The sequence below is a fragment of the Tursiops truncatus genome, chromosome 13, assembly GCF_011762595.2.
Source record: "Tursiops truncatus isolate mTurTru1 chromosome 13, mTurTru1.mat.Y, whole genome shotgun sequence".
Classification (NCBI taxonomy): Eukaryota; Metazoa; Chordata; class Mammalia; order Artiodactyla; family Delphinidae; genus Tursiops; species Tursiops truncatus.
In genome coordinates this window covers 85,719,698-86,008,055 of record NC_047046.1, presented here as the reverse complement: position 1 = coordinate 86,008,055, position 288,358 = coordinate 85,719,698, and the positions used below count along the sequence as shown (strand labels likewise).

General features: G+C 47.6%; 1 protein-coding gene and 2 long non-coding RNA genes across 11 annotated transcripts in view; all 3 read left to right on the top strand.

The window, feature by feature from the left end:
- The first annotated feature begins 65,584 nt into the window (after positions 1-65,584).
- LOC141276230 (uncharacterized) lies at positions 65,585-69,601 on the top strand. Of its 2 annotated transcripts, none has more exons than XR_012325482.1 (3): positions 65,585-65,693; positions 66,163-68,466; positions 68,649-69,601. It is a non-coding gene; the product is annotated as an uncharacterized lncRNA (long non-coding RNA). The 2 variants fall into 2 exon arrangements; XR_012325481.1 differs by having other exon boundaries at positions 68,631-69,601.
- A 70,860-nt stretch (positions 69,602-140,461) lies between these two features.
- ZNF516 (zinc finger protein 516) lies at positions 140,462-254,057 on the top strand. 8 transcript variants are annotated; one of them, XM_019937227.3, is made up of 6 exons: positions 140,462-140,665; positions 186,771-188,703; positions 232,987-234,399; positions 240,222-240,326; positions 241,174-241,241; positions 249,856-254,057. In XM_019937227.3, the coding sequence occupies exons 2-6, from the start codon at positions 186,945-186,947 to the stop codon at positions 249,913-249,915; spliced, it is 3,405 nt and encodes a 1,134-aa protein (XP_019792786.2). In that variant the 5' UTR covers positions 140,462-140,665; positions 186,771-186,944; the 3' UTR covers positions 249,916-254,057. The 8 variants fall into 8 exon arrangements, with proteins under 8 accessions (XP_019792786.2, XP_073646928.1, XP_033693737.1 ...); XM_073790827.1 differs by lacking the exon at positions 140,462-140,665 and adding an exon at positions 140,912-141,061; XM_033837846.2 differs by lacking the exon at positions 140,462-140,665 and adding an exon at positions 144,133-144,244.
- A 19,288-nt stretch (positions 254,058-273,345) lies between these two features.
- The window catches only part of LOC141276229 (uncharacterized), a 23,254-nt gene continuing 8,241 nt past the window's right edge, over positions 273,346-288,358 (top strand). Inside the window, exons 1-2 of the long non-coding RNA XR_012325480.1 lie at positions 273,346-273,616; positions 273,811-276,259. This is a non-coding gene — a long non-coding RNA (uncharacterized lncRNA). The remainder of the gene's footprint in view (positions 273,617-273,810; positions 276,260-288,358) is intronic.

The window sequence follows — 288,358 nt, the reverse complement described above, 5'->3', positions numbered from 1 at the left end:
ATTACAAGTATGTCTTGGGGGATTATGAAATTTCAGGTTTTCCAAGAGAAGTACTTTTTTTTCCTTGCACCACAAACAGTTCTTTTCTGGATCATATGATCAATAAGGATGAAATGTGTTATAGCTGACAATGCGGATTCAGCCTAATTCTCAGGCCAGTGTCTCAAAGCATTGCTCTAATGCACTGTTGGTTTATCCAGATTGTGTTCTTTTTTCTAATTGGAAACTCAATGTATTTAAACACACAACCCGTATAAAAGTCATCTTCTCTGAAAATATTACCTTGAAGTTTAGCACTTTGTTTTGAAGGCTGGGATTTTCGACACATCATGAAGTCAGCCACCTTGCAGAGGCCCTGCTTGCTGCTCCCAGGAGGTGATTTAACACAAAAAGAACATTCCATTTGGTGATCTTCATTGGCTGGTTCTTCTTCATCCATTGTTCAATGTTTATCAGGTCTTCACCTTACTCCGGGCACTAGCCCAGGTGCCTCAAGGTTTTTTTTTTCAATGATAAATATTAGTTGAGAACTTACTGTCTACAGTGAGAAATTTATACAGGTGAACTAGATAGGATCCTGTGCTTCCATGAGCTGAGTGCGAGGGACGTGAGGACCTAGGAGAAAGCCACTGCAGTCTTGCTAGCCCACCTGTTCCCAGCACTCCTTGGGTATTAATTCTCTAGGTACCAAGTATCCAAGGATAACTACGACACTGTTCGGGCCCTCAGTGGTATCCCGGTTTAGTTCAGGGTCAAGAGGAAATAGGTACCAGGTGCAAGTGCTACAGAGACAGAGAAACGGGGAAGGACTTTGCAGGCAGAGAGGAAAGCACAGGAAAGAAGTGGAGGTGTGAGGGCTGTGCCTCTCTCAGGAAACCACTGGAGGCTTGGTGTGATGGGGAAGCAGGTGAGAGTGAGAACTGACACGGAGACGTGAGAACCCAGAGAGGCCGGTGAGTGCTGAGCGAAAGGGTCAGGCAGCAGCAAACAAGTCATCAGACACCTCAGTCATCAGAGCTGAGGTGTGCAAGGAAGGTCCAGGCAATGGCCAGTGGTCATAAGGAGATACTGGGCTTGAGCACCTAGAATTCTCTTTTCAAATATGACTTATTAAACCAGTGATCTGCTTCTTTTGTCCTATTCACTCTACTTCTCTAACACACATGCACAGTCACACACACGTATGCTGCACAGTCTTACAGATTTACCTGCTGGGTCAAACATGGCCCTTGTCCATTCCTTTAAATAGTTTTATGGAAACCCAAGGTAAGTAAAATAATACAATTCTCTCTAAACATATTATCTGTACAATGCTAAACAGCAGTGAGACTACATTCTCCAGCCACACAAAACTGATACATTATTTTATTACCACCTCCCTCTACCTCAGAAGAGAGTAATTAGGACCCCGACAAGGGAACTAACCTAAGGGGTCTGTGATCCAAAACCGGCACGACAACTCCTCCCATGCCAGCAAAGATGCTTGCAAGGGTTTTTGTTTGTTTCTTAATAATATTATTATTAAGATAATTATATAAAATATAATTATATATTATTTATATTATGAATATATTTGTATTATTTATATAATTATATATATTATATTAAATATAATTATATAATATATAAAATATTATCGTTATTGGTTTTTACTTGCAAGTTTTAATTACAGCTCTGCATGGAGGTCTGACTACAGCTGTTACGTATTTTCAGCAGCATGAGCAAACAACCTCATTATTTTATTTACAAATAAACTCCCAATGCACTGAGCATCTAATCCTTGGTCAGCAGCTGTTTTTCTAGCAAAACGTGTCCAGTGCATCTAATGCTTGGTCCACAGGTATCTCAACTGCAGCAGGGCTCAAGGCTAGACCCAATCCTGCCCTGCAAATAAACCCTTTGAAATGCTCCATTTTGAATGTTATAAAACCTCACAATAATGCAAACACTTCTTTGTTGGGTCACCTTCTGGAAGGCTCCAGCCATTTACTTTAAAGAGCTTTTTTCCATTTAAATAAAATACTCTCGACTGATGGTTTTCCTCCTTGGATCCCTGGATCCAGGAAACAGGACGCTGGTTCGGCCTTGTCCTGTCTCTTGTGGTGCCTGAAGGCTTCCTCCCCCTTGTGCTCTTTTAGCTCCTGTCACAACAAAGAACACCGCCTTCCGGCTGCAGGCACTGCCCTCAACACAGCACCTCATTTAACGCTCGCTAGGTCTCAATGGGGTTAGCGCTGTTTTTACCTCTGACCCCCGACCCTTTCATGAAGAAAGCGAGGTTTAGAAGGGTTCAATAATTTTCTCAGAAGCATACAGCTATTAAGTGGATTCAAATCTCAGGAGATCAGATTTAAATCCTGTTGGGCATCTCGGTGATTAACGGCCAGTTTCGGCCAATTAGCCCCTTCTGAAGGCCCCAGTGGTGCTGAGCTAGCCCTTTCCTCCCATCCCCCCTCCCCTCCCCCTCCCAACTCCCCACCGGTGGGATTAAATGTCACAGGTCTTCACTCCATAGAAATGGAAGGGCTTTCAGAAACACACAGGAAACAGAAGAACAGGACCCAGGTACTGCTTTCATTGTCCTTGACTCTACAGCCAAGGGCTCAGTTCTTCGCGTGCCATGTTGCACTGGTGGCGAAGACCGAGAGCTATTTTTACAGCTGCCTCGCCAGCTCTCCCCACGTCAGTCTTCCCCGTAAACAGCCTGAAGACTCCCCTCTCAAGCCTGGTCTTTGTCTTTGCCCCTCACAGAAGTAAAGAGGCAGGAGAGCTGCACGAAAGGCACCGGCTCGGGAGACAGACGGGTCTGGCGTCACCATGTGCCCTCACTTCTCTTTGCGGAGGCTTGGGTTTTTTTTTTCTTTGTTCATAAAATGGGATAATGACAACTGCCCCACAGTGCTGTTATTTTGGCAAACCAGGTGTCAACCACTGCCCCCTGCCCCTGCCGGTCTCCTCTCTCTGGACTGTGTTAAGGAACTTTCTCTCAAGCCCCTCTGGGCGGTGCCTTGGAGCCTGCTTCCCCGGAGGGGTCTCCTGCGCCCACGCCCCAGCTGGCTGGACCCCACTCACTTTGCAGTGGCTTCTGGCCTGGGAGCCCTGGACCCTTGTCAGGCTGTGGCCCTCTCTCTTCAGGCATCAGGACAGAGGCTGCAGAAGTGGTCCTCAAGCATCACCATCATCACCTGGTCTTTTCCGTGCCCTGTCATCCCCGCCTTCTCTCTGTCTTAAGGCCTGGCTTTCTAACTCATCGTGCCGCACAGAATCAGTCTAAATTAACGTGAAAAGTGAGCAGTGATGGGGTTCTGTGGGCACGCATCTCCTCCTGAAGCTCTAAAACCAGCACAGCAAGGTTTAGAAGGCATGGAAATACTACTGACAATTGTTTCGGAGTTCTGAGGGCTCCTCTTCTTACAGCAAACCCCTCCCGACCCTCTCCTCCAACTCCAGCTTCACAACTGTGCCTTTTAGCCCATCAAGGACAAGAAGGCAATCTCAGCCACTTCCTCTCAATGGCTTCTTCCTTTGGCTCTCCAGTGCTCGGAAGTAAGTGCTCGGAAGGACTCAGTTAATTCTTGGCCAAGACCTTGGGCCTGGTTACTGTTTGTGAGGAGGGAAGTAGGTGAACTCCATTCTCTGGTTTCTGCGAAGAAACCACTGGCACATGGTACCCGCTCAGCAAGTGAAGAGTTACCACCACCCTCCCCAGTGAAACTCTGCCCGCCACCTTCTCGTGCAGAGTCACCATCTAACTACTGCCCGTCTGGACTGCCGACACTCTTCACCGGTTTCCTTAGGTGTAAAATTGAGATTATAATTCTATGACCTCATAGAATTACTGCAATAACTACACAGGTAATATATGTAAATCACATTATGCAGCTCCTATTACGGATTGTTTTAAAAAGTACTTATTGCTATCAGCCAATAGTTTGAAAAACTGTTTGAAGCAAAATTCGCAACAACATAAAATCACCCATTTTAAAGTAAACAATTCAGGGGCATTTAGGACATTCGCACTGTTGTGCGACCCCCAGCTCTATCTAGTGCCACAACATGCCCATCACTTCAATATAAAGCCCATGCCCACTATGCAGTCAATCCCCCTTCCCCCCCCAGCCCCTGGCAACCAACAGTCTGCCATCTGTCTCTAGGGATTTACCTATTCTAGATATTTCACATACATGGAATCATATCAATACAATATGCAGCCTTCTGTGAGCGGCTCTTTTCACTTACCACAACGTTTTTGAGGTTGATCTGCATTGTAGAATGAATCCATACTTATTTCTGTTTTGGCTGAATGCTATTCTATAGTATGTATGCAATCCGACTTCTTTACCCATAATTCTCAGCCGATGGATAATTGGGCCGTTCCCGCCTTCCTGACTCTTGCGGCCAGTGTTGCTACGAGCGTGCACGTACATATATTTGTTTGAGTTCCCGTTTTCAACTCCTTTGGTTATATACCCAGGAGAGTAATTGCTGTTCATATGGTAATTCTATGTTTAACTTCTGTGTGCGTATTTTTTTTCCGAGGTAAAATATACATAAATAAAACGCACCACGTTAGCCATGTTTCAGGCCGCAGCTCAGTGGCATTTAGTACATTCACACTGCTGGGTAACCATCACCACCGTCCCTCTCTAGAAGCCATTCATCTTCCCAACTGAAGCTGTGTGCCTATCAAACAACGACTCCCCCGGCCACAGCCTTGGTAGTCGCCTTGCTATTCCCTGTCTCTGTGAATCCTGACTGCTGTAGGTGCCTCATACAACTGGGAGCATAAAAGATCTGTCCTTCGGTGACTGGCTTATCTCACGCAGCATGTCCTCAAGGTTCACCCGTGTTGTAGCAAGTGTCAGAATTTCATTCCTTTTTAAGGCTGAATATTCCATCGTACGGATGGACCATATTTTGTATATCCATTCATCAACTGATGAACATTTGGGTTGTTTCCACCTTGTAGCTATTGCGAATACTACTGTTATGAACATGGGTGTACAAAGACCTGTGTGAGCCCCTGCTTTCAATCACTTTGCACATATACTGAGAAGTGGAATTGCTGGATCATACGGTAATTCTATTGTTAACTTTTTGAGGATCTTCTATACTGTTTCTCCCACAGTGGCTGTACTAATTTACATTCCAACCAGCAATATATGTGGATTCCAACCTACATCCTCACCAACACTTGTTATTTTTATTATTATTAGGGTCATCCTAATGGGCATGAAGTGGTATCTCTTTGTGCTTTTGAGTTTCATTTCCTGGATGATTAATGATTTTGAGCTTTTCATGTGCTTGTTGGCCATTTGTATATTTTCTTTGGAAAAATGTCTATTCAAGTCCTTTGCCCATTTTTAAAACCAGGTTGTTTGACTTGCTGTTGGGTTGAAGGAGCTTTTTTAAAAATTTATTCTGGATGTTAATCCTTTATCAGGTATATGATTTTCAAATATTTTCTCCCATTCTGTAGGTTTTCTTTTCACTTTCATAGTAATGGCCTTTGTTGTACAAATTTTTAATTTTGATCAAGCCTAATTTATCTGTTTTCTTTTATTGCTCATGCTTTTGTGTCACATCTAAGAATCAACTGCCAAATCCAAGGTAATGAATTTTTTTTTTTAATTTTTTGGCTGTGTTGGGTCTTCGTTGCTGCGCACAGGCTTTCTCTAGTTGCGGCGAGTGGGGGCCACTCTTCATTGCTGTGCGTGGGCTTCTCATTGAGGTGGCTTCTCTTGTTGCGAAGCACGAGCTCTAGGCATGTGGGCTTCAGTAGTTGCAGCACACGAGCTCAGTAGTTGCAGCACATGGGCTCTAGGGCACGCGGGCTTCAGTAGTTGTGGCTCACGGGCTCTAGAGTGCAGGCTCAATAGTTGTGGCACACAGGCTTAGCTGCTCCGTGGCATGTGGGATCTTCCGGGGCCAGGGATCGAACTCGTGTCCCCTGCATAGGCAGGTGGATTCTTAACCACTGGGCCACCATAGAAGTCCAAGGTTATGAATATTAATCCCTGCATTTTCTTCTAAGAGTTTTATGGTTTAGCCCTTATATTTAGATCACTGATTCACTTTGGGTAAATTCTTGTATATAGTGGGAGGTAGGGGTCCAAATTCACTATTTTGCATGTGGATGTCCAGTTGTCCCAGCACCATTTGTTGAAGAGACCATTTTTTCTCCACTGAATGATCTTGGTGCCCTTGTTGAAAATCACTTGGTCATTTCTGGATTCTTAAGCCCATTCTGTTGACCCATACGTCTAACCTTATGCCAATACCACACTGGTTTTGATTACGGTAGCTTTGTAGTAGGTTTTGAAATCATAAAATGTGAGTCCTCCAACTCTGTTCTTCTTTTGAATTTGTAGATAGCTTTCTCATCTTAACAATATTGAGCCTTTCAATCCATGATATGCAATCTATTTCAACTTATTTAGGTCTTCCTAAATTTCTTTCAGCAATGTTTTGTAGTTTTCAGTGTACAAGTCTGTCCCCTCCTTGATTAAATTTATTCCTAAGTTTTGTATTCTTTTTGATGCTATTGTAAATGGAATTTTTTCCTCAAATTCCTTTTTGAATTGCTCATTGGTGGTGTACAGAAATACAACTGGTTTCTGTGTGTTGTCTTGTACCCTGCAACTTTGTTGAATTTGTTTATTATCTGTAGTAGGATTTGTGTGTGTGTGTGTGTGTGTGTGCATGTGTGTGTGTGTATTCTTTAGGATTTTATGTATAGGATCATGTAATCTTCAGTAGAAATAGTTTTACTTCTTCCTTTCCAATTTGGATGTCTTTTATTTCGTTTTTTCTTGTCTAATTGCTCTGGCTAGAACTTCTAATACCATGTTGAATAGCAGAGGTGAAAGCAGGCATCCTTGACTTGTTCCTTATCTTAGGGGCAAAGCTTTCAATCTTTTTAGCTATTTTTAAAAAAAAACTTTATTCTTCCTTTTCTAATTACATACAAGATTCATGTGAGCTTTGAAACCAGTTCCACACAGCTTTAATCATCCCTGTACTAGCTTTTTACTTATCAAGGACAAAGGTTTTGATTTTAAAATAGCCTTGTCTTCCTCTTATTCTGGTTTATAAGTATTTATCAACAATGTTCATAATGGTCCCATCTCTATTTCCTGAGCCTTGCAGTACATAACATGGCATGCCTCACACAGCTCCTGCTCGTCGCATGTTATGAACTTGCCCTGACAGAGACCAAAGCAGCAAGTTGGCCCCAGTTCATATTCTAAATAACTAAGTACTGATCAGTGTCACAGTTAAGAGTTCTACCCATGTGAATACTATCTAATTATTTTCCACCCAAATTCTCATTTCTCAGATCCATGACATCTTCCAAACACAGATATTTCAGTGAAAAGTTGAGCCATAAATTTAGTCAGTTGTTTCAGTTAGCCATGCCTTCCAAATTTTCTTTGACACAAATTGCTGAAATTGCAGTGTTTAGAACACGCCGGGATCTTTTACTGCCTGGCTCTTATCACAAATGTCTGCCCCAAAACGTGCATATGAAGGGCATTCGCAAGCAACAAGTTAATGTTACTCTAGCCCTCCCCAGATTTGGTACATCTGTTTTGGATTCCATTATAATTTTTAAATGTTAGGGTAGGCAAGATTCTGGTGCAGTGAAATTGCCAGGGGACTCCACACAGCCCTGAATACTGCTAGCCAGTTTGAAATAACATCAGTGAGTTTGGAAAGACCTACTTTTAGAATACAAACGGAGTGAAAGACACTTCATTCACTGAGTCAGGTCCAACAAATGAGGCAAAAGATAACCACCAAAGACTGTGAGGGCAACACAGCCTTAGAGCGTTTAGAGCGAATCTACCCCAAGAACTGTCGGTATTACAATGGGAAGCCTTATGTTTACTGCACACCCACTCTGCGCCATGTGGTGTGCTAGGAGCTTTGCATACATTATCACAACTCTGAGAGGTGGATACTGTTAACCCCTTTTTACTAATGAGGAAACGGGCTCAAGATATGATTTGTGTGAGGTCATGGATCTGCGTGTGGCAGAACAGGGAGTAGGTCTGGTGTCTTATGGCGACATTTCTCCTCCTTCCCCTACCCCAGGGGTCAGCAAACAAGGCCTGAAGGCCAAACCTGGCCCACCATCGCTTTCTGCAATTAGAATTTACTGGAACACAGCCAGGCCTACTCATTCAGTCATGGTGTGTGAGACTTCTATGCCATGGGGAAGCTGAGTCGTTGAAACAAGCTAAGTCCACAAAGTCTAAACTGTTTACTACCTGGCCCTTTAAAGAAAAAAAAAAAAAGAAATTGCAGGCCCTGCCCTGCACAGTGAAACCTACTCTTACTTCTGAGGGTCTCCTCTGTTTACCTCACCCCCATCCAATAGGAAGCCTAGAAACGTCTGCCACCTGTGCTAAGATAGAGGCTCTCCCAGCCCCAGGGCTGACAGAAACAGGCTCTGTTTCTGCTTTGCACACAACCAGTTCCCCAGCGCGCTGCCCAGCGACTGCAACCTCATCACAGCCACCCTCCGAGGACCTGTTGTCAGGGACGCCTGCACTGTGGAAGCATCCAGACCAAGGGCAGGCCACAGCACTAGGCAGTTCTGTCCCATCAGACCTCCCTTTTCACCAAGGTCTCCATGACCAGCAAGTGTGGCCCTCTGCCTCGATGCCCAGGGCCACTGCTGCATCTGGGTGGACAGTGGACTGGAACAGCTGAGGCCGAAACGTGTGCCTTATGTAAGGGTCACCGCTCCCTGGCTCTGTCCCGGCAGCCAGCCCGCCGCTGCGGGCAGGACCGTTTCTGTGTGAGTCTGGAGATCTACGGCACTCAGTAGTTAGAAGAGGAAGCTGTAAAGTGCCCGGCAGGGCAGCTCTAAAATCCACAGGCTGAGAATCCTTAAGTCCTACCGCCTGGCTTAGCTTTCCTCCTCCTGAACCAAGCTTAGTCACGCATAATACAGGGAAAAAGAACAGAATGAGTTTAGTGCGATCCTGTCTGACAACGTTCCTCACTCTTAGTTCCTGATGAAGTAGACTATTCCAGTTTCCCAGGAAGTTTATCAAGAACCCATTTGAGAGGGAGGAGGCTTGCAGGGAAGACGTCTGGACAGCAGCCCAGCATCTCAACAGGCTGGGGCCATGCTTTGTAAGAGCCTGTTCTCTACATTCAGAGAGAGCTAAGGTCACATTTTGTCCTGGCCATGTACTTGCTGTTAACTTGGGCCACATATACATTCTCTCCATCTTGGTTTTTCACTTCAGAGAATTCAATGGAGGAACTTTTATAAATCAAAGAGCATTAGGCCAAACCTGCAACAGACACAGTTCCTTTTCTTTCTTCACCTTTGTCCTTCTCTTCCCTTAAACTGGCTTAGCAAAGGGTAAGGCCAAAGGCCTTGAGAAGTCTGAGGTAATAAAGTATAAACGGGGGAGTGCAAAACTCTGAAGAGCAAAAGGACATTTATTCAGAGACATCACTGGCTCTACAGCTTCATTAATCATTGTCTAACCTGGTTTTCTGAAGCACAGATGATACTGGTCTGGAGGACTGTTATTTTCCAGAGTCAGAGGAAATATTACGTTCTTTGCTGGGTTATTTCTGAGCTGGGCTCTCTCCAGATTTTTTCTGAGTTCAAGGGTGGACGTGTGGAATCAGGTCATCGTCATCTGCACTTTATTTTATCTACTTATTATTTTTGGCTGCGCCATGCAGGATCTTAGTTCCCTGACCAGGGATGGAACCCGTGCCCCCTGCAGTGGAAGCTCCGAGTCTTAACCACTGGACCGCCAGGCAAGTCCCTCATCTGCACTTTCGACCGAATAAACGGGCTCATTGAAAGCAACCTGACATCTGAATGGACAGAACGAGCAAAACAGACAACCCCGAATGTATATAATACAAATCGAAATCTTGACTTTGGTGTACCTTGCGGTGCTTTCATTTTGAGTGCACCTGGTACTGTGGGAATTCCAAACATTTCAACGAAGTGACGGCCACTCCTCTGAAGCCCCCAGTCAGGAAGCCTTGGACACGGTCCAACTTCCCCATCGTGACCCGACACTCACCACTCACGGCTTCGTCTCTCCGCCCATGGGTCCTGATGCTTCAGAACTGAAGGTTCCCATCTTCAACTTCAGCGGAGATTTCCTCCATCCTTCCAAAATACAGAACCAGAAGAAGAAACCCTGGAGTTAGAACGCGGGCGTGTCTCCACCAGGTGGCAGTGGTGCCTAATTCACAGGCTCCTGGCTCCTTGGCTAAAGCCGACGGTGGGCAGGCCCCCCCCCCCCCCCCCCCGGAGTTTACGCATCGTGGTACAGATGTCACAATGCCTTTATGAGGGAGCTGAGACTCCGGACTGTAAGCCATGTGTTCAGAGCCACGTGGATCGGGATGCAGACCCGGCCCGTCGCCGCGGAGGCTCGGGCTACCGAGGTCCAGCCCGTCCCCTCCGCGCACGACTCCGGCCCGAACACCGAGTTCTCACCCGGATCGGATCGCTACACGTGTGGTGCATCCCGAAACTGCCGACTTGCTCTTCCCTCTGCCCGTGGGACCGGGTCTCCCGCCCGCCCTTTCTGTTCAGTAACAGGATGGTCAGCGGACGCCCGGTGACCGCGGGTTTCGGACCCAAGAAAGGCCCAAGTCGGAGGGAAAAGCTCATGTTATCTGAACGAAGTGTTAGTATTACTATTAGCCCTAGAGACACTAATTTTCCTGGAGCTCGTCGCATACACAAATTCTAGCAGAAGGCTCCATCCACCAGCTCCTGTCCCACTCGGCACCTCTGTCCACCCTGGGCTGATCCTACGAAATAGCCCTGTTACTTACTTCCCCGCCCCGGTGCTCCCTACACGTCGGCGGCGAGTGGGGAAGACACAGTTTCTCTGCCGGCTCGCGAGTCCCCCCACACCGGGCCGGGTCTGCATACGCCACAACCACTCGTGCCGGTCGGGCCAGGCGGGCTGGTCCCCGCACGGCTTCCCGAGCTCGTCAGCGAAGGAGCCCCGAGTACCTCAGGCTAGCCGGCCTCGCGCCTCTTCCGGGCCCTCCCCATGCAGCTCTCTGATTGGAGGACATGAACTCTCACGTGATCAATGCCAACCAGTCACTTGGCAGCGTCGGTCAGTCACATGGCTGCACGTCCACCAGTCACGTGGCCGCCCAGAGCACAGTGGTGGGCAAACGTGGCTCCTGCCTCCAGCCCTTTTGGAGAGGCGAGTCACCTGTTAGCTTTTGTTCCAAAGAATTTTCCCACCAGTTTCTCCCCAGGCAGCCTCGAATGGAGTCGGGGTGAACAGGGTGATGCTGCCCAGCAGGTTCGAATGAACAAAGGAGCGTATCAGTGCAGTATGTTATAAATAAAGCGTGTTTGTGCAGTAAAGAGAAATGGCAGACGAACACAGGAGAGAAGAATGATGTGGAGGCCAGCACTCCTGCCTGATGCACAGGTGGAGGAAGGGGATGGGCGAAGGAATGGACCTGTAACTTTTTAAAAATAAAATCCCTTTTGGGCATTCTCCTTTGCACCACGTTCAAGTCGACACTTCAACTTTTTATTAACTCTTTCTTCGAGTACATCCCCCTACCTCCTTCCTGCATTTCAGTGTTCTCTGAGCCATAAATGTCCTCTATTATCCGAAGCCTTTTCTTGGGTTTTCCGTTGCCATCTTACGTTGAAAACAATGCCTGAAAAGGGAGCCAGCCGAGATTTCTGTTAAGACCAGTTTCATCTCAAATTTCTTGCCCGCAAGGAATAAGGGGATATGGGCCCCCCTTAATAGGCAGAAGCTGACAGTGTGACTTACTTTAGTTTGTCCAGACTGTTCTTTACCGAAAAGCCCTGAACACAACCGTACTGAGACCCCAGCGCTTAGTTTTAGGAGGGAAGAGAAAAGAAGACAGCCAGGGTGAATGGCTGTGATGTTATCTAAACATTTCATCTCCGGTCCTTATCAGCTCCAGACCTCCGAGGTCAGTTTGCTGCAGAGACTGCTCTTTAAACACTTTAGCACAGAAAGCAGGATTTTCTAAAGTGAAGGCCCATCGAAGAGGACCCAAGCAGGGAAGGAAATTTAAATTCCAGTCCACTGAGCAACCTTTTGCATCCGAAGCCCTCTTTCCCAAGCCTGCTCGTTTCCGGGAGCAGCCCAAGCCTACGGAAGTGCATCTCCCAACTCTTTGCTGGAGGTGCTGGGTCCCTGGCGCCGTTCTCATCCCCTGCCCTGGGAGGGCCCTAGCCGTGTGTTCGTAAGGTCACAGAGTTTGTAAAAGTTGCAAAACTAAGGTTTGTGTTTTGTTTTGTTGTTGGTATTCTTTTACTTAGAGTTTCTTCTCCGTATAAATTGGAATAGTCCCAAGTTCCACAAAATCTGGATCTGAGCTTGCATGAGTTTTACATGATGCATACAGGTCAGTGAATGCACCCCCAAGATAATAAACTGGGGTACAGGAAGAAACCATTATAACTTCTTTACCTTTTTCTTTTTGTAATCAAATAAAAAGATCAAACTTTACTAACATTGGTCACACTGATCCCTTCTCCTCCGTCTCGCTCTCTGTGCTCTGACAGGCATGGACACCCCTGGAGAGAGAGAGCACCTAGAGTGAAGGGTGAGGGCAGGAGGTGCCCACTGGCGTTTTCATCTCAGCATTTGGTGTATGAATGTAGTTTACGTATGAGAAGCATATTCATTCTCACTACTTGCACTCAAAAGACAAGCTGGAGTGAGAACAAAAAGATATGTTTTTAAAGTTATGATAAAGTAGTTTAAAATATTTTCACACCGTGTATGCTTATAGTAAATAAAGTATATCAGTGCAGTAATTGTACACATCTATGTGGAATTAATAAATTATTTGAGCAGGTGCTCATTTTTTAAAAAAAAATCTGGCAGAGGTGCACTATCAAAAGTTTGGAAATTATAGCTTTAAAGTATTGTATTAACAATACCATCTCCACGCAGAAGAAAGAGAACTAGGGCAGAAAAGGTATGCTATCAACTTGTCCGTAGATGTGCCTAAATAAGGAATGTAACTCTGGTCCTTAAGTACTTTTGGATTCACCAGCCACTCTTAGAATGCAGAGTTGCCTGGGAGATGGATCACAAGCTGAGTCAGCAGTGGACCATTCACACCTTAGTATGAAGGATTCCGGTTACTTCCTTGTCTGCTAGCACCATTGGAAATGGAAGATGGGAAGAATGAAAGAAAAGGAATCAGAAGTTATTGCTTGTAGAGAAAGCCAGCTGTACCAGGGACCTGGAGAGCCCAGCGGCAGGCAGTGGAATCTCACCTCCGTATCTGGCTCGGGCTCACAGGGCCCCCTGCCTTCCAAGTGAGGCTGCTGGAGTCCAGCCTCCAGAGCTGACTCAACTTCTTCTGAAATAGACAGTCACAGCTTTAAAATATGGCTCAAGTCCTAGTCTTTTGTTACAACAGTATTGTATTTATTTAGGTGTGACTTTTTTCGGGAATTTTGTAATCTAACTTAAAATAACTTTAGCAGTACAGATAAGTGTCATTCATGTTACATTTGGTTGTGTATTCTGCCAGATATTATTTTTAAACATACTTCTTTCTTTCCTTCTTTTTTTCCTTCTTATTTGAGACCACCTAGAGTTTTTTTCACTAAAATGTGTCATGTCTTCAGGGAGCCTTGGCTACTTTCGTTGGAGACTGGCATTGGAAACCAAGAGCTGGGCACTGGGTGTGCTCATTCATTGCTACCAGAATCTCATTATTATTTTAATATGCCTTTACTTGAGCAGAGAATTCAAAATTGCTCATATATTTGTTGACTCTTTTCTTCTTCCTCTGTATATTGTTTCTTATGTTTTTTGCATGCTTTTCTATGAGGATGTTTAATCATTCTTGATTCAAAAGGAATCCTTAAAATTTAATAGACAATTTTAGTACATATTTATCCTATTTGATCATTGGCTTTTAAATTTTACTTATGTATTTTTCTGACATATAGAAGTTTTTTTTAATAATTAATTTACTTTTATTGTTTATTTATTTATTTTTGGCTGCATTGGATCTTCGTTGCTGCGTGTTGGTTTTCTCTAGTTGTGGCGAGCAGGAGCTACTCTTTGTTGCAGTGTGCGGGCTTCTCATTGCGGTGGCTTCTCTCGTTGCGGAGCACGGGCTCTAGGCACGCAGGCTTCAGTAGTTGTGGTGTGCGGGCTCAGTAGTTGTGGCTCGTGGGCTCTAGAGCGCAGGCTCAGTCGTTGTGGTGCAGGGGTTTAGTTGTTCCACGGCATGTGGGTTCTTCCCGGACCAGGGCTCGAACCCGTGTCCCCTGCATTGGCAGGCAGGTTCTTAACCACTGTGCCACCAGGGAAGTCCCTGGCATATAGAAGTTTAAAGTTTTTAGAAGTCAAATACCTTTACTTTTACTGTATATTTTTCTTTTACTATTATGCCAAACACAGAGGTTTATTCATCTATATATTGACTTCCTTGTCTTATAGCTCTTCCTTTTTTCATTCCTTTTCATCTCTAAGTATTCTTGGATTTGCTTTGTGAAGTAGTGCTCTAAATTTGTTTGACTTTATTTGCAAAGTATTAACAATTGTGCCACTGATTTAAAATGTTCTTTTTATCTTTAATTCTTATAAAAACTCTGGGCTTCTATTTTGTCCATTAATATGTCTGCCTATTGCTGTGCAGCTCAATGCAGCAGACATTCTTTTTTATATCTTAAAGTACATCTTTTTATATTTTTAATCATAGTAGTGCAGACAGAGGGTTAGGTAAAAGTTTGGGGCTTATATGAAAACCAGCAGCCTCTGTTTCACCCTTCCCCACCCCATTCTTAACCATCAGAAGAAATATTTTAAATGATTTTAGTGGATTTTTTTCCTGCCAATTTTCTTGGCTGTTCTTATTATTTCTCCAAATAAACTTTAGAATTATTTTGATTAAAAAATTCCTTTCTAAATTTTATTGAAATTTGTTAAATTAAACTTGAGATCATTTATTTATAACACTGATGCTTTCTTTCCTGAAGTGCGTCCCATTTATTTAAATCTTCCATGCCCCTTGTTGCATCTATGAAATCCTCCCACCTCATCTGGGTCGTCTTTGATAATTCTTCTTCCATGTATCCCTGAGTATTGTGTGTGTGTATATTATTCAAATAGCAAAGATACACACGCCAACATACCTTTGCTATTTTAATAATATGTTTTCCGATGTGTTTTTGATAATTAAGAACAAATTTGTTTCTTCTATTCATTTATTTCACAGCCACTCACCTTAGCTGATATACAGTAAAAACTGAAAATAATGCAGTGTTGAGGTTGACTTTGTTTCCAGGCCACCACCTCGTCAGAGCAATACTCAAGTGTCATTGGCGCCAATTGCAAAGAAATAAGGCATTGGTATTGGCATGCAAAATATAGAACTTTGGGCAATACTTTATTTTTAATGTATCAAAATCTTAACAGACATGTGATTCCTTCAAAGCACTGTGGTCCAGTCATTCAGTATTTAGGATGCTGTATTTATGAGACAACCAGAAATGTGGGCAGAGTTAGGCACCTAGGTTTTCATAAGGGGGTGATGATCTGTATTCACTCCAGCCTGGCTCAGGTCTTGTTCTCGATGCCAGCGGACATGCCCGACGCCAACACAGATGTGTCCACCCACGGGTCTCTCTCTCTCTGTCTCCCTCTGCCTCTCTCTCTCTCTCTCTCTCACACACACACACACACCCCCCTTCAATTAGCCATCTCTGTTCATCCTTGACTCCAGCCTGAATCTCTCTCCTCCTGGTGGAAGTCTTCCCTAATGCATGTGACTGTTTTTCTACCTCCCTGTGATAATTGTTTTGTCTTTGGCTTATTCTTTACAGTACAAATCACAATGGTGATCATGTAATCGTTTGTACAGTTGTTGTTTTTGGTTAATGTTCTGTGAAGGATACAGTCTCGTCTCTGTTACTGTGGCACTTTTTTTGTTGTTCTGTCTTTTTCCTTTTGGCACTTTCTACACCTAACGTGAGCACAGAACAGGTGCTCCTGAACATTCGTTAAATGGAAAACAGTGAAATACTGGAAGTACCTAAATGCCTAACAATTGGAGCCCAGGAAGGAATGTGTTTTAATCATTAAAAGTTTGTTTTCGGGGCTTCCCTGGTGGCGCAGTGGTTGGGAGTCCGCCTGCCGATGCAGGGGACGCGGGTTTGTACCCCGGTCCGGGAAGATCCCACATGGGCTGGGCCCATGAGCCATGGCCGCTGAGCCTGCGCGTCCGGAGCCTGTGCTCCGCAACGGGAGAGGCCACAAGAGCGAGAGGCCCGCGTACCACAGAAAAAAAAAAAAAGTTTGTTTTCAAAGAATTTTAAGGGCGAGGGAGATTGCTTCATTTGATAGCATTAGGTTTGTGTAAATCAAAAGTAATAGAAAAGCACAGGAAAATTGCTGGAAAGAAATACACCAAAATGTTCACAGTGGTTGTTGCTGGAGGGGAGAGCCATACTTTTGTGTGTTTACTCTAAGATGGGCATGAATCAGTTTTACAGTCAGAAAAAAATAGTTTTTTTTTAAGTTGATTTAGAATATTTATGGCTAAGTTACTGGAACAGTGCTTCTGAGGAATAGGGAAACAAAGCTAGGTTTAAAAACAGAGATTTCAATAAAATAACATTTTAAATATTTGTTTAGAGAGAATCTTGATCAGGAGAATGGATAGTAAATGAAATGTGATATTTCTACCCAGTGGACCACATCCAACAGAGAAATGAATGAAAGAAACACATATTCACATGGATAAAACCTGCAGGGAAATGTTGAGGTAACAATATGTACCATTTATAAAATAAAGTCAATGTATAATATTAATTCTATAAATATTTAAAACACATAAAATATATATACAGATGAACTGCACTGGCTTACGACTTTCCAAGAACCTGAAGTGTGTCTGCTAGATCCCTCCTGTGTAAAAGCGGCAGAATGCCACCCTCAGAGAGTGGCCCTGCCGTGGGGACACTCCAGAGACAACACAGTGCAGGCCCTTCCCTCCCCTCTGGAGCGTCACACAGAGGAGGGGGCAGGGCTACTCGCCGGGGACCAAGCATCTCCATTCTCTCTGCAAAGCGCTTTCCCATAACAGCCTGTCATTTCCACTAGCACTGAGTCTAATGTTGTCTCTTATGTTAGAAGAAAATAGTCATTGCTTAAATATAGAGAAAATGCACTTATTTGACAAACATTGGTGCTGGAGAAACAGGAAAGGCAGGCGTCTTGGCCTAGCGCAGGAGTGAAGCCGGTCCCTTAAGCTCCTTACTTGTATGTGGATCCACTGATAATCTTCTCACCTAATTTTAGCCAAAAGGTTCAGCTTCTGCCCCCCGTCCCCCCCACCCCATCTTAACTCAAGAAATCACTTCTCCCGTCAACATACCTGTGAAGAGACCAAACAGAAGCAAAATTGCTGAAAGGCAGAGGGAGCCAGGGGCGAAAGACCCTGGTCATCTGCTACCTGCGGGGTCCAGACCCAGAGAACTGAGGGGCGGGTGCAGAGCCAGCCCCAGAGCGAACTCTGTGCCACGGAGCCCTTCCTGCTGAAGGCCCACTTCCCCACCGCATCTCCCTCCTGGAGAGCATTCGGGCACACTCACACCCTGCACACTCCCACGTTCACACACATCTACACACAGTTTCACACTCACCCATGCACACGTGTGAGCACGCTCTCACACTTGCACACGCGGCCCTCCCGTGCTCTGCCCCGTGAGTCTGGAGCAGATGATAAGACTTGATTTCCATGTCCCATGGCTGAGAACTGACCCACTTAAGCTGTGTTTACAAAGGTTAGTCACTGAGGCAAAGAAATGGTCCAGACGTAGAAAGCCTACCGTAGGGAAGAAGCTCCTATTGCCCCAGATTCCTGACGGCCTCCACGGAGGCGAGGGGCCCGGCAGTAGATTCCTTCTCCGTTCCGCCCTAGTGGGGCTGACCGGGATATCCTGGCTTGTCTTGAAAACCGATATTGATCACTTTAGAAGGCACCATCAGGCAGAGATTCAACCTGGTGGTTAAAATGGCCAGAATGATTGGATTGGGCTCCCCCGCGTACTGGATTGGGCTCCCCCGCGTACAGCTGCATTCCACACTCTGGGTCTGCTCTAGCTCTTGGATTTAAAGGTCAAATTAAAACTGGTCATCCAGGGCTTCCCTCGTGGCGCAGTGGTTGGGAGTCAGCCTGCCGATGCAGGGGACACGGGTTCGTGCCCCGGTCCGGGAAGATCCCACATGCCGTGGAGCGGCTGGGCCCGTGAGCCATGGCCACTGAGCCTGCGCGTCCGGAGCCTGTGCTCTGCAACGGGAGAGGCGACAACAGTTAGAGGCCCGCGTACTGCAAAACAAAAAACAAAAAAAACCTGGTCATCCAGGAGTCAGCTTAAGTGCCCACATTTATAACCCAAACTCTTGTCACGTCGGTGCCGAGCTTACCAACAGCAAATAAGCATCCTGTAGTTCGGGGGTGAAGCAAGAACTAATACTACTTTAAGAACTAGAATTAAATGGCAAATGCCCGGGACATGATTCCTATTATATGTAAAACCCATGTTATATTTAAACCCATAAACTGGTGTGGCATGAATTTAGATTATTTTAATTTTATTGTTTTTACAAAAGTCTCATTTGCAGGTGGCAAAACATAATCATTGTGAAAGATAACTTGGTCTTCTTGTTTATATTCAAGAACCAACTTCGATTAAAGTGTGCTTTTAAAAGGGCTTGAATAGGAGAATAAATCAGTATTGGTGTCAGTTTGTCTTATTTCAATAATAGTCACTATGGAAACAAATCACTGACCTATTTCTTTTCATACCACCAAGCAAACAATAGGGTCTCCACTTTTCTGTGTATCCTGTTCCCTTTGGACAGGAGTTTCTGGTACAGAATGTCTCTAAAGCACTTTTTAGTGAAACCTATAGTTCTTCCCTCCATGCTTAATTTAGTCGTTAACAAACATTCTCGGCCTCATTGTGGATTTCTGCCACGGAGGCACCCGGGACACTCAGCTCCATCCTTTAGATCCTGGGCACTCTTGGCAGATGTTCCCTCACCCTCGCTCAGAGGTAGAGATCCGCTGATGCAGGGATGCAGATGCTGGGCCAGCGTGCACGCACACACGCCACGAGACGCCCGGTGTAATAAGTCAGCCGAGTTCCACTTTAGCGTCTTTTCTTGCCACGCCGATCTGTAATTAAAGACAAATAAGAAGGTCACAGAAGGTCACTTTCCACACTAAGCTGCTGATTCAGGGAAGAACAAACGAAATATTAACATGTGTGTGTTCCCTTCCTTGTCCTCAACCCACATCCTAAATCCATTTTATATTTGGCTGAAGCCAGAAGTTTCTAAATATAGAACTGGCTCTCTCCCCAGCACTCACGAGTCCCCCGCGGGGCTGTCTGTGCAGCCACATGCCATGTTCGCCTGAGCCCCGTTAAACCAGCAAAGGGTGGCGTGTCGGCCCCGGTACCACATCCCACCCCTCATCTCCAAGGACACACTCTTGTTGAAATATCAGAAGGAAGTATACTGTGTTTAACTTTATTGATGGCCTGCTATTTTTATGACCTGTAAATCCCTCCTCTTCACTTGTTTATTGTGTGAGATGGAAAATTACAGAGACATAATAAAAGGGGAAAAAAGGCACACATACAGAAATAAGTTTAAAAAAAAGACAGAAAAGACACACACCCGAAACAGTGCTCTATACAGCTTCAGCACTCTCCAAGAGAGCAATAAAGAAATAAAGAAGAGAGAAATCTCCAACCTTCTGTATAACGTATTATGAATAATGAGAGTAAAGTGGTCATAGTGATGAACTTTTCTTATCTGACAAATTTATTTTTTTTAATGAGAAAAGTTCTGACCTAATGTGGTAGTGCTCCAAATGTGCCCCGGGTATCTTGGGAGAACTTTTTGTGGTTTCACTATAAACATTACTTTCTTTATGCTCTGACAGAGCCATGATATTACAACGAATATGTCAAGATGATACCAAAGAAATTGTTTGGAAAGGGGGAAAATCTTCACCTGAAAACGTGGTGGATTGCTTGCAAACATGGCTCCCATTCTCCACATTTTCCTTGTCCTTGCCCTTTGCAATGTGACTCTGCAGCTTCTCCCGTTAAGAGGTAGAGTCCGTTTCATTGCCCTTCAAATTGGGGCTGGCCCTGCGACTCTCTTTGACCTTCAAGTGAGGTAGAAGTGATGATCTGCTAGCTCTGAGCCTAAGCCTCACGAGGGCTTACACACTTTCACTCTCTTAGGGCCACTGCCATGAAAACAAGCCTGGGATATTGTACAGCATGGTGAGAGCACAGGAGGAGAACTGAGGCACCCCAGCTGACCCATAGCTGACTGCAGAGACGTGAAGATCATCCTAGCAGAGCCCAGACTAAATTGCTGACCCATAGAATCATAACTATATACATGGCTCTTGTTTTAAACTACTAAGTTTGGGGCTACTTTGTTACACGGCAATAGCTATCTGGTACACCTTTTCTCTTTCACTTTACCAAATCCTCCACCCCCAGCAAAGGCTTACTCTTATGCAAAAAGTCCTGGTCAAAGAATCAGGAGACCTAGATGCCAGTCCTGACTCTCAGACATTTAGCTGTGTGACTTTGAACAAGTCCTATTACTCTTCTGAGCATCAGTTTCCTTGTCTGTATGACGGCATACAAGATACTTCTAGCTGGAACATCTATATGAAGGAAACTGATAAAGCAGCTTAAATTCTTATACACATTGTTGCGAATGCCTTTAAGAGGCATGTCTAACAAATCTAGTCACGTTACAAATATGCCACTTGACTCAGCAATCCCACTTCTTTGCCCTTATGCTATGGAAGTAAACACACGAATATACTAGCATTTATGTTCGAGGGTGTCTAGTGCAGGATTATTTGTATGGCAAAAATCAAGAAATAACCTGAACACCTATCAGGGAAAATGGTTGGACAAATAATGGTATATCCATACATAACATATTATGCAGCTATTTAAAGAATTCTCTGGAAGAACTTTCATGATGTATTTTCTTAAGTGAGCAAAGTGAGTTTCATGGTGTATTTTTTTAAGTGAGCAAAGAAACAAAGCAAAAAACCTTTGTATGAATATGCAGTTTCTATATAATTGTTTGGCCACCAAGAATGGTTCAGAAGGATACGGACCAGGCTGATGGCCTGGGTTGCAGGCAGCAAAAATGTTGAAACAACCTCAGTGTTTACGTTTAAGAGTTTAGTTAATTTGGTTACGGCACATTCATATAGAGGCAGACTTTGGAGATACTGTGGGTTCAGTTCTAGGCACCCCAGTAAACCGAGTATCACAACGAAGCAAGTCACATGAATTTTTTGATTTCCCAGTGCATATAAAACTTATGTTTACATTATACGGTAGGGGCTTCCCTGGTGGCGCAGTGGTTGAGAGTCCGCCTGCCGATGCAGGGGACACGGGTTCGTGCCCCGGTCCGGGAAGATCCCACGTGCTGCGGAGCGGCTGGGCCCGTGAGCCATGGCCGCTGAGCCTGCGCGTCCGGAGCCTGTGCTCCGCAACGGTAGGGGCCACAGCAGTGAGAGGCCCGCGTACCGCAAAAAAAAAAAAACAAAACATTATACTGTAGTCCATGAAGTGTGCAATAGCATTAGTCTAAAAAACAATGTACATACTTAATTTAAAAAATACTTTATTGCTAAAAAATTCTAACCATCATCTCAGCCTTTAGTGAGTTGTAATCCTTTTGCAATAGTAACATCAAAGGTCAGTCACTAATCCCAGATCACCATAACAAATATAATAATAATGAAAAAGTTTGAAATATTGTGAGAATTACCAAAATGTGACACAGAGACAGGAAGTGAGCCAATGCAGTTGGACAATGGCGCCAATATACTTGCTGAAGGCAGGGTTGCCCCAAACCTTCAATTTGTTAAAAACATAATATCTGCAAAGTGCCATCATGCAAAGCACAATAAAACAAGGTCTGCCTGCAGTGAAATAATATTCAGCTGTTAAAAATAATGGTATATGATACATGAAAATAAGTATATATTAAAAATAATGATATTAATAAACGTGCAACAGTATTAAAGGAAATAAAGATGCAACTCACGCATTTCGAAACTCTTCAGGATAGACACACGCCAAATATCCACAGGTAATCTTCTAATGATCATGAGCTTATGAGCAGATTACCCTTATTTTTATGTATCTACGTTTTCCAATTTTGCTAAATTAACACGTGTGAAGGGGGAAAGAGATGGCGCAAAGGCAGAGATGTTTAGCAGTTCAAAAGGGTTGAGAAAGACAGAAAGAACCAGAGGGGACCGAATCCTTCATAAACTCAATAACATCTCTGAATAACAGGGAGGCAATAGTATTTTGAATTGGAAATGGAGGCTTGAGATATTTAGTTTAGTGAGTTGGGTGACTGGACATCTATAATGTCTCTGGCTCCTATAAAGTGATGAGAATGCATGAGATAATTAATATTTATAAAGTGCTTTAACATCCCGCAGGAAATGCTGCTCTATGAGGTAATACTGTCTTTCTCAACTCATATGGGCCCACGCAACCTCTTTCTGATCCCCACCTTCAATGATCACTGCTTTTTTCTGAGTTAGTAACTGTGGTCTTTGGTTTTTTTCCAAATAAGAAAACCTTGATGGGAGAAAGGTGTTATATTTCTTTTTACTGTAAACTTTGTAAATCAAAACAAGAAACTCTTTTTACCTTCTGAGAGTACATTTGTACTTGGATAGGTGCTTTTCATGAAAATATCAGCCTTGAATAACTCTTTCACAGCCAAGTGTAAAGGACTCTGGACCTAATAGGGGCTTCTAATTAAGATGAAAGATTAGCACGGATTGAGAGGGAAGGTAGCTTAGATCAGGTGTGCAGGGTGAGGACTGAAAGGAGGCCAAGCTCTTTCGGCCAGGCAGCTTCTGCTCTCCTGTGTCTATGAGCCAGACAGCAAGCAGCTCTCCCCAGAGCCTGGCACTTACACAAAGATGAAGTACCTAGACACGAAACTCCTTGATATTCTGGCTACATCAACTGTGGGACAAGTTATAATGAAAAGGAACATTTCTGAGAGGACCTGGCCCTCTGGTGAAATGCGCCATTGCCTCTTCCCGTCTGGGCTTGGAATTAATTAAGGGGACGTCCGCTGAAGCTGGAGTCAGAACAGGCCTGTAGGGGGAGCTCTCACTCCCACCATCACCATCAGTTACTCCAAATAGGGAGAGACTTAGGCTGGCATCTCGGACAGGAAGGCGCCTCCACTTCTCATCCAGCAGGAGGAAGACGCCATCGCTGCACTGGACGATGGCCCAGCCAATCAGAGGCCGCAGCGGCCCAACCAACGGGAAGCTTCATGCTTTGGACTCCCAGGTTCTCCAATGAACTCTTTGGTCGTCCCAGCTCTTCCTAATTCTCTCCTTTTCCCTATAAAAGCAAGATTCCCTTCTTTGTTCCTTGGATTTGCCTGTGGTCTGCTGTAGTTCACATATCCCGAATTGCCATTCCTTTGGCTGTCCCCAAAGAAACTCACTTTAGCTGAGAAAAATGACTATTATATTATTGAAGTTGACAGGCCTGTTCCTTAGTCTTTGGCAGATTTATAAAGGCTTATGCGTGAATCACATGCATCCTACAGTCCAGCTGAGTGCATTACTATCATGTTTTTTTACTCTCGGAAAAGAAAATCATTGTTTCTTCTACTTAGACCCATCGCAAGTCTTAGCACATTGAAAACATTCCAACTACAAAACTTGTCGTTTCCGGGCAAGAAGCCGTTGGGTCAAGTTCGGCGGACACTTGTTTCCTCCCTTAGCCTCTGGACGACTGAGTAGTGACCAGGTCTGTACGTGTCTCTGTGGGTCCCCATTGTTGTATGTATTCATTCCTCAAGAGTCATCGGTGTTTGTCTCTCTCTTTCTGACTTACTTCACTCTGTATGACAGACTCTAGGTCTATCCACCTCATTACAAATAGCTCAATTTCATCTCTTTTTATGGCTGAGTAATATTCCATTGTATATATGTGCCACATCTTCTTTACGTAAGGTAGATAGCTAGTGGGAAGCAGCCGCATAGCACAGGGAGATCAGCTCGGTGCTTTGTGACCGCCTGGAGGGGTGGGATAGGGAGGGTGGGAGGGAGGGAGACGCAAGCGGGAAGAGATATGGGAACATATGTGTATATATAACTGATTCATTTTGTTGTGAAGCTGAAACTAACATACCATTGTAAAGCAATTATACTCCAATAAAGATGTTTAAAAAAAAAAAAAAAAAAAAAAAAAGAGTCATCGGTGTGTGTGTAATTTTCTCGAAATAAAAGGCAGACGTCTAAAAGGGCCTTTCTTCCCCCTAATGTTGACACTTGCCCCTCTGTCACGTCACTCTTGCTTATTCAAGCCTCAATCCCAGCTCCCTTGTTTTAGTGTGTTTTTTTGTTTGTTTGTTTGTTTTTTGCGGTATGCGGGCCTCTCACTGTTGTGGCCTCTCCCGTTGCGGAGCACAGGCTCCGGACGCGCAGGCTCAGCGGCCATGGCTCACGGGCCCAGCCGCTCCGCGGCATGTGGGATCTTCCCAGACCGGGGCACGAACCCGTGTCCCCTGCATCGGCAGGCAGACTCCCAACTCCTGGTGACTGCGCCACCAGGGAAGCCCGCCCTTAATGTTTTATACGTAGATTTTCTCAATGTGAGTGGTAGGGCACCATACAATTGCCATAGGAATGAATCGCTGCTGTGAGAACAAAGCCTCAGAAATCGCCCTTTAAAACTGTACTTAAAAACAGTTATTGTTTGGGGGATGGTTTGTGGCCAGAATTAGCATTTTTTTCCCCAGAAATTACATTCCAAAAACAATGAAAACAATCCCGGAGTTGAGAAGTGTTGCCTTTATAAAACATAAAGTCTGTACTCACAGTCCTCCAACCGGGAATGTTCCCTGTTTCTGCGTGTGAAATATCTGGGTCAGTGGAAAAGTCGGTTCTGGATTTCATCCGGAGAGGACGTTTGTTATTAGAAGGTACAGCTTCCCTGCCAGGAGGCGAGTCTGAGAACCGGCAGGTCTGGAAGCTGCCAGCATTGTAACCTGTAAAAAGCAGGTATCAGCTTTAAAAAATCCCCCTCATGAAATAGGCTGTGTGTATTTTGATATTAGCAGTGTGAGTAAAAGTACACTTTTTAAGAAGTCAAACTCTTAGCGCAAATGAGAAAATTACTCTCGGCATCATTCACTGGAAACTCTGTGCCCAGCGGCCGTGAGAGCTGATCGAATACAGCTGCCCACGGGGCTGTGGTTGACCCACCCTCTGAGTCAGATCCACGATGCCTAGGGTCAGGTTAGTCACAAATGACAGAGTCTATTTTGAGGGTCAACTGCTGAAAGGAACTTGCTGACCGAATGCTTCCATTTGAGAAACAGAATCCCGTCATTCAGGGCTCAGGAGCCAGACTGGCAAGACACAGTGTTTCCTGACTGTGTGGTGTGTGCAAGGCGTCTCTGGGCCCTTGACCCAGGGACCGTCTCTGCAGGCCCCCCACGTGTTTGTGTGTTGCGTAGACGGTAGTGAGGAAAGAACAGAAACCCCTCAGCTCCTGGAGTCTGGCGACCAGAGGAAGAGGACTGTCTACCAGTGCAGAGTCCTGCAAATCACACTCGTTGGGATTTGTGCTGGGTGCCGTGAAAGAAAAGTAAAGGATTCTGTGAAAGAGTGTGACGGGTGGGCCTGAGTCCCCCAGTGGGAGGGGCGCCACAAAGGCCCTCTGTCAGTGACATGTGAGCTGGGAACTCCTTGGCCCACATGGCTGTGCTCAGTCGGCCCACCCTTTCTGGTTGGAGGTGACATGTGGCTCGTTTGACGGTTGTCATCAAGTGGTTTCCCGTGGAGTAATACCTGCGTGCCCGAGCACCTGCCCAGGTGTAATTCGAGAGTAGGCAGCTAATGATTAAGGACGGAAATGAGAGCTAAGATATCCCATGTGCAGTTTTCACGTGTCACCAGGCCTTGTGGATGCACTGCTGCCACGGAGAGGAAACTCATCCAGGCTGCGTTTGACTTGCCCTGCACAGGAATTCATTTATAAACAGAAGCACACACTGCAGGCCACCTGACGTTGAGGACTCACGTGGGGTCGAGCCCTGCATAACCGCGGGTGTCCGAGGCACTTCTGAGGGAGCTCACGCTGGTCTTTAACAGAAACGGAGATCGGAGCATCCTCTCTCCATCCTTAATTTACTCCAACATGTGTTTCCTTCGAGCTTCTGATTAGCAGCTGTATTCTAGGTCGTGGCAGCAGGTGGCGATTCAGGTGAGTGAGCAACTTATCCAGCGTCTGTATCTGGTGCCAGGACACCCAGTGTCTGAGGATCTGGAGCCTGGACTGACCTGTCCCTGCACAAACCTCACACTGGCGTGCTGGTGGCGTAACGCCAGCCTCTACCCTGGAAACTCCTGCCTGTCAGCCAGTGTTTGAAGAAGATTTGAGAGTAATTTTAACACACCCTTTCCAAACAGTCCACTTTCAACGTGGATTATTTTTTTCACTATAAATGAATCAGCACTTTTGCAGCATCATCGGATCAAGTATGACCTACATGAGAAATACAGGAGTTAGACCCCGAGGTTTAGTTTTATAGCTAAACATGTTCTCCTCACCTTATGTGTGAGCTCCACTGTCTTTTTTTGTTTTGAAGCATAGTTGATTTACAATGTTGTGTTAATTTCTGCTGTACAGCAAAGTGACTCAGTTATACATATATATATATATACATTCTTTTTTATATTCTTTTCCATTATTGAATATTGAATATAGTTCCCTGTGCTATACAGTAGGACCTTGTTGTTTATCCATCCTATATATAATAGTTTGCATCTACCAACCCCAAACTCCCAATCCTTCCTGCCTTACACCCCCTTCCCCTTGGCAACCACAGGTCAGTTCTCTATATCTGTGAGTCTGTTTCTGTTTTGTAGATAAGTTCATTTGTGTCATATTTTAGATGCCACATATCAGTGATATCACATGGTATTTATCTTTCTCTGTCTGACTTACTTTACTTAGTATGATAATCTCTAGCTGCATCCATGTAGCTGCAAATGGCATTATTTCATTCTTTATTATGGCTGTGTAATATTCCATTGTATATAAATACCACATCTTCTTTATCCATTCATCTGTCAATGGACATTTCGGATGTTTCCATGTCTTGGCTATTGTAATCATGAATGTAGGAGTGCATGTATCTTTTTGAATTGTAGTTTTGTCTGGATATATACCCAGAAGTGGGATTGCTTGAGCCCCACTGTCTTTTGCCACTTCTTCATGGGTGCCCATACTTAATCAAGATTTCTTTTCAGTTGGTATCAATACGTTGCTAGAAGCCCCTCCGGTGACAACACACATATCAATGAAGTAACAAAGTAATTCCTAGATTACCCATTTCATTTTCACATTTGCTACTGTGAAGTGTGCTCTTGGTGAGAGGTATTTGGAATCCAATTCATCTCCTTAGTATAATATGCAGCCGTGTTCATTTCGTTGATTAGGTCTTCGTGAGCAAGGATGCAGGTGACGTGCATCTGAGAATCTCCAAGTAGGAGCGGGAAGCCCTCACCGGAGGGAGGGGCTGGGGAGTGGCGCTCGCTGGAGAGGGAGGGGGGAAAGCCTTTTCCAGTCGTTTCCATGGTGAGGCCTGATCTCCATGTTGGGAGAACTTTGAGGTGGGAGGTTGGGGGTCAGGGAGCTAGGGGCTACTTGTTACGTGTGCACGCACACATGCACGGACACACACACCCAGGGAAGGGAACTCGGGGCTCAAGGCTGCCCCCCAGCCTATCAGCGCCCGGGTGAACACACCAGCTTGGGGTCCTGACTGTGTCTGCTCACACAGGCTTGAATTTGGAGCAGGAAGAAAGGAAGCGGATGGGGATGGGAAACTCAGAGTTAGACAGACGCTCCTCGAGATTTACCTGACGTCTAGAGATTTCCACCACCCTCCAGCACCCACTATGCCACAGCCTGCAACCCCGCAAACTCCCAGACACTGACGCCAGGCCACCACCCTCTCTCCGAACGTGCTCCCCGCCGCCCCGCAGGCCTGGCAGAAGGTGTCTATCTGTGTGAGATGGGGGTTTCCGGCCTGCCGCTCCCGCTCCAGACTGTCCCGTCCATGTCCAGCCCCGACTCCCTAGTGGAGGTGCACCCGGAGGGGACACGGGGGTCTGTGCAGCGCGGGTCCGGGCTGGATACGCCGAAGCCCCCGCTTCTCCAGTGCTGGCCCCGTGCCGCCTGCTGCCGGCCGCAGAGGAGAAGTAGACAGCTGGAGGTTCACGCCCAGCTCTGGGGTGGGGGGACACAGGGAGCAGACAGACACTTCCTCTAATGAGTTGTCTGTGAAGACCCCAAACTCTTCCCACACATCCGGCTCAGACCGCTGGGAATTCAGAAAGGAGAAACTGGCCTCAGTGACAGCCTATAAAAGAAAGGGCTTCCCTCGGTCTTCCTGCGGGCCCCGACGGCCCTCCGGGTGCCCGGCACCTTCAGCCTGAGGAAAGCGCTTTAGAATCGGGGTCCAGCTGAGTCACTCCTGTTTCCCACCAGCGCCTCCCTCGCTCGCCTGCCAACCCCAGGTCAGGGCAGTGCCCCTCAGAACGCTCTTCCTGGGCATACTGTTTCCCCGAGAGCCCTTTGCGGGAAGCATGCACCTGGCATCTCTCTAGCAATCAGAAAGTCAGGAGCCACGTAGTCCCTGGAGCTGGTCCCCAGACAAGGATACATTCTGCCCTTGGAGGAGACCTGCTCTGGGTGAATTGCAAAGGCTGTGGTCCAACGCGGGGACCCCCGCGTCACCTGCTGAGCTGCTCTTGTGGTGCCACTGGTGCTGCTTACTGTGTGTGTGTGTGTGTGACACACCCACCATATTTTCTGGTAATAGCTCTGAGCAGACATGGTATCAGTGGCCATAAAACAGGGCCTCTTGGGGGAAGCCCAGGAAAGTGGCACAAATAACCACAAGTGACGCACCGTAACAGATGAGAGCTAATTAAAAATGACTTATTAAACACCGTGTTTCATTCTCTGGAACTCTTGAATGGGACCATGGACCCCTCCCCGCTTTGCCCTTTCTGGTCACCTGTACAAATCCACACGCCGAGGTCCTCCTTTTGCCTTTAAGCCTGAGGTGTTTAGAAAGACGACAGATTGTACAATTTCATCTCAAAGACTTATTCTCAGAAAAATGACTCGTATTTTAAAAGGATCTATTCACGTGAGAAAGGAATCACTCCTACCTGCTTGGTCTCCCTTTCCAGCGCACACTCACTGGTATTTGGGGGAGGAAGGGGTCAGAGGTTAGTGAGAGAACAGAGTGTCTGCTGTCTGCAGCTGCCACGCACCCTGGTACCCGCACAAAAAACTGGGTGTTAATGGATTTGACCGACATTCAGTTTCCAAAAGTATCTTTTCCTGGACTTCTTGGCCATGTCATGTTTTTAGGTCAATGCAATCACAGTTGCAGCCCCGAAGTTTGAGTTTATAAGCAACTTTGACACAATCTGTAGCTCATGAAACTTGCATCCCGGCAACACAAAAACCTATCACGGCAAAGATCTGTTGACGTCAATGCCTTTTATAACTTATTTGTTGGCAAAAGGAGAGACATACTCTGCGTTATTGTTTTGCAAGTGTGGGATCTGGGTCAGCATGACCTACAAATTGATAGGTGGCCCTGGAATTACCCATGTGCTCTGAAGAGGAAGAAACAAAACACGTGGTTACTAAGGCCTTGCTTGGCTCCGAGGTCGGGCAGTTTCGCAGGCTCCCAGGAGATGACGTCTGCTTTTTGGACAATAATTTTCAAGATATTCCTGTTTCCCTCTCCCGAGGCACACGGAGGGGTTGTTTGCAAACCCTGGGGGCAGCTTGGGAAAGTAGGGTTAACCCCCGTCTTGTCCTAAAAGCAGGCTGACCCACCCACCCCAGGAGCAGGAATAACAGGCATATCTCATAACAGGCAGCCACACAGTACAAGGTCTGACCAGAAAACAGTGTGTGATTTTATTTTATTTTTCAGATTTGGTTTATTAATTCTTTTTAATTTTTATTTTATATTGGAGTATAAGTTGTGTTAGTAGTGTGTGATTTTTTTTTTTTTTTTTTTTTGCGGTACACGGGCCTCTCACTGCTGTGGCCTCTCCCGTTGTGGAGCACAGGCTCTGGATGCGCAGGCTCAGCGGCCATGGCTCACGGGCCCAGCCGCTCCGCGTCATGTGGGATCTTCCTGGACCGGGGCACGAACCCGTGTCCCCTGCATCGGCAGGCGGACTCTCAACCACCGTGCCACCAGGGAAGCCCCAAAACACAATTTTTAATGGTTGCGTAAAACTGAAAATGTTTTCCCTCTTAAATTAAGATTTTAATCCTATTAATCTTGGCTCTGGCTCACTGAGCCCTTACTGTTTGTAGACACAGTGTTTAGTGCCATCTATAGATTATCGGGTTTTAATTCTCAGATCAATCCTATGGAGTGAATACGATTATATTCCCAATATTACGGATGAAGAAACCAGAATCCGATAGGGGCTAATGGTCCTAATCAAGGTGCCAGGGCAGGTGACCCAGCTGAGCATATTCACACCTCCATCTGAGCGGCCCCGTAGCCTGTGTTCCACGCACGCACTCCTGGGGCCCCTCCCACGTGCCAGCTGAGGGCGCCCAGAACTCGGACTGGGGGCAGCACAGAGAGCTGGGCCTGCTGTCCAGGGTCTCACTGGCCTGCAGGGCACACAGGCAGACGCTGACCCCCTGTTTCACTTCGGGGAACTTTCCAATGTGCCTCCTCTTTTATCCAGTAGGGACACCAGGACCTGTTGTGAGCATCACGAGGAATAGAGAGGATTAAAACGAGTGGGCTGTGCTGGGCGCCGGCAGCTCCTTGCAGGTGGGGAGGAGGGTTTGGAGGAACGGGAGGTGTGGCTGAGGGCCGGCAGCTCCTTGCAGGTGGGGAGGAGGGTTTGGAGGAACGGGAGGTGTGGCTGAGGGCGCGCCCTGCCCTGCCTCTCAGAGCTGGTGTGGGCAGCAGCCCCCTTGCACCAGTGGTTTGCAAACTTTGGTGTCTAAGAACCAGCTGGAGCACAGGATATTATTCTACCTTAGAAAGGAAGGAGATTCTGACACAGGCTACACCCTGGATTGATCTTGAGATCGTTATGCTGCATGAAATAAGCCAGGCAAATACTGTATAACCCACTCATAGGAGGCCCCTAGAGTCGTCAGAGACATAGAGACAGAAAGCAGATGGTGGGGCCCAGGGTCTGGGGCAGCGGGTGAGGAGTTAGTGTCTAATGGGTACAGTTTCAGTTTTACAAGATGAAAAAACGCAGGAGATGATTACTTGAATGCGAATGTTGTGTTGTGTTTTGTCACACACACACACACACACACACACACACACAAAGCACCAGAGCTCTTCTCTATTGAACTGGGCTGTGGAATCACCTTTGAAGAACTGGAAGCACAGCCTTGGTGCTGATTTATCACAGGTGTGCCAAGACCCAGGGTCAAAAAAAAAGAAAAGAAAGAAAAGACTCACCTGGGCAGTGACATGAACCATCTCAGAGGACAAGCTTTGCCACCTCTCGTGTGTCTTGCAAAGTCTGGGCTGAGCCCCAGGGTCCCCCTGGAACTGCTGGAGCTGTTCTGGGGCTGTATTGCCCCCTCCTGAACCAGAGCCCCTGGGACCTGCATCCTGGGCTCTCCCCTCACCAATCATGCTCCGCCCTCGAGTTTCATTCCAACAGTGGATTCCAGAAATTTACGACCACTGAAAACCACCAACCCAAAGGAATGAAGAGAATTCCAGGCAGGCCCCCCCCACCCCCGTGAGAGATTTGGAGGTGGAGTCCGCAGACCTCTCTCTCTCTAGGGGGAAGGATGGACTAGAGAAAAGGACCCATGGCGCTCAGCACGGAGGTGAACAGTGTGGGGTGGCGGAATGCCAGGAGGGTCTGTTCTGAGGCTGGCGTTGCTGTAACGGCCCAGGAAGGCGGTGACAGCCTCTTAACCAGGGCTAACTCACTGGCAACCGCATTCAGCAGGGCCAGGATCCAGGATCAGGAAGCAATTGCCTAGAGACCGCTGAGCAGACAGATTAAATGTTACAAAGTCCCTGCGGTAAATCTTGTGCCTTTTGCCGATAATAGAGCCCTTGGGCTGTCTCAACCGTCTCATTCTTACAGATAATTCACCCAAGTCTGGTTACTTGATTTTCCAGCTCACGGTATATTAGAAATGAAAAATTCGGAGGAGGAACTGAGGGGGCTGCCTGAGACAGGTGAAGACAGCGCCGTGACCCTGACAGCAAAGGAGGGACGAAGCATTGCACGGGAGTAAAATAATTAACAGCTTTGTCGTCCAGGTCATTTACTGCAGCAAACAATCTCATGCAACATTATTGGGGATCCAAGAGAAAATCAGAAATGGTGGCCCCAAAATGGAATGAATTTTTCCTTCTCGTTGGAACTATTGTGACAGAGATTAAGGACATTGGCTCTCTGGAGCGTGTGCCCACTTAGCCTTTTTCTGGAAGACAGGCTGAAGGCTACTGACAGAAGATCCACAGCTTTCAGCCCCTGTTCTGTCACCCATGTGTGTTGCAGGGTGGAAATTGCTGCTTCCTCACAGCTGGAGCTTCCTAGGGGCTCCTATAATGAGTACCTCCACCGGATGGCTGAAAACAACAGGAATCTATTCTCTCACAGTTCTGGAGGCCGGAAGTCCAAAATCAAGGTGTCGGCAGGGCCACGCTCCCTCTGAAGGCTCCAGGGGACGGTCCTTCTTGGTGGTTCCCAGCATCCCTTGGCTTGTGGACGCATCACTCCAATCCCTGCCTCTCTCTGTCCAGAATTCCCACCTCTTACAAGGATACCAGACACTGGCCCACCCTACTCCAAATGACCTCCTCTTAACTAATTACATCTGCCGAGATCCTATTTCCAAATAAGGTCACATTCGGAAGTTCTGGGCAGGCGTGAATTTGGGGGACCCTGTAGGGTCCAGTACACCCATCCTTTACCCGTTCCTCTTCTTGTCCTTCCTACCAGCTCCCAGGTTTTCCTTTGGAGGAACGCCCGCCTCCACTGTTCTCCTGCTTCTGAGATGTGTTCGGCCAAATAGCACGGCCAGTGAGGGAGGAAACATCCCCCTTGACCTTGGGTCGGACGAGGAATCGCCGGGTGCTGGAGCCACCATTTCACAGATAACGTGGAGTCGGCCCGGGGTGGGGGGGTCCCTGGGCTCCCAGACACCCCGTCAGAGCTGTCTCCCAAAGGCACCCCGTGCCTGGAGTGCTGCCGTGCTTGACGTGGCCAGTCCACCCTCTCCTGGTGTAGGGCTCCACTTGGGTGCCCTTTATCGCCCAGAGTGTCGTAGGCCTGCCTTCATGGGCCCACAGAGGAGAAGTGGGCCCCTCTGTCTTCAAACATGAGGCAAAAGGAACTTTTCTGCTTTGGGAAAAAGTGAGTAAAAAGGCACTTGGTTGCATGACCAAGCCCTCTGTCATTTGCCCATCACCCAAGGGTGCAGGGCAGTTAACCACGGCACCCAGGGCCTTTGGGGCCATTGAAGACTCCTACCTCTGGACAGAGGATGAAAGCAGTGTCTGTAAAGAATGAGTTGGGGGCTTCCCTGGTGGCGCAGCAGTTGGGAGTCCGCCTGCCGATGCAGGGGACACGGGTTCGTGCCCCGGTCCGGGAAGATCCCACATGCCATGGAGTGGCTAGGCCCGTGAGCCATGGCCACTGAGCCTGCGCGTCTGGAGCCTGTGCTCCACAACGAGAGAGGCCACAACAGTGAGAGGCCAGCGTACCGAAAAAAAAAAAGAATCTTTTCCTTTAAGATATTTCCATGTTTTTTTTTTTCTGATAATTATCCAAATAATTGGGTCCGGGACTTTGACAATTTAGGATTTTTTTTCTTTTTTTGCAAAGTCAGACAGCTTCTGCTAGAGTTAAAATGAAAAAGTATTTCATGTTTCAGTAACAGTCTTCCTGAGATAAGAACCTTAACTGACAGCTGCTTTCACGACCTTCACTTTTCTCTCCTACGTCTCATCCGTACCCGCAGTTATAAAAATGCTACTGTACTGACAACTCTTTTTAGAATTCTCCTAAATTAGGAAACACTATTTGTGACACAGTGGGAGTAAGATATTGACATTGGTAAATGGATATTGATAGGTAGGTGGATTCAGTAATTGCGAACATTTTAGATGTCAGGTTAGCAGGATCCCTTGCTTTTAAGCTTCCTGAAAGCAAAATTTGCCTTCACTGAGCAATTTGGACACTACACGTAAAAAAGCAGGGGAGGAAAATGTCTATATTATGTTGAAAGTAACATTACCACATCATGACAATTGGGTCTTTGAACTATTTATGGTAAAAAGAACATCTTGTGGCATACACTCCGAGACGAGCTGCCCAAAAAGACAAATTAGAGGAGCCCCAGTTGCAACCACAAAACTGTAGGGCATGGAAACATAATGCCTGTTTCAAAGCAGTCCTCTCAGATCCATCAGCATCCCTGCTACCACCCGCAGGAGAACAGTGGCTTACCTCGTGCGAGCTGGTTCAGAATTAAATGAGCTAGTTTACGCAAGTTGCTTGGGACAGTGTCTGGGATAAAAAAGCACTTAATACGTGTCAACTGTCATTATTATTGTTATTATTACTATTATTATTTTTACCTGCTCACCAAATAGCTCTTATAAGCGTCCTGGAACTGAGCCTCCTGACTGTCCCTGGCTTGTCTGGGTTTTGTGTCTGCCCTCGAGGTGGTCCCGTCCCCGGGTGGGAAGTGAGTTGCCAGCCTTTAGTGCCACCCAAAGCACAAGGAGTGAGAAGGGGGGAGGATGAACCCCCCGAGTGGACTGGGGCCATTATCAGTGGTAGGCAATGAAGCTGGGTGGCCTGAAATAGCAAATGTCCACCCTGGGGGACTGGACCGGGGCGGGTAGGCTGGTGAACGCTGGGACGCGTTTCATCCCGGGAGACCAGTGCGTGCTGACTTGTGTTTGACGTGAGAACTGTAACAGTGGAACTGCCGAGAGGCGGGCGTGCACGAGACCGACTGCCAGCTCCTCCCTGAGGTCGTGTATCTGAGCCCGTCCTAGTCTCCGGAGAGACAGTGCTGGGCTGGGAGGGAGTCCTGCTACTCTTAGGGGACGTTCTGGTGGAAGCAGACGGACAATAAACAAGGAAGCACTGGAGTCTTCTACGGAGAGGGAGGGGAGGGGGCGGGAGGCCTCAGGAGGGGGCCCGTTTGGGCTCAGTCCTGAAGGATGACGTGGATGACATCCACTGGGAAAGAACTGCAGGGGTGGGATTCTGAGGCAGGAACAGGCGTGCCCGGCTGGAGCCCTAGGACACTGACAGTGTGTCTCCAGTTCATCACGGTGAGGATGTAACATGGGCATCGGCACAAGGATTGAAAGATAAAACACAGAAAGTCTCCTATCCTCGTAGGATTATGATGCTTTTAAACTTTTAAAAGTGAATGTTTATACACCACCATATATCATAGTTAAAAGGAAAAGCAGTTACTAACCAGCAAGCACCCACCCAGGACCGCACGGCAGGGCTGGACCACGACGCGGGGCAGGGGAGGCGCTGTGCTGGGGCTTCTGGACGAGGGGGCTGCATCTCTAGATAAAGTGGGACCGAATCTGACATGATAAGTTGCTTAATAAGAAAAGAGCCACCTTATGAGGATGGGAACCAAGAGGGAACAGCCTGGAGGGCTCGGCCTGGGGAGACCTGGGCTCTGGGTCCCTCAGTGTTGCCCTGGGCAGTGGGGTCTTCATCTCAGCAGCAGGATGACTGACCACTGCTCTCCATCCTCCCGGGACCATCAGGTTGAGGAAATGAAACAGAACGTGGAGGTTCTTGGGAGACTGGAGAAGACAACTCAAAACTCACACGTCATTGACAGCATGGACCGAAACTTACTCACCTTCAAGGAGTGAAAACAAAGAGTGTTTTTTTTTTTTTTTTAGATGTTGGGGGTAGGAGTTTACTAATTTATTTATTTATCTTTGCTGTGTTGGGTCTTCATTTCTGTGCGAGGGCTTTCTCTAGTTGTGGCAAGCGGGGGCCACTCTTCATCGCGGTGCGCGGGCCTCTCACTATCGCGGCCTCTCTTGTTGCGGAGCGCAGGCTCCAGACGCGCAGGCTCAGTAGTTGTGGCTCACGGGCCTAGTCGCTCCGCGGCATGTGGGATCCTCCCACACCAGGGCTCGAACCCGTGTCCCCTGCATTAGCAGGCAGATTCTCAACCACTGCGCCACCAGGGAAGCCCAAAGAAGAGTGCTTTTAAGAATTCATTTTCCCCGAGCAAGCAAAGAAACACATCCTCACCCTGTTAATCGATCTTAAATCAGCTCTGTTTAAAACCCACAGGCTCTCCAAGTATGGGTATATCCTACTCATGGTTGCATTTTCCCTGATGATGGCATTAAATTGTAAATTTAAATAGATGTCGACAACTTGAAAATGGGGGTTCATTTTTGGACGAATCACCCCGATAGTGGATATGGTTTGAAAGTAGCCACCTGCAGGATGATGGCTTTTCTCTCAGCTTGGATTCCCTGCATATTTTTTAAACACTTCAGTAGCATATGTTTTCAAAGTTAATAAAAAGATTTTTACATCGCAGTTGAGAGCCTAGCAATAAGAAATCCAGTTCCAGCTCACTGGAAGCTCAGCGAGATGCCCCGGACCCTTCCTCGGGAGATGGGGTAGGTAGGAAACTGTGGAAACCCCATTTTGGTTCCAGAACCACTCCGAGTAATGGGGAGAGGCCACCGCATCCAAGGGAATTTTGGCAAAACCAGTGGGAAATGATCCTTTGAAGACACAGTGTTTCTGAAGAGGGTGGTCCCTTCCCTGTTCCCACCCAACTCTGTTTTTAGCTTTAACATTTTCGTAATCGGAAATTCTGATGGTGAACAAAATTTATAATGATGTTCAAAGGCTAAAGAAGCTGAAAACTTGAAGTCTTGAGGAGATAAATATTAATGCCTATCTATGCTTCATTAAAGTTTGGAGAAGAGGGCGGCTGAGAAAACATCAAAGAAGATTGTTTTGTCTGGAGAGGAGAGGGGCAGGGGAGATGACAGCTCCTTTCTAGAACATGAGGAGGTGTTCTTAGGGCAGAAGCTGCCTGTCATTTCCTCCTGGGTCCCGAGGAGAGCAGTGAATTGAGGGGGGAATTCTGGGCCACTGGTCCTCAGGCCCCCCTCACCCTGTCTACAGATTCTTTGGTGCCCGGGGGGGCCCACTGGGGGTAAGGAGACCCTGGGCTCCCCTCAGGGCAGCTCCCTGCTGGAGACAGGAGGTCACAGGTGTGCTCCACGGCAGCCTGGAACCAAGACGGTGCCCCAGTGGCCACCTTCCTCCTGTGTACCCCCAGTTTGCGGGCTGCTTCTCCCTCCAGACCCTTCTGTTTCCTCTGTGACACTCTCAGCTCACCCTGCTAATTCAGTCAGCAGAATAGGAATGGGAAACAGTAAAAAGTAGGGAAACGAGATCAAAGATTAGACTCTAGGGAGACCTAAATCTACACAAAGCCCTTTGGACGACCTCACTGGGCTGAACTCAGATTCCCGACACCCGCGCGTTTCCAGCCTTTCCGGACACGACTGCATCTGTGTCAGATATTTTTAGTTTATATAGTAGACTCTCTGTGGTGCTTATCATGTGACAGGCATTGTTCTCAGGGCTTTGCAGATATTCACTTGTTTTCTGCTCTTAGGATAAAGGGAAGCACGCTTACCAACCCTACTTTGCAGATGAAGAAATAGGCACAGCCTGGAAAAGTAGCTCACCCAGACCACGTAGCTGGGAAGTGGGAGACATGGATGGCAAACCTACCCGCTCTGCGGCTGTTGATGTAAAGCGTCATTAAGTCTATCTGCATTGACGCAAGAAAAAACCAAAATGACCCCCGTGCCCAGGTGTGAGTACATGTGCATCCACGCAGTAAGCAAGGACGTACTGCGGCGTCACCTCAACCGAGCCTAAATCAAACCCCAGCTCTGTTTGTGGGGACGCTGTATTACCTGCCTTGATAAACTCATGTTCCTCTAAACCGCACCAACTTCAACTGCTTCAGACAAAGCTGGTTCGGTTAGAGGCCCCACTTCCTCACTTGCTCTTTCCTAATCTTGCAGCTCACCGTCACCAGGGCTGAGTGGACAGCACCCTTTTCTCGGGTTGGTAAGAAGGCTGGGCTGTTGACTATGAAGTTGGCTTGAATCCTCAGGTGAGCATCTTACTTTAATCAGGGCCCCTGCTCAGTCAAGCAACATCTGCCCACCTTCCAGCAAGGAGATGAAGAAGTGAAATCACAGTTGTGGTTGGGGAAAAATGAAGGAGCCCACGATTAAACAGACAGGCACAATTTCCCAACCTCTTCTGGTCCTGCCGACTTCTTCTACAATAATATCTAATCTCGAGAGCCCTGGGAGAATTTTTTTAATCATATGATTATTTTTGCATGGTACATAATGAAGAAGCAGTAAGTTAAAAACGCATTTTTTGATTGGTATGTCGCTAAAGATTTCATTATAACGTTCATTTTAACACAAACGTCGATCACCTTGATTATACATAAAGATGCATTTCAACTGTCCCTATGGCAACAGTGATATTCTCCATTTAATTTATTTTAAAATGATTACGTGGTAAAAGCATGATTTGACAAATGCATTTTCAAATAAGATATTATATCCTGTTTGGTTTTAGCTCATTACATATCCTAAAATGTAGGTGGACATATATCTTCACGTCATAATATCAAAAACAGGAGAAAGCACAGTCACAGTCTATTTGGAATTCTTGCATTGTGTTATTTCAAAGCCAATTGGTATGTTTCCATAATATTTATATTTTTATATGTCCCCTATCACATGCACTTAGTTAATATGCTTTTAGATACATGATAGAAAATGATTCTATCTTAAATGAAACTTTTTTATATCATTATTTAATTCTTTGATATAAAAAAATGTTTTTACCATTTAGCAATAGGAGGCCCTGCAAGGGGGTTGGAGTTGGAGTCTGATGTTCCTGGCATGCAGTTTTGGGGTTTATACTGTTGGCGGTTCACTCTGCTTCTTGGATTTGTAGGTGTTTGTCTTTTGCTACATGTGGGAACTTTTCATCCACGTTTCTTGGAACGCCTTTTTGGGGCCCACTTCTTTCTCCTCCTCCTGGGACTCTGAGGACAGGATGTTCGCTCTTTTGTTCTAGGTGCACAGCTCCCTGAGGCTCTGCCCACGTTTTTCTTTCCAGTCTGTTTTCTCTCTGTTCCTCAGGTGGGGAAATTTCTGCTGTTCATCCTGAAGTTCACGGTTCTTTCCTCTGTCCTCTCCAGTCTGCTTTTGAGCCCATCCACGGAGGTTTTCATTTCACTGATTGTATTTTTCAGTTACAAAATTTCCATTTGGTTCTTCTTTGTGTCTTTTCTTTCTTTGCTGAGAGTGTCTATTTTTGCTGTTGTTGTTTGTTTCAAGTGTGTTTGTCGTGGTTTGTTGAAGCAGTTTATTTTGAGGGTGCCTTAAAATCCTCGTCAAATAACCAACATCTGGGTCGTCTTGGTGTTGGTATCTGCTGAGCATCTCTTCGCGCTCCGGCTGAGGTGCTCCTGGTGCGTGGTCTGATGCGTAACCTTTTTACTGTAACCTGGGTATTTGCATTATTCTGTTATGACAACTTCTGCTTCGGAAGGCTTCCACTGATACCACACTAACAGGGCGAGGGCCGGTGTGCTTGCTGCCAGCTCAGGGGACGACCAGTTTCCCCGAGGAAGGGGTGCAAGCGTGGTACCCAGCCTTGCTCTGGGCCTCTCCGACGACCTGGCTGTGCTGGTGTCAGCCTTCTTCCCACTAGATGGTAGGAAACGTTCTGGCCCTAGGGCCCCCCTCAGCCTTTGCTGGGGTCGGGGGTGGGAGTGATGGTCGTGGATTTCTCCATGGAGTTCAGAAGGTGTAGGGAAGTAACTGAGTCAAAATTCTCTGTCCTGCTAGGCCGCCCCTCTGGCCAGAGAGAGCAGACTCTTCTTGGGACCTCTGGTCTGTGCCCACTGGGGTTCCTGGGCTGCTGGTTCACTGTATCCAGTTCAGCGTCTAGGAACGCACTCCCACACCTGGCAGGTCTGCCTGTTCTCTTCACTTTTCAGAGTCTTTGCATGTTCATTTCATATCACGTGCAGGGATTCTGCCTGTGCTTAGAGGGGGGACAGGGCGATGTGTGTCCATTCCATCCGAGTCCTGAATTGCAAGCCCCCTGCACTGTCCTATCATATCATTCTCTTTGGCTCTGTCAAAAACTGTTCTTTGCCAGTTTATTCCCATTTTCCAGAGCTCAGCGTGTCCTGTTTGAGGCCTTCTGCAGCAGCGTGGACCGGGACGAACGTGCGCTTCGGAAGCAGATTCACGTTTCACTCCAGCTCTGTGACTTCGTGCTGTGTGATCTGGGTAAACCGCCGGCCTCCTGCATGCCAGCCGCTTCCTCTGTGAATGAGTACGATGCTCCCTGTCTTGTAAGCTTGGAGCACCCACAGCAACGCACAGTGCAAGGAACCGAAGGCTCTCGGAGCGTGGGAGCCGGTATTAGCAACTCTCCCTTACGCTGGCATCAGATTTCACAGTTTAATGTCGGGTCTGTAAAAAGAATAACACACACACACACAAATATTATCTTCAAAGAACAATTATTTGTGATTTGACATCTGCAGTAAAAGTTTCACACACAGGCCCCCTGCACCTATGGGCCCACTCACCTAGCCACCTACCGGTCTCAGCACAGAAGGCCGGCCGCGGGCCATGCGGACACGGTGGGATTTTCACAGCGGACGATGGCAGGCATCGTCTCCATCTAGCACTCACTGCTCTGTGTGTTCCAGAAGCTTCCCTCTGTGACAAGAGCCCCGTGGAAGTGTGACATTGACCGAGGTGAGTGAGTGCCTTCTACATTTCACATCAAGTTTTCTTGTAAAGTGTGACAAACGCAAAGGAGCCAAATCTTACCCCGACGTGGTCTCTGCCACGGGCCTCAGAACATCGCCTGTGGGTGTCCCCTCGTGGCTGCCCTTCCCAGGCTGGAGCACACGCACAGGGGCTCTTACCTGGCGACCGTGGACAGTGCTGGCCGTGAGCTCGGAGCCGCTGCTGGGTGGCCAGGTTAGTGACTTGGGCACGAGTGGATGCACAGGGTGGCACGCAGGGCACGCGGGGGACCTTGTGCTGGACTGGGGGGAGGGCCTGGCCTCTCTCCCTCTGCTTCTATCATCTGCCTCTGCGCTCTGCTGACCAGCAGCCCGCACGGACCCACGACTCCTTCACCACGAGAGGCTGTGAGGTGCAGAACCGTGCTGTCTCCGTCCTCAGGCTCCTCACTGCTTCAGCGGCACAAAGCGTGGCTCTGGGGCCGCCTGTCCTCCCGCTGAAACTGGAGCTGGCGGATGTCGCCTGTGTAGGAAAACACAAAGGTAATGGTCTGAATGTCTTTCATTTCTGTGTCGTTCTCCTACAAAAACGCCTTTTACTTTTCTCTGATACCTGTCGCTTTCTTACGCAGAGGTGAGTAAAAGCAAATGTACTATTTGATCTCGCCCAGAAAGTCATATTTAATGATATTTCGTTGGATAGGTTAACAGTCCGCGTGAACGAGTTCGAGAAACATGAAGGAACAGAAACTTCCTCTGTGTTCTTGAGCTTCCGGTAAGGGTCTCCCTGTTGGCAACTTTTTAGCCGTGTGATCTCAGACACGTTGCTTTACTTCTCAAAGCCTCAGAGTCCCTGTTTGTAAAATGGAGATATTAAGAGTCCCACCTTCAGAGGGTGACTGTCTGGATCACATGAGTTAGACGCTGAAAGCCCTTAGAACACTGTTTGGCAGAGAACGTGAACCATTTTCCTGCTGTGATTAAGGAGGAGAGGAAAGTGTTTACAGGCAATTCTTCTCCACCGTTCACGCCGCAACTTGCCTTCCCCCTCTCGGTTGCCATGGCTGGATTCTGATTTGTGGGGCCCTCTGGATTTGGGTAGAAAACAAATAGCTTCACGTCTGGAATCTGGTGCCCCCTGTGAGGCCCTAAAGCTTCTTGTCCCAAAGCTGTCCAGGGTCACCCTTGCCCAGATTTTGCTCTTTAAATTTCATACCCTATTATATACATATGGCATTTCTCTTTCACATTTGGAAAGATTTGCTGAAACTGGTATCGTGTCTAAATACAGTATCTGTACTCACTCGAGTGTATCTCACAATACTCTGTGACAGTAGTTTTATATGAGCAGATTCCCTAGTCACCACAGTGCTCGACCCCCGGGCCCATCTCCTGGGGTCCCTTTGCACCCTGAAGACTTGGAAGGGGGCCTTGGATTTTGCCAGTTACATTTGCTCTTCCAGAAACATTTGCTGTTCCTTCCCAGGGTCTTCTGCCCTCCTGGTGGGTGGCCAGCTGATTACTCAATGATTTGTTCCAGTAACTTCCCAGATACTGATTGCAAGATGAAAAGCCTATAACCAGGTCCTAGGCCATCTCTTTTAAAAGGTGGCAATACTGTGCCTTTCGAGGAACCTCAGGAGACTTTCTCTGTCCTCTGGGACCCGTCACATGACGGCTCATGTCCCACTGTGACGCCTGCCAATGCCTGAAGTGGTCCAGAGACCCCCTAAGGGAACCGATCCTTTGCTGGGTAATGGTCCATTATTCCTCCGCCTCTGCAGCCTTTCCTTTCCGTCCATCCATGTCTCACGGGAATTGCGCAAGACGGTTCATGGAAGCACTCTTCAGCAAAAATAATGAACTCAAACATGAAAAATACATATTCTGCTTTTTTGCATTCCATTTTAGGGGAAGGCGTTTTCCTTTATTTTTCCCTTCATTTAATATATTTGAAAAATGTTGAGATTCCTTATTTCTCCTGTGCTGTGGAATCGTCTTAAGCTCGTCACTCTATAACTACTGTTCACTAAGACCTGTCTTTCTGATCTGGGGTGATGGTGACTTTACGAGGAAGCCATTTTAATACCCAGGTTTGCAGAGCTGTTCTTCCAGATAACGCGGGGGTATAGTCATCTCTACAGGTGTCTAAACGCTGCTCCCTCCTGGGCACAGTATGAATTCTTCAGTGTGGATGCGCTGAGGGGAGGCGGCAGGCCCACTGCTCAGTTCCCTGAGAGGCAAGTCCACGCCGTCCCAGCCCCCTTCTGGTCCTGCACCCCCTGCCTGGGTCTGCACACCCCACGGCTCTTGCTGCCAGGACCTCGTCACCCAGCAGGTAGCCTTTCTGGATGGGGCGCCACAAGGCGGCCCCTTTCGGCTACCTTCCGTGGAGTCTGTCAGTCGTAGGGAAAGGAACCATCTTCACCACTGGGCCAGCGGGAGGGCAGGGGCTCTGGACGGCCTCTACCTGCTGGGTAGAGGTTCAGGTGTCTCCCTCAAATACACCTGGGCTGGTTGATGGGCGTCTTCCTGAGGAGCAAGCCTTCTACTCCCTGGTTGAAAACTGCCTCAATTCCCCGTTGGCTTAGCAATCCCATTACCTTGGTTTTGGGAAGGAGACACCATTGGGAGTCATGTGACATCTGCCAGGCCAGTGACTCACACCCCATGCTTCCTCTACCCTCCCCGGCACGTTGGTGACGTCATCGGGTGGGAGGAAGGTGGGGAGGCGACAAGAGGCCGGGTGAAGGGGCAGAGCGGTCTGGGTCTGACGACAGGTGAAGCCCTCCTGGGAGTTCCCTCCACTTCTGTCCCGGCTAGGACCCCTGTGTCCTCAGTCTCACGTCTTCCTCTCTCCTGGCTGCATCTTCTCCAGGAGGAAGCACGTCCTTCATGAGTGCCCTAAAGAGGCTGCAGAGAAGCACAGATTTCAGGTGCTGGCGTGCCTACAAACGTCTTTACCCTCATATTTTATGGTTTGGTCGGGGATAAAATTATAGGTTGAACATAATTTTCCTCTTGCAATTTCCCTAGTTTTTATTTTATTTTATTTTTTAAATTTATTTTTTTTTTTTGCGGTACGCGGGCCTCTCGCTGTTGCGGCCTCTCCCATTGCGGAGCACAGGCTCCGGACGCGCAGGCTCAGCGGCCACGGCTCACGGGCCCAGCCGCTCCGCGGCATGTGGGATCTTCCCGGACCGGGGCACGAACCCGCGTCCCCTGCATCGGCAGGCGGACTCTCAACCACTGCGCCACCAGGGAAGCCCCCTAGCTTTTATTTGTGTCTTTTTGTTTTTATACAGGGAAATATCAAATGGCCTGATAACATAAACGGCCAGGGCCCTGACCCAACCATGTGTCCCAGCCCCACGTGTAGCTGTTTCTTTGGCATTGATCATGGACGACACACTTTTAAATGATACATGCGTACGGGTAACTCTTGGTTCCTCAGCTTTCTCTTACTGTTGTCTTGCTGTTGGTTGGTTGATTTTCATGGCAGCTTGTAAAATCTCTGTTTTTTGAAAATTCTATAAACATACATAAAAAAGAGCAGTATGTGAGCCCCACAGGTGTACCCATCACCCAGCTCGGACAGTGACCAGTTCATGGACCATCTTGTGTTTCCCTCGGGGTTTTGAAGCCTTTGTCTTCTCCCTTCCCTGTGCCGAGGAGTCCTACTCCTTCTACCGTTTCTGTGTGTGAACCGTGTTTGCTTGCTCTTCCCGTTTCAAAGCCCTTCAGATCTCCTATTTGGTGATGGTATCCCCACATTTCATGATGATGGACCCAAATGTGGACCCAGTATTTTTTTTTTACATTTGTACGTCTTTCAGTGCTGAGAAATTTCCCTTCCCTTTATCCTTTAAACTGTTTATAGAAATTGTGTTTTATGTTAACCCTCACACCTACAAATCCCAAGGCCTTTTATTTATTCCTTGCCCATACATATGTGTGTGCGTGCATGGGTGCTTGTATTCATCTGTTTTTGTTTCACGAATGCAGCATCTGCTTATCTACCTAATATTAATATTGATTTTTTAAAGTTTATTTCTGCTTCTTTCATTTTCATTGACTATTTCCTCTAGGTTAATTTGTTCTATTTTATGTTTACCCCATCAAATTTCTAGTAATGCTTGACTATCCTCTCATATTGATAACTGAGGTACTAAAACCCAGATTGGTTGAGCTCATGGTGGGGCTTGTGGATGGGTAAGGGTCGCCCACACCTGGTTTCTGAAGGTCTGGGAGTACGTGGGGAAGGGGTTCAAAGAGCAAAGTTCCTTTCCCAAAATCTCCTGCCTGGATACACTCCCTGTGCTGACCTTTGGTGGTGTCTGGGCTCCCACACTCAGAGCACCTACTGTTCACTTTCTCCACTGAATAAACCTTCAGTTTCCTGCAAGACAGAGAAGCGAGGGTTAGTGGTCCTCACCTGCTACTCAGAATGCTGGAGGGGACCCTTCTCAGTGGCTTCCTTGAGATAAACTACCTCTCTTTCGTCAACGTCTCCATCTATAGACACTTCCTCAGCTCCTCAAAGCCTTTACCAGTTTTCACTCTGTCCTCTAAGTTCCATAGACTTGTTGAAATACCTCACCTGCTGCTGTCTTTTCTTCCATTCTCTTTGTTACCGTGAATAAAACTTTTAAAATTCTTTTGCAGCGGGTTGGGCAGAGAGAAGATAAATGCATCTGTTCAATCCACCATGTTAAACAGAACATTCTCTGGTTTCCTAGAGGGCTTTTTATTTTTCTGATTTCACTTTTTTCCTTCCCTTGAAATACTGCATCTGGTTATGTGTGTGACTGATTCCTCTAAACCATCCACCTGCTTTATCTTTAAATCTCCCACTGTTTCTTCCCTATTAAGGAGCAGTTACAGCCTCTGTGCTGTTCGAGTCCTCCAACATTCTGAAAGAGGAAATTCTCTCCCGTGTAGTCCAAACAGCCATTTGGTGGTCTGTGGTCAGCTGAATTGTTTCTCCAGAATGTAATGGAATTAAACGCCCCATCGTACGTAGATGTAACTGGATGCTTTGGCAAGTTGACCAAAAAAGGTTTCCTCAACCTCTTCTCGGTGTGGATGACTATAAATAGATTCCGTCAAGCTGTGGCCCTCAATCTTAATCTCTTTGGCCTGAGCACTGTCTGGTTCATGGCCTCAGATTTCCTGAGAGATTTTACTCCGTGGATCATAACGTTTATCCCACTGACGCGGAGCTTTCCTGCCATGATGGTAGAACGTGCAGGATTTTCTCCCCAGCAAGGAAAGAACTGAATTTCTCATTAACTTGAAGAAATGTTTATGATCATCAAATTGTTCAGGTCTGGTCTTTTCAGAAAGCTACCAGAGGGGGCTTCCCTGGTGGTGCAGTGGTTGGGAATCCGCCTGCCAATGCAGGGGACACGGGTTCGAGCCCTGGTCCGGGAAGATCCCACATGCCGCGGAGCAACTAAGCCCCTGCGCCACAACTACTGAGCCTGCGCTCTACAGCCCGCGAGCCACAACTGCTGTGCCTGTGCACCACAACTACTGAGCCCGCGCGCCTAGAGCCCGTACTCTGCAACAAGAGAAGCCACCACAATGAGAAGCCCGCACACCGCAACGAAGACCCAACGCAGCCAAAAACAAATAAATAAATAAAATTTAAAAAAAGCTACCAGAGGGAGGAGAATGGGGTGGGGTGGGGAGAAAAGAAATGATGACTATTAAAAAAGGGTGTCTTTTGTTCAAGTTTCTAAACAACAAAAAAATTTTTTTTCAGGAAACAGGGAGGACGCTGATAAAACCAAAAACACTTTGAATGTCAGTAGTCGCTCTGCACGTGCTTCTCCTGGACATTGGCACCCCTTCCATCCTCACAGCCTTTTTCTTTCCATCCTGGCACTAAAAGGGTTAAATACATACTGAGCCATGATTCAAACTTCCTTCCAGCACTTTAAACTCTCAGAAGCTCATGCAGGGATTATTATCACTTCCTGTTTTAGCCAGGCTCCTCTTAATCTTTGGCAACTGTATTTCACTCGCTCTGTTTTCTCTGAGCCAGAAGGGCCCAGCCTCACCCTTTGAGCACCAATAAAGGCCGCGGTAACGCAAACGACCCAGACCCAGATAACTACACAAAGCGTTCCTGCCTGACACTGATGACAATAAACGGCAGCGACATTTAGGCCAAAAAACATCCTAGAGGTGCTGAAAGAAAGGTGCAGTAAGATGGGGTAAGACTTCTAATGTTTTGGAATAAAAAAATTAAATATTACTTCTGCTACATACATTTGGAACATGTTTGAAAAAGCAATTGACCTACGTTTTTAGGCACATTCGTTGATCCGTGTCATCCTATTATATTTATTTTGTGCTCTATTTGGTCACAACATTGTTTGAAGGTCATTTGCTTAATCTGAAAAGTGAGAACGGAGTGTTTTTCAAACACGCAAGGGGAGAAGTGAAAAGAAGATGTGAAAGGAGCAGGCTGGTCCATGTGCTGGTCTCACCCGTTGACGGGGGACTGGAGGGGTCTCTGTTCTTCCTTGAGCAGTGAGAGGCTGGAACTAACCCGTGAAGCCAGCAGACTTCTGTTTCTGAGCATTTCCTGACTACAGGAAATACAGCTGAAGTCTGACGTGCTTATCAAACTGCAGTCTCCAAGTAATTCAATCACCAACAAATTTCCCCTGTATAGATGTTTCAGTAGCAGTACACAGTCACAGTTTTAGTATATATTTCACCTTTATGCCCAATGTATAATCAGTTGCTTCTAAAAATATATTGTAATTGCTCAGGTAAGGGAGAAAGTTTATTTTCCTAAATGGAACATAAAAGGATCAATTGCATTTAGAAGGAGAAAAATAGCATAGTAAGTGATGTCTTTCCTGGAGCTGTAGGTCTTGCTATCATCTGGGATTTTTTTCTGTATATATGGGTATAGATCATTATTGAAATAAAAGCAATGGCCTTTTAATATTCAACATTTTCTAGAAACATAGGTATTTAAGTCCTGTTGATGAGGGAATATTTTTTTAAACTGGGTCACTGGAGTTATTTTTAATTTTTTTATTGAAGTAAAGTTGATATACAACATTGTGTTAGTTTCACGTGTATAGCAAAGTGATGCGGTTATACATATACGTATATGTATATATCTATATTCTTTTTTAAATTCTTTTCCACTATATTTTATTACCATTTACTGAGTATAGCTCCCTGTGCTACCCAGTAAATCCTTGTTGTTTATCAATTTTATACATGGTAGCGTGCGTCTGTTAATCCCATACTCCCAATTTATCCCTCCCCCTTCTTTGGTAACCATAAGTTTGTTTTCTATGTCTGTGAATCTGTTTCTGTTTCGTAAATAAGTTCATTTGTCCTATTTTTTAGATTCCACGTACAAGTGATATCATGTATAAGTGTCTTTCTCTTTCTGACTGACTTCACTTAGCACAATTATCTCTAGGTCCGTCCATGTTGCTGCAAATGGCATTATTTCATTCTTTTTCACGGCTGAGTAATATTCCCTTGTATATATGTGCCACATCTTCTTTATCCATTCCTCTGTTGATGGACACTTAGGTTGCTTCCATGTCTTGGCTATTGTCAATAGTGCTGCTATAAACATTGGGGTGCAGGTACCTTTTTGAATGAGAGCTTTCGTCTTTTCCGGATGTAGCTAAGGCAATATTGAAAACTTTTTCTTCCAGCTTCGTTGAGATATAATAGACACACAGTACAAGTTTAAGGTGTATGAATATTAAACTTATTCCAAATTTCACTCACATCATCCCACTCATTTTGTATTGACACTTTTCCAAGCCAGTATGGGAAGGACCCCAGAGCCTTGATTTGAGCAAGAGGCAGAATGGCACAGACTCTCCAGTGAGACGCCAACGTTCAAACCATGGCCCAACCATCTGCTGGCTGTGTAGACACTCGATCTCAAAGTTTAGGGTGAAATGGAGATAAACCTGTCCCACCCCGCGGGGCTGTTGTGTGGATTAAGTGAGTGAACGTGTGCAAGATCACTTAACACAGCAACTGGTTGTTATTCCTACTTAAGGGAAAACCTGGGCTCACCCAGGTAATTGTGATGGTTGAGGCTTTCCTGGTGGATATGGCCAGACATCTGAGGCCCCTTTCTGCTTCCAAAAGTAAAGACATTTATGCCGTAATCTGGGACATGAGCAAGTATAGTGGTGTCTGAGCTTCTGCTTCATCATCAGACGTGAATCATACCACGTGTCCTCAAATGATTTTGCATGGGTAGTATGGGCGGGGGTCTTGGAAAAGCTAATTTACAGATAGGAAGTGGCTTTCTCTCCTCAAGGAAAAGTCCTTGATAGTTACTGGTGCCATTTTCAGGGCTGAAATTCTTTTCCTTTTAAAGAAGTTTGAGACACCAGATGAAAGACATTGGAAAGTTGTAAAGTAGGGCTCGCGTTGAGTAGATTCCAACATTCTTCACTAACTGGGTAGTTTCAAATAGCTAAGATTCACACCTCCTTGCAGACAACAGCTTGAGAGAGGATGGAGGGAGGGGATGGATTTTGGAAGGAACAGGGTTAGGAAGACACAGTCATCTATGGGAAGAGCCCATGGAAAGGGTATCCAGCCAGACTGCAAATCTTTCATTTTCCCTTTAGTCAGCACATATTATACGTGGAGGATAACAGAGAGTTACAAAATGTAATTGATGAACTGCTGGCAGATTTTGGGAAGGCACAGCCTAATTCAGAGGAGATCAAGGGGGCCAAGGGCTGTGAAGTGGCTGGAAGGGAGCAGAGGCCAACTGGCGGGCTCTTTGGGGAGACTGTCTCCACCAGGGGATTTTTATAAACCCTCCCCAGCCTCTTGCCAAGGACACTTTTACCTGGTATTCTGTGATTTGCAACTGAAATGCCCTAACTGACATAGGCTTGCAAATCCAAACTATCTCAGATACAAGAATTATTGGAACATGATTGCCAGACAAAATACAGGATAACCAATTATATTTAAATTTCAGGTAAAGAATGAATAATGTTTCAGTATAAGTATGCCCCAAATATTGCATGGGACATACTTACACTAAAAATTATTTGCTGCCTATTTGAAATTCAAATGTACCTGGGGGTCCCGTATTTTTATTTGCTAAATCTGGCAACCCTGCATTGGAATGGGAGTGGATGTATTTGGTAACTGAAAATTAGCATCACATATGCCTCAACTCCCAAGGAAGGGGTGAAATTAAGGACTTATTTAAGAAAAATATATTCTAACAGTCATAATGTCATATTTGTTGCACATATAACAGTGTTAAAAATGGGAGCCTTTTATTCCAGTTTCCGCCAAGGCCTCAAGATAATAGGTGTCAGCTAGTCCCATATCCATGCAGGTGCAAGACCTCTGGGGTGCTTTCAAAGGAGGCGGTGAAAGTCAATTTCATGATTCTTGCACCTCATCAACCTTCTTAGCAGAAGCTACAAATTCACTTTTAAGCCAGTATAGACTGGGGGAAGAGAGACACTGTCATTCTAAATAAAGTTTGGTACTTTACCATATAGGACTGGGCACTGTAATTTCTGATTTAAGACTATTATTACTTTGAGAAGTGACCAGAAGACTGTGTAATTCAAGAGTGGTTGGAAAAGTTATGAGGACCAGCCTGAGATTGAACACAGGAAAGAGACAGCCGGCAAAGCAGATTAAGAGGCACGTGAGGGACGAGAAGAATATGGTTGTTTCCTGCTTGTGTCCTGAGTGTCCTGGTCTTCCACGCCATGCTGCATGTTCCTGAGATCCCAGCCCTGGTCTGAGGCCCCAACAAATATTAGTGCATTCAGTGCTCTCAACAGCCAGGTGAGGTACATGGGTATATTATCATCATCTCCAGTGTACTGGGAAGGAAACCTAGACACATAGAGGTCGAGTAAGTCACCCAAGATTACACATCTACGGTGAGGCAAGGCCAGGATTTGAACTCATGCATTCTGACTCCAGGACCACCTCTTGTAACCATTTTTAAGTGATTATTATTAATTAATCACTTAACCACTATTAAGTGATTAAATATTATTGTAACTTCTCATTAAGTGAAGCAAATGCAACCAAATTTACATTAAAGGCTCCATATTTTCTATACCTCAATAATTTTATTATTGTCACCATCCCAACCACCACTGTCATCATTTCATCATCATCATCTCATCATCATCATCACCTCATCATCACCTCATCATCATCATGATGTCATCATCATCACCTAATCATCATCATGATGTCATCAACATCATCATGGTGTCATCATCATCATCATGGTGTCATCATCATCATCACCTCATCATCACCATCATCTCAGCATCATCATCTCATCATCATCATCATGGTGTCATCATCATCACCTCATCATCACCATCATCTCAGCATCATCATCTCAGCATTATCATCATCTCATCATCATCATCATTTCATCATCATTATCATCATCTCATCATCATATCATCTCAACATCATCATCTCATCATCATCATCACATCATCATCACCTCATCATCATCATCATCTCATCATCATCATCTCAACATCATCATCATCTCATCATCATTATCACATCATCATCATCATATCATATCATCCTCATTACCATCATCAATTCATTAATTCCAAATCCCCACCAAACACTCTCTATATACTGTGCACCAACATACTTGCACTGTTTTGTATTACAGGAATTGATGATTTTTGAAATAATAGTGCCCTGACTAGCGATTATCATTTACTGAGTGCATAATATATACTGTACTGAATCCTTTACTTATTTAATCCTCTCAACAAGCCCTCTAGAGTTAGAGAATAAACTGTCCACAACCAGTAAGAAAAAGATTTACAACCAGACCTTTCAGATCTGCTGCCTGGCCCTTGACCATCACAGCATCTGGCCTCCCTGACAGGGTTTCCTCTCTCCAAGTACAGAACTAGACAAATGGACTTAGCCTGGGCAAGAGAAAATTCCTCTGGGACGCCGTGGCAATTGCTGACACTCTCTTGCATTCCAACCTTTGTCCTTGATATGTCCACTTATTGGGAGACGATGCTTCAATATTTGTAATTTATAGTGCAAATATCCTTTACCTTGCTCCCTGAAAGATACTTAAATAAAAATGATGATTGCCAGCTAGCACAAACAACAGGAAGGCACCACCTTTCTAATATTTGGATAGTTAAGAAGGTCTGCAAATTTGGAAAACAATATAGCCATTACCAGGCAGCCGGCGTGCCCCTCCTGATGCATTATGGGTCAGAGAGAGCACAGTGTTTTGTAACCATGGAAACAAACTGAGTTTGAGAAGCCTGAGAGCAAGCCTCCAGCATCCAGATTACCCTTCAAAGTTGGCAAAGGGGGAGAAAAGCTCAAAAATCACTTAATGCATGGGAAACTAGTTCTAAGATATCTAGACCTTAATGAAACCAATGATTCTGGCTGACTCAGGAGACAGGGAGAGCTGTGACCTACAGAAGTGTCTGATAAGTCAGTCTCCAGCCTCTAACGGAAGCAAGAGCAGCAAGGAGGCCTTCTCCCCTCTCCTGAACTCACATCACAGGTCTTGCGCTCACTCTGTCTCTCTTTCCAGAAGGATGTGCCTTTCCGGAACTCCACGGGAAAGAATCCACCCTCCCCGGCAGCTTTGCTCCCACAGCCCTCTCACCATAAGAGAGGACGTCCCCATCAACCTGTCTCTCCCAGCAGACACCTCGGCAAGACAGGTCACACCGAGGGACGTCCCTGGAAAATGCAATCCTTCCTTCTCATGTTGGCACCTTCCTGGGTGTTCCTGGGATTATGACTGAGAGTCATGGTCAAATCCAGTGGCTCCTGGGAATCCTTTCTAGCCTCTGTGCCTTAGGGAAGCAGGGCTGGGGTCACATCTACTTGTGTCCATTTGCAAAAACAGCTGTTTTAGCTTCTACAGACTCCCCGAGGCCCAAGGAGCCACAGCCCTTACCCTGCGTTCTTGACTTTGGTCCTGGAGAGAGATGGATGGTGTCCTTACTGCCCTCGCACAGCCCCATCTCTGCTCTGGTCTTAGCTGCATGTCCACCAAGATAAGAACTTTGGGCCAACACGTAGTTTTGTTTCTTGAGAGCAAAATCTTATTGTGTGACTTGGATTAACTGACTTGGGGTGTGGGGCGCCCAGAATCTCCACATCTCCGTTGGTGCTGAGGACACGTTGGGCGTAAGTGGGCAGTAAGCAGAGAGAATGGCAAGGGGGTGCACACCCCCATTCCTCCTGGCCCAGAAGCTGAGCCCCTGCCTCCTCATGGACAGAGGCAGCTGGACCTGACCTCGGCTTCTCCTGAGGACGCAGCCTGAACATCGATTCCACGAGAGTGTAGCTGGGGAAATAGCCCGTAATGCCGCAATTATGGTTCATCTGTTGCTACGGCATTTCTGTGGCCTGTTTGGATTCATGAATGTCTTGATTGTTTTCAATACCCATTTATAGAACACTCTGTTCACCACAATGGGTTCTGAAACCATCTTCGTAGGGTACTCTGATAACAGACCCCATTAGTAATAGCAGTACCACCTCACAATGTGCACAGGAAGCGGGTGTTGTTTTAATAACTAAAATCAGGGAAAGTGAAAGAAAAGACGTTATGAGAAATGACATTATCATTCTAATAAGGGAAACTCAGCTTTAGTTTAAATTACAGTTGACATAAATTGATGTTTTGATGTCAAAAGATACCATTTGATATCATTGAGGCTTTGACATCTAGTTGGTGGCACAGTTGAGAGGAAATATTATTTGAAGAACAGGTGACTGATTGTAAAGGGAGGAATAATGAGGCTGAAGGAGGAGATCATCAATAGCCCTGGCTCGCAAATCTCTGGTTTCCAAAGAAACTATGTCGAAAACTAACTAATTCACGGTTCAGTCTTTTATGTATTGGAGCCTATATTCGGAGAATGTTTACAACTTAGGAATAATAATGTACAATAATTATTTATTATAAATAATATTAATACTATAATAGAGTGAGAAATTAAAAAAGAGAAAAAATAATATCCTCCTATGGGTAAATGAATTACTGTGTTTTCAGGCAACGGAATTGTGTATCACAGTGGAAATGAATGACTTAGAGCTACATACATCAACACCCACGGACAACATACCAAACAAACAGGCAGGAAAAAGCAGAATGCCTACAATATTATACCACTTATGGAGACTTCAAAACTATGCAAGACTAAGCAATATATGGTTTAAGGGTACAGTGCTATGTGCAAAAATTACAAAGGAAATTAAGTGAATAAGGAACACAAAAGTAAGCGAATAAGGAACATAAAATACACACACACACACACACACACACACACATATATGCATGAATATATCAACTATGACCTTTAACAATATCGGTCCAGTTCTAATGCTTAAGCTGAGTGGTTGGTCTGGGGTGTTTGTAATATTATTCCTTGTATCTTGTGTATACTTTTTAATATCTTCTTTTGTATTTACGAACCATAGTAATGGCCATCAACTTGCATTTCTTTTTCTACCTACAAACGTTTATTTTCCCCTTGTCCAGGCAGGGCTGTCCCAGCACTTGCTCCTGCCAAGCAGGATGTCCAGGCCTCCCATCTTCACAGAAAAAACTCGCCTGGGTCAGAGGACATGCTCTCTACCGCTCTGTACAATGGGATTAGAAATGATTCCCAACCCCCATGATTACAATCCAGTAATAATGAGTATAACTAAGTGGCTGAATTCACAAATATGTGAGTTTCTGTCTAAAAAAAGCAATTGTGAACCAGGATGATGATGATGATTTCGATATTTTTCAACAGAACGTGTTGGCAAAATCATACAAAATAGAGCAGATGATCGTTATTGGCTCTCTTCCTTTATATGATTTTTCTGGAATACAACAAGATCAAATTAGAGAGTATCCTACAACTTCCCTTCCCCTCTGATTTGGAACTGAGGCAGAGGGAGGTAAAGAAACTTATTTAAGGTCCTAAAACACTGAGTGTCCCCAGGGGCTCAGTCTCCCAGATAAGGGGCCGGCCCACCCCAGCCCCCCGTCTGCGTTCTCCCCTCTGATACGTTACTATGAGAGGGAGGGGCCACTTGGAGTCTGGCAAGTGTCCTAACACAAAGAGCACTGATTTGGGAGGCAAGAGATGGAGGTTTAAGTGCTAAATCTATAATCCACAATCTCAGCCGCCTGCCATAGGAGAACCGTCTCCATTTGTGCGATGGTGTGTTTTAATACCCCGGCGAGTGGGCAAAATTCCCAGCTAGATTCGACAACAAATACAAAGGTTTATGTGCAAAATCGAACGTGACCTAAGTGTGGCCCAGTAAGCGACGGCAGATGCCTGCCTGGCTTTCGTCTCCATTAGCACCTTTTAATACCATGATCTTTCCATCTTCCAATATTATTGGCAGCACCCTATTGGGTGCTAATCCTCCTACGAACACCTTGCAGCTTTTGACTGTCCAGGTGAGAAGGCCTTCAGTAGGTGTCTGGGGCGGCAGTACCAGAGGGCACGCTCTTTACACAAGGAAGAAACCAAGATGGTCGGGGTTAAGGGTGACCCCGAATCTTTAAAAAGAAGAAGGCTAGGAACACATCTCAGGCCCTATCTTTGCCCACAGTACACTTCTTCTGGCTGTGTCCTAGGAAGTAGGATAGCCAGGTCACTTCCAGGAAGCAAGCCTGCCTTCTCTCACGATCAGACCCCCTTCCTCTGGTTCTTCCCTCCTGGGGGGTCCCACAGCCTCTAGTGTGAACCCATCTGCTGGTCAGCACTCTGGCCACAACCAGAACAACTACGTCTGCCTATTTTAAGTACAAGAAATTCATTGGTGGGGTGTGAATGCAGAGAGGGTCACAGAACTGACCCAGGACTCAGAAGGCTGCCAGGAACTCCGGATTTCTGGAAGGTCAAGGGGCAGGAAGCAGCACGGCTCTCTCTTCGCGTGAAAAGTCCGGCCAACAATACAGTGACTGTGAATGGATTCTAAGTACCGCTTCCCATCAGTGAGTCAACGAGTTCCCGCGTGGGAGCATCCAGCAGTTCCCGCAGTGGGTCAAGGCCGAGTTCAGCTGCCACGGGGCTAAGAACGGGAGTTACTCGTGGTCCAGCTTCGGTGGGGACGGCCACGCACTGCATCCCGCTAACACAGCACATCTTGGGGATTCTGCCAGGACACGGGGAGTGACAAATGCCCATTGAACTGACTCCTTCGACTCTGCTGGATTTATACATACACACACGCACAGACGCACACATGCACACTCTTCTCCCTGGATGTTCACTTCCAACAACAAACTAGTGCCCATTAACACACTGCTGCTCTCTTTATCTCAAACAGAAGATACGCTCACTCCTTCACCAACGGGCAACTGCCCAAAGCCTCGATGGTCACCCTCCATGGCCATCCTCAGCACGTGTTCCTTCCTCCTCGCGTCCCACTGTGTGCCGTCCTGCTGTCCTGAAATCTGCGCACTAAGTTATGGCCAGCTACCAACAAACTGTGTATACGACAGTGAGGAGAGGAATGAAAAATGGAAATTAATTAACTCATAAATATATACATGACACGGCGAGGAAGGAAATACCCATAGAGGCTCCAGCATGATTTCTGCAGCGGCCAGAGCTGAGGTTTATGACCCTCTTTCTACCATCGTGTTTGTTTTGCCTTCAGCCAGCATCTCGAATGGCCTGAGGTCCTTATACACGAGGGTTTCCCAAATATGTGTTCCTGAGGAATCTGAGAGTTTGCTGGTCCTGTCTGTAGAGGATTGTATTAGTCAGAGTTTTCCAGAGCAAAAGAACAAATAGGATGTGTGTATATACAGAAAGAGATTTATTTTGGGGAACTGGCTCACACAATCGTGGAGGCTAGCAGGTCCACAGTCTGCACAATGGACCATCAGCCAGAGACAGGTGATGCCACAGTTCAGGTCTCTTAAAGGCCTTCAGCTGATACTTCCCTTTTCGGAGGTTTTTTTAAATCCCAGCCGTCCTCGTGGATGTGAAGGGGTATCTCATTGTGCTTTTGGTATCAATTTCCCTAACCACTAATGATGCGAGCATCTGTCCAGGTGCTTACTGGCTCTCTGTATACCTCCTGTGAAAAAATGTCTCTCAGATCCTTTGGTCATATTTTAATTCGGTTCTTTGTCTTTTCGTTATTGAGTTGTAACACTTCTTTATATGGTCTGTATCCTATAACCTTATCAGATGTATGATTTGCAAATACTTTCCCGCATTCTGTGGGTTTATTTTTTCAATTTCTGAGAGTGTCCTTTGAGGCACAGTTTGTTTTTCATTTTGAAGAAGAGGCTAGTTTATGTATTTTGGAGGTTGCCTGTGCTTGGTGTGTCATATCTCAGAAAGTGTTGCCTAATCTAAGGCCATGAGTGTCGACACCTATGTCTCCTTTTAAGTCTTTTATAGTTTTAGCTCTTTGATCCATTTTGAGTTAATTTTTGCATATGGTGTGAGATAGGAATCCAAATTCATTCTTTTTCCGGTTGTCCCAGCACCATTCGTTAAATTGACTATTCTTTCCTTATTGAATTGTCTTAGTTTCCTTGTTGAAAAATCAATCGGCCACAGATGTATGGCGTTATTTCTGAACTCCCGGGGGCATTCTTTTGATCACTGTCTTGATTAGTGTAGCTTTCTATTAAGTTTTAACATCAAGATTCGTGAGTCCTCCACCTTTATTTTAAGTTGGCAGAATGATTTTGGCCAGTTTTGTCCCTTGCACTTCCACATGAACTTGAAGATACGTTTGAGCTTCTTGGACACACTTGAATGTGTTAAAATGATAGCAGGGGCTCACAGGAGGTTGAAGAACAAGACTTGTAAAACTCACAGGAAGCCAGAGAAAAGGAGCTCGGGCTGCCCGGGACATGATGTGACGGCTTCACCTCAGCACCTGTGAACAAACTCCAATTGTTCCTTTGCTGTTGCTTTGCAACCTCCAGTTCCAAAGTCCTGGTGTGGGTGTCCAGCTGGCCAAGTCCAGTTCCCATGTCTGAGCTCTCGCTATCTGGGAAAAGGAGAGCAGGCTCACTTTTCCTTTCGACTTTGGTATCAGGAGCTGGGATTCTGCATCAGGTGACAGGTTTTCACTATATTTTTAATAATATTCACTACATCTAAATGGGGATAATTGTCTACTTGTCTGTAAGTTCCATAAAAGCAAGTATTACGCCTTGTCCAGCATTTTTATCTGCAGTTCTCTGTAAGAAGCATTTTTCCCTAAGGGACTGTGTCTTTTATTTCACAAAAAAACCCCACATAAAATAAATATGCGTTGAAGCAAAAAGAGAATAACAATCCTATAGCCTAGGAGGCAGGTATAATTATTATCTTTCCCGTGGTACAAACAAGAAAAGTGAACCTTTTTAAGAGTAAGTCATTTACTAAAGTTCTCATAAAAAGTGAACGGTTGGGCGTGAACTCAGGTTTCCAGACTCCAGCACCCACAGTCCTGGGCACTATTGTACCAGACGGTCGTGGGCCTGGACACTGGCCTTTAGCATGCGGATCAGTTTCCTAGAGCTGGCTCACAAACTGGGTGACACCACAAACTGGGTGGTGGCTTAAAAACACCAAAATTTATGTGCTCACAGTCCTGGAGGCCAGAAGTCCAAAATCAAGGTGTGGGCAGAGTTGGCTCCGTCTTGCCCTGAGGGAGAACCTGCTCCAGGCTTCTCTGAGCCTGTGGTCGTTCTGGCGATCCTTGGGGTCCCTCAGCTTGTGGACCCACTGCCCCACGTGGGCCTCCATCATCCCTGCGTCTCTTCCTCTCTTCTTATGAGGATACTGGTCATTGGTATAGGGCCCACCCTAATCTAGGATGACCTCATCTTACCCAGTGACATCTTTTTTGTTTGTTTTTGCGGTACGCGGGCCTCTCACTGTTGTGGCCTCTCCCATTGCAGAGCACAGGCTCCGGACGCGCAGGCTCAGCGGCCATGGCTCACGGGCCCAGCTGCTCCGCGGCATGTGGGATCTTCCCGGATCGGGGCACGAACCCACGTCCCCTGCATCGGCAGGCGGTCCCCCAACCACTGCGCCACCAGGGAAGCCCACCCAATGACATCCTTAAAGACTCTATTTCCAAATTAGATCACATTTTGAAGTTCCGGACGGACGTGAATTTGGGGAGAGACTATCCAATCCAGTTCAGAGTCACACAGACCTGAACTGTGTGAGCGCAGTGAGGTAAATAGCACAGCTTCTAAAGTTTGTTGATTTCCTGAACGAGTTATACAGACCTCCCCAAGTCGAGGTTCATCACACTCAAGTGGGGTAATTCCAGCTTTCCAAGATGGATAAGCAGAGTCTAAATCGCTTTTGTTTCTTCTTTGTGGAGCGACCTCATTAGACTCTTCTACTAGTTCTTAAGGCAGGGTCTTGAACTTTGTGTGGGCCCCATGTCTGCCCCCAACCCAGACCCACTGAATACAAACATCCAGGGTAGAGCCCAGGACTCTTGATGTTTCAAGACCATCCCTGGCGAGTCTCTGCTCATTAACTCAGAGGCGAAGCTGCTACCAGGGGTACCTGTGATCCAGCTCCAGCAGGAAGAAAGGAGAAACGAACGGCAAGGGCCCAGCACACTCTCTTTACCTATTTGTCACCAAATGTAGATTCAGAAACAATCCTGATACTCCCGAATACCTTTTTTCTCATCTCCTTAAACATTTCCCTCAGTGACGTCCTCGCATCTTCAAATCAACTCAAAGGAAGGTGCAACCTTTCTCTGCAGCTTTAGGACTGTGCTGTCCAGTATGGCAGCCACCTGTAGCTACTTAGATTTAAATTAAATACAATTTGAATTCAGCTCCTTGGTTTCACTTCAGGTGCCCAGTGGCAGCTCCCACATTGGACAGTGCTGACACTGGGAGCTTTTCATTGCTGCAGAAGCTTCTATTGGACGGCACACCTCTGGCTCTAGAGGGGTGTCTGCTGACCTTGGATGCAGGAGAGTCACGGGGAGCTTTCAAAACCCCAACGCCCAGGCTGCACCCTTGGCCGCTTCATCACAGCTTCTGGGGACGTGGCCCAGGCCTCTCTACAGGTGCCTGGGTCATGTGGAGGGCTGTTAAAGCAGAGATGGCTGGGCCCCGCCCACAGAACTTCAGATTCAGTAAGTCGGTGGAGGGGGTGGGGGTGGGGGAGGGGTGGGGGAGGGGTGGAGGTGGGGTGGGGGGAGGGGTGAGGAGGTGAGAACGTGCATTTCTAACATGTCTCCAGGGAGCTTGGAGCTTCCTTCACAGCCACTGCCCTAGAAGGCAGGCAACCCAGGAGACTGCATCCACCCCCGAGCACCACACCGTCCCTTCTGGCAGGGTAGCCACCACCCTGCACTGCAAGTAGCAGCGGAAAGCAGGCCACGCCCTGCTCCCACGCTGCTGCCCTGTGGCCCCAGGAGAGGGGCCCTGAGGCCGCTGGAGCCACCCGGGGCGGGCAACGTCCAGCTCAAGAGGAAACTTCCTTCTTGCCCCCAACCCCGCTCCGCCATGTTTTCTCTGCGTCATCCCGAGTTCCTGAGGCCACGGGGACATGGCACCCTCTCCAGCGCAGCCTGGCTCCCGGGTTCGTGAGGAGGGGCTCGCCCTTTCCAGATGTCCCCGCCATGCCCGGAGGGGGATCTCTGCAGGTCCCCCGGTTCTGCAATCCATCCAGTGTTCTTTGTCTGCCCACTGGCCCCCCAGAAAATCATACTAACGGGTCCTACCGGGAAGACAGTGGCCCTGGCCTTATGCAGCCTGAAACTTCTGGAAACCAGAGCCACATGGGTAATATTTTAGGATCACACACTGAGACCCACAGTGAGACCGGCCCCAAAGGGATGCAGCCCACAAACAACCTGCGGCAGTCTGTGTAAAGGGCCCCAGGGTTTCACTTCCAATCTCCGCCTTGGTTCTATTCAAAGGGTTTTCCTCCAGGATCACACGGATTTCCTTCTTTTCTTCTTCTTCTCATCCCATCTCATTTTATTTTATTTTATTTTTTAACATCTTTATTGGGGTATAATTGCTTTACAAAATAATGTGGGCTTCTCTTCACTCTAGATGAAGAAAAGCATTTACGAGGTATGAGAGTCCATCCCTTATGTAGCCCATATTTTCTATTAAAAAACAATGAAGTTGCATGGATGGACCTAGAGATTGTCCTGAGTGAGACAGCCAGACAGAGAAAGACAAATACATGATATCGCTTATATGTGGCATCTAAAGAAACGGTACAGGTGAAGTTATTTACAAAACAGAAATAGAGTCACAGATGTAGGAAACAAACATTGTTACCAGGGGATGGGGGGAGGAATAAATTAGGAGATTGGCATTAAAAGATACACACTACTATATATAAAATAGATAACTAATAAGAGCTTACTGTATAGCACAGGGAACTCTCTGCAATACTTTGTAATGACCTATATGGAAACAGAATCTAAGAGTGGATATATGTATACATTTAGCTGATTCACTTTGCTGTACAGCAGAAACACAACACTGTAAAGCAACTATATGCCAATAAAAATTAATTTTAAAAATAAATAATAAAAATAAATTCTAACAACAAGAACGACAAAAATGAAGTTGCTCTAACCTAGTCCCAATTTCTGTGCCTTAAAGAAATAAAGGATAATTGCTTATCCATCAGAGTGGCTTAACTTCACCAAACACCAGATCTTAAATGCCATTTTGAGGCCTTCACTCTTTCTTAATACTATGTTTATATGGGCATATTAGAATACAAAATGAGGAAACTGAATTCTACCACAAACCTGAAGAAAAGTTACATCAAATCGTTGGAGAGAATGTGTGACAATAAAGTGTAAAGGTTTTTCAGACCCTGAAAACACTGATAAGCAAAGGATCAGCTCCTTGGTCTTGTTCCAAAGACTTCCAGAATAATAATTGTTAAAAACACAAAGAGCAAAATGTAAAAAAGTGCAACAACACAGTGTTTCAGGTTGACCCACCGGCATGCACGTCCGTGGATTACTCCGGAAATCTAGCCCCCAGTTGAATCTATTTCACAGAATAACATAAAATGTTTACAAAGTCCGTCCTACATCTCCCAGAGATGTAAGTTTCAAATCACATGGTGTTTTTTTTAAGCGTTTGAGCTCAAGCAGGAAGAGATTCCTTTTACGCTGGAAAGGAATCAGGGATTCGGGTCGCATTTTAGCTCATCTCTCATTTTCAAGCACTCCTCAGACGTTAATAAGCGTAATCCCCTAATTTGGCGAAGAAACCCAGCCCCCCAATACCGGGCTTTTTTCCTGGGCTCTAACAAAGAGAGCAGGTCCGCCCCAAAGCGGGGAGGGGCTGCGGACTCCCCAGACCTTTGACCACCCTTTTGCCCCAAGCTCCAGCTTTTCAGTTAGGAAGTTAAAGAGAAGGAAAGAAAAAAAATATTTAAAATTCAATCACAAGAGTGTCTATGCATCATTAAAGACAGACCTTTGTTCTGTCACTTTCCGAACTTTAAATGTGAATTCATCTTCTCAAGATTACTGCTGGATTTTGTTCTTCTGGGGAAAAAAGAGAACACTTTAAGCACCCTGCAATGAGGCTTTCACCTGATACTAATTTTCTTCTTAGTTATAAAGGCTATTGTTTGTTTGAACAAAGAGAAATAGCAGCTATTAGCAGCTGTTTACATTATAGGAATGAGGGCACAGAGGGGGGAGGGGAGGAAACCTCCTTCATTAACGAGCAGGGGACGTTGATAACTGGGGAACTGCAGGCCCGAAAAAGGAAAGACAATGCTCATATTTTCTAGTCCCTCCACCCATGCAAGACGCTGTATTTACCATCTGTTACATCCCACTAACACATTTTAGATAGATCTAGGTTTAGTGTGGAATTTTAGATTAAACAAGCAGGTAGAGTCTGATTTTTAAAACAAAAACAACACACCACCCTAGAAGTCTGGGATCAGGCTTGTGTGGAAACGCTGCAGGGCCAGGCTGAGCACACGGGGCGGCCGGGCGTCTGTGCCATGTCGGGGTCGCCCCCCGCCCAAGGAATCCTGGCCTTTCAGGAGGGGCCGCAAACCAGGCTCTCGATAAATATTTATAGAACAAATGAGTGAATGAATTTCACTTGAATTAAACATGACTCCTCTGTGCCCAGCATAATTCACTTTCAGTTCAGTGATTGGAAGCTTGGCTGAAAAGTATCCTTCTGAAACCTTAGAGCAGAAGTTTCCTGTACTGCCCAGCTCCCTGGAGAGCCTCCAACCTGGCCAGAGGCAGAATGAAGCCCTAACTCACAGCCCTTCATCAGAATATTTTTATTAAGGAAAAAAAAATCACAAGCGATGATATCCGGTGACGGGCTTCTGCCACCCACCCGTCTCGCGTTCCACCTGGCCATGTGCTGGTTTCAAACTCAGGGCACAAGCAACACAAGTCCAAATTGATTTTTTTAAATCTTTGGGGAAGAAACAGAAATGGAGGAGAGGGAAGAGTAACAAGGGCGGATTAAACACGAGGCAGGTCCAGGCTTTTAATATGACTGTTGCCAACTCACCAGATAATCAAAGCATTAAATGCAGGCGTAATTTGTCCGCGGAGGTCCCTCCATTGTTCCCTGAAGCATCATGGGGGGTGGGAGTGGGATTCAGTGTTTACATCCACGAATCCTAAAGGCAAGGCTAATGCCCTTTGCCATTAAAGCTGCGGACCTTGCTGTATCTCTCTTGAATGGAACAAGCTACGTTTTGAAGGACCATTGTCTTCCATGTGGAAATATTTATTTGCTGGCCACCGCAGAGCTGCCAGGAAGGGATAAAGCATCTCCTGCTGGAGTTTCAGAAGCCGGTCTCCAACCGCTGGATTATGCTATGTTCTCTGCCCCTCCCTCACGACTTTTTTTTTTTCTTTTTACTATAAGAGACTTCCATTTATTGCTTCTAGAAAGCCAGGTGCATTGCAGTGGATATCTTCGGCGGAATCCTTGTTTCATTATGGAGCACCTAAGGTGTGCTGGCTAGTGGCAGTGAGATGCAGAGAGGAGGGGCCCCTGGCCCACCTCTTCGGGGCCACCTTGAGCTGGGAGGGACTCGGCTTTTCCATGACACACACTGACTTAAGTCCTTCAGAGATTTAAAAATCCCCTCTGTGAGCCCAAACTTTCCCGTTGCTGGCCAGAAAAAGAGTTCCCAGGAGTTTTGGTTCCTGATGCTCCGGGCAAACAACATTTGCACAAAATGGGCCTGGGGGGGGCTCTCAGAAGTGCCTGCTTTGCACGGTTTACAAACACGCTCAGGTTGCACTTAGCCCTTGTGCTTGCTTTTAAAAGTGAAATTTTGGCGTTTTGCATTTAATCCAGCCTCAAGCTCTTTGGTATCGGGACTTAAAAGGTCTTCCAATGGCCAAGACTTTGCAGCTTGGATAACATCTTTGGAAAGGTTAGATGAGGCCATTTTCTAAAGCCGTTGTGGGCACAAACACAGGACTTTCTGCCCTGCTGAAAAAGCGGGAGGAAACGGGGTTCTCCCGGCCCAGCCTCTCCTCCCGTCTGTCCGCCTCTGGGTCCGCGGGGAGCTGCGGGCGCTGCAAGGCTGCGGGCACTTGCACGAAGCATCCCGGCTGCACCGACGAAGGCGGGACCACCTCGGTGCGCGTGGCCGCGGCCTCCCAAGAAACCGGAGCCGAATCCGGAGCTGGCCGAGGAGGCGCGGCCCAGACCTGCCAGCAGGGGGCGCCTCGGGCCCCTCCGAGACAAAGGCCCACAGCCCAGAGCCGGGAAATGGGGGCGGCGCCCGGGGCCGAGGTGGGCTGCCGGGGGGCGGGGCCTGGTGGCCCCTCCCAGGGCCGCCCCTCCCCCCCTCGAAGCCGCAACCCAAGCCCGCCCGCGGCCCGGGGGCCTGACCCGGTGCAGCCCGGCGCCCCCAGGGAGGGGACGAGGGATGACCTGGTGTCTTTCCTAAGATGGTTCCCGTTGGCTGCGCGGTCGCGGGCATCTGTCCCCGTGTCACCGACGGGCTTCCCCCCCGGCGCAGCGCGGCTGCACTGGTGGCCGCGAGGAGGGGACCCCGGGTCCGCATGGGCACGGCCGCCGAGGCCTGCGTGCTCCCTTAGGTGTCCGGGGGCACAAACCCCAGCGTCCCGACCCGGCGAGCAGGCCGGGCAGGTCCTCCCTCCCCGGCCCTGCCCGCCCCGCCGGCCCCTCCCAGCGTGACCTCATTCCCAGGCTGGGGAGCGGGGTGAGTCCGCCGCCCGGGCCCAGGCATTTGCAGGCACGCGCAGCGCGGACGGCCTCGGGTTGTCTTTAGAGACACCGTAGTTCTGTGTGGCCCAGGCCACCTTGCCGACACTGGAGCCCAGAGCACTGACAGACTCACTTCAGTGCTGTGTCGCGGGACGCCCAGGGCCTTCTCGCACTTTGCACCAGGCGAGAGCAAACCCTGGCCGCCGCGCAGAGACCCTCCCCGCCGTCTGCACACACGTCCCCAGCCCGCGGCCCGCGAGGGCTGAGGCTGCTGCCCGGCTCCAGTGCGAGTCGGGTCCAAACGGCTTGACCGGGTCTGCTGAGGGAGACCAGGGCCTCGGGGGCAGCTGTGCAGAGTCCTCAGCTCCCGCCGGGTGCTCGGAGGAGAAAGAAGGGCCTGTGAGTCAGACTTCCCTCCAGCCAGTGGGAGACACACCCGGAAGCATCTTCTCCCATCCAGGCCACACCTGTGCCAGCCGCGATGCTCCCTGCGCTGCGGCCGCTAGGAGTGCCCGGCCCCTTTGTCACGCTGCCCCAAACACTGGGGAATCTAATCCAAACGTTACTTTCCCTGGCCGCATAGCCAGGTCTTTCCCAACTTTGAAAGGGTTAGCTGGAAAAAAAAAAAAAAAAAAATCAAAGCCAAGTTTGGGGATTAAATTTCCTGTGTAGCTCAATCCGTTACAACGGAAATCCAGAGGGGAAAAAAGAATTAGGAACAAACTTCTTCGGTACTTTTCGCCTGTGCCCCAGTGAACCCGAGGCGCCCCTCGCCCTCCCCTCCAGAGCCAGGAAAGATCTGAATACTGTGATTATGACAGACTGCATTGGATACATTTTCTTTTTTAAGATAAAAGTTTTATTTCAGAGAGAAGCACAAAGCCGCCACTGTCGTGAACAAGCCAGGGCCTCGAAGGGACTCAAGGACTTTCCAGAGGGGAACAAAAGGCATTGGCTCTTGACTAAGGAAAGTCATTGGTGGCCCAGCCCCTGGGCCTCTCTTTCCCTCCTGCACTCCGGCCCCTGGGCTCTCACTGCAGAGCTCTCCTGGGGGCGACAGCCCTGCGCTTTCCCTCTCAGACCACTTACTCTTGCTACATCACCCCCAGGCCTCAGCCTGCCCCTGCCCCCGGCTGTCATCCCCGTTACCCACCAGGGTCCTTGGCCTCCTTAATCGATAGAAATTGATCAGAGGCCAGACAAATTCAGGCAAGGCTTTATTGGGGCCCCTGCTGCCGCACGAGGGAGCAGATTCCTTTGCTGGCTCACTCAAGTGGGGCGGAGCTGGTTCCTTGAACGGGGTGAGGGGAGGGGTGTGTCCAGGGGTCGGGCTGGAGGGGTGACTTAGGTGGTCTGCCCACCCCTTTGGCGGTGTTGAGTGCAGGGGGCATGCGCAGCACCCTGCTTTTGCTCCCAGCTCTTCAGAAGTGGCAGTTGGGCTTTTCTGGTCTTTTTGTATCTTGTTGTCCGTAATTTGCCCCAGCTGCACATGCACGCAGTTATTTTTAGTCCCTTATAGTTTCTTTGTATTTTGTTGCTGGAGGAGAAGTTTGTCCAGGTGCAAACATTGCAGCACTGCAGCAAAGGGTCCCAGGTCCCAGGTCCCAGCCTGGCTAACCCCTGCAGGACTGGGTTCACCTTCTGGGTTCCCACGAGATTCTCCCTATCACCCAGTAGAGCCCCATCCTTGACCTTCCTCCATGCTTACTCTGGCCATTGCCAACTTGGGGGGACCCCACTCAAACATTCGCTCCCACGACATGTATGGATTGAGCCCCAACTACAGTCTGAGCACAACTCACTGCCCTGTCTTGGGGGCTTCCATCTGCCCTTTCTCTAGTTCACCCTCAGCTCAAGTCCCAGAGCCATGTAGCCTGCAGGGGAGGGCGTCCTGGACCCTGACGCTTCCAACTGCCCTGAGTCTCTGTCCATCCTCACAGGTGGGCTCTACCATCTGACCATCTAACTGACACCAGTCCTCCCCGATTTCCTCCAGGTTTCTGGAATCTCCAGTCCTGGGCAAAGGAGGCAGAGTTCTCGGACTGCTGGTTCAGGGAAGTGATTAAAACCTGGCTCAAAATTCCTTCTCTTTTTTACCCCTCTTTCCACCAGTTATCCTCCAGAGATGTCATTTTTAATTTAATCCCAGGCCCTCCTTCCTCTTCCTGCTACAAAGTGAGCACAGTCTCCAAGCCTTAAACAAACAAACAAAGAAGGACCTTCCCTTTCCCTTCACCACCAACATCTTGAAGGGAACAGTTTCCAAGCTGCTTCGGCTCTGTTGACTTAGACCCCTAGAATCTGGCTTCTAACTGAATCCTTCCGTCCTTGTACAAAATTGCTGTCTCAGGGAATTCCCTGGCGGTCCAGTGCCTAGGACTCGGTGCTTGCACTGCTGAGGGTTCAATCCCTGGTCAGGGAACTAAGATCTCACAAGCCACGCAGCGCAGACAAAAAAAAAAAAAAAAAAAAAATGCTGAGATCAGAGTGACCGAATAGCCTATGTTTAGTTTTAATTTGGGTTTCGTGTTCAATGGGCAAGTCACTGTGTCCATCCTTAAGTACCCCTGTCCCCTCCAGTACACTCATCTGAAAGCAGCCTCTTTGTGGAAGGGGTGGTGTGTCCTGGAAATACCAAGGGCCTCCAAGGGGACAGGACCAGAAGTGGGGTTTAAATCCAGGTATAAAACCAGAAGTGTAGACTCTGAGACACCAGACCTCACAATCCCAGGTCCATTAGTTAGCTATTGCTGCATAACAAAATATCCCCAAACTTAGAGGCTTCAAACAATGAAAAACATTTATTGTATCACACAGCTTCTATGGGTCAGGAATTCAGGACTGGCTGAGATGGTGTTCTGGCTCAGAGCTGCTGCAGAGATTGCATCAAGGTGTTGGTTGGGGCCATGGTCATCTGAAGGCCACGTCCAGGACCGTCGACTCACATGGAGCAAGCTGGTCCCCCGTGGTGTGAAGTCGGCACGGGGCTGTTCGTTCATCCCCACAACTGGCGGCTGTCTCCCTCCAGAATTAGTGATCACAGAGGTCAAGGCAGAAGCTGCAGTGTCTTCAAATACCACACCAGGCACATCACAGGACGTCGTTTCTGCATTGCGCTATCAGTTACACAGCATGGGCAGGATTACCAAGGGCGTGGATACCTAGGGGCAAGGTAGGTCAAGGGCCATTTGGGGGCCCCAGCGGGTGAAATGAGCCTCTGGAAGGCGGAGGGAACATGGCTTTATAGGACTACTAATTCATAGTTTTCAAACCTTTCTTTACCTCTCGCTCTTTTTTTTTTTTTTTTTTTTGTGGTACGCGGGCCTCTCACTTTAGTGGCCTCTCCCGTTGCAGAGCGCAGGCTCCGGACGCGCAGGCTCAGCGGCCATGGCTCACGGGCCCAGCCGCTCCGCGGCACGTGGGATCCTCCCGGACCGGGGCACGAACCCGTGTCCCCTGCATCGGTAGGCGGACTCCCAACCACTGCGCCACCAGGGAAGCCCTCTTTATCTCCTTTTTTAAAGCTGAACGCTTTTATCGAAATCCCTTATATCAGAATCACAGTTTATACACAAATAAAAATAGAGCCTCCCTAGCTCAAGCCACGCAAACTGCTGGTTTCCCTCCCCAGCTGTCCCTTCTCTTCTCCCCTGCACTCCCCTCCCCACCACCATCAAGTGGTCCTTGAAGCTTCTCCAAAGGACAAAGATTTCGACCCAGAGAGCGTGAGGAAATGGGTCCTGCCTGCACCGCTGGGGCCACTGGATGTTAGGAACAGTTTTTGGAAAGCAATTTGGTGACAGCTATTAAAATTTAAGTACACATGTCCTTTGTCTGTCAGTTTTACTTCTAGGAATCCATCCCACACATAAACGTTCATAGGTGCACAGAGATGTAGGTACAAGGCAAAATTTTAGAAGCACTTAAATGCCTGTTTATAGAGGACTGCTTACATAAATGATAGTACATCAGGCTATTACCTGCCTATTAAAAAATTAGGGATTTTTACATGTATTAATGTGGAGACACCTATTGTTACATTAGAAAAGCGAGCTGCAGAATACTACTTACAGTGTGATCCTCTGTATGTGCACATGTAGACTTCATGGTCAGAAGGAATTTCTGGAAGGTGGTAACGTGGTTTCCCCTTGGGAAGTGAGAACAAGGAATATGTAGGTCAGTGAAGGGATCAAGAGATTTCTTTTTCCGCCTCACCGTGTGGCATGAGGGATCTTAGCTCCCTGACGCAGGGATCGAACCTGGGCCCCCTGCAGTGGAAGCGCGGTCCTAATCGCTGCACTGCCAGGGAGTTCCAAGAGATTTCAATTTTAACTTTACACCATTGACTATTTTTTAAATTGCTTCCGACCACCTTATGATGATTCACTTTCTTCTGGTGAAATACAGTTCATATACCATAAAATTCACCATTTTGAAGTGTACAATTCAGCAGTTTTTAGTTCACTCATAAAGGTGTACAGCTATCACCGCTACGGATTCCAGAATAAGATGGACTAATTTTACAATAAACATTGTTAAAGTAGAATGGGAAAATCTTCGATTATTATCTCCTGGTGTCCACACTTGCTTTGGTGGGCAGGTCACTTAGAAGGACTGCCCGTGGAGGGGCAGTGGCCATCACATCCCCACTGGGACCTCTCCCCACACTTCAGACTTTTGAAACTCCTTCTGGAGGCTGTCCCACCACCTCATCACACACTTCCATCCACAGGTGCTCACACCGGGCACCTCACCGATTCTGGATTTCCCTCCACCAACTGCCGTCGTGCCGTTCATTACCGAGGGTCACAGCCAGTGATTTTAACCGATCCCACCACTGATCATCCTTATGTATGTTCCTGGACATTGCCGATCCTCCTAGGGACTGCGCCAGGGGTTTTCTAAGCCCTGAGTGCAGGGAAGCAGGAAAGAGTGCATAGATCCACACCAGGATGAGGAATGACTCGCCAACACAGCCCGGAGCCTTCGCTTTCTCCATCACGGCTGCGACAGCGAGTAAGGATGCATTTCAGTCCTCAGGCCCCTCAGATCTTCACGGCTGTGTCACCTTCCTTCACAAGTTCGGTCCTGAAACCACTAGTGACAGTCCAGTCTTTGGGAACGCGGGCTATCAGAAGGCCAGGTTATCCTTGGTCAGACCCCGGCCTTTTCCGTCTTGACTGAATCTACCTTTGGTGTCTGGGTTCTCCCTGGTGACAGCCGCAAACCCCCCATGCCCGAGCTCTCCACATCGGGGCTCCATCCCTCCCACCAGCCAATATCTTGGGTTTCCCCGAGGGCCCACTGCATTCACGTCTGTGGGTTCCTTCCCCGAGCCCAGCTCCGACACAAGCCTTGGACCAAGACTCTGGACCTGTGGCTAAAGGCATTTTCCCCTCCTTACCCTTTCACATCGTACATTGAGCCCCTAGTTTGGGAACCTTGGAGCATTAAGCCCCTCCCTGGAATCACCAGATCCCAATCTTGTTTCCGCATCCCTACACCAAGTGGATTCGTAATCCTGGTGCGTGCAGAGGCTGGCCTGACGTGTCACTAAACAAACCCAGAGAGACAGCGACCACTGCCTAGTGGCGTCTGACGCACAGAGAGACTATGTGCCATTTATAAACGGCACGCAGCATGGGATGAAATCGCAGAACCTACGAGGCTCAAGACACTTAGATGGTAAATGGGTTCTGACTCATCTTGGTGCCTGTTTGCAGAATCTTAGCAGAAAATGCACTTGAGGAAACAGAGAAAAAGGAACTCGGAACAAAATAAAATGTCAGTGAAACGAAATGTTTTCGCTGGTTCGTCTTCCAGCCGGCAAGACCCCAGCAGGACTAACTGATTTCTTGTACGTTTCTGAGAGCATTTGTATAAATTCAAGGGTAGGGATCACTTTAGACAGAAAACAGAATATATAACTACTAACGTTTCAGTCCTATCAAATTAAGTTCAGATTGTTTTGGTTAGCTCACTTCCTTATCTTCACACAAGGGAAATCAAGGGGAAACTTTCAAGGGAAAATTTGGGCCCCTAGACCTCATCATAGGGGGCTGCTGGTTTTCTAGACTCTCCTCTTTGAGATTGCTTTTGCCCATCACTGCAAATTGAGACGATACCTTTTCTTTTAACCTAAAAGAAGGCTGTCTCTGCTCCTACACAGAAGAATGTGAGCTGCCTCAGCCACGCTGAATTGTTTGTTGTATCTTTTCCTAAATTAAAAACAAAGAAATAGAGTTCACGTGACTGTAGGAACGGAAGCCCTCAAAATTGCTTTTGCGGGGACTCCCCTTGGTGGTCCAGCGGTTAAGACTCTGCACTCCCAATGCAGGGAGCCCAGGTTCGACCCCTGGTCAGGGAACTAGATCCTGCATGCCGCAACTAAAAGATCCCGCACGCCGCAACAAATATCCCGCGTGCCGCAACTAAGACCCAGCTCGGCCAAATCAATCAATCAATCAATATTTTTAAAAATAATGAAATAAAAGTTCCAAAGACCTTAAAGATACTGCTTTGGCATCCATTGGGAAGAGGCATTGGATCCCCCCGTGGGCTCTGTAGACAGAAACAGGCACGTGCCGGTCAGTTGTGGTTTTCTTTGGGGAGCGGCGCAGACTCTCCTTTGCAAAACAGAGACTCCTCACATCTGACTCGGGAAGGAGAGCTCTCCAGAGACGCACACGCACCCGGTCATAATCCCTGCTTCTGTGCTCCTGAACTCCCTCCCTTTTATTTACAGGGAATGATATCTTTTAAAAGCCTGTGGGTGAAACTCGCGCTCAGCATTGAACCCAAAATGCGGTCCAGCACTGTGACCCGAGGCAGAATCCCGAGCTCCTCGCTCGTGGTCCCTCCTCTTCCCGCTTCCCTGCTTCGTCCCCTTCTGCATCCTCCGCGCTTCTTTCCTGTCCTGGGTCTCCCCACCACCTCCTGTTCTGGAACTCACGTCACTGTCCACAGCAGCTCCTGCTTCCACAGGCCTCGTGACAGCCCTCCCGGGATGGGGCGGGGCAGCACGTCGTCTTCACCAAGAACTGCCCAGTGCCCCCCACGGCCAGGCACGTGTGTCCTCTTTCACAAATGGGAAACCGAGGCTTCGCAAGGTACTTGCCCCAATCTCAGCTCAACAGGGGCCAAGTCAAGACTTGAACTCAAGTCTGTCTTCCGATTCCGTGCCCCCCACCTTCGCCCTGTCACCTCCGGCTGGCTGTGCGTTTTCTGGAATGACTGCCTCTACAGCGTAGTGAGCAGACCCTCAGTACCAGGCACGGCCTTTCTGGGGCACCGTGGTCGCCTTCCCCTCTCCTTTACAGACAAGAAGGTGGGCTCAGATGGATACGCTTGCCTGTGACGGCCCCGCTGTGAGAGGGAAGGTGGGCTCGTCCTGGATGGCCGGGCACCAGGCTCCAGGCTCTGGACTCCGCTCTGCCTCTCTTTGCCATGAGCGAAATCTCATCGCGTGGAGACCTGGGTACCAGGCCATAGTGGAAAGACCAAGCATGCAGCCGGGGCTCCGTCACTACCTGCCCTCCTTGAGTCTTGGTTCGTTGGGCAGCAGAAGAGGAGGGTCTCACCTGCCTTGCACAGTCATCGCCCGGTTGCCCCCAGCAGGCTTCTGGGCACTTAGAAGGCGCTCGTGAGCGTTAGGGCTTTTCATCGCTCTCTCTGACGACCACCCTGCTCACGGACGCTAATCCTTCGGTCCCTACCGCAGTCGCTTTTTGCAGAAGGACTTGAAATGTCTCGCAAGTTCCCGAGCGGGGAGCTAGCAGGGTCGAGGGAGAGCATTGGTTGTAGCAACATGGAGAACGCCCCTCTCCGGTGCCTTGGCGGCTAAATGCCACCGTCAAGTTTCCTTTCTGCACCACGTGGTCCCCCCAGCCTGCGCCCACCCTGGCTGCCCGTCCTTCTGCGTCCCCACTGCAATGACCCTGGGCTCGGAGGAGGCCCTCCTGGGATCAGGTGACGGGCGCATCACAGGCGTCGGTGTTAATATTGGGGCGGGACTGGACGGTACCCTCTTCCTCTCCATGTCCCCACCTCTCTGTCGGATACGTATCTAAGTGTGAAAGAATCTGTTTGTGTTTAGAGCTGCCTCCTTTGAAAAGGCTTTGGTCAAGCTGTCTGGGCAGTCAGGCTGGGAGAGGAGCTGGGGCGGGGTGCAGCACCTGGGGGGGCAGGGGGCCTTCCCCGTGCTCCTGGGGGTGCACGGCCTGGGTCTCCCGTTATCTTCACGTTTCTCTTCCTCTTCTTTCCTTTTCTCTTTGCTTCACCCAAATTGAATGCCCACGATCATCTACTCTAGTCCACATATATCAATATGGAAATCTCATCCTAGATGGAGGAAAGGATTCTGTTTCGGGTGCCCTTGTCTGAGATAGTCAGCACAGCCCGAGACTGGCCAGGACGCGAGAACACTGGCCGCGGGGGCACCGGCCACCAGCCGGAGGGCGCAGCTTCAGGCACGTTGGCACTGAGCTCCAGGTGCCTGCATTAGACGCGTCCCCGCGCTGAAAAACACAAATCCCGACAACAGTAACTCCGTGAGAGTCCCCTCCACCGACACACACACGGGCATGTGCGCGCACACACACACATTGCTTTCTTGCATAATATACTCTTTCCTCTGACTCACAGCATTTTTCCCTAGTGCGTAACTGAAACCCAACACCTCCCATTACACACCCTGGGAGCACACAACTCCTGAAGAGAGATGCCCGAGTGCTTACATGGTAAAAGTATGTAGTCATTAAAAATAATGTTTTGAAGCCAGAAATTACTTATGCACTGACAGTTTACAAAGGGAGATTGAACACCTTTTTTTCCCCAGTTATTCACAATAATGTCCTACTGTTACCATAGATACAGATCCTCCGAGGATGGCAGACTCTTTCTCAGGGATCTGTCCACTCCGTCAGCCCCAGGTCAACAGGAGGGCATGTGGAAGGGGGAAAATTCAAGGGCCACAGTCAACCCACCCCTCCAGCTTCCCTGTTTTCAGTGGGTGGCAGCTGGGCTTCAGGGGACTTGCAAATGTGGACTTGTACGAGGTTGGCAAAAGTGACACACTCAGAGGAATTGACCCCGACTCGAACCAGGGCATGCCCCCCACCCCCAGGCTCTGCTCCCTTCCAAAGGCAAAAGCAGTCGTGGTTTTTAAGACTTGAAATGATGCACCACCGTGGCTGTAACACTGTACTGACTCCTGTCGTTCTGTATTCAACGTATCGTATTCTCTGGGGAAAAAGTCATTTCAGAACAAAACAAAACAACAAACACTGGGCAAGTTAAGAACCTCTGGAATTAAATACAAGGGGAATAGCCAAGGCTTCCAGATGATGTGACCAAACGAATAGAAAAGCATTCAGAAGCATAGGGCAATCCAGAAGTCGGTGGGTCCAGGCGAACATGGACCCCAAACTCTAATTCTGGGTTTTGCTTTGAGCTGTGAGCTTCGTCACTTAGTTCAAAAACCCAAGGGTTTCGTGTTCATCATAAATGTATCATGTTGATACCCGTTACAGCTTGCTTATTCTTTTATCTGCTTAATTAAGTCTAGGACCACGTATTTATGGCGTTCAGATGTGTCCTTTGAAGTGATGAAAAAGTTTTGGAAAAGGGTAGTGTGGATGGTTGCACAACGTTGTGAATGTAATTCATGTCACTGTACACTTTAAAAAGGTAAAACGACACCTTTTATGTTTATATGTCTTCCACCCTAGAAAAAATATTTTAAGTAGCCACCCAGAGATCTAAGAAATGTATTTTGTTTTGCTTAACTAAAATTAGAAACAGGAAAGGAAACCAGAATGGCATGGTTGGTTAGCATGTATTTTGTTAGACGCACGTAACAGAGATCACTTTATTTCGCCCAGAACAATTCAAGAATAAAATGAATGGATTTACCTAAACAAACAACCTAAGTTGCCCTTTGAGTGCTGCGGAGGGAAACAAACAAGAGAAGGCAGTATCTGCCCAGTGGGGCGTGCTTCTCTCTCTGCTGTGTTTTAAGGTCTGTGAGGCTGTGTTGCCCAGGGGCCCTGGGGCAGGGATGCTCAAGGTTTCAGGGGTTTGGTCCCGGTCCCTGGGGGATGACTCCACCTGCCGCATCACCTGGGCAGCTAGTGCTACCGTCTCTGCAGGATGCCATCCAGGTGACCCACAGCTGCCCTTAATGAAGGCCAGTTGTGTCTGAACCTGGTCAGTATTGCTTCGAGGGATCCTAAAATGGCAGGGTTGGGAAGTGGGGTTGTGCGGACACTTCGCTTCCCCCAGAGGGGCTGGGGATGCGATACATGGTCTGTATACCTAGACCGGCGTCTCTCTGAGATCTGCGTCGAATATCAGAGATCTATTTTCACTCCTTCCACCATCTCTCTTCCAATAAGAAGCAGAAAAAGAGTTTGCCAAGAGTGCTTAGATGTTTAAACTTACATAATTGAAATATTCTACTAGATACCATGACATCCTCCATAGATCCTGGCAAACCCTCCATTACTAGTGAAGAAAGTGAAGATGAACATCGGAATAGAGGAGAGACTGTACTGATTATAATTCTCCGCTTCCCATTCCCCGGCGTTTACGGAGGCCTTTTCTACCAGTTTATATTAAAGATGCTCCTTGTGACTGTGACTGCTATTTGCGTATGTGGACATCACTGAAAAGGCTAAAATGGGACCAATCCTTCCTTCCATTGAGTGTATGCATGAGGATTTTAAAAAACACAGAATTTGCTTGGAGAACAAAACCCGCCCGCGTGTCGCCTTGCTGCGGCTGTACACCACCCACTGTGTGCAGCGATCTAACCTGATGGGTGAAAAAGAAATTGACCTTCGGTTTTCAAATGGCAGTTCAACGCCGACACTAACCAAGACCAGGAGAGGGTGTTTCATGGTTAATGGCCATTTGTCTTGCTATTATGAATTGTAAAAGATGTTTAAAATATGGACAGATGGAAGTAGAAGGATGGATGGGTGGACGGATGGATGGGTGGACGGATAAATGGATGGGTGCACAAGGACAGCTTGGTAGACGGTGAGCTTTTTAAGGAACGTAACGAATTTTATCTGTAGTTTTTTCAAAACAGGCCATTTCTTCATCTTTTAAACAGTTGACAAGAATTCAACCAGTACTACATAACAATGGTAACAATGGAAAAAATATACATATATACCACGTGGGGTCTAGTGGGGAGGCATTCCAACGGCAGTTTCCTGATGTATTTTGTGATTTGGGAGAACTTGCTAAAAAGCAACATTTTAAGAAAGTAGAAATCTTTTCCAAAATCACATCTAAAATCTGCTTTTGTGGTCAACTTTATTTAACTTCCTGATTTAGGGGGGAAATGTAGATTTTAGACCTCCTTAGAAATTATATGTAATAACTGAATATATTTTAACTCTTCAGATGCACTTATAGCAATTTAATATATAAGAAGTTACTTTGAAGACAAAAGTTGTTATGCAAATGATAGAATTAAAACTCTATTAGACACAAAAGAATTCCCATGTAGTTAAGCTTTTCAAAGTATTAATGGATCCAGGCTTATTATTTTTGTTAAAATATTTTTTTAGGCTTTATCTTCCCTGATTAAAAGATATATTCTTGTTTATCCACATGCAAAAAAAAGATGCATATACTTGCTTTTAACATTAAAATTGATACTCTATGTAAGCTATTTTGCACAAATGCCTTACCAAGCTAGATTTATCTATCCCAAGATGATAAAACAAAGAAGGTGATTGGGGTGAGATGTTGTGTTTTATTAGTGCAAGCACTGGGCTGCGAGCGGGCCTTTCAGAGCACGCGTTAGAGTTTCAGTAATAGATCAGAGGAGAAAACAAGGTGGGTAATTATGAATTATTTTTAAGTCTGTGAGCCCCTTCAAGACAAGGCTTGTGTGTTTCCTTTATCCCAAATCCCAAGATACAGGATGTCCCTTCAAAAACGTTTAAAATATGGATGGATGGATGGATGGATGAACAGAAGGATGTATGGATGGATAGATGGATGGATGGGTGGAGGGATGGATGGGTAAATGGATGGAGGTGGGAATGGCTGCACCGGGACAGGTTGGAAGAGGAATGAAACCTATCAGACTTGACTGATCAGTGGCAGCTTACAAATGGAAAGGAAATTTACATCGAATATAGAGTTATTCAATGTACTTAGCAACAGTTCTCAAAGCATGACCTATACACTATGTATGTAAAAAAAGATTGGGGCATTTGTCAAAGTGCAGACTCCTGGGTTACTCTTCTAAGTTAGAATTGTACAGCAGGGTCCAGGAATGTGCATTTTCAGAAGCTTTCTATGCATAGCAAAGTTGAAAATCACTCCTAAGTAGTGTTACAATATAAAGGAAATAAGACATCTTCTATATTTTTATTATGTTTTCGATTTCTACGTCATAGGGTAACTAAGAGAAACAGAAAAAGGAAAAAGAAGTCTCTCATAGGGATGACACCCCATAAGCATGGACTGGAAACAAACAAAAAGACTGGTTACCCAAGAACAGACTGAACAAGGCATTCTGTACCACAGCGTAGGAAATACGTCTCTTCGCCTAAAGACACTCTCTGCAATAATTTGAGGATTATATTAGCAATGTCTGACATTTCCATATGGAGGCAGAGTGAATAATTTTATGAAATGATACTTTCTTTGACAGAAAAAGCATCTTGAACATTTTAATACAATATGAATGGAAATTACTCAGAAATCCCATAGTCTGTTTCCATCGGTAATAGCGAGGGCGTGCACGTCAGGAGAGCAGAAATGTATTTCAATACAAATGCCTAGGGGCTCAGCACGTTTTGTACGTTTAAGTTTAAAAAACGCATAGGTGTACGTTCAATATGAATCACTAGAATTGCAGGGTAGCTTATGAATTCTGTGCATTTCAGAAACATATTCCCTGAGGCTGATGAGTTTAACACCAGTGTGTATGATTCAAACTATAGCTTCAACATTCATCCTCAAAACATTCATGGATGCACGGTATATTTTCAGCATCTTCTCTGGGTCATCCTCCATGAGACAAGCGCAGTGTCAGGCATGCGTTTATTACACTTCCGTCTGTCCTCATGGTCTTTATTTCCTGTCTTGCTCACCCTAAACGGCGGCCACGTCTGACCCTGCTGAAATAGTGTGTCAGTGGTGACAATACGGAGGGTCAGATATTTTTTGTTATGTAATGTTGCAGATCACAAGGCACGTGCACATTTAGAAAATGTGATGCTGCCCCTTAAAGCCTGTTAAGAGATAGACTTCACGCTGAACCTTTTCAAAGATTAAAAGACGGGTGCGTTGCAAGTGGAAAATTTTCAGCACGGTACGCCAGCACAGATACCCAACGCACAGACAGTGAACGAAATTCCATCTCTCCCAAACGCTCAGACTGTCCTCATACTTCAGATATATGGAAACTTATTTGGCACAATTAACTCTCTGAGTCTGTTTCCCTGTTTGTAAAATGGCAATAATCCCTACTTCCAAGGCTGACGGATATTCACCTGGCCATGTCCATGGCCACATCCACCGTCCATATCCATATTATTCTGGTTCGTTGTTACCTGTACAGGTTGTTAAATATTTTGAATATCAACATGCCTATCTCAGACACTTGTTTAAATCAAACGAAATCATTGTAACCATTATTTATTGAATAAGACATTGTTCAATAAATTGGAGGACTTATAAATAAATTAAGCCCTTAAATGATATTATCACGTCAGAATAATTCAGCTTTAAGGGTGGAGAAGTGGGACCCAGGTGCCCTCACCTCACAAGGGGCAGCGTGGGTTAGAGCCTGAGTTGCTCTCGCTCAAGCTCTCCACCGTACCCTTTGCTCCCAACCTTGGAGCCCCCACCCATTTCACGGGAGGGCTCAAGTGCCGTCTCCCTCTTTGAACGTCAGTCAGTCTCCTCCACACCAAGACTCCCTCTGGCCTCAAAGCTGAGAAAAAGAAGCCTTTCCAAGCCAGCGCTCATGCCCGGGCTACTGTGAAAACGGTTATTTTCACATTGAGAACGAGTGAAGAGTGAAATCACAGACAAATTACAGACAAAAGTAAACAGGGGCGTCGCCTGTGACTGCGTTTACAGAAGGGGGCACATCTGAGAGCTCTCACCTTGGCTTGGGACCTGGGCGTCAGCAAGCTGGACCGTTTCCAGACGTCAGAGACGAAGATGGAGGAAGATCTGGAAAAGGTGAGGAGCAGAGCCCACGACCTGAAGGACTGAAGGTGGTCAGCCTAGAAGGGGAAAGGTCTGAGGGGCATCGCGATGGCAAATTCGAGGTCATCCCTCCACATGGGAAGGAAATTTGACTTATTATACAAGCTCTGGCCTGAGGGCTGGGGAAGAAGGATGAGGATACGATTGGAAGTCACGGTGAGGTTGGTTTCAGATTAACGTATGTTCAAATTTTTAAAAAGAAAGACTTTTAAGTTGAAGCTTGTTTCCAGTGGCCTGGAGAGTTCTGTCACTGGACTTGATTAAGTCCAGGCCAGGGCGTACTTGGTGGGGCTGCAGAGCACAGGAAAGGCTTTGATCTATGTTTGGGTTACATGGGCTCCCAATCTTGAGATCCCAGGAATCTGAACTGTGAGCAAAGAAAGATGCTAATCTTTTCAACTCGATATCTTATGCTCCAGACCTGCTATCCATTAAAAGTTTCACGTTGACTCTTGAGTTAAGGGTGGCCATTTGGAAAGACTGTTGGCCATCAGTCATTTTACCGTGGGGAGAAAAGTAACTGTGCGTTCATCCATTAGATAGTTACCAAGGACCTACTACGTGCCACACGTTGTTCTGGCCGCTTGGATTACATCTGTGAACAAAACAGACAAACATCCTCGATCTTGTGGGTCCTACATCCTAATAGGAGGACATAGACGATGCTCAGTGGTTGTAGAGATCAAGTAAACTACATTGTGCTGGAAGAGCCGTGAGAAAGGAATGAAGGAGGAACCAGTGCACGGGGGTGCAGGTGCGGAGAAGGCATGACAGGTAGGGTGGGTGGAGGGAGAGGATGAGGACTCCATGGGTCCTCTTGCAGGGAATTCTGTGGATTCGGAACCCCTAGAACGTGCACGCTTCCCTGGATTGACGCTAGTGACTGGTCTCCACACCGTCACTAAACTTACTAAGTGTGGCCCAGATGAAGAGCAAAGCTCGTCCGGTGGAATTGTTGCTATGGGGGTTGGTGGTGTTGGGTTTTCTTCCCATGCACTTGCTGTAGGTCAACACGAGTTTCAGCAGGCAAAGAGGAGAAAGAATTCAGGGTAAATCACGGATTGAGAGGCTCACTCTGCACACCAAGCTATTACCCTGCCGTGTCCCGAGAGCTCCAGCCCTGGAGGTGAGCCTCACAAGAGGATGAGGGGCTGTGACTGGTGTGGAACGCTGCTTCAGCCAACTGGTCCCACACGTTTGGAAGCAATTTGGCCCCATGTGCCCATGTCATAAAAAAGGTTCATTTCCTTGGGACTTTTCATCTTAACTTTTAAATATTTGCACAGTTTGCACATTATATATATTTGCACATTATAAGAGGTACATCTATTGAATACCTGTAAATATTTCAAACAATGCAAAAGTAAAAAAAGTAGAAAATGAAAATGAAGCTTTTTCCAATTCCCATAGGTTCACAGTTACAAGTTTTTTGTATGTCCTCCCGTTTGGAAACAGCTCTTTGCGTGTTTAAGTGTGTATATACATTTGTATGGCTAATAGTGCATCACGTGCATGTGTATAATAGTATATCGAGGTATGCGTGCTACTTACACACGTAGTGTCTTATTGGAATGGAAAAGGGTTCATCCACATTCCTCTCTGTGACTTAAAAATCCGTTATGGACACTCGTGTGTGTCAGTACAGTATACAGCCACCTCACTTTTATTTGCAACATCGCATAAAATTTCACTCTATGACAGTAGTATAGTTTATTTATCTAACTTCCCTCTGATGGAAATTTAGATTTTTTTTCAAAAATTGTACTGTTAAAAAAATTCTGCGAGGGATGTTATTAGACATACATGTAATGAAAATAAGACTCTTGCCATGTGTTGAGTGTTTTTAAAAATGAGTTCCTGCAAGCGGAATTGCCAAATCAAAGGTGTGTGTATTTAACATTCTGATAGATATTGTTAGTTTTCCTCCCAAAAGTATAGTGTCACATAACAGGATGTGCCTACTTATTCACATACACGTTCATCAAAAAGTCATATTATTATTTTAGTCTTTACCAGTCTGATACGTGAAAATTAATACCCAGTTTTCTTATTTTGTATTTCTTTCATTGTCCCTTAAACCTCATTGGTGATTTGAGTGTTTATTTCTAGGGACTGGTTGTTGGTGTGTTTTGCATCTCTCTCAAGTTGCCTTTTTCTTCTTAATCTTTTGACCTTTACGTATTAGAGAGATTAATACTTTATCTGGATAAATTACACATTTTTCCCATTTGTTTTTTATGATATCTTCGGCCAAATTAATTATTTTTTCCTTTATATTTTCTTGGTCTTGCTTCAACCAACAGCAATAAAACCTTCTCCACCCGTCAAATTAAGGTATTCTCCTCTACTTTACATTTTTATTTTCTAATATATATTAACCTATCAATATAAATTCTTGGGACTTCCCTGGTGGTGCAGTGGTTAAGAATCCGCCTGCCAATACAGGGGACACGGACTCGATCCCTGGTCCAGGAAGATCTCACATGCTGCGGAGCAATTAAGCCTGTGCACCACAAGAGCCCACAAGCCACAACCACTGAGCCCGCGTGCCACAACTACTGAAGCCCGCACACCAAGAGCCCTTGCTCGGCAACGAGAGAAGCCACCACAACGAGAAGCCCGTGCACCACAACGAATAGTAGCCCCCACCCACCGCAACTAGAGAAAGCCTGCGTACAGCAACAAAGACCCAACACACCCAAAAATAAAAAAATAATAATAAAAATTAAATATATATATATAATTTCTTTTGAGTGTTGTAAGGTAGAAAGCCAACTTTTTCCTCTTCCCCTAAAGATTATCCAATATCTTTTACTGTTTATTAATCAAGCTTCACTCCTTTGATTTGAAATCTAGTCTTTATCATGTAGTTATAAAACCTAAAAATGTGCGTGGGCTTATTTCTGTACCATTTATTTTGTTCCCTGAATCATCTGTCTCTCTGTCCGTTGGAGCGGCTCTGTCACAACTGGCCCCCTGGAGCTGGGCTTCCCAAGGCCTGCATACCTTTTGCTCTCACACTTGTCTTAGCTGCAGGACATTCTCACTTTCAAATTGACTGAGGACTTTTCAACACAAAAATGAGATTTGAATTGAACTTGCAGTTAAAGGTTAATTTGGGGAGAATGGACTTTTCTAAATATTGAATTTTCTCATGTAAGCACAAGCTATAGCTCTTCATTTTTTTCAGGCTTTTATTTTCCAGTAAAATCATTTAGTTTATGGCATATACATTTCTTATTCAATGTCAGCTGTGATATAGTCCTTACTGCTCTTGTGAATCACTATATATAAAAAAATATATATAGAATATATATAGAATATATATAGAATATATATAGAATTTTATGTGTTTATATGTATGTAAAAAAGATAATTTTTATATACTTTAGCCACTTTTCTAAACACTTAACATTATACTTTGACTAAATTTTTGGCCTTTCCTAAGTCTACGGCCATATAATCTACTCCAAAAGATAATATTAACTTTTAATTTTCACACTAATTTTTCTTGTCATAATAACTGAACCTCCAAAACAGATCAAAATAATACTATTAAGCTCTGTTGTCTGTTTCTCTCTTGAATCTTCAATCACTTTCTAGAAATTTCTTTCTAATTTTAATGAATAAAGGTCTTCATCAGGAATGGCTGTGAAATTTTGAGCTGTTATTTTAACATCTATCTAAAGGGTCATAACATTTATTTCCTTTAATCTATATGTGTACTGAATTACTATTGCTTTCCAAGAATGAAACCGCCTTGGTTATGGGACATTGTTTTTAAAAATACATTGTAGATTTGTTTGGCTAATATTTTAAATTAAAATTTTTACATTAATTTTCATAAGAGATATTGGTCTGAAGTGTTCTCTCTGTTTTTTGTTTGTTCATTTTAATCTCTGTTGGAAATGTCTCTATCCAGTATGTACTTGTAATGAATTGTCCTGCTCTGAGATTATGTAGATAATTGAGGAAATCCCTGTTCCTTGGGTTTATATAATAGAATTTTCCTTTAAAACTACCAGGTAGATCTTTGATAATTTTTTCATTTTGTATGGCTTTCAGTAATTTTCCCGTTTATCCTATAGAAATAATAGGAAAATACACACCGCAAAGCTGTTCATTGAAGCGTTATTTCTATTAGTGAAAAATTGAAAGCAACCTCAATAACCAATCGCTCTGTAAATAGGGAATCGCTCTATAAATGACCTGGCTTGCTTGCGAGACGACCATGCAGCTCTTGTCAAGCATGTAAACTACATGCTAAAACAGAGGATTCAGGACACAAAGGTGAATGTGTGTTATAATTTTAATCCTGTAAACAAGGCAAGTGTGAAAAAGAAGGGCGTCCGTGACATGATCTCTTGGGATTATAGACTGTCTGCTTCCTGTTCATTTTCCAAGCTTCCCATAAAACAGCGTAGGGATGTGAGAGTGGGCGGCCCAGTTCTTATTCCGGCCGTAGGCTTGTGACCATGGCCAAATCCCACAAACTCTCTGTGCCTCAGTGTTCCCACTTATCAGCTGCAAGTATCAAACATGCTAATATAATCATATAAACACAAAAGAGTTTCTGGCACGTAGCAAATACTATGTTAGGTATTTCCCAGTTTTATTAAAAATATTAAAGGACAAAACAATGTTAATTATTTTCTTCCTCAAATGCATCCCATAAAAACACCTGCTCCAATAATTGCATATTGAGATTCCTTAACTAAAAGAAGAAAATTGCTAAAAGATAAGATCGAGGTGGGAGATCTGAGCTGATAAGATTTCATTTAAGAAGCAGGACGACCTCTTTTCAAAGAAAGTATCTTCTTTAAACCAGAAAACATTTGCACAAGAGCCCGGACTCTGGAAAAGTATGGAAGGGAGAAGATGACAGGAGAATGATTTGTGGTGGCCGAGAAGAGGAAATGGGTCTCCATTTCCTTTAAAAGGCAAGTCTCGGTAGAAATGAGCAAGTAGGCTTCCACCATCAGTCAGTCCCCCGTGTCCCCAGAGCTGAAGCCGCACCGTTTCTCCATTCTGCTCCCAAACAGGCTGCATCTTTCCTTTCTGTGTATTTCACCATCTCAATGGGGGAAAAAAAATGCTCCCTTCCTGGAGCAGAGAGCAAATAGTCTGACAATAAGGGCAAACAGTTTTACGGCAATTTGGACCATTAAATCAGGGGGCAGAGCTCCCAAGCATTTTCATTTGGCAACAGTCCGGAATGATCCAGGGGCCACAGAGTCATACGGGAGGTAAACACAGTCTTTGGTTGTGTTGGTGATATCCGTGGGGGACAAAGCACAGTATTCCTGGCCCACGGGTCTCCAGCTGCCAGGACTTCTTGCATCCCTTGGCCCTCACCTGGCGGCAGAAAGCTCTCTCTCTCTGGATGCGCGGGTCTCCTGCACTGGGGACTTGAGGGTGGTTTGTTCTTATCTTGTCTGGGGATTAACACCAACCAGGGCCCAGACGCCACCCTCTGAGCCCCCAGGGCTGCCTCTGTGTGATGCGGGCAGCGCTTTGTCTTGCAGCTCATTTCCTGTTTACCTAATGGTTTTGCAGGGAAAAAGGCAAACCTCTGTGAGAAAATCCTAAGGATGCCCGTCTCCCTACAGTCTGTCCACCCTCCTTGCAGGTTTCATTAAGTTAATCCTGCAGATAGCTCGGAGAACAAGCGGGCTGTTCCTACTTACAGACAAAGAAATGAGCACACGTGGAGGAGCTGGATAAAGACGGTGGCCGTCCTCCTGACACAGGACGCGGTAGCAAGGCTGAAAGCAGGCTCTTTAAAGTCTACCAGCTCTCAGTCCAAGGCACTTTGCAGAACACGGTAGGCGAATCAAACTAAAATTACGAATAAATTCCAGACCACCCGTGGAATTTGGGGGACAGAAAGGATTCACCATGGTGGCTCTGGTCATCAGAGAGGACATGGGCCCTTAGGAGGGCGTGGTCTAAAGGGGCTTGGAAAAGGCTGTAGGTACCGGAAGGTGTGTTCCTTGCATTTGGTAGTCTGGCGGAGAGTGGGGGCAGGTTTCTCCTCTCAGAATAATTGCTCTGGTGGCTGGTCTCTCTGTACGGAGCTTTGATTGATTTAGAGATGAGGCTGGTGGATGAACAGTCGTAGCTCTGGTAGGAAACAGCCCTCGCAGCTGGGACCCCAGCCCTCATCCGGGTGGAGTCCTGAAGTTGATGGCAAACAAGCCCAGAGTGGGGAGCTTCAGGAAACCAGCCCAGTCAGCACCAAATGCGCCGGCCGCAGGGCCTTGGGGAGCTCACGCCAACCCACGGGGCTGCCCCCTACCTGGGCCTCTGGGACCTGGTAACATTTCTGTGGGACACAATTCCCACCTTTGGGAAACGAGGCATCAGAAACCAGTTCTCTATAAAATTCCTCATAGTTTTGAGTTCTGAGTCAAGGGTGAAAAGCAAACCCCAAGAACGCCAGCCAGGTTCTCAGGGAGGTGGGTCTTGCATGGAGGCCTCAGGGCTTTCTGTAGAGCAGTGGAGATCCCCGAGATCCAGGCACTGAAAACGGGGTCACCATGTCCAGAAGGCTATAGTCCCATGGCCGGGCTTGGGCGGGGGGGACCGAGGCGGGCATAGTGGCCCCCCAAATAGCTGGTAGGGAGCGGCGAAGAGACGACAGGGGCCCGGGAGGAAGAAAGGGGGCGATGCACAAAACAGCACCAACTGGGCTTGTCTCAAAGGGGCAGGAATCCCAGCGCCTCGCAGCTCCATGCTGCAGCAGAGAGGTTAATAGAGAAGCGGTTTTAAAATAGGCCTGACAGTCGTGTTCCCCTGTGATTCTGTTCTTGAGAACTTCACGGGGGAAGGTGGAGAGAAGCGACACTGGTTATAAGGAGACGCCCAAGGAGCTGCAGAAGTCAAGAGTATCTTCAGCTCGCATTTCCTGAGCTCTTAACCTACAGCACACGGCCTGCCAAATGTGCTTGTTTTTTCAATTTTTTAAATTGAGATAAAACTGGCATAACACAAAATTAACCATTTTAAAGCAAACAATTCAGTGGCCTTTGGTCCATTCATGACGCTGTGCAGCCGTCACGCTCTTTCTGGAACTTCTTTGTCACCCCATTAAAAGCACCCTGGGCCGCTGAGCAGTCTCCCCGCACCTCCCCCCACTCCCTGGAGCCGCGCATCTGCTTTCCGTCTCTATTCCGGATATCAGAGAAATGATCTCATTTAGTTGCGTTTCGTGACCGGCTCCTTTTACTTAGATTGCTTTCCACAAAGCTCACTCGTGGTGTAGCGCGCCTCAAAACTTGAGTCCTTTCTACGGCCCAATAATATTCCACCGGGTGGCCGCCACATATTTTGTTCACCCGTCGTCTGCGGACGGACATTTGGGTTGTCGCCCCCTTTCGGCCGTTGAGAAGAATGTCACCATGAGTATTTAGGTCATGTGTCGAGTATTTCACGTGTATCACTGTTTTCAGAAAGTCTCCAGGCAGCCCTGTCTTCCCCGTGAACAGGCCACAGGAATCTGACCCCGGACCCTGTGCTCTGAGCTTCCATCCTGCCATCTGATGGGCTTGCCCTCAACGAGCCCGCCGCAGGAGAGGAAGATCATCGGCCTCGGGGTGTGGAAGCCTCGCTGTGCGGGGCTCCCTGGGGGGTTCTGGACTTGCTGCACCCTGACCACGAGAATGCAAATGCCCCGTCGCCCAGCCATCCTGCCCTGGGAAAGGCCCTGCCGTCTGGAGGGAAGTGGGGACCGCTGGGCCTTGGGAAAGACCTTCCTGTGGAGACAGGTGGGTCAGCAGGTCTCCAAGAAGATTCCACCAGGAGGCCATGACTGCGACCTGCTCTAAATTAAATTTAAAGACAAGCTTAAAAAGAACAAGGGGGAAGAAATCAAGGATGTGCTACTGGAGCAATTAGAGTTTGGGGGTCAGCCCATAGAAGCCTGTGCCCTGGAGGGGAGGGGGGTGTTCTGGAAGCCCCTCCCAGCGCCCAGCTGCACCACAGCCTCGGGCGGCTGGGCAGGTCTACCCTGGGGGCCGGAACCAGGGCGTTAGGGCCTGAGGGTTTCTCACTGCATTTTACTGCTCACGATTTCAGCACTTTTCCTGGACCGAATTATTTGAGTCTATTCCTCCTCTAGCAAATGTAAGTTCCGGGGAGACTGCTTGCGGGACCCTGGCTTTGCTGCGCGGCGCTGGAAAAAGAAGGACCGGGTGAGCGCGATGAAGCTTGCCAGAAGCTCAGCTGTTTATAAGACTGGTGGTTGTGAGTCTTCCTAAGAAGCTCAACAGACCCCTTTTAATAGCTTTAGAAAGGAATTAATATGCCTCAAGGAGCAAAGGAAAGAGACTCGGAATGGGGCTTGCACGCTGGTAAACACCTTGCAGGCTCCAATCCTGGGGGCACTGTGTCCTTGCTGCAATTTGCAAACTAAGCCCCACCTAAAGGAAGTTTCTTATTTTACCAGAGTTTGACCTTTCCTTGGCTCCCGTTGGGGGTGACCGTCCGCGTAACTGTTAGGATTCCTTTTCCTCCCCAACACAGCTCCTTCTGAGGCCGAGCTGTCAAGAGAGCACTTCTTACCAGTTTATTATTTGCATTTAAAAATGGCTGAGGCCATGATGAAATCATCTCAAACGGCTTTAGCCCACACTGAGCCCTTTTTTCTCTGAACCCTTTAAAGCACGAATAATCTGTGCCCCACAGTTTAGCGCATAATTACTGTTCTCTTACTTTGTTCCCTAATTGTCTCGTGTGTGTGTGTGTGTGTGTGTGTGTGTGTGTGTGTGTGTGTGTGGCTTCCCTCCCCCATCTCCCGATCTAAACTATAATATTATATACCCTTCGAGAGAGGAAAACTGTACTTTATAATTTCCCCGTACTCTCCTCTTCTTTCCACACTACACCCTAACATGGTCCCAGCCACATGTTAAGACATAAATTTTGATTATTAGGTAGTTGGAAACCAATCTAGTTTCAGGATTTGAAAAAAAAAAAAGCGTGGTGAAATTCAGGGACAGATCATAGAGGATTCTTTGTTTCTTGTATTTAGTGCACAGCTGTAGAGAGGCCGAAGTAGGCAGAAAGCACATGTTTCACAAAACCGGTGATTTTAGGAAAGACACACACCTCCCGGGTAACAGTTTCAAGCAATTGTTGTTGCTTTCACAGAGTTCACACAGGCAATCAATCACACGCCTTGGGGTCATTTTAAAAGATTTAACTGCATAAAACTTGGAGACGGGGATCATTTTTAGAGAAGAATAAGGAAATCATTTCAAATTCTGTCGCTGGCTCTGTGCACATTCCTCTGTGATGTGTTGTCTCAGATTTTCCCGTGTCCTGGGAGTCAGCGCCGGCCGGAAGCAGGCGGTGGGAGCCCTGGGTCCTTAACGTCCATAAAGTGGGGTTAGGATGGGAAGCCGCAGAGACTCCCCAGCCCCACTGTCCCTTTACCCTGGCCAGCTCAGTCTCAAACCAGCGTGGCAGCTGAGCCCGGGGATGGGCACTCTCACTGTGATGCCTCTGCTGCTTCCGCAGACTCTGTTTTCAAGCCCAAGACTCCTTCTTAGACTTAAGCCTTCCCTGCGCCAGTGAAGGGCCCTACAGCTTCCCACCAGTCGGGGGTTTCTAGGGGCAGCTTCTTATCTTGATGGGGAAGGATTTGTGTGTGAGAACGTCTCTGAAGACAAAGAGGGGGCTCTCTGAGTAAATCCGAAGTGTTCCCAGATAGGGTTCTGTTTTGATCCTTATCTGTGTAACCCTATCTCGATGGGGAGGACTTATTCCCCTAGGTTCCATTAGCACTCAGCGACCATCCAAGCATAAACCCCTTGGCGAGATCAGAACGTACGGCTGAAACTGTCCAAATTCCCAGAACTGGTTTGAAAGTTTGGCTGGATTTTAGAATTGGCCAGTTTAATATTTTGACACCATTTTTACAGATAAAACGTTTTGATTAGATTTGTGAGTTTTTTCAGTTTGGGGTTTCAGGGTATCTTGTTTCATTTTTATAGCTTCCTAAGAGCAGCCTGACATTTGGGGGGAAGTGAACTAGTTCTGGGTTGGGAGACTTTTCGTTTTCATTAGTGATGGGACTATTCATTATTCATTAAGCCTCTACGTGCACAAGATGCTTGTGTTGCACATAATTAAAGTAAAAAAAGGACAATAAAAGCATTTATTTCAGGCTCTAGAATGACAGTCAGTGCTTCATTGCGTAATCCTAGTACGTGACCTCAGCAAGTCCTCCAAAATGACATTATGAGGAGCCAGTTCAGATTGTTACTGGCTCATACAAGCACAATGTGATTATTTTTTTTTCCTTTGGGGACAAACAAACAGGTAGTTGTCTTGTAATGAAGATGCCCTTTAGACCTTTAGTCCTGGAGAGTCTGGTTTATGTGCTCAAGTTTTTTAAGAGCTGTTTTAGAATTTGTGGTGGTTGATTTTGTGTGTCAGCTTGGCGAGGCTGCTACGCCCAGTCGCTCGGCCAAACGCCCGTCTAGATGTTCCCGTGAAGGTGTGTTCTTAGGCGTGATTAACGTGAAATCCGTAGTCTGGGTAAAGCCAATCTCTCTCCATAGTTGGGCCTCATCTAATCAGTTGAAGGGCTTACGAGCCCAGACAGAGGTCTCCCAAAGAGTGAAGTCTCAACACTCCAACCCAGAAACCCTTCCTGAGTTTGCAGGCTGCTGCCCTGTGGAATTCAGACTCAGGACTGCAATCTCCACTGGGCTTCAGCCTGCCAGCCTGCACAGATTCCAAAGACTTCAACCCCACACCATTTTGTGAGCCCATCTCTTAAATCTGTCTCTGTTTGTATGTTTCTCTGGAGAACGCTGACCAATACAAATATCATATGGTCAGATGCTCTTAAATAAGAGCGTTTAGGTTAAAATAAGCAAAGAATCCTTCTCCTTCCCAAGGAGCTTGAGTTTAGTTAAAAGAAAAACACAATATACATCTTCACAGTTGGAAAAGAGAGGTTCATGTCACTCAATACTTGTAAGATTGGCACATGTACAATTTTTTCACGAACAATCTTAAGAAAGACAGTTTGTAAAGCAAAATATTTAGAGAAACGAGAGAAAACCAAATGTTATTTTAAACAGCAACAAAAAGATTTATTCAGACCTGTATGTAGATATAGACAGTATCAGTGGTCGGATATTAGCAGTTAACTTGCCTGGACAGAACTACTTCCCCCAAAAAACCCAAAACAAAACTATATAGTTCGATGCAGAAAAAAAATATGGTACTTGTTTGCTAAAAGTAAACAAAACTTGCAGCTTCATGGAAAACAATTTGTTTTGTGAACAAGTGGCTTTTTTTGATTAGCCTCTGTCCCACGTCATAACGGTTTTGTAAGAGAAGGCCAGATGCAGAGCCCAAGCAGAAGCACTTCAGAGTCTCTGCTCAGGAGGACGAACCAGGGCAGATGAACTAATGGCTCAGTGAACCCAAAATAAGTATAATTGACGCTAATGGCCTTCAGGTCCATATATAACCTTTCCCAGGGAGGCCTCTATATGGCAGGACAAGAAAAGCATTTGCCCCAGATTGTCTGGGGTGCAAATACCAGCCCAGGTAAGTAAACATCCTAGGAGAAGCAGGGCCGGCGCTCCCCCTGTGATTGCACATAATGAAACCTCATTTACCACGTAAATAAAATTTGATCGGTTTCTGAGACGTCGCCAATTAAAAAGTAGAAGTAGAAATTTCAGTATAAGCCGATATAAAAAAAGGAGATAATACTTTATATTCACATGGCTTGTACACTTGACAAAGCACTTTTCCCCCTTACTTTTTTTTTTACCTTTAAAAAATTTTTATTGAAGTAGATCTGATTTACAATGTTGTGTTAATTTCTTCTGCACAGCGAAGTGATTCAGTTATACATGTACATACACTCCTTTTTATATTCTTTTCCATTATGGTTTGCCACAGGATATTGAATATAGTTCCCTGTGCTGTACAGCAGGATCTTGTTGTTTATCCATTCTCTATATAACAGTTTGCATCTGCTAACCCCAAACTCCCAATCCTTCCCTCCCCTACCCGCCTACCCCTTGGCAACCGCAAGTCTGTTCTCAGTATCTGCGAGTTTGTTTTTGTTTCGTCAAGAAGAATGAAATAATGCCATTTGCAGCAACATGGATGGACCTAGAGATGATCATACTATGTGAAGTAAGTCAGACAGAGAAAGACAAATACCATATATCACTTATGTGGAACCCCTCACTTTTTTTTATCTTGACCTTTACAATAACCTCAGGTGGTAGGAAAATCGGCCATTTCTATCACCTTTGAAGAGCATAAAAGTGAGATTCAGAGAATCTAAACGGACTTGGGCAGGGGGCTAACAGCGCTTCTCCGCAGAGCCCAGCATGGGGCTCCCGGTTCCCGACTCCCAATCCAAAGCTGTTTTGTAACATGCAGGGTTACGTTACACAGGGGCAACATGTGATTCGACAGTGCTTTTATTTCTCTGACTAGAAAGCAGCCTTTGAAATCAGATGGAAACAGGAAAGGATGAGAAGATACATTTACCCGAATGTCACAGGTGGAGGGGCCCTGAGCACGTGTTAGGAAACTCTGCTACTTCAAGGAGGAATCACGAAACATTTCTGTGATATAACAGAGGCGTGTCTGGGGAGTGCTGACTGCACCCCTGTGCAAGACCCCAACTTTGCCTCAACCACCAGCCTCCTTGCCTTTGCCAAAGCTGCCCTGAACACGTACCCCTGGGCACTAAGTGGTGGCCATGAGTCTCCTCCTTAGTGGATGGGTGTTGAGATGACGCCGTCCCCCCCTCTATGGCTGCTAGGTGTACAGGGGGCCCAGTTCTTTCAGGTCAGGAAAGCGCCCGGGAGGAGGTGTGTCACTCAGAATCCCTCCCCTTTTTTCCCCCCATGAATCTCATTTGTCCAGACCCCGTATTATAAAATGTTAATCGTCTATTCCTCCAGTAAGCTCTGAAGCCAAAACAAACAAACAGGAATTTCTCACGTGTAGATATTAAAGCTCTCTTCAGTTTTCTTATTCACTAACTTGCCACTAAAATTAAAATGCTGTGTCATTTCTGAAGACCAGAGCAACCCTGGATTTCCCCCGCAGCCCCTGGGACAAAGGGCACCAGCCGGAATCCACAGCAGAGACGCAGCCCCGGCAGAGGTGTGGGAGGGCCCTGCTGCTCTCCAGCTGAGAAAGTGCCACCTCCCTTGGACAGAACGTTCCGGAAGGTGGTTAGGATGCAGACGTCTACTTTCCATGCCTCCCACTCCGCCCCTGATTGAAAAAGACAGCGCCGCGCAGGAAAGTACTGCTGAAATCTCTCTATTCTCAGCTCACCCAGACAGAGGAACGCTTCCTCCGGGTGTCAAGTCTATACTTTTAGACTATATTTTATTCTGTGCTCGTATAAACGTTTACTATTGTGTACTTTTTATACAAGATGCCCTACTTTGAATCTTCCCAATCCCAGTGCATGGCTTGGAGCCCATAACTAACAGGAAATGTACCTACGTGGGGAACCTCATCTCGGCGCATCTGTTGCTACCATGTGGCTCTGTGCTTGAACTTACAAGCCCTCCCAGAGCTGCCCTCTTGGGGCAGAGTGTGGGCTCTTGGAAGTCTCTGACCTTTTTAAAGCCTGTAGCCCCTCCCCCTCCTTCACTGAGCCGCCCCCCAGCATCCTGGCCATGGTTGGGCACACCTTTCACCTAAGCACCTCTCATCTGCCCCGGCAGATGGACCCTCATGCCAAGGCTGCAGACACATGCACAGTGTGAGGTGTGCACGGTGAACCCCTGCAGGGCTCCCAGGATCAGAAGGCAGTTCAGGGATCAGCGATAGGTGCATTTCCGTTCTGCTCGCGGCCCAAGTGGCAAATGACCGGTGTTTCAGAGCCCCTACCGGAGAGCCAGGCTCAGAGCAATTGTCCTGACTGTTATTCGACTCATGGCCGAATTGGGTCCCCCCAAAAGATGTTGAAGTCTTTGCCCCCCACCACCGCCCCATACCTGTGAATGGAATTAGGGTCTTTCTTTGGAATTAGGGTCTTTGCAGAAATTAAGTTAGGATGAGGTCATTAAAGCAGACCTAACCCGGTGTGTCTGTGCCCTTATAGAGAGGGTGACTTTGGACACAGAGACAGACACGCACGGGGAGCCCATCAGGTGAAGGTAGAGGCAGAGCTCACAGCGATGTGTCTACAAGCCAAGGAACCCAAAGATTGCCAGAAGCCACCAGCAGCCAGGGCAGAGGCCAGGAGCAGAGTCCCTGCCACAGTCAGAAGGAACTGGATCTGGACTTCCAGCCTCCAGGGCTGTGAGAGGACGGATCTCTGCCGTGTGAGTCACGCAGCCTGAGGCCCCTTGTTACAGCAGCCCCAGGAAGCTCGTCCAGAAGTGGGCTCCCTCAGCACGCGGGGAGCCTGTGCGTCGCCGGCCCGGGTGGGCATGCGCTGTCCCCAGCCACCTCCCGTTAGTGGTACCCAGGACCCATCCAACCACTGGCCACAGCAGAGACATGGACTCACAATGTATAGGCAAGGAGAGGGGTCCTGCCAGAGGACGGGAAGACAGAGGACTCATCCTGGGGCCTGGGGCCAGCAGGAAAGCCAAAGGGAAGGAGAGTGCCTCCCAAGTGGGCCCAGGGACAGCGAAAGGATGTGGGTTCCTCTCCAGGAGAGACAGCTGGTTAGAGACACACCCGCCCTGTCGGCTGCAGCAAATTTGGCCTCAGGCAGGTTCTCCTTCTTTAGTCCTGGCACGGGTGGGATTTTGTGTCACGTCAGCTCCCAGCTGTGCCCTGAAGCCCTCACTGACTAACTTCTCAGGCCAGTGGTCACCTCCGCCACTCCTCAAGTCCCCAAGGAGAATATTCCCCTGTTTCTTCTTTGCTGGTACTTAGAAACCCTCTATGTCACACCATCCTCCCTGCCCTCCCCGAGGCGGGGCCCAGGCATGTGAGTGCACGCAGACCCCATGCTTGTTGAGAGACCATTCACACCTGCAGGGAGCAGCAGGTTTTTCTTCCTGGCATCTTCACATAGACACATGTTCTTCAAGGCACACAGAGAAAGCAGCCCAGGCAGCCCTCTTGGACGGCTCTCCGCTGCCTGCTTGGGTGGGTCTGGCACAAATTATAACTATATTTGAGCATTTTCTTCTAGGTTTTTTTCCCCCCTGGACAGCTTCATTTATACAAATATCAACATCTCACTATTACTATTACAGCTAGCATCGCCCTCTGAATTCGGCAGTGCCCAAGTCCAGCGCACGTCTGTGTAATGTTCCTGGGGCAATGCACAAGTCCCTCGCTCAGCCGGGCACTTTTTTCAGGACTTGGGAAGGAATACTTATAGAGGATCCATTTTAAACCACAAGCCTGAATGCACAGTGAGAGCCAGTATCTGGAACAGCAGATGATTAGGTCACACTGCAAAACAGAAGATAGGAAACATTAACTTTTTCCTGGGTGAAAAATATTTTTAAATAACGGAACCAATGTGATAGCACATCGAGAAAATCTTTACTACTCTGAAAAGCTACGAAGAAGAGCTCAGTCATTGTAGGCTTTCTTTCCTTTTTTTTTCTTTGCCTGAGTTGCACTTCTTCCAATTTTAGAACATCACTACCTTTGCAAAAATGGGTTTTGCTTCACAAGCATTCTCTCTCACACGTTTGCCTTTTTGAAGGTACCAATGTCACGTTGAGACAAAGGAAAACACCAGCTCATGAATCAGGGTATTAATGGGCAAAGTCAAATCCACGGTGCTGAGGAAGCAGTCGTTCCTCGTCTTCCTCAGGTGCAATCGCGAGATTCTACAGTCTTCTGACAGCTCCACCCACCTGAACGCCGCAAGCACATGTGAAATAGTTATCTTCGGATTGCTCTAGCCAAGGAGTAAAAGGAAATCTTAACCAGAGCGGTGACATCCCCCCAAGGATATATTTCACCGGCCTGGTGGCACTGCGGAAAAGTGGGCTGCGACTTGCAAATGACCTGAGCAGATCCCCCTTCCGATTGGCTGAGCAGCCTCCCCGCCCACTACCTGAAACTTGAGTTCCCCGCATAAATACCCGCAAGTCGCGCTGCAGGGAAAGACCATCTCAGAAGTGCTCCCTGCACGCAAACCATTTCCCCCAAGAAAGGGATCCTGTAGAAAGTACAGGGAGACCAAGGGACCATTTGGAACACACACGTTGAATAGGAACGATTTCTTTAATCAAATGATAAAATATTAAATAAACCTTCTTGGGCACAAAAGCACTAAAAGTGCATATTCTGCAAACATAATGGATCAGCAAGTTGTTTTTTCAAGCCTTCAATTTTAGTGAAATTGACCTATCATTCAAGCTAAGCCTATCTTCGGCTTCCTAGTGCTGCCAAAGCTTTTGACAATTCAGAAGGCAACATTCCAGCTCTGGAAAGTCTGACGCCTTCCCGACACCTAACGTTAAGGTTTGAGAGCAAGAGGAGAAGCCCGTGCACAGGTGCAACTCCGAGTAGCAGAAGATATCAAGATCGCAGACCAGGCACCAGCTGGGCGTCAGACGCCTGGCGGTTCTTGTTAGGAGGCTGCACGTAAGTGATCTGATGCATTCCCCACAGGAACCCTGACAAATAATAGGAAAGATGGTGTCCATTTTACAGATGCAGAAATGGAGGCTCAGAAGGGCTAAGTAATTTGCCCAAGATAACAGAGCTAGGAAGCGGCACGGATGGAATTCTAACCAAGCCTCTTTCATTTCAACTATGACCAAGACCGTCTTCTTTAAAACATTAAGGAACTACATATTAATGACAAATTGCTTTTTCATTATTCATGAAATAATCTGCCAGTATTGTTTTCACCTTTGGGCAGGAATTGAGGACCACAGACAAGAATACCTTCTCATTTTATCCTTTCTGAATATTGCACGGCCGGTGACCACATGAATGAAAGGGCTACCCGCCCAGAGTGGGTCACCACTGCTTTGGGACACTGCTTTCCCACATGACGCAGTTTACAGAGCGTCCTGCCATGTGTTTCCACACTGGTTGTTGTAAGAATTCTTCCCAGTTGTACACAGCAGGTATGAGTCATTTTTCTCATTTTGCAAATGAGGAAACTTAGGTTCAGACACGTCAAATGATTCGCTTAAGATCAGGCAGTAGGAATCTGAGCTTAGACGACCGTCCTTGAAACTCCACGATCTCTAAAGAAAGTTCAACCTTGAGGGTGCGATACCCAGTCTTCTCAGTTCTATCCATTCTAAAAGTCTATTCGTAAATTCACATTTTCTAAGGATTTTTGGAAAATATTCTGGGGAAAATTCTCATCTGATACTCTAGCTCCATAGATGAATTATTTTTATACCATTATTTTCATTTAAAAGGGAAACATACAATTGATGGATTTAGGGTATGAAGCCCCGACCATGAGGGCACAGGTCACAGAAAGCAGGTCCCTTCCAGCGGGCAGCATGGCCCCTGAGGTGTCCTGTCCTTCCCGCCATCCCCGAGTGGACTCCTCACTTACCCATAACCAACCTTTTACTGCAAAGAAAACTGGGATCCGATCATGACCGGGCAGCAGTGGACGCCAGTGGATCCCTTTAAGTCCACAAGCACCGCTGGTCTCTCCGCGTGCACGCGCAGCCCGAGGCCTCACTGCCTCTGCTCACACCTTACCTGGTCCAGGTGCCTGGGGACTCTGGAGCACACCTGTCCTGTTTCTGGATGGCACTGCCCGCCTCTCCCTGTGGGGTAAGTTCTGAACCACATCCTCCCGACACAGCCTGGTTCAGGGGTGGGAGACGGTCTGTCTGGGTGGCAGGTGGGAACTGGAGTCCAGACAGGATGAGGGGACCCAGGGCATCCACCAGGAGAACAGCCAGTGCACTGTGCGGGGCAGAGCGGGGCAGGGGTGTTGAGTCTGCTCAGGCGGCCGTGATAAACCCCATGGGCTGGGTGGCCCGGACGGCAGGCATTCATTTCTCAAGGTTCTGGAGGCTGAAAACCCAATGCCAAGGTGCCAGCTGAAGGGACCCCCTGCTGGTCGCTCTGCTGCAGACGCCACCTTCTCACCGCGTCCTCACATGGCCTGTCCTCGGCGCGGGCACGTGGAGTGCCTTCTCCTCTTCTTATAAGGACACCAGCCCGACCAGATCAGGGTCCCACCCTTCTGACCTCATTAATTACCTTAGTTACCTCTCTAAAGGCCCCACCTCCAAATACAGTCACACTAGGGACTGCATTGAAGCTGTAGATGAGTTTAGGGAGTATTTTCATTTTACTATCAAGTCTTCCAATCCGTGGACACAGGGTGTCTGTCTATTTATTCGGTCTTCTCTAACTTTTCTCAACAATGTTTCAAAGTTTTCAGTGTACAAGTCTTGCACTCTGTTGTTAAATTTATCCCTGAGTATTTCTTGTTGATGCTACTGTAAGTGAAATTGTTTTTAAGGAATAAGGAAGTGTGGCCATTAATTAATTAATTACTGAAACAAGGATGAGACCCAGCCCAGCCCACTGGGAGCTGTGCATCTGAGGAGGAAAATACAGTTAACTCAACCCTCTGTCAGATGCTATGCATTTGCACGTACCTTCCACTTCAAGTGTGTTTCATAAAGTAAATCCTGAAGCTGTTTTCTGTGTTCATTTCATTCACTGTAGGAGAACGGAATGAATGGGACACCTGCCTCGCCGGGGGAGGGGGGGCGGGGCCGGGATCTGAGGGTCTGGGGATAAAGCAAAGGACACACGTTCTGTGCCCTGAGATCACGCATCTTTATGAGGACCTTTAACCCGTGATGGACACGGTTTGGTTTGCTCTCACGCGCAGTTTTCTCAAATGTAAGGATGAATCGCCCGTTACAGTAAAAGCGTCAGAAAAGCTGCTATTTAATGTCTAAGAAACTCCCAGCCTGCGAGTCTGCCATCTCTAACAAACCTCGGGGAACTGTCCTCATGGTCACCACCCACCCCCAGGAGGCTTGGTGGCAGTGTCAAGCTTCCCAGCTGGCGCCCGCTAACGCAAGCGAGTATTCTCACCCTTTGCACGCACACACTGGGCAATTCTTCCCTATATGTAGCTTTACATACATTTACAATTTATGCGCCTCTGTCTCCCTCTGCCTGATTACAGCATATCAGTGACATTTTTGTTCGCCAGCTATCGAAATCTCAAGTGTGTAATTAATACGGGTGGTAAAGGTTCAAATCCATTTCTATCAGTATCTCTTAGAGGATGAGATGCACCAGACAACGCGTTGCCGATTTCCCAGGCGAACGAGGGGGCCTCACTCTTGGAGTAATGTCATTCCGAAGAGGGCTTGGCACGGAGCAGAGTAAACAGCTCAGGAGATGTTTGGATAGCAGCAAGGAGACATGTTCTAGCACTGAGCACAGTTAAGTCTCAGCGAATTCCTGGAGGAGACTGTACGCTCCATTCTTGGAAGCGCCTAAAAGAAAAGATGGTGGAGAAAAAAATAAAATAAAACAAACCCGGGACTTCCCTGGTGGCACAGTGGTTAAGAATGCGCCTGCCAATTCAGGGGACACAGGTTCGAGCCCTGGTCCGGGAAGATCCCACATGCCACAGAGCAACTAAGCCCATGAGCCACAAGTACTGAGCCCGTGAGCCACAACTACTGACCCCACGTGCCACAACTACTGAAGCCCTCACGCCTAGAGCCTGTGCTCCGCAACAAGAGAAGCCATCGCAGTGAGAAGCCCCTGCACCACAACAAAGAGTAGCCCCTGCTTGCCACAACTAGAGAAAGCCTGTGTGCAGCAATAAAGACCCAATGCAGCCAAAAACTAAATACATAAATTTATTTTTAAAACGTAAAATAAAATAAAACAAACTCAATGCAGCAGAGCCGAGTTAAGGCAACAAGTCTCCATAAGCCAACATGGGACGGATGGAAGCAGTAAAAATACAATACCACTATTCTTAATAATTTAAAGTCCCTTCCTCCTCATGCTTTTAATGATAACATCATGTAGAATTTTGCTGAGGTGTGTTTTCTGAGGTTTAGAATTCTGGTCAATCTGTACATGTCAAGATTCATTGCACAGTTTTACGAGGCATACTTGAGACTCAAGGGCAGAGAGACAGAATAAAATAAAATTCTCTACCACCCAATCTCCTGAGTTCCGCGGCAGCCTCGTAATTACTTCCAGGAGATCTTTTCCTCCCAGCCTTTCTTCCTGCCCATTGTTAGAAGAAGGTGGTGGCCCAAGGAGGACAGCGTGGAAACCCTCATAAAACAAGGCCACCAAAAAAAGGCCAAAAAAAGGCAAGAATCAGATTCACAACTGATTCTGTATTTAGAAAGATGAACAAAACAGAGCAACTCGACACGAGGCCACACTGTCCCTGCCTCTTCACCTGAGGGAGATGCGTCTTTCAGCCTTCCTGTTTCTGTCCAGTGAAACACGGCGATGACAGGACGGATGCAAGGTGCATATTTACATCCCACTTGTTGGTTATTTTCAGCTGGAAGAGCACAGTATTGGAAGAGAAGCCGGTGATAAGGAGGGGCCCCGAATCACTTCCAGCTGAAGCAGGTCTCCGAGTTCCTGGTTCCTGACACATTTTGAAACAAAAGGAAACGTGCCTCTTTCTGGGCCCTGCTGTGCGTCTTTGGGAGTCTTTATGTTTGAGACGTGGCAGCAGAAAGCAGCAAAGACAATCGCTTGTGAAATTGACTTGTTCTCTCACGGAACAGTTCTTTTCCGGGGGGGACCCCTGACCTCCCTCCCAACCTCCTTGGGGTGCTTGACTAGGACTCATGGGAGATGTGGCAGGTCCTTCCCGCTCGGATGTGACAATATATTGTGATGGGGCACCCCCGGCGCGTGGGGAAAGGGGTCGTGACGTTAGGATGAGTCCTGGGCCTCTGTGAGGGTCTCATGGCTACAGGACGAGGCATCTGAACAGTGCTGTGTCCCCTCCTGCAGGCGGGACAGACTACAAACCACAACGCACTCTGACCCTCACGGGGCCGCAGGACATCCCTCGGTGACCGCAGCACCTCCCAGCCCTTCTGAGGAAAAGCACAGGCTGCTCGACAGAATAAAGTTAGCAACCCGCAGACGCCCGGTCCCGAAGCGGAAGTGGAGCCTGACATTCTGTACCTTCTGCCCAGACTCGGGGACGAGGGACCCGCGTGTCCTACCTGAGGCCTTTCCCAGGGACACGTCCAGGGCGAACCCCCGCTTGCTTCGTGGCTCAGGGTCCAGACTCGCTGGGAAGACGCGCCGTCTCCTGGATGTCGTGGGCTGGACCCTCGGAAGATGGGTTGAGCTGATGGACGGCTAACTGTACCCTGCAGGGTTTCAAGTGGCGCTGGTGTTCAGACAGGGGCTGGGGGCACAAAAGCACAGGGGGCCTGCCGTGGGCTGGGGTCTCCGGAATGTGTTAGGACTGCACCTGCGGGGAGGATGTCTATACAGCATCTCCAGAGGAAAACGGGCACATGGTCCCTTCTCTTCCAGATCCAGGTCTCTTTTTAACTTAGGGGTCGTCACAAAACCATTTCTTTCTTTCTTAAAATGGTTTCCGCAAGTCAGACTCAACTGTTCTAAAGCATGGCCTTGATACTGATCATAACCCTACATTTTTGAGTAATCGATTCTTAGCACACACACAGTCACGCACACACACAGTCACACACGCACACAGACACACACACACACACAAACACGCATACACACGCACACGCACACATGCACACACGCACGCATTCACACGCATGCACACACATGGAGTCTCCAGGGCCCAAAGCGGTTTAAGGTATTTAAACTTGTAGTAACTTCAGCTCATTCTTGGGGGCAGGTGGAAGCTGTGAGGTGGAGCTACTGTCCCCATTTGGCCCACAAGGAAGTGGGGACCCGGGAGAGGAGGCTGGTCTTCCTACGGGGTACCATTGACGGGGGGGGGCGGGGGGGCACGGTTTGCAAAGCCACGCTTGTCACATTTTAGTGCTTTACAACATTTACTGAGTGTTCTGTGCACCAGGCACTGCCAAGCAGTTGATGGATAATTTTTTTTTTCAGTTAAAAAATTTTTTCCTGAGGTATGATCGACATGCATTATATTAGTTTCAGGCATACGACACGATATTTGTATATATTGTGAAACGATCATCACGATAAGTCTAGTTAACATCTGTCACCATACATAGTTACAGAAGTTTTTTCTTGTGATGAGAGCTTGTAAGATTTATTTTCTTAACAAGTTTAGAATATGCAATGCTGTGTTTTTAACTATGGTCACCATGCTGTACATTACATCCCCACAACTTATTTATTTTATAACTAGAAGTTTGTACCTTTTGACCTCTTTCATCCGTTTCTTTGAAGAGAGAAAGTGGATAAGCAAATGAACACACATGATGAATGCCCTTGGCTTTGGCGGGGGGGGTGTCAGGGTCCTTCACCTGCTCGAGGCCCAGATCAGGCTTCCTGGAAAAGCTGGGAGAAGTTTGCTGGAGACGCCATTCCCGCTAAGCTCACTTGCTTCTCTCAGGACGTCCTTCCCTTACATTTCTTTCAGCCCCCAAATCCTCCTCCAGCCCAGATGCAGCAGCCTGCCAGGCCTGCTTCCAGAGCCACAGAGGGAGGGAGGTGAACTGAGAAGCCAGTTTACACTCAGCTGCTAACGGCGGTCATGATTTCCGAGGTCGCCCACCCCACCCCTGCAGGGCTACATGTCAAAAGTGCCTGCCAGCACGGAATAATCCTTTCAGCCAACCAACTGAGCGTTTAATCATGTAATTTCACAAATCAGGGGCAGAAGAGCCACTGGATTCATATATTTCGCAGCTGCCTCTGCCGATTCATGAAACAGTCCTGGTTAGAAAACACACACGGTTGCTCATTCACTCAACAAACATGTAATGCGTGTCTCAGTGTCGCGAGGACAGGCTGCAGAGGTAAAAATGTACGGCACACCTGTGCAGAAGAGTCCCCCAGTCAGAAGGTGGAGGGTGGAGCGGAGATGTACACCGTTAAAGACGCCAGGTGCTCTCCAGGTTGAAATCGCAGGGCGCCTCAGGAAGCCTGCAGACCACAGGGGTTTTCCCTGCTCAGCACGACGTACAGGCCTCCCCTCCAAGTGCTGCTCAGCGAACCCGAGCCTGAGGCATCTTCGCTTCTGTGATTCCAGCCTCAGGTCTGGGCTGGCTGCCTGTGTCCTCTTGATTCGCCTTGGAGGGTTTCTCCAACTCTGGGTGACGGTGCATTCACCAAGGCCATGGGCTGCATCGTCACACAAAGGGCCAGACAACTGTGCGGGAGCCCCGCCTCGTGCGAGCCGGGTACTTTCCCCCCAGCTGTTGGCCCCCCCGCAGCTGCCGAGGGGACGGCCCCGCACGTGGGTCCTTGCCTGGGGGGCCGGGTGCACCGAGAAATGCAGAAATGAGATTGTCCTGTTCAGATTTCAATTCCTCCCAAGGAGGGGGCATCACAGTTCCCTCCACTGTCCCGCTTACATCTGTCCCCCTGCTACCTGTAGGCAGCACCAGCCTGCTCGTTTGAGAGGTCGAGCAAGGTAGGAGGTAGATCGGGGGTGTCTCGCAAAGAGCCCGGATCACCCTGTCCCTCCTTTACCTGGCGGTGGGGTGGGAGGGAAGGCAGACGCGGGAGGGCGGGCAGCCGTCCCCCAGAGACCAGGTGGAGACGGGTCCCTGGAAGTCAAGTGTACAGGAGATGTGTCCTAGGTGTGAAGGGTATCAGTAAATGCTTCCTATTTTAACAGCTAATATTTTCATTTAGGCCTTATTTATGCTACAACGGATTTCTTATCTTGTTATATGCAAATCTGACCCAATACTGGGCTCTGTGCACATAAGCTGCTTCTCGTGCATATTGGATCAGGGACGGAAGCCTATGGACTCGGGGGCGGGGCTGAGCTGGAAATCAGGAAATAGGAAGTCCAGTCCTGGCGCGTGATTAACCTCCTTGAGACTCAATTTCCATATCTTAAAAATGATGTGAGATTAACGATCTCTGGGGTACTTTTCGGCCCCAGAATGCAACGACACGGAGCATAATTTGACTATTTAAAATTAGTGTCGGCATCAAGAATCATTGCGGCTTTGCTTTTATGACATCATGTTAATCACGGACATATCATTGATTTGGTGCCAATGTTTTTAAAGGAATACAGCCTCCAACTAAAAACATTGTTTGAGAAAAATATTCAGCTATAGCACAGGAAAGTGCTGAGTTTTGACCATCTTTGACGTCACAAAAGGCAATTTCATGGAGGTCAACCTAATATTATCTCTTTTAAAAGGATTCACTTTAAGACATGATTTCAGATATAATGCGATTTTTAAAAATTCTGTGGAGAGCTACAGTGAACACTGAGAAAAGAAAAACAATGTATCATAACACAGATCCCCTCTGACTTTTCACACTTTTCATTTTATACCTGAAAAAAATGCACAGAATGAAGGTTTTTCCTTTCCTCAGCCTCTACCCATTAAATAACCAGACCACACTGCAGAGCGTTGCGTTGTCCGAAGCAACTCTTATGTGCTGTATTTAATCACCCTTAAGAGATGGGTGATGGTTCCATCCCAGGGTTCCAAAGAAGAAACTGAGGCACAGGGGAGTTAGGGTGTCTGCCCCGACCCCCGGGTGGTGTCTGGATTCAAACCCAAACCTCAGGACTCCAGAAGCCTCGCTCTCGCCCCTCCGCCGGCTGCCCAGCGAGTGAATACCAACTGCCATTCATCACACCCAAGCTGGAGGGTTTGAGGTCCACGCGTCCACACGTGAAGGACCCACGTCCAGACACAGCTGTCGTGTGGCAGATGGGTTGCTGTCTTTCTTATGGCCTCTGGTGTCGTCTCGGAGCCCAGAGAGCTGGTAGAGCACTGGCTCCGGGCGTCACCTCCTGGCAGTTCTTTCCTGGGCATTCGTGGCCAACCTGAAGACCTCACTGCATAAGCCCCAAAACTTCTGCTCCAGGAAGATTCCCCTGGGAATGGAGGCAGGCCTCCCTCTCCATCACAGGGCTTCCTGGAAGTGTCTCAATAACATGGATTCTGTCAAAGGGGCAGTAAATTTCCATCAGAGAAAATATGATAACTTGGCAAAACCCCAACTTTAGGGATCCAGGATCCAGTTGCCCATGTTGATTTACTGCAAAGGGGTGTGATAAAGGTAGAAAGGGACTATTGATCTCTGCAACTGTAAAGACAACAGTTACTGAGACTTGCGGACAAAGGAGAATTATAAAGGAGATGAGGCTCCATGAAGGAGTTCAGTAGAGAACCGCTAAGAGTTTGTGTGATTGGAGTGGCGTGGTGAATGTAACATCTATTCAGCAAAATATATTCTGGTGTTCCTTCAGTGCTACGCTCGGTGGGAAATGTCAAGGTGACCTGTTCGTGCGTGGATCCTTGCGTTTGAAGCTTTCTGGGGAAATGAAGTGCAGCTTGACAGAGAAGCAGAGTCGTGGGAAACTTAGGTATCTACGAAGCGCTGTGGACCCTTGGGAGTGGGAAACTGACCCTGGACACCGGTTTATACAAGAGTTCAAGTATTGTCTGTGCATTGAATCACATGTACCTATCTGATGCATTGCAACATTCATTTGTTTACAGTGGGTGGTAAAAACTTTGCCGTGACGTTTACAACAGTTTGGGCATGTTTTGGGTGTGGAGGTGGCCAGCAGAAAGAAGGCTCCTTGGAAAAGGCTTAAGGAAGTAGAGGGCATTCGGACTGGACCTTGAATGCTGAGCCAGACGTGGACGTGTGGCCATGAGGGCAGGGAGGGGCAGGAAGCTGGGCAGAAGAACCCGATGGGCCAAAGAATGGCCACTCCTGCTGGCCAACGTGTGGGCCAACCCAGGGCTGGCGGCCGCTGCCGGTGGGAGCCGCCTCCAGGGGCAAAGGTGACCTTTCTCTTGCTCTCGCTGTGGAGAAAGAGATCCTTGGCATCAAATCCTATGCCCTTCCTGTTCTAGCGTTGGACATTGGCCAGGTGACCATTTCTTCATCTATGAAATGGGGTGACCATCTTACAGTGTGTGGTTATCAACAAGACTAAATAAGATGACCTGTCCTAGGGACCCAGGACGGTGCCTGGCACTGAAAAAGTGACCAGTATGATGGACCTCATTACCATCTTCACCAGCTTAACCAGCTTCTTCACCATTTTCATCAACATGGCCTTTTGTTGGGAAAGCCCAGCAAGGCATAACGGGCCTCAGTCTCGAGCTCTGAGTGTTGGAAGAATGTGATGTGTGTATTTTGTAGGGTGGTGGTGATGCGGATTAAACAGCCATTACTAAGGCAATACTGCGAGCGGTGGTGCTGATGGTAACACACACTGGAGAGGCAGGGTAGCAAAAGGACAGCAAAACTCTAAAAAAAATGGTTTGGGCTACGTAAAAGAAAAAACCACCTATTAGTTGCTTTCTTTACCTTTCTTGCCTGATTTTCAGACAAACTGGTAACAATTATGCATATCAATAAAAAATGTGGGGCTTCCCTGGTGGCGCAGTGGTTGAGAATCCGCCTGCCAATGCAGGGGACACGGGTTCGAGCCCTGGTCCGGGAAGATCCCACATGCCGCGGAGCAACTAAGCCCGTGCACTGCAACTACTGAGCCTGCGCTCTAGAGCCCGTGAGCCACAACTACTGAGCCCAAGCGCCACAACTACTGAAGCCCACGCGCCTAGAGCCCGTGCTCCGCAACGAGAGAAGCCACCGCAATGAGAAGTCCACGCACCACAACAGAGTGGCCCCCGCTTGCCGCAACTAGAGAAAACCCGCGTGCAGCAACGAGGACATAACGCAGCCAAAAATAAATAAATAAAATAAATAAATTTATTTTAAAAAATGTGCCGGATTAGCTTACTGCTATTGTAAAAAATTCTAATCAGTCTTTTAAAACTAATTTTTATCTGATTTTCAAAGACTAAGCCAAGTTCATGTAGGCACATCATTTACAACTTCTGAACTACGTAGCATGCTCACCCGCTAAGACCCGAGGGCTGGAGGGAAGGAACATGGCTCCAGCCCAGATGGTATCGTTAGTCTTCTTCATGGCAAGAGTAGTATATGGGTTCATGAAAAAAATATTATTAAAAATATCATTTCCCAAGCAATGTATTCTCAGCCTAAAAAATTCAAACACAGAAGAAATGTATTGTCATAAGTCTGTTAAGTCCTGTGAGAAACTCCCAAGTCCAGAGGTGTATCACCTCCTCTTCACACCTGCACCTGCTCTGGCCTCAGAGGCACCTGGCGGTCACCCTGCACGGCTGTACCCTCTGCACCCTCGGATCTCCAAGGGTGACACGCAGACCAGGAACATCAGCACCGCTGCGGAACTTGATGGAAAACAGATTCTCAAGCAGCCCCAGATCTGCTGGACCAGCTCTGCCCGCTGGAGGGGGCGGTGATCACGTTTCCACGAGCCCTGCAGCGACTAAACGCGCGTGCGAGGCCGCCAGGGATCCATACTGAGTTAAGCGTGCAAACACAGACATCAAAACCACGGGATTCTGCAGCCTGGGCTGGGTGTCCTTCCTGACTCTTCATCCTGAACTAGACTTTGAAGGAGGAAAAGAGACAAGTGTTCAGTGCAGAACTCCCTAGGACATGGGGAAAAAATAGGACACTGAATGAATCTAGGTTCATTAAAATTTAAAATTAAAAAATTGTCCTGAGATGCTTCTTACCTATAAATATATATATACACACACACACACACACACACACACAAAGGTATACAAATATAAAAGAATAAAGAATGGCCTCTGCGTCTCCACTGCTCAGCTTAAGAACGAGAACACCACCGGTCCAGCCGCCCCGGCTGCGTCCTCACCTGCCCCTTCCAGCCCCAAGCCCATAAGGTAATATTTCTCCAGGTTAAGGAGAGATCAGTCTATGGGCAAATCAACTGAAGAACTAAGAAACACACAACAGGAAGGAAGCTGTGAGGAGAAACAGGGACACAAAGGGACCTTCTGAAACATCTGGGGACCAGAGAACTTGGAGGCAGAGGCAGAAGCAGGGGGGTTGCACCTGGAGGGGATGGTTTCCGCTCAATGCAAGGAGAGGGGAGCCCCAGATCCTGGGGCGGGAGCTGCCAACGGGCTGGGATGAGGACTTGGGAATTTGCTGGCAAAGCCTTTGGGAAGCTGAAGGCGTCCCGCTGGGATGTGATTCTGACTCAGTTCACTCTGCAGCCGCGCAGCCATGCATCAAATCCAATAAAAATAGCACCTTGACAGCTCCACCGTTGATGAACCTGAGTTCCATCCCGGTTTTTTGCCATAGGTGTTATTTCTGCGTGGCTCTCTCCGGTGTGTGTAAAACTCGCTCCAATCGCAGAGAAAACAAAGACACTCGTTCAAAAGAAGATTATTTAAACCACATTCTGGGAGAAATTTCACCTGCTTACGTCTATGCTGCTTATCACGTGACTCAGAAATGCCAGGAGTTTCACAGGATCCACTAGGTCTGCGTGCGTCGTCCTTTTGAAGATGAGGATGTTATCTTTTTACAGGATTTTCAGGTAAAACGTTTCCCTCTGCCAGCATAGACTCTGACTTTGCTGTCCCAGTGTTCAGAGTGCAAAGATAAGAAAATGGTAAAGAGTCAAACTGTCTGTTCTTATCAATGTACCGAACATGTCAGATCTATTTATTTTTGGAACCATTTTCTTCACTCCCTATTATTTCTTTTCAACTTCTACATTATTTGCCGTATAGTTTTCTAATTCCTAGAAAATAGGTGAGATGAAAGGGGGAAATCGTGGCTGAATTGTGATCCACAGAAGAGTAACTTATTTATTTAGTACACTGTTGATCGCACTCAGACACACAAATGCATTTGTTCATTTTTAAACACATTTGTTTTAAATGCTCCTATATGAGGTTGTGCCTTATTATATCATCTGGAGTTTTCAGATATTTGTGTGATATAAAGACAACCCCCAAATGGCTATTTCTTGAGGTTGCACAGAAGTTCACACAGAGGCAGAGGCAACGTGAATATAAACATATTTCATTATTGGCAGGCGAGGGCTGGAGAAGGGAAACTAAACAGATAATATTTCAAATTTTCGCTGGTTGACCGAAGGTTTAAAATAACCCTACTTAGCACATCTGAGGGTTAAATGAAATGCCATTACATATGTGTATATAAATAACGCCATGGATGGCACAGAAGAAGCGCTCAGAAACTTGGCCGGTTGTGAATTCTGGCTCTGTATTGGCTAGGGAAGAGAACTCACGGGGTGAGGACAGTGTGGTCTTGGGGCAGAAGAGGAGAGAGGGGGGCGGAGAGGAACCCTTCCTCGTGACCAGTGTCCGTGTCCTGATGTCTGTCTCCCCTCCTGGTGGCCGGCTCTGTGCGAGAGGGACAATCTTCTTATTTACTATGCGTCCCTGCCCCTGGAAGTGTTGGTTGACTCAGTAAAGATCCCTGAGTCCTTAGTGAGTCCTTGAACTTGGACTTTGTGTACTGTTGTTGAACGTTATAGAGTTTAAACCTTCTATATTCTACAAGGTCCATCTACAGTGCCAGCTAGAATGCCACACTGATTGCATTTCAGCAAGGACTCTTCATAGGTGACCAACAGTCCAATCAAAATCCATGGCCAAGGTGATGCCACAGTCATCGCTGGAGAAACCTTCCTTTGGGGTGATTTGTGTGAAATTCTAATGTTGCTTTTGTGTGGATTGACAAAGTCTGAAAATGTTCATTTAGATATTAGTATTGTCCTGGGAGATATTCTGAGTCTTTAGTATTACAGATGAATTCAATCAAATAGTATCCCACGAATTAACTAAGACTAGATCATCACTCTTCATCCCAGTGGAATATCTTAGTGGCTCCAGCCACAATGGTTAGCCATGAAAAATCACACATCTGGATCACTACCACGTGGGATGGGAAGAAACAGATTTGGCAAGCTACTGGGTATCATACAAACATGTTCCGCTTTCTACGTGAATAGCACGTGGTCATAGGGTGGAGAGAAGGGAAGGCTCTGAAAAGGGCTGATCGTGAGCCAGTGGACACGGGGATGCAGCCACCTGCCCCACAAGTCAGGTGTGGACGGATGTGAGGCCACCTTATTTTCACTGTCACAGAGGTTTGCGTTTTGGAGACAAACGTCTTTTTCCACTTTCAATCCTGCCATTAGCACCACTGAATATAATCCCTAATCCCTGATGGGAAAACAAAGAAGCAATAAACAGGGACATTGGATCTACCAGCATCATAAAACCCGATTTTTCTTGAGGGCTTCTCTCTCGTGGTTGTCTTACCTCCTTTGCCAGGTTTTAGGCAGCAGGTGACCTCTGGGATCCCCTTTCCACTCCATAAGCCCCCTCTCAGAGGAAGATCCACTCCTTAAAGAAAACCAGCAAACACACACATGCTCTCAGTAACTATGTTTTTATGCCATTTCGGTTTATTTACCTATAAACTGGGCATAAAAATGCAGACTGGGGGGCTTAAACAACAGACGTTTATTTATCACAGTTCTGGAGGTTGGAAGTCCAACACAAAGGTGCTGGCAGATCCAGCATCCGTCGAGGGCCCTCCTTCTGGCTTGTAGAGGGCCATCTTCTCCTTGTGGCCTCACACAGTAGAGAGCAAAAAGAGAGATCCCCTGGTCTGTTCCTCTTCTTCTAAGGGCACTAATCCCGTCATGGGGGCCCCACCTTCATGACCTAATCACCTCCCAAAGCCCCCCCACCTAATACCATTAGGGGTTAAGTTTTCAACATCTGCACCTGAGGGGGATGTAAACATTCAGACCAAAACAAACCTTGACAAATTACAATCAGTGAAAGAAGCCAGATACATAAGGACACACAGTGCAGGATTCTTCTTGTAGCAGTGGTCCCCAACCTTTATGGCACCAGGGACTGGTTTTGTGGAAGACAGTTTTTCCACAGACTGGGGTGGGGGATGGTTTCAGGATGATTCAAGCGCATTACATTTATTGTGTACTCTATTTCTATTATTATTACATTGTAATATATAATGAAATAATTATACAACTCACTATAATGCAGAATCAGTGGGCGCCCTGAGCTTGCCGTCACTTGCCGCTCTTGATAGGGTTTTGATAAGAGTCCGCGAGCCATTGATTTATTACGGTCTCTGGGCAGCCAAACCTCCCTGCTAATGAGAATCTGCATCTGCAGCCGCTCCCCAGTGGGTCCCAGCGTCCCCACCTCAGCTCCACCCCAGATCATCAGGCATTAGATCCTCATAAGGAGTGTGCAACCAGGACCCCTCACGTGCACAGATCCCCGCAGCGTTCATCCCCCTTGAGAATCTAATGTCGCCACTGATCTGACAGTGGTGCGAGCGACGGGAGCTGCTGTAAACAGAGACGGAGCTTCGCTCGCCCGCCGCTCCCCTCCTGCCGTGCGGCCTGGTTCCTAACAGGCCACTGACTGGTACCGGTCTGTGGCCCAGGGGTTGGGGACCCCTGTATTGTAGGACAGGTGAATCATAGGGACCAAAACAGATTCGAGGTCACCAGGGGCCAGTGGGTGGGCAGAGTGGGTACAGGGCATTTTTATGGGGTCAAGAAAAGGTTTTGAAACTAGAGAGCCGGTGTTTGTACATCACTGTGAACACAGCAAATACCGCTGAATTCTACAGCCTAAAAGGTTAGTTGTATGTTATGGGAATTTCACCTCCATGAAAACATTTTAATTTTTTAAAAAGAAATGCACCAATTTTTTAAAAAATTGAAGCAACTTTTTTACTCTTCCCTCTTCTCCACATCGTCTCCCTTTTCTATCTGGTTTTGGAGAAATACAGGCGTCCTCGCACTGGGGCCTCCCCGACCCTGCAGCAGGAGGGGCAGGTCTGCGTCCAGGAAGGGGAGGGAGACGCAGAAGTGACTTTCCCTCCCTGAGAGGCCCTCAGGCTCTCCCACCAGCCTGGCCTCCGCGACCCTCCCAGGTCTTCATAAAACTGGGGACCCCTTGCATCTGCAAAGCGCTTGACTCACCCCACCCAGAAGCAAAAGACCAGGGTGCTTTTATGGGAGGAACCTTCAGGGGCTTTCCGGACCAGACCAAGCGGGTCAGGTAAGGGCCAGCCGCCTTGCAAGTCTTGAAGCACAAATGCTGCCAATTAAATTAAATTATGAAACACTGAGAAAAGTGATAAAATAGTGGGAAAGGCAAAATACAAAGCAATATTCTATAATGAGAACGATAAGGGAAGATGGGAAAAACTAAATGTTAATGCGTTAGTAGGATAGAGTTGGATTTCGGATGAATTTTATTTATTGAATTAATGATGAACTTTATGGAATAAATAAGACAGGGATAAATAACTCATTTCATCGGTATATACATATACTTACTGTATATGGACATAACACATACGTGCATACACACACACAACACACCTAGACATGCAGCAAATTACACAACCAGAAGTTATGGAGCTCATCTGCTTCCATTGTGAGGAACTCTGACCAACAGAAGTTATTGAAAATGCCAAATGGGCACCATGGAAGCGAGGGAGGACCCGCACCTGGAGTTCTGGAATGCTCCCCGGCGGTGGGCCGGCCCCTCCCATCCTCACAAGGATGCAGGTGCAGAGGGCACGAGGGTGTGGGGTGTGATGCGGGGGGGTTGAAGCTTCAAGGCAGGAGGAGTCTGTGCCGAGGTGTGGATTCTGTGGGCACAGGCCACCCTAGCAGTGACAGAATTCTCTGCAGGGTGGAATTTAGTGTTAAATTTGGTGGCTGTCATGGAAACCTCTTCTGGCACCTATGTTTTCAAAAAAGTGGGAAACAGACCAAGAACATCTGCCAGACTTCTTGCTGGGTCAGTCCCGTTCTGCTCTCATTCTAGGGCCCAGCAGCACTTGAATCTGAGGGAGGTACCATTCTTCCGAAGACTCTTCCTGTCTCTCCCGCCCCTTCCTCCACCACGGTTGTTCCTGTCTTGAATTATCCCTCACTGCTGACGCTTCTTGAGAAATGTCCCCTGCCGACATCACCCCTCATGGGAAGAGCCCTGACTGCCTCAGGTCCCTGTGCACCATAGCCCAGGGCACGTGGAAGGAGACCCCCCGCGCTCTGCCACAGGAGCGCCCCTCTTCCCAAGCTTCAGTCCATCCTTCATCCGTTCCACTGCCCAATTCCTCACGGAGCGGAGAATATCAGGGTGGAATCTGAGGGGTGATGGTGCCCTTAGTCACACAGACACAGATAGAGGCAACCCAGTTGTCCCTCAGCTGGTGAACGGCTCCATAAAATGTGGTTCATCCTTACGATGGAATGTTATTTGGCAGTAAAAAGGAATGAAGTACTGACACACGATACAGCACGAATGAACCTTAAATATATGATGTTAGTGAAAGAAGCTAGACACAAAAGACCGCACGTATGACTCCATTTATATAAAATGTCCACCACAGGAAATCCATAGGGACTGAAAGTAGATTGGTGGTTTCCAGGGACTGAGGTGATGGGAGAGTGAGGAAGGATTGCTAATGGAGCTAAAGGGTGTTTCTTTGGGGAGCAATGAAAATATTTAGAAAGTAGATAGAGGTGATGGCTGTAAATACCGTGAACGCTCTAAACGCCACTGAATTGTTCCTTTATAATGGTTCATTTGATGTTATGTGAATTTTACTTCATTTTAAAAAAAGCCCTTAGATTTAAGGCTCAGAGAGATTTAGGGGTTGGAGGCTAAGGGTTTAGGATTCAAAAGGGATTGATTAAGGGACTTAGAATTCTAAATATATTTCCTGTGTCATTAGGTTACCAGTCGGCCTCTCTGGGCTGCCTTGGAATCCAACGGCAGTGAATACATCACATTGTCCCGAGTTTCAAACAGCTGATTTACAAACAAACTTTTGGAATAAAATCCTTTCCTTTTTAATTGTTGAGGACCGTCTGTAATCTAGTCTCTGGAATATAGTCAATCTTGGGCTTTTGTCCTGAATTCATCGATAAAAAGACATCATAGTGGGAATCTTTGGGGAAGTGAAATTCAATTTAATCCATGTTTTCTATTTGTTAGGTCCCCCGGTAATTGGTAAATGGGGAAGAAGTTTGAAGTTCTTGGTTAAATAGAGGTTTTCGGATTATCTGTGAATTTCAATTATCCATGCTTCACCTGGCCCCCAATTAGCACTAATAATTGAGTTAACTGAATAGAAGTCATTCCCCATCATATCAGTTTAACTAGGGGCTTATTTCTTGTTTCACTAATGGAGACGCCCAAGCACAAAGCCCCTTTCTCTAACCGGCACCCATACCCCCAGCCCACAATTTGTCAAATTAACGTTGTTTAACGGGCACAAAGTTAACTGTATAGTTAATAGTATGAAACAAATGTTCTTGATAACAAAACATATGTTGCTAAGAAGTGTAACCAGAAATTTCTCAAGCGCTCTGGGTCATCCTGGCATTTACAGCCAGAAGGTACTACACAGCGGATCTGAAGCAGAGTCAGAAACCTTAACCAATGTTTTCAACTGATCTGTATTTTCACTTTGCGTTGAGATGGTTATTGTCTTAATTTACCCCCGTCTAGAATCAGACCGCTTTTCAAAGTGCTAGCTCATTTCAGCACGCTGCCCGTTTTCAGACGTGGTGTTTATGTTTACTCACCACAATCCGTGGGACTTTCAAGGTTTCAGTTTCTCTCCTTGGACACATTTGTATTTATATTAAACACAATAAATATCTCCCATTCCAACAGCCTCCTTTTGACCTCCTTTGATCTCTGAATCCCAACACCCCTAAACGTGACATATAAATTAGCCCAGCCCCTCCCGCGAGGCGGGGAGCTGAGGGCAGGGTTTCATGGGCTCTGGGCCCTCTCTGTCTCTCCAGCATCGTGTTTTTCCATTGCCATGGAGATGCAGTTCTGTGGATGGAGCACAGCAAGCCCAGAGAAGGGAAAAGTCCCTGCTAGGTAGAATTACTAACTAAACAAACGATCATGGTGCCAGGGTACCGGGGAGGGGTGCCCAGGTTTTCCTTTCCTCCCCACAATCAGATTACAGGTAAAAGTGCAAACACTAGAGAGGAGAGGACGCAGCTGCTCTTTAAAGGCACAGCAGACACGTTACTCTGCAGAAGACACCGCAGCTGGTGGCGAAAACGTGGAGGGTTTAAGGCTCCTTTTGTGAAGATATGGCTGTCCCAAAGCCCATGTCGAGGTCTTCCCGGTGCATGAAGAAATAGAGCCCAGCAGTGGGGACTCCAGGAGAAGCCTGCTCGAACAGACGATCCATATTGTCCTGTGTGGGTGATATTGTCCTGTGTGGGTGTCCTGTGTGGGTGAATAATACCCTGCTCTCACCAACACCGCAAGCAGGCACTCGCGCCGGCAGTTTCTTTCCAGAATTAACAAACTAATGAATAGATGGTTCTTTACTATGGTTTCTAAAATCAGAAAACTGCCTGTGCCACCATCTGAGGAGCAGATAAACAGCCTCCTAACATCTGCTTTTCTCAACAGTATTTGTTTCTTTTATTTGCATTTCTTTTTAATGATAGATTGGATTTTGGTGGAAGCATCACTGATCAGTCTCTAAGGGACGTGAAAAAAACCTGGAAGACATAAATCTATGATGAGGAAGTAAATGGGCATTTCCATTTAAAGGCATCAGTGATTTTTTTTTTTTTTTTAGGTTGGCAATCTGCAAAGATTTTCTAAATGCAAAAAATATACAGTAGCATCTAAGGATCAATTATTTATTCTGTTACTTTGGTAAATATAAACTGATCACAGTCTGACATGGGAACTATGACGGTAGTTGGGAAATTCTCTCTTCCTCATCCAACTTTTGTGACATGTCTCGGTCACGTTTCTTGCAAAATGTAATTGAATTCTGTGTGCACTGTCACTTTTATATCGTGTGTGCACATTGCTGTGCTCTTACCAACTTCTCATTTCTATTTGATTTAAGGTGTGCAAACCCTAAGTTGTCTCCAGCGATCTCAAGTCAACAAGACACGGGGGCCGAGGTCCTCGTGTCTTATATCAGGCCTTCCAATGCCTTTTAAAAGGGATATTAATTGGCCTGTTAGTCTTAACAATCACTGAGTATTTTTTGGTATTTATTCAATATAATTCTAGATATTGGATTTTTTTTTTAAGACAGCAGTTTTTCTCATGCCCAAAGACTGTTTTTTACCCTCATTTTCGACTTTCATTTTAAAGAACTAAAGTGACTTTGACGTCCCTTAGAACTTGTTTCCGGGTAACAGAGATCACAGTAAAAAAAACATGCTAAAGTCCACTCAATTTTCCTTTTCTAAATGCAACATAGTTCATTCTTTCACGTAAGTCTTTCCCCTTCGGTATGAAGACCAGGCTTCTCCTGATAAAATCCTCCTCCCGATGTCAAACCTGGTTCTTTTAAATGGGCTTTTAAAATATCGACTTCCCCGAAATCATTTCAGGGCTTTTGACAGTGCAAAACTGACATGCTTGGAGATCTATTTATAAAAGAAAGGAAGCCTCAGTAGAAACTTCTCTCTGCATGGTCTTGGTGACCTATCATAATATTAGTGCAGGCGCTCATCAGTGGGGATTTTGGGGAGACGAGAGATGCAGAAAGGGTGGTGAAAATTACTGATATTCGACAAATACTCATCTACACAGTTTAAACACCTGTTTCCTAGCAAACAGGAAAGTCCCATCTCTACTCTTGGTGGGGTTTTTTTGGTAAGATATGCATTACAGAAAATAAGAATATAGATTAAGAAAATGGATACGCCATAATCCTTGCCGTTTTCTGTCATCATGGCCCTAGTGAAATAATTATTTTCATTACTGTCAATAATGTAATTTTTAAATGATCTCTGTAACGTTCATGAGGGTTTCTGATAAGCATTTTATGTACGTATGACGTGGCCTCCTGGATTCGGCCTATCCCACCAGCGTTCCCAGACGTCATATTCTAGGAATTTGCTTGCTTTCAAAACAAATGGGGGGAAAAAAGCCTCCTGAGTACTGACCAGGAGCTCTTACCTGCTGCCGTGCTGAATGCAATTTCCACTTAGCTCAGAAGCAGCTCTGTGAGCGGAAAGGCCTCCGATTCGGCATGAAAGGCCGTGGACCCCGAAACGCTCAAAAGGCTGCCTCTTCTGCACCCCAGGATCACCCAAACCTCTACTTTCTCCCACTCCCCCCAGACCCATCAGCACAGAGAGAACTCTGGCTGAATGCTCACTAAAAGCAGACTTGTCTTTGTTCAAACACTTCCGAGCGTTTTACTGGTGAAAATCAAGGGTGAGGTCTGAAGGTTCATGTGTGTGTCTCCGGGTTGATAACCTGGTGTCACTCGGTGAAGGCGTCCACGAAAACTTGGCCTCTGTGGCCGTGTATCTCAAGGCCCCGAGAAGAGACTCCGTGAGGTCAGCTCATAAGTGGCTGAAGTTTCTCAAAGGCTATTAACGAGAAATGGCTTCGGATTCTTAGAAATCGGTGGTACCCTTTGAAATTGGCATTGTTATTGGAGTAACAAAAGAAATCCCCTGGGAGCCATTTAGAAACAGTTTGTTATGACCAAAATTCCCGGTAGTTTAATTGTACTTTTCCTGTGAGCCTGTACACTGTGATGTAAAGAATGACCCAAACACTGTGCTGGGTGCGAGAGTGTGGGGTGTGTGCATGATACAGCGTGTGTCTCATGTTACTGCCGTCCTGCCACGGCCAGCGGTGTGTGCACCCTGCCTCACGGTGTGCAGTTCAGGGGACCCCCTCGAGTGCCCTTGTTCCGGGACAGAGGTGCCCAATAAAGCCATGATACCATTTGAGACAATAAGCAATTAAAAATTAAGCTTTAGGGATCAACTGTGTACGTTATAGCAAAGAAACGGGCCAAAGAAGCCTAAAACCCACCAAAATGGCAGGAAGGAGGTGGTTCGAACATAGCAAATCATCTCTGTCAAGTAAAAAAGGGACTTTATTTTGTAGGAGAAAAGTCAGCTGTGAAACTTGTCTTTTGCAATGCAAAGACCTCTTGCAAAAGAAACGTCCCCTCTTGTGGCAGAGACAATAGACACACAGCTCTTTTTAGCCTTAGAGTTTAAAATGCTTTTTCCAGTTACAAAAGTACACGGCAGTGTTTAACCGTGTAATTTGGTGTGTATATAAGTAGCCTCTTAATAGGTTGCCACGAGTGAAAACTATTATATAATTGTGAAGAGCTACTGACAGAGAATGTTATTAAGCATTTAAAGAAAGCAGGCAACCACGCTGAGGCTTTCAGGAAAAATCATCTTTTCCAGTTTTACTCAGAACAAAGGGAAGATGATCTCTTTTTCCTGGGATGTGGAGGCCGTAGGTTTCCCCTCTGCTCTCATTTTAGAGGCTGGGGCCCAACAGCAAGGAGGGATTCAGATTTGGGCCTTGCAGTTCTTAAAGTTAATCATTAACTTCTCTGAAGTCTTGATGGTGTTTCAGTGGAACTACAAATATGCTACTTTTCCAAGTAGCCTTCCTTGTAATGTCCCATTTTACCCCCAAAGTCTAGTTAGAAGCACCGTCCTAATGTGACTCCCATCGAGTGAGGGAAAGACTCAACCTGCCCTTCTAATTTTAATGGAGAATTTGAGTTACATAAGATGGGTAAAAGGACCACCGAATACTCTTATACTGAATACTTAATTTGCATGTTAAAAGCTGATCACTAATCCTATATTTTAACTCTGCAAATGTCAGGAGGTATTATTTTCTGACGAGTCTGACAGTTCTAGGGATAAACTAGACTGTTCTGTTGCAAAGCCCATGAACGGATGTAAGAAGAGTTTCTGTATCAAACCTAAAGACCATTAACTAATTCATGGAGAATAAGTTTGTTATCACATTAAGACTAAGGGTAGGAATCCTAGAACGAATTGTAACCAAAGTAGAATCATAACCGGAAGACGGTGTTTATTAAAATCCAATTATAAACGTAATACCTATACATCAATACTCACCTTCACATGCTCTAGTGTGGCAGGGTCTGTCTGCAGCTTCATGTTACTGAAGTGAAATAAAGATAAGATTTCAAGTGGCCAAAGGACCATTGATTTGTTTTTTTCAATGTTCGAGAAAACCCAGAAACAGAGATCCAGCTAAGATGCCTGGAACGCAGCTAGCCAAACGATGTTTTCAAGTGATTCTAACATGAAATCAATACGACCGGCAACAGCTTACGTAATTCTGAGAAATCAGCAAATCAAATAAATAAAAAAGCTGTCTTTGGACCAAATTGTAGTTTCTAACAAGGCTGCCTACTGTGGGTTACGGGCTGCTCATTAAGCTTTTAAAGCTGGGCTTTGCTAATGCCACTTGAAGCGGGGGTGGGCCGCTCCCAGGCCAAATACGGAACAATGCTCTCCTTAAGCTTATTAAGTTTACGTTTCATACAAATGGCTGTTTGAAATGATTTGCTCATAGACGTGCACACGGCTTTCAAAATAACAGTCTTCATACCCTGTAACACAAAAAGGAAAGGAAAAGGGCAGTGGAACCAGTGACAAGGAATTAGGCTGCAGATTTTGTTTTGAAATAGAACATTTGGATCTGTTCCTCACATCTTAAAATGACTTTTAAAAGATAGTAGGTCTTAAATAAAGCTTGTTGACAAACTAATTATTGGCTGAATGCAAATGGTCGGCCCGAACTCAGGGCAGCAAAATGTAGCCAATTCCCTCCACCTCCAACACTGGATTTTACATTCTTTTAAATCTCAACAGAATTTTCTGATCTTTCTAAGAGACACTTGAAAGGAAACAGGTTATTTGTTTAAGCTTAAGTTACATTCGCTGTGTGAAAGCCAGGGACACACGGTTATCCATCACTGAGCTGGCTGCAGAGATGCAGCGTAGGGTGTAACGAGGCTCCAGCATTTTAGCAGCAGAAAATGGGCCCTATCTCCTTACCCCGTGGAAGGAGGGGGTGGGAGTGGGAGAGCTCACTCAGAAACTAAGGGAAACGCCTAAAAACTCTCCTTCTAAATCCTCTCCTCAAGCCCAAGTTTTCATCTGGGACAAGGCGAAGAGCTGCTTTCATACCTTGTAAATTAAGAGCACCGTTTCCATGTTGTGTGTTAACAAAATCAATCACATCTCGAACCCCGCCAAAGCGCCCTTTCACTATATTTCGTCCAGTTTATCCTATAAAGACGAGAGTCGAGCAGCTCAATTCTGTAGGTGTTTCTAACTTGTGCTCTCAACCAAAATTATTTTACACTCCTCCACGTAAGAAAAGGTATAGCTTTCTAAAATCTGAAATTCAAGATGCCACCCAGGACATTTAAATGGGAAAAACAAACAAACAAACAAAGACTCAGATGGGGGCTATTCTGATTCTGACTCTAAAAGAGGAAGGAGGTTTTCTCAACAATTCTCTCTAAGTTGAGGGTTCCGTGCACCAGAGGAAACGCTCCCACACCAGCGGCCGTTTTTGGCAGGAAAGCCAGCAGTGGTGGGTGGACCACGTAAGAGGATCTCTCCCCTCCTGTCCGCCCAGAGATTCTGATCAGCATGAAAACCCAGCAGAGCCGGGGCAGGAACAATACGCAGTGTATTTCGTGTCGCTCATTTATTCCACCTCTTTCTCTCTCTCACCGTTGAAGACAAGATTTTAGTGTTTTCCAAAGAAACACAAGGCAGAAGCTAAATAATTAAAGTCTGCTGTTACAGGCCCAAGCGGCAGTTATTAACTAGAGACTATTTATGCAGGACCGTCAAAGCTTCTTTTGAAATATTGAAAATGTTCCCAGAGAAAATGGAGTACTTTTTAGCGTTTTCGAAAAACGAAATATATATCAGCTTCCCAAACACTAGGCACATCTGCTCATCTGAAACTCAATACTGCTGTCGTTGTAAGGTTTTGTATAACTCACTTCCTGTCTACATACTTACACAACAGGATATTTAAATAACAAAGACAATGAAGAAGCCAGGCAAAACTACGGCACCCCTGACATCACATGTGCGCTTCTTCCTTTCCTAATCCCAGCTCTACGTGTTCTGAGTTGCAGAAATAATTAGCACACACAAGGACATCTTTAGACTAGTGATTGCCTATAACTGCACACAGTTGTGGGCAAGGAACCAGTGTTTATCTGGGCCTGTTTACGTTGCAGGGGGCTTTTTGCCTCCCAGAGGAAAAGCCACTTGTGGCCCCATTGCTCACGTGCTTCTGAGGTCCACTATGACTTCCAGATCAGTTTTCCCATCATAATGAACAAGCACATGGAGGCACATGTGGGCAGATGTTTCATGTCCCTCCCAAATCCACCAAGACTCTTGCCGTATTTAACAAATTTTAGACCTTCAACCATATTTTCATTCACTTCTTAAAATACGTGACTTTTTTTTTGCAAGTCAGTTGGTCTTTAATTAGGAAAACATTGGTTATTTCGACATGTCTTTTTCCTCTTTTCTACCTGAGGTTAAAATACATGACTTTTGTTTCAAGCTCACAGAGATATAATGTCATTTCAAATGTACACACTAAAAATACTTCAGTTAAAGGAAAGCTTTTCCGTGAAATTAAAGTGCTCTCTGCCTCGTGTAGATCCCAGTTTCCTGGTTTGGAAATCTAAACTAAAAGGAATCTTCATTGTTTTATTACTTCCTTCATTGGAACATTACTGAACATATATTATACATTATTTTACCACAGCTTTCATCTTGTCATTAGCGCGGATCTATTGTATGCAATCAAGTTTTGCATATGAAAGTGTAGGATTAAGTATCTTGCTGATTCCTGTGTTCCCTTTTATTGGAAAAGATGCACTAAGGGCCCCCTCTTTCCCTCAGCGTCTGTGTGAATTAAGGCAGCACGAGCACATACATTATGAGAATCAAAGCTGTATGCCAAAGATTATATTCAATCTGAAAACCAAGAACACATTTAAACAAAGAAAACAATTCTGTATAGAAGAATTCCAACTTTAAAAACTCCCAGGGGTTGTAATATCTCCACTCATCACTGGAAAATTACAAATGTCTTGCATCTGTATTTATAGATTTAACAGACTTGTATTTCAATGAAGTTATCACATTTTAACATATGCAATACAACACTTAAAAGATTTTTTCAAATATAAAATTAAATATGCTTGTGTTATGGAAGAATTGAGACACATATGAGGGTAAAACGCTAATCACCCGTCATACAAGACAACCACTGATTCACATTTTGTTACATATTAAAAAACAAATACGATATGTTTTCATAATTATGTTAATATTTACATATGCCATTTTAAATCTGAATCACAGAATCCTAAAGTGGGAGAATTTATTTAGTTCTGACTTCTCATTTTTCAGATGAGCTAAGGCCCAGAGAAGTTAAGTGACTTGACAAAGGTCACACAGGTAATCACGGCAAAGTCAGGGCAAGAAGCCATTCCTTCCATCTCTGTCCTTCAGATGCCAAGCTGTCACTCTTCACACTGGCCCTTCTCTAAATGACCAGAAGCCCAGGGAAGTAGGGCATACTTGAGAAAAAATAACTTGTCATATAACATAATACCTAGGAAGACGCACTGTCTTTCAGGCTATTAAATCCCCTTTTTGTGCAGAGCAGACCAAGACCATTGGTAATGACCCCGCCATTTTTGAATAGCAGCTCTCTTGAGATAAGATTCACATATCACGTACCTCACTTATTCCATCTGTACATTCAGTGGCTTCTGTAGTATACAGAGCAGTGTGCAGTCATCACCTCAATCTAGGACCCCAACACTTCCATCACCCCACATCCATCAGCAGTCCCTCCCCGTTTTCCCCCAAGTCCCCCACCCCCGGAAACCACTCGTCTACTTTCTGTCTCTACTGATTTGCCTCTTTTGGACATTTCATGTGAGTGGAATCTTACAATATGTGGCCTTTTGTGCCTGGATTCCTTCTCTCAGCATACTCTTCTCAGGATCGTCCAGGCTGTAGCGTGTACGACAACTTCATTCCTTTTTTATGGCTGAATAGTTTTTCTTTGTGTGCTTATACCACATACTGGGTAGTTTTTTTTTTTTTTTAATTCTTTTGGCCACACCGCGCAGTATTCGGTATCTTAGTTCCCTGACCAGGGATCAAACTCACGCCCCCTGCAGTGGGAGCGCAGAGTCCTAACCACTGGGCAACCAGGGAATTCCCATATATCCCATACTGTTTATCCATTCATCGGGGGTACACGTTTGGCTGTTTCCACTTTTTGGCTGTTATGAATAATGTCTCTAGGAACATCCATGTATAAGTTTTTGTGTGGGCGTGTGTTTTCATTCTTCTTGATTATATACCTGAGAGTGGCATGTCTGGGTCACATGGTAACTCTGTGCTTAAGCTTTTGAGGGACTGCCTGACTGTTTCCAAAGCGACTGCCTCATTGTACATTCCCACCAGCATTGTACACGGATTTCACCACATCCCTACCCACACCTGTCATTATCTATCTTCTGATTCTCACCATCCTCGTGGGAATGACGTGGTATCTTGCTGTGGTTTTGAGTTGCATTTCCCTAATGTCTAATGATGTTGAGCATCTTTTCTTATGTTTATTGGCCATTTGCATATTTTCTTTGGAGAAATATCTAGTCAGATCCTTTGCCCATTTTTAAATTGGGTTATTGGTCTTTGAATTATTGAATTGTCAGTGTTCTTTATATATACCAGATACAGGTCCCTTATCAGTAGGATACAAGATTTGCAAATATTGTCTCCCATCCTGCGAGTTCTTTCCACTTTCTTGATAGTGTCCTTTGTCAGTTTGATTGGGTCTGACTTATCTGCTTTCTTTTTTGCACGTGGTGTCATATCTAAGAAGACTTTGCGCGTATTCAAGTTCACGATGATTTAATATATATTTCCTTCTGAGAGTTTTATAGTTTTAGCACTTACATTTAGGTCTATGATCCACTTTGAGTTAATTTTTGGGTGTGTTGTGAGGAAGAGGTCTAATTCTTTTGAATTAGACCTTTTCATTCTTTTGAATGTGTGTGTCTAATTGTCCTACCACCATTTGTTGAAAAGACCCTGGAATTTTTAATATGAAGCAGGGAAGCATGACTTTTAGATGATTTCAATAAAATGTTTGTGTGTGTGTGTGTGTGTGTGTGTGCGCGCGCGCGGGGAGTTTTGTGGTTTTGTTTTTTTGTGGGTTTTTTTTTTTTTTTGGCCATGCTTTGTGACTTGTAGGATCTTAGTTCCCTGACCAGGAATTGAACCCAGCCCAGGCAGTGAAAGCTCCAAGTCTTAACCATTGGACCACCAGGGAATTCCCTCCAATAAAATGTTAAAGGAAGAGAATGTAGATCTGAAGTAGGAACAATACTACAGTTGTCACACACTATTTATATCCCTTTAAAAAATCTGGGGTATTGTAAAAACAATGTAAAAACTTTACACTAACTAACTGATCTCTTAACTGGTCCTAATCTTAGCTTTTCTGCAGCCTATGACTGTGATTCATGAGCTCCCGTAGATAGCCTGACAGAATCCTGGCAGTTTAAGTAGGGTGACCTTGGACTTATTCTCACTTTCCATTTTTGATATCTTTCTTTTCCACATTGTGTCCTTCCAGGAAATGGTCTCATTCTTTCCAGTTCTCAGCCCACAGCCTCAGAAAGGGATAACGGCTCATCAAGATTTCGATGGACACTCTGTAGGTATTTTCTTTTTCTTTCTTTCTTTCTTTTCCTTTATTTATTTATTTTTGGCTGTGTTCAGTCTTCATTGCTGTCATCGTGCTGCGTGTGCTTCTCATTGCGGTGGCTTCTCTTGTTGTGGCGCATGGGCTCTAGGCGCACGGGCTTCAGTAGTTGCAGCACGCAGGCTCAGTAGTTGAGGCGCACGGGCTTAGTTGCTTCACGGCATGTGGGATCTTCCTGGACCAGGGCTTGAACCAGTGTCCCCTGCAGTGGTAGGCGGATTCTTAACCACCGTGCCACCAGAGAAGTCCTGTAGGTATTTTCACTTCAGTGAATTACTCGGGGGAAATGAACACGCAGAAAGACTAAATGAGCCCTTGGAGCACCATGGTAGATGCTCGAGGGAGAAAACTTGCTTAATTCCTCCCGACAGGAAGTGCAGGTCGTTCCTGACCTGAAGGAGAAACATGATTAGCAATTCTTTTTACTGAAAAAAAGGTGGGTTTTTGGGGATATGCATATAGTTTTTAAATGGTCAGGCTAATCTGGAAAGTTTTTACTGCGAACTTTGGTTTTCATTATTATTGTCACACTAGAGCTGATCATTTCCTCAGTGCTGGTGGGAAAGCTAGCAGAAGTAACTTGTTCTCTTGTTTCATTTGAAGACTTTTCCCCAGTGGTCTGGCGGAAGGGATTTTTGCAGGTTCTTAAAAGGTTGTCTGCGGGTGTTTATTTCTTTGAAGCCAGGGAAGATTAAACCTAAGTATCCTACGATCTACTGTGGTACATCCGTACAAATGAATTCTGTGCATCTGTCATGTTAGTCACGTGGGATGACATCATGATATGTGGCTGAAGTTAGAAAGTAAGTGTAGAACAATGTACGCTGCAAGATCTCTTTTTTGTAAATATATATGTGTATATACATGTATATTTGCCTGTTTGTAGTTAAGAGGGTTAATCCCAGGCATTGGAGCTTGGATAAAGGAGGGGGTGGGGAGATAGTCTTTTACTGTATACACCTACATATGTTTGAATATTTCATTTAAAATGAGCATGTATTACTTCTGTAATTTAAAAATTAAAAAATTTTAAATAACCCAACTCCATAAACCATTTAATCTGGTTCTGGTGCCTTTAAAAAAAATATCCAACTTTATTTTCAAATTTTTCTGAGATTATTTTGTTTATTTAAGGATGCTACTTATCCTTTAAGTCCAATTTGGTAACTTATATTCCTTAAAAATTTTTAGAAAGTTTGTTTCTTTTGGATTATTAAAGTTATTGATATACACACATTGATATAATTACTCTTTTTAAATTAAAAAATATTTTCATATCTTTTATTCCTAATGGTTGATTTTGTGTATTTTCTTTTTGTCTCTTGATTAGACTTGGCAATGTTTATCTGACTACTGATTTTTTTTTTAGTGTTACTGTTCAACTCAATTATTATTATTATTTTTATCTATTTCATTAAGTTGTTTGACTTTTACCGATTTTTTCTCTTCTACTTTTTTTAGGTGGATTTTATTTCATTTTTTTGGACAACTTTCTGAGTTGAAATCTTACTTCATGTAGTTTATAATAAATGTATTCTTATTTAAGACTTTGATATGTAGAGCTGTCTTTTCTTTTTTCCTCTAAGTAGTAATTTCCAATTGGTTTTTCTCTTTTAAATCTTTAAATTTATATTATATTACTTATATATGGTATTTAAAATTTTTGTTCTATTATTAATTACTTTTTTTTTCTAGCAGGTGGTTGGCTATTTCTGTATTGTTAATTTCAAGTTGTTTGCATAGTGGCTCAGAAGAATGCCTTTATGATTTCTGCACTTTGGAATTTATCTGTAGTTCCTTGTGGCTTTTTTTTTTTTCTTTATAATGACTATTTCCTAACTATTTGCAGAGAGGGTATATTCTCTCTTCATTAGCTAGAGTATTCCATATTTTATTAACTCAACCTTATTGATTGTGTTATTCTCAACTACTTTTGTTTCTTTAACCTGTGATGTCTGTTAGATGTGTGTTGAGTCCCTTGACAAAGTGGACGATTTATCTATTTTCTTGACATTTTTTAGTGCTTGCTTTATATGAAGCTCTTGTGTTAGGTATTTAAATGTCCATGACTTTAATCTTCTTATAACTTTTACCAGTTTGAACTATCCCTTTTATTTCTTTTCATCATGAATTCTATTTCACCTGTTGCATCTATTATTACATTTAATTTATTTTTATTAATACTTGCCTGATGTCTGTCCTTTTATACTGAACCTTATTGTTTTGTTTATGGTTGTCTCTCATGAATAGCATATAACTAGATTTTAAGACCAATCTTGGAGTCTCACGTCTCATTTTTTTTAATTCTTAATACATTTTAACTCATTTTACACTGTGTATTTTCGATTTACCATGATTTCGTTAGTTTTTAACAAATTTTCCTCCTTCTGATTTCTTGTCTAGTTGTTACTCATAAATTTTGAACACATGTATTGAACCTTTCTTTTTTCCACCCAACACAAACAAAAATCTTATCATGTTTTTCGTTTTCCTTTTTTGGCCGAGCTGCGTGGCTTGCAGGATCTTAATTCCCAGACCAGGGATTGAACCTGGGCCCCCAGCAGCGAGAGCACCGAGTCCTAACCACTGGACCTCCAGGGAAATCCCACTATGTTTTTTTTTTTTTCTACCTCCTGTGGCCTTGAGATTTGGGGCAATTATTATTCCAGATAGTTATTTTTATATTTCTTATAATCAACACTTAAATGCAGCAACATGGTTTTTTTTTTTTTTCTGATTTCTTCACTCACCCCTGCTTCTTCTGTCCCTTGTCTTCTTTTAAATTTATTTTTTATTTCCAATTTCCTTTAGTCTGCAGTTCAGAAGAAGAATCCAGGCCCTGAGGTTGGCCAAAACTTGGAGAGGGAAAAACATAAAGTTCCAATTCTACATGTTGAGGGGATTTTCATAAGGGAGGCAGCAGATACAGAATGAGACGTCGTGTCTAGAATTAGCATTGAGACGGGCCTTGGGCCTGAAGGACAGGAGGGCAGCTGCTGGGGTAGGTGCCCTGACAACCAAGGCGTGCAGGGCCTCAGCAGAAGCCTGTCGAGAAGAGGTCCAGGAGGCGTTCCTGCTCCCAGCGGGGCAGCCGGCCTGCACAGACCTGGGCTGGTGCTCCCTGACACACGCCAAGCAGCCCCTGTTTATAGGCTGTGGCCAGTCAAGGGGCCCCACCGGCTGGGAGCCGAGGGTCATGTCCCAGACGCCTGGGGCCACATGGTGTTTCCCAGCCTCCAGAATCCGTGCCTTCACTTATGACACGTTGGCATCCCATCCAACACTCTCACCTCTGTCCTGCCGTCCGATGAACCACAGCGATAGAAAGGCCTCTGCGTTGACCCCAAGACCCTTCCAAGTAGGGGCTGAAGCTGGCTGGTCTCACGGCCAGCCTCTCCCCATGGTAGCATCCGCGAGGTTCCCGAATCCAATGGGGGTGCAGCGGTGTCTGACACCCTTGGCCCTCCTCTCTTCCATCAGATGGCCTCTTCACCTCCAGGACAGAGGGTACCTGCTGGGGACCCCAGCGGCCTTTCTTTGTCCCTCTCAACCTCCATCCAGGACCCCCCTCTTCTGCCCAGTGTAAGAGGCCTCGGGATTTGATCAAGTTCAGTGAGACCTTACCTCTTAATTGATTTCTCAGCCACCAAACCTTCCTCCTCATTGCAGTCAGAGCCATCTTTAAAAACAAATCTGGGGGCTTCCCTGATGGTGCAGTGGTTAGGAATCTGCCTGCCAATGCAGGGGACACGGGTTAGAGCCTTGGTCTGGGAAGATCCCACATGCCACGGGGCAACTAAGCCCGTGTGCCACAACTACTGAGCCTGCGCTCTACAGCCCACGAGCCACAACTACTGAGCCCACGTGCCTCAACCACTGAGCCTGCGCTCTAGAGCCGGTGAGCCACAACAAGAGAAGCCACTGCAATGAGAAGCCCGCGCACCGCAAAGAAGAGCAGCCCCCGCTCGCCCCAACTAGAGAAAGTCCGCAGCCAAAAATAAAATAATAAATTAATTAATTCAAAAAACCATATCTGATCGTGTCCTTCTCCTGGTTCAAGTGCTCTGGTGGCCACCACGCCTTCAGTGAAGTCCGCCTTCCTTTGCTCGGCCCACTCTGGGCTCACAGACCAGGGAGGGGCTCGCAAAGCAAACAGCCAGTTCAAAATCAGATTCAGGCTGCTTTCAACTAAGAGCAACAGAAATCCCTGGCTCAAGGCTGAAACCAAAAGGGACATTCATTTGTTAAAGTCCAGGATAGGGTGTCTGCTCCAAGCCTGGTGGAATCAGGCTGCCCACTCCTCCAGGGTGGGAGATGGCCCAAGGCACCCCCGCTGCAGGTGACCGCCTTGAGGGGCAAGGAGGAGAGCTCTCCTCCACCTCTGCGATCCCTTTCATCCACGAGAAGGCCCTTGGCTAGAAGCCCCTCCACCCCCACCCCAGGCAACTCCCCATCACGCCCCTGGCCAGCAGTGGCATCACCTGGACATATGGAAACCAAACCCCAGCCGGGGGAGTAGGGCCACTGTGTCGGCTTAGACCAAACCGTCTTCCCAGGCAGCATTGCCTGAGCGTGGGCTGGACAGCACTCAGGGTAGAGGAAGGGGCTGGAGTGATTGCTGGTGGGGAACCAGCGGAGTCTGCAACAAATATGGGAACCAGCAGGAGGGCGGCGAGGACAGAGCGCGCCGTGGGAACATGTGCGTGGGTGTCTCCCGAGAGCGAAGGCTCCCAGGCTCCATCCCGGTGCAACATCTCTGTCGAAACCCCTGAGCAACTTGCAGCCCGAGAAGTGTCCTCACAGCTGGAGACTCAAGGCCGAACGCAGCTCCTCACCGCGAACGTGAATTCAATACATATGAGTTGAGTGAATGACGCCTCTGTCTCTGCTCATCTTCTGTGTTTAATATGTTATTATCATTGTGATAATGTCAAGGGCCGTGACGGACATTTTAGGCTTTATGACTTGCGTGTGGTTTTACTGATACTGTGTACATTTAAAGTCAGATGTTCCTTGTATTCCTTTAGCCTCTTAAATTTTGTTTAACATCATTCATTTTTTTCTTTTTTTTGAAGACTGTTAAGGTTATCATCATATGTGCAGTTGACGTTGGCGGATAGAGTTGAGTCTATCCAGGAATTATCCCAAATTTGTGGCACCCCATCGACTGCTACATTTTGCGAGAAAATCTTGGCTAGAGAAAGAATCACCATTCTTATTAAAATTTCTCGGCGTCCGTATACCAGGGAGTGTAAAAATTATACAGAATAGAACACGGGCATTGTTCCAACTTCAAATATCGTAACAGGGCAGAGTGACCCTCACACAACAAGGAGGAAAGTCCTTCCTGTAGTACATGGGACAAGTGGATTTTAAGAGCTGTACCCTTAGACACATAATTCTTAAAAACATCATATGAATTCAAAACAATTCGGCTTCTAAGTGATGGCACCACAAAGGAAACACAACCACTTTGAGTTTTCAAGTTTTAAAGGAGTTAATAATTTTGAGCCATTTCACTTTGCTGTTATGAGCAGAATTAAACGAAATGACATAAACTACACAAAATGTAGTATGTGTAGCTATTATGATTCCATAGGACAAACCCTTTACTTCCATTTCAGAAGGAATATAATGGTCATCTGTTCTGGTCACAGCTGGTGTAGGGACACAGAGACTCACAAAAACAACAGTGCCTCCGTCTCTGGAAGATTAGACATTCCACAATTAACGCACTCTTTTTTTTCACTTGTAAGGAATCAGGTATAATTCTTAGTTCCTGCCTTCATATCTGTGGCGTTCTCTAGCTGTTAACTTTGAGTCAGAAAATAGGTGTCTCCACACACAAAAGAGAAAAGTAGTTGTGTGGCTTTTATGACTTCACCCTAACGTGTACAAGACCAATACATACGAAACTCCCATCACATTTTGGAAATAAGTGTTCCGTGCAGTGTTCATTGAACAAAATTTGTTTTTTACTTGGTTTCTATATTTTTTCTCAGAGCGTGAGACAACCAAACTTTTTACAGTCCCTTGTATAGGTGTTCAGTATTTATTCCGTTTGGTTAATCAAGACTAAAATGGTACCGAAATGAGTAAGTAGGGTATTTGCACCATTATCGTCCCTGTAATTTTGCACAGCAAGGGAGGGTGAAGTAAGACTGCACGATGACGTGTGATGGGGGACAGAAAGACATCAGTCAACGGAAATAATATCATTATAGCTTCTTCTAGAGCAGAGTTTAATTTTTGGAATCCTTTTGTGTTGTTGGTGATTGAAAGAAAGTTTCATCAAATTTTCAATTGGGGGTACGTGTGAGCACGTCACCGCGTTTGAAAATAAGATTAAAAAAAAAGATGAAATTTCCCGGCTTTGAAAGGGTAAGAGTAGTTGAACAGTTATCTACGTAATACTTCACGAATACAGTTTTGGGTTTTTTTTTTTTTTTCCCATTAGGCTTTTTTGTATTTTCTAAAGAAATGTTCTTTACCATGAGAAATATTTGTAAAATCATGTTTTAGTAATGTGTCCTGAAGAACGCAAGCTCTAGGATGGGAGTTTATGATCAGTTTGTCTAAAAGTTACTTCTGTGCTTCAGTCTAGGAAGTCCCAATATAAACTGGATAACCTCAACTGCAAAAAAAGAAAAAAAAAAGTGGTGTTGGGGAGAGGTTGGAAAGTGGAATATTGTTTTCCAGCCATTAAGTATGGGGTAATTTATTTGCTAAAAAAAAAAAAAAAAAAAAAAGACATATAGAAAACTCAGTCCATTTTTAAGGATTGCTTTATTTTTACCCATACCCTACTTTAACTGAGTTATGATAACTCAGAAGGAAACTAGAGAGAGAAAGAGAAAAGCCACCAGCCGCTCCTTCTGTGGGCCCACTTTGCCTGCACGACGGGGAGACCCCGGGTTGAGTGGCAGCCCCTCCTCCTTGAATTTCCTCGCTTTTGTAAATTTGTCAGTCTGTCCATGAACTTTGTTTGAACAGAGTTTGGCACTTAATGGACGATCGTATTGTATTGTAACTCACAGTGTAACACATCTTTTCTGTATTTATTTTAAATAAAGGCTTTCTAGAAGCCGAAGGGCTTAAGCTGTAGGAAATAAAGAAGTAAGTGTGTGTCCAGACCTGCCAGAGTGCTGCATGTTCCTCAAATGCCCTGACGTCCACACCCCAGAAGTTTCAGCAAACCCAGGGCAGCCGGGAGGCCTCGCTTGTCGCGGGAGGTGAGGGCCGGTTAGCTCGTTTTTGCCGGGGAGAAGCCAAGAGCTGACAGGTTCTGGGTCTGTGGCCCCAGGGAATCCGATCTTTCTCTGCCCTGGGGAGTGGGCAGGGTGCCTGGCGGGGGAGGAACCTACGTTTCCCATCATACTGGAGAACATCTAGATCAGATATTGAACGGAAACAGTTCTTAAACATCTGCAGTTTGGGGTGTGAATCCCAGATTCGCTTAGGCTTGACCATACCAGTGGCATTTTATGAAAACAAACAAGAGTTTGAAAATCAGTGAGGATGGGGTTAGTAGATGCAAACCATTATCAATACATACAGAATGGATAAACAACAAGGTCCTACTGCACAGCACAGGGAACTATATCCAATATCCTGGGATAAGCCATAATGGAAAAGGATATAAAAAAGAATATGTCTATGTTTAACTGAGTCACTTTGCTGTACAGCAGAAATTCACACAACTTTGTAAATCAGCTATGCTTCAACAACAACAAAAATAAAGTGACTTACACAATTGAAAGAAAAAGAAAATCAATAAGGAAAAATCAAATGGTTCTAGAAATGATCCCCATTTCAAGAGTACGAATACAATTTGGGATAACATTTCTGATGCCTTCAGCTGTTTTAAAACAACATATTAAATGAACATATAATTTTATAATATTGATTACCTCCCTATATGGTAAGGGAGAACCTGAATATTCAGAAAGGAACTTACATTTGTCCACATAAATACACTATTAAAACAATGTCAAGTGATTGCACATTGGAACTTACATTTGTCCACATAAATGCACTATTAAAACAATGTCAGGTGATTACACATTTTCACTTTTCTTGTTCCTAATAACTCGAAGTGCAATTCCTATTTTGCAGATAAGGTAATCAATGTAAACTCTTACTAAATTGTAGGTTGATAGTTTCACCTCCAAACTACAGTGAGGAACACTGTCTGGATTTTGTTTGTTTGGTAAAAATATCATTGCAAATGCAGTCCGTTACAGACTACAATCGTTTCTTTTGGAGAAATTGTAGGAGAAATTTCACTTAGATACCAGTATTAGGACATAATGTTTTTTGGTGGAAAAATGGACTTCTCATTTTTCAGATAGTGCAAATCTTGTAAAGAATAGTACTTCCCTCTTTGTTTTGGACGCTAGGAAGCTCAGAGGAAGATCCTGCTACCTCTGACAGCATGTGGGATCAACGTGTGCTTATCTTAAGCCTGGTGAGCTGACCTCGACCCTGATTTCATTGTTTTTCTACTCTTGTTTTTCCTAACCCAATTCTCCCACTGCTGACGCTTTCCTTTTGTATTTTATATGTCTCATAAAACCAATTCAAATCCTTTGAGAAACTAAAGATTTTTTCATAGAGGTTCTCTATCCACCAGTGAGCACGTTTTCCCACACAAATATGTAGCACACGTCAGGTGTCCAGAACACAACAGTGCTTCGAGGTGAGTGACGAATGCCGACCGGGGTGACACACATGGTGTGAGTGCAGAGGATGTGATATAACTTATGCACGTGCAAACACCAGTACACAGAGCCGGAAGTGGGTACTGGAGCTCATGACAAGTTCCTAAAGCTATTATGAGGAGACACAGATTTGGTTTCGTCCACCTTAGAATCATCTTTAAAGCAGCCGAGGCCATGTGCTCTGGCTGGTGGATGGGTTGGTGTAAGGGTTAGTGACGCGCTGCAGGGCGGCTGCCTTCCCACCCCCTCCCTGGCACTTGCCAGCTCTGCCCGCTGGATGGGGCCACGGACGCTGAACTTGAGCATCTGTAAAATGGGACGATAGTGACGCCTACCTCGTGGGATTATTGGGAGGATTAAATGACATAAAATGTAAGCTCTTATGTAATAAATATTCTTTGTTAAATGAGCGCTTAATCCAGTGCCTGGCTAAGGAGTAGTAAATGTGGAATGAATGAACGAAGGAATGCACAGTTGTGAAAAATTAGGATTTAAAAATATTTTGAACTTTCGTCATCGTCTGCTTTAAATGATGACTGCCTACTTGAAGTATTTTTTAAATTGTTCATTGTACTACATGTTTCAGCGATCTAATGTGACTCCCTCACATTCCCAGCTCAGCTTGGCCACCGTGACGCTGGCCACCGTGACGCTGACAAGAAGAACGAAAGCTTTTCGGTGACTCAATTAGTACAATTTAGTGACTCAATTGTAGAGACCCAGCCGTTTGTCTCTTTCAAAAATTCCATCTTGGCCCCCAGGTTAAATTGCATGCCATGGGTTCACTATCTGTTGCGGGCACACCAAAACACCTCCGCGTGCCCTAGAATGGAACGTCTGCTCACTGTACGCCAGTGAGGCCCCAGAGACACACACGCACCCTGGTTCCATCCCGAGAAAGATGGACCCTCTTAACCAAAGGCTTTCCTTGGGGCCAGAAGCCTGGGGTTGCCTTAGTGCCTGGATACATTCGTGAACACATCTCAGGTGCCGGTAGGTCAACTTCACTGTCCCTTTTTACTGATTTTAATTTATAATTTTCTGATTTTTGATATGCTTCCTCCACTTTGGGGGGATGTAGTTTGGTTATAAGTCATCAATCAGCCGTGAAACTACTAACCAGAGTAGTTGACTCAAGTTCAACGTTAGGTTCGCTCTGTGTAGTTTCAGCTGCACTGGCTTCCATTTGGGAGGAAGATGGGGCGTTTCTCATATTTCTCCTGAAACTTAGAAGGAGGCCAAGACAAGCAAAGACAGCCAGATAAGATCATCATAAGAGAAGATAAATTCTTGAGAATTGTTTTTATTGAGATTGTAGTCACTTGTTAATCAGTTTATTTGGCAAAGTTCTTGCCTGCCTGTATAACTGCTACATCTTTGTTTTTTTTTTGTTTGTTTTTTGCGGTACGCGGGCCTCTCACTGTTGTGGCCTTTCCCGTTGCGGAGCAACAGGCTCCGGACGCGCAGGCTCAGCGGCCATGGCTCACGGGCACAGCCGCTCCGCGGCATGTGGGATCTTCCCGGACTGGGACACGAACCCGTGTCCCCTGCATCAGCAGGCGGACTCTCAACCACTGCGCCACCAGGGAAGCCCACTGCTACATCTTTTATAAAGAAGGCAAAATCGTACCTAGTTACATGCTACAGCGTGGATGGACCTTTGGGACGTTATGCTCAGTGAAATAAGCCTGACACAAAAAAACAAATATTCTGAGATCCCACTTAGATGAGGTTCCCTCGAGTAGTCGAATTCACAGTCACAGAAAGTAGAACGGTGGTAGTCCGGGGCTGCGGGGTGGAGCAGATGGGGAGTTGTTGATGGGGACAGAGTTCCCCTTTTATAAGATGAAGAGAGTTCTGCAGATGGACAGTGGTGATGGTTGTACAACCTTGTGAATGTACTTACCGCCATTGTACCGTACACCTAAAAATAGTTAAAATGGTAAATTTTGTGTTATGTCCCTTTTACTGCAATAAAAAGTCACTAAAAAAATTGTACCCGGGCTTCCCTGGTGGCGCAGTGGTTGAGAGTCCGCCTGCCGTTGCAGGGGACACGGGTTCGTGCCCCGGTCCGGGAAGATCCCACATGCCGCGGAGCGGCTGGGCCCGTGAGCCATGGCCGCTGGGCCTACGGGTCCGGAGCCTGTGCTCCACAACGGGAGAGGCCACAACAGTGAGAGGCCCGCGTACCGCAAAAAAAAAAAAAAAAAAAAAAAAATGGTACCCACTCTTATTCAGCCATAAAAAGGAACGAAATTGTGCAATTTGCAGAGATGTGGATGGATCTGGAGACTGTCATACAGAGTGAAGTAGGTCAGAAAGAGGAAAACAAATATCGTATCATATCATTCACATGTGGAATCTAGAAAAATGATACAGATGAATTTATTTGCAAAGCAGGAATAGAGACACAGATGTAGAGAACGGACATATGGATACCAGGAGGATGGGGGGAGAGGGATGAACTGGGAGACTGGGACTGACATATATACACTACTATGTATAAAATAGATAACTAATGAGAACCTACACAGTTCCCTGTGTATAGCACAGGGAACTCCACTCAGTGCTCTGTGGTCATCTAAATGGGAAGGAAATCCCAAAAAGAGGGGATATATGTGTACGTAGAGCTGATTCACTTTACCGTACAGTAGAAACTAACACAACATTGTAAAGCAACTATACTGCGATAAAAATTAATAAAAAAAATTGTACCCAGCCTTCCTCATCAACGAAATGTCTTGACTCCATAGTTGTGACAACGACTCACCCGTATCCTGGCCACTTCTTTTCTTATTGTTCTGATTCTAATATCATCAAACCACCTAAAGGCCAAATTCTGCTTTCCTTCAAACTGTCTTCTGTGATGTGTCAAATGAGATCTCACGCGAAGGTTTCTGAGCATTTATTCCCTCCTCGGTTTCATTACAAGTATATCTGCCTACCCACAGTGAAAGAGATGTTGCCGGTTCCCTTATTTTATTTTCAGTTCTCTTAGAAAAGTTTGCATCAACACGCACATGTAATCAGTTATGCATGGGGAAACATAATGAGATTTGGGGGCAGAAAAAGTCATTGGTTTTGCTGTTGTAAGAAGTATGGTGTTAGTAACAACCTATCTGTTAAGTAATTAACATACTGTGGGATCCTGTGATAAGAAAAACACTCCCTCCCTTCCCGAACATGGGAAATCTTTCCAAAGAAGAATCCTTCCTGAATTTGTCTTTCCTTAAATGAATTCTGCTCTGCGGCCTACTTCCTTTTATTCTTCCAGCCATTAGGAACCGCATCTGTGGAATTCCGTATCAGCTCTCCCGCAGCCAGCTGCTGCGAGACTCTTTCACTTAAGTTGATATTAAGAACAGATTTGAGGGCCCTCTACCTGCTGTGAGGTTCTGACGTAGTTACCCCAAACTGCAAATGGTGAGAAAACGTGCCTGCAAATCGCTGGGACTGTTAGTCCCATGATGCTTTTGCCTCAATTCTGAATCGGCACGAACGCTCTGACCGAAAGTTATTAAAGATATCTTTGTCATTAACCAAAATCGGCACACAAGAGTAAAAGAGAAGCCGTGCTGCGTTGAGAACAGGAGTAGGGGTCATCATGGAATTTTCCTCTGAGCAGAAAACCAGGACAGATTGTTAAAACGGCTGATTCCCTGGGAAGGTTAGGGTTTCTGCCGTGGGGAAAAATGAGGAAACCATTCTCTGTGTCGCGCATATGGGTCCATTTTGCACAGATCTGGAAGAGACGCTTTGCTGATTATTAAACTATTGAAAAATTCAGGTATGGCTTTTAAGGTGTATTCAGACTCGGACGCCACGGAGAGGTGAAGAAATCGTCACGGAAGTCTTTCAAACAACACGCAGGTTTCCACCATGACTGACTAAGCCTAAAGCCCAAACAGATTGACCCAAATTGTCAAATTTACACAAAAGACGGCACCAGAGAAAGCTGCTCGGTGAGAAGCTAGGAGAATCTGGACATGGATCACGTTAGAGGTAATGGTGTGTGTGTGTGTGTGTGTGTGTGTGTGTGTGTGTGTGTGTGTGTGTGTGTGTTTAGAAGAAACGTATAGTGTCTATTTCACTACTACAGTATTCATCACCTTCCATAAGAATTAAAATTTAAGAAACAACTGAGATAGTTTCCTACACCACGATTAAAAATATTCTGTTGGTTAACTTCAGATTCAAGCAGCCTGAAACCATTTTGTAAAGACTATTTAAAATATAATCACAACTTTCCCTCTCATCAGGGCAGGGGGTCACCATATGTTAAATTCCATACTGAATCGCTCACGCTGATGGGCTGTTTTCCCTTCCTCCGTAATCTAAATACAGCGGATTCTCTGAGTCTCCAGCCTCTAAGGAAGGGAAAGAGTTTAGGAAAGAACGGCAAGTTAGGACTGCGGTAACGTTTTTGAAACCATCAGTGACTAAATAAATAGCCAATTTCCATTTATACGTGAGATTGCCACCTACTCCAGACAGTATAAATGCAGCAGCAGCTGTGCTGCTCTTAAAACAGCCTTTACCTAGGGATACTGGTTGACAATTTAAATCAAATGTATCCCCAATCCACTCTGAAATCTCTAAATTTAAGTTAGTTCAGAGAGCTAAATATTTTACACCTGGACTTAGGTATATGATGTCATTCTCCTTTCTCAGATATAATTTAGAAAATCCTAAGAAATTCTCACAAAGACTTAACATTAGATATTTACTAATAAGTAGTGCACTTAAAATTTTGAGCATGCATATTTAATAAATATTTTTAGTTTGTCTTAGACTTCACACTATAGTTTAGAGAGTTTCACTTCCAGCTTTCAGACGGACAAGGCCTTTCAGGAGGTTCTTGTTTTTTTTGGTATCTGTTTTTCACTTCTAACTATTCTTTAATGGAATCTCTTAGGAACCTTTCTGATCTAAATGCCCAATAATCACACACCATTGCCTGACTTACGCAGACAAGCCATTCAACACTGTTTCATTAAAATGCCATCTTCCTTAGCTTGAAGGGACAGAGTCCCAAATCCTGAACAGATAATTCATTAGACCAGAACAAGGGAAAATAAGTATTTTTTTCTCCAACTATTTCATGAACCAGAATTCTTTTCTGTTATAAAATTATAAATACCCAATGTATATCCAACCATTAATCCATCAGTCTTGCTGATTTCTCTCCACCCAAATGTTGTAATTTACCTAAACATTTCAAAATAGGAGGACTTCTTTTGGGGGATTTCAGGGATGTATATTTTGTGCAGAAGCAGTGTCCTTAAACTCTAATGGGGACTTTAAATGTCTGAAGATATTAAACAGTTGAAATTTTGACCATGCTGAATATATTGTAGGAGTAGTACGAGAACTCATATATTTTGTTTTGATACCATTTTTAAAATAGTGTGTTGACAAACGAACAGTAATGTAGACACATCCGGCTCACGAAGGGTGCTCTCACCAGTAACAAAACCGAGCTGGTCCTCAAGCTGCCATTCCCCAGGATGTAACTCTTACGGCCTCTCAAGTTACATTCTCAGATTCTGCATGCATTGTAGAGAAACAGGGAAGAAAAGCACACTATTATTGTAGAACCCGCGTGGCCCTGAGTGAAATCACATGTGGGTGATAAGCAGGCTGGAGAAAGAAGGCAAGTCATGAAGCTCACAGTTTTATGTGGAGGAGTGTGGAAGCTTTGCTCACCGATTGTTGGTCTAACTTGTCAATTTTCCACACATGGAAGTTATTAGTGCAATCCTGTAGTCTTAAATAGACCTAAGAACTTTTACCATGGACTCAAAGCCATTCCAAAATACTACAAAAAGTATTAAAGTTTCAGTAGGCAAATTTTAATCTCTTTGGGGGCGCATACCTATATATGTGATAGTGCGTCTCTATATGACATTTATATCCATGTAATCAGTTGCAACAGGGGCGTACTTTTATTTGTGCATTTTTACTCTGCATTGTAAAGAATTGTGGGCACTTCAATACTTTTCTGTGAATCGGGCTTAAATTTGATTGTTCAAGAATACATCGCACTCAGGCATTCAGGCTGAAACCAGCAACAATCGTCAACGACCTTTACCATGCCTGCTCTCCGAGTTAGTGCAGATCATTAATCATATTTTATGACCAGGAATCCTTCTCGCAGAGGTTCTCGGCCGTCTTGCTCCCTCCCTGTCTCTCTACCCCCCACTCCCTTGCTTCGTGGAACCGCACGCACATGCACACACACGCACACACATCACACCCCCTGCACTCACGTCGCACACATGCAGAATGGCCCACTGGCTGAGAGTCCAGCTTTGCAGACACAACTCCCTTCCTGGGTGCTGGTCCGTAGTGGTTTCTGTTGTAAATGCCCTGAGCTGGAGCGGGCCCCCGAGCTGCTGCAGCAGCCGTGAACATTAGCGAACGTTAGGCTCCGAGAGAAATGCCACCGCGGAAGGTAAGGCCTGGATCGTAGCGCGGCCTCCACAGCAGAGCCACGGCCGTGTCTTGGATGGAATCCATCTCCACTGCAGATCGTCACGAGGTGAGCAGAACACGGCCAGGAGCCTGGTGGGAGAGGGCAGCATTACTCCGCGCAGGCCACCGCTCCCTGGGTCTACGTCACCCCCGGCTCGAGCGTGCGGGGGGGGGGGGGGCTCCCGCTCCCACAGCCTCCCCCCTTCACCTCTCCTCCTTCCCCTCCATCTGCCCCCTCCCGCCCCTTCTCCTCTGCAGTCACCCACTCCCCGTGAAAGATTTCTGGAGTCAAATTGGGATTTCCATTCTCAGACTCGACTTAGTGCAACTAACTACGGCCCACGGAGAGTAGTAATTGGGGTGAGAAAGTGGAGTTTGAAAAACAAAAATTAAAGTGGAACTTTTCAAGGATAAAAATAAAAAACAACAGGGATTTTTAAATTGCCAGACAGCAGAATCTTGTTCTGAAGTCTTTCCAGTGGGACCCCATCTTGATTCCGGACTTCATCTGCAGATACCCTGTGTCTGAATACCCCCGGCACCTTTATCAGGAAGTTAGGTGAAACGCACACCCTAAGCGGCTTGTAAACCACGCGCGGCTGGGACCACCGGAAGGATACCCGCCTGTGAATCTGGATTCCAGGCTTAGGGCTCAGGTGCCCGAGCCGGCTGAACATGCATTCCCGGCACGCTTGCACGTATGGATGCGTGCCTGTGTGTGTATCCGTGTGTGCGCGTAAACAGCTTCCCGTAACTGGATCTGCGGCAGCGCTAGTCCTTGGGAATAAGGGGCGACAACTAGCCGCTGGGATCGGGATTCAGTGCTATTAGGGGAAGAATTATCAGTGTCTGAGTCATCGCGAGCCTCCAGACTTTCCCCGCAGTGTGGCAGAACTTTGTGCTGATGAGACAATAGTGGAGCGTGTGCGTTTCCTACAGGGCAGACCATTCCGGGGCTGGGGGAAGCCTCGGGCCTGCGCCGGGCCGCTGGGGCCCGGTCCCCTCCCCGCGCCGCGCAACCCCCGGAGCCCGGCCGGCGCCGGGGTCCCCGCGGGGCGGGCGCGTCCGGGGCGCGCGCGGGCGGCGCGGGGAGGGGGCCGGGCGCGTGGTGGGCCCCGCGCGCCCTCGCGCGTCCCCCGCGCCCGGGCGCAGCTGGCGCGGTCGGTCTAGTGCAGCGCTCGGCTCCGCGCCTCGGGCGCTCGGCTTCACCTTCAGAGGCGCGGGGCGTGCGCGTCCTCCTCTCCGGGCCGCCCGCCTCCCCGCCAAGGTAGGGGCCAGGGTGTAGGCGCGGCGGGGCCCGCGGGAGGGCGGGGGTCGCTGGGACCAGGCCTCGACGTGTGGGGGACCCGGCGTGCGCCGCGGGGGTCGGGGCTCCGGGAAAGGACTCCGGGGCGCGGGGAGGGCGGTTCGCTTTCCCGGTGGCTAGTTGCTCCGCTCCGCAATTCCGGGAGAGGGAAGATGCAACTTCGGGCGGCCCAGCGAGCGCCCGGGAGGTGGCTTTTACCGCAGTGGAGGGGCGGGGTGGGAGCGCGGAGGAGGCTCCGGCTTTGTACACTTCGTCAAAGGCGACGCGGGAGGAGGGGAGCTCGGATGCGCTCTCCATCCATTAGGAGACAAAGAGCAAATTGCCTTACTTTAAAGTAAAACGCTCCGGCTAATGAAGGTGGGTGCTGGGGCCTCGGGGCCCGAGGAGCCGCTTCAGTTATTAAGGGTTTGGTGGATGGGGTCGATGCCAGTGGGCACCGAGCGCTGCTGCCTCGGGGACGTGCTTGCGGGGAGGGGCGTTGTTTCCCCCCTCCCCTGGCTGCGTGCCCATCAGCTGGGAGCGCATAAGTGACCCTAACATTAAAGAAGTGAGAGCCCGGAAGGGAAGTTAGGGCCGGAGTGGGGTTGGGGACGAGGGTTCTCGCAGTGACTGAGGCGGGGTGGGGAGACGGGGTCTGCGTGGCAGGGGCTCCTCGGAGATGCACCCAGCCTGGCGTGGCGGGGGGCGGAGGAGGTATTGATCGCGCTGTATACCCGCGTATATACTAGAAAAGAATACTTGGGGTGTGTGTTTGGGGGTGGTGGTGGTGGTGGAGAAGCGCCTCGTCTGCCATTTCCAGGGGGAGCTAACCTACTGGAGTGTTAAGATCAGTATTTAGATCGAACCGCCTCGTCGAGTTTTAAAGAAACTTTGTATGAATAAGTTTGTTAAAAGACAGCCGAGTTGGGCATTTAAAACAGTGGTTCATGAAGGAAGGTTGGTGTGCGGTGACAATCAGCCGTGGTGGGCTGGGGAGCCGGTGGAGCTTTGCTATTAGGGACCCGAGAGACCGAGCCTCGGATCCGAAAAATGTGGGTCTGTAAGTCAGCCTCGCTTATTATCAGCGTTAATAAGCTCCCCGCAGCAGACCGGGATGTGACCAGGGGCTTCTGGGGTTGTGTGTCTGTGTTTTACTCATTCCGCTGGGTTTACTGATAAAGAATTACTTGGTCTCCGGGTGTGCAAAGATCAACTTGCTCAGCCCTCTTTTAAAATATATTCATTCTGAGCCTTATTTAATCCAGATGCACAGAAAGCCATTTGCTGCTTCATTGTTGGTTTACATTTTTTGAAAAGGCGACTGGTGTAACCTGTGGAATTTGAAATGCAAATAAAAGCCTGTGGGAGTCGAGGCAGAACAAATCAGCGTTTATAAAGTGGAAAAGATTTAATGTCTTTGAGATCATTGCGGAGGAAAAAAACTGGAGAGGGGGAGTGATTTTTCAGGGAGTGAATTGTGACGTCAGGTCTTTTTGGAAAAGATGTTATTTTTAAGGTCTGAAACCCGGGTATGTAAAGTGCTTACAGGAAAAACAGATTACAAGATTAACATCTGTTAACATGATCGTTTATCTCCAGCCAAAAATAGGTCAGTTCTTTCTTAAGGAAACACGATTGCTGGCGCATGCTTAAATAATAAAATTAAAATAATGAGTTCATAAATTAGGACCAGCGTTTGTTCTAATCTGACCTGTGAAGAACATTTTTTTAATTTCGAGATCAATGAAAGGTCAGAGTCCCTTTTGGGTGTTGAGAACAGCTTCACCCTGCGTCCATCCCCTCCCGGATGACCCCCTCCTTTTCACCGCGCTCTCCCTGTCCTCCCCCACCCCGATTGCTAATTTCCCCTTTCATCCATTGAGGAAGTACAAAATATATTTAAACGGATATTGTCTGACGCCCCCCCTCGTTAACGAAGGCAAACTCTCTCTCGGCGCAGATGGCTAACTTTCAGACCTCTGCTGTTGTTTTACCAATAAATGAAACGGTAGGGAAGGGGAAAAAAAGGAAACAGCCTTGCGAAGTCTCCCTGCCCCCTGGGTGTGAGTGACGGCTCTCCCGGCCAATCCGCAGCGGCTTTCTCCATCCCGGAGGTAATTTGGGGTGTGAGTGTGTACGCGCGCGCGCGTGCATGCGCCCATGTGTCTGCACACTGTTAAATCCGACCAGCCCCACGCGTCCTCAGGCTCCTGATTTGCACAGTTGAGAGCTGTAGACGTGGACACGCTTTTTTCTGAGTCTTTGAAGCTAGGTGGGCACGCGGCAGTCCAAATGGAGACCCTCCAGCCTCCGAGTGTCCCCCCGTAAAGAATGGGCGTAAGAAGTGCTTTCGGATTCCAGTCGAAACCTGCAGACGGGGAAGAAAAGGAGTGATGCGATTGTGCTCCTCAGAGACTGGGGAATCGAAATGTGTGGTTCCTTCCGTCACGTTCCCACGCGGCAGGCGCGCCCTGCGCTCTTGGGGTCGGAGGGAGGGAGCCCACTCGCCGGGCGCTAAGCGTAGCCAGGTCGAGGATTGTTGAAACTGGTGTTAACTGTAAAAGTGAAGGGCAGCGTGGACCTTCCAACTTCACATTTTATTTTCTCACTGGCAGTTGATCCTTAGTCCATGGCAAAGGCTAGAATGTGACCTGCTTATGGTCAGAGTTCTGCTGCCCACCCGACTTATGAATGCGAAGGGCTGGCCGTGGCTCCCGCGCACAATGGGCACATTCACGGGCGGAGCGCGTCACGGGCCGCCACACGTTTCCTACGGGTTTAACCCGGCACCAACTTCCCTAGGAATACTGGTAGTGTTGTGTGTGGACACATGCTACTAGCCATGTAGCATCTCTGTTCCGTATTGGAGTGGCTGTGCTGCTTCGCCCTGGGACGGATGGTAATGCTGCAGGGAACGGGTTAGGGACCCACATGTGTCCCCTGCTTCCCCGAGACCCCTGGGAGGCACCCTGCTACCCGACCTGGTCCACGCACGGTGTGTCCGGCTGCAGAGCCGCGCGGAGGTCTGCCGGAGGGTCCACGGGCGACCCCGGGCGACCTTCGTCCTCTCCCATCAAGATCCTAACTCGGTTACAAGGTGGTGTCCAGAGCCCCGCGCCTCCCGCCCGGGCCATTTCCGCCCCCTAAATCCGAGTACGACTCGATTCTCTTCCCCCCGCCCCCCAATCTCTGTGAGCTCGCGGATTGAGGAATGGGCAGAAGGGGGAGGCGTCGCTAGATTAAATCATTCCTATTTCTGTTTCTCCCGCTGGTGCGGCGCTGGGCCTGGGGCGCCTGGGGAGGCGGGGGCCCGGCGGGGGCGGGGGCATTTACCTGCCCGCCCCGGGGGCGGTGGCCTCTCGCGGCCCGGCTAACTGGGGGAGGGCCGTGGGCGGGGCGGGCGGGGCGGGGAGGTGGGGGAGGGCCCGGCCCGCCCCCTCCCCCCGGCGCCCGCCCCCCGCCCCCGTCATGTGGAGCGGACGTCACACGCCTGCACTGTAACCCAAGAAGTGAAAGAGACGGGGACCCACGGCCCAACTTCGCACCGTAACAAAGGCGGGGGTCCGTGCGGGCCGGAGACGGTCTAACTGGGGAGGGATCGGGCCGGCGGGAGGGGGCGGGGATGAGGTTGGGGGTGGGGAGTGCAGGGCCCGGGGCTGCTCTGGGGCGGGAGACTGGGGGGCCCGGCCGGGGGTTGAGGGCCTGGTCTGGGGCGGGGTCGGCGCGGGGCGGGGGAGTGCGGGCCGGGTCGGGCCGGGCCGGGCCGGGCCGGGGGGCGGGCTGCGCTGGGCCCCGTCTGGGGCGGGGGTGTGCGCGGCGGCGCGGACCGCGCTCCGGGGGCCGAGGCGCGGCGGAGGCCAGGTAATTGGTTTCTATTTTAAACTTCACTTTGTCCTGGCGGAGGTGGGGCGGTGGGAGAGGCGTGGCCCCCGGGCGATTACATAAGTGTTCATACCTGACCTGGTGCCGGGCCGCGGGCAGCGCGCGGATTTGTGCGCGAGGGGCTGGTGGGCACCGGGCCCGGGCGTCCCCGTGTGGGGCGTCCGCGCGTGGAGTTGCTGCGTCCTGCTCGTGGGACCTGGTGCGTGTCGGCCGTGGGGACCCCGCGTGCCCTCTGGGCTGCGGCTGGAAGCCCCGGGGTGTCCGTGGTTGGGGGCCAGGCCTGCCGGCGGGGTCCACCGTGTAACAAAGGGCAGGGCTGCGGGACCCTGGGCCGCGCACCGCGCCGACCTAACGGCAGGTCACAAAAGTCTTCATTAAACGTGCAACAGACCTGCATTTCCCCCATGAACCTGCCCGTAGGTCTCCAGCCTTGATTAAAGATGACTTAAACATTGAGGTGCTCCCACCCCGTGGCGGTGTGATAAATACCATTAAAGGTCTGACCGGAGGAGAAGCAAGGGTGGTTATTCCCCCAACAGGATCTTCGCCAGATTATTTTTCGTGCCTTCCTGTTAGTATGATCGGAGTATTTTGGTTTAGGAATGTAAGTGCTACTTTAAGGAACTAGGCATGCATGCTATTCGGTAGGATCTTTCTACTGCCGCGCAAAAAAAAAGAGCTCGTTTTATCATTTGTTTGTTCCTCCTTCATTTTCTCTTGCATTCTTTGATTGTGGCGTCAAAATAGCTGTGTTATTTATATTGACACAGACTGGCCGGAATTAACTATCCCACATACCACTGCCGCGCAGTTTCCCCGCCTGTGTGCGAAACTGGAGGGTGCGGAGCTGGCCGGCCGTGCCTGGGTCTGGGAGTTCGGGTCCTGGAGAAGGACAGACAGTTTCACGAGAGCAATTCCCATGCCGTCTTGAATGGACTCTGGGAGACCCTGAGCTCTGAGCGAGACTCCAGTATTTTGGTAATGGAATTAGAATTTTGATGTGTTAAGATACAAATATATTATGTCTGGTATTTTTCTTAGTTCATTAGTAAGGCTTTATTTTGTTAAATTTGCTAATTTGAATAAAATGAAACGTTTAGAGCACATTAACATTCTAAAAAAATAACAAGCCCCAGGGATGCGCCAGAAAGCTCACTGAGAAGAATGCGAACGTCTGTAAAATGAAACAGAACAGCCAAGGAGCATAGTTGGTAGGTGCAGGATTCAGCAGTGGAAAAAGAGAGAGGAGTTTTGCTTCGTTTCATTTCCGAAAGCTTTTGTTGTCAGCGTAATCTTTCCAAATGGCTTAGTATACTGAAACTTGCTCCATCAAGGACTTTTAACTTTTGGACGTGTAACTGATACTAGTCAGTGATGATTTGAGAATAGTTTTCATCACTGGTCTTAATCCCATTGTTATTTGTAGAGGACCTTGAAAGTTGACTGACTCATTTAGAGACTAAAGTTTCCTTGGGGCTCCGAAGTCCCCACATTTCTAACTTGATGAGACATCTCAGAGACCAACGCAGAGTGAATAGAATGGGAGATGTCTGTGAAAACAGGTCGATGCTGAAATCACCTTGTCTCCACTTCCGTGAATTAAACTTTAACTTCATTTACCTTACTTGCTCCTACGTGGAGATATTTGAGTCTTACAGGTGGAGCGTTCAATGGGGAGATTAAGTTTAGCAACAATTATGTGAAAAAGAAAAGGAGACTTCTTTAAAGAAGAACTCAAAGTGGGGTCAACTCGAACAGATGGTTTTCAGCGTTACTAAACAGGGAAAAATGATAATGTGACCTAGGAATTTAAGTAGAGTTTAGTCATGGATGGTTCTTGAAAAACCAGTGCTCAGTTTATTGGGTTGCTGTGGAGTTTTATTTATTCCTTTTCCAGGATACGTATTGGTCTTATTCATAATTTACCAGAAGGACTCTTATAAAGAATTTTGTGGGAGTGGCTCTAAGTCTGGCTGGAGATTGTGTTTAGAGTTTCAGCTGCATTATACCTTAATGGCATAGAAATAGGAAACTGAAATAGAAGCTGACTCTCTTCAGCGGGAAGGAGCTTGTCCAGACGTGTGTACTTTCCTTTCATAATATATTTGTTTGCAGTGTGCAAGAGACTGCACTCTTTTGGTTTTTATTCCATGTTCGACATTGCTTTCAGTTATATCATTAAAAGTGGTATTTTGCTTATAATGTAGCTGAATAAAGCAACTCTGTTGTGCAGGAAACAAATAACTTTTTCATTGGCGTTTGATGGCCAAATTTAGCTGGAGACAGCTAACCTTTCTCGGTGATAAGGCATAGATTTCAGCTGAAGGCATAGAGCTAATGGTAGAAAGCAGAAGAAAGTGAAATGTATTTGATCAGATATCTGCAGTTATAAATATTTGAACGTAACATTCCTTCTTCAAAAGCAGACATCTTACATGCTGTAAATGTTTATACCTTTTAGCACTTGGATGGACTTATTCTGACGCAGTCAATTCTTTCAAAAAATGCATCTCTTTGCTGCCCTAACCCCTCCCCCTCAAAAGCTCTAGAGGCTGTGGGGAAAGTTCCATTAACTCTCTTCTTACTGAACGCCGTCCAGAGGATACTAGTGGGCCTGTGCGCTGCATTGCCCTGGCCCCGCTGCCTGTGTCCCCCTCGCTGTACTTACACCGGTAGAACTGGCACCCAGCACGTGGACCTGCCTTGGCTTGCTTAGCGCTGGGCACCTTTGATCTTTTCTTCCGGAATTATTAATGTCTAAACAGGAAGAATTCATTGCATCACTGTCTTTAGCTCCCAGACCCTTATGCTCTTGGTAGGAAGCCTCATCTCATTTGGGTTTGCATTTTTCAATGAATAGCGCCGTGTCAGGAGTGGATTTGTTCTGAAGTCTGATCAGGTGGTGTTTGGGATACATCTCCATGTGTGGTGGTGTAGAGGCAGGCTAGCGGGATGGAGCTCTGAGAAGGCAGATGTGAATGTGGAGTGTGGGTGTGCATCCCTGGGCTGCCATTCTGTCTGCTCCGGAGTTTGAGTACCAGCAATTTTTCGACTCTTGTTCTGCGCTGGGCTTGGTGCTAACTGGCGGCATGAGTCACACAGGTGACGGTGGCTCTCTTCTCCTTCTTGTCTTCTCCTTGGGGATGTCACCCCCAACCTTTTCCGTCTGATGACCAACAGTATGTTGGCAGCAGCCTGTTAGGGTTTGAATGTGCCTTGGGACCACAAGAGTGACAGCATTTTTTAGATTCATGCCTTCGCTGCCATCCTCTCTGGACCCAGGAACAAGTGAATTGTGTGGGGGGGGGCGGTAGGGAGGTGGGACATTTCTCTTTGATGGAGGGGTGACCTCTGCCCTGAGGGAGCTGAGATCCCGCCCTACCTCTCTCACCAGAGGGGGGAGTGACTTATGGGAGGGCATATCCTCTTCATCCTCTGACTCTAGCTATGAATACCTTACAGTTTTCAGAAATTTCGACATATTGTCACGAGCCCATTTTAAGAAAGGGGTCACATCAAATGTTTATTTAAGAAGAATTTCTTAATACAACAAACCTTATGGGAAAAATAAAGAAAAACTTTCACTATAAGTTTAAAATGTCTCATCCAGTTCTTTTAAAAGCATCTTTATTTTAAAATTAATTTTCTTCAAGAGAGGACTGTTTGAGGGTTATGACTTAAATAGTCGTAGGGAGGATACATATATAGGCACTGTAAATGCATTGCTTGTATTTGAAATTTACACTATCTGCTAAGGTACATCAAGTATATTTCAGACGGACTGGTAACAATTAGCAGTTGCAACTGTCTGTTTTGTGTATTCTTTATCCCTTGCGTCTGGCTACACGTGATTTGAACAGCTGAAGCTTTTCTTTCCAAAGCTAGTGCTGGTTGGAATATTTATGTCCGGAATGAAATGTTTTCCAGTAGCATACATCGGAATCGTAACGAAGTATAATTCTGTGGCTTTCAATATCCCTTAAAAGTAGTTTCCCGAAAAAGAGTTGGCATGTAGTCTTCAGTGCCAATGGTACTGAAAGTTACAAAGCGGAAATCATTAGAAACACAACTATTTTTAGAACCCAAACATGTAAATATGTGTAAAATGATGAGTAAAACACCACACCGGTGAGTCGAAAAGATAAACTTAAAAAGCAGCTCCCTTGGGTTTAGATACGTTTTGCAAATATATTTCAAATATACGTTTTACAAACATATTTTACAAGTATATTTCAACTGTGTGTGTGTTCATTCGGTAGATTTTCTTTCTTTTTCTCTCTGTTCTTTTGTTGTTGTTGATGATGCTTTGCTGTCAGGAATGTAATCAAGTCATCGCATTCCAAAAACTGACTTTAAGAGACATGTATTTTATGTGATCGTGAGGTTCAGACACCTCCTCAATGGAGTGTTGAAAGTCGGTTGAGATATTAATGTATTTTATTTTCAAGACTAAAGTAAGCTGGTGTTTTATTCCTTCAAAAGCAGGTAGGCTTGTCTCTCACCGTTTCTGGCACCCGGAGGACCGCTGTTGTCAGCTCAGCCCTCGGGTGCAGCTGTCTTGTTACTTCTTGCTCATTTAGGGTATGGGGAGCTAGGCTAACTTGTGGTGTTAGCTTTCAGGATGTAGTTGAAGGGAGACTCTGAAAAACTGAGGTTCTCTGGTAAAACTCTAGTTTTTTTCTTAGGCTCTAAGAATTAAAGAAAAAGCTTTTTTCGGCATTATTTGGTCTCACTTGAAAAACCCTCCCCTCTTCACCTCCTCCCATGTGAAAAGAAAGGATATTTGTTTAGGAATTTTTGTGCTTTGTCTCAGAAAAGGGCAGCATGCGCCCGTGTTTGCCATATGGCACTGTTTAACCTATGTTGCTCGGGCTGACTTGGGCTGATTCATTTCAGCATTCCAGAATGTTCTTCGAAAGTGAGGGCAGTGAAGGATGCAACCAGAGATGTGCCGAGGGCTGTTCCTGTCTCTAGCAGCTTCTCATTCTGTTGATATTTGAGGGCTGTGAGCAAGTGTCACTTTTTTTTCCTGAAATAATTTTTGTGGAAAAGAGTTTGACATTAAATGTTGGCTGACTGTGTTGGTTCAGGAAGACACACAGCCCAAAGTGAGCAGTTAAAACTTCTGCTGGTTGTAAATAGGCAGAAAGTTGGGCTAGTGAGACAGGACTTTCCCTGTTTCGTTACTGATTATTCTGGTGACTTTAACCTAGAGCTAAAAAAAAATGTGTTTTTTTTTTTTTTTTCCCCTTAAAGAATTAGCTATTCTTTTTCAAATGGATGGATGAACCAATGGACAGATGGGTGATCCTGTTGTATAATTTAAACTTTTGTGGTGCTGTTCTGGGATTATCTAGATGTTTTCACCTTGTTTAGTTTATACGTGTTATTTTGAATTTTCAGATAGATGTGGATTTAATCACAAGGGTAGCTCCTCTGCTAGATGCCACGTCTCAGGAAGCTGTGGACGTGGAGAATCAAGATTTCTGCCTCCATTTTTAAGGTCCCGTATGGCTGTGGGGTGGCCCACCAAAGCTCACGTGTGTCCAGACAGTCTCCTGCTGAATCTGTCTCATTCGTTTTAACCATCCAGTGTTTCCTGTTTTAAGGAGAGGAGTAAACACATTTATACTCATGCATGTGTGTTGCCTGTAAAGCGTATGTGGGCATATGTGGATGGGAAGGTGCCTCTCAGAGAATCTGAGTGGTGTGAATGAAGGCTGCTTTGGGTGACATCATGTATATTGACACCGTCAGTGACCCGGGGCGATTTTTGTGCCAGTTGGAGAAAATCATTCACATTGATAACCATAGTCCCACCAGATGGAGATTCATCATACCGGAGCTTTTTGTGTCTTTAGCATGACCGTTAGCAAAACGGTGATAATTTGTTCCTTTGAGTAACACCACGCGTAATTTAAATTGGTGTTACTGTGATGACCCAGCCACGTGCTCAGATGGCTTCCTTAGTTCAGACGTGGCTTTTTATGTTTTAAAACAAGAGGCAAGGACGATGATCTCATTTCTAAAACCAACTTGAAAAACACAACTATGAGTAAATAACTGAATTCCTGATGTAAGAATGCTTGCCATAGCAACGTAAACTTGGGACAGTTCTGCAGAGTCATGGGATTAGTGGTTTAGTGGTAGGATTAAAATTGGCCTCAGTAAATTACCCTGGTGACAGAAAAGCAGAATCTGTTCAGGGTTTTACGGGAAGATTGGCTTATCAGTTATTTTCTAGGTTGATGAAAGATTATGGGCTGCTTAAAATTTGAACTTTACAAAGGAAGGTTAATTTTCCTAATAGCTACACGTTTTCAAGTATCTGTAGGGATTGGTTAAAAAAAGAGGTTACAGCAGTTAGAATTTGGGATTTTTTGTGCGTGTGGGCGTCCATTGACCATCCGTGTTCATTTAGCTACAGACGTTCAGAGGGCAGTTGAGAGTGTGCATTTCAGCCCCCGGTTAAATTAGGTCTTTCCAGTGTCCATGGAGATAGTAGACTATTCTGGAAAGTGCATTAGATCTTTGGGGCCACAAAGGCACCATTTGGACGCTTACTGAGCTGTACCTTCGTGGCCCGAGCAGGTTACGGGGGTGCATCGCTCCAGAGTAGGGTTTTCATGTCTGTCGGGAGTTTTCAATTGATACTACAGGATGACCATGAAGGGAAAAATTCACTTTGCTGGTTATTTACCTTTCTTTGTACATTTATGTTATTTCTATTTGGACTTGTTTAAAAAGGCTCATACTGAGAGTTATATGTGTGTTATTTGCGGCTGACTTAGAGATGATTTGGGGGTGAATCAGGGCATTTTACAGGTACTGAACGGCAGAAGGACTTAGTGATTCGCTGAGGCCACAGTGATGGAGCTGAGCTCAAACCCAGGTTTCCTGAGTCACAGTCTGGTCTCTTCCTGGTACCCCGTGCTGAGCGCACAGAAGAAAGTGCGGTCGCAGTCTGAGGTCAAGAGGAGCTTGTTGAGAAGGTGCAGGGCTGATGGAGCTCTGCGAATGTAGACCCAGCAAAGTGGTGGGTTATTTAGGACAGGAGGGCGAGGGCTCCACTTCAGTTTCACTTTCTGATGCTTAAATCTGTCTCCAGAGAGAAGAAAAAATGTTGACTAAATTTTTGCAGCTCTCCATGGGGATATCGTGTTAGTGGGAGAACTGGATAAACCGTCCTACTTCAAGGCCACCCAGCATCACCGAACTCAGACTGGGAGGAAACGGGGAAGCCCCGTCGTCACCCAAGACCTGGCAGCTGTGGGCACCCGTTCCCAGCTCGGCACGGGGCCCAGGTACAGATTTTCTTGGGAAACCCAATGGTAACACCCTACTCTCATCACTTTTTATAAGAGAGTAAATATAGAAAGCAAATCACCAGCAGGGGATAGAAAGTCCTAGAAGAAAAGAGCCAGCAAAACAGGCAGGGAAAGGGGTCCTCGAGGACCAGCGGTGGCTGAGATAGACCCGCAGTCTCTGGTGGGCCTCCTGTCTGAGGCCGCGGCAGAGGTGAAGCGCACGCTGGTGCAGAGCAGGGCACGTGCAGGGCCAGGCTCTCATCGCGATGGAGTGGGTAACTGCCAGGTGGGCTGGGGAGAGCCACAGGGGAGACCAGAGCAGGTGGGCACCTTCCCTTGTGCACGTCTTTGGTGCAGGTGGACAAGATGGCAAGGAAGAGGAAGACAGGTGGGGGAGAGGGGCAAGCCGACCTCGGTGAGACCACACTTCCCTTTTCCCTGTTGGCGATGGCAGCTCAGACAGGTGACCACGGCACCCATGGGACGGGCCGGCGGGGTCTTGCTCTGCTCCTGGATGCTGTATAGGGGATCCGTTCCCTCTGCCTGCTCCGGCAAATTTGGGAGCTGGGCCAGGGTGCAGTGAATTTGTCTTCATCGTGCAAGAGCCGCTTAGAAAACCTGTCTCCTTTGCGTTCTCCACGTGGGCAAACATAGCCAACGTTCTAGGTTTTCTCTTCAGGGGAAAAATCAGTAAACTGAGACCCAGATTTTGCATTTTGTTTTCCATTCTCTGAAGAAGTTAGTGCTGAGTACTTCTTCATTATTTTCCTGACGCTATGCCCTAGGTAGTTTGCTACCTTTCTAGACATTTCTCAAAATACGTAACGGCCCATGTAAACTCGGATTGTAGAGGTTTATTTAATCGGTGTATGGACATCACCCTGTATTCCCTTCTGTGAGGATTTTGGCAGAGGCTTGTGGGAGAATCTGGTGATTGAAATCCTGTTATTCGTCTGTTGGTAGGAAGAGTTTGCTTGTTTCTCCCCATTGCATAAAGGGTGTGAGGTACACACTTGAGGTCTACATTAAACATAGAGTAAAACTTAAATAAAAGTCAAGAACAAGGAAGTGGGATAATAGGTCCTGACAAGGGGAAAATAGGATTCCATATCCAGATCGTTGTGTTCCCTCCGGTGGGTATACTTGGACCAAAATTTATAATCTGAGCTTTCTGGTCACTAAAACAAGAGTGAAACAGGGCCATTTACACGTCGAATTGACAATACAGGCAAAACTCACCGGTTCTGTGAAAAAGAAGCCTTTTCTAGCCTGGAACCCTAAAGGAGACTGCTCACGTTGATTTGTGTGTGGACCTCGTTCACAGGCCACGTGTTTTCATGTAGACGGTCTTCAGTGATGCTCTTAGGGTGGGTCTGCGGTGGCTTTCCAAAGGTGGTTCCTTGGAGCTGCCCTGGCACAAGGAGCCGAGGGCATCAGAACGCAGGACCCTGCACTGAGAGCTATTTTTTGAATCACCATGACAATATGATCCCAGGTATTGAGCATTAACAGTTTCTCTCTGTATTAGAAATTGAAGTTTACTACCAAGGACTTATAGACGTGAATCAAATTGGGCGAATGCCTGAAAAACCAGCCCCACCCAAATAAATAGCTCATAAATGCTCTACCAAGGCTCATTTCCTTTCCACAAACATCCATCTCACACCCGCTGTGAGCAAGGCTCGCACATTCTGTGTGTATTTTGTTTGGTATTCGTAACAGTTAGGAAGTCATTCTGGTCCCCTTCCCCCCACTTCCTTAACCACTGAGACTCTCGCGGGTAAGGAACTGGGGTTATCTGAGCAGAGCATCTTCTGGGCAGTCACCTTGAGCTTGACCTTCCTCATGCTGTTGAAGCCTAGAGACTTTGAGTCTTGGTCTGCGCCCTCCGGAGTTGTGTCACTGTGGAGATCATGTCGTGGAAGGCCAGTGTTCCTCTTCCCGGCCCCTCCCCCTTTCTAGGCGGCCGGGGTTACTGATGGATCCCCAGGAGGAGCTGGGAGCCAGTGTCAAGGGTGCCCTGAGCTGGGGCCGGCCACCTGAGCGTGTGGGCCCCCGCTCAGCACATGGCCATGTCTGCTGTGAAGGTGAGCGGAGGCTTCGAGTAATCAATCCATCAAGAAAGAGAGTGGGGCTTCCCTGGTGGCGCAGTGGTTGAGAGTCCGCCTGCCGATGCAGGGGACACGGGTTCGTGCCCCGGTCCGGGAAGATCCCACATGCCGCGGAGCGGCTGGGCCCGTGAGCCATGGCCGCTGAGCCTGCGCGTCTGGAGCCTGTGCTCCACAACGGGAGAGGCCGCAGCAGTGAGAGGCCCGCGTACCGCAAAAATAAAAAATTAAAAAAAAAGGAAGAGGGTGGTCTGCGGATTTGAAGCAGGGAAACTCCTGCATCAGCATCCAGCCATCCAGCCAGCTAGCGGGGCTTGGCCCACCTCAGCTGCCTTCTCTCCTGGTCGGCTTAGCGAGCCTGCACCAGAGCCCAGAGGGGCCTGAGCTTGGGAAACAGGGGTCTGTATTTGCAAATCTCTAGGGCAGGCGTCGGCAGCCTTTTTCTTCCTCCCTCCTTTCCTCCCTCCCTCCCTCCCTTCCTTTCTTTCTTTTTTAAAATTTTTATTAGAGTATAGTTGATGTACAATGTTGTGTCAGTTTCAGGTGTATAGCAGAGTGAATCAGTTATACATATATATATATATCCACTCTTTTTTCTTTTTTTAGCTTCTTTTCCCGTATAGACCACTACAGAGTATTGAGTAGAGTTCCCTGTGCTGTACAGCAGGTTCTTATTAGTTATCTATTTTCTACATGGTAGTGTGTATATGTCAGTCCCAATCTCCCAATTTATCCCTCCCCACTGGCAGCCTTTTTTTTGTAAAGGGCCAGATAATAAATATTTTGGGCTCTGTGGGCCAGAACTTCTTGTTAGAGCTAATTCACTCTGCCTTGTAGCAGTAATAGAAGCAGCCACAGACAGCACGTCAGTGAGGAAATAGGCTTCCTTTGTGGACACCGAAACTTGAATTTCATGTCATTTCATGTGTTGCAAAATACTGTTCTCCCTTGGATTTTTTTCCAGCTACTTAAGAATGTAAAAACCATCCTCAGCTCACCAGCCACACAAAAACAGGTGGCGGGCAGGCTGGCTTTGGCCTTGGGGCCGCCGTAGGCTGACCAGCACGTGAAGATAGTGCTGCCTGGTAAATAGAACGCTGCTGTCGTTTGCAATTTTCCAGTTACCCCATGGAAGATGGTTAAAGAAGTGGGTAAAATGAGTAATGTGTTTTATTTAACCCAGTAGGTCCAAAATGTTCCTTGAACCGTAGATGACATAAAAGTTACTGCTGAGTTAGTCTTCGCTCTTTATTTCACACTAAGCTTCGGACATCTGGCGTGGATCTTACACTAGGGCTCAGCCCGATGTGGACTCGCCCCTTCAGCCCCCGTGGAGATGGCGCGGCTGCGGGGCTGGAGGTGCTGCCCGTGCAGGCCCCCCTGCCGTCAGCCAGGGCCTGGCGCTGAGGTCCGTGAGGAACCTCCGCTCCTCCAGTTCAGCTGTTTGTAGACAAGGACTCTAAGGGGAGATAACGATACTTTGGAAGTATCTCAGTCGAATCCGAGCAGCTTAATTAAGGGAGAAAAAGTTCTTTTTTACCACTCTCAAGCCAGGAGCCGGGGTCGGGGGGCGCTGGGCGCTGAAGGGAGGCTGGGGCCTGACGCCGCATTGTGTCTGTCCCTTGGCGAGTCCCTGGTAACTTGGCCCAGCATGCTGGGAATCAGGAGCCTTCCTGTCTCCCTGTTCCCTGCTGCCGAGCCCCGCCTCTGCTGTTGCATCCAGAAGCTCAGAAGTGTTAATCCCGGCTTGCAGGTGTGTGGGAAGGAATTGTAGTAAGAGGCAGCCTCTGGCTTCCAATGCAACATCCAGTCGTGGTGCCTTTTGGCCGGTTCTGGAGCCGGTATGCCTTTACTTGTTCATCTGTGAAATGGGGTGAGATGCTGGCCTCCTCCGAGGGCCAGTTAAAGGACGATGTGCCTTGTACCCAAAAGAAAGGGAGCGGAAAGCAGACTAAATTACAGATGAAGGTCACTTACCCGAGAATTTCAGAACACGGAAGGATGGTTCCAGTGTATTCTCTGTCACATCTAGTGGTAATATGTAAACGTATAAACTTTACATCCAGCATAAAAAAGCATTTGGTTCTTCCTACTTTTTGCACATTAAAAAAAAAATCACCTGTTTATGTTACAAAGGAGGTGAGAATTGTGGTCTCATTCAATTAGATCGATGTACCTTATATGGAGCATATTAAACCTTAAACCTGTTTTATCCTCATTTGCCACCTTTTTGCTTTGTTAGCCTCACAATATAAAGAGCAACTTTATAAAATAGAGAAACTGTTAACTTCGCTTGGGGGCTTAAAGTGTATCTGGAGTGAAAACCCTGGGCAGAGTTCATTGATTATTTTGTACATCGTTGTTGCAATGATGGTAGGACACCAACAAAATGCTCTTTGTTGGAGGAACAGAATATTTTCCTGAGATTATGCTTTTGCAGGGCCTCTCCCTGCATTCTTCATGGATGAACTCGTGCCGATCTCATTTCTGCTCCCAGGTCCTGGGGATGTGAAATACGGTTGTTGGATGAGAGCTCAGTACACTTTGAGCTCTGTATCAAAGCTCGTGAAAGTGCTGACGTAGGGGGTTTTCACTTAGGAGGGCCGTGTGGATGGAAAGGCCAAACTTCTTTTCCTCAAAATGGATCTGGAACCAGCGTGTTTCATCAGTCTTTTTAAAGTAGGTCATTTCCATGTAATACTATTAATAATAAGAAAAATGAAGATTCTTTCCCCCCCCAAATGGGTAACAATAATGTTCAGAAAAGGTGTTTCTCAGAGGGAAGAATAAAGTAAGTAACTCAAAGCAAATGATCTCCTTTAAAAGATGCTTCTGGGCTTCCCTGGTGGCGCAGTGGTTGAGAGTCCACCTGCCGATGCAGGGGACACGGGTTCGTGCCCCAGTCCAGGAAGATCCCACATGCCGCGGAGCGGCTGTGCCCGTGAGCCATGGCCGCTGAGCCTGCGCGTCCGCAGCCTGTGCTCCGCACCGGGAGAGGCCACAACAGTGAGAGGCCCGCGTACCGCAAAAAAAAAAAAAAAAAAAAAAAGATGCTTCTTTCAAGGAGCTGAGGGTTAAATACAGTGTCATGAATTTGTGTTCCTTCATGTCAGCAGTATTTTTGACTATGATTTGTATATTATTCATGTGCTGTTAGGTCCTGCCCTGGAGGACTTTACAGTGGGCCATTTTGTGAGTGTTGCAGAGTACGCTTGGGGATGGTTTGCCAGCCAGCTGGAAGGGGATTTCTAGGTATAAAATTGCAAGGGAGTCACATTGTGTTGGGATATTTATTACCTGCCACAGGTAGGCACAAAAGCCTGCCGTTTTAGAAGACGGCGCAAAGCTAGTCTGTATCCCCATGTGTCTCAAGACTGCTGTTCCGTGTGGTTATTAAGTTTTGTCACGTTTCGAGGGTGAGACCTGGTGGAATTGCTTCCTCATCCTGGGGCTGGCCCTGTTCTTTGCCACGATGCTGCGGTTTACCTGCTATTCCTGCCTGTAAATCCAGGTTCAGGTCAGCAAGTTTTTTATTTAGAGTGAAGGTCACGTTCCATATCTTGCCCTATCCATCACTGAAATGCTTCTTTGGATAGTTAAATGGTGTCGAGACAGGCTAGAATTCTGTTTACTCTCTTGCTTGTGGACTCGTAGTATCAGTGTTCAGGAAACTTACCGGACTTAAAAAAAAAAAAGATCGACTAGCGTTCAGGTAGGATAACAAAGTCCAGATCGACATTGTTCAGCTCTGATAAAAAGCACTGTTTCTCTTTTTCTGTTTCACTGGCCCAACAGAACAGTGCTTTGGAGACGTGTGCACGTTTAGGCAAAGGGATGCTTCCACTCCAAGGAGAAGTGAGAACTTCTTAGGGTCACCGTTCTTTAGTGTGTGGGCCTGACATTCTTCACAGAGTTTTCTAAATTCACATGCATCTCGAGTTGGATTTCATAAGTTGGCTCTTATCTAGGGAATGATTGAAGGCCCCAGAGCCAGTCACCCCAAGTTGGCCGTACAGCTGGGGCACTCAAGAGCTTAGGCAGTTTCTACCCAGGCACGTGACATTTATGGGTATTCATCTGCCTGGGGATCTGCTAGTCAGATGGACTTCAGTATGACAATAAATGCAAGTGTTCTGATTAAAGCATCCCTTTCTTAGACAAACCATGGCTGGGTTTGGAGGTTAGTGGAAAACAGACACAGGACTGCAGGCTTACATTGAATCACTCAGGGCAGAATTTCTTTCCTGTTCACTTGCAAGTCACTTTGTTTAATTCACTTTAAGATGTCTGAAGTTGGAACTACGAATATGATCTCTGTCTTATTTTTTTTTAATAAATTTATTTATTTATTTTTGGCTGTGTTGGGTCTTGGTTGCTGCGTGAGGGCTTTCTCTACCTGCGGCGAGCGGGGGCTACTCTTCGTTGAGGTGCGTGGGCTTCTCATTGAGGTGGTTTCTCTTGTTGCGGAGCACAGGCTCTAGGCACACGGGCTTCAGTAGTTGTGGTTCTCGGGCTCAGTAGCTGTGGCTCGCGGGTTTAGTAGGTGTGGTGCACAGGCTTAGTTGCTCCGTGGCATGTGGGATCTTCCCGGACCAGGGCTCGAACCCGTGTCCCCTGCATTGGCAGGAGGATTCTTCACCACTGCGCCACCAGGGAAGCCCTGTCCTATTTTTAACTGAGAGGAATTGTAGCAGCTGAGCACAAGTGGGGTTCCTTTCCCGTTACCCCTTAACTTTGTTTCTTGTGTACCATCCCATTTGCTGGAAGGGAGTTGATCTGAATGTCATTATTCCAGGGAATTAATATGAAGCTATACCTTTAAATTATTGAACCAGAATTAAATGTGGACAGCTGGGACACGAGGTCCTATACTGTATTTCTCTTGCATAAGGGGGTAAAGACACACAGTACTTCACTTTGAAGACATAGAGATTTTCAGAAATAAATTATGTAGAAGTTCACAAAATGCTACGAAGACACAGCACTTTTCCGTTAGGGGTGGGTGGTGTGGAATTCACGGCAGATAACACGTTAATTGATTTTCAACCACATAGTTGAGGAATTGAGTTATAGCCAAATACTTAGGGTAGCGTTCCACTTGCCTAAGTTAAACTATTGCTTTTCAGATAAGTATACAAAATGCAAAGTTCGTAGACTGCAAAGACTCCATCATCTTTGCCGGCAAGATATTTACCATCCAAAGAGGAAATTGCATTTTGAGAAAAAAGAACGTGTGAGAGATTTCACAACATGAATGTAATTTTATTTTATGCAGGCTACGATTTGTTGAATGCCTTCTAGATGCCAGTTGCTGTATTAGGCGTTTAAATCCAATAATAGCTTAATCAATATATGTAGATTTTTAATATACATATATAAACTTTAACTTAAAAATTAAAATCTGACCATGTTATGTGAGTTTTCCTGCAACTTAAAAAAAAATCATTTTCCCAAATTAGTCCTTTTTTAAAAAGTGTTTTATTTTGTAATCTTTATTTATTATTTTTGCCCACGCTGCACGGCATGCGGGATCTTAGTGCCCCGACTAGGGATTGAACGTGTGCCCCCTGCAGTGGAAGCACAGCGTCCTAACCACTGGACCGCCAGGGAAGTCCCTGCAACTTATTTTTTTTTAACATAACCTCACAACTTACTCTTTAAGGGATGGGTGGAGTACAGATGTTTGCACACCCCGTCTGTGGTTTCCAAATGCCCAGTACCCAGTGTGGTCCACTCTGACCCATCAGAAGGGAATTTGGGGTGAGCATCGGCCAGTGGGAGCGGGCCAGCTCCCGCCAGGTGGATGTCGCCCCGGGGAAGCTGAGCTGTGTTTGTCCCCGTGGGGGACTTTGTGTTGCTACCCATTTCCTAGTGTGCAGTATACCTCTGTGATACACAGTTTTGTGCGCGTGTGAGAATGTTTCTTTGGGCTTAGTTCCCTGAAACGGAATTTTTGGCAGGAAGGGGCATTTTCATGGATGGATGTGGACGCATTTCCCAGCAGGATATCAAAATGTCATTTCACAGCCCCGGCAGCAGTCAGGGACCTGTGGCTTTCTCTTTGTCAGCACTTGGTGTTATCAGTCTAAGTCTTGGGCAACTTGATAGGGAAAACACCGCATTGTGTTTTAAAAATTTAAAGCCACATTTAGCGTTTCTTAACGTTTGTTGACTATTATTTCTCTTGTGAACCACCTGTTCACTTACTCGGTCGGTTTTTCCACTGAGTTATTCATGATTTGCTGCGTTGTAGGAACGTTTTGTTTATTAGGACAGTAGCTTTGTGCTTTGTTGTTGCTCCCCAAACATTCAAATCGCCTACATCTGAGTTGTTTCGCAAAAGGTGTGTGACTGAAACTGATTTTTTTTTTTTTTTGCATTTGAGTGGGTGAAGGAGTGTGTAACAATTGTTTTGATTTCTTACCTGATTATTGTAATGGTTACTTTTTCTCTTGATTCCTGGATAGATTTTGGGCATTTATATTTTATTAAAAAATTAGTAATTTCTTTCAATATTATCACACTTGTTAATGTTTTGAAGAACATTGTATTCTTTTAATTTTCCTTCCTTTGGTGGTCAGTAGACCTAATTTTCCCCAGCCCCTGCCTTTTTTTCTTTTGACTAGGCCAGCTTGTCATTTTTCTCCTTCATTGGGCTTATCAAAGAGCCAGTTATGGACTTCATTTATCAGTTTTGCTGTTTTTTTCTGATTTGTGGTTACCTTTTAAAATTCAAATTTAAGGATTTTAATTTTTCTTTGTTACTTTTTGATTTGAATATTTCACTGACGTATTTTCTTTATTTTTAAATCCTGCAGCTGGTTATACTTTCAGCTTTCTGTGTGTCCCATAAATTTTGACACAGAGGAGTTTCAGGAGCATTTTGCAATTGCCCCGTGATCTCGTCCTGCCCCAGCAGTTGTTACAGAGAGTTTAAAATTTTCCAAATGGGTGGACTTTCGTTAGCGTTGTTTTTGCTTTCGCTTGTTAGTTTTTGGTATCACAGTACTATGTATGGAGCCTGGGAGATCTGTGCTGTTTCTGATTTAAGGAACTGTTAGAGCCCATCTTTGTGGTAAGCATGCAGCCACCTTACCTCCTATTGTCACTTTAGCAAAGTGGCTGGTGTGGGGTTTGATACTTACATACTAGATTGAACTCTACTTTTTAATTCAAGGCTTCTATTGTTTTTACCTCTTTAATCTGCCAGGTTTAAGAGAGATTTGTTAATTCTCCCAGATCCATTTTCTCTCTTTTGATCTTTCCATGTATTCACTGGGGTGTTTGCTTTGTGTATTTTGTTCTCTGTTATTTGACTTTAAAGGTGTAGGACAATTTTATTCTTTGTGATTTTTTTTTTTTTTTTTTTTACCCTTAATCATTATAGTATGACTTTTGTGCAATTGAATGCCTTTTGAACCATGAATTAAACTTTTCGTGATATTTCTGTCTTCACTGTTGTTTTTGTTTGCATTTTTCTGGTATATTTTGTCTGTGTGTCCAAATTTTCTGAGTTCCTTCATTTTGGGTGTCTTCTGCACAGGGCATAGAGTTGGATTTAGTTTTTAACCCTTTCATTGAGTCTTCTGAATAAGTAGATTCATTTATATTTTTTGCTGAAACAGATTTCTTAGGTGTTCTTTCCTAATTTTTAAAAAAACTTTTACCTTGTTTTACGCTTTCTTCTTTGTTCTCTGTTTCTAGGTGTATGAATTACGCTTCCTCTCCTTTAATCCTTGAAATCAGAAGGTAGATAGAAAGTCCAATGTTTTCAGTTTTACTAGTGGTTATATTTATAACTTTTGCCTAAACCCCTGTTTCTCAATGTATCCACTTCAGTAACAATATAATTCGACTTCCTCTTTGGGAAGGGTGAAGAAATGAGTACTTCTGTTACCTTCCTCCCTTTCTTTATCTCTTCCCCTCTCGCCACACGGTATGGTAATTCCTTTTTTGGATGTTGTTTTAGTCTGTTGTTAATTTATTAGTTTACATTGTATACACTGTCTTGCAAGAAATGTAATAATGACATGTTCATATGTGTGTCACAGTTACTTAGACTTGATTCTATTTATACTTATTTCTTTGCTTATTGGGTTTAGTGATCATTACCAGATATTTTTCGTTTTTATTTTTTTGCCTGTGAGTTCTTTGAATGTTCTTTTGTTTGGCCGGATTCCCTTTCCAAGTAGATGGGAAAGGATGGTTCTGGGGAGGACAGGAGTCCTTGCTGGAGTTAGCTTCCTGAGCAGGAGAGGGTGCTGGGGAAGGAGGGAGCCTCGAGGTGCTCGTGTGTGTGTGCGCGCGCGTGCGCACGTGTGTGAGCACGGCAGGTGACGTCTGAGAGGTTGTTAGGGGCTGTGGGTGATCTCGAGGGTGCTGGGCTCTGTTCATAGGGTAGTGGGCGTCCTGAGGGCTCTCACCAGCGGTGAGGTGATGGGTTCTGGGTGACCCCTCAGTGGTCTTCAGCAGGGGGCTCGCCGGCGGGGGGACTGAAGAGGGGGCTGTTTAGGGAAGACGGTGCAGGGCAGTGCAGAGGGAGGGTGGTGCTTGGGGCCAGACCCGTGGCTGTGAGACTGGAGAAGGTGGACCCGAGAGGGGCATTGGAGGGTGTGGTCCTGGAGACGTGGTGACGGATTGGGCCAGTGGGAGATGGAAGGAGGCCCAGTGTAGATGTGGTGAGTGCGGGACCCGGGCTTCCAGGTCTGGCCCTGGTAGAGACTGCACCCAGACAGTGTGGTCCAGCTTCCTAAGACTGGCAGTGTCTCCTGCGCTGGGCCAGGATCTCTGTCCAGTTACATCATACAATCTGTGAGGGCATCAAATGTTCGGGAAGAGGCCTGACTGCTCCTGCGGGAATGTTTCGACAGCAGTGACCTGGGCCTCCCGGATCCCAGAGATACTTGTGTTCCCTGCTGCCCCGACAGAAGTGGGCAGGTGACAAAGCACTCAGTCCACACACGGGCACAGTAAGGGCCAGAGAAATAATGCAGAGGCCACACATCCCGGTACAGAGAAGGGGGCTGAGGCCCAGGAAAGCTCCCTGCGAGGGGTTGCTTCTGTCTCATGCCAGGTGGCGGAGGGGATGCAGACCAGCCTTCTCCCCTGTCCCACCAGGATGCTGGTGGCAGAGCACGCCTGCCTTCTGAGTTCAGGAGGTTGAGGGTTTGACGGCTGTCATAACCTCTGAACTGATGATACATTGCGCATGCTTGTAGAATTATTCTTTAAAAGTTCTTAATAGCAATAGTGTTTTTATCTGATTCTAATTTCTTCTGGCCAGCAGGTTGGTGAGGGAGACTGTAGGTCATGTCTTTGATGTGGGTAGAATAAAGCATCTGAAAGTTGTCTTTTAATTAATCAGCTTGCAAGAATACTTTTAAGAAAATTACTTGGGAAGGAGAAAGGAATATAGAAGGAATTTTAAAAATCAGGTTTATTGAACTTTATGGAAACACTGTCAAGGGAAGGGTAAGCCGTTGCAGTGTGTAGGATTTACATAAAATCGCAGAGAAGAAGTTCTTAATGTGAATTAGGTCAGAGCTTCAGTGCTTTCGGCCGAGGATGGTTGTAAAATATTTGTTACCAAAAAATGAAGTGGATTAAAATTCTCAGAATAAACCAGAGAGCACAGAAGAGGATTCGTATGGAATTTCCAGCCCAGGAAGAAGTGGGACATTCCAAAGCTGACTTATAAAAGGGCCCCTTGGATCAGAACACTGCACAGTGTCAGTTAAATGCCGCATCTAAAATAACCTGAACTTGGAATTTCTCAAGCCATTAGTGCAAAAAAGAGTCACTGTGGGAAGCATATTGTGCTGGATAGAAATATACCCTTTATGGGGCCCTTCTTTCCATATTCGAATTAGAATTGTATTCTGAAAACTTCTCATTTGCTCCAGAGCTAAGTTAAAATTGGGGGGGGGGGGGGGAGAAAGGGACTCTTTTCTGTGAGCTTTTGGCCCAGACAACTCAGCAGAGAGCATGAAGTGTAACAGGGAGTTTAAAGCTGTCCCAGATTCAGCCCATGAAAACTGGCTGCCTCGTCTAGAAAAAAAATTTTTAAGCAGTTGGTGGATTCTAGTGATGACCTCAGACATCTAGAGGTCTAATCCTCATTTGAGATAATACTGTTTACGGAGCAACGTATTTTAAGTAATTTTAACAATGGATTATTGACCTCATAAGGCCTGTAAATATTATTCACTTATGTCTTGTCTTATGATCTTTAAGCGAGTACAATATTCAAGCATTTTAAGTGATTTTAAGCATTTCAAATCCACATTGTTTTGGCTTTTTACTGTGGTAAAATATATATAAGGTAACATTTGCCATTGTAACGATTTTTAAATGTACAGTTAGTGCCTATGTTGGTTTTTTAAATTAGTGAATATTAGTTGAAAGGAACATAAGACAACACCGTGATGTTTCTAGGTACAGTGTGACTTAACCTTTCAGATTCCAGGACTTGAGAATAAAAGAAGATAAAAATAGACAGTGAAGTCTCTGTTTAGTCCCAACATTAAAATTATATTTCTTTAAATATTAAAGTTTCTGGCCAGGAGACTAAAGTTACCAAAATCCCTTTTATCTGAAAAGCGAATCTCCTCCCTTGGCCCAACTCAGTAATTTTATTTAATTTCCTTTTACATTGAAAGAAAGCACTTTGACCCTGAATGCGGTCGTGGAAACCATTACTAGGTTTTTGGTTATTTCAGTGTGGACGGGAAAATATGTAACCTGAAATCGTGAGTACTTTCTTTCAACTGTCCGCTCTGTACAATACACACATTCATAGACCTGTACTAAAACTTATTTTTAAAGAGCCCTCCAACTAGAAGGAGGTAATGAGTGTAGCTTTCTTAGTAACATAAAAACAGGACAGCAAATCCCTAATAATAATAAGTTTGGGTGTCGTTTTGGGCCGGTGACCTCACTGTGCTGCACAGTTTACTAATTTTACATTTTGCAGGGAGAAGGTACAAGCTTTCTCCAGGGCAAGGGAACTTCAGCACAGCCTGACTTGACTACATCAGCTATTTATTCAGGCAGACGGAGCTAAACCTGTGGAAAGACTATAACTTCGTTTAAGAAAAACTGTTCAGGAATGAACTTTAAATGCCTCTAAAATCGATATGGGAGGTTGGAGGCGTGAGACCTGGACGTTTTCTTTCAGTGCTGTATTCCTTCTTGGCAGTGCTATACTCTGATGGTAAAGGATCTTTCATGGTTGGGGAAGCATAGAAAATGTGAAGCACTGCTGAATGCAATCTGTACACCCCAGGCCCTCTGCTGAGGTCTAAACAGGGTAGGTAACAGGGGAGTGTGGATCGAGGTTTCCATTTATTCCCCCGAGTGAGAGTTTCTGTCTCACAAATACCTAGTGTGGTGGGTTTTCTTATTGAGTGGACGTGGGCCTGTCCCCAGTCCCAGACGCTGAAGGACGCCGCCAGTCTTAATTCTGCCGTCTCTAATTTCAGATAAATGAACACATTTCTGCGAAAGTGGGAAGCGGAGATCGATGGCCCGTTTCTCGACCTTTCTGGTCCACGAGAGCAAGTCTCAGTGTCGTCACATATGCACCAGGAGACCTCCTCCAGCTGCCTGTCAGCATGTCTGGAAGTGGCGCTGAGGCCTCTATGTGCAGATGGGCACGGGCTGGGCTGCGTGTACGGCCGTCCAGGGTTACTCAAGGTGTCCCCTTGTTCTCAAGCTCAGGTCTGGAAGAGGCTATGGTGCCTCTTGGGGAGAGGCTGTCCGGCAGGACAGAGGGAGCTAGAGATGACCTGGCAGTGGCCAGAAGCACTCAGACCGCCCTGCATCTGTTCTTCCTTTTCTGTAGTTGCCCTGAGGGTCTGTGATGCATGTGGTTACCTTATCCAGGGAAATGCATTTCTCTGGTAACAGAAAAATCAGGAATTGAAGGTACTTACAGTTTGAACATGTCTGCAGATGCAGGAAGTTACTAAACTTCTGCTTTGAAAACGAGGCTGCCCATCAGATTGCAAAAGACTTTTGAGGCTCAGACTCTAAATTGATTTGACGTGTCGTGTCTTTCTGAAGATCACAGCCAGCCCCAGGGCCAGGACCTGGCTTCACGTCCCCTGGCCAGCACGCTCTCTGAGCCAGTTGTAGCTTGCAGTCCCTGGCGGAGAGGGGTCACTTCTGCCCCCGGTGCTCAGAGGGGTGGGCCTGGGCAGAGAGACTGGTGGGAGATGTTTGCTTTCACCGAAGTTGTTTGTTCTCTGAGGCGAGAGAAGCGGGACCAGCGGTCCTTCCATTCCTCCCGGCCCCAGGTTCCAGGTGACGCTCCCCGAGACCCAAGGTTGCTTCTCATGGACTCTACATCCTGGACCCCAAGGCCTCACGTCTGAGCCTCCGGCAGGCCCTGAACTGGCCTCTGTTTTAGTTTCTCCTTGGAAATCCAGTCCTCGGGCCCTGCCCCGTCTGCGCAACTGGCGTGTCGCTGCAGGGCCCACGGGCCGGGCTCTGCAGGTTCCCTGGGCCTCCTCCCATGGCCGCAGCACATGGTAGCCTCCTCTGTCCCTGAGAGTCTGACCTCAGGTCCTGCCGGCAGGGAGGGCCTTCATCACCTTTGCCTTGTTTGCCCACTTGCCCCCTGTTCCCCCATGGTCCCCTCCCCTGGGGCCCGCTTCCCTGCCAGGGCCGCCTTGCCAACTCCGGTCCCCAGATTCGGGGTGCTCACCCCGAATGTCTCCCGCAGCCTCTGGCTCTGCCGCAGCATCTCCTTCTGGGCGTCTGCGGGAGCCCCTCCTCCATCCCTGCCGCCACGGTCTTGATTTCCCTGGAACCGACCGCATGCACGGCCCCGCCTCCGCCCTCCCGTGGGCCGAGCACCTGAGCATGCAGGTCACCGGGCGGGGTTCTCTTTCGGGTCCTCCTCACGCTGCCCAGGGCTCTTAGGGTGAAGCCCGTGTGAGGGGGAGGGTCCGCGTGTGGACGGTGGTCGTCGTGCAGGAGACTGGGTGGTCTGGGCTGGGCGGGGGCCAGCTGCGCCCTGGAGCCGCAGGGCAGGAGTGTCCCCCGGGTGATGTCACCGTCCCTGAGTCAGCTGAGAGGCAGCAGGGCCCCGGCGGGGGCGGGGGGGGGGGGGCAGCCACACAAACGTGCACTGTGCCCGTCTTTCAGCAGGACCCTAATAGCAATTAATGTAATCAGTGTCACACATCAAGGATATGGAAGGAGGGCTCCCCTGATGGCGCAGTGGTTGGAAGTCCGCCTGCCGATGCAGGGGACGCGGGTTCGTGCCCCGGTCCGGGAGGATCCCACGTGCCGCGGAGCGGCTGGGCCCGTGAGCCATGGCCGCTGAGCCTGCGCGTCCAGAGCCTGTGCTCTGCAACAGGAGAGGCCACAGCAGTGAGAGGCCCGCGTACCGCAAAAAACAGCAAACAAACAAACAAACAAAAAGAATATGGAAGGAGCTTGAATTAATATTCGCTCCCAAGGGACCTCGGCAATTTTCAGCAAGGCTTAGACGAGTCACAGGGGACAGGGAAAGTCCGAGAAGCAGCGGTTGGAAGCCCGGGTCTGTTTTGAATCCAGAAAGCCTCTGCGCTTCTAAAGCTGGAATCCGGGGTGCAGTGAGCACAGGAAAGTATAGGCAGAACCGGGTCTCTGCGGTCCTCCCCGCTGCTCAAGCTTGTCACGTGCCCCCAGCTGTGGAAGCCTCTCCCTGCCTGGTCCTCCGTGGGCCTTCGCCCTCCCACCCACATCTGTCTTCTCCGTGTCATCTTCTCTGTTCTGCCGTCTTTATTTCCAAGGTGTCTTCTTAAATATCCAAGTGTGGAGCTCCACCCTCTGCCTCTCCCCAGTCAGAGCGAGACCCCCAGCTTCCCTGCCCGCCCAGCCCTTGCCTGGCCACCTCCGTGCTGTGTGACGTTAGCAATGTGCTTGCCTTCTCTGTGCCCTACTTGCCTTATTTGTAAAGTGGGGAGAATGACCATAATTACAGGGGAGATGGCATATGTGCTGAGCTCATGCCTGGTACCTGGCAAGCCCTCAAAACATGTTAGCTGTTGTCTGTCCACTGAGTGGCAGCCTCCGTGGGGTGGTGTTCAGGTGCCTGCAGGGAGATCTCGGAAAGAAGCCACAGGGACCCTCATGTTGCTCCGTGGAGGCGGGTCCATCGTGTGGTTGGCTGGACCACACCAGGGGTGCTCGCATCTTCCTTTGTTTGGAGGGACCTGTGTCTTCCGCCTCTCACACGCTGGCCTTCTCTTTACTCTCTCTCTAATTTGTTTCAGTTATTTATTTTTTTGCAGATAGACAACATTTCATTTAAATGAGACAGCCTTTGTAACAGCATATGCTCTCTACTAAAATGTTTTATTTTGATTTTCATGGGTGATTAAATGGTTTTCTGCACAGCATGCAAGGCAGTGTAATTTTATTTTAAATTTTGGACTAATTCTAGATTTGCAGAAGGTTGCGACAATAGTTCAGAGCGTCCCATCTCCCCTCCAGCCAGCTTCCCCTGATGCAACACCTTAGACAACATCAGTGCTTTTGTCAGGCGGGCAGGAACTGCGGTGGTGTGTCACTTGGGGCTGACTTCCGGGCCCTGTTGGGATTCACAGTTCCGTGAGTGTCCGCCTTCTGCCCCAGCCGGGTTCCCCGCCGCATCTGGTGGTCACTTTTCTCCGGTTGTGACGGTTCCTTGGTCCTCCTTCGTTTCTCCTGGCCTTGGCAGTTTCCAGGAGGACCCGTCCGCTGTCTCGTAGTTTGTGCCTCCGATTGGGTTTCTCTGATCTCCTCCTTCCCGTTAGAGCTGGGGACGCTTAACATCACAGCACGTCAGGGGTCAGTCTTTCAAAAATCGACTCATGCTTCACGGTCTTTCCGGCTCTGCTTCCTTTGTCTTTTATTGCTTAATGGATCTACAGATGAGGGTGCAAAGCGCCTGCCATCAGGGCGCTGGCCCTGAGATTCTCCCCTCTGACCGTGTGTTCAGCCGAATCTGGAACTTTCCTCCCAGGTGCCACGGGGCATCACAGTCTCAGAGCCGTCCTTGATGTGGACTGGCTCCCTTGGCCCAAGGGAGACGCTAAATAAGAGTTTTTAAACGGCCTCTTTCTTCTTTGAGTTTCCTTGACTAATGAATCATAGCCAAAGAGTAAAATCTTTTATGTTTCCTCTCCCTGTTCACCTGCTATGTCCAGGAACAGGGAGTTGTCTCTGAACACATGTGACTTTGAGATATTCAGTCAAGGAAAAACTGTCAGAAAAAAGTTCATGCTTAGTTTTAAAAACTCAAACGTTGAAGACAAGTCATCCAGCTGGTGTGAGATAATGAAGAGCCTCTGGGCACCTAGAGAGCCTGGTCCTGGCCGGGGCCTCTGGGAGATCCCCTGATGGTGAGGCAGCAGTGAATACACCACCGAATGTCGTTCGTACACCCCGTGCTGCTTCTCTGTATTGCTGATGCTGCTTAGACGATATCATCCTTTCTCACTGGCCCTGCTGCATCGTCCTGAGGGGCCCAAGATACATCTCAGGTCTTAAAACATACGGCCACTAAGTAATTTCTTTAAAAGGGGAGAAAGGAAGGGAAACGTCTCAACCTCTTCATGAGTGAAACGACCAGGTCTGGGGTGCAGGAGCGGCCTTGCAGGCCCCCCATCAGCTACCCTGCTGCGGGGCTCTGCACTCCTGGACCCCCGGGACCCTGGTGCCTCCCAGCAGCCCTTCCTGGACGCCAGCCGCTAGCTCGTGGGATGTAGTCTGAGTTCCGGCTCCTGAGCCCGGAGATGCCAACATGTTACGTGATCATGTAAAGAAAGGGAAATTACCAGGAGCTTTTATTTCCAGGGATCCTCGCCTGCCTTTTTCATTTATACAATAGTATGTTTAATTTATGGTTAAGAAGATCGACTTGCATGCACTGCTTGTGGCTCATGCAGCAGAAATACCTCATTCTAGACGTTACAAGGTGTCTGCGAGTGGTGTTTTTAAAGCTCGCTGTCAGCCACCTACTGCAGAGGTCTTTTGAGTGCAGTGAGGACAGTAGCACACCCCAGTCAGACTCCCGATCCGATGCTCTGCCTCATCAGCACGGACGAGCAGGGCAGGATGAGGTATGGAGATGCCCTGAGAGCCGAGGTCCAGGACAGGCAGCCCCCCCGGGTGCGGTGTTTCTGGTGGGGCTCGACCTGCAGGGAAGCACAGTGTCGCCCAGGAAAGCACGTCCTCGGGTCTTTGTTGGTGATGTGTGACAGCCTGCATCGGCGGACAGTCAAGGTTAGGAAACGAAAGGCCCTGTGCATTTGCAGCAGTTTATTTCTTTCTTAAAGAAAACCAATAGCAAACTTTTCTTAAAAAGGTAATTATTGATACTGTAATACCAACCGTTGATCATTTCAGACTCTGAGAGGCCGGGAGAGTCCTGTCTCTTCCCCAGAGCACCAGCGTTAGATGAGGGGGCTTATTACTTCATTTAACACGTTCAGGGCAAGTCAAATTTGGTTCAATTAGAATTCCTTCCTATTTAATCCGTCGGACTTCTGTTTCGCAGACCTGGGATTGAGGGCAGGCTAAGCACCGAGTTGTTACTTTGACCTTGGTGTGGGACCGCTTTTCCCGGCTTAGCTGGAAACGTGTTAAAAGGAGTTTGATGGTAAATAGAAAAGTAACCGAGCATGAACACCTGATTGCGAAGCCCTTTTATCACCTCCTTTTTATTAGGACCAATTCAAGAGCAAAACTCTTCAAGACGTTTTCCCTGAGAGGCAGCTGTGTAAGCAGATCTGCAGAGCGTATGAGGACTTTCACTTTTATTATCTGGGAAGGCGTTGCTGAAGGACGTTAGTTTGCATATGAGTAAGATTTTTTTTTTGCCCACATTTCCACAGCTTGCTGCTCCTGGGACGGTATTTTTGGGCAGAGCGCTTCCGAGATGCAGAGAGCTGACCTTTCCCTGCTGGGAGGAGCCATCTCAGTGCGGAAAGCAAGAATGCGATCATTTGTAGACTTTGGGGTGTTCCTGTTTCCATCTTTGGTTTTTCGGGTGGTCTTTAACGAGAGGAGCTGTAGGTCTTTCTCTGCACCCTGTGTGCCCCGACATGCGTGGACTCGTGCCTTTGTGGCTTCGGTGTTTCCACCTAAACAGACATTCTAGACACTTAAGTGTGTTGAGCCTGCGGTTCCTGATAAGGAGATGTGCGGTGGTGACACTCTTTTTCCTCTTTCTCCAGTAATCGTGTGGATTGTCCTTTGATGAAAGTCATGAAATGGTTTGATTTGAATTTGTACGAAGGAGTCTCTGGGTTTGAAGAACGGAAACCTCAGGTGACGTTCCTCCCCCAGGAGGATCCCACGCGGTGCCTGGCGTGGCGATGGGCACGTGACTCCGTGTGGCCACGGCAGGCTCACCGGGGAAGCCTGGATGGCGCTGCTATAAGTTTAGAAGCCCGAAGGAAAATACTAAATGTGATTGTAATATGAAAGATATTACGATGCAAAATAGGAAAGGGAGAGCTCATACGGTTTCTTTCTGGATTTGGGGAAAAGCACTGCATTTTCGGTGTCAGAGAAGGAGGGAGCAGACGTGGGATTTGCACGTGGAGCCCTTGGGGGCGGGGCGGGAGGAGGTTCCTTCTGGCGTCTGCGTGCCTGGGGTGAGGGTGTGGGCCCGGAGCGGGGAGCCGGTGAAAGCACCTGAGCCCTTGAGAAAACTGTGGACCCTTGTAACTCAACACGACGCAGATTCTCTTTTTGAAAGTTTCTTTCGGCGTGGCTTTTCCGTAAGTGCTTGTGACATCAGGAATCAGAGCTACAAGGGATAATTCGCTAAATGATCTATGATTGAAGCATCTGGAGAATGCGGTCCTGCACACGTGGAGAAGTGCAGGGTGCACACGTGCTGGGTGAAACTGACCCAACATCAGTGGGTATCCTTTCAAACAAATAGCTGTGCTGAACGTCGGGACTTGAAGGTGAGTGAGAGGTTTACCTCCTCAGAAGAAAAGTGAGATTTCCTGTTTGTTTCCTAGCGGAGCCGTGTTTTCAGAGCGTGACGTGGGGAGGAATTATCCTGATTGATTGCAGGACAGGATGAGCTGTTCTTAGGAAAGGAGCCTCCTTGTGTTAAAACAAAAAACATGTTGATTATTCTTCTGCACATCACTCCTTAAAGAGAGCATCATGGTCTTACTCTCGGTTCTAATTTTGAAGGGTCTCCTGTCACTTACTTAGCTTATTTAGTATAGTTTCCCTTGAGAGACTGAAGAACTAGTTTGAGAAAACGCCCATTAACTGAGAAAGCAGTTAGGTTTTGCTTCTCTAAAATGCAGGCAGGTTCAGTTTAAGGAGAAAAAGCTTAAGTGTTTACAAATCCTGCAGCTCCTTACTGAGACCTTGCCAAGGAGAAAGTTGTAACGTACAAGGAACTTATGCAGATTTTTCTTGGCCCCGCCCCTCCCATGGTGTAATATGCACTCACCTATGAATTCTCAAATATAAGCATCTTCTGTTGCGTGTGTGGCACCTTGCCGGCAGGTCTCCGTAACCTTCCCGTGAGCCCTGCCGGCTTAATTCAGCGGAAGGACAAGTGTAAGGCCCGAGTGCGGTGGCTTTACCTCCCCGTGGCCTTTGCAGCCCCCGTAACTGGGCACCCTTAGAGCGGCAAAGCCGCTTTGGAAAAAAATAAAAGACAAAACTCAGAGTAAATGTAAAGCAAACCGAAAGCAGTTTTATGGTGTACATCTGTACGAATCACTTGCTCATATGATTTTAAGTGTAGAGCTGAGAAGCCAGCAGTACTGTAGACTCAGAAGTCACAGCCCACGACTTCCCTGGTGGCGCAGTGGTTAAGAATCCGCCTGCCAATGCAGGGGACACGGGTTTGAGCCCTGGTCCGGGAAGACCCCACATGCCACGGAGCAGCTAAGCCCGTGCGCCACAACTACTGAGCCCTCGCGCCTAGAGCCCGTGCTCTGCAACAAGAGAAGCCACCGCACTGAGAAGCCGACACACCGCAACGAAGAGTAGTCCACGCTCACTGCAACTAGAGAAAAGCCCGCGCAGAGGCAACGAAGACCCAACGCGGCCAAATAAATAAAAATTAAACAAACAGAAAAGAAGTCACAGCCCGTATCCACCCCGCAGTGAGTCAGTGAGTGGTGACCGCGTGGGGGTGTGTAACTAGGGTATAACTGGTCCATGGTTCTGAGGGTCCCAGTGAAGATGCTTGCACATCCCGGGGCACCCCTGGCTGACGTCACGATATGCCTCTGTGTGTCTGAGGGCCTCGAGGCCCCGGGCTGGTCCCTCGTTCAGGGGAGCGGTGGTGCCTGGGGCGGCAGCTGAGGAACCTGGCAGTTTACGTGACTCGCCACCAGACATCTAATCGTCCTTCGATTTTGCAGCTGACCAGCTTGCACTCGGCTATTTATGGATAGAAAGAGGCTCGAGCTTTGGGCCTGTAGTTGAACGAGACCCCAAATGTGTTTTGTTCCTCTTGCCTATGAGTCCCATGCGATGGTCCAGACCTGGCTTTGGAGCGCGGTCCCTGAAATGGTACAGCTGCTCGTCGCGGGTCCAGAAGGGTGGAAGGGTGTTTTTTGTTTGTTTGTTTGTTTTTTTTGCGGTACGTGGGCCTCTCACCGTTGTGGCCTCTCCCGTGGCGGAGCACAGGCTCCGGACGCACAGGCTCAGCGGCCATGGCTCACGGGCCCATCTGCTCCGCGGCATGTGGGATCTTCCTGGACCGGGGCACGAACCCGCGTCCCCTGCATTGGCAGGCGGACTCTCGACCACTGCGCCACCAGGGAAGCCCCTGGCGGAAGGGTTTTGCTAGATGGAGGCTGGCGAGGCTGGCTCAGAGCGGGAGTTAAGGGAGTCGTGCTGTTGGCTGTGAGCCCGCTCCGGAGGGGAGGGGAGCCAGAGCATCTTCCTCCAGGAACGAGGGCCTGTGACTGGCATCTCAGGTCACTGGGACCTGCGTCCTCCTCGAGTGAGGCAGGAGCGGACTTCAGTGACCCGCGTGCCCGGTCTCTGGTCGGGAGACGGGAGGTCAGGGCGGCCTCTGATCATCAGCCGTATTTGTCTGGTGACATAACAGAAGCTCCTTCAGACGACTGAGCTGGAAACGCGTACTTCAGAGCAATTGCATTTTGTTTCGTTTCATGTGAATTCTGTGGGCAGGCCATGCATGTCCCGTCGTTTTCTCCCCCAGGTCCGTGCTCACGGGACACCTGTGTGTAGTCACGTGGCCCTGTTGTGCGACAGACTTGTGTTGACCTGTGTCCTGGGTAAACGACACGAAGTTTATGGGTAACTGTCTCTTTCACCAAACAGGTGTTGGCAGGGTTTGTGTCGGTGAACTCTAGGGCCTGAGTAATTGTCCCTAACCTGGATGTCACAGCCCCTGAGAACACGAGAGCCGCCGCCCTGGCTTTTGGGTCACCTGCCTTCACCCCGCCACCTGTGCCCACGCGGCCCCTCACCTTGTCTGTTGCCGCGATGCCTGCAGGGCTGCTCACAGCACCTGGTGGAACGGGGCAAGAAGGGCTTCTGGGGTTGGATGTGTAGCAGCCCGTGGAGGTGGGGGAGTGAAGGGAGGGAGGGGGCACCGGTGTGACGGAGAGGGCGTCCCCAGCACCCTCTAGTACGGCCCTGGTTCCGGGCCGTAACCAGACACATGATCCAGCTGTGGTCGCCGAAGCGGGGTCCTGGTCTCTGGGTTCCTGGAAAATGTGCCCACTGTTCCCTCTCCATTCACCGCAGGCCCGCCCTGGGCTCATAAAGCGCGACACTTCCCAAATAATCCAGGCTGGGCTGCCGGTGGAGAAATTCGATTTCAAGTTCGATATCTTTTCTCTCCAGGGACGGAGGGGCCAGGAGCTAGGAGCTTTGGAATTCAGAAATGTGCCTGGTTTTATTTTATATGTACTGTTTCCAAAAGCTGTTTCTGGGTAAGATGCTGTGGCTTAGAAAGAGCCCGTCCTCTTTTCTTGCAAGATCATTTAGGATCACTTCAGGTGCAGAATTTTCTTAGCTTTAGTAGCTGAATCACACAATAATGTTATTATGGGGAATGAAAGTGGAATTTTGCTTGTTTATTCTTTTATCTTTGCAAGGAAAGTATAGATAGTCTTTTATCTTCAGAAATTAGAACTTGCAGTGATGTGTCATTAACTGTGCTTGAAAATATATTTTTAGACAAGCAAGGCAGAATAAATCCTACAGCCATGTGCTATCACGTTCTTGTCAAGAATTGCTCTTGGTAAACATTCTCTGATAGATCACTCTCCTTAAGAGGCTGAACTACCCAGCTGCTTTCAAAGGCGCTGCTTGGGTTAGTGATAAACCAGGTCATGTTACAGTAGTTATTGCTAGTCAGGGATCTGGAAAATTTAAACTGATTATGGTGTGTGCGCTTTATCTAGTAAAGCATTTGGGGAAGAATTTGTCCTTTTATAATTTTGATCCTCTTCCAGTATTGATTGGTGTTGGTACAATGGCAAACAAAGTCTTAAATAACTTCTTGCATGATATATACCTTTCTGCTGTCCTACCAGAATGGATTCAATTCAGTCAATCCCTGTATTCTTACCGGAAATGTTTGGGAAGCTGTTGCTTAGCGTTTATTAAAATTGATTCTTGAAGAATTTATCTGCTGTGTCCTCTTCATGAAGGGATTTCTGGGGCCTGAGTTCTCTGCTAAACAGAACTACCTTGGAGGGTAATGTTTAACAGAACGGTTTATGGTTTACTGCACATAATTACCTCCTTCTGTATTCCTGGACACAATTCTTTCTTTCACTTGGTGGTGGGGACTTCTAGGTGCTTTCACAAAAAGCACAGAAGAAAGAGATACTATTGAATAGGTGTTAATTGCGATCTGTTTTCTTATACTGGGAGAGAAATGTTGGTTTTAGGTAAGAGGCTGGAAAAACAGGTCGGTGTATGCATGTTGGAGGTGAATATTGCCCTTTGCTGTTGATTTACATGAAATAAAATACAGCTTATTTCTAGAAACAGATTTCAGTTAAAATATATTTACCATCAGCTAATACACATTTCAAGGAAGTGTTCCATAGGAAATGCAATGCAGTGTTTCTGCCCATGACTCTTTCGTTTTCACTGCTGGTAATTTCTAAACAACCAAAAAAATTAAAAACAATTTAAATTGGACCCCGAATTGGTGGCAGTTTCTACACGTTTGAGGTTAGGCTGAGTAAAAACCTATAAGCCACTTTCAAACGGGATTTCTCCCTGCCGTTTATCTAAGGCCTTCTGGTGTTCCATGTTTGTTTTAAAAAAGAAATTGATGAGTCTTCATTTTCTCTGGCGTTCCCCGAGTTTTCAGTGTTTCTGAATGAGTGGAAACGTTGGCTTTCATCATCTTCGTGCAGGATGGAAAAAGAGTGAAAGTAAAAACTTGTGCTTTTGTGGTTCCCGTACTGAATAGCAAGTGATTTTCTTCTAGTTTTGTAAAGCCCCTTGGTGACGACAGATTTCATGGAGCCGCCCAGTTTGGGGGAGATGCAGTTCTGAGCTTCTGGAAATGCGGCTCTTAATGGAAATGTTGACAAGATCATTAACTACGCCGGCAGTGCTGGCCCCTCCAGGAAGCTGGATTTACTGCCAGATCTCAGCTCTTTGTGGTGGACCCAGGGCTCCAGCAGGACACCTATCTGCAGAAAATTACAGAGCAAGCCCCTGTTCCTGTGATTTTTCTTTTTTTCAGAGCAAGCCCCTGCTCCTGTGCCTCTTTTTCCCGGCTTTGTGAAGTTTCCTTTTGTAAGGACAAATAGATTGATAAAGCCACTACTTAATATGAGACTTAGGAACTAGTAAATAACAAGTGTCAGTAATGTATTCATTTTGGAGAGCAGGAGAAAACGCAAGTAAACGCAAGTAAAAAAAAATCTTCTTTTGAGATTAAACAAAATCCATTGCCTTTATTTTCACGTGGATGCCTCTTCATTAAGTCTCCATACCATTTTGGGTTTTCCAGGATATGGAATCGCACGCCCCCCCGTTTATTCTTGGCCTTTTCTGAATGTGATCAAGAATTCTATTTGTGTATTCATCTGCTTTCCTTGTTCCCCTGTAAGGTCGGATTTGACTACGAGTTTTTGTATTTTAGTAAGGACGTGTGGGCAGCTTATATATTAACGTTAATTTATATTTTCTTGAGCAAGTATCTCGGTATACTGCCCAGTGAATACATACGGGTTACTATTTATACCGTGAGGAAATGTTCTTCTCTCTGGAGCTGAAGATGGCCTCTCTCTCTGCTCAACCAGGAATTTACTGGGTTTTTGACACATGGTGGTAAACAACTTCATCAAAGATAACCAACTTGTGGAATAACGGTTAGGTCCTCTCTGCATGTCTGCTATGTACGGAGCAATGATTCCAAAGCTGTGGTCTGAGGCACAGAATGGAAGCGAGTCTTGCTTTTAAATGATCGCGGAGTTTGCGCAATAAACCCTTATCATGGACGCTAGTTACATTTGGGGACTCGTGTTGGCACTCGCATCGATTTATCTGGGGGGCTAAATGATTGAAAGGAAACCTTTGTTTCGGAAGATGGACGTTTGTCACCACTGTGTCCGTGCTTTGTTCACATCACCTTGTGTCCTGAACGAAGCCCTTTTGAGGTTTACCTTTAAAATGAGTGCTTCTGGCAGAAAAGTCCAAGCACACTGTTCTCCGGCTGCTGGGAAACAGGTCTGCCGGGTCCACTTGAGCTTCCCCCATACTCTGGGACAGCGGGTGTGTGTCCTTCTGCCCAAGCGAGGGAGGCGGGGCGGACTCCCCCGTGAACGTTGCGATTCTGGTCGCTCGCGTTCGTTTCTCCTTCTGAGATGGAAACGGGGTCTGCGCTATAATGGATTATTGATTGGTGCTGCCGTCAGCGCCCTGGCTCTCCAGGCAGTGAATGCACCACTTCATGGGGCGGCTCGGACCCCGTCTGGGGACTATAAGCCTGGGACTGTTAATCTGGGGCAGATTGGCGAGTGGGGAGAGGAACTCCTCATTGTTGTGGAATTTCTCCCCATTTGTTCACAGAATGGGCTTTTTGTCTCCGCAGTAGATAAGCTTGTGCAGGATGTTAATGGTGCATTTTAATTCATGGCTCATAAGACCACAGTGTCACTGGGAAGGCCCGTTGCATTGTCTGCTGGAGGACAGACGGGCAGTATGTGAAACTGACGGCAGCACCCACGGGCCCTGCAGCCTCACTGCCTCACGGCCGCCCTCAGGAGGTCACTTCTTAAATTTTATGACCTGCCTTCTGGGGCCAGAATATCCTGTAAATATCTTGCGCCTTCCGCCTGCCCTGAGCTGTTTTCTTTGTAAGGGCGTCTTCCCCACAGCACCGATTCCCCACATTTCCCGAATTCTCCTGTTTCCCCCCCACCCGGGACAGTGGCCCCCCTGTGGGCTCAGCTCAGCCCCCATCCCTCTGACTCCCGGAAGCCCCCCTCTCCCCCGGTGACCAAGGGAGAGAGAAGGAGAGAGACCACAGGGCGTCAGGGAAGCCGAACTATCTCTTAGTATCGTGACGTGGTTAATTAATGAGCTAGAATTGAAGAGACATATTTGACAAACAGCACGCGCATCAGGCTTTGCTTCTGTCGACAGAAGGGCAGCAGACCCAGTGTGGGAAACGCCCCTTCCAGCTTTCCTGCAGCCCCTCGTGCCCCGCTGAGGTCTGCAGTCTCATCTGGGTGCCTTTAAAGAAACTTGCACAGTTGTTTTGTTATGCAGATTACTCTAAATATTAGAGGTTATTTCAAAAAAAATCAGCCTTCTGATTCCCTTTCCAGGATATGACTTCGACAGAACTGAATTCGATGGTTTTGAGGGAATCAGTACAAAACCGTTTGGCTTTTGCTTTGTGTTGGTTTACTCTACAGAGCAGAAAATGCCAAGATTTCCTGTACAGGCAGAGCGATGCTTACTGTGTAAAAATACAGGATGCTACCTTTTCCCCCTGACAACGCCACATTTAGTTGGTCAGAAAATGATCGTTTAAACTGGGGAAGATAAACGCCGGCAGCCTTACTGGAGTTTTGCGATGGGAGGATCTCCCCGAGCACTGGAGTTTTGCCCTGGGGCGCGATGGGAGGCTCTCCCCGAGCACCCACGTCTTCATGGCTGCTTCATTTTGGCTGCGATGGCTGGCTTTGCACTGTCTGCACCAAGGCTGGGCCCCATGGAGCTCTGGGGAGATCCCTTGAATGTCCCCGGGGCAAGCCTCTGAAACACCAGCAAGCAACCTCTTAAAATACTGCTTTCATGTGGACCGTTTCATATCATTCAGATAATTTTTCTTTCTTTGACTTTCAAATACTAGAATTTAACAAAAGGTAATTTTCCCAAAGTGCATTCCTTAGAGACTTTTGAGCTTCCTGGGGGCCTGGAGAGGGGGAGGGGAGGGGAGGGATGGGGATGGGGGAGGGCCAACCGGGCTGCCCCAGAGCAGCTCTGCTTCCCATCGTGCTACTTACTGGAATTGCAAGTGGGAGTTATTTTTTAACTTCTTCTGTGAAAAACATTCCAAACCCATAAAAATGGAAAGAGTAACTAATGAACGTCTGTACACCCACCATCTAGCCCTAGCAGTTGTCAGCATTATGATATATCTGCCTTCTCCTCTCTTTTGTAAACCACCGCTAAAATATTTCATTACACATCTCCAAAAACTAAGAAAGTCTCCTGTGTTACAGACCTAACGAAAGTAATAGTAATTCTCAAATATGGTCTAATACCCAGTCTGTATTAAAGCTGACTTTGTCTGGAGTCTCGGGCTGGGACAGGTTTGAACTTGTGTGCTATGGATGACGATAGCTGTTCGTGGAATACTTTGTCATTGTATTAGACAACTTCTGTGGTGAACCTTTAGGGCCCAGTGAATACATACGGGTTACTATTTAGCCATTTCTAACATAGCTTCCTAAACTCTTATTTCCTCCTTTTGAGTTTATTAAACCAAACAGTGTCACTGCGAGTGACTAGGTATCTTTGGGTACTGCACTGACATCTCATTCATTTATTTAGCAATTATTAATTTATAATAATACCTACCATATATTGGCCATTTGCTGTGTGCTCAACATTGCACCTTGCACGCATTACTTTAAATCTCACAAAAATACTGTAATATAGTTCTCATTACCATCATTTACATTTTATTTTTTTAAATTTATTATTATTTTTTGTGGTACGCGGGCTTCTCACTGCTGTGGCCTCTCCCGTTGCGGAGCACAGGCTCCGGACGCGCAGGCTCAGCGGCCATGGCTCACGGGCCCAGCCGCTCCGCGGCACGTGGGATCCTCCCGGACCGGGGCACGGACCCACGACCCCTTCATCAGCAGGCGGACTCCCAAACACTGCGCCACCAGGGAGGTCCCATCATTTACATTTTTAAAATGAAGAAATGGACTGGGAAACTGAGAGGTTGAGACACTTGCTCCCAGTCACACAGCTGATCCCAGGGAGTGGCAGAACCGAGTTTGGATCTCAGGTAGCCTGACCTCGGAGCTCACGGTCTGGACCACCTCTCATGGTGCCGCTCCCTGCTTGGCCCTGCGCTGGTGTCAGGACTCAGTGGTACTTGGTGGGTCTGCCTTCACAGAGTAGGATGCCTCACACACGAGTGACCAGTTAAAGAAGCGGTAATAGAAGCATGTCCAGGCATGAGCTGGGATAGGGCCAAGGCTGGGGCATGGGGACCGTGCCTGACCCGGTCACAGGGCCAAGGGGGTCAGGAAGGGTCTCTTAGAAAGGCCACACCTGAGAAGGTGGACGGCGGGTGGGACCCGCATACCTGAGGGTTCCAAGGTGGGAGTGAACGCACATCCAGCTGGGGTGCGGGGCAGGTGCACAGCCATTGGCTGGGGGCCCAGGGACCCCAGCAGTACAGGGGTTCAGGGCCTTAGAAGCCCCCTCGGGGGAGTTCGGGCCTCACCTTCAGGGTGTGCGAAGCCTCTGAAGGGTTGAAGTCTCAAGGTCGCCCAGCTCTGCATTTGGGAAGATGATCTGGGTTTGAGATGAAGGGGAGCGTGTGGATTCAAGTGTGAATTGGAGGTCCAGCCCACAGGATGATGGGGTTACCCCTGGGTGTGGGTGAAAGGGCTAGGGGTTGCTCTAAAGGCTAGTTGGGCCCACACCCACCTGGGTTTCCCTGGGGAGACCCGGCCACCCTTGGCCAGGGCAGGTCATCGCTTCCCTCCGTGCTCTGCTGCTGTCCTCTGTGTGGTTACGTGTTTCTTTCTGACGCCTGGGTCCCTCGAAGCCAAGACTGTTGCTTAGTTATCCGAGCCCTTAGGCCTCATGAGTGGCCTGGCGCCCAGTAGCTCTCAGAGATTGTGATGAAACCCTCGTTAACTCGCCCCACGACCGGGCCCTGGGGCTTCCACCGTGGGAGCCGTCACGGGAGGGCGTGCGGGACAATGATGGACTGTGGTCCCACGTGGGTTCTTACAGATCTGACAGCTTCGTCACAGGGCTTTTCCTTCTGGTGTGTGTCCTGGATCCCAGCCCTGCAGGGCTTGTTCTGAAAGGAGTTACTGTCGGCAGGTGGAGTTAACCGGGTCCTTGGAGCTGTTTCACAAGGTCACCAGGGATGCTGCAGGAAGGGACTTTTCTGCCTTCTGTTAGGTCCAAGACTCAGTTCCCAGGTCCTCACTTACAGAAGTGATTTATTTGTTGAAACCTTTACCCGCAGATTAAATGTTTCCCAAATCCAGTGAGTGTCAGCAGTCTTGAGAAAGTCAACTTTTTTCATTTGTGCTGTGCAGGCATGCAAACAAAGAATCAAAAAGGAAGAATCTCTCTAGGTGTGGCAGTGCCCTTCCATATGTGCATCTAGACCTGGTGCTTTATTTATTTATGCCCTCACGTGTTGATGTCTTAAAGTTTAGCTGCATATTTTATTTTCAAAAAGTTTATATTTTGCCCTCTTAAACCCCTCCCCCATCTCCATGATAATGCATTTTATGTTATGAATGCAGATTTATATTTTCTGTAATAAACATCTTACTTTTTCCTGTTGTTATAATTGTTATCATAAAATGATATAGGCAATATATATAAATATTTATGTAATATGAAATTACCTAAATTTTTCAAAAAGAAACTTACTTCCAAAATTATGGAAGGCATTTTACAAAAGTAGCTTCAAACTGTTTGTCACGTCCCTATGAGACACACACACACACACACACACACACACACACACACACACACACACAGAGGGAGAGATGCATTGGAAATCTATTTTAAAACCCTAATCCGCAAGCCATTTTTATGCCTAAACAATTAAATTACAGGCTTGTCTGGCAAGTTCCCAATTACAGCCTTGGAAAAAGTTTGTAATATAATAACAAGAAAACTGTGGTTCATTATGGGCAAGATATGATTCAAATGGGGCTGTGCTCTATGTGTGTATATACATGGGTCGTATGCCAGCTGAAACACACGTGTGGATTTTCTCTCCCCTCTACTTCCTAATGTTTGTGTTGCCAGAAGACTTTCTTTAATCGCTCTGGTCTGAGTAAAAAGCTAGCATTTACTTACACGTTTTGTAAGGCTAGTTATCTTTAGGTTAACGTGTTTCAGGAGAAGTTGGAACACCAAGTCTCACTTGACGTGCGTCTGCCTGTGAGAATAAAATGGGGACAGCTCGGTACCGGAATGCATTTGGCTCAAACCAGGTAGTGTGACACTTCATCGCGGGGCAGTGTTTGGATGACCACCTCTCGCCACCAGAGACCCCTCCGGGCTCACAGAGCCTGGTGGGCTTTTTTTTTTTTTTTTCAAAGGATAGCAGAGTCAGTGCTGTGGATTTTGGGGCTAATAAAGTTCCCCTAAGTCTTCTAACCGGGGCGGCTGCCCTGCTGCATTTTCACATTGGAAGTTCTGATGACACCATCCTTGTTCTTTTGGGGAAAAGGACTTTTGTCTGCAGCTGAAAAGAATCATCACGAAGATCTGTTGATTTGGCCACTGACTAAGGAAAGCCAGTTGTGGGGAATTCCTTTTTGACTGTTTCTCTAAAGGTTTGCAAGAAACTTTGCCAGTCGACTGTGGGCTTCAGGAAGGGGGCCACTTAGTGGCCTCTTTCAAGTGGAGCCAGTTGTGTTGATGTTATGATTTCCTTAAGATAATGGTGTTTTGAGTTTAAGTGGTCATTACCCTTATGGTATTGTTCCATTTTCCCCCTCCAAATATTTTTAAGTTCTTGAAAAAGACATCTCCTGTCATCCTCACAGAGAATGACAGCAGGGCTCAGGGTTGAAAGATGGGGGTGGGCAGAGAAGTGGGGAAAAAAAGAGAAAGAAGAGCTGGTTGTGCTGATTCGTGGGCACCCTGAAGGCCGTTGCTTGAGAATTTTCCTATAAATTGCAGGGCTCTGCTGCCTTTGTGAACTTTTAAGCAAGTTTTGCAGGAAGCCCAAATAAGAAATGAAAAGTATATTGTCTAGTGTTCGGGTTTCTTGAGGGGAAGTGTCTAGGCTTTGGCTGGGGGTTTGGGGGTGTTGGGGAATCAGAAATTTTACACATCAAGGCTGTCATGAGGATATGGGATGTGGATTTCTCTAGTAGCAAAGATGGCAGCGCTAAGCCTTTTTAAATGTGCAGAAGAGACTGAGGTCCCCCATGGGAAGAAGGGGGGCTGTGCTCACATCTCATCCTCTTTGCACTTTGCTCTGGGCTCGTTCAGCCGGGCTGCTACCTGGTAGTAGAAGCGAGGCCCCGTTGGGCAGGTGTTTTATTGTCTGTGGACTGTTCGCTCTGCACTGTGACTGGGGGTCTGAGTGGCACTTGGAGGAGGTGCCTTGCAAGGGGTTTTGGTGTCACACGGCTCCCTCATGTCCTTTCCTGACTCTCGGCACCTGACAGGTGAGGGCACGCCTGGGTGTGAAGGACACCTTCTGAAATTCACACGCTGGCAAAAGGGGGACGGGACTCCCGGGCTGGGCTCTGCGCCACACCTGGACGGCACGCAGGTGGGGTCTCTGTGCGGATCCCCAGCGCAGCTTCTTGGCTTCCAGAGCCCTTAACTTTCTACGGCTCCCAGCAGCACACCACATGGCAGGGAGAGTAGCAGAGAAGGAAGGGAAACCCACACAGAGTGCGTGCGGTTTTGTGATTTGAACAACTCTTCTCTCTTGACAATTTCATTTTATTTCCAGGAGCAATTTGTAGGTTGCCTTTTATGAACCTTAGCTAGCTGAGCATTCATGCTCCGGGAGTCTTGTCTTCCTGGCGGGGTTTCGGATGTTTAATTCCCGTGAACTGGAGAAGTTCTGACATTTAACATCCTTTATGAACCAAGTTAGTGGTCCAGTGAAGTCTGTCACATTACTTAAGAGACACCAATTTCTGGTGTTGTAGTTGTTTTTTCCTCTGTAAATGTATTCTAGACGGTTCTTTAAACTCGGAAGATTTTTGTACCCAGATGAGGTCACTACGTTAAATGTAAATAGTATGTTTCATTTATATTTTTATATATCAACTTCAACATTTGGGGGACTGAAATAAGCCCTGGGATGGCCCGGGATGCATGCAAATCATTTGTCTTATAAAATCATCATGAATAATATGCAGGTCGTCTAAGACCAAAACAGCTTGAAAAAACAAATTAGCTTAAATTGTCATGAAGAAGTCTTCTTGTTCACCTCATTTGTTTATCCAAGTTTAGGGGAGATTTTGTTTATTTATTTTATTGGGAGTTTCCCGTCTCACTTCTCTCTCCCTCTCTCCTGGGGTGTGGGAGTGGCTCTGTACCCCTCGGTGTAAAGAGTAAGGAATATCTGTGAGCAGCTGCGCTTCCTGCTGCTTTCCAGAGTTTGTTGCTCAGACTGAGTTGGTTTCTTTAGGTGCCTGGGAAACTTGCTAGCATGAGGCTTTCTCGAAAGAAGTTTGAGAATACATCATCTAAATGAGATTTCTGCCTCTGGCGTGGGTCTCTGGGAGGAGGCATTTGGAGAACAGGAGTTGTGTTGTTTTTTCAGAAGGCGTCTGTCCCTCGTGGTGAGTGGAGGAATAGAGTGTCATCTATTGGAACCCCTGGGGATGTTTGGGTGACACCCTCCCGCCCCCTGCCTTCCACCGTCAGCATTCTTCTCTGAGTCTGCTCCGGGGAAAACATGGCAGGTCGGACCACCCAGAGCAAACAACGCGTTGCTGCCTGGCCTCCTCTCTGAATAAACGATGTGCGTTGTACACTGTCTGCTTGACAACCAGAAACACATAGCTTCTTCACATTTTGTTGCTTTTCAAACATGAGTTCTTAGTGTGCATGAGGTTGAAACTTTGTAAAAAATGTGGCTTCCTTTCTACATGTTATAGCTTTTTTAAAAATGAACATCTGTCCATCTGGGTGCCTCTCTGTGCAAGTCTGGAGCCCCCAGGAGGGAGACCCTCAGAATCATTAACTCAGTTACTTCTGTTTAGAGATAAGAAGGATAAACAGACTGGGCCCCAGGGGCCTGTGTGCCCGGCTGTTCTCCCCAATGCCCCACCCCTGCTTGCTTTTTTTAAAAAAATTTTCACTGAAGTATACTTGAATTACAGTGTTGTGTTAATCACTGCTGTACAGCAAAGTGACTCAGTTATACATAAATATACCCATCAAAATACAGTTCAGAAAGACACTCTACCTCTCACATCCCTTCTGGACTGTTTTCTTTATTCTCCGTATCGCTGAGTCAGATGGAAAGTCCTGAGATAGCTGCTTGTCAGTGTGTACCGTCTTGGGCCTGTTTGGCGTTTACAGGCATCTGGGCTGGCTTCCCTGCAGCCCAGATCGTGGCCCTACCCATGCCCGGCACAGCGCTGGGCAACCCCGTCCACTTCCCCTTCGCCTGTGCACAGGTGAGGGAGGCGCCCAGGCGTCTGGAGGAGCAGCCCCGGCCCCTCATTCTCCAGGGGGTGGATAAGCATGAGAGCGACAGTGACCCCACAGTGTGACCCCTGCTCCTGCTGGGCTCAGACCCCGCCTCCCATGTGAGGACCTGCCGGGGTCGGGAGGGTGTCTGCACTGGGGTGGGACTCGGCCCTGCGGCCAGTGCAGGAGAGAAGGGACAGGACCAGGTCGGGAAGGGCACGGTGAGGCCAGCCGAGGGGTTTGGGCTTTATGTTGTGGTGGCAACGGCCCGGTGGTCACACACCCCTGGGAGTGGTGTCCGTCGGGGCGGCCACCGTGGGCCGCCAGGTGCTGGAGCAGCAGCTCAGGCCCAGCTCTGGAAGGACCGCAGGGTTCTGCTCCTGTCCTTCGTTGCCTCTCTTTCACTAAATCATCTGTGCTTCACCAAGATACAAAGATGCATTTGTAAAGCGCCTTTTCCGGCTGTGAACGCCCTCCTCGCAGCTCACGTGTCCTGCACGTGCCCCCGCGTTTTGCCATCCTCCGCCTGGCCTGGGTCTCTGTCCTTCATTCTCAGACGCGCTCCTGTCCCGTCGCCCATGTTCCGCACACTCCCACGAAGTCCCTCACCACAGTCTTTCCTTAAACACTGGATATCTTTGATAAAAAATTATTCTAGTGTGCAGTCATTTACAATGATTTATTTTAATGATTTAGCACACAATTATTATCAGTCATTAATTGTTTAATTACTGATTTTTTTAAAGGGAAGCAGCTGCTCGTACGTCTGTTTAAACTTTCGTGGGTGCTTCCTTCCTTTAATTTGGACGGGATTGGTTTTCTGAAGGAGGAGCGTGCAGATCGCGGTCCGAGGATGTTACCGGGCCCCTATTTATGAGGGGAAACCTGGTTCCTAAGATCTCCGTGTCTTTTCTGTTCCAGGTGCTTGCTGCCCTCTGCCATGCTTTCCAGGTAAGACATGCCCCTCCGCGGGGCAGGCGGACTTCTGCAGCCGGCAAGCGGGAGGCTCGCCTGAACATGGAGAGATAAGACGCAGGCCCACGTGACCGAGCGCCGTGCCCCGCCCCCCCGGCCGGGCGAGCCCTCGTCGTCGAGATGGACCGCCCCCGAGAGGCCGAGACGGAGCTGAGAAGGGGCCCCAGCCCACCCAGGGCCAGCAGGAGCCCCGAGGCGGACGGCGACAAGGCGCTGAGCCACAGCTGCTGCATCTGCGGCAAGAGCTTCCCCTTCCAGAGCTCCTTGTCCCAGCACATGCGCAAGCATACAGGCGAGAAGCCCTACAAGTGTCCCTACTGCGACCACCGGGCTTCCCAGAAGGGCAACCTGAAGATCCACATCCGCGGCCACCGCACGGGGACTCTGATCCAGGGCCACGAGCCCGAGGCGGGCGAGACGCGCGTGTCCGAGGGCCTGGACGGCTGCGCCAGCCCCACGAAGAGCACCTCGGCCTGCAACAGGATCCTGAACGGCGCCACCCAGATGGACAGTGGCAAGATCCTGCTGAGGAGCAGCAAGAAGGAGGCGGAGGGGGCGGCGTGCGCGGCGGAGGAGGCCAAGGCGGCGGGGGCGGGGCAGTGCTCCTTCTGCAAGAGCAAGTTCGAGCGCAGGAAGGACCTGGAGCAGCACGTGCACCAGGCGCACAAGCCCTTCAAGTGCCGGCTGTGCAGCTACGTGACCCTGCGGGAGGAGTCCCTGCTCAGCCACATTGAGAAGGACCACATCACGGCCCAGGGGCCCCGCGGCGACGCCTTCGCAGAGAACGGCAAGCCTGAGCTGCCCCCCGGCGAGTTCCCCTGCGAGGTGTGCGGCCAGGCCTTCAGCCAGACCTGGTTCCTGAAGGCACACATGAAGAAGCACAGGGGCTCCTTCGACCATGGCTGCCACATCTGCGGCCGGAGATTCAAGGAGCCGTGGTTCCTGAAAAACCACATGAAGGCGCACGGCCCGAAGGCGGGAAGCAAGAACAGGCCCCGCGGCGAGCTGGACCCCATCGCCACCATCAACAACGTGGTGCAGGAGGAGGGGATTGTGGCCGGCCTGAGCCTCTACGAAGTCTGCACCAAGTGCGGGAACCTGTTTACGAACCTGGACAGCTTGAACGCGCACAACGCCATCCACCGCCGGGTGGAGGCCGGCCGGCCGCGGGCCCCGGTCGGGGAGGGCCCGGCGCCCGGCCCCGCCGACTCCCAGCAGCTCTTCCTTCAGTGCCTGAACCTGCGTCCGGCGGCCGGCGCGCCCGCCCGCGGGCAGGCCGGGCGGCGCGTGGCCGAGCTGGACCCGGTCAACAGCTACCAGGCCTGGCAGCTGGCCACGCGGGGCAGGGTGGCCGAGCCGGCCGAGTACCTCAAGTACGCGGCGTGGGACGAGGCGCTGGCTGGGGACGTGGCCTTCGACAAGGAGCGGCGCGAGTTCATCCTGGTGAGCCAGGAGAAGCGCAAGCGCGAGCCCGAGCCCGGCGCGCAGGGGCCCCCGCGCAAGAGGGCGGGAGCGCCCGGGGACCCCGCGCCCGGGCCCCCGGACCCCCGGCCGGCCGCGCGCCCCAGCCGTCGCGCCGCCGCCCCCGCCGGCCACGGCAAGTCGTCGGAGTGCTTCGAGTGCGGCAAGATCTTCCGCACGTACCACCAGATGGTGTTGCACTCGCGGGTGCACCGCCGCGCGCGCCGCGACCGTGACCGTGACGGCCCCGGGGACCGCGCGCCTCGCGCCCGCTGCGGCTCGCTCAGCGAGGGCGACTCGGCCTCGCAGCCCAGCAGCCCCGGCTCGGCCTGCGCCGCCGCCGACTCCCCGGGCTCCGGCCTGGCCGACGAGGCCGCCTACGAGAGCGGAGAGGAGGGGGCGGCCCACCCTGCACCAGGTGAGCGCGTGCGCCTGGGTGGTCCAGGCGCGGGTAAGGTGGGCTCGGGTGGTCCCGGTCCCGGTAGCCCTGTGCCTGGGTCGCCTTTGCCCAGGTATCCCACGTCCAGCTGGCTTGGGCTCAGGTAGCCCTGTGTTTGGGTCGCCCCGTAGCTACGTGGCCCAGGTCCAGGAAGCCCTTGCCCGGGTAGCTCACGCTCAGGTGGTCCAGGCTCAGGGAGCTCTGTGCCCGATGGCTCTGAGCCGGGGAAGTCCAGGCCCAGTAGACCGCTGCCGGGTGGCCCAGGCCAGGTGGTCCTGGTTCGCCCATCAGCCATGCCCAGGTAGTTGAGGCTCAGGTAGTCCTGTCCCCGGGTGACCCAGGTCCAGCTAACCCTTGCTCAGGATCTCATGGTCAGGGAATCTGGGCTCAATTAGCCCTGCCGCCAGGTGACCCGGCTCCCTGGTTTCCCAAGGCCCACATAGTCTTGGTGCTCAGGTAGCCTCCTACGTAGGTGGCCCTACAGCCAGGTAACCCTGTGCTTGGTGCCTTTTCCCAGGCGTCCCAGGCTCTGGTAGACTTGTACTCAGGAAGTCTGCGCCCAGTGTCAGTTCCACTTGAGGCTCCCGTTTGATGACTGCCCATAGTGTTTGCATAAATTCACACCTTTGGCTATGTAGGTGATGGTCTCTCTGGGGCATCAGACATTTCTGAACAAAGAACAGGTGATGGATCCCCTCCAAGATGTGCCCTTCTCTCCTCGCCGTCAGCTGGGCACACGTGCTTTCCTTGCCCCTCTCCTTGCACCAGACAGCCAAGTGAAAGAGGAACTTCGGATTGTGTGCAGTCATAATTAATCTTCTCAGATTCAAGTAACCCTATGGGTTTAGAGATGGCTAATTGGAACCAGATTACGTTCCAAACTGCAGCATGTAAATATTTAAAGATGCTTGGCCAACTTTATTTTCATCATTTTCCTATTTTTTAAAAGAAAATTTTAAACATTTTGATATTTTCTTCATAATTTTTTTGTTTTGGGTAATTCTTTTAAGTGTAAGGTGATGTTTCAGTTATAGACTTGTAACTTTCTCTGTCTAGCCAGGAATGGTTTTCTCTTCTCCCTGAAAATTGGTTAATGGATGTTGCTTTTACTGAAAGGTCAGAGGCAATAGCTATCCGAGTGCTTCAGCTGGGCTTTTTATATTCTGTAGTGAGGAAGACTGCCCCTGTGCATGTCTTAAAAAACTCCACAAACATATGTCATCTTTCCCTTATTAAAGATTTGGCCAGTTGTCCTGAACAGAGTTTAATTATTCCAGGTCTATACAACGTTTTGTGTGAGCATCTGATACACTTAAGTATATGTGAAGTCAGTAAAAGTGTAGAAAAAAGTTGTTTCTTTGCTCCTATAAGGGCAATCAGTCTATGCTGAATCTGCACATGTGTGTATGTAGGTAAATGAAAATAACACGTTTTTAAAAATAATTTTAATTTATTTTTGGCTACGTTGGGTCTTCGCTGCTGCTCACGGGCTTTCTCTAGTTGTGGCTCGCGGGCTCTAGCGCGCAGGCTCAGTAGCTGTGGCGCACGGGCTTAGTTGCTCCGCGGCATGTGGATCTTCCTGGATCAGGGCTTGAATCTCTGTCCCCTGCATTGGCAGGTGGATTCTTAACCACTGCACCACCCTTTTTTTATTAATTTATTTATTTTTGGCTGCGTTGGGTCTTCGTTGCTGCTCACGGGCTTTCTCTAGTTGCGGCGAGCGGGGGCTCGTATCTTGCATTTCGTTTCTTAGTCGTTTACCTGTGGGAAAGGAGCAGTGCAATATACCGTTCTCTGCAAATGCGGTGCTAGTTCTGTGAGCTTTTTTGGGTTCTTCTAGCAGCTTGTCACGTAAGATGTGGGGAACCCAATTGTGACCCCCTGGGTGGCATTTTGGAAGATTAATTTTTGTTTTTCCTTTTAAAAAATGTTGACAACTATGGATTTTACTGGTCACATTCCAGTTGTACTATGGCTACTTTTTGGAGGACATTGGAAATATTAAAGCTGCCAATGATTGTTTTCCTACTTTGAGGACAAATATTTTTAATATTTGGAAAAGCTGTCCTTGCCCGCATCTATCATGATGGCAGGTAAATGGTTAGTAATAAGCTAATTCAGTAGTGCTTCTAATGTCACTGTGTGGGAAAGATCAAATTACGTTCACTGTAAGTTGGCATTTACTCTTTCTGTTCCTTCTCAGGTTCATTAAATTTTAGAGATTATTATTTACTTTTTAATGAGATTGTATCTCTTTTCTCTGTATTAATCAACTTTTTGAGAAATGTGAGATCTCAGGTGATTCCATAACAAGATTATATATGGTGTGGGTGTAACGAGTTGACAACAGAATATTGTAGCTTATTGAGAGACTAGAAAAAGAAATTTATGGCATGACAGTGGCATAAAATGTTGAAGAACATTGTAGGTCTGCACGGGTCACTTTTTGTAGCCCCAAAGGACAGTAGCTTTCCTCCTAAAAACACAAACGTTATATCGTGGCAGGCCTTTAGTGCTCTAGCTGGCATTAAATCGCTGCTTCATGGATGCCCCGTAAGGAGAGAGATGTGTTATATGGATTTAATACTCACAGAGCAGTCTCGTTAGCAGGGATGGGCGAGGCCTTGGAAGCAGTTACTTTGCAAGAGCAAATGGGTACGTTGAATCCTCTATTTTGATCTGCAGTGAGCCTTGCTCTCGTTAAAAAATGCATTCAGCTTTGGAAAATACTTGCCTTTCTTGTCACTAAAAGATGATTTAGATCTTTAAACAGTGACATGACTCTAATAAATTCTCAGAACCTTGGTGGGATGACCGGTTAAAATGACGAGAGGAAACATGTAGAAATTGAGGGCCGGAATTCTCAGAGGAATGAGTCCCGCTACTTCTAGTAGCAAAGTTGACCTTAGAGTTCAGATCGTTGTGCCCCTTCCAGTAAATCCCCCATTGTGCCATAGTTTCCCCACAGATTTTTTGACGTCCAGGCGTGGGTTTGAATGCCGCTCCTGGATCTAGAGACCATTTGCATTATCAGGTCAATTGAAAGAAACTTGCTTTTTTCATGAAATAGTCTTTGTCGAGTGTTGCGTCTACTCCTTTGGAAAGCTCTGATCGTCCCATTACCTTTATTTCCCCATAAGACCGGCTCCCAGCAGCCCTCATTACAGACTTAAAATAGTCTAAGAGCAAAGTTGTGAATAAAATCCAATAATTTACAATGTGTTACGGAGCTAGATTTCAATCTTTATTGAGAAAGTGACGTGGCACTGATAGAAAGGACCCTTTTGGAGTTCACAAAAATTAATCCTTTTAATTAAGAGGAGCACTGAAAGGGCATTTAGTTGAAATTTAGAAAAATTAACATTTTCAAACAAAGCAGGGTCATGGTGCTCAGAATTTATTACTGAAGACAGGTCAACGGGCCAAAGCGCAATTCTGCTTATAAAGCGTTAGGATGACTTAGGAGTGGTAGAAGCCGGCTGACTGTGTCTCAGAGGACTCTCTGCATCAAGTCCCTGTACTCTAAGACGTGGTGCCCTTGGGAGAAGCCCTGCCTGGTGCTGGGGGCCTTGCCTTGACGCAGAACCCATTCCTACTGTTTATCTGCATATATGCTGTTTCGGCTAAAAGTTAGGTGACTACCCCGGGTATTTTTTTAATTGAAGTATAATTGTTTTACAATGTTATATTAGTTTTAGGTGTACGACACAGTGATTCAGTGTTTTTATAGATTATACTTCATTTAAAGTTGTTACAGAATAATGGCTGTTTCCCTGTGTTGTACAGTATATCCTTGGTTTTGACTATTTTTTGTTATTCTGATTTCTATCGCATCAAGCGTATTGTCTGTTGAGCCCACCCTCTCTCTATATCTTTGGATACTGATTGTAACTTAATCGATAGTAAAACCCCAAGTTTTGAAATTGCAATATTTGACTTTTTTTTTTTTTTTTTTTTGCGGTACGCGGGCCTCTCACCGCTGTGGCCTCTCCCGTTGCGGAGCACAGGCTCCGGACGCGCAGGCTCAGCGGCCATGGCTCACGGGCCCAGCCGCTCCGCGGCATGTGGGATCTTCCCGGACCGGGGCACGAACCCGTGTCCCCTGCATCGGCAGGCGGACTCTCAACCACTGCGCCACCAGGGAAGCCCTGTTTTATTGTTTTTGACTGACAAACCCTATGGCTCAACCTAATAGAATAAAACGTTCTTAGAGCAAGCGCCGTAGTGTTGCGTGTAGTTGGAAGAAGTAAGGAGAGAGTTTTCGTAATTTAAAAATATAGTCAAGGGAAGAAAAGACAGTTAGAAGGAAGACATGGATTTATTTCAGAAAGTCTCCACTTTCTCATATCTCTCCACTTGCTGCCACCAGGCCACAGTCTCGGACGTTAGAGCTCATCTTCTTTCTGTCGTCATTGCAAGAAGAGCCACAGTGTTTTGATTATATAAAATGTTAGTTGAGCACATGCTTTGAGACTGACCGACAGTCCACGTTTGTGTGCAGCGGGTCAGGCTGTGGTCATGCAGCTCTCCAAAAGGTTAACCGGCCAATCTTATTATTTTTTTTTTGATAGGCCGTGGACGGTCATCAGAACAGCTTAGGGAGGAAATGTTACACGTCCTCCCATTGAAGCAGGATTTCGGGGGAATCAGGGACAAAGGTCAGAGTGTGGAGTGTGAGGTGGGCCTGGGAGGGGTGTTCGCAGTGGCGGCCGGGCCTGCTGGGACGGGAGGCTTTTATTGTTGCTTATTCTTAGCGTTTACTTTGCGATCGAGCAGGAGCTCCAAGGGGACGGATTCTCCCCACCGTCCTTCTGGTGCAGGGCGAGCATGTTCTGAGCAGGGAAGCTGGGACCTGTTTGCAGCCCTGCCTGGTTCCCATCTCCGATGCTCAGTGATGGGGAAGGACTTTTATCTTAACACAGGGCTTCATCCATGCCTCCCCCCCCCCCCCCACCGCCCAAGAGGCTAAAAATGACACCACAAAGAACGAGGGGTAGGAGACCAAGGAGGAGAGAACATGAATAAAGTGAGAGGATGGGAAATAGAATCCGTGTAACTGGGGGAAAGCAGCAGGCACATCTGGGAACAACCCGGTACAATTACAAACCCTGTGATCCTGAGCGGTGTCAGTCCTACGTGGTACCGGGCCCCCCCCACTGAACAGGAGCCTTCGGAATTGGTACAGGTGAAATCAGGCGGTCAGCTCTCCTCGGACACCGTTCAGTCCAGCTCGCCGGGCCCAGTTTCCTCATCACACAGGCGTCTTGAGCGATACCTAATAAATGTCCGTACGCAGGCTGGTCGGCCACTCTGGAAGTGCCCCGGCCGTGGTGATGCTGGCGCAGGTGCCAGGCCACAGAGCTTGGGATGCTCTCTGCCATGTGCCAGCCAGCGGCTGGAGCACAGCACCAGGGTGGGGACCGGTGACAAGGAGAATCCGGACAGCAGAGATGGAGATCAAGGAAGAGCTGGTTGATTCCAGATTACAGAAGAGGGACCGTAAACGGCAGACGGATGCCTTTCAGCCAGATGTGAGGGTGACACCACCCTTAGTGTTTTCTACTGTCCTGAACATCGAGGAGTTGACTTAGTTGGGAATAAAGAGAGACTTGAAAACCCTCCTATTAAATTCTTATTCAGTAGGAAAGTGCAGTGGATTCTTTACGAAAAGTATCCAGGTGCACTTGACAGCCGACGGCAGAGCGCCCTGTGGTTTCGTCAGCATCTTAGCCACCGGAAGCGTCTCCGTCAGCACGCGCACGGAGACGACGGTGATTATTCACTGGCCCCGTGGTCCCCTGATACGCCTCCGAATTATCCAGGGAGATTGCGTTATGATGAGAATAGTGCCTTAGAGGTGTGCTTACTACATTCTGGTTCTTTAGACATTGGTCGTCTGTGCCTGGCGTGCACGTTCAAATTTGCTGGAACACAGCGCTGCATCCCCGACCTTCCAGAAGGAACGTATTATGCTGTGAAACGCGTGAGACTGTGGAGATTATATTCCGGATTTTCTTCCTGACGCTGAGACAGACACGTGGGATGCACGATTCTCAGCGTCGTTAAGCAGACACCATGCAGACCCTTTTGTTTGTTAGCAAAGTTCCAACACTTGATTCGTTGTCTCTCTGTCTCCATCTCTCTCCTTCACACAAGATAGAATCATAGAATTTTAGAGCTGGGAATGGTCTGCCCCCCCATTTTAACAGAGAGGAAACCAAGGCATAGGGGGAGTCACTGTAATTTGCCCAGAGCCTCCAGGTGTGTCTGTTGCCCGAGGACAGCATGGTGGTGGGAGGCACGTGAGCGGGGTCGCCTAGGTTAAGGTTCTCCTTTCGCACGAAGTAGCTGTGTGTCTTCAGTCCTCAACCCCTGTGTGTCTGCTTCCTGGGTGGCACTATGGGGGCTGGGATCGCCACCAGCAGGGCTGTTGCCACCGTGTCCCTGTTAGGTGCCTGGCATGGCCTGGACATCCTGTCCACACGGCTCTTGTTGGTACAAGAGTTAGAACCAGAATCAGGGTCCACAGGGTCCGTCTCCCAGCCTAGGAGAGGGTGTGTGTCCTGGCTGGTCACTTGAGGGGCAGAAGCGTGTGGTCCCAGGATGGCTCAGGCCCCGTCCAGGGCTCCAGATCCCCAGTCTCCACTCCCACCCACCCTGGAGGCAACGGAGATGGAGGTAGCCCTGCCGAGCTCTGTGGAAGCCCGTGCTTGGCGGCGTGCGGTGCCGGCTTCACCCTGTCACCAGGAGGCTGCCTGCCTGCGGCAAATATCGAGTGGGTGCCATCTGAAGGCAAAATTCACGATGTTCCTGGAGTCCAGGAAAAACGCCTGCACTGTGTTTACAGAGTCTTATTTGATGTGCCTGCTTTTCAGTCTTTTCCGTCTCTGCTTCACATCCTAAATCCTGTTATTTCTGTCCTGTTGCCCCACTGGACTTAGTTTTCCCCAGTCTGCGGTATGGGTGATGCTGGCTATGATTTTCCGCTCTTTCCCTGTGGTTCACATGTCAGGAAGAGGAGCTTGGTCTCCTCTAGTTCAGACAGGAGCCTGTGACCTCTCGTGTGAAGCATGAGAGCCCTCCTGGTAGATGTGACCCATCAGTGGTGAGTAGAAACAACGGAATTTGGGTCTCTCACCCCAGTCCCCTGAGGTGTGGCCTTCCATGTGAAGAGGTGGGTTGAACTGATTTTGCTTCTGAACCGTCAGGTGCTGATCAGTGGGGGTGTGTCCCGGTCAGCTCTGCAGGGGGATGACCTGGGCTTTGGAAGTGAGGTTCACACCTGCTGAGCCGGGGTGTCACCCCCGAGACGGTGCCTTGTCCCTGCTGTTGTAGACATGTCATTCCAACCAGCACTGACGCCCCTGCCTGTGTTTGTGATCAGAAGCGTGATCATAATGTTTGTCTGGGCCGGTGGTGGGGCACACCTGACAGCACCCCTGCTTCCTACCGTTGGTTGAAAGTGCCCAGGTGGCTGGCTGATCTGCTCAGCCCTTTGATGCTGTCATTGCAAGCAGAGGAGTTCCCGCTCGTGACACTGGCTTCCTGGGACCACAGCCGTGGCCCTGACCTGCCTCCCCGTCTCCCCCGCTGCACCTTCTCTGCGCCCCGAATGCCCTGCCCAGAGCTCCCCACTCACCCTCTGGGGGCCCGAGCAGCCCGTTTCCCCGGCGAGCACATTGGAGGCTGGAAGTCCCTCCCGCCCGGACTCTCACTTCCAACCCGGACCCACTGTGTTCCTGGAATTGCTGCGTCTCTGCAGTTTCGTGGCGTCGGCCTCGTGCCTCACACGGTGGGCACGTCCCTCTCCTGGGACTGTGCTCTCTGTGGGCAGGGCCCAGGTGTTCGTCCTGGCGCCCCGCGGTGATCTTGACTGCGCAGTGGCCGGCAGCCCCACCGGGAGGGGTCGGTTAGGTCCATCCTCCGTCCGCGGTGAACTCCCAGGAGAGGTATGGTGTGTTCCTGGGAGGGGCTGAGCCCTGGGGCAGCGGGGATGCTCACCAAGTTGTCTAGTCGCCACGTGTCCGTAACAGTGGCAACGACTAGTAATAGTAGCCATGGATTAACCAACAGTGTTTAACATGAACTTCTTGTGATCCTGCAAAGTTTTTAAGTTGAAAGGGCCGCTTCAACGCGAAATAATATCGTGGCCTTTTTGGATGGGCTGGAGTTAATTATGCTTGGGGTGATTTTTGGTGAGTTTGGTATTCTGCAAGGAGCCTTTCTCACGACTTCTGATCCTGCGTGTTTCCTGTGGGCGCCGTGATTGGGGTCTGCGTCCTGGGCTCTTTGTGAACCTTTATCACCGGAGGAGCAGAAGCGGGCTCAGCGTTTGCAATGCTGGACGGCCGAGTGCGTGGCAGCTGGTGTGCGTGCGGTCAGCTCTGACCCCGCTCACGGTCATGGCTGGCTTCCCAGGATGTGGCGACTCAGGTCCCCGAGGGTTTCCCACCTCACTGCCAGCGTCCCCGTGCCTGGTGGCCGTATAAGGATCGGGAGCTGGACGCCTCGCCCACCCGACCGCCCTGGGGCTCAGGGTCCGCGTGCCGCACGTGCGCTTGGGCTGATCCCTGACCCGGGCCGGGGCTGTGACTGGAGGGTGGGCCTGGTGCGCAGTCGGTGGCGGACACAGCTTTGGCGCTCGAGGGCCCAAGACCGAGGCAGAGCGGGGACCTGCGGACTGTCTAGGGATGGTGTGGGGCGCTGGGACTTGGAGCCCTTGGGCGAGTCCTTGATGTCTTTCCAGGGGAGTCCTCGGTGTGCAGATGCTGAGAAGCTGCAGAGGCCCTGTGCCCTCGCCCCCAGCCCTGGGGTCTTTCCTGCTGAGACAAGCATCCCTTTCCTGCTCCTGCCTTGGCCCAGCCCACGGGGAGTCTGAAGTTCACAGTCAGCGCCCGTGACCTCGGAAGCAGCCCCGCCCAGAGCTCAGGCGGCCTCTTCTTTCAGGATGTACCGTCCTTCCCGTGGCACATTCCGGCTCAGCCGGCTCTGTACCGTGGGCGCTATCCATTTGTATCATCCGTGGTCTGCGTGTTCATTGTGGGTACAGTGAATCATTTAGTTAGCTGAGATTCTCTTTTCTCAAGCATTTAGGTTTTATTCGGTAAGTGTTTTTGTTGTGTACGTGTCTCTGGCACACGTTCTTAATTTTTTCGTTTGTAAGTTTGTTTTTTTTTAAGTTCTTAATTTCCTGTGTGCCTGACCTATTCTGAGGCTGGTTTTTCATGAAACCTTCGTAGGCTACTGATCTGATCCAGTATTTGCCTACACGCTTTGTCTAAGCCTTTGCGTATTAAAACAGATTGTGGTTTCAGATCTATATTTTACTAGAGTTGAAAAAGGTAGGGATAGTCTTCTCTGGATTAAAGATTAGAAGGTCCCACCTTCATTACTGGAATTTTACCGGTATCTGTGTGTGCGGTCAGTGTAGTCGCATCCGCTTAAAGGATGCCTTGTCTTCTGTTTTATTTACAAAGGCAGCCACTGATTTGAGAGAAGTTTTTTCACAGATTAGTAAGACATTTGGGCTGACTCTGGCTGCCAAATATGTTCCCCTAACAATGTGTGAGATCTGAGTATTACTCATGTTCTTTTTGAGAACTCCAGAATAATTACTTTCAGCACTGTGACTAAACTGTATTCCGGTTTTACTATGACTACTCTGTTCACGTAATAACCTGATTGGTTACTGAAGTATATCATTTAAAATGATATACTTCATTTTATATACTGGGTACAGAGGGTACCCAGCGGTACCCTCTGATGCCCGGTTGGTCATCCTATAGAAAATGCCGCGTGTGCCTAAACCTGATCTCTGAAACCTGCTGGGGAATGGCAGCTTCCGCCAAAATCACGAAGTCGTGTTGTTCCTGCAGACAGTAATCCAGTGATTGAAGAGTCTGTCAGTGGACTGGCCCGTTGGAGAACACCATTTTTGACGTTGGAATGATGGTCAGTTTCCCAGTCTGACTCCTAGGTACCGTAATTGCTTTGATTGAAAACTTGTCTATGATGTTCTTGGTTTTTTAAAATTGATTTCTGTAGAATTCATGAGATATGATTGATACAGATTAATCCAGTATTGGACTTGAAATGCATAGTAATGGGGTGGAGTGAACATTTTCATCTTTAAGAAATATGATTTGGGGCTGTTTTCTCAGAAATGATGAAATTTGGTAGGGCATGGCCATGAGGTTGAAAACAGGCATTAAACCCTTAAAAGCTGTTTTTCTTGTAAAGCTCCTTGGCTGACAGAGGAGTGTCATTACTAGCCTTACAGTGCAGTTAAAATGTGGCACTGGGGAGGTGACTTACAGAGTTCCTGAATTCCAGGTGTGAAGAAAGGGATTGCAAAGTCCTGACTTGGGAAATTTTGGAAACTCTGAACACGAGGTTCTGGACAGGTTGTGTGTCAACACCAACGAGAGAAAAGAGTCTCTGCAGTTTCCATGGTGACAGCCTGCTCACAAGTCAGAAACCAATTCTTGATATGTTTTGAAACCCCGGTTACAAAAGGGCATCGTGCTTGAAAGTTAGCTGGGAAGAGATGAAATCGCTTACACGGAGCTGCCCGGTGAGCTGGACAGCACTGGGCAGACGTGATTCTTGGATCCCTTTTAAATGTCCACATTTCTTTTCTGTTCTGGGTCCGAATTTCTTGGGTTTTCCTTCTTGTGTTGAAGATCTTTTCCTCTGAGTTTAAAGGTCTGGTGTATGGGGGGTGTAGTACAAGTTCGTAGAAGTTTTTGGAGCAGTGCCGCATCTGGGAGCCTCCCAGAGCAGGTGCACAGGGCAGGTGAGGGGCCTTCTTTCCTTCCCGCCATCTGTTGGTCCAGCGTCAGCCGCGCCCACCCAGCTGGCCACTGGTCAGCTTCATCCTGTTCAGGCTCCTCCCCCTCGCTCCTCTTCCTATCAGATGGGCAAAGGGGAGTAAGGAAGTGGGAGGAAACAGGACATCCGCTCGCACCCAGTGCTCAGCATGCACGACCAGACTTGATGTAGGGCAGCAGTGGGCACACGTGGCAGTCTGTCCAGTCTCCCAGGATCCTGTGCTTGTTGTCTTGGCTGTGTCCCAAGGCCAGAGACAGAATCCCAGACTGTGACCAGTGCGCCCGGAACAGATCGCCGTGACCCTGCCCTTGTCATTCCCACAGGCCTCCTCCTGGGAACCTCCACTGCTGCCATCCCCACCCCCAACTCTGTCCCTCTGTCCTGGCTGCAGGGGGCGTGTCACTTCGCAGCTCCCTCGGATGCCCTTGGTGGGGGGAGGCCTTCCAGGGCAAGGTTAGGGTCCCCCAGACCTGGTCTTCTTGCCTGAGGACTGATCCTACCGCTACCCCAGCTCTCCTGCCCCCCAGTGAGGAGGGGAGAGGCCAAGGCTACCTTTGTCCAGCCCCGTGCCCAGGCTGACGACTGACTCTTCTCTGCTTCTTTCCTCCAGAGCCTGTGTCCCCGGCCCCCATGGGTCACGGGGGCAGTGATGGAGGTGGACAAGCAAGGGCTAACATTTCACGGGCCGGATCCCGGCTGGCACGTGCAACTGATGTTAGAATTCTGTTCATTCTTTGCAAAACGGACAAGTCTTTGGTGAACACGTGGCGAACAGTCCACATTCTGCAGCCGTGCTTCCCCACCTCAGCCACTCAGGAGATGTTTATTTTGTACCCTCAGGTCTTTAAAGAATATTTACGTACACAGTGTATACACGTGCGCCATTGTTTTTCTCGTTTTGATACTTAATAAGATCGTTTTACTTGTTTTGTTGCGTGATTTGCTTTTCTAGCCAACAGCATGTCTTGGGAGTCGGCCACATCCATGGAGTGTCTCCTGACCTGCGTCAGACGGAACGTGATCGTAATTTATTTGCCTGTGGATGGACATGGAAGTTTTTTCCCAGTTTTCATTACAAGTAGAGCCTGCAGTAAACGTGCTGATAACACTTAGGAGAATTTCATGATCGGTTTCTTTAATGAAATTGCTGGTTTGAGGGGTTTGCACATTTCATATTTCAGAAGATTTTGCCAGATAGGTTGTAACATCCTCACATCCACCAGCAGTTTATGAGTTGGGCCCATGGTCCCAGACCTTCAACAATTCTGGGTGTTATAAAGGTACTACAGTTGCTGCCCCAAAGGAAAAATGTTATACATTTATTGCTTTGATCTCTGTTTTCATAGTTTCTGTGAGAATAAGCATGTTTTCATGTTTGTTGGTCATTTGTATTTCTTGTGTGATATATCTGTTCACGCGCTTTGCCCATTTTTATAATGTGTTGTTTGTCCTTTTCTTATTATGTTATAGGAGCGCTTTATATATTGTGGATATGAATCTTTTTGCTTTAAATACTGTCTCCTAGTTTAATAAAAGACTTTTTTATGAAGTCTTTTACTGCAGTAGCTCTACAGCTGCCAGGATTGGCAGTTTTTCCCTTTACGGTTCTTCAGTTTTACACACCACTTAGAAAGGCACCCCCTACCCTACTGTTAACATATTTCCATTGAATAAAGCTAGTTTGCCTTATGACATTTACCTTATTACACATTGTGCTCATCACGTGGGACTTGTGACGTATTCTGTGAGACGTTTGCACATTTTTTCCATATTGCTCTCCAGTTTTTCCAACATAATTTATTCTGTCATCAGTCTTTCCTCCACTGGCTTGAAATATCCCATTACACACGAATGTCCACGTGCTAGCTTCTTCACCCAGCATCTGGAGGCTTGGTAAACCATCCTAACCCAGTGGGGTGTGGGTGTTAGCGGGGAATCTGAGGTGGAGGTTCAAGGACGCTTTCTCCGGATCGTGACAGTTATAAGCGTTGAAGCCAAGTGACTCCAGACGTCAGGAGCTTGTTCTCTTACGCTGCTTGCACTGGCTGGGCAGAGGCAGGTAGGAGGGACCAAGGAGGAGCCGGTGGGAGGCTACCTTGCACCTGCTAGAGCCGTGCCTGTTCTCTCTTTCGCTCTTGGACAGTCCTGAACCTCCCCTTCCCAGCCGCGCTCTGCCCCAAAGCCCAGCCCAGCAGCAGGGCCTCGGGCCGGGGACTGGGGGTGGGATGTCTTGGCAACCTGCCCAGAGAAGGTGCAGGAATGAGGGGCTGCAGGTAGGCCCTCGCTTGCACGGGAGGGACCTTTGGAGTCACTGAGGCTCCGAGAGGCCCCATCACAGTCATTAGTTAAGTGCCTGCCCTGTGGTTTGGGTCCTTTGAAGGTAGTACTGGCTTCTCCTCTGTGTTCCATGCATACGTTCAGCTCTTCTCAGTAAATGAGCGATACTGCATCTAGATGAGAAGTAATTTTCTTCGTGATACATAACGTTGGTGTCTCCATCAGCGTTCACACGTTGTTTTTGGACCGTGCGTCTAATTCACACAAGTGTTTCCTTTGAAGTCATTCGTGTAAATAAAGTATTTGTTTAGTTGAGAACACGTTAGAGGTTTAGTAAATAAAAAATTTTAAAAATTTCAGATAAACATCGAATACTTTTTTTTTTTTTTTTTTTTTTTTTTAGTATAGGCACGTCCCACGTAATGTTTGAGACATATGCTAAAAGCTACTTGTCCTCGGTGTGAAATTCAGACTACCTGGCTAGCCTGTGTGTCACCTGGTGCCCGTCTCTGGGTGAATCTTCCGGCAGGTGGTTATTTCAGGGCACCCGGGAAACATCTGGTCTTGTTTCCTGGCCTGCTCGTTGGCCGACCAAGGCCTGTTTAGCAGCTCTGTTTACTACTAGATGGAGATGCTGGGACCTCAGGCTGTGAATGTTCGAAGGATAATTAGCTGAGGGAGAAAAGGGGAGGGCCTTCTGGTAGAGATACCTCTCTTTCTATTGTTTACGCGCGTTAATACTTTAAACACGTGCATTAGCCATGTTGAGGGTCAAAACAATGCTGGTGGAAAAAGAGATTCAAGAGAAAACAACAATTGCCTTTAGTCTCTTTGTGTGATGAAAAAAATCTTAGCATTTTCTAACACAGAAGATGTTCAACAAAGCACCTGGAGCCAGAATGACGTGACACATTGGAGTGCACCACACAGCACGGGGAACCGTGATGCTGAAAGCTACTGAAACGCGTCCTAGAGAAGAAGAATACTGCAGGGGTTGCTTCTCTGGCACAGACGTCAGTCATCAGGACGGGAAGTTCCGTTCTGTTTGGAATTTGGTAGCTTCTGGGCTGAAGCTGGCTGTTGTCTCTTGGGTCAGTTCTGTTCCGTGGTGGGGTGTCACTGTTCCGTGTTGGGTGTAGTATGGGGGTCACAGCTTTGCCCTGACTTTGTGGGACCCTTGCAGATGCCCCAAAGAATCTGCTAAGAGTCAAGGTGTAAAAATAGAAGACTCCAACCTTAACCGCTGAAACTTAGCTCACACACACAGGCCTATCTCCTTAATTCAAAGTAAAAAGAGACCCAAGACTCCTTTAGATCCTGCTCTAGACCTGGGCTCTCCAGATGTAGAGATGTGTCTTGTAATCTCAGTGGTCTGTGATCTGTAGCCTGTGATTTTCACAAATAATAGTCAATAATGACCGATGACTGACTACCCCTCCCCCAGAGCAGCATAAGGAATTCGGTTCTAGTCCTGAAGTGGTTTATTTACTGGATGTATTTCTTCTGATTCTGAATTGATTTTGCCTGTGTGTGAGCTACCCTTATTTAGTTTTGGTTAAGAAAATATTGCGTAAATATGTGAAGCAAAATCTGGCAGATCACCACTGCCTTGAGAGTCCTTTGTCCCGGGTTTGAACTGTTGAAGAATTACTGACTTATCAGTTGTAGATTCCACGATGCACATGGAAACGTCCCCAAAGCAGTGGGTTCCTCCCATCCCTCTGACGTCACAGAGTATACAGAGAGCTCTGGAGTTCATTTTAAAAGATCGGTCTGTAATTGAAATGGAAGGTTCTGGAGTCTGATGTCACCTTGAGATGAGGCCTTCCTGAGTCAGCGGAAGGTCCTGACTCACCTGAATGCGGTTCAGAGGTGAGCATCCAGACATCTGCCAACAGATGTCTCGTCCTGTCGTGTCGCTTACCTGGTGTTTGAGGCGAGGTCCTTCCAGGTCACATCAGGGGAGCATTTGTGGGAACGTGCAGGAAGGACGGGGCTGCATCCCTCTCCCGGAGGGACTTGAGAACTGCAGAGTTTGATCCCTGTAACCTCTCCTTTTCCAGCCCGTAAAAGGGCTTGTGGGTGTTTTCCTCCTGGGGATTCTTCCCTTGGAAAGAGCGCACGTGAACCCTGGTGTGGAAACGTGTTTTCGCTGACCTTTTCGGGAGGGGACTCCCGGCATCTCTGAGTGTATCCCAGTCTAAGCCTTGAGATGCGCTCAGCGCAGGGTTTCCATGCCGACGCCAGTCTGCAAGATGACTCAACATTTGGTTGCAGGACTGCGTACGATTTTAAGAGGACCGCTTGTGTTCTTTCATTAGGTAAAACTCAACCAACCAATTACAAACGTGAAGTATCTCTGCGTATCTTCAAGATTTGTGCAGAGGAGAATTATGTTAGATGGTTTTATTTTTCCGGTTTGATGTATTTTATAATCTGAGATTTCCTTCTCGCCTTTACTGCCTGCAATTTAAACTCTTTGGCTTGTTCTTTTCTTGGCAGAATTGGAAACACACCTCCTCTTCCTAAGGTCACCCTCCTCGCTGTGGTCTGTTTGCGCAGGTGTGTCTGGTCCACGACTCCTTTCCGTTTAGTCGCTGTCTGGGTGTCTCCTGTCCTCACCTCGCCATAAACGTGGAGACACTTCTCCTGTAGTCTTAGAACTGCCTCGTACTTAGTCCTTTCAATTTGAGACCATACTTGTTTCGACGGTTGCATTGACCTCCACTTCTGATTCCTCGGTTTCCAGAAAGTTGGTCCCCAGTCTCACGGTCTCAGGGACAGCCCTGCTTGTGTCTGATTCCCAGTGTCTGCCTGGGTCCACAGCCGGGCCCTGAGGGCTGAGCGGCGGTGGCGGGGGGAGGCACGCGTGTGCTTCACCCTTGACTCCTGAAGGGGAGGATGCTGAGACCTGCCACCTGGAGCCGCAGCCCTTTGGGTGGACAGACACCACCTAGGGGGTCGGGATGGCGTCATCCCCTGGCTTCTGTCCACGAAGTGTCTGCCTGGGCCTCGCTTGGGCCGTTTGCCCCACACCCGCAGCTGACAGCAGTGACTTACTGGGTTCCGATCAACGCCACCAAAGACCAGGTTGGCATGATTAGCATGTATAACAGCTCGGCTGAATTGGGCTGGGATTTACTTTATCTTATTTCTTTTAATTTTAAAATTCTGTGGTTTATGAGTTTTTCTCTTAGGAAGAAAGAAAGGTATTCATTCAATGATCAATTTGACAGGGTTAATCCGTAGGAGGTCAGGACGCTGGCAGTCTGTCACAGATGCCCAGAGAAATGCATGTCCTTGCTTCCCTATGGCCGATGGCTTTTTCTTTCTCTTGAAAGAGCATGTTCTTCATGCATTTCTGTTTTTTTTTAATTAATTTTTATTGGAGTATAGTTGCTTTACAATGTTGTGTTAGTTTCTGCTGTGCAGCAAAGTGAATCAGCTCTATGTACACATATATGTCCTCTTTTTTGGATTTCCTTCCCATGTAGGTCACCACAGGGCACTGAGTGGAGTTCCCTGTGCTGTACAGCAGGTTCTCATGAGTTATCTGTTTTATACATAGCAGTGTGTATATGTCAGTCTGGTTGGGATTTACTTTAAATTGCTCAAGTAGCCGTACTTTTACTTAAAATAGCAATAAGCAATGATAATCATTGATTTTCTGGTGCATTAATCAGTTAAGAGGAAAATAAAACAACCCTGCCTTCAAAAGGCCAAAGTGATCCAGATTGATCCATGCATGAGACAGAAAGACCCATGATGGCTTGGGTGCCAGACCTGCCTGGTGACTAAGATCTATGGAAATGTCTTCAAAAACTTCTTTTTCTCTTGAAAATACATGTTCTGTGGCACAATGTATATACTTTTTTACTGTAAGTAAGACCAAAGAAATGTGAAGTGTTGCCAAATGTAGGCATCCCTCTGTAGTTTAGAGTAGTTCTTACATAATAACTCCATCGTGGGCTTGGGAAAGTTTCATCGGATTTATTTTAGGATGATGTCACCCATCGGTCCTGCTCGGGTGTTTTGAAAAGACACTGGCTGTTTGGAGAGTAGGGAACTCCAGTGCCCCGTGGGTCCTTCAAGCCAGCCCTTGCCTTGAGCTATCCGGCAGGTTTCCGTGAGGGCAGAGGGAGGGACGAGGTGGCAGCTTCGCCAGGACAGACCTCACCAGGGGCTCGGGCTGGATTCTGTTCCGCTCTGAGACGGGGTGGAGCCCGAGGGCTCAGGGCGCGCCCCGGACGTGTGACCTGGCCCTTATATCAGGAAGCCTTGACCTGGGACCTGCCAGGTTTGTGTCCATCCCCCCACTTTCTGCTCCTGTGCAGCCGGCACGTGGGCCAGGCCCTCTGACCGGGCGGCCAGGAAAGCAGTGGCAGCCGGGCCAGAGCTGTGCTCTTCGGGGGTTTGGCCCTTCCTTTGTCTCAGGGCTTATGGCAGCCTGAACGTCACCTCAGGCTACGTCTCCGTCCCCCTTTCCGACGTTCCCCAGCCTAACTCAGGGTGACTCCTAAGCTGTCACCACTTTTGAACATTTCCGAGTCCGTGGTCTCCCTTGACGGTGGGACATATCCGTGAGAATAGTGTTTCACTGACCTTGGTAGTGTTTCACTTGACCTTCAGAATTCGGAGTTCTCCTGCCTCTTTGTTCTCTTCTATTTATCCTTTTTCTTGTGGGGGGCAGGGAATCACCAAGTTTTTTGGGGTCTGTTATTAGCATCTTCAAAAGATCGCCGTAATCTGTGGAAGTTCAGTAACCTTCGGCGATTGTCAGGTCAAGTACCCGTTTGGGGGAGACTCTGGGAATTTAACTGCCCCACATAAAACTTTTTGAGAAGAAATGCAATTTTATTTTTGAACAACTGGTTTATATGTACTTTGTTTTTTAGAATGTAACACTTTCAGGGGGTGTACCCCCCAGCATTTTAAGACGCATAAAGGCATGTGAAGCGTAAACTTTTATAGCTACAGGAATTGCTTTTGTGTCCAGGCTCTTTTGATCATCTCTCAGATTTAGAAATTACTTTCTTTAGGTATCTGCTGTTTTCCATAAAATAGTGTAACCCTTGCCCCTGCCTCCACCTTCCCCACATGTAAATAGTCCCCCAAACAGTGTGTATGCCCTTAAAATGAGAACTCTACATGACCGTAGCTTCAGCTGGTTGGGTTTCTCCCACGTCTAGTATTTTACCGATTCTAGCAGTTTGACAGGTTACTTTTCTGGGACTCGGGTATGTGGTAAGGTGCCCTGTACCGAGATGAGGGGGTGGAATGGTGATAGGAGGGGGGCCGTAGGTGAGAGGTGCTTTGAAGGGCTTCACAGCGTCAGACAGTTGAGCAGTTGTGGTTGGAGATGGGATGCGCAGCTTCCTTAAATCTCAAGCCCAGCAGAGATCTTCAGGAAATGAGAGCAGCAGTAAGTGACTCCTAAGAATGAAAAACTACAGAAACGCAGGTATTAGACAAATATTAAACAAAAAGCATCCTCGCCCCTGGAGCTGTTGGCCGTGTCAGGGCCACTGCGGTACCTGGCTGCCATCGTGCTGACCTGGCCGGGGTGGTGGTTGTCTCTGCCAGGCTTGGGCACCAGGTTACCGGGCTGTTGGTCCACGGGGCCTCGCACAGCCCCGATTCCTTGGCATTTGGGCACAAACGAATGTAAAAAGACTGTGGTTACGAGATGATTCGTATTTTTAGTACGTATATTCTGATGAACATTCCTGGATCGTTACGTTACAGATAAGGAACAAGGAAAAAACAGTGACATCCTTACTCAGAGGCAACCATGGTTGAGTTTTTGGTCCAGCTGTGCCTTCCTGTGCATCTCCTTTGGCTACACTCTTTATACACGAACACATTTATATCTTACAGGAGTGCGTATACGCATACACCTGCACGCGTCTGACAAATAAGAGTTCTGTTACCCGTTTTTAAAAACTTGATATATTATTAGCTTTTGTTTACAGTTTGATGTACAATTCTGGACAGTTGGTGCCCGCGGGGTCTTGGAAGCTGGAGATGTAACTCATTCGTGGCATTCAGAGACAGAGGGGACAGCCTGAGACTTAACGGGTCTTCTCCCAGCTGACGGGCTCTGTTTGTGAGACTGCGTGAGATACCCAGGAGCTCTGTTGAAACGGGGTTCCAGCCCCTCCTGGACACCGGCTCTCCACAGACTTTTTTTTTTTTTTTTTTTTGCGGTACGCGGGCCTCTCACTACTGTGGCCTCTCCCATTGCGGAGCACAGGCTCCGGACGTGCAGGCCCAGCGGCCATGGCTCACGGGCCCAGCCGCTCCGCGGCACGAACCCATGTCCCCTGCATCGGCAGGCGGACTCTCAACCACTGCGCCACCAGGGAAGCCCCTCCACAGACTTTTTGTGTCTCTTTTCTTACCTGGGAAACGAGGCCTCGGGTCCCATCCAGACCCCCTCTCCGCAGCCCCTGCTTCTTCTGTGTGACATTTCTGTAGTTGCCTCAAGCAGAAAGACATTTGTATCTTCACTTAGTAGCAAACTGGGTCTGTCATCATTTGTTCAGTTTTTGACACACAACTAAATTCTTTATATTTTTAAAGCGATTGTTCCTTTTTCTCTTGCTTAGCACTATATTACAGGTTTTCAAGAGAAAATAGAGATTACTTACTTTTTTTTTTTTTTTTTTTTTTTTTTGGCGGTACGTGGGCATCTCACTGTTGTGGCCTCTCCCGTTGTGGAGCACAGGCTCCGGACGCGCAGGCTCAGCGGCCATGGCTCACGGGCCCAGCCGCTCCGCGGCATGTGGGATCTTCCCGGACCGGGGCACGAACCCGTGTCCCCTGCATCGGCAGGCGGACTTTAAACCACTGCGCCACCAGGGAAGCCCTAATTACATTCTGAATGAAATTTTTGCTAAAGCGTTTTTGTTTTCACCTTAACTCTCACATGTAAGGCTAGTCCAAGAAACACAATCTTCTTTTTCCTTTTTTTTTTTTTCCACATATGAGGCCAGTTTATTTCAGGCGGGGATCTGAGTGAGTTACTGTTGATGGAGGATGTCCTTCTCAGCGGTGAAACCATGCATTGGGGACCCCAAAAGCATTGGGAAAGAGAAATTCTAAAAGACTGTATTTTACTGACATACTTATTTTATTGATACCAACAGACTGCTTATAATTTACTTTAAAAAATTCACAGTTGTATTTGACCCCTAAGCGGAGAAACTTGCAACTTGAAAACTAGCAAAATTGTAGGATTTCACATTTAATAGGTGAGCACCGTTTTGTCCTTTGAGTGTTTAAATAGCATTTCTCTTTAGAGATGTAAATATTGACCTAGGAACTTCTGAAGCGTATGCAGAAACTTAGTGACAGCAGTAATTCCGTAAAAGGAACTATGCATTTCTTTCCTTTCTAGGAATCATAAAATCTCCTATGCAGTATTTTCTCTCATTGAAAGCTACCAAGTTAATATAATTAATTACATCCAAAAAAGGGATTAAAAAATTCCTTCAAGTTTTATTACTTCTTGGCTTTAAATAGCAGAAAAGTGTCAGATGTGAATTCTGAGATAACAGGTTTTCACTGAGGATTACTTACTGGGATAGGCTAAAGTCATAAAGAATTGTCCTTGGAGTATGCACTTATTTAAATATTTAACAAAGCGCGAGTTAGAGAAATGGAGACACCGCTTGCAGATATCCTCGGTAAAGACAAAAAGTCATGAATGTTTTCAAATTGGGTGAAGGCAGAAAAGTTTTCAGGTCTTGAACGTTCCGGATTCCTGGAGTCGTCCTGACGGCTTTGGTTTCCGCGTGTTCATGGGTTAATAAAATGCTGAAAGAGCTGGGAGCCTCGTGAAGTGAAACATTGAAACTGTGCTCCCAGATCTCTGCCCTTGCCGGGGACAGCGCGAGCCTGTTCTTTGAAGTCAGGAATCAGGGACCAGATGAACCACTGGGTAAGTTGTTACAGAGTGGAAGCATTCAGAGTTCAAAGGCATCTCGTGGAGACCCTGTGCCAAGTTTCATTTCAGAACTTTACAGCAACCATCGGATGGTGGCAAGCTGTGAAGCACTGTGAAAATCTGTTCATTTCTCAGTATCCCAGGCCGTCCTGACCCTGTGCTCTCCAGGTTCTGTATGGAGGTCTTTGGGGCTGTGTTGGCCAAGCGTGGGGATGGCTGGGTGGACATCCCTGCCTGCATACTTCTTCCCTCTTTGCTTGCTGATTGGAAACTGGAGATAAATTTGGAGGAAGGAGAGTGGAGAAATGGAGTACATGTTTTTTTATCTAGACTCAACTTGGGAAGGAGGCAGTATGTAAGACGGAGGGAAACATGTATCTTCAGAAATACTTTTTGCCAAAGATGAAGACTTTCCCCAAGTTTTCCTTCCTATGGCTCTGTAAGCCTTGGTCTCCACTACTGTGGAGGTTCCGTGTGTAGTTACTTCCCATCAAAGATGGCTCTACATTGACTGTTCAGAGATGTTTCAGATGAAATCTCAGGGTAAGTAGTCTAGGAACCGTTGCCTTCTGTTTCTTAAGGGCTATAGAGAATATGAATCGCAATTTCCTAATCTGATACTTGGGCTTGGGTTACATCTTATGATTTGAAACAGGGTTATATATTTGACTAAAGACCAAAAAGCCCCAAACAGTAAGTTTGGAAAACTTGCAGATCTTGGCTTTGGTCACTCATGGGCAAATTCAGGGCCGTTGACGTGGTCTGAAGCATGTGCCGCCTTCCCAGACCGACGGTCCAGGTGCCCACGGAGCTGGGCCCGGGGGGCTTCCCAGCTCCGCCTGAAAGAGAAGGCCGTGCGTCTCCTGCGCTGTGTGGGACACACAGGGGACCTCTCGCTGTGGAGCTGGCCGCCTCCGGACGGACTGAAGTGTGTTCCAACTATGAAGCTTTCACACCTTTCATAAAATGTCTTAGTGCCCTGTGGTTTCCATCCTTCAAGTTTTGTCTGTCTTTCCTGTGGGCCTGGCCTTCCCTCTCCGTGAGATGCAGTGATTCAGCACAAGGTGTGGGAAGTCAGTCTTTCCTTCACAGTGTCCGTGTGTCTGGTATGGAGGGATTATTGCTGGCACAGCTCGCGCTGTTCGTGGAAGTTAACAAGGAACTTCCAGGTGTTGGAGAAGGTTGCTAACGGCGCATTTACTCCTTTGCAAACCGAGCTCCTTGCTGGTTGGAACTGAAACGGCTGCGAAGACCTTACCTTTTACAGTCGGGCTGACGCTGACTCTCCCAGCAGTGCTTTGTTGAGGGACCGGAGCGAGAAGCTCCGAAACAAGCCGTGTCTTCAGGATGCGCTCACGCGGTGCGTGTGTGGGGTGTGTAATGTGTGCATTTGTGAGTGTGACTGGTGTGTGTGTTTGTGTGCGTGTACATCTGTGTGTGTGTACGTGTATCGCTTCTTTTGAGAAAAGGATTCAAGGCCGGACTCTCTGTGTGTTTAGTTTCAAATGTTTAGTGGGAACAGGAACGGACACGCACGTTTATATCATCCTTCTCATGACCCGGCATTAAAAAAATTAAGACCGTTATTTAGGAACAAAACAAGAATTTACTGACTTACTTTACCTTTCACATAATTAAATGATTCTAAGGCAGTTTGGCAAGACGAAGAGCACTTTGACAAGCTTCGGAGCTCATGTAGTAGGTAAACCTTATTTTTGGTGAAGACAATCTAAGAAAACCTAAGAAAAGGTAACTTTGACTAACAGTTCTCAGTAGGTCGGAATATAGGTTGGGGCTCAAACACTGAGCTTTAAAAAAGTCACCAGACCCAGGAAGGCTGTTGGGTGCCCACCGCCATCCCCTGCCAGGGTACCTGCCGCTGATCAGCTGACTCTTAAAACCTCACATTAAACTTGAGGGGTGCAGACTTTTAAAAAACTCCCTGAATGAAGAAAATCATAGCTGGTATGCCGACTTTGCCTAAGATTATTTTTTTCAATGAAATCTTACTTAAGTACATGCTAGCGTGCTATTCATGAACAAAAAGGGAAATGCCTCGTTTCAGAAGAAACAGGGTTTTTATCCCACAGTGGGATTGTGAGCAATGAGTAGTGCCAAAAGCCAAGCAGCCGTAAATGATGTAGTTTATTTAAGTACTTAGGAATGTATGTGTGTGTGTGTACGTGGAAGTCTTTCAGATTCTATTAGAAGTACAGTTTTAAAGTGAATTGGTTCAGAGTAAGGGCAGAGGATAATGTGGTTTTGGTGATACCAGTTTCTTCAGAAAACCTTTTTGTTCAAATATTTAATTTTTTTAAATATAAAAGTTAAATAAAATTCCTTAAGCTACTTGGTAGTTATATAAGCTGTTTAAATAGTGTATCAATTTGAGAAAACATTTGACAAAACCTTTTAAGGGAACAGATGTTCACTAATTTCGCATACATAAATGTTGTGTTGGAACATTTTCGTCCATGGGATTTCATGAAGATTTTTAACTCGTTCACTAATATTACATCATTCTTTAAATACCCGTTTCAGTTTTAGTTTGATCCAGTCACACTTAACCCATGCCAGAAGTGGGTTAGATTGAGAAAACATTTTCTATCTTAGCATAAAATCAGTTTCTGTGGGGTGGAACCATGGGGGGGGGGGCCAAAGGGGGGGGCGTTTGGGGGCCTGATTATTTGAGAGAGTAAAATCAGATCGTGGTCGTATGATAGAATAAACAACGTAGGAACGCCTCAAAAATAGTAGAAAATAAGAGGAAAAAGCTAAGCAATTAGAAATTCCAGTATTGTACCATTTAATTTTTTTTAGAAATTTGCAGTTTATCTTATTCATACAATTCTTTTTTTTTTCAAAATTTGGCTAGAGAATATTTTATTTAGAATATCAAAATCATGCTATAATCCATACCAAGCATGTAGCATTTTCTTTCTTTTTTTTTTTTAACATCTTTATTGGAGTATAATTGCTTTACAATGGTGTTTTACTTTCTGCCGTATAACAAAGTGAATCAGTTATACATATACATATGTTCCCATATCTCTTCCCTCTTGCATCTCCCTCCCTCCCACCCTCCCTATCCCACCCCTCTAGGTGGTCACAGAGCACCGAGCTGATCTCCCTGTGCTATGCGGCTGCTTCCCACTAGCTATGTACCTTACTTTCGGTAGTGTATATACGTCCATGCCACTCTCTCGCTTTGTCCCAGCTTCCCCCTCCCCCTTTATTCATACAATTCTAAAAAATGGGCTTAGTTGGTTGATTCCTATGTGGTTGCATAGAAAACACGGGTCCTTTTATTTCTGTAGTCCTGCTATCTGTCTTTCGATTGATGTATTCATTCAACAAACGTTTATTGGCTGTGGGGCTGCAAGGAATTAAAGACCAATAACATGGGATGCTTATTGTTAAGGAGGTTAATGGTCTTGCAGAGAAGGATATGTAGTGTATTTCTATTCAGCATGTTCAGAATTTAGGGATATGTCAGTACTTACCCGCAAATTTTACACACAGACACACACATGCTGTGTGTAAGATTTAGGTACTTAATTCCACTTCAGGTGCTCCAGAAGCAACTTTACATGTTTTCGGCCAGGTTTGGGTGCTTGGGGTTGGGGGAGGGCGGAGAACGGGGCCAACTTCAGAGACAGAAAAGCTTTCCTTCTGAGTCTGAACCTGCCTTGTTTGTGGTCATTTACACAGCACGTCATGTTTCCAAACCACAGCACTTGGCTTCTGCCTTCAGTTCTTCACGGACGAAGACTGGGTTTCCAGGTTCTCTCTTCCCAGATGGGGAATCTGGTGTCAGAGGAGGGACTCTGCAAGGAGGGGTACACGGCGGGGGCCACCGGGCTTGACCGCTGGTGTCATTGGTGGGATGGCGCTCCGGGCTGGGGGCGCGTGGGGATAAGGAACGGTGGACTCGGGGTTTTTAAGATACCATGAGAAAGAAGACTGAGAAAGAAACCCAGGTTCTTGGAATACGAGTGAACTGAGTGTGCTTTAGGCCTCCAACTTGCCTGCAACTATGTTCAGAAGACTTTGAGGTGGAAGGGTCTAGAGCGACCAAGGTGCCACGGGTCACCTCTGTCATTGCGGCCGCATCTTGGCAGTGGGCTGGCCTCTTGCCTTCTCCTCAGGGGCCACGCCCTCCCTGTTCTCGGCTGGTCCCCCTCTTTCATCCCCTTATTAATCCCGCATACAGCAGCTCCGGCAACAGGAGTTTGAAATCCGAGGCCCCTTTCTCGCCCGGGCTGACCCTATGGGTCACCAGGTCAGATTGCAGAGTCCAGTTCTCCTGAAGATTGAGGCAGGGTTACCAGGCCACACACGTGCCGTGGACGGTGGGGTGACAGTCCAGGAGTGCAGGCAGTGGCTGGGCACAGTGGCCCTCCTCCTGTCCCGTTGGGGTGTCCCTCGAGGCCCCCTGCCCCTCCCCCTCCCCCCATGTCTTCCACCCACCACGTGGAGCCAGAGTTCCCTGCCCTGTAGGCACTGAGAGCAATAAGTGTGAGGACCCTGGCTCCCTTTTCCTGCTCTCAGGAATGGGGCCCCATCAGGGGACAGTGAACCTCGGTGTCACTCACTCTGAAAACGATTGATGACATCGCTGCAACGGTGCCCATCTGCCACTCCGCCTGGCACCTCTGGGCTACAGTGTGTTTTGTTGTCTCCGACCCGCTTGGGTTTGACTTCCTTGGGTCTCAGACACTTTCATCTTAAGGGATTTTTCAGGTTCTTTTAAGGTTAAGATGACCTACCTGCTTTGCTAGCTTCGTTATCTAAGTACCTGATAATACAAAGTGATACATAACATATTTTTAAAAACGTTTTATGCTGGAGGTGGCGCAGGTGTGCAGATGGGTTTCCACTTTGCCTGAGCGCAGAAGATGCCTGGATATTACAGGAGGGCCACCGCCTCGCATCCTCAGAGCAGACAGGAGATTCAGAGCTCTGGAGCTGTCTTCTCCTTTTATGGACGGAAGGTTAACACTGGGTTTCAGGCCTCCCGAGTCCAGAGCGGCCCTTTCTTTGTGACTAAGGTACAATTTTAGAACTTGCTGAGTTTGGTGCTTTTGGCTTTTGTATTTTGTCATTACTTTTGGAGTTCCTAACACTTCTGATTTCCATCGTGTCCGGGGGTTAACGGTGCATGACACGTGTTCAACAGTGATGATTCTGCCTCATCTCCTTACTTTTGCTGCCGCTCTCCTAATGTCGGGGAGCACGGTCTTGTTTCTAAACTCTGATATCATGATCCTAAAGGAAGAGTTGAATTTAGAATGAGTCTTTCGATTAAGGAATACTTAGTTTAAGCTGCGTCCCACTTGCTTAACTCTTTGGAAGTTTTCTTGCCTGAAATAAGTGGTGTTTGATGCAAGTCTGTTGTATTCGGATTTGGGGGGAGATTTGTCTAGAATAAGGCAGCAAAGAGGCCCAGGCCGCGACCAGTGTGCTGGGGGATGTCTACCTTGGGCGTATTAGGAAGGCGGCTGAGCTTGAGGTTTTCTCCTTAGGGCGCGTGACCCCTAAGGCTGCTTGGTCCCACACGCTGATCCCCCAGCCACGGGAGGCTCCCGTGCGGGACGGGAAGACGGATCGGGCCTTTGCGTCATTGGAGAAGTTCTGTTGGATGGTGCTGGCCCGAGGGATTCCATGTGCTTCTCAATTGTCCCGGGGACACGGCCTCTAAAATCCAGAAACTGTCTTGGAATTCCAGCTGCTATTATTTCTTGTTTGACCCCTGAAAGTTTTCTCTCCTTTTAGGATCCCAAGTTTGCGTCACTGGAGGTGAGATGAGCACGCTGCAGCCATGTAGTCGCTAGAGGGTTGGGTGGATGGATGTTTGCTCTGTGACGTATTTAAACGGATACAAGCTGAACTTGTGATCAGCTCCTCTGGGGGGTGTTTGCTGATGGGGTGTGAGCTGCATGCCCTGAGACATGGTGAACTGGGGGAGAGGAAGCCTGTGTGAGAATCTGAGTTGAGGATTTCTTCTCCTCCCCTGTCCTGACTCACAGACGGCTGCCTACAGGTGGATGATGGTATCCTTGACTGCAGAAATTCATTTGCAAGAGAAAAGTTTCCCTTGTGTCAAAATGACTTGAAGTCTTCAGAGTCACAGGTTCCTCCCTCCCCCAACAAAGCAAGGCAGTCTTACCTGTTAGGGCTCAGTGCAGGACATAGAAACCGCACCAGGTATTTCAAGCAGGAAGGCATCCAGTACAGGGAGTCACAGGATCCTTGGGTGGGCTGAGGGGCTGGTCTAGGCTGGGCCTCCTGCAATGGCACCCAGACATTCCAGGATTGTCTCTGCTGGAAGAAAGATGCCCCCTGCCCCGGGGGGCCGAGACTGGCTCCAGATCCGCCGGGGCCTCTCATTTGGGGACCTGGAGCATCAAACGCGGCTGCAGGGCCGTGTGGCTCCTGGAGACTGGCCATTGGGGGTGTTTTTGGTGTCATATTGGGTGTGATTCACCCTGGTGTGAATGGTACTGTTGCTACCGGAAAAACAATTTCTCCTCAGGTGGTATTCAAGGGCCTGCCTTTTTTTCCCCCTCAAAATACTGCTAACTTCAAAATTATCTTCTTAGAGCTTTTTCCTTTTTCATTTCTGTTGGCGAACGAGTTGTGCCAGTGGTGGCATTTACTATAGTCTTCTGAGGGCAAGGTTAAGAGAGAGAATTTTATTCATTTTGATTATACATTTTAATTAATTTTGATAATGAAATTTTTGTCATTAAATTCGGTCATGAAAATTTGGTCATCGGAGCTCTCCTCTAGTATCCTTGATCTACAAAGCATAGAATTTTTACACAGTGCACACCCATGCGGAGGAAACGGGGGAACTGCCCCATTCAGGAGAGTCTCAGCCTAATTGTCCTGAAATCTTTTCTCTCGGTACTCTCCTCTTCAGGCTGTGTATTTGTTTTGATTTGCTTAAATTGGAAGTAGACATATGTTTATGTATCTCTACTCATTTGCTGTCTATTCCTCTGAAATCACAACTTTTATGAATTTTTTAAATTATTTTTTTAATGGTCACAGTGATGTTTGCCAACTGATTGTGAAAAGATCACTACAGAATATGGGAAATTGTAAGACACAGGGTCTGTGGCCAAAAAAATTCTCACTGAATGTGTCATGATTTTTTTTAATTTTTATTTTTTTTATTGAAGTATAGTTGAGTTACAGTGTTTCAGGCGTACAGCAAATTGATTGTCGTGTGTGTGTTTGTGTATATATAGATACAGGTATATATGTACATCTTCTTCTTCAGATTCTTTTCCATTATAGGTTATTACAAGATACTGAATAGAGTGCCCTGTGCTGTACAGTAGGACCTTGTTGTTTATCTGTTTTGTATATAGTAGTGTGTGTTTGTTAATCTCAGGTTCCACATTGGGATTCTAGTTGAATTTTAGTATTCCACAGCTCTCTCTTGTCTGAAGGTTAGACAGATGAGGGTCTCTGTCCCTGTTCATGCATTTTGCCTTGCTTGTGAATGGGTGGCTGGGCCTTGTTTAGCGGAGCTACTCGCAGTGCATTGGGTCCCAGTGTTCATGGTGACCTTATTTCCAGGTGTTAAGGAGATAGATTATCGAACGCTGTTGCTAAATCTTTCATAGGAGAATCTGTCTGCCGAGGTAGCCCCTTACAGGGCTGCCCAGGACAGCTCTTTAGAGATTGTTTTATAGCGATGAGAGAACAGAGACGGTCAGCCTGGAAGCACGCACAGCTGTCAGCTTTGAAGCCTCTTCTCAGACTTCTCTTGTGCCCTGCCTGGCTGCCCTGGTCCCTCTGGGTTTTGGGGGATGACGTTGACGCAGCCTTGTGACCAGTGCCCTGTGGGCTTCCTCGTGGTGACGGCAGCCGTCCGCACCTCCCATCGTGAGGCGTTTTCCACTTCACGGGTTCTTTGACGCCACCCCTTAAATGTCAGGGTGAGCTGAGTCACCCTCGGTCCTGGGTCCACCCAGTTCCCTGGGGGCGGGTCGCACAGGGCCGAGGGTCCCGGTCACCGGCTCACAGCCTTGCCAGGATCCGCCATCCGCTTCGGACAGCAGCGTGTGGTTAGGGACGCACATCCTGACGATGACAGCAAGGTCATCTTGACGTGTGATGCGAAACGGAACGCGTTTTCCCCTCCTACCAGTTTTGTCCCCCAGGACCCAGAGCACTCCTCACCCCCCGGAACACGAGGCCTCGTCTCAGTTCTGGTGACACGCCTCTGTCCTCGTCCCCCCGTGAATTCGTGGGAGAGGCGGCCAGGCCAACTTGGCACCAACGCCGAGGACGGGAGAGCGCCCGCAGGGCAGGGGTGTCCCGGTAGAAACGGGGGTAGGAGGAGAGCGGGGTGGGGACAGCTGGGGGCCAGAGGGCCCGACCTGCAGAGGCACGTGGTGGCGCGGGAGCGAGCGCCGCAGAGCCCGGGGCGGAGGCTCCGTGCGTGTGTGCAGGGGGCACGGTCGGGGCTTTGGGGGGTGGCAGCGCCTGCTTCTTGACCTGGGTGCGGTTACGAGAGCGATCGCCTTAGAGTAACTTATTGAACCGTGAACTGGTTTTGTGTATTTTCGGAATCTCTGATTTATTTTACCATAAAAAGGCTCAAAGAGTTCGGAGGGCATGGCGGTGTTGCCTGGGACGGCACGGTAGACAGGGGGCTCGGCTGGTGTCCGCTGCCCTGTGAGGGGACGGCCGTCAGGGGCTCGTGTCCTGCTGATTTGGGGCTCAGCCCCTCACAACGGAGGCGTCAGCGCATTTGATAGGGGGGCAGCGCAACTCTGAGTTCACACCTGAGCGCCCTTGCTCGGAACCAAGAGAGCCTGGGTTCCAACAGGTGGGTCTCACTGCCGGGGGGACCCTCCCAGGTTTGGGTGTCAGAGGCTGCCCAGGCAGGGGCCAGGTCGGGGCAGGGAGGCGGCCGGGCTGCAGTCTCACCTGCATACTTAGAGCTCCACGTCTCTGACCCTGAGAAAGAGACACCCTGTCTGTTTCAGGATCGTCCGTGGGTTCGGGTGGGACCCGCCGCTGATGGTGAAAAACAGGGTGTTCCTGACACCTGGGCATTTGTACGTCTCTTGGGTTGACAAAAAAGTTTCAGCAGAAGCCCAGAAATCCTCACCCATTTTGACAGGTTAGCAAAACCGTGAAGGGTTAGCCTGGAAAGGGAAGGCCTTGGTGAGACGTGAAAGCTGCTTTCACAGGCTCTGCTGTTTGTTTTAAGAAGAAGAATTCGATTAACAGAAAGGCCTCAGGTGCAGAAGCAGGCAGGCGGTACCCAGTGGTGAAGGAGTCCGGTGTCCACGGGCAGGGATGCTTGCTCACGATGACCGAGATCGGGACGTAGCGGCCGCGAATGTGGGCCCTGAAGGAGAAGCTGGCTTAGAGGTCCCAGAGGCCATGCTGCCGCCGAGGACGCTGCTGTCCCGTGGCCTGCTCCGCCGATGTCAACATGCCTCCTCTGTGGACGTTCCGTGGCAGGGCGTGGCGTGGCACTGGGATGACATGTCAGAGCGTGGCACTGTGCCTGCTGGCCGGCGTGGAAGCCAGTCATCCTGATGGACCCCTGGCGGTCAGCAGACCCCTGGCCTGGTGCAGTACTAGGCTCGATGTGTGCCCACCGCCCCAGGGGACTGCAGGTGGGATTCCAAGCCACGGGGAACGGTCTTTCGACCCCAGGGACGTGACAGGCCTTTTCCTCTGTGAACCCAGTAATGAGTCTCTGCAGTTAAAGTGACACGTGTTCCTCATGTGCCGTGTGGGTGAGTCACAGACTAACAGACAGATATGTAAAAATACGGAAGGATTTATGACTGGGGTTGTCCGTAGTGGGTGGACGCTTCATTGTGGTTTTTAAATGAACCGTGAGGACACAACAGCCTCGAGTGTCCGGAAGGTAAAGGGGACGAGAGGCTGTCCTCGTCACCCCCCCACGACATCTCCCACCCCTCCGGCGGCGTCCCACCCCTCCTTATCTCCAGACCCATCCGTGTCGTACCTCTGAGTCTCTCCTGGGTTTTCTGCCCTGCACACAGGGCTGCAGCGGCTCCACATGCGGCCGGGGGTCAAGTCTGAGCTGGGGCCGGGGCCCCTCAGCCTCTGTGTGTGACGCTGGCCGCATCGCTTCGTGGCCAGGCTGTCCTGGGCGCTGGGGGTGCGTTGCAGCCTCTGGGCTGCTGGTCCGTGGGACGTAGCGTGAGCGTCCGAGGGGGGTCCAGCATGAGGGACCGCGGGGGGCTGCCTTTGATTGTGGTGCCTGTGCAGACCCTGCTCCTGGGGGCGACTGCGTCCCCTGTTGCCTAATGGGTTGCGCCGTTGCCGTGGCGCTGGGAAGCTATTTCACCAGGCGCTTCCAGGGAAAGTTCGTATCCGCTGACCCTGTTCCCGCCTGAGCTGTGGCTTCGGAAGATTCGCAAGGAGCAGGTGGCAGGTGTGTATCGCAGAGTTTGCTGCCGGGGGCTGTGAGGGTGGCTGCACCGTCTCCTGTGGCTTAACGGATTCTACGGTCTCCTTGGGACCATGGTGCACACGCATGTACCCAGGGGCACACACATGCACGAGCACATGCACATGGGGGTGATCACGGGGTCACTGGGGTTTGAGGGGGTAGTAGGGACGGTGACCGAGGGTCCCCTGGAGCGGTGGTGAGGCCGTACACGGAGCATCCCCCGTGCCCAGCGGGCAGTCAGGTAGAAGTGGTTGGCCTCCGAGGTCCCTGCTTCGCTCACGGCATTTGCTGAGCTGTGTTGCCATCCAGCTCAGGCCCAGAAGTCGGTCCATGCCTGCTGGGTGCTTTGCAGAAGCTGCTGGGCGGGAGAGGAAGGCCGAGGTCCTCGCCCTGGCCACCTGCCCCCGCGCAGAGCGGAAATGGGGCGATTTCGGCCCCAGGGCTGGTGCCCCGGCTGCGTCCAGGGGACTCGTGGCACACAGGCCGAGCGTTATCCTTGACTGGTGCCCAGAGACCCGAGGTGACCCGTGTGGATGTGTCGCCATGGAGCTGTGGTTCCGAAGACACAGCGACCAGGACGAGTGGCTGTGTAATTGTTTCCCAGATTCTAAAGATAATAGCCATTTCGTGTTTTGCAGTTACGTGTCTTAGGTTTGGTGAATGTGTTTTCTAGAAATCGAGACGTTGATCGACATCTGAGTGGAGGAAAGAAGCGGGGGCCCTGGGTTCCTGCTTGTGCGGCTCGTGGTGGTGCTGAGCTTGGCCACTTGAAGGTTTTCAGGGTGTGGATTGATGCGCTCAGCTTTTAAACTTAGCCCCAACGCACACACACGTCTTCTCCTTTTAAAGAATGGTGTATGCATTGGGTTTTGAATTCTGGACTTTGTAATTGTCTGGCTGTGGGAAAGGGAGCGAGTTCTCAGGACTCGGGGTCACGTGGGCAATTATCTGGTTGGACAGTAGCTGCCCCCGGTGGCCCTGCAGCCCAGATACACTGCCGTTCTCTTGTGGGAAACCGCGTGTGTGCGTGAGCCTGTGTGCACTGCGTACATGCCTGTGGCTGGGCGTGCCTCTGCGCACACGTGACTGTGTGTGGCCACGTGACTCTGCACGTGCGTCCCCTTTGTGCCTGTAAGAAGCGAAGGCTCAGGACGGACGGACACAGACAGGAGAGGGTGCCGGCTGGGCCTGGTGATTCCCAGTGCAGCCCCGGGATGGCTTGGCAGCTCTGCAGATAGATCACATTCATGAACACGCTACATCTTTTTTTTTTTTTTTTTGGTACAGGGGCCTCTCACTGTTGTGGCCTCTCGCGTTGCGGAGCACAGGCTCCGGACGCGCAGGCTCAGCGGCCATGGCTCACGGGCCCAGCCGCCCCGCGGCATGTGGGATCTTCCCGGACCGGGGCACGAACCCGTGTCCCCTGCATCGGCAGGCGGATTCTCAACCACTGCGCCACCAGGGAAGCCCCACGCTGCATCTTTGAATGTGCTTTATTATGGCTTCAGCTCTGCCGCCAGGATCAGTACATCTTTTCAGTCCCATATAAACTGTAAGCTGCCGGCATCTGGAGAGACACGGAGGTTATAGATTAAGGGGGCTAGAACCCCAGCAGCCTGTTGAGGGTGTTTTTTAGGTCAGGGAGAAGAGAGAGCGTCAGTGGCTGCCGTTCTTAAAAAGTGGGTTTAGGTCACAGAATCTAGACGTTCAGACCAGTGGTGACTTTGCAGATCACTTCCCATCTTAAGTCTTGCTATTGTCCAGTCCAAACTCAGTGTTCTGGGGAGGATCCGGGTCCCTGTCCCCAAGGGGCCTCGGGAGGTGGGTGCAGAGGGAGAACGCAGGTCACAGGCACGGTAGGGAGGGCAGAGCAGAGGACATGGGGGAGCCTTCCGGACCCTGGCGCGTGGCCGGGCCGCTGCGTTCATCACCGCGAGTCCGCTTGTTCACTGGCGGTTTGATGAGCAGCAGCCCTCTCGCCGGGGGAGGCTCTCGTGAGGGCCACGTGTGTGCTCAGCTCACTACTGAGTCCAGCGAGAAGCATCGCAGTCATGCCTGGGTTTTATACAAAGAGCGAACAAGTTAATTAGTATTGACCGAGACGGCACCTTTAGCGAGTGGAAGACACGGGGCTGAGACGTGACTTGTGTCCTCAGAGTATGTCCTCCGAGAGCCATCCCCCACCCCTGGAGTGGCCATCGCCCCCTCCCACGCATGCACACATGCACAGGCACACGTGCACACACGCAAGTGCACACCTCACTGTCAAGGAGCTGCCCACACTCAGCCGGTGCCGAGAGAATGCCGAGCACGCCTGAGTGCAGCAGGGCCTGTCGTGGGCTGAGTGACAGTGGTGACCAGTGTGTTTGCTGATCCCCCCCCCCCCCCCAGATATCTCTCCAGGCGGGTGGGCGGGAGGGATCCCACAGCTGCAGTTTCCCTTAGACGGCCTCGGATGGGATGCCAAACCCGTGGAAGCAGAGGGGCCGGGTGGAGGGCCTTCCCTTTTGAGTTCAGCTGATAGAATTTGACGGAAAACCCTCTACTTAGCTTTAAACATTTTTAATTCATAGATTCACAGCTCCCACTTAGCCAACGAGCTCCTGGAAAACAGTCACAGAAATACGATATTGCAACTGCTTTTCAAAATAGAAATATGACTAAAGGACTGAGAAAATAAACGTTAGTAATTGGGGCTTTCCTGCGATTTTTCTGTGCGGCATTGCTCCATCGGGGTTGTAATTCTTTGTCTAGACTTTTAAAAAGCTGGATAAATTGAAGGTGAGCTATCAGTCAGGAGAAAAACCAAAGATATGCAAGAAAGAGGAATACAGGTATTTCCTCTTTATTAAAAAAAAGGGGGGGGAAGAAAGTGAAAACCAGAGAGTGAAGAAGTTCGTGAAGAAGAAATGTATGTATGCTTTGTTTTTGCATTTTAATGGAAAACAGTATAACTACAACCCCTTGTTCAGCAGCAGGCCTGGGCAGCCTGCCCAAGAGTCCAAACAGTTTAGTGACGTGATTTGGGAATATTTGCTTAAATTATTAAGTAAAATATAAAGTAATTCTTGCCACTAAATGTCTCTGGGGGAGTGAAACATCTGAGATTTGATATTTATAAAATAGTTTGAACTCTTTATGTGAGCGATACAGAAAATCTCTATTTTATACTCACTTATACATTTATAACCATAAAAGGCTAGAGAAGCAGCTTCTGGTGGGGATGAGATGACTAGGCAACAAGCTGGTGCTGCTTAGTTAACATTCTCCGTGGTTCCTTCCCAGGCTCACGGCTTCCTAGTTCACAGTTAACTCCGTGTGAGGTCAGGACCATCCTTGTTGCACATCAGCTGGCGCCGTAGGAGGAGGGATGCTGGACCAGGCAAGATGGGACACTTACTGTATACGGTCAGCTTCGTGAAATAATAAAGGGTTAACTTGGCAGGCGTGTAGATGCCAAGTGCTCAGAAATCGTGTCCCCAGAACATGTTGCCCACCCTCAGTCTGAAGGCACATATGACAGTGCCCCACGAATGAAAAGAATTTTGGTTTTCACGTAGACAGAGTTCTGTGTGGAAGGACATCAGGCCATGTCGTGCCTGTCTTGGGCCGGTTCCCCTTTGAAGCACCCCGGTCTTCTGTCCAAAAATTGGACCTTTGTAGGTGCTGCCTGTAATCGAACCCTCATGGTCTAATGGCATAGACAGATCATTTCACCTGAGTTAGCCAGATCGTCCAAGTATATCACTAGCTTACAGCTCTCCACACGTTAACCTCTGAAAATGCTCATGAACAGACACATCAAGAGCTTTTGATGAACGACTCTTACCCATTTCAGATACATTCGGTACTTGCGAAGCCCTTTCAGAGGAAATATGCGCACAACTGTACTGATGCACACTTAAAGCAAGTTGTCGGTGTACCTCTTTGGCTGACACGTACCTGTTGTTCATAAGTCATGCCTCCTCGGTCCGTTTCTGAAACCCGGGACGCCACGCGGAGCGCAGGCGCCGGCAGTGGGGTCTCGCGTTGGGAGCGGGCGCCATCTAGTGGTTGTGTCCGCACACGGCGCCGGAAGCCGCGGTTCCAGGGACAGCCCGGCCAGCACTGTGCCCCAGAGTGGCCTTTGTTCTGCAGGTCAGCACGTGCTTGGTTTTACATGTGAAAGATTGTCCTGATAAAGAGTCCCAGTTTCTTTAAAAAGGGTCATTATAATTTGTTTGTAAATACACAGAACTCGGGTTTTGTATCTCGGGATAATTAAGCAGCAAACTTTCCAACCACGTGAAAGCTAGTTTGTGTCTGTTGTAATTGTTTTTACGTTGGAGATTTACAGGGTGACTTCTCTGCCGAAGTCTTGCTCCGAGCTTGGTCTCTTAAAAGGCAGCTTGTGGAAGAAAAAACGAAGACGGTTTAAGGGACGTGCGTTTTTTGTAGCGGTTGAGGAGCTGGTGTACCCGTCCTGCCCGTTAGGAAGCAACAGGGCTGGAGGGTGACGCAAAAGAAGCATCGTGTGCTAAGCTTCCCTGGGCTGTTCCTTGCTGCACCTTTTTAATGACATTTTAAAATCTAAAAGTTATATAAATGCCTTCTTTCAACAATCACTTCGGCTTCAACATACTTCTTTATAACATTCTATTTACTTTCTCTTTGCCTTAGTAAAGTGGAAATGTTCATCACTCTTCAGAGCGTGGTTTGTAAAGTTTTGTTTAATGGTTTCTTTTCATTTTTACATTTGTTTGAATTTTGTCACGTGGACAAGTTTATACTTTCTGTTAGGATTTGGGGAGTGAAGGAGGGTGTATAAAATGGACAGTAGCTGTGAAAATAGACCTGAATTCTGTTCACTTCAGCATGGATTCGATTTAAAAAAAACACACAAATGACCCGAGTGACACATTTTTATGGTTGTATCAGTGAGGAAGCAGTAAGTTCTAGATTTCTAGAATGTGATTATGTTTTATGGCAGGACGGACTACCCTCTAGTTACTGGAAGCTTGAGTGGAAACGCGAGGTATTTGATTAACCTTTAAAATGTTGGTTTTGTATTCTCTGAATAGGAATGTTCTTGAAAACATTATTCCCCAGATTTCAAGCTTTAAGTGTCCTTGTGGAACGGTGGTTACACTGTTTAGTCAGAAGTCCTGTATTTAATCTGTGTTTTTCTTCAGAAATCAAAATCCGGCTTGCAGAGTGCTAAGATATTTACGTATTTTTCTATTAACGCAAATAAATTACAGTTTTGTGAGTTATTTATGTGAACAGATTAATTACTTAAAATGAAAACTCCTATACTGTATTCAGACAGACAGAAAAACAAGCAGGAACGATTTAGGGAATAAAATATTGGTTCATTTATACAAATTTTAAAACATGATTATTCAGTTGTCACTCATTGTTCTAGTTCTGTCTGGTTTCCTTACTGAAACTTTGTTATTATTATTAATTATTATAGTTCATATTATATGTGTAATGAGTGAGAGAGCTTTGAAACACTTCTTTTAAAGAGATTTTTCTGACCATAGAGCTGAATAGTCCTTGATAGATACTGGGCCATTAGAAGCAGTTTCTGTATTATTCTCTATGGAAACAAAGCCTGTCCTTTTACAAAGGGTGAAGTGGGGCAGAGCTGGGACTTTCACTTTGGTACTGGTGTTGTTCCTGGGCCTGGAAGCCCTGGTGATTTCCTTGTTTGCTGTAACCCCTCCTAAAGCAGCCTCGCAAGTAGGTCACTTGGTCACGTGCTTTTCTGGGTGTCCCTCTGTATACGACCAATAATAAGAGCGTCTTTTGCCCCTTGGTTATTTTCCTTTATTCTCCCAGAAGGAGAACTTCCACATTGAACCAGCCCGGGGCAGTGCTTTTCAGCGTTTCCTTTGCTTCACTTGCACAGAAAGCTTATTAAACCGTGTTTGCTAATTGAAAAGCCCCATGGATATTGCAGCTAAAACGTTTTCTTAAGTCATTTCTACATTGTATCCAAGACATCCTATGATAATAATCGTCTTCATCACATTTCATTGAGGTTCAGTGTTTCTGAGATTCTTTTAGCTGAAATATCTTTCCAGGGACTCTTTCCACCCCCAGACACCTATGCAGTTTTCTCTTTGTTAATTTCTTGTGTTTTAATTGTCTCAGTTAACTCTCAAGTTTCAGCTAAATCTCGATGCATAATGGCTCTCATTTCTGTTAAAACATCATACCTTTTATTCTGCCCTGTATCTTTTTTTGTTACCAGCTTTCCCTTTTCTTTAATTTTTTTATTTTAAAAATTTTTAATTTTGGCTGCGTTGGCTCTTCGTTGCTGTGCGCGGGCTTTCTCTGGTTGCGGCGAGCGGGGGCTACTCTTTGTTGCGGTGCACGGGCTTCTCATTGCGGTGGCTTCTCTTGTTGCAGAGCACAGGCTCTAGGCGCGCGGGATTCAGTAGTTGTGGCTCATGGGCTCAGTAGTTGTGGCTCGCGGGCTCTAGAGCGCAGGCTCAGTAGTTGTGGCGCATGGGCTTAGTTGCTCCGTGACATGTGCGATCTTCCCGGACCAGGGCTCGAACCCGTGTCCCCTGCATTGGCAGGTGGATTCTTAACCACTGCGCCACTAGGGAAGTGCCCCAGCTGTCCCTTTTTAAGACAGGATAAAATAAAAATCAGAAAAGAAGGGTCTTGTGAGAAACATTATTTAAAAACGGATGTTCTTGCTGTCACAACAAGTTTTCGGTAACTGATAATATTTGTTATAAAAGTTACTAGGAACTCACAAATATTAAAAATAACCGCTGAAGTCTCAAAATTACTTTTAATCCGGGAGTTCTTAATGGTGAGAATTCTTCAGGCTTACAGTACTTGGGATATTGTATCTTGGGGAGAGAGTTACTGTTTGTCCCATATAAGGCTCAAATCACGAGAATAATTTGGGTTTAGGCTATTTTCTGTCTCGAGAACCTCCTTAGCCCCACTCCCCGTTCATACACTCGTGTGTGGAATTAGTTTGGTGGGTCTTTTCAACGAAGAGGAGCAGCTAGGAAGGGGCAGGAAGAGACGATCTCACGGTCACAGCCGCTGGGGTTGGGAGAACCAATGACCTGAATGCGCAGATTGCTCTCAGCCTTGAGCGCCGGCTGCCGTTTGTGGTCATCACTACAGATGTTATTACATCCGGGTTTTAATTCAGGGACGGGGCTGCTGATGGAGTCTCATACTCAGGTCGTTCCCGGATCCCTTCCTAGGGCAGGAGGAGGGGCCGCAGGGGAGAGCATCTCTTCCTGTTTCCTCTGCAGCTCGCACACTTCCTGGGGCCACGCGCTGGTCCTGCGGCCGTGGGGCATGAGGCGCTGCGGGCGGGGAGGCCCTGCGAGGCGGCCAGGCGGCCTCTCCAGCGGGACCAGGGTCCGTCAGTACTTCGCGAACTGCCTTACCTGGCCGTCGTTTTGAGTTTTCCTGCATTACCGTGTTCTTGTGCATCCTCTTTGGAGAGAAGGTTCGTCTTCTAGAATTGCAGGACCTGAAGGCATCTGGGGTCCAATATGAAAAGTTCTAGAAACTTGCTGCACACGTGAGGCTCAGTACTTCACCTTACGAGCACCCAGCCCAAATATGGGTAAGCTTTTGGAAAAGTCAAGTTAGGTTTCCACCACAGCATCTGATTCTCCCCCAGCAGTTACTGGACAGGGTCACCTCCATCCCTGCGGACCCTCCCCAGCCGTGGACGCGGTGGGCGGGCGACGGCTGGATGGCCGGGGTAGGGATCGGGCTCCACCAGCCACAGCGAGGCCTTGTGGAAGCTGTTCCCTGCCCCAGTTTCCTTACCTGCAACGCGGGGGAGGGCAGCCTCACCTCCTGGGTGTGTTGAGAGAGGTGATGGTGGGTGTAGCTGGCTCCGCTGGGCTGCTGGCTCCTGGGAAGGGGGAGTCCTCATCCCAGCCCCGCGCTGGGTGTTCCCGGCTGGACGGCAGCTCACCGGCCGGAGCCAAGACGCCTCCTTCCCCTTAAGGGCAACAGCCTTTCATCTTGTGCCCAAGACCGTCAGGAGACACCAGGTCCATGTGTCCTTCTGTCCCCTGAATGACCAGTGTGGTAAGCCTGTCCAAAGAGGGAATCATGGGCTTTTACGGTGCTATTGCTTTTTACCTGTGTGGTTCCTGCTGTGAGCCAGGCCCTCGCTGCCTGGGGACCCCGTCAGGGCCACGCCACCCCTAGACGGGGCCGGGCGATGCTGGCCGGATGGTGAGGTCAGCCATGACCGGGGCACCGCGGCCGGTGTCTGGCATCACATCCCGCTCGCCTACGGGAACCAGGCTGGCGGGCGCCGGGGACCAAGCCTGGCCAGCAGCGGTTGACCCTCCCTGGTGACGTAGAGCCGCGTCTCGCAGGCGGGACTGGTGACCCACATTCCTCCTGCTTCCTCTCGATCCCACTATAGACGTTAGTAGCTGATAACATCCTCTGAGATTTGCTTAGGTTCCTGTCAGAACGAGTCGTCTGTGTTTACAGCGTAACTAACTGGGGTGAGAAACTGGGGAGACTGGTCAGGAATCAGTTGACGGCGGGGACAAGTCAGTCTATGAAGCTTCTCCCTCCATACCCAGGACACAGCTGCCTGCAGTGACCGTAGGTTTACTGAAGGGTCCGTCGGGACACTCGTGCCAGGGGAAGGCCCACCGTAAGGCATGCAGGGTTTTGTGCTGCATTAGTTTCTGTTTTGTTTTTGTTTCTGTTTTGAGAGTTTCTGTGTTTTTGTTTTGTTTTGTTTTAACCAAGGGTGGGAAGCGAAGAAATTATAATCAACATAAAAAGAGAGGCAAAGAGCCACAGTCATACAGTAAGTGGACAGACTAAACCAAGATGAGCTGATGAGGTGACATATGATAACCGAGGACTTAGAACTGAGGCTCTTCTTGTAAAAGTGCCTTCAGTCCCCAGACTTGAAACCGTTCCCTGCTGGCCCAGCCCACGTTTATGTGTGATGCCTGAACACGTGCTCCCCAGAGCGAAGTGCTAACTTGCTACTTTGAAAGTTATACAGGAAGCAACGACAGCGTTTTCTAAAAAAAGAAGCGTGTTTCCCCTTTACATCACTCAGACATACCTGTGCAGAATCCACCACATCCGAGTCCACTGAATGGAAAGGAAAGCAGTGAGGCCACTGAGGTGCCTGTGAAGCCAACGGTTCATTTCTGGTGGTCGCTGGTCCCTTCTGCATAATCCTCCCAGCCCTGGAGTTGAAGGGAGAGAGAGGCAGCCTGTGGACCCCGGAAGGCCGGCCCCTCCCCGCCTGCTGGGGGCTGACCTCCAGCCCCACGGCAGCTCTGTCTGTCTCGGCCTCTCCTGAAATCCGGTTCTCCGTGACTCCCGGTGATTTGTCCTCTGTCGACCCCAGCGCGCCTTGATCGTGGCCACAGTTAGAATCACCCAAAGGTTTTTTCAAAAAACGTGCAGACCCTTCTTCCCAAAAGGCTGGTTTTTGGTCTAGGCACTGGCCGTGGGTCTTTCTTCCAGCGATGGTTCACGTCCTTTGCAGATGATTCCAGGGGGCAGCTAGAATGCTGCTGGATGAACTAGCCTCCCTCCCTCCCTTCAGGACACAGGGACTGAATGTCAGAGTTTGTGGTGGTCCAGCCAGCAGCCCTCTGTTTCAGGTGGCACAGTCCAAGTTCCTGCAGTCATTCTCCACATTACTTGGTTTCCAGAGACCTCCCTCCATGAGCCTGTCCTGGACATGCTTTTGACTCTTCTTAGTATGGGGCTCGGAGCTGAGACTGGGCTCCTCCAGCTAGGTGCACACCGTTGGTGCCCTTGCCTCCCTGGCTGTGGCTGTGGCCTTACCTTGATATATCAATAAAACCCTGGGCCACGGAGACTCACACTGAGCTTGTGGTCCCCTAGGAGCCTGGACTCTCACAGCACAGCCCTTAAGCCAGACCTTTCACTTCCTGCACTTTGTTTCTTCTCGTTAGTTTTGAGCCTTTGTTCCATCCTGTTGAAAACTTTTGAATCTGTCTCTCTTTTTTTTTTTTTTTTTTTGGTGAAGGTTTTGGCTCTCCCTCCTAGCTGAGTGTCAGTCCTGGGTCTGATACCTTTGTCCAGTCCCATTTCTTCATCTAGGCCGCCAATAAATGATGGTGGGGCTGTGGGAGGACCGATGCTGTAGCATCCTTAGGAGACCTTCCTCCCTGTGGATTCTGGGCAGGGGTGTCGGGTCAGCTCCCAGTGCGCCCCATCCAGCCACATTTCATCTTGTGCCCAAGACCGTCAGGAGACACCAGACCCATGTGTCCTTTTGTCCCCTAAATGACCAGTGTGGTAAGCCTCTCAAAAGAGGGAATCATGGGCTTTTACGGTGCTATTGCTTTTTACCCCCTAAACCAGAGATAAAATTTTGAAACGGTACCTGTTTTATAAACCAGAATACCGAAGCTCACAGCATTGATCTAATCTGCTTTCTCAGCAGGTCAGTTGAAAAGTGTGTTTTGATCTGTGTTAACATGGCTACACACTGCTTCCTTTGCTACTTAGTGCAATTTAAGACCCATGCACAGAGGTGAGGAGCTAGGGAAGGCGTTTCAGAACCCTCACGCAGGTGTGCCGGCCCGCTGTGCGGTGCGGGGGTCCTCGGAGCCGTGTCTCTCAGTTCCGGTACCGTGACGGAGGGCCTGCTGTAATTTTTCACTTGGTGTCTTGGTCAGAGGTACTGGAGGTTCTCGTGATGTTTGAAATCCTTTGTGGGGGCATAACCTCTGGGGGCTCTGACAGATGTGCTCTGAACACCTGCAGATGTGTAGTGTCAGGTACAGTGGCCCTGTTGTTTCACCTAATAGGCTTTGGTGTGTGTTCTCATAAATCTATATGCCTTTAATGCAGGAAAAACTAGGTCCCCCAAGCCGCCGTCCTGACTCTCTTTGAAAATGTAAAAGTGACTTTGATAGACTGAGCCTCAGCCTGAATTAAACAAAGGCCAAGACAATCCCCTGCATTTAATTCCAGGTTAAATGCCCTTTTTATCCTCAGAGCTTTCCAGGGCCGCCTGGTTTGCTTTCTGAGTAACGCTAGGTTCCCACATGACAGGCAGGTATATCTAACTTTACTTAAGTGTTAGCTTTTCAGAGCCTATAGGATCAGAAAATGTACTCCTCTTTTGTCTTGTTTCCTGAGCAATTCATACACTACATACTGGTAACATTTCTTATGTGGACGTAATCTTTTAAAGTTGCTTATAAGTGGCTGTCTACCTACTAATTGAAAATGAATATTTGTTACTGTGTTCCTTCAGATCTCTGGTAAATGCCTTCTGTGAAGGACACTTTCCTGCTTTCCTGAAGATCCCTTTGGAATACACTTGTTTTTCTTCCTTTTTTTTTTTTTTACCAATTTGATGTGATTACTGTCTTAACTCCAAAAATATACTTAGAAAAATTTTGTTTTATTTTATTTTTTGTTTTTGATTGAAGTATAGTTGATTTACAATATCGTGTTAGTTTCAGGTATACAGCACAGTGATTCAGTTATGTGTGTGTGTGTGTGTGTGTGTATTTTCAGATTCTTTTCTCTTATAGGTTATTACAAAATATTGAGTATAGTAAAATACTAAGTTTAGAAATACAGTAAAACATTGAGTATAGAAAAATTTTAACATTCTGTGTAAACAGATACCTACATTCCATGAGAATGTTAAAATCTCTAAAAAATTCTTATTTAAAAACCAACAGTATTGGGCTTTCTCATAAAAGAAAACCTAAGATTTTAGTCCATCCCCGCTATGATACCTGTAATGAGAAAAAACACCTCTGAGCTCGTACTGATGGGAAGAATCCACGCTCTGTAGGTCGGAAAGGTTTAAGACACCAGAAACGTTTGTGCACCTTCTAATTGAAATAAACCCAAGGTCGTCAGTGCAGACTTCAAGTGGGTTTTTTGTTAAATCGTGTCGAATCCCCTTGCAGTGCAGTCTGGTCGGGGAGAAGCTTTGCAGCCTCGGTGCCCAAGCTCAGGGAGCCTGGCTGCACTTGGGGTGATGTCGCCCGCACTCACCCGGGAGGGTGCGAGGCCACCCCGTGGCAGGGAACCCGTGCCCGGCCAGCTCCCCTGTAGAAGGCTCCAGGCAGATGCCACAGGAGCGGCAGTGGGCGTCCCACCCAGGGAGCACCGTTTCTCCCGGGCATACCCCCTGGGAGGCGTGGGCATGAGGAGTGGGACTCACCCCCTTCCCTCTCATGCCTCCAGAGGAAACTGTTGGTGTCCAGGTTTTGAAGCTGAATGTTGGACTTTACTAGACAGTCACGGGGGCCCATCCTGAATCGGCCCGTAGTTTCTGAGGCAGCTGCAGGATCCCTGCGGGGAGAGCACACTGTTTTCCAGCCCTGCCTCTCTGTGACCATGGGCTGAGGGGTTCTTTGAAAGCCATGGAAAGCCTTGTGCTGTTATAAAGAATTAAGTTTTTTTTCTGGTTTTTGATAGAACTAGTCCCCCTCTGTTGACTAGCAACAGTGTAGTTATATGTCACTAGATAGGCAGCTATGTTATTTTCCCCTGTAGGCTACTGAGTCGTCTAATTGGAAAAGAAGCCCCACCCCAAATAGCGCCATTTTGCCCTCAAGGTTGATCCGCTCTTCACAGAGCTTGTTGATCCAGGGCTGGATCGCATCGTTCCTGAGACCCACACGCTTCCCTCCACACGTGCACGTGGCGGTTTGGGTGTGCTTCTCTGTCTTCTGTTCTGAAGAGAAATGGTAACGTCACGTTTTCCATTTCGATCCTCCAGGGACAAAGCCACACCGCTGCTGCTTTCCTGAAGAAGTAGCCTCCGCTGCGCTCTCCAACGGAGACCAAAGTCACACACTTGGAAATAACCCATCGGGAAGAGCTGCCCGGGAGCCCAGCGCGGGGATCACGGCTGCTGTGTCCGTACTTGAAAGCAGTAGCAGAGACACTTCCAAGAGAGCAGAGCAGCCTAGGTTTTCTGTGGACTTAAAGATGCCAGCATTTCACCCCAAGCAAGAAGGCCCCAGCTCCAGGAATGCTGCGGACTTCCCTTCGCATCCCACTCAGACTGCAGACGTGCAGCTCCCCTCTGAGAGCCAAGCCACCCACCCGAAAGAGAAGCTGTCTGATTTGCACAATAAAGAGCATTCCGGGGGAGGGAGACGGGCGCCGGCCCCAGACCTGGTCCCGCTGGACCTGAGCGAGCGGTCGACGCGGGACGACCCCAGCCGCAAGGAGGGGGCCTCCTCCCTGCAGGCAGCTCTGGCCGTCCACCCGTGTCCTTACTGTAGCCACAAGACCTACTACCCCGAGGTTCTGTGGATGCACAAGCGCATCTGGCACAGGGTCAGCTGCCACTCCATGGCCCCCCAGTGGATTCAGCCCAACGGCTACAAAAGCATCAGGAACAACTTGGTTTTCCTCACCCGGAGCGGACGCACGGGCCCCCCGCCTGCCCTCGGGGGCAAAGAGTGCCAGCCTCTGCCCATCTCCCGGTTCACCCGCACTCAGGTGCCGGGCGGGGCGCCGGGCCCCAAAGGGAGCCCCTCGCCCCTGGGGGTGCCCACGAAAGCCGCCGGCTTGCCCAGGAGCAAGGAGAGCCACCCCGGGGGGCCCTGCGCGCTCTGGGCGGCCGGCCCCGACGGGCATCGGCAGACCAAGCCTGGCCCCGGCCCCGGCCCCGAGCAGCCCGGGGCTCCGCCGCCCCCGTCCAAGCCCAAGCAGGAGGCCGGCCCGAGACCCGGGCCCTTGGCGGGCAGCGGGGGCTTCAGCAGAACTGCCACACCGACGCCCACCGTCATCGCCCGGGCGGCTCCCCAGCCCCCGGCCAGCAGCAGGCAGGGCGACAAGTATGGCCTCCCCCCGGCGGGCGCCGGCCTCGGTCCCCCAAATAAGCACAGTGCCCTGGACCCGCCCAAAGCCAAATTCAGCCCTCAGCCTCAGGGTCAAGCACACGGGAAAGGTGACGGGGGCCCCTCTCTACCTCCCCGAGAGCCCCCCGCCAAGGTCGGCTCCAGAGGGACTGCGGCCTCGCAGGCCCAGCCCGTCTTACACAACATCAAGCAGGAGCCTGCGTCCGAGGGCCCCGAGAAGCGCCTGGACATCCTCAGTATCTTTAAGACGCACATTCCAAAGGACTTTGCTTCTCTCTACCAGAGCTGGGGCGGCAACGGCCCTGCGCTCGAGCACAGAGGTAAGGGCTGCGGGCCCTCTCCCCGCCCGCCCTGGGGGCTCTGGGACCTCACGGGGGCGCCCCTCCTTAGAGGGGCGCAGTGCTGCCTACTGGCTGTGTCTGAGCCCCGGCGCAGTGCGCCCTGGCTGCTGTGCCCGGCCTCCTGCTGACGTCCCCGGCACACCCAGCCACGCCCCCTCCGCGCCTAGCAGGCTGCCTCCGTGGCACTTACCCACTTGGCCATTTTATCTTATTTTTGTTCTTAGTATTTTTGTGGTCACACCCACAGCTTGCGGGATCTTAGTTCCCCGACCAGGGGTCGAACCCAGGCCCTCTGCAGTGAAAACGCTGAGTCCTAACCACTGGGCCGCCAGGGAAGTCCCTCCAGTTGGTTATTTTAAACAAGGATCAGTAGATGTTCATTGTCTCATGCCTCTATAAAGTAACCACTTCAAATGCATTTGAAGTGGTTACTTAAGTTTTATCTTTACACGTATATAATTTTAAAAGCGCACATCAGTACTACAGCATTCGTTAGCAGAGCCTTTGCAGAATGTGAATGTCCCTTACCAGCTTTGGGGAATTGACTCACATTTAAAATTCTGGAAAAAATTATACCTCAGATCATTATCTTCCTTTCCTCCCAGCACCTCGGTATTAATACCTAATAGGAATAAAAATTAGGAATTGTCAGCGAATTTCCACAGGCTCCGTTGAATGCCTGCATGGGATATGATGCCCTCGTTCTTGATTATAAATTGAAGGTAGCTCTCAGTTAACATCCAGAACCCTGGGAAGTCTCAGTATTTCCATTAAAAAATAAATAGACAAAAACCCCTGTGGGGCTCCGGCTCTCAGTTACCTTACCTGGGTGGTCCTAACCCTTTTTTGCATACAGCCGTACACCAAGCATCTGTAATTTATTAAAGTAGGGTACCATTTCAGATGAGTTGTGAGATCCAGTCCCTCAAATTCCAGGAGCTCAGAAGCACCTTTGGGGACAAAGTTCAGATCGGGGGAGTCACGAGTACAGAGGCACCCGATCCGCTGTGAGGGATGCCTGGTGGCCGTGGTTCCCGGCAGACGGATGTGCGTCTCTCAGTTCCCGGTTTCCTCCTATGACTTGGAACCTGCCCAGCTCCATCACTGGTGCCACGTTGGTGTGGCGAGGAGGCCTTTGGTCCATGTTGACCCTTAGAGAAAAACGAAGGTGTTTTTCGACTAGCAGAAAACTCAGGCGTTCCACAGGCTTAGAGATTTTGCCAGTGGGGTCCTTACCCCAGGTGGTTCTGGGGCTGTGGCTCAGAGACAGAGCTTCTTGAGAATTTCTAGAATGAAGCGGAGGCCTGGCTGCCTGGAGGTGGTGGAGGCTTTCATTAAGATGCGGTGCACAGGGCGTGTCCTGGTTAAGGCTCTCATCCCCTCCCCTGTGCTTCAGGTGCTCTGGGCGCGCGGCCCTTGGTAGGTGGGGAAAGGCTGCTACCACGTAGCTTAGCGTTTCCACCTTTTTGGATGTTGTTAAGTTTAGTGAGCTTTCCATGTTCTCAGCAGTGTTTCCCAGTCATGCAGATTATTTGTTCTGAGATGGAATAAACGTATATCGGTTGGCCTTTCGGGATCTCACGCCAACCTCAGTTCTCTAGATACAGGTTTTCGTGGACCCTAAAACAGAGAGGACTTAGATATAGATGATGGTGAGTTTCGTGGGCGCCATGCTCCTGGTCACCTTCTCCCCTCCGTCCAGTGCTTCCTGGAGTCTCTACCCGGCTGCAGAGTGAGTGGAGTCTGCACCAGTGTTTGGATGACTTCCACTTAGTAAACCAGACTTGAACGTCATCTGTTACAACCCACAGCTTGCCCGATCACAGCTCTAAACCTGCCAGTTCGCACCTAGTAAGCGGCCCCCGTGCCCACTTCCTAAAGGCTCTTTGTGCTGCGTGTGGACCTGCCTTGTTGTTGCTTTTTTTCCCAAAAAAGTAGAAGTGAGTTTTAAGTTAAGGTTTAGAGAATTTCAGACGACAGACTTTGAAGTACAGGTAACCTGAAATGTTTTCCTTTTCTTTAAGATTTTTTAAATACATGGTTCTAAGGCTCCCCCCTCCCCTTAAACAGAGGTTAGATATTTATCTTCTAAATGTGGAAAATGCTAAATCGTCCTCACAGCGTGTGTGCTGTTCTTGGATGATGTACTCTTCTCGTGTCAGGTGTAAGTGTGCAGATTTATGGTGTTTTCCCTCACCCTGGTTTGGGTTTCTTAGGGGAAGTGCTTAAAATTTTTTGGCCTTGGTGTGTGAGTTCATAGGTGTGTTTTGAGAACCGAAGCTCTTGGGTTTAGGGAAGAACTGAGGTCAGCTGTGTAAATCCTGGTTGGCCTGCCTCAGTTTACCTTGAATGCCCCGCCAGGAGGGACTTGCTCCCCCCCGGTGGCCCCTTCTCTCCCTCATGGACTCGGTTTGGCTCCTGGTCTGGACTTGGGGGTAGTTCAGAGCAAGCCCAGAGCTCTTCTCATCCCCGGCCCATTGCGTCTTCAAACCCTGTCCTTTGCCTCTCCTGCATCCCTTTCCTGGTCCAGCGGCGGACGGGTATCAGTCCCTGCTTGGCCTACGGGGGGCCTTCGCGGGTTCCTTTCTCCCTTGAGTGTTTGTTTATGATGCTTTGAAAGTGTCGTAGCTGCAGGGAAACGCAGCAGGTGTGGCGAGGTCTGTTTGAGAGGTGAACAGAGAAGTGATGTTTCCTGTTACGGAGACGCTACGTCTCCTGTTGCAGCCTAGAAACTGCGTGCAGCCGCTCCCAGAATTACATTCCCGACATGTTACTGAATTTGCAGTAACTAAACTCTCAAGGTTTTGGTTTCTACTCCTTGCTGAGCACCCATTTTTTTCTTGAGCACATATGTGGTTGACTTTGGCATCAGGAATTGAGAGTCTAGAATCTGAGCGAATTCATCTCCACTCCACGAGTCTGTCAGCAGTTTGGGGGCTCACGCTGTCCTCTGATGCAGCCTTGCTGTGTTTCCCCGAGGGGTGTTGTCTGCGAGTGAAGATCGCAGCCTCCCCACGCGGGCCGTGGGTGACACGTATCGCGGTAGGAAGGCAGAAACGTGCAGAAGGGAATCTTGTAAAAGAAGAGGCACTCACCTGTTGTGGACACGACATCCTTGTGGTGCTGGAGGTGTGATCCTGTGAGTCTCGAGGGAGGTCCTGTCTTGAGACAGAGAACGGTGCTCTCGGGCGATGCCTCTGAGACATCAAGGTTTTATGAGGTTAAGAGAGGGAATCCTCAGAGAGCTTTTCCCCACCTGTGTTTTGACCAAATGATGTTTGTGTAGAAATGAATAGTCTGGAAACTCTGCCAAAAGAGAAAAGACATTACCTGGAAACGATCATCGTCACTTCCCTTAGGGGCTTGAAGCCTAATCCTTTAAGGATTAAAAAAAGCTACGTTTCCTGTGATCATTCTGCTGTGTAGATCGCAAGTCTGGAAACAGGTATGAGTGTAACGTGAGTGGTTTGTTGATAGAACAGTCATAAAATAGTAAATTATCTGTGTTTCCAGAATTTGTGTCCAGCCTGTGGTAGAGGATGATTTGGATTTTAGAATTTAAAAAATCGAAAATAAAAGAACAGGATAATTCTGGATAGGATAACATATAAGGTTTTTCTTGTTGAGACTTTAAAAAAGTCTTGTATGCCCAAGACATATTAATAGGATGATGACAGAAGGTTTGTACTTCCTTTGTGTGAATCTCGGAAGCATCTTTGCGGGATCCTTCAGTTTCCTCCCTCCCCTGGCAGGGGCAGCGTAACGAAGTCGAGTGCATGTTGGCAGGGCTTTGGAGGAGAGTCTGCAGGTGCCCCCAAAGACCCGTCAAGGCCTCTTCCTTTCCTTTTTGAGCCCACTTTCTATACACAACTTTACTTTTGAGGTCAGAGTGGCAGAGCTGTTTGCTCACCAGGTAGCCTTCAATTCAAATGAAGTTTGTAACCTTTCTCACTAGCTCAGAATTTTGAAGTAGCTTGGGCATAATATTATTGACCATAAAGGGCAAGGGTCTTTTCTTTGAAAAGTAGGGAGAAAACGATATGATAGAATGCATGGGAAGACAATGTGTGTGTGTGTGTGTGCACGTGTGTGTGTGCGCGTGTGTGCTGATGCATACTTAATGGCTAGGGAGTGGGTACAAGGGCTGTGCTTTCTCTGCTGCTAGTTTGGGTGGGAATTACTTAGAAAAAGAAGTATGATAATGGCTTAGTTGTGACCATTAGATGCAGAGGCCACATGGGGGAGTCGTCTTCATCGGTGGGTGTCCTGGGGGCATCCTTAGGACCTGCACTTAGATGCAGCCCCATTATTCTTGGGAAAATCCAGGCAACCACAGTGGCTGTCAGAGAGGGTCTTCTTAGGAGCCCAGCTGGAGGGTGCTCACAGTGAAAAGGAGGGAGCAGCAAAAGCGAGGATAAAGTTGAGATTTTCCTGGACCAGAATCAGAGGAGGGAGGGACCGCCCTGAACGGCTGAGTATGTTAGCTGTTGATAGAAGCCGTCTTCACGCTGGCTGCCTGTGGTCAGAAGAACTGGGGTGTCCGGCGCACTCAGGAGCCCCGGCCCCCCCTCTTGGGCCCATCGGTCAGGCATCCAGGGACGCCCTCCTCAGCTTTTCCTCCCCCCGACTTGGCCTGGTCAGAACTCCAGGAGAGAGGAGGCGGGTGGTCTCAGCACATGAGCCCGCGGCTCCTGGGGTCGCGTGGCCAGGTGACACTTTCCGTGTTTTACTGGGAAGCTGACACCCTGATCTTTTACTAATGACAGGGCACGAGTGGGTTAAAATGTGTCATCATTCTCCTCGCATCCCTGAAGGAGGTGGTGAAGAAGCTGAGAACTTTGTGGGCAAATTCTTCTCTTTCTCGGAGACTCACATTCATGACTTGTCCAACGAGAAATCCACCATCTGCCCTACAATTCGTGCATTTCTTTGACTGTTATCTCCATAAACAGTACCTGTAATGTAGAAACAATTTTATATCATTTGTATGTGTTGTGGCTTCTGAATGAGGACAAGAAAATGATACGGTCTCAGCTGTTTGGCTAAGACCCTTGGTCATCCTTTCACTCAACTTTTACATTCAAATGTCAGGCTTCAGGTGTGTAAACACTCAGCTCAGGGAGCGTCATCTAAAAACATGTGTTGTTATAGGCATAGCTTTTTCTAGTTAGTATTTTTGTTTTCCCGTTGAGTTGAGCTACCGTTGAGCCTGATGGGAAGGTTAGGCTCAGGGAGGTCATTTCAGAGCTACTGTTACATGAAAAATGAGGCTTTTCTTCAGAGAGATGCCCTCATCCAGAAAAGGCAGACAGACAGGTGTGAGTCTTCTGCGTCCCTTTTCTAGCAAAAGCCGGACATCTTTTAGGGTCAGGAGGGAACAGGAGGTCGGCACTCTAAGACCGGCCTCCTTCCTAGGTGTCCCGTCTGTGCTCTGCCCGGGATGCGCAGGACACACAGGTAAGGGGCCGGCAGGGGGTAGGTGGGGATGGCGCAGCTCCCAGGCGTGTGGCCCAGCGTCGCCTTGGGGGCAGGGCCCAGCCCTGCTTTCCTGGTCCCTCACTTGGTCTGGCCGCATCACTCCATCGGCCGGATGCGGGCCACCAGCTGCCTGGGTCCCACACACCTGAGGGCGCGTCATGGGAGTGGAATTTAATCCTCTCTAATCTGTGCTCCCTCGCGGTCCTGCGTGTGCGGGCTGTCCGGGGGCCTGGAGGTGCCTGCCATCAGGACACAGCGGAGGGGCTGACGATGTTTTCCTCTCGCCCCCTTCCTCCCTCCCCCGCCCCTGCACCGCTGCCCAGGGACACTCCGGACGCCGGCCCACCAGGGAGACTTGGTCTGCGTGGAGTGTGGAAAGTGCTTCCACCAGTCTAGCCATCTCCGGGCCCACACGCGGGCTCACACAGGTACCTGCCCGGGGGGCCCTGGGGGGAGGCAGTCTCTGTTTTCCACAGTCGGTGACAGGTTTAGATTTCGCCCGGGTGAGGTGAGGGGTCAGGCCTTCTCTCCTGGGATGACACTCTAGGCTGTCCTATCCGGCACCTGCACCTGAAATGATTTTTCCTTTGCATCCAAGTGCTGTGTGGTTTCATCTGAGATAAGCCTGTCTTGCACATGCTCCACTTTAAGTAGAGTGGACTTCTCAGAAGTGCACGGGGTAATGAGTTACGCTGCCACCAGGACGCACTGAAACCCACGTCCCCCATCGGCATGACACCCGGCTGCCTGCTTTCCTCCTCGGCACCAGCTGGCCTCTGTGGACCGGTGGGTGCCGAGTGGCAGAATTGCTCGGCCTGTTTGTCAAGAGCTTGCCTGAGATGGAATCGGGGGAAGCAATGTGTGTGTGGTGGGAACACCACACAGCCAGGGCGAGGCGGGGCCGGGGGTGCTTTATCCCAAGCGTGAAGGACGCATCCGTACCCGGGTCGGGTCTGATGCAAAGTGACAGGGGCCAAACGGTAAGTGACGCAGGAGGAGGGGCCCTCTGCGCGCGCCCGGCTAATTAATGTTGTCACTGATGGGTCTCTTTGGCGCCGAAGCCTGAATTAAAAAGGGCACCGGCCCCAGGCAGCGTTTTCAGTTTCTTACAGTAAGTGTTATGGTAAACTGGTATTTTCCGGCCACAGGCTGGGCGCTGGGTCTTTTTTTCGTTGTTTTTTTTTTTTGCACAAGTGCTTAACCTGTAAGGGATGCGTGTCGCGGGGCGTCGGGAAGCTAGCGTCCCCCTGCTAACGCACGTACTTGCTCTCACAGTGCTGTTTGAGTCTAACGGCCTCCGAGGTGCTGAAGCCCACGCCACCTCCGCAGATGCCCCCAAACAAGTAGGTCTCCCGACTCACGGGTGTGTGGGTTTTCATGTCGCGTAGCTGGGAAAAGGGGTGTCACGATGGTCGTCACAAGGGTACCACGTGGTGTTTTACCAGATGTGTAAGTAGCTTTTCGTTGCTGTGAATGAGAGCCCAGTCTTGCGGGACAGTCTGTGGGTGCCTGATAATCACTGAAGGTGGCGCAGGCCGTGAATGACACGGTCGGGGTCGATGCAGCCACGTTGGGTCTTGTTGTGGGTGACGGAATTGGTAGAGACCAGAAAGTCATACTTTTCCACTCAAGATGTTTTGCTTGGAGGTTAGCTTGAGAACAAGTTAGGCTTCGTCTCTTGTCTTCAGAACCGTATTTTTTTTTTTTTTTTTTGCGGTACGTGGGCCTCTCACTGTTGTGGCCTCTCCCACTGCGGAGCACAGGCTCCGGACGCGCAGGCTCAGCGGCCATGGCTCACGGGCCCAGCCGCTCCACGGCATGTGGGATCTTCCCAGACCGGGGCACGAACCCGTGTCCCCTGCATCGGCAGGCGGACTCTCAACCTCTGCGCCACCAGGGAAGCCCTTCAGAACCGTATTTTAAAAAAATTTTATTGGAGTAGAGTTGATTTACAATGTTGTGTTAGTTTCACGTGTACGGCAGAGTATATCAGTTATACATATATCCACTCTTTGTTTAGCTTCTTTTCCCATATAGGCCATTACAGAGATTTGAGTGGAGTTCCCTGTGCTGTGCAGTGGGTTCTTACTAGTTGTCTATTTTATATCTAGCAGTGTGCATATGTCAGTCCCAGTCACACAGTTTGTCCCTTCCCCCTCCCTCCCCTTGGTGTCCATAAGTCGGTTCTCTACATCTGTGACTCTGTTACCACTTTGCAGATAAGTTCATCTCTACCATTGTTCTAGATTCCACATCTAAGCGATATTATACGATTAATATTTATCTTTCTCTGTCTGACTTACTTCCCTCTGTATGACAGTCTTTAGGTCCATCCATGTCGCTGCACATGGCATTATTTCAGAACCGTATTTTTGAATCACTCCATAAGAGGCGTTCTGCTGAGTTTGGTGTTTCAGGGCCTCGTCTTTGTCCTGATTTGATTCTCTGTCCAATGCACGCCACCGGCTCGGCCATAATGCGTAAGATACCCGTACGCGTGTACATAGAACGTGGGTCACCGTAGACGTGTGGCCTTAGTGCATTCAATCTACAAAAGGTGGCCAGCTTCTGGGCACGAGTGACTGTGGGATGCGGTCTGTAGCTCTGAAGTAAGGGGGTACACGCCGTCCTAAGTGGTCTGTGCCGTCATCCCGGGCTAAGAGCATGTGGTTGCAGAGCTTTTCTTCCTCTCTGCCCCTGACAGGATGTCACACCCGTCCTCGTTCTCCCACAAGCATTTTCTCCATAACCTTCTTGCTTTCTGATTGGTTGCCGTAGAAGGTTCTGTAACTGCAGCCTCTCCCCCTTGTAAATGAAGAGGGGAAAGTTTCCTTGCTGCCAGAACAAACGTCCGGGATCCGGTCCAGGTGGTCAGGTCCAGTTAGCACACCCCGCCTGGACACGTGTGGGATTCACGGTCGTTGACAATGATGATGGTGACATAGATGACAGAAGAACCTCCAGAAATTCCAGTCCGTTTCTCTAGAAGAGAATAGTGAGCGATAAAAACACTGCCCAGAGCCTGCTGCTAGTTCATGGTTGAGCTGCCCTTAGGATGGACGGTACCTGATCAGAGGCTCTCGTTTTGTTTTTTATCGAATTTTCAGAATCCCTATTTTTTTGTTAAAAGCCTTTTCTTCATATGTCATGGACAGAATGCCTTTCCCTTTGTTATAGTTTTTTAGTAAGTGACTTCTCTCTTAATAAAACCCATAGTTTTAGAACGACGGCTGTTACTTCACGATGCTGTGACAATTGATGAAAAAAAGAACATCTCACTGAACGCAGAATTAAAAGATTTCTGGACACATGTGACCTCAGCTCGAATTAGGCAACACTCTCCTTTTAAACAGAAGTAAACCCCCCTTTCGACAAGGCGCACACGGTGACGTGTCTGTGGGTTGTAGCAGCGGCAAGGTCGTGCCGTAATTGGAGAATTACATACTGACGGTACAAGTGAAGTCAGTCCAGAGCGTTCCTGCAGACACAGCGGCCGGTTCAATCCGCCTAAGATTCGGCTTTTCCAGAGGAGTGTTTGACGGGGCCGGGAAGCACCAGGCAGGTCTCTGAATAACAGTGAGATTCCTCAGGAGCACACGTCAGTTTATCTGGTGCACAGGGACTCTACCTAAGCCTCTTTGAAAGGCTCCTGGTACAGGGAGAAATAGATCAACAAAGCAAGTCACTAAGACTCTATTTTAAATTAGTTCTTTGTTACTTATAGTTATGCTGGGAATTCATCACAGTCGTTACCCATTCTTGGGGATGAAAGAGAAAAGATGTATCTGTATTTTCGTCTTTGTCTCTGTAAACCCAGGTTCTGCAGTTTTGTACTTATGACCAGCCCACCTCTTAGTGTCACGTGTACAGTGACTCAATACTGTGGTCTTAGGAGCTATTTACTCCTGTTGCAAGGCCTCCGTGGGTCAGCTGTCCTGCTCTTCAGTCTCCTGACCGTGTTGTCAGGCCCGTGGCACCTAAACTGAGCTGGATGTATACACCTCTCGTGCTCGCATAGTCGAGAGACGGCCTCTGGAAGTACTTTTTGTCCTCTGTCGCATTAGAAGGAGCTTTTGTTGATCAATCACTGAACATGTTGGTTCTTGAAGGAAATTCTGTTTTCTTTAACGTATTTTGGAATTTAAGAATTCTCATAGAGATGTGTCTGCCAGGATAAGTGCGAAACATAGCAGTAGTAGCTGTCGGCTTATATCTTACTGTTCTCTCTTACTCTGGAGTTCTCACTGTTTACAAAAATCCCAACTGCTGTCTTAGATTCAGAATACGATCTAGATTCATAGGACAATTCTGTGGTTATTTATGTCTAGAACGGGACTCATTATACTTACCAGCCATGTTCTTTTTCATGTTTAGTGTGCTTTACAAACAGTAACTAATTAATATTTAAATCATTCTTTCCTGTGGGCTTTAGAAGCTGTGGATCAGGGGAGTTTTTAAAATCACACAACACTGTATTCACGCATAAATTACTTGATGTAACACTAACAGTTGATGGACTTTTATAGATATACATAATAGATGTTAAATTATCTAACGGAAACAGTATTTGGGAATTCAGTTTTACAATAATCATTTATTCAGTCGTTAACAGTATTTATTGCGCACCTCCTGTGTGCCAGGCTCTGTCATATTGGTGGAGATAACGAGGATGTTGGGAGACAAGGTAAATACTTTTCCTGCTTTCATGGCTCCTGAGGTCCAGTGGGTGGTTTAGATAAGAAAACAGGGCAGAGAGGTGCAGCGCTGTGATAGGGTGAGGGCCCTGGAACCAGGCTTGGGGCGTCGAGAAGACTGTGCCAGGGTGCGGGCAGCCGGCAGATGCCCCCGCCAATACCCCCCGACCCCAACCCCAGAGGTGGAAGAGATGTCTCGTTGGAGGAATCGTATGGGGGGAGAGCTGGGCGGGTGGCCAGGCGCTCAGGACATGAGCCTGGGGAGACACACCGCCGTTGGGTACCAGCGCTGAGATGTGGGAATTCCATCCCGAGGGCAGTGGGGACCCTGAGCCGGGGATGACGTCACCAGTGTGTCTGTAGGAGAGTCGGGTTAGTCTGGGTCGGGGATGGATTGCGGAGGTTCCGGACAGTGAGCTGAGCCCTGCTCTGGAGGTGCTTGGGGTCATCCCAGCGAGCCCCAGAGGCGGCCCGAGCTGGGGTGGGGCTGCGGAGAGCAGATGGGTGTGTGGATGTTTGGTGGCAGGAAGAACTTGGGGGTTGGATGCAGGATGGGAGGGAGGGGAAGGGGATGGAGTGGACCCGGGTGCTGGCTTCAGGCTCCAGCTCTCGGGAGGAGCCATTCCTGGAGCCTGGAACGTGGCAGGAGGAGCCGGACAAAACCAGTTCCAGCTGACCTTCAAGTCAAGTTTGTGATGCCTCTTGGTGGGCGCATATGTGGGTTTGAAGTGGGTTTGATCCTGGTGGAGAGCATATAAATATTTAATAGCTCTCAACGTTGAAGATCAGCCAGTTCTACTCCGAGGGACTCAATAGCGTGAATTGTTAAGATGTTGGGTTATTGAGTAGGAGACTCTAACCTAGACCTCAGCTCAGGCAGGTGAACTTCACCTGAGTTTCCTCATTTGTAAAATGATGACCACAGCAGCACATACTCCTGTACTTGCTGAGAAGATTAACGAGGACGGTGGACTGAGCCTGGCAGAGACCAGACGTCCAGCACGTTAGCTGTTGTCAGTTATTCCAAGAGTGAACAGTTGTCCTGAGCAGCTGGGGAGACACGGGCGCCGTGTATATGTGCGGTGCACATGCGTGTAAACATGTAAATGCACGTGTTGATGCCTGTGTGGACGTGCCCATCGTGGACTGTTGTGCTCAGTCGTCACGGCCACTCCCTCTTCTCAGCATCTCCCTGCTTTGTCAGAACCTGGCCGTGTGCTTGTAAACACCCTGGTTTTGTCTTGTTTTGTTTTACAGCCTAGCTGCTAGTCATGCCTTAAAGGGAAGATGGGAGAGCTCTTAGCTTGAGAAAAGTGTTGTCAACATAAACGTAATTCCCTAGTTTGCTGCCTTGTGTTCAGACGACATCATGCTGGCGGGCAGACGCCATGTCTGTACCCACAGCCATACGGCAGCTGCCCTTACTTTGCTGTATTAATATCTGAATTTCCTATGTGAGTTAATCCTAATGTCATAATATACATACGTTGGAGTGGATTAAATTCAGTTAATTTAGTTACTTGAGGAGGAATAAAAGCTTCCTTTTTTGTTTTTGTGTTTACAAGGTCATACATGCAGTTTATTTGTTTCTTCTTTTCTATTATGGTTTATTACAGGATATTGACTATAGTTCCCTGTGCTGTACGTTAGGACCTTGTTGTTTATCCGTCCTATATATACTAGTTTGCATCTGCTAATCCCAACCTCCCAACCCATCTCTCTCCCACACCCCTCCGCCAGAGAGTTTCCTTTTGATGTGTTTTTGGTCGTGGTCTCTTTTCTGCACGCACACTGGCTAAGCCCCTTCTGTGTTACAGGCTTGCACTTGAACTCGGAGATCCCAGAGCAGTTTCTTTATCAGCACATTCCTCTGTTGGGTGGGGTGGAAAGGATTACCGACTCCTTGGAAGTTAAAGGTCTGGATTGGGTAATAGGGTATCGGATAGTTTGTTCCTGGGCACAGTATCTATTCTGTGGGCATCCCGTTCCTTTGCATTTGTTGTAAAAGGGTTTGAGCCCTGGCAGCCAGGAGCCCTCTTCATTAGTGGAGCTTCCCTAGCTGTGGGGATGAATCTTCCAGCCCTGAGGAATAAAGGCACCCGCTACTGGCGCCTGTTGTATTAGGAAGATAATTCTGATCGTAAGAGAAGCTGATGTCCCAAGCAAAACTCTACGTAAGAGGAGGAATTCACGTATAGCATCATTTTCAAGATGCTTTGCCATAGATTTAACACAACTGAACATTTAATTTCTAGTAGTCGTCAAAATTCATCATTAGAAAGAACATTTTTTGAAAATAATATGCTTTTTAAAATATTGGTATCACTGCGCTACGGATGTTAGAGAAAAGAGTAGGGGGGGTTTCTTTAATGTTGTGGAGAAATTTATTTTTCCAATTGTATTGGTCGTTAAATGTTAGAAATTAAATAATGGTCTTTCTAAAACCAAGAAAAATTAACCCTCTCTCCCTCCATTCCCCTGGTTTTGGGACTTAAAAGACCAGACCGTCTTTTGCTGAAATATGAAATCTGGTGTTACGACTTGTTTGAATTCCTTGCCAAAATTTATAGACTATGATTAATAGTTTATTATTCTAAATGTTATTTTAAAATAGTTAAGCTGGAGAAATAATTCCATTAATCAAAATAAAGGGAACTGAGGAGAAAAATGGCAACCTAATTTGTCTCATTTTTAGCTACGGAGATTAGAATGCAAACGATGGAGAAATCCCATAGGCTGGTATATTTGAATCTATGTATGATCTGTTTTCAGTGTCACTTTTAGATTCTCAATATCACAGATCGCATTTCAAAATTCAGCTGGTTTGTCTCAGTAATTTTCTTACTCATGTAAACCAAATGTCTTGAAACACAGTATCCGTTTTCCCACTCAGTGTAACATAAGGTGAAAAGTCGTGACTATAACTAGTGATTTATCCAAAGTGACCTGTCATAACGTGAGTCCCAGCTACCTGTTGGCTTGTTGGGAAAGGTCCTTGCCAGTAAGATGTTCCCTGTACATCGTTAAGCGTTTAGCATCACCACGCATGTCTAATGCAGGCCTTGGTCCACGGAGGCCAAGAGACTCACCTGTGTCCCAGAGGATACAGGCTTTTGTGTGTGGGGGTCACTTACTCCCACACGTGAGCACATATGCATTCCTTTACCTTATAAGACAAAAGGGGAAGAAAAAGTAGGCCTCGTCAAGTTCCGTAAGTCACTATTCATCCCTGGAACGCTGAAGCGCCTTAAAGAAAGATAATATTTATTTCTGAATAAATATTGTTCAGTTTTACTGAAGAGTCCACAATTCACACAGCTGCAATAAAGAAACGCCAAGTTTCCTGAAAGCGTGCTTCTCATTTTCTGCTGCCTCTTTCTTTGTGGGAGAATAAAAGCAACTTGTTTGCGCTCAGATATCATGTGTCCACTTAATTTAAGTATTTCTGTGCCTCCTTTCTTCCATGGCTGCATTTTCCCCTGGGCCTCATTTCTCAGATGAATTTCAGTCATTTCTTAAAAACCCTATATAGGACTGCTGTATTGAGGAGTAAGGTGTTGGTCCCAACGAATCGGAAGTGAAAACAGCTCTCTTAAAAGTGAGATGCTGTGTGAACACATCGCCTCATTTGTAAAGAGAAACTTGGCATCTGTGCCTCTAGATCTGTGGACTGAATGAAACAACCTGGTTATTCGGGTTAGCCAGATTTTTCTGTCCCTCTAAAATACATAGCTTTAAAACTTCCTGAGCCTGCAGTGTAAAACTTCAGTCCTTTACGGACAGAGGGCCATCTTCATGCTTCTTCTCTAACCATCCTTTTTCCTTCTTCCAATACAAGTCTGTGTATTCTGGTCCAAAGGAAGGGAAATCCAAGGAGGTGCCTGGATTGTGTATACAGAATCTGGACACACACAACACACGTGTTCATACACATTCCTTGCCCATTTATGGACTCCCCAGCAAGTCTGTTTGCTACATACTTCCTCAAAACGTTCAAGGCCAGCCACCTAACAGCTAACAATAACTCTTGTTTTTCTGTCCGTAAACACAAAGGCCATTTTCCGTCCTCGAATGTATCTGGAACCAGTTCCAAATGAGCCCTGTCGATGATGGATCTCCCCACGGCGTGATGTCGCTGTGCAAAAATGCAAAACATCCTTCTCAGTTTACTGCAGGAAATTCACCATCTACTTAAGGAAGTTTTATCACCTCTCTCATTCCGTTACTGTTTCCTACATTTCAAATAAACTACTGTCCGTACCACTGTGCCCACTCCCCCCAGCCCCCCATAAAATTTTGTTGAGTATCTTTCTGACTTCCGCTAGATGTCGACTGGTAGGTGTCGTGAATGCAGAGCTAGTTTTACGTAGGAGTTTTCTGAAACTATTAACTAAAGAGAGGCACTTAATTCATTATGTCAACCAGACCCCCCCCCCAACACACACTTATTTCTAGGGTTCCTGCAGGCATAGCTGGAAACCAGTTGGAATTTCACACGAGCGCTGCATTTTATGTGTGCATGTTAATTTCAAGCTGTCGGTTTTACTTCATCGGGACTTTAGCTGAAGGTTCATGCAGTTAAGTAAGATTCATCTTGCCCTGTCGTGTCCTCAGATTGTAAGCTCCACTGTTCAAACAGCGATGCTGCACGTGTCGCGCGAGAGCCTTCTCTGAAATCTTCGGCTTTCCTTCATGCTCGTTTTCATCTTGCAGTTCCCTTGACTGTAGAATAACCCTTTCTATTTTTCCAACGTGGTAATTATTTACGGAAATGGGTGGACGCTCCCTCGGGTGCTGACAGACCTATGGGAGTGCTGTACTTCTGGTTCGTATGGCCCCCAAATTCAACCCTGTTCTGGTGCTGTCATTCACCTGTGAACCCCACTTTGTATTACTCACGGTGCATTGTTGTTTTGAGTCCTCCGGCCCCATCTGGCCATCTTTGTAACCTTTCCTCCGGAGCTGGTTCAGGCACTATGATTTGCTGTTCTTGCATGCGGAACAGAGACGGCTAATGGACCTCTGTAGATCACTGGGGGTGATTTTCTCAAGCTGCCTTGGAAGGCGGGAAGGCACAGTGCAAACATATTCTGCTCGTGTGCAGTGAGTTAAAGCTGAAGCCAGGGGTCTCTGCCGACCTGACTCAGTGGCTCTGTGAAGGTTGCTGTGGGTGCTCTGGGCGTTGCTAAGAAAATTAATAGGAAAAATGCACTTGGAAACCAAAGGCAGAAATGAGCTTTTCTCTTGTCTCTTTTTTCCCCAGGGGAGAGACCATTCTAATGCAGATACTGTCCAAACAGTGCCTCTCAGAAAGGGAACCTAGAGACACGCTTTCACCATCCCTGGTGCCCCGGGACAGCGTCCGCAGTTCCCTTGTGGATGTCCCGACCGTGACCCTGACCGCCCCGTGGAAGAACTCCCAACCGGACACCTCAGATCCTGCAGCCGCTGGGCGGAGCGGAAGCTGAAGGGAGGGCTTCTCCTTGTTACACGTTAAACATCAACAAAGATGCTCGACTTAGAATTACGTGTAGATATTCTATATGCATATATGTGCTCACCGACCATAGTCCGTATTTTCTTATAATAAACGGTGGAGGTGGGAGCCACGGTAGGAGCGCAAAGCATCGATATTGTTCAAGACAGGTTTGAGACACTGGAAGAAGGATGCTCGTGTGTGTCGGACAGAGTGAAGCAGCCAAGCACTGAAACAGGAGCCGCCGCCGCTGCTCAGAGGCCTGTTGGAGGTGACGTCACAACAGACGGCGGAGGGGTCCAGGTTGACGGAGTTTTGACGCTCTGGCCTCTCCTTGTCTTAGTGGGTATTTAAAATAGTGAATAAAAGAGGAAGGATGGGCCTTGAGGTGCTGTGGAAACAGGCTCGATGGGGGGCGGGCGGGTGACAAGGTCCTCCTTCCTCAGTGGTCCCATCGCATCCCCTTGGGGGCCCTCTGCGTTTCCCAGGTGTGTCCCTCTCTCCCATCTGTGCTCAGTGAATCCGGCAGAGGAAACACATCCGTGGGAAGGCTTTTGCTGTGCTTGGGAGAAGAGAGCTGGTTGAGCACTAAGCAAAGCAGGCTTCTTTGTTTATTCTCAGGACCTTTTGGTAACAGGGCTACATTCTGCAAACTGCTTACAACGGAAGACTGCCTGTCTTAACAAATGATCTAGCCACTGAACCCCCCTCGATTTGGACCCTTTTAGTCCTAGCGGGAGGATCCCCTGAGCCCAGGGGGGGGCCCAGGTCGCCGGGGTCCTGGTGCTCTGGGGCCTCCTGCGCCCCCCTCCCTCCCTGCCTTCCTGTCCATCTGTCCCAGCAAGTAGGCGTCTTTTCTTCTTGGGCCGGGGGGCCTCCATGGGACGAGTCCCTTCATTCCCAGAGCGTGGAGGCCCCCCGGCCCGTGGGTCGGACAGCTTAATATACCTCTTCCTCAGTCGCGCAGATGCCAGTTTTAGCGGTGGGGAGTTAAGGGCCGTAACAAAGGGTCTTAAACCTTGCAGTGTACGCAGTTGAAATTGTATTCCACAGATACAGATATTTTCTTTTCCGATTACCATGACACCGTGTGTGATGGTGACGTTTCTGAGAGTGTCAGACTTTTGCACATAATGATCTTATGCATTATCAAAAGTTACTGCTGCCTTGAATGAAAATGTTCTGTGAAATTTTTTGCAAAAGCTTTACTAGGTTTTTTTTAATTGTGAAATTTTGTAAAGGCAGGAAATGGATTAAAACGAGCATATGCTAAATATATTTTTCAAAAAAGCAATAATTTTACATGTACAGAAATTATCCTAATCTTTAATACTGGTGAGAGCGACAGTTTACCTAATACAGTAATGGATTAGTGCAGTTTTTGTAGAAAATGGGCTTCTGATACAAAGACTTGTTGAAACACACACACACACACACACACACACACACACCCCCTAAAGTGTGGTTTTCCTGTTCTAATGATTCGTTGAATTTTATTATTATTATTGTTGTTGTTATTGTTGTTGTTGTTCTTAGTTAATGTTTGGGTGTGGATTCTCCTTGTTACTGAATTTAAATTACTTGACCGTTCAGGTTACTTTGCAACATTTGCAAACAATGCAATGTAACTGGCTAGCTTCTATCTATAAATATATATATACATGTATATACACACGCATATAGCTGCATGTATGTGTGTGTATATATATATAACTTTTTTACTTATTTTTTCCTGATATTCTTACACCGGATATGTACCAGAATGATCTGTCGTGTTGGTGTCATTAGGAATGTCCTTGCAGATACGATTCAGTGACTGTCCTCTAAAGTTATTTTGAGCAAAGTTTCAGAGCTACATTCCTCTGTTCACCCTAGCAATCGACATGCCTTTCTGTTGACTTCCGTTTGATCACTTCCATAGTCTCCCCACAGTGATGGTTTCTGCATCTTCTAGCTTTTATTTTCTTGGCTGACAGCGAAGGGTGACAGTTCAGGAACGCACAGGGGCTCGTGATTCGGTCTGTTTCTCTGTGTTTTAGTTATTCAGAGGAATTCTGTACCCAGAGTGACACGATCGTGTACGTTCTTACCGTTTCAGAGGCGGCCTTCAGAGCCGCAGGTGTCATCCCGGGAGACCCCTTTGCGGGGAGCATGGTGGAGAGGGGCGCGTCCCGGGGTCCCGTTGGCCGGACACGCGGCCCGAGCCAGTTGGAATACTTGTTTCCACCCGGAGCACAGAAATAAGGTTTTCCCTGAATTCAGCAGACGGGGTCCGGGGCGGGGGGCGGCATCCAAGAACACCACCCTCCAAGGCAAGCCGTCTGGGGGCCCGACTGTGCTTCCCTTCTTCCACTGAGCATCAGTATTGTATTGGTTTGTCCATGTGTTTATGTCAGTTTGACCATAGTATTTAATACGATATGTGTTTTTCTTATTTATTTAGCCAATGTGTTTTGATTCACTTTTTCTTGATGGATAATTTCCACATGGTCTCTCTTGTAAGTCACCCTCTGACTGTTACAGACTTTCTACTACCTCTACCAATCTGCTGTTTCCTTGTTTCTTAACAGGATTTGACAGTGTTGGCGTCAATGTAACTTAGACAATAAAGGGTTTGGTTGTCTACACTGCAGCTTCTCCGTGTGTCTCCCCGCCCCCGCCTGCACACTCCTGCTGCTGGTCTCACTCCTCCCCCTCCCCTGCTCGCCCTGTTCCTCGTTGTTGTAACACAAATAATGAGCTTAGAGACTCTTTCAGGTTATTCACTCATATTCCTTAACTTGAAGAATGAACATTTAAATTCTCTGAAAACTCAGCTGTTGAAGCATCTTCTCCGGGCGTTGGTCAGCCGTTCTGTCGCTTTTCTCCCCTGGTTCCTGGAAGGCCCTGGGACCATCTCAGATGGAGGCGTTTCACCTCGGTTATGGTACAGTACAGATTTTCAGGCCAAGTGGATTTTGCCTTTTTGGTTTTGAAAAGTATTCAGTGCTTTAAGAGATGCTTCCCAATATTTACTTTTATTTATTTTGTAAACCAAGAAAGACACTAGTTCCTTGAAACGAAGGTGCTCCAGGAAATGGCCCCGGGGATGACATATGCCACTTTGGCAAGCTTACGGAGCATTGGTTTTGCCCAGGATGTCGAGAACCATCTTCAGATCTGGCCGCTGAGTCACAGGTTGTGTACAGCGTCAGGCAGACAGTACACGGAGGCACGTGCACACGCAGGGTCATCGTTTGGCAGGCCTCTGGGATGTGGCCTCGGGCCCAGCAGGTCGCAGGTGACACCTCCCTGCTGTTTCCCAGGCACCTGGCTCAGGTAGCTGCACCTTCTTTCCAGCGGGAGATAGAGTGTAGCCCACAGGGTCACAGAAGGTGAATGGCAGTTCTCAGTCTGTGCCTGGAACGCAACGCACCTCCTGGGTGTTCACGGCCAGATTCTCTTTACCGACGTGCCGTCTTGAAAACAGGCAAATCACCCCCTGGGGGGTGTGATCGACGCACAAAACAACGAACGCGTTTGTACAACGTTACTTTTCCACTTTCAGAATGTCTCCGTGTCTGAAGCAGCGTATGCTGTTTCACTGCTTTTAACTCGGGTGTGTTCTAATCGCAGGACATTTTATACACTGAGCAAAAAGAAAGAGAATAAAAAGATCACAGGCCAGGACTTCAAGTGATGGTTTAGGTGCCCCGTAGTGTGTCTGTGTGGAGCGATGGAGGGGAAAATGTTCATTCTTCAACTTTGCTAATTATGCTTTGAGGCAGTAAAATGCGAAAGACCATAGAGTTTGTATTTCTTTTTTAAAATACAAGTTATAACATTATATTTTGTACTCTTTATATTAGAATTTGTAACTAGATCGTTGTATTTAACTCTATTTCTGAAAAAATAATTCAATGTTTCAGTTGTGTGATAAAAAATATTTAGAGAAAACATATTCATTCTATTGGAAACTGAAATCAATAAAAACATCTTGGAGTTCTTGAGATCTGTAAGACCTTTTTCCCCTGTTTCAGGAGGTGGCTTAAATCCTTGGACAGCCCGTCCGGATCTGTGGTTTGAAACTTTCTGTTGGCTGTACACAAACCCAAGTGTTAGTGCGCTGTATGTGTATAAGCAGAAGAGTTTTTGGATGATTTACAAGATGGTTCATCCAAAAAGATGCCAAGATGGCCGCAGTATTTTTTTCAAGTCTTCTGTGGACTCCAGGACACGCACAGTTTTTTTCTTTTTTAAAGGTGACTCTGCATTTCTCATTTTCCCCGGGCACCTCTCATTTCCTGACGCCAAATACACACACTGTTCTAAGACTTGCAGTAGATTTACTGCTTAGGTGGCAGAAACAGGACTTGGGGGCCTCAGATGCACTCACAGAATTTTAATGTAAAAAGATAACACGTGTTTTGAAGTTAAAAGATCTGCGTCCCAATTGGCAGGAAAAGGAAGGGATGGGGTGAGGACCTGAATGTGGCTTTCACATTGTGTCGGTGCAGAAAACAGAGCGTCCAGGCCTGGGTCACTGGTGGCCCCTTCATGCCCCTCCATTCTTGGATGAAAACGCCGATTTGAGGAGTTTGTGGAGGGCCTTGTGAGTTTTGTAAACTGCAGAACCAACCTGGCACGGGGGAGGTTTATGACTCAGTTTATCTAGAACCTCTCTCTTCCCGGGCGGCGGGTTCTGAGCAGAAGGGTGCTGATTCTAAATGAGGAAGGGGCAGCGCCAGCCTGGTAGCACTCTTGGTGTGCGACACAACCAGAATAGGTTCAGATCTCTGTGTGTGTCACCAGGTGTGGGGAATTCCCTCCAGGGAACACAGGCGTGGGATGTTCGTGGAGTCAAAGCCAAGATAGACAGTTCCCCCGGTTCTGGGGTGTCCTACCGTGACCGTGCCCCTTCCTTCAGGAAAGCGGCTGTCCTCTCTCTCTGTCCGTCCACTGGTCACCAAAGAGCGGTGTAGATGTCCTGCCACATGCCCATGCGATGTCATCCTTGGCGGTGGGATTTAGGTGGCAGACGGCGCCTGAACGTTCGCCGTGGCTGTAACCTACCCCTTGCCCTGCTGGAGGCGATCTGGCCGAGCTGCGCACACAAAACAAATCACTCCACTTGTGGTGTCACCTCTCTTTCCCCCTCGCTGTCTTGCTGTTTGAAAACAACAGCGGTGCATTCCTGATCTGTGCTACTCATGTTCTCAGTCTTACCTTTTTAAAAGGCGAGAGATCAGCAAGATTATTGAAACAAAATGTGAAATGCGCTGGTCTTTGCCTCTGTGACGAGTTCTTGGAATGTCTGACTTCCTTTCTGCCAACTGATGCACCAGCCCTGGCAGGCTTCAAGGTCGGGGAAGTCCTGCAGGAATCTGGAAGCTTGTGATGGTCACACCCCCCTCTCCGGTCAGTTTCCTTTATGGGAAGAGGAAAGATGCAGTGAAATGAAGATTGCACTGAGAATATTTCCTTCCTTCCTTCCTTTTTTTCTTTCCCTTCCTTCCCCCCTCCTGCCTCCCTCCCCTTCCTCTCTTTCTCTCTTTCCCTTCCTTCCGCCCCTCCTCCCTCCCTCCCTCCCTTCCTTCCTTCCTTCCTTCCTTCCTCTTTTTCTTTCCCTTCCTTCCCCCCTCCTCCCTCCCTCCCCTTCCTCTCTTTCTCTCTTTCCCTTCCTTCCGCCCCCCTCCCTCCCTCCCTTCCTTCCTTCCTTCCTTCCTTCCTTTTTTCCTTCCTGTTTCTTTCATTCTCCCTCTCTCTCTCTTTTTTCAACTAAAGAAGACATAATGGAGAGACCCATTCCAAGCCCCCTCTCCTAACGGGATGTCAGATCTGCTAAGAGAAGGGCATCAGAGTGAACCCTTAGCTTTGCTGCCAACAGTTCCAATCTTGTAAGGGCAAGAGGAAGCTGGCCTTTTAGCGTCCTGGGATTTGTCAACAGAAGAGCAGTATTCAGGTCACGAGAAGGGTCATTCCCACTTGACTGTGCTCCACGAGTCTCCTTGTGTCATGTTCTGTTCAGTGTTGGGCATGACATCTAGAGAGTGGTTAAGACAAACTAGAAATATTTCCAGGATGGGGTAACAGAAACCAGAAGAGGGGGTTTCTTTCAGAGAAGACAGGTGTCACACGAGACAGGTGAGCAGTTCCGAGGTGATTGGAGGTCTGCCCTGAGAAATAGCTCAAGTCAGAACTTGGGGATGTTTTGCATTGCAGACCTGGGACTAGTGGACGGAAGGTACAGGCTGACTTTGACTTAACAGACAGGATGACCTGAGGGTCAGGCCATTCAGCAGTAGGACAACAGACTCCCTGACCCTGGAGAGGTCAAACAGAAGCTCCATGTTCACGTGGGAGGGGATCAGTATCGGGGCCGCTGCACGGAGAGGGCAGCTGGAACCGGATGAACACGCAAGTCTCATCTGATCAAAATACTTCCGGCTTCTCTGAAATTGTGCAGAAACTTTGACATTATACGTTCATTCAACAAATTCTGGGTGCCCGCTGTGGCTAAGTACAGGCAGGCCTGGATACCAGGATAGAAAGAGGAACAAAATAGCACATGCTCTCGGCGCTCTCACAGTCGGGGTGGGGGGGGAGGCAGACGTCAACATGAGTTCTGAGTCAGAGGGCTACAAGCTCTGGGGGTGTAGATGGAAGAGGGATGGGGTCCACCTGGGGAGAGAGGTCAAGGAGCTCGGAAAATCAACCAGATGCCCACGTGTCCCCGGGACCGGGTGGCACCCGCCTGGAATTTTGGCAACAATTTTATAAAATGCTCGGGGTAATGACTTGGAATTAGAATCTGCATCTGGCATCTAACCTTAGTTGACTTGGATCATCTGTAAGAAGATCTTGACATGAGAGAGAAAAGTGACATGTGAGTTTCCGCGAGGAAGAGCCTAAGGAAGCGTATTCTGCGAAATGCCCCTCGGTACGTTTAGAACATACTTTGAATTGTCAAATCTGACAAGAGGCAAGGGGTGGAGATCATTGTCAATTATCCCTTGATGACATTAACTCAAAGTGAGGCTTCAGGCAAAGATACACAACACGTATCAGTGGGGAAGTTGCTGTGACAAAAGCCGGCATCAGCGCGATGGCCCGCCTTTGTGTAGATTTCGTGCATCTGTCCGGAGCTCCTGTGTGCGTCTGCCGTCGTGCAAGGACTAGAGACAAGCCAGGGGTGGAAGTCCAGGGCTCAAGGGGAAGCTTGAACATGAGACACAGAGGGTGAGACCCTTTAGGTAAGAAAGACAAAGGCCAGGAAGGACACGGGTCAGACCGTGTTGCACAGTGAATTGTCTCAGTCTAGGTCTAGGTGATACACCTTTCAGTCTTGAGGTACAATAGCAACAACGAGCTAATGTTTTAAAGGACTGTGTGCTAAGGACTGAGGTAGAAAGTTTTCATCTGTTTTAACTCATTTAAGCCTCACAGCACTCTTCAAAGCAGGCATTATTAGCTCCATTTTATAAGCGAAAAAAATAGGTGGTCAGAGAAGGAGATACAGCCTAGTCAAAGTGACACAGCCAGTAACTTGCGGCCACACCATCAGAGCCCGGTTGTGTTGGGCTTGCGAGCCCCCTGCTCTGTTCTGCCGTGATGCCCTGCATGCAGCCTAGCAACGATGATGAACTTCACGGGACGTGCTACCGCTTTCCAAAGCACTGACACCCATCATCCCGTGGGTCCCCGCAGCCTTCGCCAGGTAAGGGGTGTACCTAGCACGGCCCGTCAAGAGATGGGTGGAGGGCCATCACTGGATCAGAACAAGACATTTTGGATTTCTGCGTTCATATTTCAGAAGTATCAGAGTTTCTCTTGGCTGACCTTCTGTAAGTTAAGAACTGACATACATAGAGATGAAAACACTGACTGCGATTTCTGAGTGTGACGTGCAGGTGGGTCCTACAGTGAACCATTAGCCAATCTTGCCCAGACTCAGTCTTTCCTTCTCGCTCCATTCTTTCCTTCATGCTCCAGACATCTGCTTTCCTAAAACTAAGTTATCCAGGCCCTTATGGTCACGTATTGTGGTTAGTTTTTCCTTCTATTCTACATTTATTCTAACTTTTTCTTAATGGAAAGTTACACACATTCATATTCATCATCCAGGTTCCAACAATGACAACATTTTGCCAAGATTTGTTGGTATCTTTTACTTTTTGTCGTGGTGGTTTTGACTTGGAATCATTTAAGTAATTCCCAGACGTCATGGCATTTCAACTGTAAATATGTCACTGTGCATCTCCGAGGGATGTATTTTTAAAAACCACAATAACAGGAATGTTGCATTCCTCATATTCCTTGAGCCTTCCGTGGAATTTCTTCTCAAACCTCGCTCCTCGCTTGGTTTTCCATCACCCAGTGTCTGGGTCTCGGTCCCAAGTCTCATTCTCAGGAGTGAGGTGGTGGATGTTCTCTGGGCGCGCTCTGCTTGGGGGCTGGGTGGTGGAGGGGGGCTGGATATGGGGCAGGGGGGGCGGGGGGCCTTGGCTCACGTCCTGGGATGGTTTGAGTGCCCGTCCGGCGTGGAAGGTGGGCTGAGGTGCCCCGCAGGTACCACCACACCTGGGAGCGATTAGGCTGTGCACTGAGAGTATGGGAGGGTGTGGGCATGGGGAGGGGAGGGGCTGCCACTTCCGAACCCCCAGGGCTTCTTGGCTAACTACCCCCAAGAATAAGATTGGCGCCCATCCCACGTTTGTCTGTGTAGCCTGCGGTCAAGTAATGCCTGGGATTTATTAAAACGCCTGCTGGTGGACCATCGCGGACAGCGATTCTGTTTATGATGCTGTGTTTGGCCACCTGTGTGGCCTGACTCGCCCCGTGCGGGGTAGGCCACGGCTCACAGAGTGGCAGGCCCACTCCCGTCTCCTCAATCCTGTGTCTTTTCAGCTTTCTCGAAGCCTTGTTAGGGTTCCACATAACCGAGGCGCAGGCTAACGTATTAATGAATCATGTAACATTTCATCTGGGATCAGCGCCCTTCAGTTTGAGGTGAACCCTACAGAAACATAACAAACCACTATTCAAGGAAATATTTGAAAAGTTCACACCTGTCATGAATGTACATTAAGGTTTTAGTTAGGGATCTGCCTAGGAAACTTGAAGGTTGTAAAACCCCCAGAGACCACGTCTTCCAAAATTCTTGTTTATACGAAGGAAGCTGGGGTCCAGAGGGGTCACGTGACTCCCCCACGCCCACAGGTACCTGGAGTTTGCAGTCTTACGGCATTTTTGTAATCTTACGTAGTGAGTGTGTGTCGTTCGGGCATCTCTGTGATCCCTAATCCGTGCTTTCTTCACCTTTCCCTCATTCTCATCCTTCCTTCCTTCTCAATTCACTTGAATGTTCCCCCACTGTCTGTAGGTTCCCCAAGGAAACTCAGAACGCAGTGTTGCTGTACTTTTCAGTCAAAACTCCGTACGGATCTGATCTCCCCAGAGTCGGGAGAAAAGCAGATCGTCCCACTGGAGCATCAAACACAACCACGAATATTCGCACAGTCTTACCTGTGGGACCACTGGAAGCTTAATGTGCATTTATCTGGGGTTCCTTTTCTTTTGCATCATTTACTTTGCTGGGGTTTCAACGTGTTACCCACCCTACTCCGCAGTAACGGGCAAGATTTGGCTCCACAGCGGAATGCTCAGGGCTCTTCCTACAGACGGGAGGATGGAGGTGAGGGGAGCCCCGCCGTCGCCCTGGTACCCATAGGCCTTCATCCCTGTTCAGCTCCCTCACTGCTTCTCCCAAGCTCGTCGTCCTGAAGTTGCCCGCTCTCACCACTAGATGGCAGATGGCGGTCACACTAGAATGTAAAGGAACCCCCATTTCAAACTCATTTTATTCATCACTTTTGTCAGCAAACAAGTATTGAGCACCTACTGCATGCCAGACAGTGGGCTTACTGCCTGGTGAGGGCACTGCCAAGATGAAGACATATGAAGGCGCTGGGGGCGCGCAGGGCTTCGCCGTCTGCGGCGATGGCATTCCTTCCGCTGTCCCCGAAGTGAGCACCTGCTGGACTCCCGCTGGGATCCAGGCACCTGGGATGCGGGGGGTGCATCGGGCGCCGAGCGCTCGTCTGTCACGGGCGTTTACTTTCTCCTGGGGGTACACACTCAGTGGTCACAAGGACAAATGCACCGCTTTCGGAAGGAGATGAGTGCGGTAAACAGAGAAAGGCCGGGAGTCGTGAAGAGGGCTGCCGGTGGCCGGCAGGGCCTCTGCGGACGTGTACCCTCCTCCAGAAGGACAAATGTCACATCCAGGCCGAGGGCGAGAAGGACAAAGGGCAGGAGGGGAAACCACGTGGTGTGCGCAGCCAAGGAGGCCCGCGAGGCCGACGCAGCCGAGGGGAGGCAGGGCTGCAGGAGCTCAGGCCGGCGGGGGCGGAGCCAGAGGAGCGGCCGGGGGCGGGGCCGCGGGGCCCTAGAGGGCGGGGGTCGCTGTGGGCAGACGTGACCGCCCTCCTGTCTGTCGAAGGCCACTAGCTTTGCTGTTGGCGGAGTGGATTATCGTGCCTGCAGGAAGCGTTTGGGTCGTGGAAATGAAGGACCCTGCCCTCGGGCTTGGAGCAGACCGGGCTTGGACTGGGGTCCCGGGTCCCGAGCGTGGAGGAAGGACAGACAGGCTGTAGGGCGGACACATCCCCAGGCTCCCGGGACGTCCTGCTTCCCGGGCCCTGACCAGGGCTGTGCCGGGCCTGAGGCCTCCACGGGGGCCTGGGTCTCGGGGCATGTGCACGGCGCTCTTTACCAAAACGGCGGGGCCGGGACCTCGCATCCTTAGAGGTTCGGGAACAGGGCAGGGCAACCGGCCCCGTGGTCTGCGCCGGGCGCAAGAGAGGAGCGCTGGGCTGCAGGGCGGGGGCAGCCAGCGTCTACACAACATCTCTGGTCCAGAGTCCGGGGGACGCTCCAGAGAGAGAGCTGAGGAGGGAAGGGGGAGCAGGCTGGCAGCTCTGCCTGGAGGACACTGGGAAGGGCCCACGGTTCAAACATTCTCATGGCATGAGGGGAAAGAGGCCGACAGCCCCGCAGGGAGAAGGGCCGGGCGCTGTGGCTGTGTGAGCGGAAGGAAGGACAGGACGGAGCCGGGGTGGGGAGACAGGAGATGGGCCGAGGCTGGTGGGGGCGGGGAGGATGGCGAGGGCTTGGAATGCCACGTTCTTTCGGGGCAAGGGGTGCAGGAGGTGTGACTGCTGAGGACGCAGACTCTTGTATTCGGGGAATAAAACTGTCCATCTTTTGTAATATAAATGGAATACTGAACACATCTGTCCGCTCAGGCTGTCGTCACAGAGCACCACAGACTGGGCAGCTTAGACAACAGAAATACATTGTCTCACAGTCTGGGGGCTGGACGCCCAACAGCAGGGCGTCCGCAGGACTGATTTCTCGGGAGGCCTCTCTCCTTGGCTTGTTGACGGCTGTCTCCTTGCTGGGTCCCACACGGCAGGGAGAGAGAGGTCTTGGGTCTCCTTTAATTTTTAGAAGGGCACAAGTCCTGTTGGACCCCACTCAGTCACGCCCCTAAAGCCCCATCTCCAGACATAGTCACATTGGGGTTTAGGCATCACCAGTGGATGGGGGATGCAATGCAGTCCGTAACAGTGAACATCTCCCCGAAAGGAGCCCAGGGAGAGAGGGCGGGCGGGCGGGGGAGATGCAGGAGGAGAAGGGGGTGGCCATTTGGACACAGCGTCCGGGCACAAGGCAAGGGGAGACGGAGAAAGTCACCCCCATCATGCCTGGGGTCAGCCCTCCGAGGACGCGCTCTGCCAAAGGCTGGACCGAGCGGGTCTAGGTGGTGAGCTCTGCCCACAGGCCTTCAGGTCCCGGGGACGATAATAAAGGCCCAGCGGGGCTTGGGGGTGGGGTTAGGCAACTGGGCCCTCTGCGCGGAGCTCCGATGTGGCCTTGGTGGGTCGGTGGCGCACTTGTCTCAGGGCTCCAGGGGCTCGCGAGTGAGTGAATTGTCTTAAAGGTGGGAAGACGGTGCTGACTGTGGAGAAGGTGGGTGGGGAAGAAGCGTGGGCACCCGCGGGGGGTGTCTTTGAGGCCACACCAGGCCAGGCCCAGCATGGGTCACACAGCAGCTCCTCCCCGCCCCTGCCGGCCCCATCCGCGCGGGTCCTGCTGACCCCCGGGATCCAGGTGTGCAGACCTGGCGAGGGGAGCGTAAATCCCGGAATTTGGCAAAGATGAAGCGAGAAGCATGGCTCCAGGTCCAAGGCCACATCCCAGGACACGAGCTGGGGGCCCAGGCAGGACACAGCCCCCTCCTTGGAACTGGCCCATTCGCCTGCCCTGAATGACTCCAAAGGACCCTGGGGTTTCCTACTTTACTAAAAATACTGGGAAGGTTCTGGAAAACAGTGCTTGGCGAGTGAAATGTAGGTGAGTAGACTTGTAAGGTCTTTCTAGATTTGCAGATTTAAGCATTTTTCTAGATCAAACTTGTCAGTGAGCTCACCTATAAATACCGTTAGTTTCACTAATGCTGGAAGTACTTCTGCTTTGGGGAAAGACTCATATCTAATGTTTTTGGTCAGCATTTGGAAATATCGCTACAGCCCAATATACACACTGTGCTTTTCCACATTCTGGTGAACAGATACACAGCGTTATCTGCATTCCAGCGAGTGGGCTGCACGTCGTGGTGGAGAAGTATTATTGTCCTTGACAAAACCTTTGTGCTTCTTGGAGGCCCTTTCCCTAGATCTTTGCCTGACGTGTCGCCTCACTTCCTTCCACCCCTTCTCGGAGCAGCCCCCCCTCCCGCGCTGTCTTATCTAAGTGGAGCCATCCTCCTTATTCTCTGTGCACTTCTCTGCTCTGTTTTTCTTCGTGGTACTTGTCACTGTGTGTCATATATGTGTATGTACATATGTTTGTTGTTGTTTATTTGTCTCACACCCTGGAGGGTCTTGATCTCTCAGGGATCTGCAGATTCATTAGACTAGGTTGTTCTTCTTTCTCTCCCTGTAAATTATCTGCTGAATGACCATGTTTTCCAGAGGCAGGGATTCCGCCCAGGGCAAGAGTGAGGTTCTGATGATGTCATCATCACCATCACCATCATCACCATCACCATCCTGATCACCACCGTCCTCACCATTACCATTATACTCATATGTAAATGACAGCGTCCTGGAATACAATAAAATAGCTGGAAACATAGACCTAAGATTTAGGGAGTAAGATTGAAAATAAAAATTTGTATGCAATTAGTCACTCTTGGCAAAAACCGGGAAAATATGTGTGCTCTTTAAAGAAAAAATAAAAATGAAAAAGAGATCAGAGTACTGCTAGGTGATGATGCTTCTGGAGGAATGAAGGTGGAGGAACTGTAGCCAGTTAAGGGTCAGACATAGAGCTGCCGGGACGGGGAGCATTCCATGCCTGAGTGAGATCAAGGCAAGCACGGACCATGATGAGGCTGCCGTGCTTTGGAAGAAGCCCGCCTTTGTGAATGGGGAGGGTGGGCTTTCTGGGGAGTGTGGAGACAGAGTTCAGAGTGCAGGGTGCACCTTTCACGGCGCCAGACGTGGCAGAACTTCTGCCACCCAAATGCCTTTGCTCCTCAGAAGACGTACAAGTCTGGCCCTTGGCTGGATACCTGCTGGGTTTGTAATGAACCAAATTAAGGAGCCTCTTTTGACATGTTTGCTTGGAGAACTAGAATTTAAACTTGCACTATTCATAGAAAACATTTAGAAGCCACGTAAATCAGTTACATAACTATTAAATGGAAGAAAGTGGTCATTGGAGATTCTCAGACCATTTCTTGTATCATAGTATCACTTCAAGAAGCCACGAGGAAGCATCTGTTATAATGTAAGACTTCAGGGGAGAAGAAGAGTGGACTTACTGCAGGAACTACTGTGATGAACTTACAATGTCATTGGAATACTTTCTCATTAAAATAATTTGCAAGGCAAATAGATAAGTGACTATGATATAAAATGTCTGGCATCAATAAAGCTGCTTATTATTTTCAGATAAATTCTAGATTATGTAACCGTGGGCCGATACATTGTAAAACGTTTCTCAAGGGCAGGGACATGTTTATGTGTCTAATACCTTACACTGTGACTGTCACTTTGATGAAAGATGGGAGGGAAAAGAGAGGGGGGGTCAAAAGAATTTGTGGGGTTAAAAAGAAGTGTTTCCAAGATATTTGAAATTCCCTTAAATGTCCTGTACTGGATCAAGTCCATCTGAAGACGTGGAAATAAGTTGCAGATGAGAGCAGTGTCGGTGACCTTAGAGGGACTGTGAAAATTGAGGGAGTTCCAAGAAAGAGACAACTGTCGCTCTAGTTTTTTAAAATAATAAGATGGTAGATTCGCACAGTCCATAGCGGTTTGCTTGAGCAGTCTTCTGGAAGATGGCATTACGGAGACGGTCTGAGAGCACCTGGAAGAGGAAGCAGTTCACTGAGAACTGTGTCACTGGTCCCTCCACATCATCCCCTCCCGGCCCAGGGCTGACATGTCATTGTATTCTGGAAATGTCTATTGAATAAATACAAATTATTGAAACAATCATGCTGAGTCTAACCGCATTTCCTCCTTTGAAAGCTTTAAAAACATTAGTAAATGGACAAATTAAGAGAGAAATCATACATCTGGACTGCAGCAAGGGATGGGACCAGCTCTTCTTGCAGAAAAGTGAAAAATATGACCTGGACATATGTACAAATGAACAGACCTCTTCATGAGTTATTTACTTGTTCACTCAAAAGGTATTTAATGAACCCCTATGCAAATACATTTATAATGACAAATTGATATTAAAAATTTATTTATTTTATTTATTTATTTTTAGCTGCGTTGGGTCTTTGTTGCTGCGTGCGGGCTTTCTCTAGTTTCAGCCACTCTGGGGGCTACTCTTCATTGCGGTGCGCAGGCTTCTCATTGCGGTGGCTTCTCGTTGTGAAGCACGGGCTCTAGGCGCGAGGGCTTCAGTAGTTGTGGCGCGTGGGCTCGGCAGTTGTGGCGTGCGGGCTTAGTTGCTCCGTGGCATGTGGGATCTTCCCGGACCAGGGCTCGAACCCGTGTCCCCTGCGTTGGCAGGCGGTTTCTTAACCACTGTGCCACCAGGGAAGCCCCCAAATTGATATTTTTAAAATGCGGGACCTGATCCGGATTTGGAGGAGGGGTCAGGGAACTCTCAACTGAAGGGCTGTGGAGGCTGAATCCTGAAGGATGAGCAGGGAGGCGCCAGGAAAGGTGGAGGAAGAGCTTGCAAAGGGAGAAGCGTGGCTTAGTAGGGAAACGAAAGGGTGCAGATGTGGGAAGAGTCAGGATGTGTAGTGGCCAGAAAGGCGGGACCTATTGCTGTGCCAGGGCCAGGACTTCCGGTCCTGATTTTAAGTGAAAACGTGAGACACGGATGGCTCTCCAAAGCAGATGATGACGTGATCTGAACTGTATTTCTGAAGGCTCGTCATGGCTGTTGGGTGAGGGCAGAGGAGTATGTTGTGATCCAGGGTGGAGGTGAGGAAGGCCAACCCCAATGTGTACCGGGGGGCAGAAGTCGCAGCATCTCATGATGCTTTGGACGGGAGGGGACTGGATGAGGGAGTGTGAAGCTGCTCCCAGATTTCCTGGAGGAGAAGCCCATGGGGCCCTTGTCTGAGCGGGGGAGTCAGCGAAGGAGGAGCAGGTACCTGGAGGGAGGGCAAGGGTCAGGCTTGAGCCACGCGTAGTGGAGCTGAGAGGACGCCATCATTTGTATGCGGCTGCCTCGGGCTCCGAGCTCTTCTGTATTTATATGAACAACTCCCACGAAGACGGAGAAGACGCAGGACACATGCTGAGGGCGGTGAAAAAGGACCCCCATGACCCACAGTATGGGGACAAAACACCTTGCTCCCGGTCCTTTGCTGACTCATCCCAAGGGAGACTCCCAAACAGAATCTTCGCGGACTGCAAGCTTCTCTCCGCGTCCCATAAACATCACCTTACAATGTGGAGAAGGAAAGAAAGAAAAGCACGTGAAGGACAAAGAGCTTTGATCTCTTTTACTCATCACACCGAAGCTCCTCCCCCAGGGGAGGAGGACCCACTGCATTGGCCAAATGATCCAGGCACCTGTCGGTGCCCCTTCCTAAAGCGGGCAGGGGGGGCGGAGCTCGCAGAGGACGCAAATTAATTAAGGCAACCGTTCCAATAAGAAAGCTTCTGGAACTCTCCATCTTCTAAGGTCATGGCCTTTGTGCGTTCCTGTGGACACACCGACGCAGAGTGAATAGCATCGGACACTCGATGGTGCTGTCCTGTGCTCTCACACTGAGGGTTGGGGCCTCTGGGAGGGATGTCAGTGCAATATTTTCGCCTCTGTTTCATAGTTTGGAAACCTGGAGCACAAAAGGGGGTGCTCTGTGGTATCGCCCCTTGTGATGAGCTGGAGCTGGAACTGACCGGTCCCCAGGTTCTCTCCTTCAGGCTCGGCTCTTTCTTCTTTACCGCGCGTCTGCTTTAAACCTCAAGTGTGCCGTTTTCCCTGGGGTTCTAGGATGAACTGGTGGGCTCTGCTGCGTTCCCTAGGGTTTTACAAGCAAACAAGACTGGGTAAAGAGGGTGTCACGTTGTCTGCCCACCTCACCCAGAAACGGACACATTACGCGCTTGTATTGGGTAACCTCTGTGTCCCTCTCCTTGTATAAATGTTCTTCCGGGGCTTCTTTCACCTACAGAGCTGGAAGCAGCACAGCCTGGAAAAAGCAAGGTTGACTAAAAGCTTAGATGATGTTGGGGATTCTTCGGAGAGCGTGTGTCCCCGTGAGACACTCACCTGATCGCAGTCTCAAATAACCAAAAAGTAAGAGTGGAGGTGAAGAGCTAGTTCTAGCCCTTCTGTGCTTTGCATTAAAATGATGCATGCCCCTCACGTGTCGTTGTAAGTTGCTTGGTCCTTTTCCCCACGTGCAAATGATTTTGTGCCACGTTTGCCGCAGGAAATCTCTCTAGCCCTGCCACGTTTGCAGCAGGAAATCTCTCTAGCCGTAGGCTTAGGGCGGAGCTGGGCTGATTCTTTCAGGGATGCGGTGTGTGTCCTTGGCTGACGCCCAGGAGGACGCGCTCAGATGGCACAGAGCAGCACGACGAAGCCCCGTCACGTGGGGTTCAAGGGGAGAACTCACCTCTGGCTGATCTGTAAGAGGTGGTGCTGGCTCTCAGGGGCGTTGACCCAGGAAGCAAATCTATGTCATTGTTACAGTCGTTCACATCCTGTCTCTTTTGGAAAATGACCCTTTTATAGGTTTGTCTTGGCAGCAACACCAAAACCATGCAAATTATTTGAAAAAAAAAAAAAAGTAGGCATTTCCAGTAATCTGGTCTGGAGAAAGCCATACAAGGTCCAGCCAGCTTGCAATGAGCTTGACTTCCCCATAGAAATGAGGTTGATGAAAGAAATGCTTTTCACCCAGGAGATGCCATGGGAATGGCCTCGATATTGACGAGGGGTGGAAGTGATTGCCAGGCTGCAGTGTTCTCTGTGGGGGGCTGTGGTCCTGGGCTACCTCGGCTCTCCCTCACCTGTGCCCCCAGGCTCCCCAGGAGAGGGGCATCTTTTCCATCCGAAGCGGCCACCATCTCTAAGCACCTGCCCACCACCGCGTGCGGTGTGTCCCTTGCTGTCCCTCGGTGGATAACGCTGCTGGTACCACTGATCCAAACATCTCCCTCGTCCTGCCAGCGACGGTCTTATTATAGATCTGTGTGTGTGTCTGCTTCCGCATCACACACCCATGTTTATTTTAAAGACACGTCACCTGTCTAATGAATGACTATCGTCCGGGCAGCCTTGCCTGATTTTGGATTTACTGACACTATTCTTTTAAATGAATTAGGAGGAAAAAAAGTCAACGGGTAGAGTATTTTGTGTGCTGCGTCTCTAGCTAATGATGGACTATTAAACTTGGAATGTGCTTCAGAAAGCCAGGCATGTTCTGCCGTCACCCGGGGCTGGTTTTGCAGGCTTTGTTTCTATTACGTTCAGAAACAGAGGAGACCATGACTTGGTCTCACACTTTGGAAACAAGTGGATGGGGCTGATCATAGACAGAAGGAAGGAAGCCTGTCTGTCTGTAGCAACAGCAGCTGCATTTCTGTATCACCCTGCCTCCTCTGCTGTGTGCTTGTGGGCTTTTTCTTTTTATTTTCTCTCTTTATTTTTTTTACTATGTACGACGTCTGGCTATTTCTTCCTTTTCACTTTACTTTAAAAAAAATTCCAAATAGTTCCCCTTTATTGTTAGACTAGGGCTTCCCTGGTGGCACAGTGGTTAAGAATCCGCCTGCCAATGCAGGGGACACGGGTTCGAGCCCTGGTCCGGGAAGATCCCACGTGCCACGGAGCAACTAAGCCTGTGTGCCACAACTACTGAGTCTGCGAGCCACAAGTACTGAGCCCACATGCCACAACTACTGAGCCCGCATGCCACAATTACTGAACCCGCATGCCACAACTACTGAAGCCCGTGCGCCTAGAGCCCGTGCTCCACAACAAGAGAAGCCACCGCAATGAGAAGCCCACACACTGCAACAAAGAGTAGCACCTGCTCGCCACAACTAGAGAAAGCCTGCACACAGCAATGAAGACCCAATGCAGCCAAAAAGTAAATAAGTAAAATAAATCTATTAAAAAAAATTAGACTAAACATGTTAATTTTTTTAAAGAATTAGAAAAGACTGGTTCTCAAAAAGAAAAAGCAACTATCTGAAATCCCACAGTGAAGAGATAACCACTGCTGTTAGCATTTTGGTCACTATGTCTCCAAAGAGTTTTTATATATGATGCGATAGCTAATATGATAGGATAGAGTATCCTACGTTCTCCAAAATGAGATTATATTTTACATGTGTTCTATAACCTGTTTATTTAATCTATCATGTGAACATCTTCCATGCTAATAAATTTTTGTCTACCGTATCCTTTTTAGTGGTTGCAAAGCCAGCTGTTTTGTGGATGTATTATTTACTTAACCAGTTTTGTTTTGAAGGGCCTATAGATTATTTTCTATTTTTGAAAAGAGTTAATATACGGAAAGCTCTGAGAAGCATCCTTGGCTCTCCCATCTCTGGGCACTCTTCCAGTCTTGTACCCTGATCTGAAAAAGCACTTGAAACATTTTGTCAGGGACCATCCAGACAGGCTCTATCGGTTCTCCTCTGCTGTGGCTCCTTTGCCCTCCAACCTAAACATTTCATTCATTTCGTTTTAAAGCAGGCCCCTTTCTTCTAAATTTTATTTTTATTGACTCCCTGGTTCTTGTCTATTTGCCATTCTCGTTTTGGGCCAATTCTCTCATCTCTGGTTAAAAACAAGAAGGTAGAGATTCGGATGCTGAACCAGTCTCTGACTTTCAGGGACCAAGGATGGACCCAGTCCTGTAACCTGAGAAGTATCTCCTTTCCCTTCTCTGTGCCACCCCAGGGCCTTGACACCTCTCCTGGGCCTCTGCACAGAGTCCCCTGCGGTCTCAGCAGTGAGTTGTGTCTAGGCCTGTGGGGTGGGCCCCTGGGTCCCTGAATGATAAAGGAGGATGTTATCCTGACTGCCCTCGTGCTCACCTTTCATCTGTGCTCAGTTAATTTTTGAGTCAATTCCTGAACGTTTCCACTGTTTTTCTCCAGGTAGTAAATGCTGTTGGGGAGGTAGACATTTGCCTCTACCCTGTAATTTGTTTAGCTCTTTGTGCAATAGATTTCATTTAAAAAAACAAGAGGTTTATTTGTTTTGACAAGTCCACGTGCCACCCTTGTGCTGTGCCGTGAACATGTCATAATATAAAATGGTCCCTGCAATTAGCTCGGGGGTGCTAAGACTTAGAAAATGGCTGCTTCATAATTTTGGACAATCTGAAACTCAACCAAAGCGCTCTCTACAAACACCCTCGTTTATGAGACGGATGCTTCTTGGGTTTCAATGCGGGGGAGGGCAAGAGAAGCCCCCGTCTCCATCTCTCACAAGCAGTGGTGGGTAGAGAACCCCCGGAAGAGTTTAGGCAAAACGTCCACAGAAACAGTTGGGTCGAACAAGGAAGCGCCCCTCCCGTCGGGGCCTCTGACACCATCATCCGTCTGTCACGAGTCAGGGGATGGATTCTGCTACACGGAACATCAATGGAAGACGACTTTGACTCTCTACATCCTCCATCTTTTGGCCCAGGCTTGGAATCAGATCTAAAATATACACTCACTGGTATTTCTGGTAATTTCTTCCCGAAGAGTAATTATTTTTCATATTTCTCGACATTTCTGGTGCCATTCTAGCTTTGGTTGGAATCTGTTTTTTTTTTTTTTTTTATTAAAAACCTTTAAAGTTATGGGATGAAGATACAGCCAACAGTAAGCCTCCTTCTCTTTTTTCCCCACATTTCTGCAGGTGGTCTGGAGGGTGTGTGTGATGCTGTACTTCGCAGACATAAGTCACACACAGCATTACAATAGCACCGTGAACCCTACATTTACTTTAAAACACCACCGAAACATCTGACTGAGACAATTAGGAGGCCGGTTTTATGTCTTTGTGATGGTTAAGTAAAAATAGAGACCATGTTATTGTCTGTGTTTGGTAAAATGTCTTACTCATTTAACATGCTTTATAAATAATAACATTAATAATAGTGCAGCTGAATCACTAAATGTCTTCTCAATTTTTTTTTCTCTCGCCAAGTTCGAAGCCAGCCTTTCATTCTCTCCTCTTCCCACTCACCCTGGCTTTTCATGGCAGTTTAATGAGTTATTTTCATCTAAAATATCTTGTTGTGGTCTTCATATACGCGTCTTATTTATATCTACCTCTTAAGGATGATTTTATTATTTGTACTTTGGAGAGTCAGAGCTATTAATATCACCACTCTGGGGCTCAGAGAGGTTAATTAACTTATCAAATGTCGCCCCATGAAAAGTGGCAGAACCAGGATTGGAACTTGCATCTGTCTAGTTCCAAAGACTGACTGTTTTCTTCTCTCTGGAGCTTTGCTGCTTTAATGCTCTGGGGGCCTCGGACTCAACCACTTAAAGACAGCTGGGGTCTTGTCCAGTGCTACAGAGCCCCTGGGGGTCACAGGGAGCATTTTGCACAATGTGCATGCGGCTTTCTTGGAACTCAAAGTCATTGTTAATAAATGCAGCCGCCATACGCCTTGTCCACTTTGCCAGCATGTTCTGTGAGCTCGTGTCACAGGCCACACAGCCAGCATTGCACGGTTACGGGTGTCGGTCGCCTGCACGTGATGGAAAGGTGGCCCCGTTCATTCATTAAGAGGCTGATCACACCTGGACAGGACAGATGTGGTTTCTGGTTCCGGAAGCCCAGCACCCAGAAGGACAAGCGGGCTGCACTGACACACACGTTTTGATACATGAGTGGACGAGAGGGCAGGTGTCCTGAGGGTCGGCTGAGCTCTCTGGGAGGGCTTCCCAAGAAGGGATCCCTGGTTCCCGGGCCGAGACTTGAGAGGCGAGGGAGACTGGAAAGGGATTGAATCAGGGGTTTCAGCTCTTCCCACCCAGGTCCACAGCCTGAAGAAACCACAGGGCTCACCTTGTAAAACACTCCAGCGAGATGAGTCTGAGCCCCTGATGAAGCCAGTGCACAAAGGCAAATTTGTTTACTCTTATGATTACTAAATTCATCCATTTGAAAGCTTTAAGTAGTTAAATTTTGAGTAGACCTGTGTAACGAAGAAGCTAGTCCAACTGTTTTAGTCTTTAGAAAATATCGATAAAAGTTTTCAGGCAAAGTTCTGGCTTCAATCTTTTGTTCTTTGTGTGGTAGGTTGATCGGGTTTCTTTAAGAAAGAACACTGTAAATAAACTTTTCTTCAAATTCAAATATGTCTTGATGCTTTGGTCAAAACTCTGGGGTTAATCCAGGATCCTTGAGCTGGACCCATGTTGACTGTCTTTTCCCATATAGGTAAAGGGAAAAGTTCTATACTAACAAGATTTTAGAAGGAAAAACACATACATACAGCCTTCCAGATAATTTTCAAAAAAAACTGCTCTGCAAACATTTTGCTGCCCTGGGTCAAATTCCCATCCCGGGACCACAGTCTATTGCATACCCTTCCTTCCCATCCTGATGAATGTCCATCCTTAAGCCCCCTTTTCTGATTATCAGCCTAAAAGGAAAAAGACGCTGGTCTTGAAAGGTTGTATGGACGACGTTGACCGACATTGTGCCTCATAAAAGCCAAATATGACAGGAAAAAAAGAGACCAGGTGGTGACATCACCACCTTTTAATTCCAATGCTGGATCTTCGTGAGGCCCTGGGCTTGGGTCCTGGAGGCTGCTTGGATTTCTTTTAAGTTCTAATCAGGGGAGTCAGGGAAATTGAATTATTGAAGTAACAAATCATACTAGAAACCTATCTTTTGGACTGGAAATGAGGTTTAACGTGTGCATCTCCTGATAGGAATTTTTCCACGTAGACTGGACCTTGGATTCACTCCTATGTTGTGCTTTACTATCAGAACAGAGGGAATTTTTTAGATATTGCAGGGCCTGCTTGTATCATAGGTGTTCTGAGTGAACGATAGTGATGAGACATTGCTGGGCCTTGTTTTCCTCTCCAATGGGCTGGGAAGATGTAAGGTGCGCCAAGCAGACCTATGGTGGGTATTCTTATTTTTTGACATATCTCTACTGGATCATTTTTTTTTTTTTACTAGGCTTGCTACTATGACCACAGATATTTAAATTACGAAGCTAGCAGAAAGGTAACCACATAGATCTCTATCGATAAAATTTACATCTAAATCTCTATCTGTACCTATGCCTTTATCTGTATGGGATTTGTATCTAAATCCAAATCTATATTGTATTTAGATCTGTATTGATGTTCAGAATATGTGTGTTCAAGAGTAACAGAAAGCCTGGAGGAGACAGTCATAAGGTGTTTGGGATGTAATTGTGTTTTTAGCATTTGAAAGTGGAGGTCTGAGCTTCCCTGCTGGCGCAGTGGTTAAGGATCCGCCTGCCAGTGCAGGGGACATGGACTTGATCCCTGGTCCAGGAAGATCCCACATGCCGCGGAGCAGCTGAGCCCGTGCGCCACAGCTACTGAGCCTGCGCTCTAGAGCCCGCGAGCGGCAACTACTGAGCCCACGTGCCACAACTACTGAAGCCGGCGCACCTAGAGCCCGTGATGTGAAACAAGAGAAGCCACCGTAATGAGAAGCCCGTGCCCCACAACGAAGAGTAGCCCCAGCTCGCCGCAACTAGAGGAAGCCCGCGCGCAGCAACAGAGACCCACTGCAGCCAGAAATAAATAAACAAATAAATGTATTTTTTAAAAAAGGAAAGTGAAGGTAAAGTTTTGCTTTTCACTTTTCTTGTTTTCAGAAAAGGATGGATGTGAATTCAGGGGTGACCCAAAGCCTCTGCACCAACAGTGGATTTGTGGAGCGTCACTGACAGGTGAGCTGGTGTGGAGAAGCCTTGGCGATTCTCTGTGTCCTCACCTGAACACAGCCCTGCTCCCTCCTGAGGTGAAGGCGAACAGGACTTCTCAGTGCCTTTCTCCAGGTAACCAACTGCAGCACACTGAGAAGACGGCTGGGTTCACTTCTCAGATCACGCCCCGTCACACCCTCAGGCTTGTGACAAATCTTAAGCTCGTGTGAGAACTGATGAGTAGGAAGACCTGGCTTTATTTTCTGCCTTTTCTCCCGGCATCCTCACCTTCTTAATTTCCTCTTCCTCCCTTTTTTCTGAAAAAGAGAAAGGAAGCAAAAAGATCGACTGCCACTTGCCTATTCCAGGATCAGGGAGGAGAGGAAAGCCTTTGGGATGAGACCGTGAGCTCCTGCCCCAGGGGAGCGGTAAGTCAGGAGGCTGTGTATCGGGAAAGGGAGGTGAGGAAGAGAGAGATGTGCCTTAATCCACAAAGGAGTAGTAGCGCCACATCCCTTGAAATGGTGTGGAGATGAGTGCAAATATGTTTGAAATGTCGGCTCTACCCAGCACATGGAAAGGCTAAGAGAGTGCGTATAAACGGCATAAAAAGAACACTGCTCCTGGTCTCAGTGCCCGCCGCCAGACCCCGCTGTGTGTTCCGTGTTTGGTCGGAAGGACTAGAATTTCCCGAAATCTCAGTGGGGAGCGCAAAGCCTGATTCCTCCCCTTTTCTCATCTCACCTCTGTGGCTCTCACCTGAGCAGGTCTTACACATACCTGCCGTGTGCAGTATGTGAAACCTTTGCCCCCAGAGAAAACTGCTCCTCTGTGGTAGGTGTTCTACGGAAGTTTGATCTGCCTTTCACTGTAATTTCAGAGGTTTAAGCAGCATTGCTGGAAGAGACTCTTCTAGAAGTTCAGCATCCCAGGGTCTGCAATGTCATCTGGCAGCCTTTCTTAAACTGGCCATATACACCCTGCTCTTTGTGACTTTTGAGAATGCATTCCAAGATAGGAATGAGATCAGGGTGGGGGACTGCTGCCTGAGAATAAAACTGAAGACACAGCCACGATACCAGCAACAAATGATTTTAAATTATTTACGGGGATAAAATACCATTCGTGGCCTTTATCCGATGCCACGGAAACGACATGATTCAGATCCCTAAGGTGGGCCAGGGTAACACTTGAGCAAAGAAGAGAATCAGGGATGAATCGTCTTTTTTCACTCAGCTGAAGGCAGAACTTCCTCTTATTTTTATTGTAGTTTTTTTGTATTTAATATACAAGAATTTGACAAAGTACTACAGTATAATCATCTAATAATATCCATTTTACCCCATAAAATTATTATATCCAGTCTTAAAATGTTAAATATGTCACGATTACAAGTGAGTAACATAAAACTCAGTTTATAATATTAAAGCTCGTAACGTGACACAATGTTATCAATCACATTCCCTGGTAATATTACACTTTCCCCATTTTTCTTTAATTTTGCATTTTTAGTGTAACAAATTGAGATTAAAGGAGCAGCTCTTATTCATAATCTCTTGGCAGTGAGTGGCAGAGAAGTTACAAGTAGAGTGATGACAAAGCAAATCACACGAACCCCTAATATTTAATAATGTTTCAAATAGATTACTGAGATTTAAGATCCTGAGTGGGAATCGGCCCTGGATCGGTGTGGAGGGCACCGTAATTACAGGGTCGTTGCCTTAGACCACTTCTGAATAAATCCAGGCCATTAGAGAAAGGCTTGAATTAAATTGTGTAGCTTGGAAGAAATTGAGATAGTCCTCTTGGAAGGTTTCAGTTTTCTCTCTGTTTTTTAAGGAACTCTCTGAATATTTTACTTTAAAGACTGAGTAGCCTGACAAACATGGAGTTCTTTTTTAAATAAGCAGGTTAATACAGCTTAACACAAAGGACTGCCTCTCTGTATCTTCCCCTGGAACATTCAAAAGGCAAAAATATTTTCCCTTGAGTGTTTAAAAATGTGCCAGTGTACTCACTCGTTATGTTTCTTAAGACAACAGAGCTGTAAAAAGTTCCCTGTTAAAATTTTCCTAATAAATGGGGGGACATCTTTTAAAAGTTGTTGAGATTGGTTCTGAATTGAGGACTTTTAGATAATTACGTTTTAAAAAATGTACAGTTAGCCGGACTTTCTCTTGGCCATCATACACGCATCAGTTACTCTGTAATTAGTTACGTAGCATCATCTAGGTCCTCTCGTCAAACTTTTCCACCCAAGTCGTTAACCCAGCAGGATCAGCCTCTGCGCTGTGCGCTCCAAGCAACATTTAACCTCTCAAGAAAGAGGTGCTTCCGTTACCGTAGGTGCAATAGCATTTGACCCGATTAGTCACTTGGCAAAAGGAGCATGAGCTTTCCAAACGAAAAAAGGACTCCCTGTGTGCTGTAATTTTCACGTTGAAGTTGAACGTTCTCCTCTGCACACATCTTGAATGTATCCATTTCACCTAAAGTGTGTCTCTGAGAATTTTCATGGCCAAGAAATGGAGATGCCGGCTACCGTGCTATGAGAAGGCCCTGTGAGTTCTCCTACATTATTACCAAGAATCTTTGCTGTTGCCAAGGAGAAGCCTCATCGCATCACAGCAAATTCAGAATGGGTTGCATATGGCTACATAATGCTATTTACCAGGGGGCTCTGTTGTCACACTCCTGTAAACGACCACGGCCAAGACAAAGTCTTTGCCTGCCTTTCCGGAGAGGGTTACCAGCCATGAGCCCCAAGGGACACAAGTAGGTTTTACACGGTTTTTGAGCGCTGGGTACGAGCCACATTGTTAGAAATGGAGACACGACCATCGTTCACATAATACAAGTACTTTCTGTGTCTGTAAAGAAAGTGCTGCAGAAGGGGTTAATTTTCCTTTGGAAATGGGAGAATTGAGGACGTCACGGGGTGGGGGGGGTGACACTGGGAGTTTGCCAAACTGTGAAGGAGGGAGGCGGGGAAGGGGGTGACCCTGGCAAGGTATTAGGGATGCAGGTATAGAGCAGTTTCTATAATTTATCCCATGATTCAGCTACCGTGTTGGAAACAGTGGTGACATGTGATGGGAAGTCCTTCCTGTGCATAAGCTCATGGACCCTCACAACAATTTCATAAAGCACATCCTATGATGCCCGTCATATTGATGAGAAAACCGCGCCTTTGGAGCCAGAGCTGATCGCCTGAGTCTCGAGTTAGTGGTGTGGCCAGGAATCCCCCCAGGGCTGTCTGACCCCAGAGAGGAGTTTAAAGTGGAACCTATTCACTGAGACAATCCATAAAGTGCGATTTTAAAATATATTATTTAGGCCTCTTCTCTGTGGTGTTAAAGCAATGGTTCCTGCAACTGAAGATTTAGTTGGGTAAAGCGTTAGTTAAACTGGATCGACCTCATATGAAGGAAGAAAATGTAAAGGAAGAAATGAAGTTGGTGGGGAAGAGGAACTACATAAACACATATTTAAATGATTGAAATCCATACGTATGTATATATATTCCAGTTTCCTGTTGCTGCTGGAACAAAGTACCACAAAGTTGATGGTTTAGAACAACACAAATCTTATCTTACAGTCCTGGAGGTCAGAATCTGAGAGGGGTCTCACAGGCTATGGTCAAGGTGCTGGCAGAGCTGTACTCCTTCCAAAGCTTCCGGGGAAGAACCTGTGTCTTTGCCCTCCCAACTCCCAGAGGCCCCTGCATCCTTGGATGGCGGCCCCTTCCTCCGTCTCAAAGCCAGCGGCCTATCACCTTCCAGCTGCTCTTCACAGCTGCTTCCGACTTCGCATCTCTGACCCTCCCGCCTCCTTCTTTCCCTTATAAGGACCCTTGTGATGACATTGGCCCCTCCAGGACAACCTGTGAAAGGACCCGTGAAAGAGGGACAGAAAAGTATTCAGAGAACAGACTCTTTTTATATAATCATTTTGAACTTCAGTGCCTTGGTGATTTTCTCGCCGGGTAGGAGTGTTTTCTAGAGAAGGGGGAAGAAGATAAATGTGGAGGAACAGGGTGTATTTGGGTAGAAGAGTGTAATTGTGTGTTGTCGCTGTGGTTACCCTAGTCGAGCAAACATCCGAGCACACGTGAACCCAGAGGGAGGCTGCCCTTCACTGGGTGTTTGCCTCAGTCACCATGTAGAGAAAAGAATGTGTATTTGCACTTAATTTTAAAAATCGGCCTGACACACGTCTATGTGGCAGGGTGGTTCTTGTGCAGGCATTTTCCCTTTGGACTCGGGGCCTGGTCTTTGATGGGAATATTTTGAAGAGGAGACGAAGTGTTGGTCGAAAACCGAAGTCTGTGCACACGGGCCTTCCTTCAGTGCACACGGCCGAGAGCCCCACCGGCCAAGCGCTCCATCAGTGTAATGGATAAGTGTGGTGTGCGGCTTTGTCTGCTGAAGCAAAAGCATTTGTATCTGTTTCCAAAACTGTCAGGGATCAGTCAAGCACATATTCCCTTGAAAACGAGAAATGCACGTTTCTAAAGCTCACCCGAACGTAGCCCTCTCTGCCATAAGGAGCAAGTTCACGGCCAAGCCGTGCTACAGCGTGGGGCGTTTTTGAGAGTCGCTCCGACCTGGAGTCCTAACTGACGTGTGAAATAAGTCCTCCTCCGCTTTTACATCAGCACCCAGGCACCTTCATCAAATCCGCGGGCTGCACAGGAAGATCCACTTTTCATCCGAAGGCAAGGCGACCGAGAATTCAAGCCACCGGGTGGCTGAGGGAGCCGGGGTGTCAGGTTCCAGTCTTCCTGCCTTTGCTGTCGAAAGGGGAGGGATGTGGTCACATCAGGCAGAAGATGCCGTCAAGGTGCTGAGCACAGGCCGTCCACAGACCCGGAGAGAACGGCCTCGTCCCAGGTTCTTCAAGGAGCCCACAGCGATAGCCCAGCACTCCCCAGCCTGCCCCTTCCTCCACGTCCAGAATCTTCCAAACCGCCTGGCTTGGAGCTCTGCACGCATCTGCTTCTTCCCCTTTTCCTCTGCAAGCTCCCCACTCATGTGGCCTTTAATGACCAAGATGGAGGTAAAATCCTTCTACAGAAATGGTGGGTGTTTGTTTTCTTTTAAATAAAATGTTAGGATTCACTTTTATGCATAAGGAAGCAAAGTAACCCAACTCTCTGCCCCCGTGCACACACAGTGAGCTGTTGGGACTTGGAACCTATGTGAAAATGCTCGTGGATGCCTATCAGAGTCGGGTTCTTACCCTCGAAAGAGTGGACAGAGCGCAGTGCTGAAGTCCATTGGACTCGCCTGTTTTAATGAATGATGCTAGTACCTGTGGACTTCCGGGTGTTCTCCCTTTCCTCTCAGATACTATGTTCACAGCCCATCTATTCTGGGGAGGCTTGAGTTGTTCCCAGAGGTTTACAGAATGCTCAGCTGCTTCCGACGTGAGCTGAGGTCTGAGGGCGGTGCTGAGAACGGCCCCGTTCGCAGGATCTAGGGCTGCTCTTTCGGTCAGATATTTCTTCTTCTCCTCTGCATAAACGCTTTTGACTTTGGCAGACTCTGTGACTCCCCATAGCAATAAAAGTGTGCCTCGGAGTGGATAATTCCAAACCGAGAATAATCCTCAAGCCATTGGCGTCTGTTTTGGGAAGGCGTGTTTGTACCTGCATCGTAATGAGAGCCAAGAAGACTACACAACCCGTAACGAAGCTGGATACGGCCAGTCTGTTTCTGAAAGTGGCGACAGTCAGCTTTTTTTTTCACTGTATTTTGTCATTTGGACGCAATTTATTGCCCCCTTCATGCTCGGTTGGGGGAGGAACATTAAACTCTTTTGGATCAGATATTTTCAGAACAAGGGGCTCTTCAATGAGGCGGTCACTTCCTTGTGTCCTGTCCATCACAACTGAGATACAAGGCATGAAACCAAAGAAGGGAGAGGAAATACATACTTGTCATGACCTCGTGGTCAAGAGCAACGGCCTGGGGTCAGACCCAAGTTCAAATCTCTTTCTTGCCATCACCAACCTAGCCGTGATTTTAGACAAGTTAATTTCCCTCTCTGAACCTCAGGGTCCCCAGCTGAGAATAAAATTCCCAGCTCTATGGAGGTTATAACAGTGAGTCTTAAGTAATACGGTGGAAATAACTTAGGTAGCACCAATATTGGCATATAGTAAGGGCTTAATAAATGATAATTTTACCTCGCAAACCAGCTTCCTGCCTGCAACAAATATGCAGGAGTCAAAACGAAAATGTCTGAATGCTTCTTATGCTAAAGTGAAGATTCCTGGCCGAGAAAATGTGTATTATTCCAACCATACTTGTTTCTCTAACCAAGCTAAAAAATCAACATATTTTTCTAGAAGCTACGGAGAAAGCATAATTTTTTTTTTTTTTTTTTTTTTTTGCGGTACGCGGGCCTCTCACTGCTGTGGCCTCTCCCGTTGCGGAGCACAGGCTCCGGACGCGCAGGCCCAGTGGCCATGGCTCACGGCCCAGCTGCTCCACGGCATGTGGGATCTTCCCGGACCGGGGCACAAACCCGTGTCCCCTGCATCGGCAGGCGGACTCTCAACTGCGCCACCAGGGAAGCCCCCAGCATTACATTTTAACAATATATTTTCTAACTAATAAAATGCAAAGATGACATTCTTTGATTTTATGAATTGAAGTATAATATGATATCCTTTACTGTCTCAGGTGTTTTGAAAACATAGCTCTGTTAGATACTTATACTTTGGTTACAAAGGTTCTATGTGGATAATCAGAAAGATGGAAAAAGGTTTTGAGAAAAGAGAGGAATAGGGGTGGAAAATGGGGATAAGGAGGAATATTAGGTGAAAGAATAGAAGCAGGTTATGAGTCAAGATCTGAAGAGGAAGTAGGGGAAGGATGTCAGCCGCCCTGTGTCTGGAAGGAGTGTTGTAAATTCCACAGGACGCACCCACTTCCGGTCTTCTCAACTTCGTCCTGCTTCTTACCCCTGTGCGTCTACCAGCCCCGTCATTTTTACGGGTGGGAGACAGATTCCCACTTTCATCATCCAGGGCAGACTGGACAGCTTCAAAACATAAAATTTAAAAATACCCTTGTTTCGCTATTGAACCAAACATATTTTAAACGATGCTCAAAAGCTTCAGGTGGGAATTAAGATACGTGAGAGAGAAAATCCTTCTTGAAATATGAAGTTCCACTAGGCATCCACACGTGCGAATGTCCCGGGAGAGAGACCATTTTGGGAAGAAGATAACAGTAACATATCTGTCTTTTCAAAACCACAGTGCAGCTCGAGCAGCAGATTAAGGGAGATTTCTAAACTCTGTTTCTGACGAAGTCCAGGAGATTCCTCCGTTTCACTGGTAGAGGAATTCGATGCTCTGTTTCTTGGGAGACCTCTACCGTAACTCATGGACACCTTTTCTAGGTTGAATTTTATTTAAAAAAAAAAGACTCAGCAAAGTAACCTGGAGTTGATAGATCTGTTGGGCCACTGTTTCAGTACTGGAGTATGACAGGCTTCAAGGGTCTACGCCGCAGCAACAAGCCAGCCTAAGACTCAGCACCGCTCTCTCAGCTAGTGGAACAATGGGATTTGGCAAATTCAAAAAAAAAAAAAAAAAAAAAGCATACATTGATCATGTCACATAAACAGGAGATGCTCTGTTATTATCGAACGTCCCAGAGTCCCGACCGGTGATCTCTTCCTATACAATGATGCAATAATTCAATGATGTTCTTCAAACTTCCAGTAAATTTCCACCGGTTCAAATCTTATCGAGGCCATTAAATCAAGGCTGATTTGGACATAAATATTTCTCTTATACGGTAACATATAAATGGGATCAGATGGTCAAGGTAGTTCGGGTAAGTGGCAACTATTAATTTTATTGAAAAGACCTCCCTGGGTTGATGTTACTGGTTTGAAAGACTTGCCCATCTTTAAGGGGTTAACCGGCATCCCATTAATGGAAACACCATCACGAGACAAAGTCATATGGTTTAATGCACCCTGCTTTGAATTTAGAGTTCACGCAGAGTCTAGACTAAAGGCCAAATGAATTTACAGCACTTCATGCATTTCTAGGGAGGAACACTTTTACTGAAGGATATGTAAATATTGCACTAATCAGAGGTTCTGGAATTCCAAATGCCATAAAAGGTTATGACCCAAAGCTCTGTTAATATATGAGTGAAGGCGTAGACTACATCCTTTTGAATGACAGCTAACACGGGGTGTTTTGCATGAAAAATAACCCGTAATAAATGACCTCTGCTTTTTCCTTTTCAAACCTGTGACAGTAATGAACGGGAAAGGAGGCGCAGTGTTATTTACACCCAAACACAGGAAAGTCTCGCACGAGTCTTGGCTTCCATTCAGGAGGATGGAGGAGCACAGAACTGATCGCAGGGGACAATTGATTCTCTTTCACTCTGGGGGCTTCCCAAGGAGCTCCAGGGAAAAGGGAAAGAAGTGCAAACATGTGCGAAGGTGTTAAAACAAGTGTTTCATTTCCTAAAGAATCCGTTCTGTTGGAGGGTAGGGATGCCGTCTTGGAATGCTGATAAAATCTTTCTTGCTCTGAGAGCCCATGACCTTTACCCTGTCAGATCTGTGTCTCTTGCAGGGGATGAGGGCGTTTCAGCGGCTTAGAATCCCCTCGGGGCTGCTTTCATGTGCACAGAAAGTTCTGTTATTTCCCCAGATTTCAGCTGGATCCAAAAAGTAACATATCTCCGTAAGTGATGGAGATCTCCTCCTCTCCCCAGTGGGACAGGGTTTTTCTGTATTTTATCATTTAAATCTGGTCAAAGATCCATTCTATTTGCCTTTTTTTTTTTTTTGCTCAAAACATTGGACCAGTACTTTGTCAGGCCTCCCCAGACGTGAAGCTGTGTCAGGCCCACGGCCGTGATTATGTTAGGAGGTTTCAGAGGAAACATCTCGCGGTGTCTGGGCACATTTTTTCGTTCCAAAATTGAAATCAGGCTACTACCAGTTAGATCACTTTGGATTTTATCTCATGATTTCTTTCCAAGTCTCAGGTTTGTGCTGTTTTCGTATTTTTCGATGCTCGTGTGGCTCTAGGTTTTCATTTTCCCAGAAGCTCTTCCCCTGTTTGCGGCTCAGCTGTGCGTTTTCCTCCACTCAGCCTCGTTCTGAAGCTGCGATTTGTCTGTGCACGTCTCACCTCCACAAAGCTCGTTCTCTGAGCTGCCCTTGGGAAAATGTTACCCCTTGAAGGTCAATGGTCTTCTTTTAGGTATTTACAGAAACACCACATCCGGTTTCCCTGCCTCAAGCCTCCGCTCTAGGCACAGGGTCTGTGACTCTGTCTATTAGGGGGTGGAAGTTTTGTGGGCTTTGGGTAGTGACCCCGGGCCTTTGGATTCGGATTTAAAACCTGACCTGAGATCCGGGGTGTACGGGAAGGAGCAACCTCACAGTTGGATTCTCTAGGCTGTACCTCTGAAATCAAGGCACTCGCTGAGCAGTTTGACTTTTAATGGAGAAACTCCTCCTGGGCTTTTAGGTCAGAATCATTCATTCCGGGCCTCAGAGTGTGAATAACAGCTGACCTTGAAGCCGAATCTGGCTTCTGTTCCCTGACACTGAATTAAATCTCGGAGACAGAGCTTTGGGTGAAGTAGGAAAGAGTAGCTTTATTGCTTTTGCAGGCAAAGGGGACCACAGCGGGCTCACGCCCTCAAAACTGTGTGTCCCGACCTGGAGGGGGTAGTGAGGAGTTTTATAGCCGTGGTCCAAAGAGGGCGTGGTCAGCTCGTGGACATTCTCCTGACCGGCTGGTAGTGAGGTAACTGGGAGTCCGCATCGTCAACCTTCTGGTTCCACCAGTCTCGGGTCTGCGTGCCTGTGGACAGCAAACAGTTAACTTCTCCCACCCCCTCCAGCTGCAAAACAGCTAGAAGATATTGTTCTGTGTATCCCTTGAGGGGGGACCAGGACCCTCCCCAAGGCTGCGCTATTGTTTCTCTTGACTGCATCCCCTCCCTTCCCTAATTAGCAACTCTGTGAACCTGCCCATTGGAACTCAGGGAAGGTCTTGGAGGCTGAGTGAAGCCTATTTCCTATAATCAAGAAACGGGGGTACACAGAAAAGCTTTTGTGCCCAGGAGCCCCACGGGGCCCTGCTTGGTTTCAACCTGCAACCCACATGGAATCACCTTCTTACCCTAAAGAGAACTCTTCCATGTACACTACAGGGCCAATGAAATATAGGCGAGGAGAGAGAGGGAAGGCATTTCCTTTGGTCAGATTGAGAGTGAATCACACAAGTCTCTTTATGTTGTTCCTTCCGTTTTTCAAGGACAGGACTCCTCTGTTAGACATTTCGATGAAAACAGACACGTTGGCCTCAATCCTCCACAACCCACGTCCTTAGGGAGAAGCGAACGTTTAGTCTACTGTGTAGGCTCAGTGCTCCTTGTGTAGACCTGTGTTTAGATTCAGTAAGCATTTATAGCGTGACCCGAGCCTGGCTGGCACCAGACCAGGCAACTTGAAGCAGGCGAGGAATGAACCTCTTGCCCCCATAAAGATAGATTCTTGATCCTTTGGGTGGAGAAAAACGGCCATCACCAAAATCATGCTAAGAAAACGTTTACACCTTGATTTACCCTTGGTCTTTCATAGTGAATTAATCTTTGTGTTTTATTTGTTCCATTTTTTAAACTTGAATTTATTGGTGGAACATAACGATACATACATAATATTCCACACTTACATATGTGAGGCTGCACAACATTTCACTCTGAGACTGTGTCTTGAGAAAATAAACTACATTCAAATTCTACCTCTGCACAGGCAGACCATTTCTGTGGACGCTCATCCCAGCCTGAGGTTTTATCATCTGGGGTTTTTGCTTTGGAATAATGCAGGAAAACTTTACCATTAGCTTGAATAGAACTTCACTTTGATAGCAAATGTGCTACAAAATCTGTATAATACAATCTCAGGGCAAATAATTTGGGATTATGTGCATGGATCTTCCTAAGTGTTTGAGGAATCCATGAATTGAGCAAATACATGGGCTTGGTAAATTCTTTTTGCATAAGAAATTTAGACTATTCTGTCCAAATAATCCATTTATCCTCCTGAGCTCACATTCGTTCCAGTGTTCTTTCTGTTCCTCCTTAATTCAAACATTCATATAGTTTATTTTCTTAGAACTAAAGAAGTAACTGGAGACAATAGATGTTTCAGATTTGTATCTTCCCTTCAATTCTTTCTTCATTATAATTGTACCTACATATTGTGGTGCTGGAAGATCTCAGTCATGTGAACAAAATGCTGAATGGGTCAACTGGAAAGAAGCTTCATCTTGGTTGTTACAGTTTTTTTCTAAAGTTATCCTCCAGAACCAGAGCAAATTATAATTTTATTCAGAGATGCAAAATGTCCTCCCTATTCATATGCACTTGTAGTCAAATTTTGAATCTGGGAGACAAAATAACCTCTGATTGAGCATTACTGTCTTAGGTCAAGGAAAAATGATATTACTGACATGGCCCAGGTGAGGAATTCTGTTTAGCTGGGATGACAGAATAAAGAAGACAGCTGAGCAGAGACCAGTAGAACTACAGTAGACCCATCATAACATATGACATGGACAGCAATAAATCACTGTTGCTGTAAGCAGCTGCAATCTTTGGGATCATTTGTTATGAGGAATGACCAAGTAAGAGCTGACTGATACACGTAGTCAGCACAGGCCTGAGGCACGTGCTCTTCCATGAGTCAGAGGATAGAATCAACTCTATGGAATTACAAGGTTAAGAATGGAGAGATAGGGGCAGGAATTCTGGAAGGACAGACTGAAGACCTCCTTAGATTTGTTTGTAGCAGACAGAATAATGGCTCCCCAAAGATGGTCATGTTCTAATTCCTGGAATCTGTGAATATGTTAATTTACATGGCAAAAGGGGTTTTGCAGACATGATTAAGTCAAGGATCTTGAGTTGAGGGATGATCTTGATTCTCTGGGGAGGGGAGCAGTATAATCACGAGTCATGTAAGTGTGGAAGAGGGAGACAGGGGAGTCAGGATCTGAGAAAGAGATGTGATGGTGGAAGCAGAGGTTGCAGAGGTGTGATTGGTGGCCACCATCCAAGGAATGTGTGTAGCTGCTAGAAGCTAGAAAATTCTAGAAAACAGATTTTTCCCCTAGAGCCTGCAGAATGAAATCAACCTTACTAACATCTTGATTTTAGTCCTGAAAGCCTCCTTTCAGACTTTTGGTCTTCAGAACTAAGATCATATATTTGCGTGGTTTTAAGCCACCTCATTTGTGGTAATTTGCAGCAATGGGAAAGTAATATGCCACTCCTCTATAAAAGCAAAAAAAAAAAAAAAAGGGGGGGGGCATGCAAAATGGTCAAAATCAACTTCTTCAGAACTCCAGAAATTAACCAAGCGCTTGCAACAATCTGAGAGGCATGTATTAAAGAAAAACGACTGAGACTCAGTTAGAATGATGGGGTTTGTGGTAGAACATGTCCTCCTCCTGTAAATCTCCGGAGCCCCATAGTAGCCTTGAACACCAGAAGCCATGCAACCATGGTTGCTGTGGAAACCAGCAGCCTGGTAGCTATCAAAGGAGACCAAGCAGGTTTGGAATTCATTGCCACTACTCGACCTGCCCCACAGCTCCCTGGAAAAGCCCCATGAACATATTGTTATCATTTGACTTGACTCAGAGCTCACCCTACAGGAAAAGCTCTGTCCCCAGGGCATTTGTTGAAAAAACAATCAGCTGTAACTGTTTAATGACATAGCTGCCTAAGACTGTGATACCATTTGGCAAAAGGAAGATCCTTGGTAAGAAATGTCCATGGGGGCTTTGGAAAGCTGTTATATTCTTGGTAAACTACAAGGTCACACACATGTGCAGGGCTGTGTGCATCACCAGGGAAGGCCTGAGAGCCACCCAACCTTTCACCTCTGAATGACCTTGAGCTCATATGCAAGCCGTAAGTGAAGGCTAAGACAAGCCCCTCCACAGCCTGAGCCTTGAAATCATGCCCCAACCTGTGCAGAGCTCCTTGTCAACCAGTGGAACCTTACGGTTTAAGGCACCTAAAGAAACCTTACCAATTATTAACTGACTACTAAGCTAACTGAACAGACACTCCATTGGCCACACACTAAAAGGGACACAGATTTTAAAGAATTAGCCCAGGAATCACTATGCAAACAAAGAAAAGCAAAACAACAAAACGTGTGTGTGCGCGCATTCTGGTTTTTACAGTTGTTATATAACATTATGTAAAATATCCACTTTTTTAAAGATTTATTTATCATTTATTTATTTTATTTTATTTATTTTTGGCTGCATTGGATCTTAGTGGTGGGATGCAGGATCTTCATTGAGGCATGTGGGCTCTTTGTTTCAGCACGTGGTCTTCTCTCTAGTTGTGGTGCACAGGCTCCAGGGTGCGTGGGCTCTGTAGTTGTGGCTCATGGGTTCCAGAGTGTGTGGGCTCTGTAGTTTCCAGCATGCAGGCTTTCTAGTTGAGGCGCTCAAGCTCAGTAGTTGTGGCACGTGGGCTTAGCTGCCCCGTGGCATGTGGGATCTTAGTTCCCTGACCAGGGATTGAACCCATGTCCCCTGTATTGTAAGGCGGATTCTTTACCATTGGATCACCAGAGAAGTCCCAAAATATCCACTTTCAACGAAATTTCAGAAGACATGCAAAGATACAGGAAAGTGTGGCCCATATAAAGGGAAAAAAAATGGTTCTCGAAGGGGCCCAGATATTGGATTTTCTAGGCAAAGATTTTAAATTAGCTATTACAAGTAAGTTCAAAGAACTAAAGGAAATCATGTCTAAAGATGGAAAGAAAGTATGATTAAAGAATTAAAGAAAGTGTATTTGTCTCATTATTAACTTGAAAGAGTTATTTATATGTTCTGGAGACAAATACATCATCAGACATTTGTTTTTAAGTCTTTTCTTCTAGCCTATGGTGATTTTTTTATAGTTTCAATTTTTTTATTGGAGTATAATTGGTTTACAATGGTGTGTTAGTTTGTGCTGTACAAGGAAGTGAATCAGCTATATGTATACCTATATCCCCTCCCGCTTGGACCTCCCTCCACCCCTTGATGAGCAGAAGTTTTCAGTTTTGCTGAAGGCTAATTTATCTTGTTTCTCCTTTATAGTTATCACTTTCTAGTGTCCTAGGTACATGCTGCTTCTCAAATTAATTTTTGTGTATAGTGTAAGGCATAAGGTTGAGGGTCCTTATTTTTTCCAACAATTTTTTTCCCAATTTTTGCAGAACCATTAAAAAAAGACTTTTCTTTTCCCCATTTAATTATTTGAATGTCCTTTTCAAAACTATTTGATTACAGAAGTGTGGGTCTCTTTTGGGAATCTATATATTTTTAAAGAAACCCTTTTTCCTCTCTTTATGCCAGCACTATACCCTCTTGATTACTGTAGCTTTATAATAATATTTGAAGTCAGGTAGTGTTAGAATCAGGTTTGTTCACTTTTTTTTTTTCAAGATTTTTTTTTTAAAACTGTTTGGGTTCTTTGCATTTCTGTATACATTTTAGGAGCAGTTTGTGAATTTCTATTGAAAAACATGGTGAGAGTATGATTTGGAATGAACTAAATCTATACATGAATTTGTGGAAAATTGATCTCTTAACAATATGGAGGATTCTAACTCGTGAACATTGCATATCTCTACTTTTTATATATTTCTGGATTTAATTTGCTCAATTGTATTAATAATTTTTGTGTCCATGTGAGATATTAATCTGTACTTTTCTTTTCTCATGTCTTTAAAAGTTTTGTTATGATAATTATCTTGGCTTCATAAAATGCTTTGGGAAATGATCTATCCTGTATTTCTGAA

Excerpts from the sequence above, each read along its gene's own strand:
- ZNF516 (XM_019937227.3), top strand. The coding sequence starts at position 186,945 with ATGGACCGCCCCCGAGAGGCCGAGACGGAGCTGAGAAGGGGCCCCAGC. Across the intron at positions 234,400-240,221 it reads CCCTGCGCTCGAGCACAGAG|GGACACTCCGGACGCCGGCC; the intron begins GTAAGGGCTGCG and ends ACCGCTGCCCAG. Across the intron at positions 240,327-241,173 it reads CCACACGCGGGCTCACACAG|TGCTGTTTGAGTCTAACGGC; the intron begins GTACCTGCCCGG and ends TTGCTCTCACAG.